We start from the raw sequence: 288,358 nt of genomic DNA on the forward strand, positions 1-288,358 counted from the left end.
CCTTTTTGTGTGCTTGGTTTTATTTCCAGATTCTTGTATTGAATGTTTAACTTGTTTGCTTTTAGTATTTCTTATTTACTTAAAAACATATTTAAAACTAGAATTCCCTTAAAATTTTCTCTTTCATGGTTGTTACATAGTTTGTTATTTTTCAGACATATATTTTTGTTTCTTTTTAGCTTTCCCTTGTTATCAGTTTGTGTTTATTACATGTTATGGTCATAGAACATTTTCTGTATGATACTGACCTTATGAAACTTATTGTTATCATTATGATTATTTTGAAAATATTTTTGATTTCAGAGAGGAAGGGAGAGGGAGAGAGAGATGGAAACATCAATGATGAGAGAGAATCATTGACTGGCTGCCTCCTGCACGCCCCATACTGGGGATCGAGCCCACAACCTGGACATGTGCCTTGACCAGAACTGAACCCAGGACTCTTTAGTCCACAGGCTGATGCTCTATCCACTGAGCCAAACCAGCTAGGCAGGACTTATTATTTCTTGTGACTTATTCAAAATCAAAATTGGAGAATGTTTTAATGCACATTTCTCTATTTTCATGTAGGGACATCTAAATCTATTAGTTTCAGTTTATTCATTGCTTTATTTTATTCTATAGTTTTGCTACCTTATTGTCTTCTTGATCCATGTGTTTCTGAAAGTGGGTGTTAATGTTACAATCATGATTTTAGATTTACTCATTCTCTTTATATTTTTCCAACTACTATTTTGTATATTCTAAGGGAATCTTGTTAGGTGCATTTATATACATGATGGACTTACATTGTCAATCTACTATTACTTTTACTAATGTGTAATTTCTTTGTGCCTTATGATTTTTTTCCTGGAATTCTATATTTTGTCAAATATTAAAATAGCTATAATAGCTTTCTTTTCATTTATTCTTGATATATATTTTTACCTTTTGTTTCTATAATTTTATATACCTTTTTTTAAATTATGATTTTTACAAACAAGATATGACTTGCTTTTTAAAGTCATATGGGGGATATTTGTGTGTTTTTTATTTGATTTTTGGTCAGGAGGGTATAATTGACATATGAATGGCAGAGATATTAAGTACCAAATATATATATTTATGTAACTCTCATACCAATCAAAGTATAGAAAGTCCTTATGAGTCCTTATGCCTTTTTCCAGTCACTTTGCACACCACTTCTCTGAAGTGCAGATGCAATCACTTTTCCAGTGTCTATCAGTGTATCTTAGTTCCACCTAGTATAAAATTTAATATAAATTAAATTATATACTCCTATGTCTGGTTTCTTTTACATAGTGTGACATTTTTTGAGATTTCTCCTAAGTTTTGTTTGTATCAGCAGTTCATTTCTTTTATTGCTTTGTAGTATTTTGTTGCATGGATATACCATACTCTATTTAAAAAAAAAAACAAAAAAAAAAACTGCGGTTTTAATTTACATTTCTTATTTCAGAGAGGAAGTGAGAGGGAGAGAGAGAGAGAAACATTAATGATGAGAGAGAATCATTGATCAACCGTCTCCTGGATGCCTCCTACTGGGGATCGAGCCTGCAACCCGGGCATGTGCCCTTGACTGGAATCAAACTTGGGACCTTTCTGTCCACAGGCCGAAGCTCTGTCCACCGAGCCAAACCAGCTAGGGCTACCATACTGTATTTATCTATCAGCCTATTGATGAGATTTTTAGTTTTGATTATCTATTATAAATACAGCTGCTACAAAAATTGTGTACAATGCCTTCTTTGGGGGAGGAAGGGAGGTGTGTGTAAATACTGGAAATGGAATTGCTGAGTCATGTATAGGTATATAAAAAATTGCCATCAGTGATGTTTTATGTTTTTGTTTTTTTAATGTTTCCATCAGTGATGTCTGAGAGTTCTAGTTGTACCACGTTCTCAGGCTTTCTTAGTTACCATTCTTCTGGTAATTAGGTCTTGCGGTTTTCATTTACATTTCTTAGTCAATTAATGATGTCTAGTTGAACATCTTTCCATGTGTTATTTGATCATTTGTATCTTCTTGTGTGAAGATTCTATTTAATTCTTTTATCTATTTTTATTGTGTTGTCTATTTCTTTTTTATTCAATTACAGAATTTTAAAGTATGTTTTAGATATAAGTCCTTTGTCAGGTATGTGTATTTTCTTTTTTTTTTAAATTTATCTTTATTGTTGAAAATATTACAGATGTCCCACTTTTTTCTCTTATTGGTCTCTTCCATCCTGTAACCACCGCCCTCTCCTCCCCACCCCCCGCCCAGGCCTTCACTGCAGTGTACCGGTATTTTCAATGTTTTGTTCCTATATGTGGCTTGTCTTTTCAGTTTTTTTAATGATGTCTTTTGAAGAGCAGAAGTTTTCATTTTGATGAGTTCCGTATATCAAATTTCCCCTTAGTGAGTTTTTGTGCAGAAAGGTCTCTGCCATCCTAGGGACATAAAGGTATTTTCTTATATTTTCACAGAGCAGCATTACAATTTTAGTTTTTATGTTTAGGACTATAAAATACCTTGGATTACTTTTTCTATATATTTTGAGGCTCATTAATTTTTACAGATTTATAGTTTCTACTTTGTTGAATTATTTTTGTAACTTCATTGGCTATTAATTGGTCATATGTGTCCACACATATTTCTCAATTCTTTATTCCATTTCACTGATTTATTAATCCTTATATCAGCACCTCATATTCATCACTGTAGCATTTTTGTAGTTTTTAAAGTCAGGTTTGATAAATCCTTCAACTTTGTTCTTCTTTTCAAAGATAATTTTGATGACTACAAGTCCATTATATTTCTGTATAAGTTTTAGAATCAGCTCTCAAATGCCACAAAAATCCTGCTGTGATTTTCATTTGGGTGCATTGAATCTATAGATGAATTCAGGGACAGATGACAGTGTAATGTTATTGGAACTTCCAGTTTTATGAACATGAAATATATCTCTTTATTTATGTGGTCTTTATTTTATTCTCTAATATTTTGTTGGCCTTGCATATCTTTTATTACATTTGTTCCTGAGGCCTTGCATATCTTTCATTACATTTGTTCCTGAGTATTTAATATTTTGTGATGCTATTACAAATGGCATTTCAAATTTCTTTTCTAGTTTTTCATTGTTGGTATATAGAAATAGAGTTGATTTTTATCTAGTGACTTTCTATCATCTTGCCTTACTAAATGGATTTTTGAGATCCAATCGTGTGTGTGTGTGTGTGTGTGTGTGTGTGTGTGTGTGTGAAGTAAACTGTTTCTATTTTCCAGACTACATGGCTACTTACAGAGGAGATCCCAAGACAAAGTGTACAAGGGATCTCTTTTCTCCATATATTTGCCAGCATTTGTAATATTTTTTCCTTCTTGATAATAGCCTTAGTGTGGAGGTGATAGCTTACTGTGGTTTTGATTTGTATTTTCCTGTGATGTTGAATGAATACCTTTTCATGTATCATTCACATTTTAGCTTTTTTAAAAATTTATTCTGTGAAAAATGCCATTGGAATTTTGATAGGGATTACAATGAACCCGTCGAATGCTTTGAGTAGTATAGACATTTTAACAATATTAATTCTTCCAATCCATGAGCAAAGAATATCTTTCTATTTATTTGTGTTATCTTCAATTTCTTTGTGTTATCTTCAATTTCTTTCATCAATGTTTTACAATTTTCAGTGTATAGATCTTTCATCTTCTTGATTAAATTTATTCCTAAGTATTTTTTTAATTTTGATACCATTGTAAATAGGATTTTTCCTTAATTTCTTTCTGATAGTTTGTTGTTGGTGTATAGAAATGCATCTGAGTTTTGTATATTGATTTTGTATCCTACAACTTAACTGAATTCATTTATTAGTTCTATCAGATTTTTGGTGGGGTCTTTAGGATTTTCTATGTGTAATATATTATCTACTGTATAAATAAAGACTATTTTACTTCTGTCTTTCTAGGGATTAGGGTGCCTTTTATTTCTTTCTCTTGTCTAATTGCTTGGGTTGGGACTTCCATTACTATGTTGAATAGAAGTGGCCAGAGTAAGCATCCTGTCTTGTTTCTGATCTTAAAGGAAAAGCTTTCAGCTTTTAACCATTGAGTATAATGCTATTGTGGGCTCATCATATATGGACTTTATTATGTTGAGATATCTTCCCTCTATACCCAGTTTGTTGAGAGTTTTTATCATGAAGGGATATTAAATTTTGTCAAATGCTTTTTTGCAAGTATTGAGATGATTATGTTTTTTATTCTTAATTTTGTTAATGTAGTGAATCACATTGATTGTTTTGAGGATATTGAATCATCCTTGCATCCCTGGAAAAAATATAACTTGACCATGGTATGTAATCATTTAAATGTACTGTTAATTTTGGCTTGCTAATATTTTTTGAGGATTTTTGCATCTATGTTCATTAGGGATATTGCCCTGTCTTTTCTCTTCTTATAGTTTCCTTGTCTAGCTTTAGTATGAGGATAGTGCTGGCCTCATTAAATGAGTTGGAAGTGTTCCCTTCTAAGGGTTTGAGAAAGATTGGTATTAATTCTTTAAATTTTTGGTAGAATTCACCAGTGAAGCCATTCAGTCCTGGACTTCTGTTTGTTGGTAGATTTTTTATTACTTGATTCAGTCCCTTAATAGTAATTGTTCTAGTTAGATTTTCTGTTTCTTCATGAGTCAGTCTTATTAGATTGTATGTTTCTAGGAATTTATCCATTTCTTCTAGGTTGTACAATTTGTTGCCATATAATTGTACATAGCAGTCTCTTATTTCTTTTATTTGTGTGGTATCAGTTGTAATGTCTCCTCTTTCATTTTTTATTTCATTTCTTTTAGTCCTTTCTCTTTTTTCTTGGAGAGTCTAGCTAAAGTTTTGTCTATTTGTTAACTTTGGAAAAAACACACAAAACAGCTCTTAGTTTCAATGACCTTTGGTCTTTGTTTAATTTATTTCTGCTCTGTTCTTTGTTATACCTTTTCCTTTAGTAACTTCAGGCTTAGTTTGTTCTATTATTATTATTATTATTATTATTATTATTATTATTTGTATCTACTGTAAGCTTTTGTTTTGTGGTTACCATGAGGCTTCCAAAAAAATCTTTTATTTATTCTATGTTAAGCTGATAAGAACTTAACTTCAAATTCATATAAATACTCTACATTTTTTCACCCTTCTCATATTTTGTTTTTTATATTATAATTTATATCTTTTTACCTTGTGCATCCATGAACAAATTATTATAGTTATTTTCAATATATATGTGCTTTAATATTTATGCAAAAGTTATACATGATTTATCTGCTACCATTACAGCATTAGGGTATTCTGAATTGAACTATATATTTACTTTTACCAGTGAGTTTTATATTTTCATATGTTTTACTAACTAGCATTTTTTCATTTCAGCTTCGAGAACTCTATTTAACATTTCTTATAAAGCTTGTCTGGTGGTGCTGAATTCCTTCAGCTTTTGTTTGTATGGAAAACTCTTTATCTCTCCTTCAATTCTAAAAGATGATTTTGCCAGGTAGAGTGGTCTTGGTTGGTGTATATTGATCTGTATGATGGTATCCAATAAGACCCTTAAACTATCTTCAGTTATTTTCTTTTTTTGTTTTTGTTTCTCTTTTTGGATGATTTTACTGCCCTGTCTTTGAGTTCATAGATTCTTTCTTTCACCTGATATAGTCTGGTGATAGAGTGGTCTCATGTGGGAGGTGAACCCAGTCAATCAGCCTGGGCTGAGCTCCTGGCTGTCTCTTAAACCTTTGTGGTTGTACCAGCTGCCTTCTTTGATCTCAGTTGCTCTCAGCAGTTGAGGTGTCCAGACCTGTCAGTTTCCCAAGGGGAGGATCATACTTAGTACCTAGATGCAGGCTAATGGAAACTGGGTCCTCTGTCAGCAGCTGGGAAAGTATGCAGTTAAGCTCCTTCCAGGGACAAACTAGGAAACTGGTGTTTTTGCCTGCTGTCTCTGCATTGCACCCTAATATATAGCACTGGAAGCTGGGGTGCTCCTGTGCTGTTACAAACTATAGAACAGTCCTGTGGGACTTATGAATGCCAGTTCCACCATCAGAGCCAGGTGATTTGGATTTTTCCCTAGGGAAGCATCTGCAAAAGTTGAGGTACCACACTTGTGTACAGGCTCCTTCTAGGGAGATAGAAGCAACTGGGAGCTGGCTAGAGGGAGAAGATAAGGAATGTGTCTGCCAGCTTTTCTAGTTTCCAGGGAGGGTTGCCAGTCTGTTAGTTACTTTTAAAATTGCATTCTCCTTCTAGCTTTATAAGTTGGCAGCATAGGTTTTTGGTTTTAAACAATTCTTATTTTTTTAACTAGAGGCCCGGTGCACGAATTCATGCATGGGTGGGGTCCAGCCAGCCTGCCCCATCGGGGTGGGGGGGAGGCAGTTAGGGTGGGGGGAGCGATCAGGGGGAGGAGCCATGGGCAGTTGGCCAGCTGGCCCTGCCCCCCGGTCTAACTCCCAGTCGAATTCCAGGTCAGACTCCTGGTCAAGAGGACAATTTGCATATTAGGCTTTTATTTTACAGGATATAAGCTTCATTTAAAACTGTAAATTTTCTGCTAAGCACTCTTTGGTTAATTTCACAAAATTTTTATATTTATGTGTTCTAAACATTTTATAATTTTTCTTACGATTTCTTCCTTGGATTCATGGATATTTAGAAGTGAGTAGCTGAATTTCCAAATAATTGGGTTGGAACTTCTGGACCTTTTATTATTGATTTCTTTTTAAAAAATATGTTTTTATTGTTTATTAGGGGGAGAGGAAGGGAGAGGGATAAAGAGGTGGAAACATCAATGAGAGAGAAACATTGATCGGCTGCCTTCTGCATGCCCCCTACTGGTGATGAAGCCTGAAACCCGGACATGTGCCCTGACTGGTAATCAAACTAGGGACCTCTTGGTTCCTGGGTGGACACTCAACCATTGAGCAACACTGGCCAGGCTTATTATTGACTTCTAATGTAAATTCTTTGTGGACATATGCCATAGAGATAACATATTCTACATGATATTTTAAAATTTATTGAGAATGATTTTATCTTCCAATATGTGGTCTGTCCTATTGAATATTCTTCAAAGGACTTGCAAGAATGTATATTATGTGCATTCTGCATTGTTGAGTTTAGTATTCTACATATATTTTAAGTTAAATTTGGTTAATATTATTGTTCATATCTTATTTATCTGTCTTTTTTATTTTCTTTATCACATTTTGAGAGAGAGACATGTTAATAATTTCTAACTACATGTGTGAATATTTTAATTTTTCTCCTAATTTCTGTCAATTTTTTGCTTCATGTATATTAAAATTCTTAGGTGCTTACATATTTGGATTATTATTCTTTATTAATAAAATAGCCTTCTAAATAATACCCATTTATTATTGGGAAATAACTCAGTTTTTCTGATTATATCCAGTGGTTTGAATTATACTTTGCTTGATATTTATATAGCCAACTAACTTTCTTATGTATCATATTACATAATATATTTTTCTTTTTTTTAACCTGTGTCTTTATATCTAAAGTGCATTTTTATAGAGTGTGTAATTGTTTGCTTTCTTATCTAGTTTAACAATCTATGCCTTGTAATTTGTTGATTTATTCTATGTATATTAATGTAACTATTGATATTTGTATTTAATTATTCAATCTTGATATTTGGTTCCTATTTGTCACCTCTATTTTTGTTTTGTTGTTTCTCCTTTCTTGTCCTTTTTAAGTTAATTGAATATTTTATTTTTTTAAATTGAATATATTTTTTAAATATATTTTTTATTGATTTTTTTACAGAGAGGAAGAGAGAGGGATAGAGAGAATCATCCATGAGAGAGAAACACCTATCAGCTGCCTCCTGCACGCCCCCTACTGGGGATGTGCCCACAACCAAGGTACATGCTCTTGACTGGAATCAAACCTGGGACCCTTCAGTCCGCAGGCCCATGCTCCATCCACTGAGCCAAACCGGTTAGGGCTTAAATTGAATATTTTAATATCAATTTTATATAACTATTTTTAAATTTAAATTTTGTATTATTTTTAATAGTTGCTCTAGAGATCACAATAGTCAATTTTATCTCATTGCAAACTACCTTCAATTAATGTTATGAAACTGAATATGAAATGGAGGAACCTTACAAGAATATATGTCTGTTTTTATTTCTCTTTGCCATGGTGCTATTGATGTATCATATTTTTCTTTTTTATATGTTATCAAACTCAGAATAAATTATTGCTGCTTTTGTATTAGTGAGCTGACTTAAAATTGAAATAAAGAAGTAGTATTTTATATTTATCCATATGTTAATTATTTCAATCTTTCATTTTTCCCTGTACATCTCAATGTCCAATATCCAACATTTGAAATGATCTCAGTACCATTTCACTTCAGCTAAAATACTTTCCTTAATCTTTCTTTGTTGTGCAGACCTGCAGTAAATGGCTTTTGCTTCTCTGAAAACCTTTATTTTATCTTTGCATTTGAAATGAAAGATATTGAATACTATTTTGCCAAATATAGAATTTTAGTTATGCTTTTCTTTCAGCTATCTAACTATGTCATATCATTATCTCTGGCCTTCATTATTTCTAATAGTAGATCTGTTATCATTCTTATTTTCTCCCCTGCCACCCCCACCTCCCAGGATGTGTGCGTGTGTGTGTATAGACTGCTTTTTATTTCTTTATATTTGCTTTTGGACTTTGACTGATTTTCTAAGCTGTGGTTTACTTTTTATTTATACTGGATTTGTCATTGTTGTTTTTTATTTGTAAAATTTTCAGACAGTATGTTTTCTGAAAACAGTTTTCTTTTCCAATTTGTCTCTTCTCTCCTCTGAGGTTTCCAATCACAAGTATGTCAGACTACGTTTTAATATCCCTCAGTTTATTGAGCCTCTGTTATAATATACTTATTTGTATATTTATTTCTGATTTCTATGCTTCAGTTTGGATTATTTTTCTTGGCCTCACTTCAAGCTTATTGATTCTTTCTTGTGGCCAATCTGCTGTTAATCCCATCCATTAATTTTTTAAAAATATACTTTTATTGATTTCAGAGTAGAAGGGAGAGGAAAGATAGAAACATCAATGCTGAGAGAGAATCATCGATTGTCTGCCTTCTGCATGCCCCCTACTAGGGGTCGAGCCCAAACCTGGGCATGTGCCCTGACCGGGAATCGAACTGTGGCCTCCTGGTTCATGTGTTGACACTGAACCACTGAGCCACACCCAGACTCATCCAGTAAACATTTCAATTCAGATACTGTGTTTTTTATTTTAGGATTTCCATGTGTCCTGTTTTTACTGTTTCTATCTTTCCTAAAGTTCCCCTATAGTCATCCTTTAGACCAGCGAGTTTCAAACCATCTGCTGTAGCACACTGGTGTGCCACAGGAATTTTTTAAAACATGCAATACCTGACAGGGCACTGACCTCTTTTCCCCTTAGATTGTCAAATAAAAAAATGACAACAGCCAGTACAGTAGCTGTCTAGTGTGAATGAATCAAAATTTTATCTATTTTTTATCAGATCGGCAAAAATACATAGTTTTTGGTCTGCTGTAGAATTTTAGTAATTATTTTATATGTGCCTTGAGATGAAAAAGGTTGAAAATTGATGCGTTAGACCCAAATACCATGTTCATTATGGTATTCTAAAGTTTTTGTTTGCTAATTCCAACATTAAAAGTTGTTTCTATTGATTGAATTTTCTTGACTGTGTATCACATTTTTAAATTTATTTTTCTATCTAGTGAATTTTTATTGCATGCTATTATCGGGGATGATGTGTGGTAGATATTCTGGATGGTTAATTTCCTTTGACTACTTCTGTGTTGTGTTGTAGCAGCCAGATGTGTTATGTAATGATCACATTAAACTTATAGAGGCTTGGTAATAGGCTTTGTTAGGTTAAGTCTACTTTAGTTTTGCCTTTAGTCCTGTGAGAAATAGTCATTCAACATGGTTTTTTCTTCTAAGTTTTGGGTCTTCATTGGTGTCACTAGAAAGCTCAAATTGTTTTCCAAGCTCCACCTAAGTAGGTAGGACTTGAATTGCAAATTTTGTTTCCTCTGAGATAAGCAGCTGCTGAAATCCACATTTGGTTCATTCAGGCTTCCACTGGTTAGTTGTGGCCTGTGCTCTTTGGAGTCTTGCCCCATGCATGCATGCATGCACAATTTAAGTAATCAGCCAAGGATTTATTTGCAGGTTGTAGGTTTTGTGTTTCTATTCTATGGATTTATTCTTTCTTGGACCCTCAACCGGGCCACTTTTCACAGTGCTCTGGCAGCCCCAGACTGTCCAGTGACTCCTCAGACCAATAAGACTATGGATTTCTGCTTGAATTCCATCTCTACTGCCCCAGGGGAGATGTATCACACTAGATCTTATCCAGTGTGGTTTCTTTCTTTCAAAGGTCAGTTCTCCTTTGTTTGCTTTCTCTTCAATGACTTCAAATAGCTGTTTGTATATTTTGTGTTGAGTTTGTACTTATTTTCAGCAGGAGGGTTAATCTGATAAAAGCTTCCCTAGCATTATTAGAAGTCAGAACCCCTGTGAAGGTCTTGATCGGTGAGTTTAAACTATTTATAATGATGTTAAGTACTGTTATATCAGGACTTGTTTCTACTGCCTTATATTTTATATTTACTGGGTATTTTTTGTTTGTTCTTTTTTCTTTTAAAATTTCCTTTTATATATAATTAAAAAAAACATATTTATTCTATTTATAGTCTTTGGGTGATTCTCCCTAACTTATTAAAATATACTCTTCTTTCTAATCTTTCTTTATGAATATCTCAACTTGTTATTCATAATCCTCCCTTTCAAGAAAAGTACAATAGTATACCTGTCTTTGGTGTCTTTGCCACACCTGTCATTGTGGTATTTTAGCATTTCAGTTCTTTGTCATCAAAGCTATTGTCTTCAGGTTTGAGACTATGGAGTAGATACAACATCCAGTGTCTAGTTTCCAATTTACATCAATTGAATATAGTTATTTTAAAATAAAATGTAATTCCATTAGATACAGGGTTATTTTTTAAAATGTAAAACAGAGAGGTTAATAAACAGTTTCTGAAGGAATTAGTAAACATGTTTTATTTGTTATAGTTAGTGCTTTCTTTGTGAACACATATTATGAGGAAACAATACAAGTCTTTATTAGGAATTTAAGGTAAGCTTTCTTAACTCCTAACATATCACCCACTTATTATATATTTTGCTTTGAATGCCTCAACTCCTGAGCAACAATCCACTATCAAAAAATAATGTTGGGTATTCTGTAGAACTCAGTTTAGAATAGGCTCATCACTGGGCCTTTAGACAAAGGGAGGAGATAGATGTGTAACATTCCCAGAGAAGCCTTACATAGGTAGCTGAGAAGACCATTTGTAGCTGCCTGGATTTATGGCCCTGATAAGTTCCTTTACTCAGGGGGGACACACACATTTCTGGGTACCCATAAATGAAGGAGATAAGCATAAAGAAACTGAACGGGACAAGAGATAAAAGCTAAGTTGTTGGGTGGAACAATTATTACGTAGCGGAGAGGAAATTTATACATTTGAGGAAGGAAGATATGGACAGAACAGTACCCATTTCAATGTGTCTCCTCACTCATTCCTCTGCTGGGTTTGAAGTTCCCCGAGGGATAAGTTAGGGAATAGAAACTTGGCATGCCCTGGACTTTGAGATCTGCCCATCAGTAGTTTTTTTTTTTTTTTTTTTTTTTTTTAAGCTATGTCAGGGGATAGGTTTAATCCTTCAGGAAAATGTTAGCCAACATTTTGGCAGCAGATATAAAGCCATGTTCTCCAATTGGATTGAACAGTAAAGCACTGATATGTCTTTATCCCTATCTGCCTGCTTCATTAGCCTTTTGATTTTTCTTGGAACTTGAGAAGAGTCTTGTCAATCCTTTAAAATCCAACATTATGTTTTTGTACCCCAAATCAGTTTGTACAATAATGAAAATAATAGCAATATTTTAGAGCAATAAAAATGATTCAAACAAATTATGAATACTTATAACGTTTTGGATGTACCTAAAGGGCATTATGCTGAGTTGGGGGGGGAAAGCCAATCTCAAGAGGTTACATGGTGTATGAACCTAGTTATATAACATTCTTAAATGACAGAATTAGAGATGGAGAACACATTAGTGGTGGCCAGGGGACAGAGATGGGATGAGGGGAGTAGCATAAGAGAGTTCCTTGGTGGGAATAGAATTCTGTATCTTGAATGTAATGGTGGTGACATGAATCTACACAGGGGAGAAAATTGCATGGAACTACACACACACACACACACACACACACACACACACACGAGTTCATGTTAAAGTTGGTAAAATCTGAATAAGGCCTGTAATCTGTAGGAGTATTGTACCAATGTAATTTTCTGGATTTGATGCTGTACCGTAGATATGTAAGATGTTACCATTTGCAGGAAGCTAGGCTAATAGTATACAGAACTCTCAGTAGCATTTTTGTAATTTTCTGTGAGTTGATAATTATTTCAAAATAAAAAGTTTAGAAAAGTGTGCCAACATTGCCACTTAATCTAAGTTCCTCATCTAAAAAGCAAGGGGAGGGGGAAGGATGAGCTAGAACTTAAAAGCCATGCATGCTATGAGAGTCTTTGCAGTAATGTATTTTGTTCCAGTTAAAGTCATCACACACATAATCTTGAAAACTAAGAAAATATTCAGTAATATTTTAAAGTGCATTTATCTCTTTCTGAAGATTTTTTAAAACTCAAAAGGAGGTTTAGTTTCTGCCCTTAATGTCTGAGATGTTGGCTGCTTTGCTTCCTTGTTTAAAATCCAAGACTTATGAAACTCAAACTCATTTGTGATTATAAAAATACTAGAGGCCCAGTGCATGAAAATTTGTGCACTGGAGGGGTCCCTCAGCCTGGCCTGCCCCCTCTCACAGACTGGGAGCCCTCAGGGGATATCCTACTGACAGGGGATATCCCAGGGGGAGCGGGCCTACGCCGCAGTCTGGCCTCCCTCTGCGGGAGGCGACCGGGCTGATCAGGGGAAGGTGCCGACCCCATCACCCCGCTGCTGCTGCCACTGCTGGCCGTCGTGGCTGCCAGCCCTCAGTCTTCGCTTCTTAGTGCTGGGGCCAGGCCGCCTGGGGGAGGGGCTGTGGGAGGTTGAGGCACAGCAGGTCACACTCTGACCAGCCTCTGTGGAGGCATAGCGCCAGGACTGGGCCAGTGCTGCTGCCTCTGTGGCTGCCTCTGCGGATGGGGCAGCACTGGGACCGGGACCGCGCAGCCCCCCTCTCCTGCTGCCTCTGCGGAAGGGGCTGCGGCGCTGGACCGGCCCACGCCGCCGCCTTTCCCACGCTGCTGGCCCTCGGCCCTCGCAGCTGCTGTGGCTTTGTCCAGAAGGATGTCCGGAAGGATGTCCAAAGGACGTCTGGTCTATCTGGTCTAATTAGCATATTACCCTTTTATTAGTATAGATATTATCATTTACTATTGGCTCTAATAATATTTAAGATTTTTAAAAACAAATTATTGTTTTTAAAAACCAATTATTGTTTTGGGGGAAGAAGTACAGACTTAGGAACAGTTAATGGTTTTGGTAATTATTATTTACTGCACAGACATTAACCAGTGTTCACTCTTTAGCAGAAATATATAGTACAAACCCCTAAATATTCAAAAGATGAACTAATTTTTCTTTATTATTGAAAACTCTGTATGCAAAATGAGTAGCATTTGAAAGCCAATCTTTCTATGTGCCAAAGTAATTCTAGAAAAGTAAATAATCTCTAATATTCTTTTTACCTATAGAAATGGCTTTATTATCTTATCTTGCAAACCTGATTTCAGCTTATTCAAAAAGCCAAAAAATTCCTTAGTATTCGGGAAAGGAGTAACTCTAAGAATGCTCTGGAGCATGAGATCCCTCTAGCAGTTGCTATTGTTCTGGGGCACTTTCTTCATCTGAGACGGAGAACAAATCTCTTTGCTGCTCTTCCCTAGCACGGGAGTGTGTGTTTCTTTGCAGAGTCCCCAATCATAACTGTGAACCAGAAGCCACTGTGTAAACATGAAGTGATTTGTTTGGCTTGTTGATCATGCCATTGTAGGCATTCTCTCATCAGTTCATTTCTAAGCTGATGCCGCAGTGATATTAGAGGCCACCAAACTTTTCCATGAGATATTACATAGAGGGCCTGAGCCACCATGCTGATTTATTATCCCCTTTTTGTTGTTGTTGTTGTTGATTTGTTTATTTTAAATATATTTTATTGATTTTTTACAGAGAGGAAGGGAGAGGGATAGAGAGTTAGAAACATCAATGATAGAGAAACACTGATCAGCTGCCTTCTGCACACTCCCTACTGGGAATGTGCCCGCAACCAAGGTACATACCCTTGACTGGAAGCGAACCTGGAACCCTTCAGTCCGCAGGCTGACGCTCTATCCACTGAGCCAAACCGGTTAGGGCTGTTTGTTTGTTTTTTGTTTTTTCCTTTACAAGGTTTGTAGAATTTGTCCCAGTCTCTGTACTGGTTCTAGATTGGGTCATGCAATTGCTTCACACGTTATAAGGCAATAATGAACTGGGCTGAGTTCTTTGCTTCTATATCTAAAATGTTGGGTATCAGGCATCAAAGTGCCAAAGCAATTCTTGGCTTTTTAAAACTGTGAAGTTGTTTTTTTACAGGCTCCTTTACTAGTGTATGGGCTGGAAGCTATGAATTTTACCTAAAAGGTTAAAACTGCGAGGAGAGTGTCTTGGCATATATGACTCATGTTCCTTCTAGAGCAGGATCACTGGGAGGCATTTTGTTTTGAATAAATATATCTTTAGTGAAGTGTGCAGAAGACTTGACATGTGCTACTTGCCATTTTCAGCCTGTTATAATTTTGTGAAAAGTGCAGTGTTGATTGAAATTTTCTATTTTTGATCTTGGTGTTAAGATGATTTCTATTTTATTTTTAGCCTCAATAAAATGTAAGGGGGGAAAACAGCTATTCATTTTTGTGAGTTTTTTATTTGTATTAAAATTGTAACAATTTAAATTTTCAAAAGATGCCTTTTTATAGTATAGTTTAATTGTTTAAATTTTATGTAATACTCTGTCTATTTTCTAACTGCTGAGTTTTACATATTGTTATTTATGCTGTGACTTGACATGCTGCAGAATTTCTGATATTTTGCTGGCTACTCTAGGCGGGCTGTTGGAGGCCTGCATTTCCAATTTTATATTGTTGATCTTTCCTTGCTTTGAAGATAGCTTCTAGGTCAAGATTGAACATGTTTACCAAAGTTACCACATGGTATTTCTGTAGGTGTTGCCACTCTTACATATTGGTTGGCACAAACAAAGAAGGGAGCTTTGTAAAATGGGCTAAGGAAGCATTGTTTGTGAGAGAGAAAACCAGTGAGATCAAAAGGTTCCCCGGTGATGCCTCCATTTCTTCTGGGTCCTCCTCTAATTTCCCTGGTCTGCTTCATCCTCATTCTCTGCTGATGCACAGAGAATTGTTTGACTGTTTATCCGATGTATCCTTTTTCCCCTCTTCCTTCTTCGCCCTGCCAGATGTGGGTGTTCCTTATGGCTCTATCCTTTCCTCCTCAGCCCTGGTTGTGGTGTGGCCAAGCACCTGCAGGCTCATTGCATTTGGTTTCTGAGCCTCTCCTGAGCAGCGCAGAGAGTGAGAGGACACGCTTCTGAGTGCTATGGAGCACCACGTTCTGTGGCCCCCAAATCACCTCAACTACCTTGTGTTTGTATCCACACAATGGATAAAAATTTCCATTCTGCAGAAAGTGTCTTTATAGTCACCCCAGTTATTTTCCCAGCTAAGCCCACACAACCAAAAAAAGCAAAAAAGCAAAGACATGGTGCAACCAATTTGAAAAACAGTTTGGGAGCTTCTCAATAGTTTAAATATAGAGCTACCATATGAACTAATAATTCTCATAAGTATATAACCAGGAGACTGAAAATACATGTTCACAGAAATACTTGTACACAAATGTTCTTAACAGCATTAGTCTATATTATGCTAAAATATGGAAACAGCCAAATGACTACCAACGTATGAGTGAATAAACAAAAAGTGGTATATTCATGCAATACAATTTTATTTGGCTCTAAAAAGGAATGGAGTTCTGATACAAGCTACAAGGCTGAACGTTGACGACCTTACGCTAAGTGAAAGAAGCCAGCCACAAAATCCACTTACTGATTCACTTTATCTGAAATGTCTACAGTAGGCCAGTGCGTAGGAACAGAAAGTAAAAATCAGTGGCTGCCATGCATTGTGATGGCAGGGGTGGAGAGTGACTTCTAATGGGTATGGGTTTCTTTTGGGGATGATGAAAATTTCTGGAATTAGATAGTTTGGTTGTGTGGGCTTAGCTGGGAAAATAACTGGGGTGACTATAGTTGTACAACTCTGTTAATACTAGTATATAAAATTTGCCGAAACCGGTTTGGCTCAGTGGATAGAGCGTCGGCCTGCGGACTCAAGGGTCCCAGGTTCGATTCCGGTCAAGGGCATGTACCTTGGTTGCGGGCACGTTCCCAGTGGGGGGTGTGCAAGAGGCAGCTGATGGATGTTTCTCTCTCATCGATGTTTCTGACTCTCTATCCCTCTCTCTTCCTCTCTGTGGAAAATCAATAAAATATATTTAAAAAAAATTTAAAAAAATTAAAATTCACTGAATTGTGCACTCTAAAAGGTAAAAGTTTTATGATATGTGACTTAAATGTCAATAAAGTTGTTACTAAAAATAAAAACAATTCTACCCCCCTCCAACCCCCCTCCCCCTGCCCCCAGGCATATAACCATTAGCTTCCTCACTCCCAGACTCCAAGGGCCTTACCCTAGAACTTATTTCCCAAGCCCATTTCTTCTAGGAATTACTTTTTCTACTTCTATAATTTACCCAATAAATTTTCTCTTACAAAAAAAAAACACAAAAATATAAAAAATAATAAAAACAAAAGATTAAAGAATTTAAAGGTAAAAGGAGAAAGGGTTTGAATGTTTTGTTGAACCAAGGTGGGCTCTTTGATGTTAGGGGATGGTTATCTGATGTTACCGTATAAACGAAGGGTTTGACTGTTTCATTGAACCAAGGTGGTTAAGCTAGTTAAAGGACTTTTATAGACGAGGAAATCAAGTCTCAGAGAGGTTAACTAACCCTACTGGGGACCCTGCAGTGTGCATTGTGCGGTGGGGATGGAGTAAGGATCTGTTCTTCTAAATGCATACTTATTCCGCTGATTTTGTTTCCTTCTCATTAGGTCATGCATCTCATATCAGACGTGCTTTGTGAACATATCACTCTGCGAGGCTCAGTTACTGAGTTAGTGTGAAGTCTGGACTCTCGGATGAAGCCCCCCCCCCCCCCCCCCCCCCTGTTGTCTGCCTCTGGTTCTTTGGAGGGTGTGGTAGACATGTGTGCTATTCGTTCCCGGGTTCTTCTCACTTCGTGCCTGTGTTTTCCATCCTCACTGGGAATAGTGGTGGTTGCTCGTCTCTATGAGAGAAGAGTGGTTGGGGCCTATGCTTCGGGGTGACTTTTATTTCTTAAATGCATCTCGTGAAGGACAACATGCACGTACAATCCAGGAGAGGATTTTACTCAAGCTGTTGCAAGAGAGAGAATGTTCATTAATGAGGATTGTATTAAGGAGGAGGGAGAACACTTGTGTTTCATAAAACAAGGGAGCCAGTGAATAAGGGTGGAGGTGGGTCTTATCTCGGAACAGGAGAAGGTAGGGTAGTCCTTTGCAGTTAGCTACTGCTTTAACCGTATCTGCTTCTGCGCCAAGAATACATTGAAGTTCTGCATCCGTCTGCTGGTGGTACAAAGATGGGGACAACCTTGAAGCATCACTCAGGGGAGTCTAGTGCCCCCTTTCTGCACAGTGGGAGTGAAACTCATTTACCTGAGCATGGTCGGTTTAAAGGAAGCTAAGAGAACACCTGTGGAGAGTTAAAGACAGGGGAAGACTGACGTGTGGGAACCAGGTCTGTAGGTAAATGAGTGTTCTGGCAAAGTGACTTTTACTAGAGCCACTGCAGCTAGGAAAGCATAAACCCAGCAGGAGAGGCGCGTTGGAGTAACGTGATGGAATGATTTTTTATAAGAGCTGAAGGAGTTATTTTTGAATATAAGAAGTGGTAAAAAAAAAAAAAAATCCAGGTTTGGTGCTAAGACTGATTTTGTTCCAGCACAGACTAGCTCAATAACAAATTAGTCTTTCTTAGTGTGTGTTTTTTCCCCCTCCAAGCCTAATTTCCATGATTTTACCATATGGAAACTCTGACTTTTATAAAGAACTTGCTCTATTGAGCAAGCTTGGTGCATTTTTCAAATGTTTCTTGACATTAACAGCTCTATTTCTCAATTAGCAAAGGGAATAAAGTTGATTAAGCATATCCATGGGGTGACAATTTACATCTGATTAGCCAGCTCTAAGGTAAACATTAAAAGGTCACTATAAATAACTTTTACTTCTTTTGTTTACAGAAAGACCAGTCACTAGGTCCTAGCTTTCCCCTAGTTCCTATGGTTGAAAAGCCCAATTTTAAAATGATGGACTTAAACTGATATTGGGTAATAAAATCTGTTGAATTTAAAACTTAGTAGACATTTTGTTTGTTGCATTTTTCTAACCTTATTCTGATCACCATCTGTTTTTGGGAGAACTACAATTAGCTAATCATAGACAAAAAGACTAAGAAACATATGTAACATATGTATAGACTTGCAGCACGTCCTGGTAACCTATTCTTGGCTTTATCCTTACACCTGAAAGGTCTCTAACTTTTTCTTTTCCTTACTAAGAATAGGCAAACAGACGGGGCGGGGGGGGGAGGGGAGAGGAAATTCGCTTTACCTCCTATATTATAAAAATGAACAGTTCATCCTTATTTTATGCTCACGAGAATCAGAATAGCTACATTACGTACTGTCTTGTGTATGAGAAAGATTCAAAAAAGTGAATTTATACTGTTAATTTTTCAGGCAGTAATTGAAGTGGTCCTGTGGTATTTTGTTAACTGTTTGGAAAACTTGTGGAGAATGAACCTTATGAGTGTTTCTTGTTTTTGGTGGTACAATTTAGTTAAAATGTCAGCTCTTTTAGACATGGGACTCTGCTCTCTCAATCCATTCATATGAACATGCTTTTGTCTCCTCTGTCCATTTTATTCATTCTATTTAAACAGTGGGAATAGTTATGTTTTTAGTAATATTTTAATTATAAAAGTATACATGCTCCTGGTTAAGAAAAGTCAGATAACATGAAAGAGTATGAAGAGGAAAAGAAGGTCTGAAGAGGGAATTCATATTCCCACCTTTAGGAGATAATGATTACTTACATTTTGGTGAATATTCTTCCAAGTGTGTGCTTGTTGTTTTTTGTTTTGTTTTGTTTTTTCATTTTTTTCTTGGTATATAAACAAACATTTTAACGTAGGACAGTGTTATGTATTGTCTTTAACCCAATTTTAAAAACTTCTGTAATGTATTATGTGTAGCTTTCTATGTAAGTAAATATGCGTATAGCTTTGATTTTGATGGCTATCTGATGTTACAGTATAAAGAGTTACTATAATATATAATATTAAGCAACTCCCTCTTGATGGACTTTTAGGATGTTCTCTAGGTAAATTCTGGTGAAAACTCTGGGTCATAATTTTTGATACTCACTGTTAAACTACTTTTCAGAACTCTCTTATCAACAGTATTTAACAGTGCTCATTTTTCCATACATTCAATAGCAGAATGTATTTTTAAACTTTGTCATTCTGGTGTGCAAAATATCATTGAACAATTGAATTTCTTTGATTTCAGAGTTTGAAAACTGCACATAAATTTAGAGGTGCTTTGTGTACCTGTTCAGATCATTTGTTTGTTTTGCTTTTTCTAATAGGAAGGTTAGTCTTTTTGTATTGGGTCATAAGGAGACTATATATATATATATATATATATATATATATAATGGGAATAGTTATGTTGTTGGTAATGTTTCAATTATAAAAATATACATGCTTCTGGTTTAAAAAGTTAGATAATATAGGAGTATGAAGAGGAAAAGAAGGTCTGAAGAGGGAATTCATATTCCCACCTTTAGGAGATAGTGATATATATGTCTGTAATTTATATCTATATATATAGACATATATATATAGCTATAGATATAGATATATGTAGAGAGAGAGTCACCTTTTGCTCTCTAAATCAATTTCATCAAAGTAAATTAGGTCCAGCCAATATGCCAAATATTCATTTTTCTCAATTTGTTGATTGTCTTTTCACTTGAATTTATATTTCCCCCAATTAAAAATATACTTATTTAGCTAGTCAAATATATTAATCTTTGTAGTTTTTTTTGGCTTTTAAAATCATGCTTGGAAAAACCTTCTTCACTTTGTATTATGGAAATTGTCCTTTAAATTTTCTAGTTCTTCTGGGATTTTTAAAATATTTACTCTATCTAGAATTAATTTGGGTAAAGATACTTGCTCAGGATCCAAAATTATTATCTCGACATGTCGAACTTATTAGCCCCGCGCCATGATTTCAGAGTCCATTGCTTTTCCACTTTCATCATACATAAAATTCCCTTGGGCCTTTGGATCTAATCCTATTTCTTCTGTTCTGTTCCATAAATTTAGTATCGTGCTTCTAAGTCAGAGATAAAAAACATATTGTCATACAGCAGTGTTAGCTGTCCCTCCCAGTTAGGTAGAGTTGTGTGTTTTTTAATCTTCACCCTAGAATATGTTTTTATTGATTTTAGAGAGAGAGGAAGGGTGGGAGGGGGTTGGGAGGGAAGGAAGGAGGGAGGGAGGCAGGGAGGGAGGAAGGAAGAGAGAGAGATAGGGGGGGAGAGCGAGAGAGAGAGAGAGAGAGAGAGAGAGAGAGAGAGAGAGAGAAACACAATTCAGTTGCCTCCTGTGTGTGCCCTGACTGGGAATTGAACCCGCAACCTAGATATGTGTCTCTACTGGGATTCAAACCTGCAACTTTTTGGTGTAAGGGATGATGCTCCAACCAACCAAGACACCTGGCCAATGCTAGGTAGAGTTTTTGAAAGCATTGGATTTCTAAAACTTCAGGAGGGGACCTCTGCGTGAACCTTAAAGATGCAGTAGGAGTGAGCCAAGTGAGGGTCAGGTGGGTAATGTGGAAGTACATTCTAGGCAAAGACTTCAGTGTGAATGGTCTCAGAGGTTAGAACTAGCAGTGTGTGTGTGTGTGTGTGTGTGTGTGTGTGTGTGTGTGTGTGTGTGTGTTGTGAAATATGAGGCAAATGTCATGAGAAATGATGAGGTCATAGACGACATGGTCAGGTAACTAATTTAGATTTATTTTCAGATGTTGTATATTGTTAGTGTTTTAAGCAGAGGCCGGACACTGTCTAATTTGTGTTTTAGATTTTTATAAATTCTTTTCACGTATACAATCCTTTCTAGAGAAAGTAGCTTGTAGGCAAGGAGATTACTAGACTTGTCTAGCAGTCCAAATAAGGGTGACAGGGACCGGAACCAAGGTGGAAGTGGTAGAGGGAGAGGAGGGGCAAATGAGAGGCCTGTTGTGGTGATTATTCTTGAGGAATGGTGGATTATACAGGTGGAAGAGCTACAGGTGGCTCCAAGTGTCCCAGCATGGGTCAGTGGCCTCCAGACAAGCCTGTCTGTGAGGTGGAGGAGATGGCAAAGTAAACTTGGTGTCTTAGGAGAATAGGATCTGACCAAACAAAACTAATGGGCTTCCAGCCCCTTTGCCATTTGAAGGCATTAGATAGAGTGTTCAAATTGTGAATTTTAAATCCACGTATGCTTTTTGAACACATGCCTGTGACTCTTCCAGGCTACATATACATCATGGTGGTGAACTCCTTCCCTTCTCCTACACTCTCCCTTGGACTAGCTGACAGTCCAGATTTTTTTTAACTATATATTTAACCTGGCCACTGAGAGACAAGTTACTATTTCTCAGTTTCATACATTATCTGCATCAGCAGCTGAATTTCTAGATATGCTTTGCAGATGATATTTGACTGACTAATGACTCTATGAAAGTAGCAATAAGAAAGACTTGTTGCAGCTGACAGAAAATCTCATCACAGAAGGCAGGAGAGAAATACTGCTTGCAAAGTTTTTCTCTGCTTATATACACAGGCTCATCTCTCTCAAATAAAGGAAGAATTAATTTTGTTAATTGAAAGGCTATTTCTAGTAGTTAGATTTACACTGATATGAGTTACAATGTGAGCATCAGTATCTTATGTAATAAAAGCCTAATATGCTAAGTGTCTGGTCATCTGGTTGTCCATTCAACTAATCAAAGCGTAATATGCTAATGATATGATAAGGTCGCTCAACTGCTCGCTATGACGTGCACTGAGCACCAGGTGGCAGATGCTCCGACCCGTAGGTTTGCTTGCTGCTGGGGTCTGGCCAATCGGGACTGAGTGAGATGGGCTGGACATGCCCTGGAGTCCTCCTGTGGTCCCTCCCTGGCTGGCCAACCTTGCACATTCCTCCCCGGCCCTGATCATGCACGGGTGGGGGGTCCTTAGGCCTGGCCTACACCCTCTCGCAATCCAGGACCCCTCAGGGGATTTTGGAGAGCCGGTTTTGGCCTGATCCTGCAGGCCAGGCTGAGGGACCCAACTAGTGCATGAATTCGTGCACCAGGCCTCTAGTAGGAAGAATAAAATGCATATGATTTGTGCCACTGAACCACCAACTGTGTGTCATTAAGTAAGAAAATAGCATTGGTAGCATTTGTCACCATCCTCAATTCGTATTTATTGAATACCACTGTGTTCGAGGGTAGGTTTTTAATAGCCACTTGGTCAGGTTGAGATACTAATAAATTATGCGAGTGGAAGAGATGACTGATTTTATTTTATTTTTTCATCTGTGTGCCTGCTGGAAAGATTATCAGTTAAGAATCTGTTTTTTTTTTTTTTTTTTTTTTTTTAGTTATTTATGAGAAAGGATGTTTGCTCTTCTGTGAAAAAGAGTGTTCCAGATACAAAACCTCAGAACCCCTCTCCTTGTCCCGAAGACTTGACATTCTGAAAAGAGTGAAGGGGGTGGGCTGGCAGACACAGCTCTGTAAGATCTCAGGCTCTTCTTTTCTTAGCTGAAGTCTCCTTGGTTCAGAATTGCTGAGGAGGCTGCATGGGTATTCTGGCCTGCATTTTTCTTTAATTTAAGCTACAGGCTCTGTTGTATTTTGAAATAATGAAGCAATGCTTAAAATGTTATTAGGTTGGAATCCAACTTATTTTCCGTGGTCTTCTCATAGGGAGGAGAAGCCTTGCGCAAAGCAGAGAGCATGGAGAATTACAAAAAATGGAAATGAAAAAGAAGTGTATTGTGGTAATGAAACTTGTGAGTGCTGAGTGTGTATATATATATGCAGACAGTTATATATTCATATTTATATTAATACTAGTAGCCCTGTGCACAAATCCGTGTGCCAGTAGCTCGCCAGTAGCTCGTTGCCCTCCTCCTGTAGCTCTCTGCCCACTTCCCTAACCTCTTGTAGCTCCCTCCAACCCCCCTCATACCTTGCTGCCCTGCCCCCTTCTGTAGCTCTCCACGGCCCACTTGTAGCTCGCTGCTCCACCCTCCTGCTGATCCGTGATCTAGTCGTTACATGGTCGGTCATTATGCTTCACGACGTAATGACCATTTGCATATCACATCTTTATTATATAGGATGTTTACATGTGCATAAGATCACATATAATTTTTGATGCAGAATATACATTTTACCTATATAGGTTGATTTATTGACACAAAGATGAATGGTAAAAATGAATATTATAATACATAGCCCTAAAGCAGTACATCTGAATGGTAATAAAAATCTGGCTTTTTAGAGGAGCTGATTGTTACCATTTTCTCTTAAAGGCAATTTGACTCATTATGGGCTCAATTTTTAATGATTACATTTGTACTCATTTTTACATACGTTCATTTAAATGTCTAACAGTTTTATTTTCATTTTGTCCTTTGCTGGGTCTTTTCACCCCTCATTTCATCTCCTAACATTGGTGTTCTTCAGAGCTCTGGACCTGGTTTCACTCTTCTCAGTTGCCTCAGTCACTTTTATTCATCCTCATGTATTCCTGGCCTATGTATATATTTTGAGTCTGGAGGTGGATTCTGGCTAACATCCACTCTACCCTTATCCTAGACCTGTGGTCGGCAAACTGCGGCTCGCGAGCCACATGCGGCTCTTTGGCCCCTTGAGTGTGACTCTTCCACAAAATACCATGGCCTGGGCAAGTCTATTTTGAAGAAGTGGCGTTAGAAGAAGTTTAAGTTTAAAAAATTTGGCTCTCAAAAGAAATTTCAATCGTTGTACTGTTGATATTTGGCTCTGTTGACAAATGAGTTTGCCGACCACTGTAGACACACAGCTCTGCTGCGTTTCCCAGCCTCTCGTGCGGTTAGGTAGCCCAGTGAGGTGGATCTCTCCAGGGGAATGTGAGTGGCATGACGTGTGCCTTTTCTAGGCCTGGCCCATAACAACCTCCTCCAAGTGCTCCCCTCTCAGCTTCTCTCCTCTTGGCCGAGTGACATGGGTGCTGCTATCGGTTGGGCTCCAGGAATGACTGTTATCCCACCCCCACCCAAGTTCCTTGCATTACCATGTGAGAAAGAAATTAAACTTCTTATTACAAAGCCACTGAATTTTGGTGTTCTATTTATAAACTTTAGTCTAACCTAACTAAGGCAACTCACAAATCCATGTATCTTTACCTAGAGCCCAGATCTTTTTCCTGAAACTGAGATCCAAATATGTCAGTGCTTAGTGGAGGTGATTTGGGTAATGTCTCTCAGGTATCTTAAACTCAGTGTGTCTAAACACTGACTGTTATCTCCCTCTCTCTGACCTTGCTCATTTTCTAGTGCCCCTTCCTCTGTAAATGGTGGCCCTGGCCAAGCAGATGCTCAAGGCGCATACCTGGGAGCCATTTGACTGCCCTCTACTGCCACATCCGTATTATTTCAGGTGTCAGAAAACCTCAGTTCTGGGCTAAATTTGTCCCATTGACCTGCTTTTTTATACATAAACTAGAGGCCCGGTGCACGAATTCGTGCACAGGTGGGTTCCCTCTAGGTGGCCTGCGGGGATCGGGCAGAAACCCCCAGTCCAAAGCTGCCTGCAGCTCTTACTTGCCACTCCTGCTCATCCTGGCCCCACTATGCCTGATGCAGGCTCACGCCCAATCAGTCCCGATCTGGAGAGGCTTGCACTGCAGCAGCTCTCGCCAGCCATGAGCCCTGCATCTGGCGCCCTCCCAAGGGGGGTGGCCTGTGGAATTGGGCTGAAACTGGCTCTCCGACATCCCCTGAAGGGTCCCAGATTGCGAGAGGGTGCAGGTCAGGCTGAGGGACCCACAAGTGCATCATTGGGCTGGGGAGGGACCATGAAAGGGCTCCAGGGCATGTCTGGCCCATCTTGCTCAGTCCCAAGATAGACCAGACCCCAGCAGCAAGCTAATCTACCAGTAGGAGCATCTGCCCCCTGGTGGTCAGTGCATGTCATAGTGAGTGGTTGAGCAGCCTTAGCATATCATTTGCATATTACACTTTGGTTGTTCAGTTCTGCCGTTCGGTCTATTTGCATATTACCCTTTTATTATATAGGATTTTATTGGAACTCTGCCACATTCATTTCCTTGTATGTTGTCTATGTCTACTTTCTCATTAGAACTGCAGGGTTGGTATTTATGATGGGAATCATATGGCTGGCAAGCCTAAACTTTGCCTCTCTGGCCCTTTATAGAAAAATTTGCCAACTTCTGATCTAGTCGATTGCCCAACTCTGTTAATTCTGTCTTCTTACTATTCTCTTGAACCCATCTACTTCTTTCCATTTCCACTATCACCATTAAAGACCTTATCTGGATTACTGAAATGGCATCCTGAGTAGTTTCTGTGATCTAGTCTCACAGTCTTACAATCCATTCTCCAAAGTAATCTTGCTAAAGGAAACTGTTGAAAATCTGTTTATTACTATATGTAGCCTACTCTAATAATACAACTCCCAAATCTACGTGCCTTTACCTGCAAGCCAAGTGTCTCTCCTGACGTTCAGATCTAATTATCATCGCCTTGGTTAAAATCCTTCTGTGGCTTCCCATTGCCCTTAGAATAAAACAGCTGAGGCCCAGACTTGCCTCTTCCCTGAAACGCCAGCTATTCTTAATCTCTTTAAGTGTTTTGCTTACACTGGTTCTTCATTGTCTCTGGGTCTTCTCCTCCCATTCCCCACATTCCCCTTTCACCTGGATAGCCTTACTTAATCTCTCAGGTCAAATTTAAAAGGTGCTTTATCTGGAAAGTCCTTCCTGATCTCCAGATTAAGTTTGGTCTCTCTTCTGTGTGCGCTCACAGCACCCTGTGTTTCCTCTGTCAGTTACTGTACTTCACTGGCCCTATTATTTATCTCTCTTCCTTCCACTGACTGTAAATTCTGCAAGAGGAGGGCCGTGTCTGTAGTGAGTCTTGCTGAATATCAGTATCCATCATACTTGGAACATGGCTGGCCGGTTGTGGGCAGTACTGTGGGTAATACCAAGTCACAGTTCCTGTTCTTCCCTCCCTCCAGGAACCTCCAATAAAAAGGAGAAGACCTTTTATAAAAGAATAATGATTCTCATAGAGTTAAGTCCACAGATAATAAGCAATGAAGGGAGTAAGTTATGAGATAGGCAAGTTTGGTGGGTGCAAGGTAGGAGAGAGATGAACTGTTTAGAATATAGGAACAGAGGAACCTGCAAGATTTGTGCACGTGTAACCACATGCAGAACACTCTCATTCATTAAGTGCCAAAACATTCCAGACACGAAATACTACAAAGAGACACGATCTGCCCCCAGTCTAAGTGTGACAGTCTCACATTTAGGCATAAAGAATTGAGGGAAAAGAACATGTCTTTTTGTCCTAGTTAGAGAGAGGCCTTGAGCACGTTGTCATTCGTTTATTGTTACATTCAATCTCTCATTTGTTTGCTTAACAAGTATTTGTTAAGCATCATACCTGGTGCATGGGATACAAATATGAAGGGTAAAAAAGGAGCTAGTACATAAATGGGAGGACAGACACCTAAAATACAGTTACAGACAATATGATAAGCACTGCAATTTAGGAATTTGTACAATGTATCATGAGACCACAGAAAAAGCAGCAAATTCTGTTTTCACCTGCTTCTGGCAAGTTGAAAATGGGAATGTACTAGTATATACAGTTTTTTTGTATGAGTGAAGGATGTGGGTAAAGTTTACCTCTCTTGTGGTTTGCTTTTGCCTGAGTAGTTTCTCTTTGCTGCCTTTCCCACTTTTCTTTGGGGATTGGGATGGAGGATGCTGTTTTCCCCATGAATTTGCTGGGCAGATCGAATAATTAATGCCTTGCTGCAGGACTAGTAATAGCAGCATTTCTTTGGCATATACAACTGAGTCATAGGGGAGGAGACAGACACTGTCCCCACGATGTCACCACCCCTCCCTGGCCTCCCCAAGGCGGAGACACAGAAGGAAAACTCAGTTCCTGGGTGTGGAGCCCTTGAAATAGACAAATGGGGCAATTCACACTGAAATAAGAATGATACCATGTGAATGAGGTTCAAGTCTACGTGGGAGACTTTTTAAAATATATGACTCACTCGGCTAAGAACAAACCCCAGTCTTTGTGGGCAAACATACATATGGTTTAACATTAGAATCTTTTTTTTGCCTCCTTAAGCCAGATAACACAGAAATGAACTGACAATATGGTTGGAGAAATTCTGTTTCCATCATTCCTCAGTTTTTTTGTTTGTTTTTGTTTTTGTTTTTATCCTGCTCACTCCTTTCCTTCATTCTTCAGATTTTTTTTTGAAATAGACTAATCTTGACTTAAAAACAAACAAACAATTTCATTGGCCTCTGCTATGCAAGTAATTGATAACATGCATTCAAATTCCATCTCTGGCACTTATTAACTGGGGAGACTTGGACCATTTACTTAAGCTCTTGAGCCACAGTTTCCTCATCTTAAATAGTAGAATATTAATACAACATCTACCTCAAAAGATTGTTGTGAAGATTAAATGAGATAATAGAAATAAAATTTTGGTATATCTAAGAGCTCCTTAAGGTTATCTTTTGTTATTAGGTCTAAAAATATAAGGCTTGCCTATTGTTTCTTCTCTCTCTCTCTCTGTCTTTAAGAAATATATATTTTTTTATTTCAGAGAGGAAGGGAGAGAGAGAGAGATAGAAATATCAAGGATGATGCCCCACACTGGGGATCAAGCCTGCCACCCGGGCATGTGCCATGACCAGGAGTCAAACTGTGACCTCCTGGTTTATAGGTCGATGCTCAACCACTGAGCTATGCCAGCCAGGCTGTTTCTTCTCTCTTTAGAATGTCAGACACTTTTCCTTTGTCATTCCAACCATGACTGGCAAGACCCTGCTGTAAGATTACCCTGTCTCATACATGACTTATGATTCTTTGGTTGGTTGGTATATGTTGGTTGAGACTTCATTTATTTCAGGAGATTTCTCAGTGTTTAAAACTATGTGAAATCCTCCCTTCCCCACCCCAGTTCTTCTAAAAGGCTGCAGCAAGTTTCCTCTGTTGCTGAGATGAGCTAATCTTATAAGTAAGGGTATGCCTCTCAGCAGGCCAAGGTGCTGTCATTCCCCAGGATACCTGGGAAGCAACACTAGCTGGGCTCAAAGTGGAGCTCACAGGTCTGAAAGTCTAGAAAAATGGCAACAGCAGAATACAAATGTCCATAATTTATTAGCCTTTGTCCCACAAGCAGCCACTGAAAGGACAAAAAAAAAAATAATAATCTGTCACCATTCACTACTTCTCTTCCCGAATTTCCTTTTGAATTAAGGCCTTACATAGCTCAGGTCTGAACTGCCAAGTACACTGACTCATTTCTTCATTACGTAAGCCATTAACAGGTCACTGCTCAGATGTTGGAATATCTGCTTTAGGCTAACAGCAAGGTGCCCAAATGACTCTCAGCTGTGCCCTTACAGTTGCGCTCACCTGCTCTCCCAAGAGAAATGCCAGATTCAGCTCCTCACTTTAGCTATGAGTCCTGCACTGAGGCCTCATTAGTATCACACAGCTCCTCCTCTCTGCAGTCTTCCTGGCAGTGACCGACCCAGGGGAATGGAAGGAAACTATGTAAGAGGTAGATTGCAGTTACTGGAAATGAATTTTTTTGCAGAAAATGCAGATCGGCTAGATCTGGATGTAGGGAAATGTGAAGAGACCCAGTGTGGGAAAGTGTCACTGAGAGAACTTGAAATTGAAAGCCGAGGCAGTCTTTGGCACCAAGTTGTGTTTAAAGCAAATACCGTAGAGAATGACCTTGGGGATCCTGGGAAATAGAGGAAGAGCAGCATGATTTACACAATGAGGCCAAAAAGAAAGTAAGTGCTTAAAGCAGTAATTTCTAAAAATTATCAACTCTAAAGAGATACTCTAAACACTATTTGTTTGAAAACCATTTCAAAGCTCAAATATTTATAGTGATACTATTTAGCTATGACGATGAAATTTTTTGGTTTGGCTGATACAATATATGTATTCTCATTTTATAATTATCTAGGGAAAATATTGTTCCAAAGTGCCCATAAAGAGACATAGCTTGTCACAGTCTGTGCTTGGCTATAGCTACTGTGCATAAGCCTTCTGTGCAAAGAGGTCACATTATTCACTGTGGCAAATGCAAACATGGGAATTCAATTGTTTCTGCAGATTACCTGTTCTCTGTAGGGCGATGGTCCTCAAAGGAGTTCCAGGGCTTCACAAACAAAGGTCTTATTATCCCCTAGTCATTCCTATCGCTCGTGTGGCTAAGGAGCTCCGTCATGGGTTTGGTAGGATTTAAAAGGACTTTTCATAGCCCTTTATGGCCACCTAGAGGGCCATCAGAACCTACCACATTTTAAATATCTGTGTTAGGAGACGTCCCTAGACATCAGAATTTTGCTTTTTTTTTTTCTTTGTCCTTGATTTAGACCTGCTCCTGTACTTCCCTTTGACAATATAACTCTGGTGTTCCATCAAGTGTAGCTGGGTAAAGTCCTTTCTGACTGCTTTGGTCCCTCAATAACTGAGATACTTGTCTCTGCCGCACAGTCAAGAAGTTGGCATTTACTGACATATTTTGCTCCTTCTAGTCATTAAAATATGATTGTCCAAAGAGTTTAAAGGGCAATAAGACAATTACATAGATGACTAAAACACAAAATTGAAAAGGACATAGGAACCCAAGTGAGGAAGATGTTATTCCTGATTAGGACATCAGAACAGTTGCTTGGAACAGGTTCTATTTAAGGCAGACCTTGAAAGAGATCAGGTTGTGACAGGTGAGTTGCTTCCTTCACAGAAATGTGCATCTTCAATAGCTTAGAGCAGAATCTCCGTGGAGGCAGGCTCTGAGTTCTCTTTCCGTAGTGCTCTTCCTGACATATGGTCACTGCTGAACACAGAGGAGATGCCTCATGCATATTTGTCAACAGAGGCAATGGCATAACTTACCATTTCTTCTAGGAGAAGGATTGAAGTGATGCGATTGAAACATCCAACCACATAGTAAAACAAAAGCATATCCTTGCCCAGTAGCCCTGGGATGTTTCTCAAGAGGGCGTGTTTCCTTTGAACTCCTCGTTGGCACAATTACTTTGATGTCATATTACAGAGAGGCCGGAGAACTAAATGAGGGTCGAGGGGGTGGAGTCTGGTTGCTTTGGAGATGGATCTGTGGCTACTTCATCCTGGAACAGAGAGAAGCCATCACAGAAACTCAGCTGAATGGGTGTATTTTTAAGTCTTACTGTGTTTTTGCCTAGTTCTGTTGTATTTGACACATCTGCTTTACATCCACTTAAGAAAGGTTGTGCCTAACTCTCAGAAGCCATCGATTAGTGTAGTGAGCTCTGGAGAGATCCAGGAGTCAGGGGACACGGGTCCTCTGTTCCCACCACCAGCTGAAACCCAACTGATGGAATCCAGCATTACAAAAACAATCGCAGAAATCAAACACTCAAGCTCGGGAAGAATTGAGCCAAGATTTAAAAGTTGCTAAGGAAGGAAAAAGACAAAACACACACACATTGCTGCATCCTCCTACCCTGCATGCTAACTAGTAGTGGTGGCTCAGTCTCTCCAGATGCTTTTTGCAACTGAGGAGACTCTGGCAACCTTTTCTAAGAGCTACTCGTCTCCCCCAACCCCAGCCTCTCCTGCCATAGATTATTAAAAGGCCATTGAGAAGCTTGTACCTGGTGGGCGGCGGGATCTGAGAGTTTTTTGCACCTTGCAAGACTGTCCCCATCTTCACTTTGCTAGTCCATTGCAGGAACCTCAAGGGTGTACACATCCAGCCATTCAGAGGAGAGTTTCTCTGCAGTTATCTGCCACTGACCTTGGCCTAATTTGTCATGTTTTGGCTGATAATTCCAAAGATGACGGGTGAGGTACCTATTAGACATGCTGTGCCACATTCTTCCTCTGTAGCTGTTTGTTTTACCAGCTAATGATTCTATTCTGTTATATTAAAAACCCAAGGTTTATAAGTGTGACAAGTTGTCATTATATAAGTGCTATCCCACAAGCCCTACGCAGAACATGTAAAAAGTCATTTCAAGTGCCAAGTTTTTTTCTAATTTCATGGTGTGTTTTTTTAACAGAATTTTGAAAGTGTCTTAAATTTAATTGGTTCCCCCAGGATCTCAGCTCCTGTTACATTTGTGGCTTTTTTTTTTTTTTTTTTTCCTTTCTTTCTTTTTTTTTTAGAAGCATCCAGAGAGATGAGCCACCACTGCTAGTTGGCAGGCAGGGTAGGAGGATGCAGCAACGTGTTTTTTTCCCGTCTTTAGAAACTTTCAAATCTTGGCTCAAGTCCTTATGAGCTCGAGTGTTTGATTTTTCAATTGTTCTTATAATGCTGGGTTCTGCTTTTCCTATTATTGAATTTCATGTGAGTGAGAATGGCAACCGCAGCTGCCACCAGCCATGATGGCCAGCCTATATTTACTGTAAAAGAAAAGTAGAGAAAAGAAGAAAAATAAAACACAGAGTCATAGTAGAGTATAGATCCATGTAAATAATACTTACTAAACACAGTTCTAATAAATCAGCTTTAAGCGTGTCTAGTCTACTAAAAGTAAACACCTATTTATACAGCAGAGCTGAGTTTTTTTTAGTGGCCCAGATTCAGATGTGTCTGTAGTCTAAACAACTGTGAGAAGACTGCCAAAATCTTTCCCTTAATCACAGTGACATCATACCTTTGAAACCCCACTTGGTGAAGCAACTGAGAACGAAGATGCTGCCCTGATACTAGGGCAGGGAAATGGGGAGAGTGTAAACAAGCCAGGGCTTTTTCTTGTTTCAAAATGTTGGTTTTAGCCAGATAAGTCTACTTACGGATCTGAGATATAACAACAGAAAAACATACTTACAAGGTCCATTTTTAAATATATTATTAAAGGTATTAAAAGGATCTGATTTCAGAAGCTCAGTCTTCCATCGTGGAATTGAAAGCTGGGAATCAGGAAACATTTAGGAGACTATTGGCCTGGTTTGGGCAAAAGTGTACAAGGACACCCAGGAACCAGATATGAAAGCTCATTGAGTAATACAGTGATTAGGCTGCCTTTTTTTTTTTTTTTTTAATATATTTTATTGAGTTTTTACAGAGAGGAAGAGAGAGGGATAGAGAGTTAGAAACATCGATGAGAGAGAAACATTGATCAGCTGCCTCCTGCACACCCCCTACTGGGGATGTGCCCGCAACTAAGGTACATGCCCTTGACCGGAATCAAAACCGGGACCCTTGAGTCTGCAGGCCGACGCTCTATCCACTGAGCCAAACCGGTTTTGGCTAGGCTGCCTTTTGTTGTCGAATTAGAAATAGTATATGGAGCAATAGTAAGAAACCTGTTTCTGTTTTGGGAGATTAATTATTTGAAGTTGCTACATTAGGAGAGCCTTATCTATATATATGAAAGGCTAATGTGCTAAGTGTCTGACCATCTGACCGGACACGCACTGACCACCAGGGGGGACGCTCAACGCAGAAGCTGCTGAGCTGCAGTGACTTGGCAGCGGCGGTTCTTGGGTGATGCACCCAGAAACCAGAGAGGAGGGAGCCCGATTCCTCGCAGGGCCGCGCTTCCACCTTCAGCCGTGGGTTATGTTCTTGCTGGAGCACTGTCAGCCCCGAATCTGGTTTACTGCACACTTGTGTTTGCGTTCCAGACCCTGTACGATAGCAACTTTGCAGAGTGCCCTCTAGCTAGAGGGATGTTGGAGAGCCGGTTCCGGCCACATCCCCGCAGGCCGGGCTGAGGGACCCTGCTAACTCAGCAGATGCCAGGGAGGCACTGCAAGAGGTTGGCTCCATGGCATGTCCTGCCTGTCTCACCCAGTCCTGCCTCGATAGCCACCTTCTAATTCATTTCCTTTCAATATGCATGAATCCGTGCACTGGGTCACTAGTCTTGTAATATTTGAGATATCCTTCTTTTAAACACAGGCCAGAAGATAACACCAAGAAAAGCCTAAAACTTTAAGTGCCTCTTGATTGTGTGTGTACATGTGTGTACCCACCTGTGCATGTGTGTGCTTGTGTGTGTGTGTGTGTGTTTATGTTTATGGCCCAGGTGAGAGCATCTCTTTAATTGAAATCTGATTGTCGTGTTATTGGTTAGGCAGGACCTGCTCAAGCAGAGGAAAACCCAATTTTAGGCTTAACAGACAATGACATTAATAATAAAACACGTTTATTGAATTAAAAACAGTAAGTTTCTTGTTAATTCGTTTAAAAATATTTCTCAAGATTTTCTTTCCAAGATAAAAACTTATATATATGCCAAATGAGATAGAGCCAGCAAGACTATTTTGTTGTCTTAAGGGAGACAGCACAGACCTGGGGCACAGGGAGCCCGGGTTTAATTTCTCTGGTGCCATTACAGAGCTGAACAACCCGGAGCAAGTGACTGTCTCACTGGCCCTAGGTTTTCTCATGTATAAAATAAGGGCATTGGATTAGGTCCTTTCTACATCTAGTATTCTGTACTGGTAATACAGAAGTGGAAACAAAAGCATAGAAGTATAAGGAGAAAGCTAAGTGTGGTAGCTCAGTGTGTGAGGACGGGTTTTCTGGGTAGAGAGAAGAAAACAAGTCAGGGCAAGGCTGCCACAAATGTTCTCTTTCCCTCCATCTTCAGTTTAATTCCTGCCTCAGATAACTCAAATGCTCCTCCTGTCCGTTCCCTCTCTTCTTTTCTCTCCTCTTTCTCATGCTTCTTTGTGTATTTACATGTTTCTCCACACCCTCATTCATCATTATCTTTAAGTCCTCGAGGACTGGTTGTAGTAAGAATTTGTCAGGAAGATACAAGAAAAATAATTTTCTGGTCTCCCCGCCCCCCCGCCCCCCCGCCCCCTTTTCATTTCCTAGATTCTGCTATAGCTTCAGTTTTATTAAATAAATAAATGAGCCCTGGCTGGGGTGCTCAGTGGTTAAAGTGTCAGCCTGAAAGGTCCTGGGATTGATTCCTGGTCAAGGGCATGTACCTGGGTTGCGGGTTTGATTCAGGCCCAGGTCTGGGCATGAGCGGGAGGCAAGCCATCAAAGTGTCTCTCTCACATCTGATGTTTCTCTTTCTCTCTCTCTCCCTCCCTCCCTTCCACTCCCTCTAAAAAATCAATGGAAAAACATACCTTCAGGTGAGGATTAGCCCCAAGAAAAAAAATGTTTAAACTCATGGATTGTAAATTCATCATGAAGATAATGATGATATTCATGATGATGATACTGACCTTGAATGCTGACTGTGTGAAAAAACTATTCTTAATGTTTCAGGAGTAATAACTTATTTGATCTTCATAATGGCACTGTGAGATAGGGCCTGTTATCATCACTTATGTAGATAAAGGCATTGGATCAGGAGGTTGAGTAACTTGCCCAAGTTTTACAGCTATTTATGGCAAAGTTGGGATTCTCTCCTAGGCTGTCCTTTTCCATGATCGCTGCTCTTACCCATTCAGCCTTGCTGCATCTCCTCCAAGGCAGAGATACTATCTCTTATTCAATTTTTGTGTGTGTATCCCCTTGAGCATTTGATACACCATTTGAGGAAAGCATACTTTGTGTATGTGTAGAGTTGAATTAAAGGAACACCACGCTGCCTGAGGGAGACAGCTGCCCAGGCTTCCCTTCCTCAGGCCTCCAAGTGAGCTTGGTGACAGATACTTGACTTATTACTTGAAAGCATTTTTCCCATTTTGTGTGAGACTCGTGGACTTTTTAATCTAGAAGTTTCAGTTTTAATAGAACAAATTAGACCGTAGTGTAGAGACTTTAGATTTCTGTGCAAAGGGTGATGCTGTAGTATTATTTAAACAAATGTAGCTGATAAGTTAATATATGAACCAAGTGGTATTTTCAGGAAAAGCTTGGAACAAAGGGTAAATGAAAGCACTAGACTTAGTTCTTAGAAAAAAATATTCCTTTAAGAAAACTGCCTGAACTCAGTTGACTTCTTTTAAGATATACTAAGTTTTTTTTACTTATTATAAACATTTGACACAGAAAAAAAAAAAAAGATCCTTATGTTTATGCTCCAAGGTCAATATTTCTACTCTTACATATGATATTAGGGGTTAGAGAAAGGAATATTTATCAGGATGGTACAAGGATAATACCTTTTTGCTCCGGTGTTATATTAGAGGGTGAAGGATACATTGTTTATGTATTATGTTTTCTCAGACTTCACTTACCTGGTGGTCGGGTTGCTAGCAGCTCTATCATCTGGCATATAAGTGCCCAGAAGTATAGGATCATGGGAAATTCATATTGGAAAGGATCTTAGGGATAATTTAGTCCAATTGTCTTGTTTTGCAGATGAAAAAGTACAGCCCCAAATGAGGAAGGGGCCTAGTTAGTCATGAATTGGAAAAAAGTCATTAGTCATGGATTGGAACAAAGTCTCCAAATAGAAAACAATAATTACAAAGGTTGCAGGCTGTTTATTCTATTAACTCACTTTATAAATATTTGTGGAGTACCTATTATGAGTAAGACATTAAGGATGGATCAGTCCTTGGACTCACAAAAATATGGGCCCTCCGTGAAGCTCTTACCAAACATGTGTCAGGGGACCACAGATGAGAAATATCTGAGAAGAAGTCGCAGTCAACTCTTTGAAGATGACAGGACTTTGTCTTTTTACTTTCCCAGTGTCTCATGCCTTCAGGAGATGGAACTGCTGACCACAGGAAGAAATGAAAGGAATGATTACAGCATATAAATCTGGAAACATTTGGTGTAAGCAAATCTACTGACTTGAAAAGCCTCCAAAGAATTATAACTTTTCATTTCAGTGCTAAGTCTTAATAAGTTCATGTTGGTAATCCCGAGTCAAGAAAAGGTTAAAGTTCTTTCAAACTGCTCTTTTAGCAAAGTGGTTAAGTGTATAATACATTTTAGAAAACTTTCAGATAGAAAGAATTTTTGTGCATAAAAAGGTGAGCTTCATTTCTCTGAGACATCTACTCAAAAGTCATCAAATTTGTTGAACATCTAGTGTGCATGATAACTTATCTAGAGACTGTGAATAGATGAATTTGATGTTAGTGGAAGGAAAATTGCTGATCACTATAAATAAAGTCGATTTTTTTATTTGTTTGTTTTGTTAATCCTTACCTGAGGATATTTTTCCATTGATTTTTAGGGAGAGTGGAAGAAAGAGGGAAAGACAGAGAGAAACATTGATGTGAGAGAAACACATCAATTGGTTGCCTCCTGTATGAGCCCTGACTAGGGCCCTGGACAGAGAGGAGCCTGCAACTAAGGTTACGTGCCCTTGACCAGAATTGAACCTGGGACCATTTGTTCCGCAGGCTGATGCTTTATCCACTGCGCCAAACCAGCTAGGGCTGATATTTAGCACTAACTTTACAATAGGGTATTGTATAGAGAAGCATAATTATAAAGGTTGGTGTGCAAGGTTCCACTAGATGTAGCAACTTCTAAAACAAAATGTGCCAAGTCTGCGACTTTATTTGGTCCTCATACCAATTCTGCATGGTACTCAGTGTTATTTCTACTTTTCAAATGAGGCAACTTAGAATCAAGAGGTGAAGCAATTTGCCCAAGAAATGTAGTTGTCAAAGAGTAGGATTTGAATCTGTATCTAAGTGATTCTAAAGCCAAAGCTTGGTCCACAGGGTCTGAAGGAAGTGGAATTTTATTCTTCAACTGACAAAGAGTGCAGCTTGATGAACATGTGCATTCATTTATATCTATCCATTCACCCACTCAACAATTATTTTAAAATCAGCTAGACTCTTTAAGGAAAGGCAGATATGAATTGATAGAAAAATTGAACTACAATACAATATAGTAAATAATAAAGGTAATTGACAAAACCATATGAGTGTGTGTGTTTTTAATTTTAGCCTACAGACTTAGTACTATTACTTTAAGATCAGAGCTCTTATTCAGGGGAAATTTAAAAAAATTAAAAAGCCATTGATATAAATAAAATCTAAAAAATGACAACAGCCAATACAACAAGAACTGTCCAGTGTGAATGAATCAAAATTGTACTTATTTTAAAAAAACAACATTGATAATCTATGAAACAGAATTAAGTCGTTGTAGTTAGTAAATCCATTTAAAAATTTGCATATACATGCTAAGTTGGTGATGTTGGCCTTAATGACTAAACAAAGGCAAATTTTATTATTCTCCACCTTTGGGTGATAGCTTCCCATTCAGTATCCTGTATTTGATGTACAGCCTTTTTTGATAGCACCTCCCAGATTTCCAAGTAAGTGGGGTATCAAATAATGATGATGTTTTATTTCCTCACCAATTCTGAATCACTGAAACTAATGAAATGTTCAGCATATACAGTTAGAAAACAAGAAATATACTAGCAGTGTATTCTAGAAAGCACAGGACCTCAAGTTAGAAGATCTAGGTTTGAATGAAGGTTATTTTGTGCAAAATTTCTCTTTGAGCCTGCATTTACTTATTTAACAGTGCAGACGTGAAGAATGCTTTGCAAAGTAAGTTATGGTATGTGCTTGTGTACACATCTTTTTAGGATCATCACTATGATCATTGGCAGGCCATGGTTTCAGGTGTCATATGAGGATAATAGGGCGTTTGATATTGGGCTCAAGCTGTGAAGGGAAGAAGAATGTAGAAAAATAGAAATGCAGAGAGAGGATGTTTTGACTATAAAGGAAGTAGAGTGTCAGCAGTATTTGCCTTATTTTTGCCTACTCACTTTCTTACCATCTCTAGTGATAGATGCCACGGGCATCCACTGCCTGTGTTTCGGGCCTCTGGAGCTGCCTCTGAGATGCTCATAGTGGTGTCAAAGGCCCACCACCTTGAATGCCTGCCTGGTTTCTAATCCACTGTTTCCTTTCAGTCACTCTTACTTGTGTGCTTGTCTGCTCTCCAGGCCTCCCATCATTGGTCTCTCTTAATTACTGGCTTAGCATCTTCCTAGGAACAGACTCTGAAGCAAGTCCCCTGTGAATTGCCCTGTTTGCCTTCACTCTTGCCATCTGCCTTTCTGGGATTCTCTTTGGAAATCTCAATCACCATACTAGCAAAAAGAAGGAAAAATTCAATGATTAGAGAAAATGTAAGTAGGCAAACAATGGGTCGATGCAGTAGAAGGGGTTCTACAGGCAGAACGGATGGGGAGATAAGGCCCAGGTGGATGATCTTGACGTGAGTGGGACTGTGGGGAGGGAGACACGGTCAGTTTCAGAGAGTGATCCCCCTGAGTATTTATCTAACACAGGGCAGTGTCAGCTGTCCTTTGTGTGTGCTGGGAGCATGTCAGTCTCATGTACCTCTGTGAAAGCATTTGGTATGAAAAATCAGTGGTGAAGGAGAGAGGTTCCCATCTTAACATACATGGCCGTCATGGTTTTAGCCCTGAAAAGTGATGTTTTGAATCTCCAGGTTGGAGGACAAGGTGCAGTTGACCAAACACCTCAAACTTCTTTTTCCTGAACCCCCTTCTTTGGCTGTTCCTAGTCCAGCTATTGTGGGAGCACTGACTGTGACGAGGGTGTTCATTAGTGGGTCTGTGCTAGCAACGCAGGGGCCTTTGGAAAAACATTGTTCGAGAAAAGCAGCAGAGAGGAAGCCTGCAAATCAACAAGAAAACAAACAACCCACATTCAATAAGGACAGAGAATGTATGACTCACAGAGGCAAACACAGAGGCAGACACCCCCTCACTGCTTCCCTTTCATACTTCAGAATGTGGAGAGCTGGGAGTTCGGCGGCTTCTGACAGAGAGCCTGGCAGATGAGAATGGGACCTATTTTTGAAACTGGTGCAGGTAGTATGCAGACCAAACAGCATGTGCAGGCCTCCTGCCCACCCCCAGTGTTTGCTTGCTTTAAATATGATCTGAATTATTTGGGTGGTAATTTCATCCAATTTTACTCTTTTAAGTAGTGTTGCAAAGACCAGACCTGTCACCTCGTAGGTTCTAGTGTTTTGTTTTGTTTTTGTTTCTTCGCCTAAAATTTGTGTAATGCTTTGGGAGTTCTTTGAGAATCCTAAAAGATAGGTGAGGAGTTGCAGGGGAGGTGTATAAAGAGGTACTGGTAAGCCTGTGAGTCACGGGCACCTGTGTTTTCCCCATTTATGAGGAAGCCCCAGCTGGGTGGCCCTGGGGAGGCTTTCTGAGGGGCTTATGCATGAGAGGCCTTGCAGTTCATAATTAAAATGTCTTTTTAAAAATCTGTGTCACATTGCACTTCAGCATTTGATTTGTTCTCGGTAAGGTCTGCCTTTGTATTACTTATTTTTCAGTTTTGTCGGCCACGTTTTATAGATTATTTTTACATAGCCTCTCCACAGAACGAGTAAAGGGGAGGTGGCAGCAGCACCTCCACCTCTGCGGCGTCCAGCACGCGCGTTCTCACGTGGAGAACAGTGCTCGAGGGCTCTCTGCGTGCGCTGGGCGGCATGCAGAGCAGTGTGGTGTGTGTGTGCTCTCCTGCAAGGAAACCTGGGTCCTGGTTTCAGCTCTGCTGACAACTCGCCGTGTGACCTCGGCAAGATTCTTCACCTTATTTGCCCTTTGGTCTTGGAAAGATTGTTGAAATGATACCAACATGCTTTTAATTGCAAAGATCATCTATTAAACATTCCATATATTTCTATATACCCAGATATGCATACATAGAGATATATTAAACATTCCATATATTTCTATATACCCAGATATGCATACATAGAGATATATGGGGGGCATATGTGTGTGTATGTCACATACACACACATACATTTGCTATTTACATTAAGGGAGAACTCAAGCAAGCTGAATGTGAGTTCTCCTGTTGGACCTGAACATTCCACCACTTCCATAGGTCGGCCACACGACACCTGGCACCTGGCATGGTCTTCCTGTGTAGTCTCCTAGAAGGATCTTTCTGTCTCAGTAAATGGTATCTCCTTCCATTCGTAAATCTTTTATTTCTCTGACTCTCCTACCCTCCCCCCCCCCATGTTGAGTTAGCTCTTCTTTCAAAACACCTTTCAAATCTGCCATGTCTACCATCCTCCGCCTCTGTTCATTGCCTCTTGGTTTTCCACATATTTTTCACAGTGCAGTCAGAGTGGCTTTCAGAAATGTAAAACACATTATGATGAGCCCTGCTTAAACTTAGTCAGTGGTGCTTTTAGAATGAAAGTCAAACTTCTAACCTTGACCTCCATGGCTTACCCTGACGTCATTGCCCTCCCTGCCGTGTTCACTACCTTCTAGCAAAGCTGGACTCCTTTCAGTTCTTCAACACACTGCACGCTTTCTACCCTTAAGGTTTTTTAAAAAAATACTTTATTTTTAAGAGTAGTTTTAGATTCACAGCAAAATCGAGCAGTAAATACAGATTGTCATGTATCTCTTGCCCCCATGGACCTGAACATGCGCAGCCTCTCCCACTATGGGCATCTGCACCAGAATGGAACATTTGTTACAACTGATGAACCTACATTGACTCATCATTGTCACCCAGAGTCTATAGTTTACCTTAGGGTTCACTCGTGGGTTGTGCATTCTAAGAGTTTGGATGAATGTATAATGACATGTGTCCACCATTATTGTATCAGACAGAGTAATTTCACTGCCCTAAAAATCCTCTGCCCTTCTCCTATTCATCTACCTCTCCCCAACCCCTGGCAACCACTGATCCTTTTCCTGTCTCCATAGTTTTATCTTTTCCAGAATTTCATTTACTTGGAACCACAGAGGATGTAGCCTTTTCGGATTGGCTTCTATCGCTTAGTGGTATGCATTTAAGGTTCTGCCATGTCTCTTCATGAAGTTAAGTATTTGCTGTAGCCTCGTGCTCTGCTTGGCTTTTCCTATGCACCCTATTTAAGTAGCTTCTGCCATCACACCGCCCTGTTGTATGTTCCTCACAGCACTTTGTACTCTCTGACATTTTTTTTTTTTGCCAGTTCTCTCCCAAGCATATTTTTTTCCATTGATTTTTACAGACAGTGGACGGGAGGGAAGGAGAGGGAGAGAGAAAAAAGTAAAAACATTGATGTGAGAGAGACACATCAATTGGTTGCGTCCCAACACATGCCCTAGGGTGCCGGAGATCGAACCTGCAACCCAAATACATACCCTTGTCTGGGAATGGAACCCATGGTCCTTCAGTGCACAGGCCGATGCTCTAACCACTCAGAAACAGGTCAGGGCCTGACATTTCTTTTTTTTGTTTACTGCAGTTTCTGCCACTATGTCTTGAGCTGTGTGTGCGTCTTGTCGGCCTTATTCCTGGCTGGACCCCCCATTACCTAGAGCAGTTCTTGTCCATAGTAGGTGCTCAGTAAATGTGTGAAGAGTTGAGTACATGAATGACCTGAATATCCATCCCCTTTAATTTTACTCTTCTTTGCTACTTGGTTTTTAAGTGACAAACTCTTTTATTCACACTGATTCAGATTTTGTTCAGACAAAGAGGCAGACATTCATGTTAAGTCACTGAGACTGAGAATTATTTCTTGTTCACCTTTGGCTTCTGAAGCTCTCCTGGTTGTCTGCCGAGTTTAATGGGTCTCCAGACAAACAGCAGTGGGTAGCTCTGGTGGGAATCACTCACATTGTACGGGGAAGCAGAGGCAGTAGAAGATGATTAAGGGAAAACAGCAGAAAAGTATGATTTAACGTTTATTGAGTCACACATTGTACTCAAAGCTGTGTATAACCTAAAAAGCGAATTAGGAGACAAGTCAGATATAAAATGAGTGAGCACACACAAGCACACAAATACTGCAGAGAGGAAGGTATTTCTTTAGATGCCTCCTCTCATTTACCAAAGTGTAGTCTTACCAAAATATATAGGCTAGTTCAGGAGAGAGATAGAGCAGTCGGTGTTTGTGGCCCAGTCATGCCCTGTGGGGCACAGACAGGCCTGCAATTTCATTATTGCTTTTTAAAGAATCTTTCTCTAAGGATAAGACTTTCTAGGGAGGCCAAACCAAGTGAAGCTAAGTTTAATGTTCCCATTAAAATGTTAAAGAGGCTTTATTCATGAATGGCTGAAGCTGTAATTGCTTTATCCTAGTAAACTATGAAAACAGTGATCTCTTGTGGAGACAGTCACCTAGTTCTCTGTCAGGAAGGCCTGTTTTTTAGTGTGTTTTTATTTTTTCATTGTTTTTTTTTTTTCTTTTGGAGAGAGAGGGAGAGGGGGGAGAGAGAGAGAGAGAGAGAGAGAGATCAAAGTGAAACATCAATGGGCTGGCTGCCTCCTGCACTCCCCTTAATGAGAATCTAGTCTGCAACCCGGACAGGAATCGAACTGTCAACCTTTAGGTCCATGGGACAACGCCCAACCAACCAAGCGAAAATGGCCAGGCCAGGAAGGTCTGTTAATGGAGAGCTCACCTGGATCCAGAGTCTGAGAAGTAGATTATCTGGCTTGTAATTTTCAGCGATGTAGAGGAAGTTTTTGCTAGGAGTACCCCTTCATTCATTTATTTCCATTCTGTAGGTCTTATTTTGAGTTCACCATTTGATGACTTGATCTGGAGTTCTAACTTGGAAATGATACAAGATATGATCACACATATATACACACAAATATTATGGAAGGAAATGTCATTATTTCTTACTCTCCCATAAGCAGTAGCTTATTGAGATGAGAATACAAGAAGTACAAAAATGCTGATGTTCTGGTGAGTCTGAACAGGGACTTCATTTGGAAAAACCATCATGTGAATCACAGGGGGAGAAGGCACGCAGGACTAGCTTTGGGTGGTGACACCTTTCCCACCTTTCCTATGCCATCTTTAAAGCCCCACTATAAAACATAGCTCTAGAATTTAGGTAGTGAATGCAGAAGGCAAAAACAATAATTTGTTTCTTCCTGGAAATACTTATAGTGAAATATAGTAGACAAGTCTGATATCATAGAACTGTGGTTCTTATATAGCTAGGAAACTATATTGCTTGAAAGCTCAAAATGAAATTTAAGGTTAGGGGAGGTTAAACCACACTATCTTTTCTCCAATTTCTGATTAGAAAACCCTATTTGTTGAATGGTAACAAGCTAGATCTCATGATATGCAGTGAAGTGATATGAGTAGTTTCTGGGGATTATTTTACAGTAGTTATTCTTTTCATTTTCTATTGATGGGTTACTAAGGTACTTTGTAGATTACAATACGTGTGTCTTGGAGCTATCAAAGTTTCTTCTTCAAGGGGTCAAGCCCTTCTTTTCAGATATGAGGCAGGGCATTTGCTAAAACTGGTTTAAGTCTGAGTGGGCAATGGAGTTGAAAGTTAACACAGGAAGTTCTCTCTATCTGATAAGGTGGGATAGGTTTCTGAAGAGTTCTTTTCTCTCCAGAAAAGGAGCATGGCCATCTCAATCCAATGTTAATGTTCTCTCATAGGTTTTAAACATGAAGACAATGAATTCCAATTTCTGGAACTCTGTTGATCATGCAAAATGAAATACATTTTTAAAAGTAAGAGCTTCAGCCCGGCCAGCATGGCTCAGTGGTTGAGCATCAACCTATGAACCAGGAGGTCACAGTTTGATTCCTGATCAGGGCACATGCCCAGTTTGTGGGGTTGATCCCCAGTAGGGGGCGTGCAGGAAGCAGCCAATCAATGATTCTCTCTCATCATTGATGTTTCTATCTCTCTCTCCCTCTTCCTTTCTCTGTGAAATCAATAAAAATATATTTAAAAGTAAATAAATAAAATATGTGTTTTTTAAAATAGCTTCCGAGCAAGCTATAACAAATTATCACTGCAGCTGGGCTAGTCCTACCTCTAAACTCTTGGTTTATTGCTGTGGAATGATTTGCATTCCCCGTTTTGGGGACCTGCAAACCTAGTTTCTGAATTATGAGGTGAATCCAGAGAGGTTAGGCTGCTTAGGGTTCTATTCAGCCACAGCTCAACTTGTTATGTCTACTCTTCGACTTATCAAAGGTAGGATTACAGTCCTTTTCCTGGAGTAAACCCATTCTGGAGCCTTCTTCACTTGCTTAGAAAATCTTGGTGTCCTGTGATCAAATCCTCAACTCTACATAACTCAGGAACCACTGAAGAAGTGTAATGGTATGATGAAACCACCAGTAATAATAGGGTATGTACAAACTATCGTGGGAACAAATGGAAGGATTAATTTATCCCAGGCTACTGTATTTTTTTTTTTTTTTGAGAATTTTTGTCTGCTTTTTGGTGCTTTTTATTTTCTCATTTTCTATTAGAATGTTAGTTGTTCCTCTGACTGCTCAGTGTCCCTGCCCAAAGCAGCCCTCTTCCCTTCCTAGTTCTTGGAGGTGAGTTATATCCAAGAGCCTATGTTGACCCTATGACATTAATAGGTGACATTAATAAAAATCTGGAGGAAATCTTCAAAGTGTATTAGTGTGTGAAGTATTTTCCTGCAACTAGTTAATTGTGTTGTGCCTTAGGCTTATATTGATTTGTCTGTTAATTGTTTGATTAACATATTCATTTCATCAAATATTTGTGGAACATATACTGTATCTAAGTACTTGGGTACAAGGGTAGTCAACCAAACTTGTCCCTAAAGTTTTGATGATAGTACATAGGGATTGAAAATTAAAGAGTGAAATACCTAAAGAAAACCAAATTGTTTTTCTTCAGTTCTAAGCATATGTGTGAGATTGCCATATCACAGCCTACTCCTCATGGTAGTAGCTGAGTTAGACCTTGGATCGTGAGTTCGGCAAAGAAAGAATTCAGAGTCAAGAACTCTAATGCAAGAAGTTTATTTAACCTTTTAGAAGGAAAGCCATGGAGGCAGAAGAAGTGAGCCAGCTGGGCTGTGTGGACTCAGGAAACAAATTACAGAGGCAAAAGAAGGGCCCTTGGAGCTTAGGAGAAAAAAAAAGTGAAGGATACATATCTAAGGAAAGAAGCGGGGAAGGTGCAGGCATGCTCTAGAGCAGTGGTCGGCAAACTCATTAGTCAACAGAGCCAAATATCAACAGTATAACGATTGAAATTTCTTTTGAGAGCCAAATTTTTTAAACTTAAACGTCTTCTAACGCCACTTCTTTAAAATAGACTCACCCAGGCCGTGTATTTTGTGGAAGAGCCACACTTAAGGGGCCAAAGAGCCGCAGTTTGCCGACCACGGCTCGTGAGAGAGAGAGAGGGAGTGTGCTGAGTCCTTTGCCTTAAAGGTTCTTATCTGTTTACTAAAGGCCGAAATCTTAGGGGAGGTCTTCAGGGGAGGATCTCAATAGAATATTCATCAACGTTCCTGGTGTGTCCTTTCAGAGTCATGGTCTATACCAGTGGTCAGCAAACCGTGGCTCGCGAGCCACATGCGGCTCTTTGGCCCCTTGAGTGTTCTAACGCCACTTCTTCAAAATAGACTCGCCCAGGCCCAAAACCGACTTCTGCGCATGGGCCACGAAGTTTCAATCGCACTGTACATGCATGCCCGCATATGGTATTTTGTGGAAGAGCCACACTCAAGGGGCCAAAGAGCCGCATGTGGTTCGCGAGCCGCGGTTTGCTGACCACTGGTCTATACTGATTGATCAGCACTAGGGCAGGGGGTCATTAGTCACTGCAGCTGGTCCTGATGTCAATCATGGCGTCACTTTGTCTGGGTTTGCTGCTTTTCTGGGCCTGGAGCTGAAACACAACTGAGGTCCAGATGTTAGCTTAACCAAAATTCTATCTCTGTGGTCAACAGACCTGAGGCTTTGTTCCTAAGATTATTCGGTGCCGATCAGAACCTCATTGTCCTGAGGGCTTAATGCTTAAGGGAGTGGTTGTGCACGGGAGAAGGAGGCAGGTGAGTCAGGGAGCTGGAGGGGGCCAGTTTGAATTAGCTATCTGTCTCAGTTTCCCCATTCCACTCACCAAGGAATCTTCTTAGTTTCTTACTATCCTGCATCACGTAGAGTTCTCCATAGGAGCATTTCCTGGGGGAAGTGGTACCAGACATTTTCTCTGTCGCAATCATTTTCGTATGTTTATTAAGCTGTTACGTGTAAGGTTTCTTCGTGGGGCGTTAAGTGAGCCTTTTTGTGTGCCACCTGTGTCTTTGTCAATCAGCACCCTGCTAACTCCGATCTGTGTCAGTCATTTGCCTTGGGCTGGTAACGAGGCACATTTCAGTCATTCCAGGAGGGTTTGGGGAATCTGCACAAGGAGGGATAAGGCTAACAAAAGGGTAGGATTCACGGTGTGCTAGAGGGAATGTACTTAGGGAAAACCGGGGATAAAATAAAATCTTGTTGCCTAATATATATTACATCTTTGTACCCTTTGAGCACAGTGGCTGAACATTCAAGAATTGTCCTGCTTTTTAAAGCATGCTAAAGAAATGGGAATGAAGAAATACATGCATCTAGCTTACTACATTTTAAAAAGGATTATTTTCCCTCTCAGTTCTTGAGTTGGCAGCAGGTTAGGAGAATCTGAGTTCTCTAAGTATGACGATGGAACAGTAGAGGAATCCAGCAATTTTTCTGTCATTGCTGAGCTCTGTGTTTGGGAGAGCTGATAACAGAGACTCAACTCTAGGGAAGGAAAGAGAGCAAGGAAGTGGGGAATAGACCTGTGGGGATAAAAGTGAAATGGGATCAAGGGGGGAAAGTAGAAAGATGTTTGATTGTCCTTGCTTCTCTTCCTATTTCCTGCTTCTCACAAAAGGAGGGTGTAAAATCGCAGGCAGATGGAAAGGGGAGAGAAGAGAGTTGAATTAGAGACGGGAGGGCACTTGGAGGTAGTAAGGGAGAAGGAAAATGAGTCAGAAAAATCACAAAGTGAGGAGGAAGGAGACAGGATAAGAACTATTTAAGCGCAGGAAGAAGAGATAGGCACAGAGAGGGGAGTGGACCCCGTGGTGATACTGAGTGCCTTCAATTGCTCCCAGCGGTACACCTGCCAAATAGCCAGTGTCTCTTTTTTTTTTTTAATATATTTTATTGATTTTTTACAGAGAGGAAGGGAGAGGGATAGAGAGCTAGAAACGTCGATGAGAGAGAAATATCGACCAGCTGCCTCCTGCACACCCCCAACCGGGGATGTGCCCGCAACCAATGTACATGCCCTTGACCGGAATCGAACCTGGGACCCTTCAGTCCGCAGACCGACGCTCTATCCACTGAGCCAAACCGGTTTCGGCGCCAGTGTCTCTTACTGAAGACATTTTCCTAACTTTTGTATTAAGTTGAATGCGATTCTCTTTATGGCCCCTGTATTGCTGGTTGCAGTTTCATTGACACTCTATGTGATCGAATAGCAAATGTGGAGGCACAGTTCGTTATGCTGCCCCCTTGCAGTGTTCAGCAGACTTCTGAGTCAGTGCTTCTTGCATTTGATGTGTGCCATTCCCCCTCGGCTACAGGTAGGCGAGTTGAAAGGGGGAAAAAAATGTTCCTAAGTGGCTGCCGCATTTACAGCTTGTGCATGCAAATATTCAAAGCAGTTGAAAAAAAATCTGGAAAACCATGACCCAATATTTTTTCTAAATAAGGTAGTTGACTCTTTCATTGCTGGTCTGGGTGTTTGGCCTAACCCAGTGGTCGGCAAACTCATTAGTCAACAGAGCCAAATATCAACAGTACAACGATTGAAATTTCTTTTGAGAGCCAAATTTTTTAAACTTAAACTCTATAGGTAGGTACATTGTTATTAACTTAATTAGGGTCCTCCTAAGCTGGCCTTTGCTAAAAACTCAAGAGGCCAAAGAGCCGCATGTGGCTCACGAGCCGCAGTTTGCCGACCACTGGCCTAACCCAACAGCACACTCCCTGTGCCTCTAGGTGGGCTCCTGCTTGAAAAACCTCTCCTCTTCTTTTAATCAAGCTCAGCTCAGGAAGCCCTCCCCAGCATTCCAGGTCTGGGTCAGGTGCTCCCCCAGAGCGCACCAGCGTCCTCCTCTGCACCCGGGCTTCCTGTGCGGACCATTCCCTATTAGAGCCACCATGCCATGTTGTAATGTCTGTCCACCAGACTCGGCGCTCTGCACAATGTTGGTTGTTATGGAATACCTAGGTAGTAGTTGTTCCCTAACTGCTATGGAATGAATGAATAGCCTGTGATGCTGGTCTTTGAGTGTAAAACAAAATTCTTCTAGAATCAGCTATGCTTTTAGATATCAGTTTATAACCAGCCTACATGTTCTGGAAAAGAAAAGTTGACTTAGCCAGCATTAAGTGGCTTTTGGGAAATTTAGTATGTCCCCAGATTCATGCAACTATAATAAAGGGATTGTGACTTCATAAACTCCTGGACACCAGAGGACAGTCTTAAAGCTTCAGGCAATCTATTACGTGTAATTCTGGCCAGATGCATAAGGCACTTCTCAGCCCTGTCCCAGTGGCTCAGTTGGTTGGAGCATCATCCTGTACACTGAAAGGTTGCAGGTTTGATTCCTGGTCACTGCAAACACCTAGGCTGCGGGTTCAATCCCCAGTTGGGGAGCGTGTGGGAGGCAACCGATGGATGTGTGTGTTGTGTGTGTGTGTGTCTCTCTCCCTTCCTTTCTCTCTCTAAAAATCAATGGAAAACACATCCTCGGGGGAGGATTATAATGTGCATAGGAATCACCTTGAGAGATCTTGTTCAAGTGCAGATTCATTGTCAGTTGGTCTCCGGTGGGTTCTCAGCTTCAGCACTTCAGCTCTCTGGTGATGCTCGTGGTGCTGGTCCATGCGCCTGGCTTGATTAACAAAGCTTCAAAAAACTTCCTAGAAAATAAAGTTGGGGTTTATTCTGTGAAAATATCGAGACGTATTTTTATAGTTTGCAACACAACAGATTTCCTGAGAGAAAACTTAGAAGTCTCTAAATCTTACTTCAATTTGGAAATTTGCAAGAAGTCTTTCCCTCACTTAAAAATAGTACTCCTATCCTGACCAGCTTCTCAAACTTCTTTTGAATGATAGTTTAGGTTATACTGCCCTTAATTAACATACAGCTTTATTTATTTAGACTTTCTCAGATTTGGGAGGCCCTGGCCCTGGCCCTGGTGTAGCTGCTTCAGCAACAAGGACTACTTTTAAAGCAGAAATGTTCTTTGGAAGATGGACAGCTCCAGGGCTGTGTTTATGGGGAGGCCTTCACATTTACCAGCTGAGCACCGTGTGGAGACCTTCTCCAAGGGCAGCGAGTTGGAATGGCTGGAAATAGGAAAGGGCAATGCTCAGCTGGCACTTGGCAGGCAAAACCTTGCATCTGCTTACATATATTCAAACAACGCTCTGAATTTGATGTTTGAAGTGTTTTCTAACAAGATAGCTTTTATCTTTGTAGGCCCTTTGCAGCCAGCATTGTATCATATTTATAACACATGGAAGACAGAAAGCTCACCATGCTTAGGTAAAAGGATGGTGTGTATGGCAAGTGATGAGCAGGACTAATGGCAGGATGTTTGTCACTGGATGAGAAGTGAGTCAGCTTAATTATACCATTGTCATCATTCCCGTTATATGTTTTGCTCACTTACTCCTGGGGTGCAGAGGGCCTGTCTTAGGTGATCTCAGTGAACTAATGTGCAGCTGGGAGCATCGACAGAGTACCTACAACAGGGCCTCTGTAAACAGCCAGTAAAGAGACAGGATGGTCACCTGAAATCTCTTATCATCTTCTACAGGGTTAACACAGAATTATTACTATTGTTCATCTATATTATCTTATCAGAAGGCTTTTATCTTTTCAGCATTTATGTAAATATGTGAATACTGAAGACTCTTTTAATTAAAGTCTTATCTCTGTCCCCTTATCTGAAGTTGCTGTTCTAAATATTCTTTGCTTCTTCTTTTTAAATAAACACATCTCTTACAACTTTGATTTGCCCAAGTAGGTCACCAGGATTAATTTTCCATTAACCTTTATTGCTCCTGTTTCTTTCTAATCATCTTTAGAGGATTAAACAGTCCCCATTGGGTCAGCCTTTGTAAAGGACATGAACCATTATTTTCTTTGATTGAACTGATGTAGAAGGTGGTGATCTGTGGTCCAGCGACTGGCCCTGGCCCCATTAATTGAGCCAAAGCATCTGTAGCTAGATCCACCTAAGGAGTTCTGTTGACCATGGCAGTTTTGTCATTGGTCTCACTTCTTTTGTGACCTAATCTGGTGACTATTGCAAAGTAGCATAAACTGGGTGGCTTAAACATCAGACACTTAGCTCCTGGTTCTGGAGGCTAGACCAACGTGTTAGCGGAGTTGGTTCCTTTTGAGGAGCAGTGAGGGAGAATCCATTCCACGCCTTCTCCTCACTGCTGGCAGCCTCAGGCGTTCCTGGCCTTAAATGACCACCTTTTCCCTGTGTCTTCACATAGAATTCCTTGTATGTATGTCTGTCTCTGTGTTCAAATTTCCGTTTTTTATAAGGCCACCTTTTATATTGGATCGGGGACCATTTTAATGATCTCATCATAACCGGACCATCTGCAAAGACTCAATTTCTAAATATTAGTAAAGTCACATTTACATTTGTGAAAAATTAGGACTTCAGCAACATTTTGGAGTACACAATTCAACCCATCACACTGTCTACAACAGGGAAGGAGACTTAATTCCTTTTGGTTTCCCCTAAGGAAACTAATACAGTACCTGTTGCTGAATCATTGGTTAAGTGACAAAGGCTATAATGGCCATGGTAAAATTAGATTTTAAAAAGCAAAGTGCAGTGACTAGAGGTGAGCCTAGGTATTATGCTGACCTTTGTCCTCAGTAAACTCTTGTTTTCAGCATAGTCCAACTGAAACAACATTAACATGTGATAAGGTTTTTTAAAAAGCAATAACAAGTAGCATTTTTATAAGATATAGCCTTCTGTGGGAGCAAGACATGCTTTTTCTGTTGGCATCTCAGGCTGAATTGCCAATTTACATGCTGCTCTATCAGTACATCAAGATATCTTTCCAGCTAATTCAGTGCCATTTAAATCACACTTAGGCAGGCCATTCTTTCTTTCCAGCTGCATCGCTTTGCACTTATTAAATTTAACGTTTTGTTCCTGGGCTCTCATCTATAAATGCTGTCCTGAAACAGATCTACTGTAGTGGCATCTTCGCTCTGCTCTATGCTTCTTTAGAGCAAAATTATTAGAAGTTATATCTTTTGAATGTTTAGATTTGAGTGTTGATAAAATATGAGGATACAGATCTCAAGGTAGTACTTAAATGACCCATTCTTTAGAGATGTTCATTTACAAAACCCTTATTTTCTGTAAGGGGAGAGCTTTCAGAAAATGTCTACTCTGACTTCCAAGAAAGAATTACTTTTTTATTCCAAAAGGAAGCCTTCTGCTGAAAGAAGGCAAAGGCCAGTGGCAGATTTCCTTCTGGAAGTGAAGCTAGCATCTTTCAGAACCCGGTGAGTTCATTACAGTCCCTGTTAGTGTAGACAGACCAAAGTCTAGATATTGACTATGTAGTTCAGGCCCTGGCCTCCCCCAGGCTGAACAGCAGGTGGGCTGGAATAATTGGCTTATAGGCTTCCCAACCCCACAGGAGCTTTCTTATTCCCTTATTCCTGGGGGTGGGACTTCAGGCTGTCTTATTGCCAATTGATTCCATTGGTCTAGACAGCACTGGATTTATTTGATGATGACAGGTAGTAGAAAATGAATATGAAAATAAAAATTCATTTTCCATGCCAACATTAGTCCTAAGAAAATTGGTAAATCAAGTGACACACATTTATGAAGTGTGTGATGCATCAAAGTGCAATTCTACCAAATGCCATATACAGATATATCACTTCACCCCTGTGCCTCCACTGCTTACTTTTCTTTGCCATTTTGTTCAAGAGCTTACTTCCCTCTCTTAGAAGTCTTCTGTAACTTTCCATGTGAATCTCCTTGTTAGGTTTGTGAGAATGTCTAGGGCTTTATTAAAATTGAAGCAATTAATTTATGACCAAACCAGAGCTATGGTGGAATAGTCCTTTGAAAATTATATGCAGAGTTAAGTGATCAGTTGCATTCTGGTCCTTAAATGGCCCTTAAATATCTTGCTAAGTACTCTAAAGCAGTGATGGGCAACCTTTTGAGCTCGGTGTTTCAAACTTTGCCAAAAAACTGAGCATAACTCGGGTAGTGTGTCCCTTTGAGGAAAAAACATTATTTCGTGATATTTATAGTTTAAATAACATAAATGTTTCATCCTTGGCATGCGGCCGCCTCAGGGCCGCGTGTCATCAGAAATGGCACTGACACGCGTGTCAGAGGTTCGCCATCACTGCTCTAAAGTGTGCACTACTACAATCATAACAGTCTAATAAATATTATCTTAATAAGTAGGCTATTTTATGTGTAACTACTACTTCTCTACTATTAAAGAGGAAAGTAACCAAAAATAAAACCTCTAGTGCCTTAAAAACTAATGTGTTGTTGCCCACTTTTGTTTTGCATTCTCCAAGAATCTTGGTGTTCTCTCTTGGTTCTTCTTCTGCTTCTATCTCTTGATGCTTTCTTCTTTGTTTCTTTAAAATCCATGAGTTTATGTTCAGTGCTTTAAAATTTTTTTATTGATTGATTTTAGGGAGAGAGGAAGGAGAAAGAGAGAGAAACATTGATTTGTTGTTCCACCTATCCGTGCATTCATTGATTGACTCTTGCATTTGCCTGACCAAAGATCAAACCCTGGCATATCAGGATGAGGTTCTAACAAACTTAACTACCTGGACAGGGCTTATGTTCAGTGGTTTTAAACTGATAATATAGAAGTAATGAAGAAGAGCAGTGGGCTTCTGGCAGAGAGCTAGAAGCTTGCATTCTCCTCCATCTCTTACTTCCTCTATATTTAGTTATCACTGAATTCTGTGTCAAGTTTCTATAATGCTTTCATATTTTTACTTTCTTTTTCCTTTTCATCTATGACCAGGTTGTTCTTTCCTTTTTCTTTTTTTTCTACCATACAGTTTCTTCATTTGTGCATTCTTTTGTTTGTTTATTTGTTCATTCATTTATTCATGTATTATCCTTCTGACATGTACTAAAAATTGCTCTGGAGATAACATCCAGGATGTTATATTTTAAAGGTGGGAGGTGATTGTGCAAAAATGGTTGCGATGATGGAGCTATAAAGTATACTTTACACATAGGAAGAACAACAACTGAGTTGGATTGGGGGAGTCAGGAAACACTTTATAGAGAAGATGGCACTTGTGTGGAGATCGGAAGGAATAGGACATTGCCAGGTGAACCAGTGTGGTGGACAGAGAACATTTCAAAGGAGATAGAGGGTAGGAGTCTTGGCAGGGAGGCAGGAGGGATCTGGGTGTATTTGTGTACACCTTGATGCTTGGGTGATGCTGGAGCATGAGTGGGAGGAGGATGTTGGGCTGGATGAGGCTCTGTGATGGGGGGAGGATGAATCAAATCTTGGAGGCCCCCTTACATATTGTTGAGTCTTCCTTTTTATCTCATGTCTACATATTGCAGTTGCAAGGTTCACAATCAGTTCATCTTGCACGCTGCAGGCAGCCTGACTGTGTTCAAGACTGCTTGTTTTCTGCCTAGTTCCTCCCAGGTCTTGCTGCTCCTAAAGGGAAGTCAGGCCTTCCTTACTAACTTAGCACTTGAAGATCTCAGAGGTTTTTTCTTTCCTCAAGCTAGAATGTCCTGCTTTGTTTCTCACACACAATTCCTTTCCCCCTTAGCTTCCATTTTCACAATCTTCCAATCCTTCAAGATCTCACTCAAATTCATATCCTTTATGAAACTTTTCTCCACTCATAAGTACTTTTACCCTGTCTGACTTCCGGAAGAACTTTAAGTGGACTCTTCACATCACAATTTCCACATGCTTCTTTACATCACACATTGTTTTGTAACACTCGTGGAAGGACTGCCACATGTTGAAGGGGAGGGCTATCTACCTGCTGTGTATCCTGTTTCTGCTGAAAGTGCAGCTTCTTCTTGCATAGAGTAGACACTGCATTGATGTTTGTTAAAACAATGGAGGGAGACAGAGTTCCTTTGATTTGCAAGGCTGTTACAGAGGTGGAATGGAGGGATTGTCACATGAAAGAGGCAGTGGTTAATGTAATGTCCAGATGAAACTCTTGCGGGACAGAATAACTGTCTGTGAAGGTAGAAGGATTATATTAAACAAAAAGAAGGGCTGTGTACAGAAAGGAGGTTCACTTTGAAAACTATTTAAACTGCCCCAAGGCTCAGACATGGAGGGAAGAAACTTAGAAAGCCATTAAGCCACATGTGACCGGTCTGGACAGTGAGTGACAAATGACATAACAGGTAAAAACACCTACATTGCATTACAGTGCTCTGCTTCTTTACCTGAGATGGCCTCTGGAAAACTTGATTTAATTTAAGACTTCTCAGTTGCAGATCTGGAGACAACCACAGATTCAGAAATATATTTATGAAAGTCTATTGCCACTGAGCTCAAAAGACCATAATCCTATTAGTTGTGATTTTGAAAAGGGTAAACTGAAAGGAGATATTGATTAAAGAAGTAATATGAACAGGAATAATGGAATTAAAGTAATTGAGGCAATATTGGGCCTAATGGACCTTGTTCTCTTAATGCTTTTCTTCTGCTCTTTGTATTGAGTTGGCCCTGAAGTCGATTGGACTATGTGCACAGAAAGAGAAGGACATAATGGAAGAATTAGTATTGCTGTCTATAAAAAAATCAATCTGTTGTTCTTACAGAAGAACATCAATCAGTCTGTGAAATCAATTCACTGGATTTTTTTTATATTTAGCTTATAAGATAATGAGATGAATGATGAAAAAAGACTATATGCCATGCACACAATAGATATTCAGTAGATAGTTTTTAAAATTAAAAAATGGAAGGATAGCATGGATTTAGTTTAAAAACACCTTCAGTGTAAGTCCTTTCGTTGTGCTAATTCAGGTTCTTCCTTTTACTTGCCTACCTAACAGTATCATAAATGTAGATTATGCAATTTCATTGATCTCTGAAGTGAGTTCTCTCACATTTCTACCGCTGGGCAATCCAGGCCAGCTTTGTGTGACCTTGGATCTTTGCATTATTTAGGGTCTGAACTGATTTTTGGTCACTAAACTTGCTGCCCTATACTGGCAGATTACATGTTTGAAGCATCATTTTGATGAAATTATTCCCTATTCAGAAAACTTCATTGTCTCCTTTTTGTCTACAAAGTTATAGGCTCATTGTTCTTCAGAGTTCATTCCCCACTAGATGGCTTTGAAGAGTTTCTGCATTCAGACACCTCTCACTGCCTGTCCACACTGAATTCCCTCCAGCGTCCTACCCAGACACGCTGGGGCAGACAGATTTGTCTCTTCATTGTGCCATCCCATTTTTTGAACATGCACAATATTCTCCTTGGAATTCTTCCTTCCATATTTATATTTATCCGATTTAGAGTCAGTTCTGCCTAAGGCAGTAGTAGATTTCTTAAAACTGTGCGTTATAAAAAAACCATGTTATGAAGAGAATTATTTTAGTGGTTAGATGGTGTTAGGGACTATAGAGTTGCAGGTGCACAATAACAAAGTTATTTTACCTGCAGTTATTTCAATAATGATGGCGTTTTCAATCTCTATAGGAATATAACATAAAAACCTGAGCATCACTGAAAAATGCAGTGTTTTACTATATCTCTTTTCACAAGCTTGTAGTGAACTAAACTGGTATTTAACAAACTATTTCAAAATCTTAATGATACACTATGGGGGAAAAAAAGAGACAATAAAGACTTAAAGCAGCTGTATTGTAAGCAGGAGGGCTTTTTTATTAATCATTTGCCAGCAACCTTAGTCTGCATAAAATAAATTTTATTCCTCAATCAATTGATCACTTTATATTTAATACACATTATGCAAACTCTGCAGAAGAAATGTCTGTACCATTTATTTTTGAAAACTGAGTTTTAGCCATTTTTTTCTCCCATGAATATGCCTCTTACCATTTCACTGTTTTGCCTAGTGTTTTTTTTTCCTCTGAATACTCCTTTTTAGGTTAATTATCAATTTGAGAATTCTTAGAGGCTGTTCTGAAATAAGGACATAGTTTTACTTCCCATAATGCCCAGCTCATTGTAAGGACAATGAGATACACTAGATTATAAGAACATGCAATTATTAAATTCAGTTTCACTTAAATCCTCCAATTGCTATTTTCCTCACATCTCATTTCTCCTGAATATTGGGCCTTGTTTTACTGTTGAAAAAATTTGAGTAATTCTCATTTTAATGTCAGTTTAAAAGGAAGAAGTGTGACTGTTGGTTTCAGGTTAAAGGTTGTAGTTTCTGACCATTCCCAAAAATCCATTAAACTTATGTTTAAGGGATTTTTGTAAAAAAAAGGTACACACCTAGAAGAACAGAGAAATGAGGCAACAATCTACAGTACTTTGAAGTCTGGGTATAGCTGGATAAGAGTGAGCTTAGAGCTGGCCTGGGAAAGTGGAACTTTAATTTGGCAGAGCAGGGAAGAAACAGCCCAGTTTACACTGATGAACTCGGCAAGGCTCAGGAATTTTCAACAACAAGAACCCCTTGAATTAAAATTAGGAGTAGTGTTTGAAAATTCAGATCTACTTTCCAACTGTATGCAAGCAGGTAACTGCCTCTCTTCTATTCCCACAGGAGAATGAAGACTGTATTATGGAGACTGTATTATTTTTTCTGTAGGGATGATAAAAAATAGAAGGCTTCTAGGTGAGAGGGACCTGTCCAGAAGTGCCAGCTGCCCCAGCCCTGGTTCCCTGGGGCTGAGGGTGTCAATACCTCCTAGCAAACCTGGAGCCAGTTTAAAGCACAGAATGTGCCAGGAGATAGCAGTTGGGAAGCACTGATTTCCAGATGATGTAGAACCAGAGTCCAAAATAATTACACAAAGAGGTGAAAGCAGTTAATCTCTGGGCCTACCATCATTTAACAGTTGCAACTGAATAACTTGGTATTGATACAAACTATTTTTTAATATATTTTTATTGATCTCAGAGAGGAAGGGAGAGGAAGAGAGAGAGAAAACATCAATGATGAGAGAGAGTCAATGATTGGCTGCCTCCTGCACGACCCCACTGGGGATCGAGCCCACAACCCAGGCATGTGCCCCTTGACCAGAATCGAACCTGGGACCCTTCAGTCCGCAGGCCGACGCTCTATCCACTGAGCCAAACTGGGTAGGGCCCAACTATTTTTTAAAGTCTCCTGTGTGATCATACTAGATTTTCCAGACCTTTTAAAATTATTATTATCAGTAGTATTCTTTTACATTTTTCTTTTCTTTTTTTAAATTTTTACATTTTTAAAAAATGTATCTTTATTGATGAGAGTATTACAAATGTCCCCTTTTTTCCCCATTGACCTCCTCCACCCCACACCACCCCCCACCTCAACCCCCACCCTTAACCCAGGCCTTCACTACCCTATTGTCTGTGTCCATGGGTTATGCATACAAGTTCTTTGGTTGATCTCTTCCCACCCACCCCACGCACCCACCCCACCTTACCTCTGAGATTCCACAGTCTGTTCCATACTTCTGTGGTTCTGGATCTATTTTGTTCATCAGTTTATTTTGTTCATTAGATTCCACATATGAGTGAGATCATGTGATACTTGTCTTTCTCTGACTGGCTTATTCCAGGCATTGGAGAGAGCTGCTTTCAGCTCTATTTTCATGAGATGAGATAATAAAATGTATACAATTGTAAAATATAGTCTACATGGAGGCTATTTATGAATTACCTACAGGTTTTATTGTACCATTTTATCCTAAGAATTAAGACAAAGAAAAGGACAATTCATATAAAGGTAGCAAACTTCATTTTTTTAATGTAAGTAAAAGAAGTTGAAATTAATGGGGAATATAGCTTCTGTTTTGAATCTGTCATTGATTATTTTCCTGCTGTCCCTTTAACATACTCCTAGGGAAGTTAGTAATAATGTTTTGGGAGAAGAGTTAGGAAATGGACAGTCACTCTTTCACTAAGTCAGCTGGAAGAGAGGCACTTGAGAATATTCATAGAGAAAGCTCTCTGCAGAGGGGACAGGGAGTGGTCCTTTGGTGCCCTCCGTATTCAGGCTGAAATGGGAAACAATGGTGCTTTAATTCACCGCTCAGTCAATGGGCCTGTTGATTTGTTCTCATTTTCAGGCCTCTAATATGTCCTTAAAACCCTCTCAAGGGTTTTATACTGTTAGCCTGAGGTCTCATCTCTGTGCTTCATTTTTCCTTTTCTTCATTCTCATTGCCTCTTCTTGTTTTATCTTCTGCGAGGTTCAGAGTAATGCATGGTATGCCCTGAATAATTTGAATGAAGCTTGTGACATGTGTTGATGATGTTAAGCCACTCAAATCCTAGAAAATAGCCCCAGCTTACATTAGCAGTTGATTAATGCAGGTGAACCTTATAGTCTTAATTTTTAAAAAGTTACATTTTTTTCCAGTGTTGCTTGAAAACATTGGCATTCTTTTTGCTCACAATCCTGATTATAATGGCAACTACTTGCAAAAAGTGCTAGAATGAATTCTTACTGTTCTGTAAGGAGCAAAGTATTACTTTATCCATTTAATGATTATTTAATATTTAAAAAGCAATTTTCCAAAAATATGTCCATAACTATAAGTAACGTGCATAAATCACAATGTGAAATGTGTTGGGATATGCATGCATTACACAAGGATTTGTAAGAGGAAAGGTTAAACTGGGGGAAGGTTCCTCATATGAGACTTTACTAAGAATGGTAAAAATAGGGTGCTTTCAGGTGAAATCAAGGTAGTGTTCATTCAGATCTCCTTTTTGCCCCAGGATTTCCTGGGTGTGAGCTATGGATGAAACCCACTTTATGATCTGAATTAGGAACGGTGAAAAATCATGGTGAATTCATTATTTAGATCAAGGAAACCCATCAGTTGTTTACTTTTTCCAGTGAAAAATGAACAGGGTCATTTTCTATGTTAAGGGATATCTGTTCTGAGTGGAAATTTGAAGGAGAGCTGGCACCTACCTGTTAGGGGGAGTAATGGGGGTTTGCTACAGTCTAGAGAGCAGAGTGGGCTCAGCAGACGGGTGAGCAAGGGAGCAGGCACACGCCAGGAGGGAGAGAGTCAGGGAAACACAGAAGGGTGTCAGCTGGTGGACTTTGAGATCCGGGGTAGAAATTTAAGAAGAAACATTTGAAACATTTGGAGCATTTGACAACAAGTGATGTGATCAAAATGACATTTGGAGCAGATGATTCTTGCTGTGACTTATAAAGTAACTGTGAGGAGGAGGAAGACTGGCACATGGCAAGGACTGAAGTGGAGGAAGGAAAAGGGAGAAGGGATTGGACTTGGCGACAGGATTGATAGAAAAGAGAGAAAATAAAAAGAAGTTACAGATATCTTTTAGTCAAAGCTAGATTTCTACCTTGGAGAACTCCCCCCATTCCTAGCAGCCCTTTCCCCCCAAAAAAAGAAAAAAAGAGCAAACTATCCAAGATATTATACAGCAAATGACTAAATGCCTTCTGAAATAGGTCGGTTCTCTTCCCAGCTTACAAGTGGTGGAATAGTGGAAATGGAACAGTTGGAAAAAGATAGAAATCTAAGTTGGTCATTTCTCAGTTGCATGTGCTACGTCCCTTCCTTCCATTCCACTGGCTCCCAGGATTCCCTAGGACAGTCATATAAAGGCGTGTGGTCAAAGTTAGTGGTCAGGGAAGAGGGTGTGGGCTGGGGATCATCTGTGGATGCACAGTCATTGGATCTGGGTGTGTGACTAAGCATTTCATGTCACAGAGAGAAGGAAAGAGGCTTGGACGGAGATATTGTGAGCTGCTTTGTGAGAAGGCCAAGGGAGAAAAGAACCAGAGAAGAAGTCATCAGAGTGGCATTAAACCTGTGAAAGTGTTCGATCTACACTTTAATTGGATATTTGCTTCATTAGACCTGACAGTATAATTTGTACTTTTAGGCCATAAATGAAAGGACAGATTCACCCCCCAAGACAGAGAATTCACAGTCTAGATACAGCAAAGTCAAACCCCAAACTGGCATGGTTGAGTAGATATTCAACCACCAGAAAGATTTTCATGAGTCTTCCGCCTTTTACAAATGTAATTCACCCTTATTTTTCTTAGAGTAGACCACGAAAATTCATTTTACAAATGTAATTCACCCTTAAATTTCTTAGAGTAGACCAGAAAGGAAAATTCTAAGAAAATCTTGTATTGCCCTAGCCTGTGTGGTTCAGTTGGTTGGGCATAGTCCCATGCACCAAAAGGTTGCTGGTTTGATTCCCATAAGGTCACATGAGGGAGTTTTGGGTTAGATCCTCAGGAGATGGTATACAGGAGGCAGCCAATAGATGTTCCACTCTCACATCGATGTTTATCTCTCTCCCTCTCCCTTCCTCTCTCTCTAAAAAAAAAAAAAACAAACAAACACACACACAAAAATATTTAAAAAAGAGAGAGAGAGAGAGAAAATCTTGTACTCCACAGTGGTGGAACTATTTAAACAAAGAAAAATGGATGAAGGTGGTCAAAAGATACAAACTTCACCCAGCTGGCTTGGCTCAGTGGTGGAGCATTGACTTATGAACCAGGGGGTCATGGTTCGATTTTCAGTCAGGCATATACCTAGGTTGTGGGCTTGATCCCCAGTATGGGGGGCATGCAGGAGGCAGTTGATCAATGATTCTCTCTCATCATTGATGTTTCTATTTTTCTCTCCCTCTCCTTCCCTCTCTGAAATTAACCTATCCTATATAATCCTATATAATAAAAGGATAATATGCAAATTGACCCTAATGTGGAACAACGGGAACGACCTGTCGCTATGACGTGCACTGACCACCAGGGGGGCAAACACTCAACACAGGAGCTACCCCCTGGTGGTCAGGGTGCTCCCACAGGGGGAGCTCTGCTCAGCCACAAGCCGTTAGTCAGACATACCCCAAGGGCTCCCGGGCTGCCAGAGGGATGTCTGACCACCAGCTTAAGCACAATCCCCCAGGGAGTGGGCCTAAACTGGCAGGTGGACATCCCTGAGGGGTCCTGGACTTCAAGAGGGCACAGGTTGGGCTGAGGGACTACCCCTACCGAGTGCATGAATTTTCGTGAACCGGGCCTCGAGTCTATATATATAAAAGCCTAAGTGACCGTTAAGATCGGTCGACCAAACAACTGGTCAACCAGTCATTATGATGCACACTGACCACCAAGGGGCAGACGCTCAATGCAGGAGCTGCCCCCTGGTGGTCAGTGTGCTCCCACAGCCAACCTCCCCCAGCTGGCCAACCTCCCACGGTCCCTCCCCCCCTCCCCCCCGCTGCCTGGCCCCCATTGGCCCCAATCGGGACTGGGCGAGATGTCTCTGATTGGCCCCAATCACCGGCCAGGCTGAGGGACCCCACCTGTGCACGAATTCGTGTACCAGGCCTCTAGTATTATATATTTGAAAGGTGCTAAGGGAGTAGACTTAAAAGTTTTCTAATAAGAAAAATCATTTTGTAACTATGTGTAGTGATGGATAATAACCAGAGTTTTTATGATGATCATTTCACAATATATACATACATTGAATAATTAAGTTGTACACCTGAAATAATATGTTACGTGTCAATTATATCTCAATAAAAAATTTTAAACAAAAAATACATTAACTTTTACATTAATAAAAATCAAGCAGCACTCCCCACACACCAGGATCGACTATAATATTGTGTACTTGGTTGGTTAGTTCTAAACCAGAAATCCTTTGGAATCTTGTATTAGTCAGGGTTTTCCAGAGAAACAGAATCAATAGATATGCACATTGTGTGTATGTATGTATATATCTGTGTATAGTATATATGTATTAAGGCATTTATTTTAAGGAATTGGTTCATACAATTGTGGTTGGTGGCAAGTCTGAAACTCATAGGGCAGACCAGCAGGCTATGAATTTAGGCTGGATTTCCATGTTACAGTCTCAAGGCAAAATTCCTTCTCCTGCAAACTCAGGTGTTTTTTTTAATGTATGGCCTTCATCTGACTGGATGAAACCCACTCAGATTATGCAGGGTAATCTCCTTTACCTAAAGATTGGTAATGTTAAATCACATCTACAAAATACCTCTATAGCAATATCTAGACTAGTGTTGGACCACATAGCTGGGCACCATAGCCCACGGTGTTGACAGACAAAGTTTTATCATCACACATCTCGTTTTTTCGCTATAGTGAAAGAGCTGAGTCAGGTTATTTGTCCCATTTCTTCAAAGTTGAAATCTTTACAATGGAGAGAGATTCTGTAAGTCTGTAAGTGATTCAATAGTGGCAGTTTTAGTGGTACTGTTTTTTTTTTTTTTCTCTGTCAAATTATTAAATTACAAAAAGTGTTTGAAAATCCAGGTGACATCAGCACCTTAATTCTGTCTCACATGATACCAAATGGTCTTGTCTGCTCTTCCTGGGGAGTGGGTGGCATGCAGTGGGGTGGGGTGGAGGTTGTTGATCTCTCAAGCTGCGCAGTGAGCCTGATCAGCTAACTTTGTGACAATCACATGGGATGTGGGGAGTTAATATTTTCTGGGAAGAATTTTAATGTTAGAATTTACTGTCTTTTGCACATATAAAATTGAATCCTTAATGTTATGCTATTCTGGTTATTTGCATTTGATATGCATGCAAATTCACAATGTATACTATATGCTGAGAACATAATTTATAAACTGGTACTTTCCATGGTTACTAGTAATTTTGGCTGCTTTAAAAATTAATACTTTGAAGGAATACACTTTATCAAGTTTATATGTAGTATCTTTGTTTCCAGAGAAAAATATGTAGTGCATTCTCTACTGGAAGGGTAAACTCTGCTGAAGTGCTCTCCGTGTTTAAGGAAGTTATGCCCAATGCTAAAGACTAGAACATTTTTACTTCTCTGTCCTATGAATGGATTTGGATTAGGTGTTGCAGATGATTGTCTCTATTAACAATGCTGAACAATTTGTGTTTCTGAAGCATGAATGCAAACTGATACAATTAGGTGCGAGTCATGTTAGCTGGTAAGCGCACCTCACATATCAGAATAGCATATTGTGCTTTTAGGTGGAAGGTCAGCTCTGCCCTGCATAACAGACAGCAGGAGCATCCCAGAGAGAGACTCTGTAGCCTCTCTGGCTGTCATTTAGGCCTGTTGTCTTGGCAACTGAAATACGAGAACTCAAGTCATCCTAACTCCACATGACCTTTTCTCCTGGATCCCTCGGATCTGTGGCTCGGTTCTGCCTGGCAGCTCCTGGGCAGCTTTAAGTTTTGTCTTCCTCACACATCTCCAGACCACCCCGGCTTCTCTTCTTTCCCCTGTGGACAGTTGGAACCTTGTCACCCTCCTCCTGGCTTTTCAGCTTCTTTCCTCTTCTATCAGTCTCAAAAGAGGCTTTCAAAACCTTCCTTCCCGCAATCGAAGACAGTCTTCTGGCAGTACTTCCACCTTTGGGTGTACAGCATTCTCTGCAGAGAGTAGACATCCATCCAAACCCAAGCCAGGGCGTCTGTGTGTTGTGAAGCCTGGCGAAGGACCTGAGTGGGGATGAGAATCCATTTTGGCTCTGCTCAGCTACACATGCCCACGGGCACAGCGGCATCTGCCAGGTTATGAGGTGACTGACCTCCCACTGCTCTCCTCTCCCAGCAAAGGCACCTTCTGCAGTCACGCTGCTGAGACACGGAGCTGAAGGGGCACCATTTTCTAACTCATTTGCTGGCTGAGGGGACATCATTTACTAATTTGTAGCTGGGTACCCTGTAAGCTTGTAAAGGCCTTGACTCATGGTATATATGGAAAATTCAAGAAGAAACAAAGTGAAGTTTTCTATTAAAAGGGGAAAATATCAAATCTACTCACTCTCCTTTAGAAACCATGAATGGTAGGGAATCTTGCTTTTGCTTTTGAATTATGTGACAGTATTTGAGGAATTTGACATAAGTATCTGGTGAAAATAGTTTTGCAATAATAACATGTAGGCAAAATATTTTGCCGTTGCTTCTCATCCCTTTTCTTCCTTTCTCTTCTCCTTCCTTCATCTTCTCTCCTCTCCCTCCATACCCTTCCTCCTCCTCCTATATTTTTGATGATAAATATAGCATCTGATCTTATCTAATAAAGAGAGAATATGCAAATTGACCATCACGCTTTAACAGTCAAGATGGCTGCGACCACAGTAGAGGCAGGGATCCCGTAAGACAAGATGGCTGGACCCACATTAGAGGCCAAGTTCCCGTAACGAGCCTTAACGAGCAATCAGCAGAGACCTGAGGCTGTGCCCCCCGCCCCAGCGACAGGCTGGGGGACCTCAGGCTGTGCACCCCACCCTGGGTGGGGGGACCTGAGGCTGAACCCCCACGCCCCAGCACTGGCCCAGACGACCTGAGGCTGTGCCCCCCCACCTGGCGGGGCTTGATGGGGAACCTCAGGCCGCATCCCCGGCCTGATGGGGCTTGATGGGGGACCTCAGGCCGCATCCCCGGCCTGGTGGGGCTTGATGGGGGACCTCAAGCCATGCCCCCAACCTGGCAGGGCCTGATGGGGGACCTCAGGCCATGCCCCCCCCCTGCCTGGAGGGGCTTGACGGGGGACCTCAAAGCACACCCCACGCCCCAGCACCAGGCCAGGGGACCTCAGGCTGCACCCCCCACCCCAGCCTAGGCTGGGAGACCTCAGGCTGCACCCCCTGCCTGGTGGGGCTTGACAGAAAACCTCAAAGCATGTCCCCCGCCCCGGTCCAGGCCGGGGGACCTCAGGCCGTGCCCCCCGCCCAGCAGGGCTTGATGGGGGACCTCAGGCCATGCCCCCCATCCCAATGCCAGGCTGGGGGACCTGAGGTCGTGCCCCCGCCATAGCACCGGGCCGGAGGACCTGAGGGTGCACCGGGGGACCTGAGGCTGTGCCCCTTACCTGACCTGAGGCTGTGCCCCTCACCTGACCTGAGGCTGTGCCCACTGCCTGGCACCAGGCCAGGGGACCTGAGGCTGTGTCCCCTGTTCAGCGGTGCTTGACAGGGGTGGGCCAGCAGGGTTTGGGTCTCGCGTGATTTTGAGGCGTGTGCTGGTGGGTGGGGACTTGATTCTGGGTCCCTCGGTGCACCCCAGACTCTGACAGGAGGAATATTTTCATATACATTTTACTAATTTTCTTTCATCTCTGACATTTCTATTACAGAGAAAGGACAAATAGCAATATTAAAATATTTCCTCTAATTAATTCCCTTTTAATGTGTATGAATTTCATGCACTGGGCCACTAGTAAATTATAAAATACTCTGGGTGGGTCAGAGATGCATTTTTCCAGGCTGGGTTGTGGGCAGCATGGCTTCTAACTGTCATGGAATGTTTAGGAACGTGGGTGCTTCATGCTTGATTTACACAGAGCTCAGGGGCCCAGAGTGCAAGAACTTGAGCCTGGCTCACGTTTGGAGTTCAGACTGATCTTTCCCACAGAAGCTGGGGTGGTCTGGAGATGTGCGAGGAAGACAGAATTTAGGATTTCTCCGAAGAGTCTGGATGGAGGGAAGTGACGGGGTCCCCGAGAGAAAGCCATGAGTGAAGAAATCTTCCAGAGAGGAGACCAGACAGAGGAACAGGGTCTGGTCTGAGTGCCCGAGGGAGCAGTGTTTCCAGGTACCTCCCCTGACCTAACTAGCTTCCCCTCAACCCCCCTCACCCAAAACAGACTCCTCCTCACACATGCAAAACAAAATATGTTGTGGCATAAACTCGGGTCATAGCATAAAGCAGGGGTCAGCAAACTGCAGTCTTTAGGACAGATCCAGCCTGTGGCCTGTTGTTGTAAGAAACAAAGGCTAAGAATTGTCTACACATTTTAAAAACATTATAAAAAGCAATCAAAGAAAAATGTGATACAGAGACATAATATTTAGGCCTATCAAGCCTAAAATGTTTACTATCTTGCCCTTAACAGATTGAGTTTGCTGACCCCTGCAAAGAACTGGTTGGAGATGCCTAACGATTGTTTCCTGGTGGCCCTTTTTGCAAAGAGGAAGGTCCAAGAGTGCACATGGCCTTCCTGAGGCCTGGGCCTTGAGGTTGGTGTTCTAGAGGAAGTTATTTGTCCAGATAATGTTGTCAGAGGGTTGATTATGACTTTTAGATAGCAGTGATAAAGGTCAGTGGGGCAGAGGAAGAGCAATAGAGAGGAAAGAAGGCCATCAAGCACCAGGCCCTGGCTCTATTACTGTGGAGGACCCCCATTTCCCCTACTATCAGGCCAGCTTGGCGGGAGTCACTGGGTGGAGTGCAGAGAACTGGGACTTGGGCTATAGCCATAAACACAGCATATTGGTAGCACAGGAGTGAGGTGGCCGGGGGGTTTTGGTTTACAAAGTATGTCTCAATTTTTAATTGTGAGAACCCTATGAAGCAGACAGAAAGGTAGTTGTTTTTTTTACCTCAATGTATAGAGAATAAAAAGATTGATGCCTCATCAGAGGTCATATATTATTATCTGATGGAGCTGGAAATAAAACTCGGGTATTCTGGCTCCAAATCCAATGAATTATCGCCACAAAGTATTAACTCGGCACCTCACTCTCCCAGCACAAAAGCTTTCTCAATAGTAAGTCTATTTGTAAGTTCATTCTATTGACATATAAAACAATAGAAATGGTTAGAACTGGAATTGTTTTGTGTGTCTCAGCTTAATCACCTCCTCACATGGGAAGGTAGATGCAGAAGAAACTCTTCCTAGAGTGCAAGGTCATGCACAGTACTCCAGGTTGTGTGTGTGTGTGTGTGTGTGTGTGTGTGTGTGTGTGTGTGTGTGTATGGGGACTCTGGACTAGCACAGATTACTTGGACAATCTAGTTCTATCTTTAAAAAGAACTTCTGAAAGGAATAATTTGAGAAATAATTATGACAACCTTAATCAAAATTAGAGATGTTTTCACTGTCTTCCACAGATGTCAGAGTAGCACACTGCGGTAGGTCAAGCAGGTGGCCTGTGCTGGGTATGTATGCCTTGGATGTCAAAAGCCATCCTTCCTACATGATAGGACAGAAGAATTTTATACATTTTCTCACCATGAACATACTTTATTTATCTTTGGTCATAATTAAGTGTGCAGGGGAGCCATTGTGGTCTACAGAGGCTCGATGTGACCGTGAGCAATGGCTTTGGTCCTGGAGTCAATATTGCTGACACATGCAGCAGCCAGCCACAGGGAAACCCATCACAATCACAGCGATCTGGCCATCTCTGGGAGGGCCCTAACCACATCACATTCAGATAAGGAGAACACAGAATGCTCTCACAGAGAATGACATAGGGGGACTATGGGATAATGCTGTCTTTACATTGCTCATAAATATGTTAAAAATATGTCAAAATAAGCCTTAAAAGTAATGCTTGTGAAGGGTGAGGGCAGGAAAATGAGCATAGCAATTCACTGGGTGCACCTTTCCTTGGAATAACAAGTGTCACTTTCTCAAAGTAGATATTTCACCTCTTGCAGTACCCTTAAGAGGGCCAGGTCAGCCATGGGTTAGTGGCTCAGGAGCTCACTGGGATCTTTGCCTTCCTAACTCCTTGTACCTTCATGATTTTAGTTCCAAAGTCATTTCTTAGCCTTCTCCCCACCCAGTCCAGGGTTTCCTTCCCCCAGCTCTGCCCCGTGCATTCTCCATCCCATCATCCTGTTTTATTTTCCTCATAGCACATGACTCTTTCAAGTGATTTTTAAAAAATTTATTGGTTTTGTCTCTCTCTCTCTTACCTCTGGAATGTAAACTCCATGGAAACAGGAGCCAACCATGACCCTCTGGTTTACTGTTGTTTTTTGTAGCACATAGAACAGTATTTGGCCTATTTGCAGTGCTTAGTAAATTCCCTGAGTGAATCAACAAATGAATGAATTAGTGAGTTAATATGTGCTTTTCTGTTGCTCATTCTCACAGAATCATGCCCAGGTATTGGGTTGTGGTCTTTTCCTAGTAGAAGAAACTAAAGGGACTATATTAGTTTTCTGTTGTTGTAGTATTAAGTTACTACAAATTTAGCAACTTAAACAATGCAGACTTATTATCTTAAAGTTCTGGAGGTTAGAATTCCCATACAGGTAGGTCTCAGTCTGATAAAATCAGGGTGTCAGCTGGCTTCATTCCTATCTGGAGGCTCCAGAGGAAACTCATTTTCTTGTCTTTTTCAGCTTCTAGAGGCCACACACATAATCCCTTCATCTTCAGAGCCAGCAATGGGGGTGGGGTGTGCTGCTATCTCTTTGATTCTCTACAGCCAAGTTCTTGGCTTTTAAGGACTCATGTGTTTAGGTTGAGTTTACTTGGGTTATTTAGGGAGATCTCTCATCTTATTGTCCTTAATGTTAATAATGTCTGTAAAGTCCTTTTTGCCATGTAAAGTAACATACTCACAGGTTCCAGGGAATAAAATATTGACAACTTGGGGATGGAGGGTGGTGTGGAAATGTCATTATTCTGCCAAACAGATGGACTTACTCACAAAAGGAGTGGAGGGATGGTACAGCTTAGAGCATCATTTCTCTTCCAGAATATATATCATGAAAGACCGAGTTCCCAATTCATTTACTCATTCAACAAGAAATATTTGTGGAAAGTGTCATATTCTTGACATATTGTTTCTGGTGGCAGAGTAGGCCAGATTAGATTGTTGTTTTGTAGGATTATGTTTGGAGATCCTAGAAAAGTTTACCTGAATTTAGAACTAGGCTTGGCAATCAGAAATTGGGTTATTAACCAAAATGGATCATTGTGTCCAAAAGGGACTTGGAGCAGCTATTGTAGTGGTGATAGTGGTGACAGATAACATTTACTGAATACAGGCTTCTTTGGAGAAATTGATTAATTCATGTGATCTTTCCAACTATCCTGTAATAGAGGTACTATTATTTATTCCCATTTTACAGATGGTGAAACTAAGGCACAGAGAGGTTAAATAAGTTGTCTAATATCACTAATAAGTGATTGAGCTAGGATTCAAAACCCCAGACCATCTGGCTCTAGACCCTGCTTCCTAAGCACTATACCCCCCATCTCCCCCCGCCTCTCATGGGGCCAATTATAGAGTGGCTGAGGGAGCCAGTGAGTGGACCAGGGTGGGTGTCAAGGAGCCTGCAGGGCAGGCAGGGGGGTCCGGTTGGGTGGGGGAAGGGAGGAGATGTGAAGATATGTATGTGCTCAGGAGGAGGCAGAATCACACAGTCCACAGGCACTCCCTGGGAGGGGTTGTGAGAGAGACATTCTGTACCAAACAACTTGCTGAGCCATCTGTTGGGCTTCTGGTTTTCATGAAGTAGAAAGAGCGAACATGCAGAGAAAAGGGTTCAAAGCCCTGAGTTTATGTATGCTTCCTCGGTTACCAGAGCAGAGTCTGGGTCAAGCCACTTTGAGCCACTGAACCTCTGTGAAGAGAGAATACAAATCCTGTTCCTCTATACCTCCAGGGGAGGATCAAATGATTATTGGCATTTCTCTATAAATGGTGGTTATTGCTGTCCACCCGCTTCATTTTAGTAGCTGTAGGGTAGCCAGGCAATCCCAAGAATGCCTTGTAGGAATGTGGTATTCTTTAGTGGTTTTGCCGTAATTGTGTAAGCACAAGTGGCAGCTGTGAGCTCCAGGCTTTATAGAGAGGTACAGACACCCCTTTTGGAGTTAGTGAGCCTCTGCAAATCCTTATGCAAATAATCAATCATACATAATTTCCAGAGCAGTGAAGGCTTTGAGATTTTACCCTGCCTGTAAGCTAATAAGTCAGCCAACCACGGTCCCATACATATTGGCCGAAGACCCGAAACTCCTGGGTCGGACACAGAGGACTTTCCTCATGGCACAGCAGGCAGCATGAGCCTCACGCTTATATCCAGGGTGTCCCTTGCTCCCCGCCCCCCACACAGGGCAATGCAGAGCAGGTCCAGGTCGGTATTTCACACACAGCAGGTCTGTGTCACAGCTGAGGAACAAAGAGGCTAGGAAGTCACCGGGCTTGTAAAGGGCTGCTGACAAGCTTACCTACCCTTTATTATCCTGGTCAGAAAGCACAGAGACTCTCTTTCTCTCTCCAGGCTGTTTGCTTTATAAGCATCCTTGACAAGACTCTCTGGGACAAAAGCTGTCACAAGGCATTGTAGTAAAGCCAGCCATTAGAAACAAATGCATGATTAGCTAAATTCTTTTTGCTGACCCATGAAAGGTGTTTATCTTAAATATACATAATTGTATCAGTGAGTTGATAAAATCTGAATTTTGTTTGAGAAAAATATCCATTTCTAATTCTCTTCACTTAGTGAGTTCTGCTCAATATTTTTAGGATGGTGATTCAGCCAGACTTATTGCTTAAAGACTCAATTACCATGGAGCTCAGAATACCTAATGAGTTGGTAACTAAATGATATTTTAATTAAAAATTATTTACATAAAGTGTTCAGAAGGCATAGGTTGATTGTCTCTTTGATCAGCTTTAGGTACAGGATTAGCAAAAGTAAGAATTTTATGCTTTTGATAATGGGTGATACTGATAGAAACTTATACACAGTAAACTTCCAGGGGAAATCTTATGGACAAATTACTATTTGATGTAAAAGTTTCTTTATATTTGACTTTTCAGTTAATTTCCTAAATATGTTAAGTCTTTATGTTTATGGTTAAACATTGCGGATCTATCATTGCCTATCTATGTGTAGTCAGTACCAAATTGAACCCAAATGACTTGGATAATTGATAAGAACTTTGAATGAGATTTTTTTAGGTTTAAACTGGATATAAGGACCCACCTGGTGTTGTAAATGTCAGAGAGTTCGAGGCCCCAGTGCTGCATGGGAGTTGGTGCAGTGCTATGGACAAGGCTTTGGATGTAGCTGGCTCTGGATTGAACTGCAGCTTCAGTTTCCTCACCTACAAGTTGCCATAATGCCTGTTGCATCATAGGAGAGTTGTGTGACCTAAATGAAACAAGTTATTCCAAGCTGATATTGAAGTCAGTTCAGGACCATTATAAAGTTTTCTTCATTACTTTCAGCTTGGGTGAAGCTTTAAATTCTTAGTTAAATTCCTTTCTAAAGTACTCATTTATTGTCTATTATTTCTCTAGTTATCTAGATGCATTGGGGAATTAAAATCATTCTTTAAAAATCATTCCATGGATATCAAAAGTTCATAAATTGCTAGATGCTAATGGGAAAGTAAAAAATCTGCTCCAACTTATTATTGCAGGCGTACACAGAGCTATCTAGGGAAAAGCAGGGCTGGCTTAAAGTCCCAGAGTAAGATGCTTTGCAGATTTCAAAATATGTTGCTCACTATAAAATTAACTCAATTATTTCCCAGCCACACTCATACTAATCGGGTTTGAAAATATGAAAGACGACAGGGAATACTGGACGGTTACCTTTCTGTTACCAGGGCTGGAATGAAAAAAATAATGACAGCTCACCTGTGTGATGCCCTCAGTTTTACAGAAAATCAGTAACTGAACATTTAAAAAATAATTACAATTAATTAAGGTGACTAGAAGAGCTATGGCAGTTTGGGAGTCTATTTTTGGCAATTTAATCAATCTCTCCAATGAAAAATAGGAAATAAATTTTAGATTTGACCAACAACTTTATTATTATTATTTTTTTTACAAACAACTTTAAAGCTTTGCAATAGGAATGGAATGAGAAAGCACAATGAACAGAAGATTATTGAGTTCTATGCTATTAAAAATAAGCAGCTACTATACTCTATGAAGGCAGCCATGACCACAGAGGTAAGGAGAAAGGAAAAGAAAAGTTGATGTATTTCAGCAGATGGGAGGATGGAAGATAAATGTTAAGGTGCCCGCCTCCTTCTGATGGAATATATAAATCTATATTCCCTGCTACCATGTAGACAACAGCACTATCTGAGGAGACCAGCTTTGACACCAAATGTGTGTATGTGTGTGTATACATATATATAAATTTTATTTTTAGGCAATATGTATTCAGATTGTATATAAAATGTTAAGGGCTTTATTTAGTATAGATTGGGTTAAATATTTACTTCTGGCTAAGTATTATCATATGCAAAACTTTAAAAATAGTAGCATTCTAAAGGGAGAAAATAAATGAACAATTTGCAAATTATGTCAAAGCTAGTCTAAATTAGTGTTCATGGCAGTAATTGGAAAATGTTGACATTATTTCTGCTAACTCCAACTCATTCATTCAGCACTACCATGGGCAGAGTGCTGTACTGGGTCCTCAGAGACTAAACTGATCATCATCATTAGCATATCTTCTCAGCTCATTCCCAACCAGCACTATGTACCCACCTCAGGCCTTGGCATCCCATGTTAGAAACTAGGTTTCTGAATCTAACCCTTGCTTACAAGACCTTGATAATACGGTAGGGAGACTTGATGAGACAAGACCATGTATGTATTTAAATCAGTTCCTTATGGCAACATTTTTTCGTTATCAATAAATAAAGAAGGATTTGAGTTAATTTTTATAGGTGATATTTTTTTCTACATAACTGTACATTTTTTTACTTTAAAAGACAGTGAAATGAATCTTCCTTTTTCTCTTCTGCTTGTATTGTCATTTGCTTTAGACTCTATATGATTGGACACAGATATCACAGAAACACAGCTGTAGCATACAGGAGGAAGTAGAATATCAGCTCCAGTGGAGGAAGCTTAAACTCTGGGCTCTATTAGGCAAGGAAATGGATATTCCAATAAATAGAGTTGTTGAGGCTACAGCAAGTTTATGTGCACAAAGCTGCAGGGTCAGCATTTTTTAGATAGTATCATGGATGAGTAGTTAATTAAGTAAAGGCATCCAATCCCAGTGGAATCTCTGGGAAATGAGGTCTGTGCTTTCTTCTTCTTGAAAACTGGGCCAAGTAGGTCTTTGATTCTATTGTATGGAATCTCTTGGGTCTTTGTACCTTAAGTTCTGCTTCTATTACTTTGAAAATCCTTTTTGGTTGAAATGACCTTAGTCTCAGTGACACTATAGGCTAAATTTAATTGCTCTTTGAATAATACTGTCCTTTTACTCCAGTAATTTCTTCAAATAACAATTACTTAAAGCTTAAAATGTTAGAAACTTTTGTTTAAAATCTTCCTGTTCTTCACCTTATTGATTTACTTATTTACAACAAATGGCAAATAGCATTCCTCTCAGCTTCCAGCTCCTAACTTTATTTCCTGATATTGATTAAATTTTATGATATTTAAAGCAAACAAACCTGTAGAGACAGATAAAATCCTCTCTCTCTCTCTCTCTCTCTCTCTCTCTCTCTCTCTCTCTCTCTCTCCCCCCCCCCCCATGGTAGTTGTTATCCCTTTTTAAAGAACTATTTATAAGATAGTGGCAGGATCTCTTGAAATAAAAGTGATTATTAACATGTGTAAATTTGGGCAAGTTATTAAGAAATTCTTTAAGCTTTCCCGTTTACTCATCTGTAAAATTAGGATGAGAATAGGCTATAATGCTCCTCTTGCGTATTAAAATTTGGAAAGCGTTGGAAATAGTACATAGTACGTGCTCAAAAAGTGTTACCACTGTGGCCGTTATCATTTTGGTCATTTTTAAATTTGTAATCATTTGTATTTGAAGATTTTGTCAATCAAAAGCTTTTTTTTTTTTCAGTTTGCGATATCTTAAGAGGCACATGGGATTTCTTTTTAAATTTTTCTATTACTGATAGTATCTCTGATTTCAGCTAAGTTGATTTAAATGTTGCAATTGGTCACAGGGACTCAGGGCCCTTGAGGGCAGGCGTGTCTCATTCTTCTGTACATCACTTCTGGGATGGTGCATACTCAGAGCAGGCGACCAGCACATTTGGACCAAGCTCTTTTTCTTACCCATTCACCTTTCTGAACTATGGATTTCTGAGGTCCTAAAGCCCGCTTTGGAGACAGAAAGACCTGAGATTTGAGTTCTGATTTTGCTGAGATCTGGTCCAAGGTATGTGAGGGTTCCTAATTGCACCAAATCTATGTTCTTTAAATATTTCTTTAACATTTTTAATGGAGGCATGGGAGAAATTATTTGCAGTAATAAAAAGCAATACATGAATAGATCAATTAATTTATGTACTTTCTCTGGCTAAGGCAAGATCAATGTTCTGGGGGTAAAAGTAGTGAACATTTTTCTGTTTTCCTTTTTCTTGATTTTACTGTACATTCTATATGTGTGTGTGTGTGTGTGTGTGTGTGTGTGTGTGTGTGTGTGTGTTTGTTTTCTAAATAAAACAAGTAATTGGGAGGCATATAAAAGATGTATCTTAGATAATAAAAGATCTTTCATCAGTCAAAGAGCACAAGCCACGCTCATTGATTTCAGAATGTTAGCTGGCCGTAACTGTGGTTACTCTAACAAGAGAGAAGGGTGATTCTAGGAAGATTTTCTTTGCATGGCTGGGGCCTGGGACAAGCTTTTTCCTACTGGAGAGTGCTGTGCTATTTTTATATTTTGCTAGTATATAAAAGATTGCACCGATGAAATTTGTGTTGTTTGGTACTTATTACTGAAGTAACATTTTAGCACTAAAGAAATTGGCTCCTAAGGAACTGGGCAATTGCTGGGGGTGGGAGGGTGATTTGACTCTGGCTCTGCACTTACTGACTGCACTGTTTGGAGGAGTTATTTATTTTAACCTCTCTGAGCATTGGTACCATCATCCTTAAAGGGCAAGTCCAGAAGAAGGGAGGGAAAGGGGTCATGCCAGCCAGTGTCCTCTTAATCAGTTAAATGCAAGCCTTCTTAGAACTGCTACTTCCCTGCTTCCTTCCCATTGGCCAGACTGAATCATATGCCCATGCTTGCTGAATAAGGAACTGGAGGAGCAAGTATTCACTTTTCTATCATTTTTGGTGGCTGGTGGTGCCAACATCTTTTCTTCTCTTTTACACAAAAAGGAGTGTTGGTTGTGGGTAGAAGCTCACAAGGACATCAAACTACTAGAGATTTCTGTTTGTGAGAAGTACTATTATATGAAGCATCCTAGCAGAACCTGGCAAACAGAAAAACTGTGTGAAAATTGTATATTTTCTCATGTCTAATATGCTATAGATTGCTAGATGCAGTAATAGTGTTTTAGAATTTAAAACAAGAGCATACCCACACTTAACGTAGATATTATTTTAAGATGTATCTCATTTTCAGAAATATTAAAATGTGAAAAAAAGCATGCATCCTGGAATTGAGGAGCTCTGGAATTAGATATGATTATGATGAACCTGAAACATTTTTTTCCTTATAAATATGATTTTTTAAAATTCTCACCCAAGGATATTTTTTCCATTGATTTCCAGAGAGAGTGGAAGGGAAGGAGGAAGGGGAGAGAGAGAAAGAGCAACATTGATGTAGGAAACCTGCAACCGAGGAAACCGGGAATCGAACCTGTGACACTTCTGTTCCGAGGGCCAATACTCTAACCACTGAGAACAACTGTTCAAGGCTAAATATGACATTTTAAATGGGGAATAACATAAATACTCAGAGATAAAAACACGTGCTCCTTTTAGAAGTATAAATTAGCTTTGAATGTAATAATTTTGGGGAACTACTAGTATTTTAAGATTAATTTTGCAAGCCTGGCAGAATATGTGTTTTTATATAATAATATCAAGAATAACAAATATTTTCATTTATTGAAAATAGCATTGAAAAACCTGTAAATAATCACTTATTTATGTGAAGGGCATTTTTGAAACCAAAAAGAAAAGCCAGATTGGGCTGACTCCTTCTCCACCTAATAGGATATATTATGGGAGGGTTCTATAATCAATCCCAAAGGTTAAATGATTGCTCCTAACTCAGACTGTCCCAATCAATATTGATTATTTTCAGTTCAATTCAGTTTATAAGCATGAATCAAATCAGGTGCTGACAAATCTTAAGAAAATATTGGGTTCTTAACAATTTGATACCATAGCCAGTTTGTTCTCATTAACTATTTTTACTAAACTTCTCAATATTTTGTGTGCAAGTGTTTGTATATGTCACATTTTTTGTAATTGTGTTTATGTCCATGCCAAGTCTGTACTGTTTGTAATCCCTAGAGAGGTATTAATACTCTTATAACAAAGGAAACTAAAACTAAAAATCCAAATTTGTAGAGAGTTGTATTCTAAGCTGGAGGCCTTAGTGAATTAATTACATACTGCCAACCACCAGCAATGGTTTTAAAATTCAATATTCACATATATTACACATTATTTATTGTTGTTTCATCAGAGTCTAAATTTACATGAGCCTGTACAGACATATCCACACATGTATAAATACATATAAACATATACCCATGCAAACACACACATAAACACATCTCTCTCATATATATACTAGTATTTATAGATTGTGAAACATTCTCGGACAATCTATAATAATAAAAGGGTAATATGCTAATTAGACTGGATATCTTCCGGATGTCATTCCAGATGTCCTTCCTGACTAAACCAGGGCTGGAGAGAAGCCAGCCCAGGTCCTGGGCACGTGCGGGCGGCCTGAGGGAAGCCAGCCTGGGTCCCGGGTGCCTGCGGGTGGCTGGAGGAGGGAAGCAGCCTGGGTCCCAGGTGCTGGAGGGAAGCTGGTGCCTGCAGCTGGGGGAAGGACGGCCTATTCTTGCACGAATTTTCATGCTCCGGGCCTCTAGTGAAATATATAACCATAAATTATCAAAGACCTAGCTAAGCAATGCTACTAGCAGACATATAGATTAAAAAAAATAGCCATTTGTTTCTATTATTGTTTATTACTGGTATGTGCTGCACAGATTTAAACTTTTTGGTTTAGTTGGCAAAGAAGTTTATTAGGTTAGAAATCAGTTCCTTAAATTATAGTCTTTGCTAAAGTACAGCACATTTAAAGAAACTTTCTCTGAATTAGGGGGTCAGATATTGCAGTTTTCTGAAAAAGACCCTAGACACTTAACGATGATGGTGTGAGTTAATTCTATTTCCCCAGGTGAGGTCTCTCTAGAGGACACAATGCACCACTTCGGCTGAGATGCTGTTTCCAATAAATATGGAAATTATGGCTTCTAGTGCTGTGGCCCGGTGTGAAATCTTGTGGGAAATAACTTGAAACTGAGATAGGTTTGAAATTAATTCCTGTCCCCCCTCCCTGAAGTAACCAACCTACATTTACAACATGTACTATTATTTCGTGGCCATCCTGTTTTGTAGAATGAAATAGCCGTGATAAAAATCTCCTAGTCTGTGTATATCCTTGTTGCATAAAGCAGGCTCTGATTTTACGAGTTGAACACAGTGGCCTATGCGTCTGTAAGTTCAAGAGTTGCCCTTTGCCCGGCTTCTTCTCTGGCTGTCTCTAATGACTCTCAGCAGAGAATTATGGTTGGTGTTCTCTTTGCCACATGAGGATGGTTTTGTGGGGATGGATTTCAAAATAAACCCGGGTTCTCAACCTTGTGAAACCCTAGCAGAACTGAGGTGAAGTGTGCCTGCCGTTTTCAGGCCCACTTGTTGAGGAACTGTTAGAAACTCATTATACTGTAAATGTTGGGGAGGCTTTTAGGAAAGTGGGGAGAAACAAGAGATGAAAGAGTTTTTTTTTTAAATTTCTGTGGGTAAAGCGTTTGTGAGACACCAGTGAGCATTTGTTAGTGTTGTTCCTAAAGGACTTGATTCAAATGTGGTGATTGCCTACCAGGTCAGGGAAGCCTACTGTACACGCTCAGAATTTGCCTCCTGTTGTATCTGAGCATAGGAAGGGCTTTGGGGAGGGGGGCCTGGCTTCTGCCAGATGTCTTCAGGGGACAGAGGCTTGTGGGTAAGCCACTGATTTTTTATTTTATTTCCTCCTTTAGGGACCAGTATTTCCAAATGTCCTCCTTAACTTTCTGTATCATCTGTGGTAGATGGTCTGTTCTCTTTAACTCTTTTCACCTTGCTTTGTTCATTTCTAAACAGTTTATAAACAAGATATAGTAGATTACTAAAAACACGTACTAGTACTTGTGTGCAACAGAAGTTGCTTCTGAGTGAATTTAAGGCATGTGTGCTCTGCCAGGGTTGAAATTCTATGAAAGATGAGGGGCTGCGAGCTGAGTCACGGCTTTACTCAGCGGTGCTCCCAAGCAGCAGCTTTAGAAAGGTTATGCTGTTCTCCCTGAAATGAGACCCAGACAGTCTGTGGCTCTGCTCCATTTGTCTCATAGTATCTGAAGTCCATTTATTCCTAACTGTCATCTCAATGATCCCGACTCCTTATCTTACATATAGAAAGCCAAGCCTGGAAAAGTTGTAAGTTGATCAAGGTCTCAAATTGAGCTCTGGCATGACTTAGGACTCAAGCCTTTCATTCATGGTTCTGTTTTCCCTAGTGCTCCATATAACATAGAATACCCACTTGCTTGTTTGATTTATTTGCTTTGATTGGTATATTTTCTTAATTTGGTTTCTTTCCTAGTAATTGATGACTGCATCCCAGTATTTCTTCAGTGACTGATCACCCTCCTTCCCTTCATTCTGCTCCTTCCTGCTTGTCTCCTTGGATCTCTGCCACCGAGGTTTGGTATGCTTGTTACTATGTCTGCTTTACAGAGGACTTGGTGAAGGAAAGCTGCAGCATTCTGAACATCTGTTGTTGAGTGTGACTATCCCCTCTAGATTTATTGGATAAGTATCAATGTCACAATATAGGATAATTTTTACTGAGAGAATATTTATAATAAGAGCCTCAAAACAGAAAAAAAGTGTGGGCTTGAAGAGTTTCTAGAGGTGGCCATAGAGTGGATTGGAGTGAGAAAACTGAGGCCCTGGAAGGTTAAGTGAAGATGCTCAAAGTTAAACACAGGTAGCCAGTTACACTGGGGCCTGGGTACTTCTAGGTGATCCGCCTACTTTTCTGGAGTTATCTTCCCATAATTATGTGAAAGAATTATTAACCACAGTTATCAATGCCAAATCTCACCTTTGAGAAGATTCTGTCTTTTGAAGTTGGATGTGATGATAGGAGAGATACCCTTTTATAGTGTTAGCTGTGTGTCACTGCTGCTTGCATGACCCTGGCATGCTACCCAGTGCTCATGACCCATGGTCAGCATTGCCCATTTGATATTAGCCCTTCCTGATGTCCTTTAGTAAAGCAAAATGTATGTGTCCGACGTCCCAGATCTTAGGCAGCTTGAAGGTAGTTTATGTTCGAACTCTTTTCTTATTCAATCACTTGGTCTCCATTCTAGGAATGAAGCCCTACCTAATTCTGCTGGCTGAACTTGCCCCTGCCCCTGAACTGTGCTACCCCAGATGTCCCACCCAGGGATTGGCCCCTGTGGCTTCCGTATTGACAGATAAATGCCTGCTGACCACGGCAGGAGAGCTTCCAAGGTCTGATGGCCCATTTTTGCATATTGTCCTGGTCCTGGAACTCTCTCTGTTTCTTTTACCTTGAGTTGAGGTCAGTGTGAGCATCATGCCTTTACCCAGTGCAACACCCACACACACACACACACACACACACACACACACACACACTTCGCTCCGAGTCTGATACAAGTTCTGGCCTCTCCTTTTCTGTTTTGTTATGAATAGTTGACAAAACCCAACAATATCCTGATATACATCATGTTTTACCGATATTGGGTAATTTTAAGTACTGTATCTCACTTCTCAAATGTGGAAATTACAGGAAGTGTATGAACTGAACATATATTTCTACATTTAAAGTAAATAGTGGAAGATATCCTTCTAGCACATTTATCTCTGTCAAAAGTCCAAAAACATCACATATTCATACTTTCCATATTATGTTTTTTTCCCCCAAGTTTCTTTACAGGGAATATTACCAGAAACCAAGTTGTTAATTCAATTGTGATTTTTTAAAAATAATAATCATTTGTTCAAACAAAGAAATGCTTATCAGTGGAAATGATAACTGTGATAAATTGCCTCAGCTTTCCTGCTTACCTACTATTTTCTGGTGGCAATAAATCCCATTTTTAAGTCCAAAGGAAATTAAGTTGAATGCCTTTCCTATTTCCCGCTGATAATTTAGTTTTTCTCTTGCACCCCTGCTTGGATTCTGTCCTCTTTCATCATGTCACAGGTATTAATCCCCTATTCATCCCCCACTGTCTGCCTTTATTCCCACTCACATCTCAGCCTCTTGATTTCCTTAATGCTTTTCTTCATTCCCTTCTCTCCCTTGGCTCTTGCCACAGAAACGTTTCCCTGTTCTCTGCACACATAGACAATAATTGGTTATTTGGGCTTTGGGAGAACTCGCACCCTGGAGAGCCACCGTGCTTGATTAGTAAGTGGCAGGCAAACCCACCGTGGTGCAGAAAAGTGTTGTAAGGGTTGTGTTTGCCCACATAGGCCTTTCCTGCTTATGGCCTCTTTGGTCCATTAGCATTGCTATATTATGTTCGGGACTTTTTTAAAATTTACAAACGAGTATGATTATGGTGGCTGATAGGCCTGGATATAGCCTCTCTCAATCTTCCACTTAAATACCAGTGGTGACACAGGAAAAGGCAAACAAATGTAACACTGGTGAGAAATAAGACTGAGAGCCTTTTGCAGGATTCCTGCAGGAAATTTCTACTGATTGTAAGGCTGAGGAAGCTGAATTGCGAATAAAAATCATTGGCTAACATTGGATTTATGCACCAATGAGAAGGCCTGAGCATGTACCTTCTGTGGGCCATGTGCTTTTTGATATGTTCAAAATCCTGTAGCTGATCTTCTCTTTTCTACCAACTTTGTATAAATATGCATAGACTGCAACTCCTAGAAATTTACTCTCCTTATATGGTGGGTGGTGCTGGAGGTGAAGAATAAAATCCATCCCTGGTGGTACGTGTTCCCTTCCCCCCAAATCAGAACCTACCATTAGACTGTGTCAGTAGAGGCCGGAGGAGCTTGTCTACCTAGCATTGAGTGCACGGATAGTGGCGTTTCTTGTACTCTTCGTTTGATGGGGTTTTGGGGTTGAGAAATATGCAATGGCGGAAAAAAGTCTTACCCAGTTACTTAATGTAGTCAAGGATGCACACTAACTAAACACTAGAAGCATCCAGGCCAACTTGAACCACAGAGTTAGAACTAAGAAAAGGATTCAGGAAGTACCACCCACGAGGCATTGCCAGCCAGGAGTCATAGATGTTGTCTGTTGGCCATTTCTAAGTGTGGTAATTTACCTCCAATTCTGCAGTGAACAGACACAGAGATGCCCCAAACGGCAGTCCAGGAAAATGTAATGTTAGTGGTAAGTAGGTGCTGTTTAAGAATTTTTTTTATTTAAAACATACAATTTGTGCATGAACAGAAGCTTGTAGTGGATGTGGATCAATAAAATAATATAAAATACTTAGATAAAAAATTATAAGCTGTTTTTATACTCCTAATCTCACTTACCTCCCCAGAAATAAATACAATTGCCATTTTAGTATTTGTTCTTCTAAATAATTTTTATACATATACACAGTGCCTGTCTACCTCCCTACCTACACACACACACACACACACACACACACACACACTTTTTAAAAATATATATTGCATTATGTTAGTCATATTATTCTGAAACTTGTATTTGTATTCAATAATATATCTTAGAGATTTTGCTTCATATTGTTACATATATACTTTATTCTTTTTAAAAGTGGTTTAATAACCCATTGTATGGTTGCTTCATAGTTTACTTACCATTCCATTACAGGTGGACTATTTGTGGATTCCAATTGGGATTACTATAAACAATAGTACAATGAACTGCCTTGTTTTTGTGCACATGTGTAAGAGTGTCTACGGGACAGATTCCTAGAAGGGAATTGTTGGATTAAATGATACATACATTTTGCATTTTGACAAATACTGACAATTCCCTCTAAAATAGCTACCAATTTCTTTGCTCATCAGTGGGCAATGAAAATGCCCATATTCGCCCTATTTAGACCAATGGAGATGATCAAACTTAAAGTTTTTTTATTACTTGTTAGATAACTTGCAATGCTATGATTAGTAGTGAAATTGAATGCCTTTTTATGTGTTTTACTGTTGTAAACATCTTCAGTAATCATAAAATTTAAATACTATCTTTAAAATATAAGATGATTTTTATTTTGAAATGTGAATTATTGATTCTAAAATTTATTTAGAAGAATAAATGGATGAACTACTTACAATTTTGAGGAAAATAAAAAGTAAAAAGTTAGTAATAGACATAATAATTTTCTTTTTTAAAATATATTTTATTGATTTTTTACAGAGAGGAAGAGAGAGGGATAGAGAGTTAGAAACATCGATGAGAGAGAAACATCCATCAGCTGCCTCTTGCACACCCCCTACTGGGGATGTGCCCACAACCAAGGTACATGCCCTTGACTGGAATCGAACCCGGGACCTTTGAGTCCACAGGCCGATGCTCTATCCACTGAGCCAAACCGGTTTCGGCAATAATTTTCTTATAAGATATTAAATATCTGATATACCCCTGGTAAACAGTTATAATCAACAACACAGTGGTACAACAACAAGGGCTCTAAAAGACCTGGTATATGAAATTGTCTAGAATATGATAGAATTACATCAAAATCAAGGAATGAAGTATCTTGCCCAGGCAGCATGGCTCAGTTGTTTGGAGCTTTGTTCCATACACCATAAAGGTTGTGGGTTCGATTCCTGGTTAGGGCACATACCTAGGTTTCAGGTTCGATCCCTTATTGGGGAGTGTAAAGGAGGCAACCAATAGATGTTTCTCTCTCTCTCTCCCTTCCTTGATTTCTAAAATCAATAAAGCATATCCTGGGGTGAGAAAAAAAAAGTCAGTGAATCAAATAATTTTTCAAAAATGATATATTATTGTTTGATATCATAATAAAACTAAATTGAGATAATGAAGTAGCATAATTATAATAAAACTAGAGGCCCGGTGCACGAAATTCATGCACAGGTGTGTGTGGGGGGTGTCCCTCAGCCCAGCCTGCACCCTCTCCAATCTGGGAGGATGTCCAACTGCCCATTTAGGCCCGATCCCAGTAGGATTGGGCCTAAACGGGAAGTTGGACATCCTTCCCACAATCCAGGACTGCTGGCTCCCAACTGCTCGCTTGCCTTCCTTCCTGATTGCCCCTAACCACTTCTGCCTGCCAGTCTGATCACCCCCTAACCACTCCCCTGCCAGCCTGATTGATGCCTAACTGCTCCCCTGCCAGCCTGTTTGCCCCTAACTGCCCTACCCTGCAGGCCTGGTACCCCCTAACTGCCCTCCCCTGCAAGCCTGGTCCCCCCCAACTGCTCTCCCCTGCAGGCCCAGTTGCCCCCAACTTTCCTCCTCTGCCAGCCTGGTCACCCCTAACTGCCCTCCCCTGCAGACCTGGTCCCTCCCCTGCTGGCCATCCTGTGGTGGCCATCTTGAGTCCACATGGGGGCAGCCATATTTTGTGTTGGATTGATGGTCAATTTGCATATTACTCTTTTATTAGACAGGATAGAGGCCTGGTGCATGGGTGGGGGCCAGCTGGTTTGCCCTGAAAGGTGTCCCGGATCAGGGTGGAGGTTCCCTTGGGGCATGGGGTGGCCTGGGCAAGGAGTCTGTGGTGGTTTTCAGGCCAGCTACGCCCCCCGGCGACCCAAGCAGAGGCCCTGGTATCTGGGATTTGTTTATCTTCTATAATTGAAACTTTGTAGCCTTGAGCGAAGGCCAAGGCAGGCCAGGAAGTTTGGCTTCCTCCATTGCCAGGGAAATCCAAGCCTCCTGCTCTCTCTAGCTCTGTGGCTGCTGTCATTTTTGTTGGAATTTATTTATCTTGTATAATTGAAATTTTGTAGCCTTGAGTGGAGTCCACAGCTGGCCAGGGTGTGCAGGAAGCTTGGCTTCCACCATTGCTGGGGAAATCCAAGCCTCCTGCTCACTCCATGGCCACAGCCATCTTGGTTGGGTTAATTTGCATACTCACTCCTGATTGGCTGGTGGGTGTAGCAGAGGTACAGTCAATTTGCATATTACTCTTTTATTAGATAGGACTAGAAGAAAAATGTATAGCATATATACAGAATATGGTTCTTTACTTGGGAAGGTGTACTAAACAAACGCTAAGATAAAATATATATTTTAATGTACTAAATTTAAGCATTTCTTATTGTATTGAATTTATTGGGGTGACATTGGTTAATAATAATGTACTGGTTTCAGGTATAAAATTCTACAATCTGTCATCTGTATATTGTATTGTGTGTTTACCAACCCAAGTCAAGTCTCATTCCATCACTATCTATACCACCTTTAGCTTCTTCTAACTGCCACCCCCCGCCCTTCCCTTTGGCAGTTATCATACTGTTGTATGTGTTCATGAGTCTTTCTTTTTTCTTTCCTTAATTCTTTTACCCTTCCCACCTAGACTACACTCCCTTCCCCTTATCAGTCTGTTCTCTGTGTCTATTAGTTTGTCACCATTTTGTTAATTTTGTTCATTAGATTCTGCATATAAGTGAGATCATATAGTATTTGTCTTTCTCTGACTGGCCTATTTCACTTAGCCTAATATTCTCCAGGTCTATCTATGCTGTCACAAAAGGTAAAATTTGCTTCATTTTTTTACAGCAGAGTAGTATTCCATTGTATAAATTTACCACAGCTTTTTTATCCATTAATCTACTGATGGGCATTTGGGCTGCTTCCAAATCATGGCTATCCTATATAATAATCCTATCTAATAAAAGAGTAATATGCAAATTGACTATACCTCTGCTACACCCACAAGCCACGCCCAGCAGCCAATCAGGAGCGAGTATGCAAATTAACCCAACCAAGATGGCTGCAGCCACAAAGCTGCAGCAAGCAGGAGGCTTGGGTTTACCCGGCAATGGAGGAAGCCAAGCTTCTCTGCTGCCCTGGCTGGCCCAGGCCTACACTCAAGGCTACAAAGTTTCAATTATAGAAGATAAATAAATCCCAACAAAAATGGCGGCAGCCAAGGAGCTGGAGAGAGCAAGAGGCTTGAGTTGCTTATGGCGATGGAGGAAGCCAAGCTCCCACAGCCCTGACCTGCCTTGGCCTCCTCTAAAAAGTTTCAATTATAGAAGATAAATAAATCCCAACAAAAATGGCTGCGGCCACAGAGTGAGAAGGAGGCTTGGCTCCACTCAAGGCTACAAAGTTTCAATTATAGAAGATAAATAAACCCCAGATACCAGGGCCTCCGCTTGGGTCGCCGGGGGGCGGGACTGGCCTGCAAATCACCACAGGCCTCTTGCCCAGGCCACCCCACACCCCAAGGGAACCCCCTCCCTGATCCGGGAGACCCTTCAGGGCAAACCAGCTGGCCCCCGCCTGTGCACCAGGCCTCTATCCTATCTAATAAAAGAGTGATGTGCAAATTGACCATCACTTCAACACACAAGATGGCTGCCCCCATGTGGACAAAAGATGGCCACGACAAGATGGCCAGCAGGGGAGGGCAGTTGGGGGGGACCAGGCTTGCAGTGGAGGACAGTGTGGGGGGGACCAGGCCTGCAGTTGACAGTTGGGGGGGACCCAGGCCTGTAGGGGAGGGCACTTGGGGGGTACCAGGCCTGCAGTGGACAGTTGGGGGGGACCCAGGCCTGCAGGGGATGGCACTTGGGGGGGTACCAGGCCTGCAGTGGACAGTTGGGGGAGACCCAGGCCGGCAGGAGAGGGCAGTTGTGGGGGACCAGGCCTGCAGGGTAGGGCAGTTGGGAGTGACCAGGCCGGCAGGGAAGGGCAGTTAGGGGTGACCAGGCTGGCAAGGGAGGGCAGTTAGGGGTGACCTGGCCTGCAGGGGAGGGCAGTTGGGGGTGATCAGGCCTGCAGGGGAGGGCAGTTGGGGGTGACCAGGCCGGCAGGGAAGGGCAGTTAGGGGCAATCAGGCTGACAGGGGATTAGTTAGGCATCAATCAGGCTGGCAGGGGAGTGGTTAGGGGGTGTTCAGGCTAGCAGGCAGAAGCAGTTAGGGGCAATCAGGCAGGCGAGTGGTTGGGCGCCAGCAGTCCTGAATTGTGAGAGGGATGTCCGACTGTCCGTTGAGGCCTGACGGGATTGGGCCTCAATGGGCACTCGGACATCCCCGGAGGGGTCCCAGATTGGAGAGGGTGCAGGCTGGGCTGTGGGACAACCCCCACCCCCGCCATGCACCAATTTCATGTACCGGGCCTCTAGTTGTAAATAACCCTGCAGTGAACATAGGGATGCATATATTTTTTCAAATTAGTGTTTCAGGTTTCTTAGATTATATTCACAGGACTGGAATTGCTCATAAGATAGTTCCATTTTTAATTTTTTGTGGAAATTTCATACTGTTTTCCACAGTGACTGTACCAATCAGCATTCCCATGAGCAGTGCACATAAGTTCTCTTTTCTCCACATCCTCGTCAACACGTTTTTCTTGATTTATTGATGATAGCCATTCAGACAGGTGTGAGGGGATAACTCATTGTGGTTTTAATTGGCATTTCTCTGATGATTAGATATTGAGCATCCTTTCATATGTCTATTTGCCATCTGTCTGTCCTCTCTAGAGAAGTGTCTATTCAGGTCCTTTGCCTATTTATTAATTGGATTTTTTATTGTTTTTTGGTCTTTATAGTCAAGTAATACTTGACAAAGGAGGCAAAAACACATGCAATAGGGTAACGATAGTCCAGTCAATAAATGGTGTTGGGAAAATTGGACAGATAGGTGGGGGAAAAAGAGGAAACTAGACCACCTTCTTACACCATGCACAAGAATAAACTAAAAATGGATTAAAGACTTAAATGTTAGACTAGAAATCATAAAAATCCTAGAAAAAACATAGGCAATAAAATCTCGGACATTTCTCCTAGCAATATTTTTTTCTGATATATCACCTCAGACAAAGGAAACAAAAGAAAAAATAAACAAGTGAGACTCCATCAAACTACAAAGTTCTTGCACAGCAAAGGAAACCATCAACAAAATGAAAGGACAACCCACTGAGTGGGAGAACATATTCACCAATATATCTGAAAATGGGTGTCAAAGTAAGTTGACAAAAGAAGTTGAGTACTTCTTTGGTGTGAAAATGCTATTGTCTTCACCGTAATGGAAGACATTCTTGTTTTAAAGAATATAATATTGAAAGGTAGTATATGACAAGCCACATTTTTTGCAATTAAGTAACATACAAGATCCATTAAGGAAAAGAGATTCAAAAGTGCCTTATTGACAGCAAAACAGGAGCAGAGGCACAGCACTATCACACAGTGTGTAAAACCTTGCAGTTTCTAAGTTTTAGCCACATAAAAAAGAAACATAAAAAGTTACATATAGGTAGAGTGTCCCTGATTTTGTTTTAAAGATAATGTTTCTTTGTAGCAGGGAAACTTTTTTTATTGGTCCTGAAATACATTAGTAAGTAGGGCTTCCTGTATAAAATGTTTCACACCATTCTCCTGACTCATACTCTCATCTGGTCCTAATACTCCAGTGGTGAAAAGAGGCAGGGTACAGACCAGAGAAAACATACACGTGACTCAGTTTCCCTGGTTCCCAGCAGCTCCTCTAAGAAGAAGAGGCAAATAAGTCTTTGTGTAAGCTGGAGGAGCCCTGGGTTTTCCTGGCACACTAATGCACAGGAGATGAGTGCTCTGAAGAGAACCCTAACAGTGTTCTCAGGAGGATGCAGAATTTGCAATCTCTTTTCAGAGCTGTGGCCAAAAGTGAACTTGGGTCTGACCCACAGCAGTACATCCTGCTCTAGAAAGAGCCATGTGCTGTCAGTAGCTGCAATTCACTAATCCAAATTCTAACAGTATACCCTAAGAAAAATAAAGAAATGATTTACGTAAAAAGATATACTTTACTGCATGATTAAAAACTAGTGGCCCAGTGCACGAATTTGTGCACATTGAAAGTGAATTAATTGGAAGAAATATTTTAATATTGCTATTTGCCCTGCCCCTGACTGCCATCCCCTCCCTCTGCCTGCTGGCACCTGCCTTGGTTGGCCTGGCGCTGCCCACCCGCTAGCTCCATCCCCTGCCAACTGGTATTCTACTGTTTGGTCAATTTGCATAGTATCCTTTTATTATATAGGACTAGAGGCCAGGTGCACGAAATTCATGCACGGAGGGGGGTTGTCCCTCAGCCCAGCCTGTACCCTCTCCAATCTGGGACCCCTGGAGGGATGTCCAACTGCCCTCTCACAATCCAGGACTGCTGGCTCCCAACTGCTTGCCTGCCTGCCTTCCTGATTGCCCCTCACCACTTCTGCCTGCCAGCCTGATCACCCCCTAACCACTCTGCTGCCAGCCTGTTTGCCCCCAACTTCCCTCCTCTGCCAGCCTGGTCACCCCTAACTGCCCTCTCCTGTAGGGTTCATCACCTCCAACTGCCCTCCCTTGCAGGCCTGGTCCTTCTCAACTGCCCTCCCTTGCAGGCCGGGTGCCTCCCAACTGCCCTCTCCTGCTGGCCATCTTGTGGTGGCCATCTTGTGTCCACATGGGGGCAGGATCTTTGACCACATGGGGGCAGCTATATTGTGTGTTTCAGTGATGATCAATCTGTATATTACTATTTTATTAGATAGGATAGAGGCCTGGTACAGGGGTGGGGGCCAGCTGGTTTGCCCTGAAGGGTGTCCCGGATCATGTGGAGGTTCACTTGGGGCATGGGGCGGCCTGAGTGAGGGGCCTGTGGTGGTTTGCAGGCTGGCCACACCCCCTGGTGACCCAAGCGGAGGCCCTGGTATCTGGAATTTATTTTCCTTCTACAATTGAAACTTTGTAGCCTGGAGTGGAGCCAAGCCTGGGGCTCCCTCCGAGGCTGGCAGCCATTTGTGTTGGGGTTATAATTGAAACTTTGTTGCCTTAAGCGGGTGGGCCCGGCCAGGGTGTGTGGAAAGCTTTGCTTCCCCTGTTGCCGGCAACAACCCTGGCCTGCTCTCTCAAGCTCCATTCTGCCGCCATTTGTTTGAATTTGTTTACCTTCTATAATTGAAACTTTGTAGCTTGAGTGGAGGCTTAGGCCTGGCAAGGGCAGGTGGAACGCTTGGCTTCCTCTGTTACCTAGGAAACCTTGCTCTCTGTGGCTGTAGCCATCTTGGTTTGGGTTAATTTGCATGCTGGCTCTGATTGGATGGTGGGCGTGGCTTGTGGGTGTGCCAGAGGTGTGGTCAATTTGCATATTTGTCTATTATTAGGTAGGATGGCAAAAATGTAGACACCTTCAATTAAAAGAATGTTTAAATAAATTATGGCACCTTCTTAAGGTAGAATATTATTATAGACGTTTAAGACTTGTGTTTTTAAAGACCATTTAACCAAATGGGAAAACATTATTAGGTGAATAAAGCAGGGTCCAAAATGGCATTTATAGTATGAGCCCATTTTAGAAAAAGAAAAAAAAAATATAATTGCATAGGAATAAACTAGAGTGGACTGTTTTAAAGAAAATTTAACAGTAGTTTCTAGCTAGATGGTATTATGTGGATTTATATTTTTATGCATTTCTTTTTCCCCCAAAAAAATTCTACTGTGAGCAAGTATTTTATAAGAAGTGTGTATGCATATACACACATCCTCATACCCTACCGTTAGGTTTACACGGAGTTAATTATTTTAGTTCATGTATATGTGATTCTCTGTAGAGAAAAGCAGGAGCTTCCATTAAAAAAGCAAACAAAACCCATTTGAGTGACTGTGTATTAATGTCAATAAGCTTACCAAAGGAGGCTGTTTTTATTGTATTCCTGTTTTAAATGACAGGGCTTCTGCGTTGTATTTCTATCTTGTTCTTCTTAGAATATTCTGTTTCAACTAGTGTTCAAAGTAGCATTTAAGGACAATGAGGCAAAACTGTCTGGGAGATAAACGTGGTGTTATCAAGTCTGAGGGTAAGTGAACATGGATTCTCATCTAAGAAAACTACTATTGCTCATTCTTGATTTTCTCACATATGTTGTGAGTGTCTGTCTCTGAAAAGAAACAACTGATAAAAGGTGTGCACTCGCCCTAGCCAGTTTGATTCAGTGGATAGAGCGTCAGCCTGTGGACTGAAGGGTCCTAGATTTGATTCTGGCCAAGGGCACATGCCCGGGTTGTGGGCTCGATCCCCAATGGAAGGCGTGCAGGAGGCAGCCAATCAATGATTCTCTCATAATTTATGTTTCTATCTCTCTCCCTCTCCCTTCCTCTCTGAAATCAATAAAAGAAATATATATATTTTTAAAAGGTGTGCAGTCAAGGCTTCTCTGAAAGATGGAAGTTCCCATACACATATTCTCCAAACGCTGGCTAAAACAGACAGTAACAAGCATGCATAGTGGTGGCAGGGGGGTTGAGGGGATGGTGAGACAGGAGAATACAGCCAATATCAAGAAAGTTTTGTCACATATAGTCTGATTTAAAATTAATTAAAAGAGAAAACCAGGAATTGGAATAAAATTTCCCTTCTCATGTCTCTGTGTAGCATTCATTTCTGTAAGTGGAGGAGGTTTAGAAAAGCTCCACTAATAGCATTCAAGTTAGATAAGCAGGGACGGGGTGGAAGGCAGGCAAGTGAAAGAAGGAGTGCGTGTACTGAAAGCTTCCTTCTGAATGGCAGTCATTAGTTCTTTTCTACCCGATAAGAAAGAATTTCCTATAAGAAATCTTCAGTTGACTCTAAAATGTCATGGAATCCCTATAACCTGGGAAAATTAGCTGTGAGTGCAAAAATAGATGCCGATTTCTGTAATGAAAACCAGTAGCATAAAGCAAGAGCAATTGTCTGGAAGTGTAAATTGGTATAATATCTGTGGAAGGCAATTAAGTAATAGCTAATAATAATCTAAATAAAAAATGCAGACTTTCACTGGGTAATTGTAGTAGATACCCTTTCCTGTTCCTTTCACTAACTACAAATGAGAACCCTGGGACATCATACATAGAACAAATAGATGATTCTGAAATGTGAAGAAGAGAAGCAGGCAGACTGGTTAAGGGACATCAGGACCAGCAGAATGACCCAGTGGTGTGTTCCCTATATTTCCTTCTTGCCTCAATATCCAAAACTTGATGTGGAGGAAGCCAGCAACCTGGCAGTTCAGTGCTACAGACAAAAAAGCCGCAATAAAGTCAACTCTTTCCATCAGAAAAGTAAGTAAAAGAGCATAGCAAGATAGAACAGTTTTAGAGGATGACCTCTCCATTCCACCAGACAACGGGGAAAAACTGGCCTCACCGCACCATGCCAGGAAAAGCTGAGTGGGGAGTCTAGACTTGTACTCTCCAGAGGCTGTGTCGATATTCCTGCTGAGGTGGCATCAGAGGCAAAGTAGGGAGCCAGGACTTTCATCCCCACTGGTATTGAATTGCTCCTCTCCTCTGCCTTGCTGCAGTATCAATAGAGATCATTTGGGGCACCTTGACTTTCACCCCCATCTGGTAAAAAGTAGGTACAATCTATCCGTACCTTCGCTACACCCACAAGCCACGTCCACCAGCCACACCCACCAGGAAACCGTTGCAGGGACTCTGGGGTTCGGCTGAGCCCAAGGACGCTGCCCGGGGCCAAGCCCCGACCCTGAAAGAAGGCAGAAGGCGGTGGCCACAGTCAAAGCCTGGGTCCCCAGTGCCGGCAGAAAACTGGTACAGGCAGCCAGGTGAATGAAGGTCTATTGCACGAATCTTCGTGCAAACGGGCTGCTAGTATATATAAAAGCCTAAGCGACCATCTGACTTTTCGACCGTCAGACTGGTAGCTATGATGCACAATGACCACCAGGGGGCAGATGCTTCAGCCGGTAGCTATGACATGCACTGACCACCAGGGGCATATGCTCAATGCAGGAGCTGCTGAACTGCAGTGACTTGGCATCTGCGGTTCTCGGTTAACGCACCCGGAACCAGAAAGGAGGGAGCCCGATTCCGGGGTGCATCTTCTAAGAACCACTCTCTCACAATCCGGGACCCCTCGGGGGATGTCGTAGAGCCAGTTTCGGCCCAATCCCCGCAAGCCAGGCCAAGGGACCCCACCGGTGGACAAATCCATGCACCGGGCCTCTAGTATAATCATAAAGGAAAAGAATTATGGATTTAGTCATATAAAGGTTTACCCTTTTGTATGACCAAAATAGCAGTACTGAAATATATAAACTATATAAAGTGATACAAGCCTATGCACAAGAGAGTGGCAAAACAAATTGCAAGATAGTTATATAAAATTGATTACTACATAGCAACAAAAATCACTAAAACCATCAATACAAGGAGCAGCATTGATAATCTCAAGGGTATGGTGTTGAGCCAAAGAAGCTATTTGCAAAACAATCTGTAGCATTACATGTCAGAATACTGATTAGTTTTCCAGAGGAAGGATGGAGTAATGACTGGCAGGGACATGAGGGGGCTTCCATGGTACTGCTAATGTTCTGAATTTGGGTGATAGTAAAGGTGATACAGGTTGGTGTTTGCTTTGTGATAATGCATAAAGCCATATACTACTCTGTGTGCATATTTTATGTTAATGAAGTAGTTTTAGGAACAAACATACAAATAAGAGTTTTTGGCTGTCATATTGGCAAACAGTTTTTTAAATGAAATCTTATTTTGGTTACACTATATATGATAACAATTTTCAAAAGACAGGCTGTTAAATGTATTGCTAAATTTTATTCAACAATTTCCATTAAAGAAATTTATCCTAAGAAGAGAATGAGAAAATTAGAAGGGGAAGCTTCCAAAGATATCTTATGGAAACAATATAATAGTAGCTTTGTTTGTAAAAATGAAAAATCATATGCAAACTAAATGCCCAGCATTAGGAGTTTAACTAATAATGGTGCATGTGGAATATGTTGTAGCCAGATATACTGAGGCAAGGCTAATTTTATTGGTGACAAAAAATAACAATTTTCAGGTCTGTTTCTCTCATACTTACACACATGCACACATATACACACTCAAAGTCACATTTTTAAAAACACCCGAAACACTAGTCACTAAAATGTCAACAGAATTTATTTAGGTTTTTGTGGGATATTTTTTACTCTCTTCTTTTTTTTTAACCTTTGTATATCTAAAAAAAAAAAAAAAAAAAGTACACTTTTAAACTCCTGAAGAAAATAACAAAACAAAAGTAAACAGAAACACCTGAAAAGTATTTTTGTATATTTCCTCCAGTTAATTTCCCCCTGACCCTGGCGTTAATTAGGTTTTGAAGTTAAAATGGAAGGAAAAAAGAAAGGGAAGAGAGAGAAATTTGAATAAACCATATGTTTGTTAAGTTTAATGGTATTAAATGATAATATTGAAAAATATGAAATTTATTGCTAAGAGTTTTTCTTTCTTACAAATAAGAATTATTTATGTCATTTTTCATTTAAGTTATAGTTGTTTACCAGTATAGATTAAATGGTAGTGATGTAATTCTAAGTATTTTCTAGTGTATTGAAAGAAACTAAAAAGTCTTGGATACTCCAAACTTAAAAACAGTTTTCATAATTTACTAGATCAGGGATGGTCCCAGGTTTTATGAAGTTTTAAAGTTATATAGTTTTTAAGAAAAAAAGAACCGGGTTTTGAGTATAATTCTAGTTACTGATACTTTGTAGGAGCTTATAGGAATGGGGGCTCTGGCACTTTAGTTTCCTTCAATTCATGCAGAAGTTATTTGTTAAGATGTGAGCTGTATTTACAGATGCCCTAGTCCCTCTTTTTTTTGATAGAGTTATTGCCTAATATTATTGTTATGATAACACATCTACTTATACAATTTAAAGATACCGTATGGAAATAAATTCATTAAAATACAAAGAGAGAATATGTGTTTAAACCTTACTGTGGAAGGCTGTTAAGCTTACTGATGTTTTAAAGCCCTATACATATAATAATTGGATTTATTTATTGCTCTTATTTTAAAGAAAAAGTAAACCATTTATTTAATAAGTACATATTTGATTAATATTATTTATTTACTCCTGTAAATAGCTGTGTACTCAAGAACTTACCCCTCTCCCAATTCTAAAATCTAGCTTTAAAATATATTTAGATTTCATACTAGGGCCTCTCAAACTTCAATGTACATCCAAATCATCTCAGGGTCTTGTTAAACTGCAGGTTCTTATGCATTGGTTCTGGAGTGGCGTCTAGGATTCTGCATGTTTGGCAAGCCCCATGGGATTCCTCTGTAGCTGGTCTGCAGACCACACTTGGCGGATGGCAAGGCTCCGCAGCATTCTAACTGTCCCCAGCATCCCCCCCATCAGAAGTGGGGGGGGGTGCCCTCATGCCCTCCACAGGGAGGGGACTGTTTGTTTTGGTCTAGTGGCCCTTCTGGGCAGCTGGTGGTTATGCAACCAGGAATGTAAGTGTAGGATCTAGATTACTTGAAGCAAGTATCACAGCCAAGGACAGCAGATGTGTGCGAGAGAATAAGGGTGAGAGAGCAAGCACCAGCGAGCCAGTGCTGAGAAAGGCACTTCGGCACCCCCTGCTCTGGGGAGCTGTTCATGAGTACATTGACAGGCGGGCTGCCTTCGTACTGGGCCTGTCATCAGACGCACAGGTGAGGCAGTACGTGTGAAGCTCTTTGGGGGATTTAGAAGTTTAGAAAAAGAGACTCCGAGTTGTTAAACTCCGATCACACAGATGTGGGTGTTTCCATTTCAGGGTTTAGGGCATGCTGAGTGCGGTGACAGCCCTTCCAGCAGGCAGCCTGTCCTACCTGTGACTTCTGGGATTATCGTCTGGAGCCGACTGCGGCCAGTGTTTCTCGGGTTCCTGGTGCCAAGGTAAGAAGTCTGTGACATTGCGCTCGTGTGCTGTGAAGCTCACTGCAGATTCCTGGTGGAGCAGCACAGGATGGAGGGCTCCGGAGAGGCTGCTTTTGCAACACTCTTCCAGCAATAACAGAGATAGGACTTAGTGTTACCAGGGTTTACGAGAGAGCACTAGATGCTCTGGTCTCCTACTTTGGATATTATGCATATCTAGGAGAGATAATCCATGCTTTCTAAATTGTAGTAAAAAAAAAACTAACACATAACATAATATCTATCTTCTTAGCAAATGTTTAAGTATTCAAATAGGACATTGTTAACTATAAACACACTTTGTACAGCAGATCTCTAGAATGTATATTCATCATACAAAACTGAAACTCTAAATCCATTGAAACTCCTATTTTCCCTTCCCTCCAGCCCCTGATAACCACCGTTCTACTTTCTGTTTCTTAGCGTTTGACTACTTTACATACCTCCTGTAAGTGGAATCATGCGATATTTGCCCTTCTCTGTCTGGTTTATTTCACTTAGCATTATGTCCTCAAGGTCACCCACGCTGTGGCAGATGGCAGGATTTCCAATTTATGGCTAAAAAATATTCTATTGTGCGTGAGTGGGTTTGTTTGCTACATTTTCTTTTTCATCCACCGGTGAACTTTTAGATTGTTTCTACATTTTGACTTTTGTGAATAATGCTATAATGAACATGGGAGTGCAGCTATCCCTTTGAGAGCCTGACTTTAATTCTTTTGGATATATGTCCGGAAGTAGACTTGCTTGACCATATGGTAGTTGTATTTTTGAGGAGCATCCTTGCTGTTTTCATCAGCAGCTGCACCATTTTACATTCCCACCGACAGTGCACAACGGTTCTGATTTCTCCAGGCCTTCACTGGCACTTGTTGGTTTCTGTTCCCCCCCCCCCCTCACTTTTAAAATAATGGCCATCCTAACAGATATGAGGTTATATACGTCATTGTGGTTTTGATTTACATTTTCTGAGGATTAGTGATTTTTGAGTATCTTTTCTTATACCTGTTGGCCATTTGTGTATCTTCTTTGGAGAAATGTCTATTTAAGTGCTTTGCCTCTTTGTTGGGTTATCTGTGTTGTTTTAATCAGTTTTTAAAAAATATATTTTTATTGATTTTCTACAGAGAGGAAGAGAGAGAGGGATAGAGAGCTAGAAACATCGATGAGAGAGAAACATCGATCAGCTGCCTCCTGCACACCCCCCACTGGGGATGTGCCCGCAACCAAGGCACATGCCCTTGACCGGAATCGAACCTGGGACCCTTGAGTCCCCAGGCCGACGCTCTCTCCACCGAGCCAAACCGGTTTCGGCTAATCAGTTTTTTTGATGTTTTTGTTTTATTTTGTTTTACTATTGAGCCGTAGGAATTTCTTATAGATTTTGGATATTAACTCCTCATTAGGCACATGTTAACTCCTTATTAGGTTTGCAGATATTTTGTCCCAATTTGTAAGTTGACTTGTCACTCTGTTGACTGTGACATTTGCTGTGCAGAAGCCTCTTACTTTGATGCAGTTCTACTTGTCCATTTTTGCTTTGGTTGCCTATGCTTTTGTTATATCAAAAATAAACATATAAACAAGTAAACAACCCATTGTCCAGACCAATGTTATGAAGTTTTCTCCTATGTTTTCTTTTATGAGTTTTATAGTTTTAGGTTTTATAGTTAATTATGTAATACATTTTGAGTTTTTTTTTTTTTTTTTGTAAATGGTATAAGACAGTGACTAATTTCATTCTTTTGCATGTGGACCTCCAGTTTTCCTAGAACCATTTGTTGAAGAGAAAGAATAATCTTTCCCCATTGCATAGTCTTGGCATCCTAGTAAAACATCATTTGACTATGTATGCCTGGGTTTATTTCTGGGCTCTCTATTCTATTCCATTGTCTGTATGTCTGTCTTTATGCCAGTTTCACACTATTTTGATTACTATAGTTTTATAATATGTTTTGAAGTCAGGAAATATGAGGACTTCAACGTTGTTCCCTGCCCCTTCAAGATTTTTTTACACCTTTGTGGTTATATAAATTTTTAAAAAATATTTTCTCTATGTCTGTAAAAATATCATTGGGATTTTGATAGGGATTGCATTGAATATGTAAATTGCTTTGAGCAGTATGGACATTTTAACAATACTAAGTCTTTCTAGCCATGATTTCTTGCCACTTATTTGTCTTCTTTAATTTCTCTCTTCAATGTCTTATACTTTTCAATGTGTCTTTCACTTCTTTGGTTAAGTTTATTTCTAAGTATTTTATTCTTTTTCATGCTATTGTTAATGGATTGTTTTAATTTCTTTTTTGCGTTGTGTGTTGTTAGTATACAGAAATACAACTGATTTTGTATGTTGATTTTGTATCTCAGAACTTTGCTGAATTCATTTATAAGTTCTAATAATTTTGTAAATATGTAGAATCTTTGAGGTTTTCTACATATAAGATCATGTTATGTATAAACAAAGATGCTTTATTTCTTCTTTTCTGGTTTAGATGCCTTTTATTTCTTCTCAACTGCTCAGGCTAGTACTTTCAGTACTATGTTGACTAGAAGTGGTATTCTAATCTTGTTCCTGATCTTAGAGGAAAAGTTTTTAGTTTTTCACAATTGCTTATGATCTTAGTGATGGGCTTTTCATATATGGCCCTTATAATGTTGTTATTTTTCTTCTATTTCTAATTTCTTCAGTGATTTGTTTGTTTGTTTTAATCATGAAAGGCTGTTAAATTTTGTCAAATGCTTTTCTTGTGTCGGGATTTTCATGTGATTTTTATTCCTCATTTTATATTAATATGTGTATCACATTGATGGATTTTCAAATGTTGAATTATTCTTGTACCCCAGGGATACATCCCATTTGGTCTTTGGGATATGATCCTTTTAATGTGCTGTTGATTCCAGTTTTTTAGTATTTTGTTGAGGATTTTTACATCTTTATTTATCAGAGATATTGGCCAATAGTTTTCTTTTCTTGTAGTATTTTTGCCTGCTTTTGTTATCAGGGTAATGCTGCCTAATCAAGTGAGTTTGGAAACATTCCATCCTCATCAATTTTCTGGAAGATTTTAGGAAGGATTGGCATAATCTTTATTTAAATGTTTGCTAGGATATACCATTGAAGCTATCTGATCCTCGGCTTTTCTTTGTTGGGATTTTTTGGTTACTGATTCAATCTCCTTATTCATTATAAGTCTGTTCAGATTTACTATTTCTTCATGAATCACTCTTATTGGTTGTATGTTTCTAGGAATTTATTTCTTCTAGATTATTCAAATTGTTGGCATATGATTATTCATAGAAATCTCTTATAATCCTTTTCATTTCTGTGGCACCGGTTGTAATATCTTCTCTTTCATTTCTAATATTGTTTACTTGAATCTTCTCTTTTTTATCTTAGTTTATCTAAAGGTTTATCAGTTTTATCTTTTCAAAAAATCAACTCTTAGTTTCATTGATTTACCAAGTTTTAAAATAGTTTTAATGAAATGTAATTTGCATACCATAAAGTTCACTCATTTTAAGTATATAATTCAATGGTTTTTAACATATGTACAGAGTTGTGTAACCATTATCACAATCTAATTTTAGAACATTTTCATCTTTCAAAAAAGTAACTGTGTATTCATTAGCAGGCTGAGCCATATTTAACTATATAAATATTATGGACTTCTGAGAAGCTATTTTTGACTGAAATGAATATGAATAACTTTGAGAATCAATTTTTGACTGTATTTAATATGATGAATTTTGTATATGGTTTTGCTAACAATAAAATTTATTAAGATAATATTTGATTGTTTTTTACTAGTACACATATTTATTATCACTTAGACATATTTTTAAGAATAGTTTTATCACTCCAGATATTTATTATAAAATGTAAGGCTTAATATTCTTTGCAACTACAAATTGAGTAACCTTTGTTGATAAGTTAAGAAAAAGAGTGATAGATGATGGGAAATGAAATTTATTGTAACATATTCATGGGGCAAAATACTGGCTTATAATGGAAGGCACAGAACAAAATGCTACTGATTTAACTGGGGAAATATATCATGAAAGTTTTGAAAAGAAAAATGTTAAGGACAATTTATGATTATTAATTGGCCAGATTATTTTGTTGATAAGTTCCTCTGAAAGCATTTATTTTTAAATCTACTTTATAGGGAATTGTTGGGTAAAAATGTTTCAAAAGTCATATTGTCCACTTCCTTTTTAGTCTTTTGCAAAGTGTCCATAATACTATGTCTAAGCCTTAAGTATAAAAAAAAAAAAGAAAATGAAAATTTTTCCTTTATAGCTGATGACACGTGGGACACCAACAAAGATGTTATTTCTATGACTTAGAATTGTTTGCCAGTGATAATCCAGTTCCATTCCAGATCTTTCTCAGCCATCCAGAAGAACTCTGTTCTTAAATATGGCACTTTCAAACTAGTGACTTACAAGTATGAGTGTAATCCATGCGGGGCATATCTGTGTTTTCATTTTACATTTTCTGCTACTGTTAACTGCCCAGGTCACTGTGGGATTCACTTTCTTTGCCTTTCCTAGCTGTGACACACTGGACTGCTTCACAGAGGCCAGCTTCCAGAGTCGTTGAAATATTTTTCATTTGGCTGCTCTCCTATAGCAACCCTCCTCAACTCTCCCCATCAAACAAATTACCAAGAACATTTTTTAAAAAAATCCTTACCCGAGGATATGTTTTTATTGATTTGAGAGATAGAGGAAGAGGGGAAGAGAGAGAGAGAGAAACATCAATGTGAGAAACATCCATCAGTTGCCTCTCATTTGGCCCTGACCAGGGATCAAACCCACAGTCTAGGTATGTGCCCTGACCAGGAACTGAACCCACAGCCTCTTGGTGTATGGGATGATGCTCACACCAATGGAGCCACCTAGCCAGGGCCCAAGAATTCTTTAATAATGCAGTATTAACATTCATATATGAAGATGACTATTGGCAGTGATTAATTGGATATTAGTTACTGAAAAAAATACCTGCAGAATTTTAAAAAAGGAAAATGTCTATTCTGAATGTAATGTCAGAATCTTGGAGAGCATTTAGTGAATTTGTTTATGAGGCCAAGGCATTAGCAGGCTGGAAAGCAATGTGACATTGCTGGAACTCAAGAAGAAGAGCAAGTTACCATGCCAGGGGCAAGCTCAGGCCTCCGGGCAAAGCTCCCAGTCACTGAGAGGCTCACTTGTTTTGAAAACTGTACAAGTAATTACTGTTAAGTCACATTCTGTGGTTGCTAGCACTATTGTGCAAAGTGGCTTTACAAAAGAAGCATTGCTAGAATGCATTAGAAATGATGATTTAGGATTGGACTGGCTTTGTTGAAATAATCTAAATTACATGCTGCAACGTGTTTTATCCAAGTGGCTAAAATCACTGACTTAGGGATTTAAGTGTGAGAAACTTATGCAGTTGTCTCCTCTCATCTGCAGTTTTGCTTTCTGTGGTTTCAGTTATCTGTGAACAGTTGCAGTGCAAAACTACTAAATGGAAAATTCCAGATAGCAACAATTCATGTTTTAACTTCAACAAAATGAAAAGCGAAACCATTGAATGGGAGAATATATTTGTCAATGATACATCTGATAAGGGGTTCATTTCTAAAATATGTAAAGAATTTATACTACTCAACACCAAGAAGACAACTCAATTAAAAATTGTGCAAAGGATATGAATAGATACTTCTCCAAGATGGCCAACAGATATATGAAAAATGCTCAATGTCACTGTCACTAATCATCAGAAAAATGCAAATTAAAACCACAATGAGATATCCCCTCACATCTGTCAGAGTGGTTATCATCAATGAATCAGCAAACAAAAGTGCTGGAGAGGATGTGGAGAAAAGGGGACACTTGTGCACTGTTGGTGGGAATGCAGACTAGTGCAGCCACTGTGGAAAACAGTATGGAGTTTCCTCAAAAAATTAAAAGTGGAACTACCTGTTGAACCTCAGAAGGAAGGTGGTGGGCAAGGGTGGGGGAGTGGGAAGAGATCAACCAAAGAACTTGTATGCATATATGCATATCCCATGGACACAGACTATAAGGTGGTGAAGGCCTGGGGTGGGGCCATAGGTAGGCTAGAAAGGTCAATGGGGGTTAAAAGGGGACATATGTAATACTTACAACAATAAAGATTTTTTAAAAATTAAAAATAAAAATGGAACTATCTTATGACCCAGCTATTTTACTTCTGGGAATTTATCCAAAGAAACTCAGAATACTGATTCAAAAGAATATATGTACCCCTATGTTCATTGCAGCATTATTTACAACTAGAGGCCTGGTGCAAGAAATTCGTGCACCAGGGGGGAGGGGGAGGTCCCTCAGCCCAGCCTGCACCCTCTCCAATCTGGGACCCCTCAGGGGATGTCTGGATTGGGCCTAAACCGGCAGTTGGACATCCCTCTCGCAATCTGGGACTGCTGGCTCCTAACCGCTCACCTGCCTGCCTGCCTGATTGCCCCTAACCCCTCTGCCTGCTTGCCTGATTGCCCCTAACTGCCCTCCCCTGCTGGCCTGATTGCCCCTATCTGCTTCTGCCTCAGCCCCCACCACAGTGGCTTTGTCCGGAAGGAAGGCAGGACGACCAGAAGATGTCTGGTTGACCTGGTCTAATTAGCATATTACCCTTTTATTAGTATAGATAGCCAAGATTTGGAAGCAGTGCAAGTGTCCATCAGTAGATGAGTAGATAAAAAAGCTGTGGTACATTTGCATAGTGGATTACTACTCAGTTGTAAAAAAGAAGGAACTTTTACCTTTTGCAACAGCATGGATGGACCTGGAGATTATTATATTAAATTGAAATAATCCAGTCAGAGAAAGATTCCATATGATCTCACTTATATGTGGAATCTAATGAACAAAAAGAACTGAGGAATAGAATAGAAACAGAGGCATGGATACATGGAAGAGACTGACAGCTGTCAGAGGAGAGGGATCTTGGGGACTCTGGATGAAAGAAGATGAAGGCATTAAGCAAAAATTACCCCCCTGTCCCTCCCCACACAAATAGAAACAGACAACAGTGTGGTGATAGCCAGAGGGAAAGTGGGAGTAGGTTGGTGGGGGGGAGGTGGAGGTGGGCAAAATTGAGGGAAAATAGGGACGGAAAGAGAGTTTTGCTTGGGATGATTGGTGCCCAATGCAGTGTGGAGATGATGTTTTGTTGAGTTGTACACTTGAAACCTGTCTGATTTTGTGAACTCATGTCACCCCAATAAATTCAATGAAAAATTTGTTTTAAGTTGCATTCTGTTCTGAATAGTGTTATGAAATTTTGTGCTGCCCAGCTCCATCCCACCTGGGACATGAATCATCCCTTTGTCCAGAGTATCCAGGCTGTATATGCTATCTTCCCTTAGTCACTTAACTAGCTGTCTAGGTTATCAGACCTACTTTCACAGTATCACAATGCTTGCTTTCAAATAACCCTTCATTTACTTAATAATGGTCCCAAATCGCAAGAGTAGTGGTACTGGCAATTCAGATATGCCAAAAAGAAGCCATAAAGTGTATATATGTATAGAACAATATATATTTTACATAGGGTTTGCACTTCAGGCATCCACTAGGGTAGTGAAATGTACCCCCATGGATAAGGAGGTACTACTGTATTCTTAGTAATGTTGGAGAGTCAGCGATACTTCAGAGAGTATCATAGGTCTTCATCATCTAAGTAGACCTTTGAGACCGCATGGATTGTGACTTGATTTGTCTCACAATAAATAAGTTCAAAATGACTAATGGATTCTGACAACCAGATGTGTGACAGAGTCATGTTTGCAAATTCCTTGATTCAAATCCTTCGGTGTATATTTAGCATTTAACATTTAAACATTTAGACGACAGGATTGTAATTCATGGTGCCTGTCAGATGGGTCCATGGATGCATGTGCATGTCTGGGTGAGCAGAGATAGATTAGGGAATGGCAGCTTGCCAGGGCACCATTGCATGCTGGTGGAATATTACTGGTATAAATGCAAAACATGCACATGGTAACTCAGGTGTCAACATGTAACATTTAGGCAATTGGCAAAAAAAAAAATTATTCCAGCACCATCATGGGGTGAAAACCAGGTAACAATAAGAGTTGTTGTCATTGTTGAACTATCTCTACTAAATATTTTCATAAAAATAACAAAATATTATTGACATTGCTGAACTATCTCTTGAATATTTTGCACCATGTTACTGCAAGCCTTACCACCATCCGAGTTTAGAATCATCTGAATTTGGTAATTTTATACCTAGTAGTATTTTAAATGGGTCACTTTATTGGTAATGAGTGATTTTAAATTTACAAGTTATTAGTGTGCTTCACAAGAATTTGCCTGGGTTGAGAAAACTGAACTGAAAAAAGGAGCATGGAAAAGTGGGAAATGTTTTGTTAACATAAAAGTAAACAAACAAACAAAAGAACTTTGAAAGGTTAACATAAAAGTAAACAAACAAACAAAAGAACTTTGTGACTTTGTTATATCTGTGTGAGTTACCTCTGCCCTCATGAGCATGAGTAACTAATACTACCCAGTAATGACAGGCCAAAAAACTGTGAAATGAAAGAGGTTGAAGCAAGTGCTAATGGTGTGTTTTTTCAGTAAGTGAACTAACTCTGTTAACTCACCATAAAGAAATACACAATTTTCTTAATAGAAAACAAATTTTACTCAACTCTATTTAATAAATGTTGAGTAAATACTTCAAAAATAGCAGTTTGATTGGATACTAAACATTTAGCTGTTCTGGGACACCCCTATGATTCAATCTCAATTTGGCAGAACGTGCACGTGTGTGTGTGTGTGTGTGTGTGTGAGAGAGAGAGAGAGAGAGAGAGAGAGAGAGAGAGAGAGAGAGAGAGAGAGAGGTGCGAGTGACAGCTAGAATCCATTTATCACCTGCAAAATTTTGCACAAACATTATGTAAATGCCAAGAGCACTTTGACTTTATAATGTCCCATTGGAGAAATATCTGGACTCTGTCCTGATGGCCAGGGCAGATGGTTGATATCACGTGCTAAGAATGGGCACTATGCAATTCCCAGCGTTTGGAATGCTGCCACGTAAATTTGAAATAGGTCAGAGTAAAATGCTGGAATTTTCATATGCTTATGAAAGAAAGGGCGCAAAATTTTAAAACTGGGGGAATCATGGGAAGTTATTTTCTGAGAGAACAACCCTATGAGTAAAGATATGTTTAGAACAAGACACTGATTTATCTGGCTCTTGCCTGGATGAGCAGGAGATGGAAATAGTTCTTACAGAAATGAAGTGCCTGAGACTATATTGGAGTAGTGTTTTTCTTGCAGTGGTCATTTTTAACATGTGTGCTGATTCATCTTACATTAATTTTTATGCCATAATAATGTAATAGTTATCACTAATTCTTATAATGTAATTACACCATGTATGCTAGCTTTAATGAGAGCCTATAAGGAGATTAAAGTAAAAGGATCACATGACATGCTTTATGTTATAAATAAGAGAAGAACTTTTAAAATTAAATTGTGAAGTTACATGGGGAGAAATAATCAGATACTATATGTGTCATACTTTAAAATTGTTTTGCCTTTTAGATATAAACCACAGACTTTCAGCTCTTGTCATCCTTAGGTGGGAGGAAGCAGCATCAGAATGCCGTGAGACAGCTTCTAGAAAGCTCGATTTGCATATCCTTGATAACATAACTCAGACCCAGAATTGTACACTGTAACCAAAATATAAATAATGTATAAAAATATAAATACAGTGTAAGTGGCTATTTTATTAAATTAGAGCCACTGGGTTGAGAAAATTTATGAAAATAATAAGGAACTTTTAAGCTACCAAACTATTCTGTCATAAGTGAGTTATTACAAACATAAGTGTCTTATGCAGGGTGAAAGAAAAAAGAAAACTTGACCCACAGATGTGCACACACAACAAGTGATGTTTTGTGATTTGTTGGTTTGCTGTCCACAAAGAGGAGCAGTATGAGTCCGCGGAGCTGGGCAAAGTGTCGGATCAGAGATTGCCTGTGGGGTGAGGAGCGAGCTGCTCTGTGACAGCACTGGGCCAGGCATTTCACGTACTTGTAATATGAGAGGAAGGAAGAGCGTGATGAACAGCAGAGTAATTGGCAGAGATTAGAAGGGGTGGTATGATCGGTGTGGAACCTCAGGTGATGAAAGGGCGGTGGGTTGCTGATGTCAGAGAGGAGGCAGCTCTGGAGACTCCGAAGGCTGCCCAGCAGGGGAAGGCTACCACTGTGCGCAGTGGTTACTAAAGGCAGGTGTGTGCTCATTCAGAAGCACATTTGTCATACAGAAGATCTATGGGTCATATGTGGCATGAGAAGAACAGGAATAGACCAGAAAACAAACTGGCAACAGGGGTGCTTATATCTGTCTCTCTGTCCATCTGCCTGCCCGTCCATCTATCTGTCCATCTATCCAATTCAAGAAGGCAGAAAGAAAGTTCTTGGTTGATTCCTGTGATCAGTAGCTCTTGGCTCCTATGTCACACTCATTTCTAACTACAGCTATGCCTGTTGTTGTGGCCGGGACAGCAGCTCACATTCATACGATGACCCTGAAATCACCAAGGGAAAGTTGTATAATATTTAGTGTATTCTTTCTGAGAAAGTAAACTCAGGTAAAACATATATTTGAGAAAGATTTCTATCTCTCCATTAGATTGATGATTCCTTGAGGGAAGAAATCATCTCTTACTCATCTTTATAGTTTTGGTGTCTAGCACAATGTTTTCTACATAGTAGGTAAAATATTTGTGACAGTGAACAGAACAGAACAGAAATCACTTAAGTGTGGGGAAAAAATCATGTTGTTTAGAATCCAATATTCCTATTATCAGGAAATATCCCAGAAAACATCCATTGCCCTACCCATATTCCTACCCATTTTCAACCCTCACAATCAGATAATGTTTTTATGCATTTAATTAAGGGTTCATTTACTAAAGCATCTTTCGTAACAAAGGGGATAAGTTTCTAATATGCTTTTAGGGACATTTAACAGAGGAAGGTATTGTAAAGGTACAATCACATGGAGGGATTGTTCTCTACCATTGTGCATCACCTGTGCCAGACAGAAGCTCCCCGACTCCTGCTTTTCTGAGATGATTCTAAGCTCAGAGACGTGGGTGCTGCTTGCCTTAGTTAGCCTCATGGATACCCTAACCTCATGGTGGAACTTGCCAGATTAAACTCAGGGATGAGGACTGTAGACATTCCACAAGATATCTTTAGCTGAGGCTTGGCCAGGGTATCCTTGTATCTACCCAGGCCTAACACATCCCTGAAGGGACCAAGAGAATTAGCATCATGTGATAAAAAGAAAAATAGGCTCTGAGTCTGTGGTCTGTGATTCCAGTGATCATATTTGTCCTAACTGGTGAGTTGTAAACCTCCTTGAGCTTCGGTGTTCGTAATTATAAGTATTATAATAGTTGCCTTACAGACATATAGGACAGATCATAAGAAATGATTTATCTGATGTGGTGGTGGTGGTGGTGGGGGCGGTTTGAAAGCACTATACACACATTAGCCCAGGGTTCTCTCTGTGGCCAGACCAACTTTTGGTAGCTTTGCTGTCAAGAATGTGTTATCTTACTACCGCGAATGATGGTTTAAAATAAGGAAAATTGTAAGTAATTTTTTACTAATAAGGTATGCAGTTACAAATGAGTTATTTAAGGTACTAGAGGCCTGGTGCACAAATTTCCTGCACAGCCAGCCTGGCTGGGGGGAGGGACCACAGGCAGTTGGCTGGCTGGCCCCACCCCCTGGTCGAACTCCCAGTAGAACTCCCAGTCAAGGGGACAATTTGCATATTAGCCTTTTATATATAGGATATTAGTAACTCCAATGCAAGGAAATTAGAAAGTGTTGTTTATGAAGAATGAACCTTGTTGCACAATAAATACAAACTATATACTCTTGGCCCAATTAATCCAACACTTTGACTCTAGTACTCTCATATCTTTGTCAAAGACTCTTTCACATTCTCAGCAGAATTATGACCTCCTCCACAGTTCTCAGCAAGCTCACTAAAACTCTAGTATTTTCTCTTCAATCTAGTGAAGATCCTATTAACACTTTTAAGTGGTCAGCAATGTTCTCTCTCTGATAGAAACATTTTACCTACCACAGAGAATAGCATTTAACCTTTACAGATCCTTGTCAGCTTGGTTTTTCTTTAGAGCTTCTGTTAAACTGCTCCTTGAATCCTAAATAGTGTATTTTAAAGGAGCTCAAACTTTCCCTTCGTTTTTAACATAGCACGCTATATCACCTATAGTTTAATATTTGCTTTAACAAGTTACAATAACAGTAAACCCCAGCTGTGCCATGCTTTCTGAAATTTACCAGTTGCCTTTTGTTCAGTTGGAGGTACTTCCTGAGACTGGGGTTCTCTGGAAATCTCTGCATCTTCTGCTCATGACCCAGCTAGTGGAGAGGAGTTCCTATATGAACAGATGAAATAGTCTCAGGAAATGCCAGGCTTTTTAAACCCCAGAAGTTATTTATGGAAGATCTGAAAATGGAGGGTTGGAGTTTTCCTACTTTTTCAATCTGAGTATAGGAGATACAGTAAAATTTTAATTCATTCAATAAATACAGGTGGGGCAAAAGTAGGTTTACAGTTGTGAGTACAGAAAACACAGTTTATTCTTATATTATTAATCATTGTATTACTTTCCATACAAACAACTGTAAGTCTACTTTTGGCCCATCCTATATTTAGTTTCTACAATATTTCAAGCATTATAGGTCTTGTGGAAAGGCATTGAGCAAACTAGACAAAGACTTTACCTTCATGAAGCATGTTTTCTTGGTGGGGAGGGGTGATATATTTTTAGGAGGAGATTATACTAGTAATTTGACTCTCAGTGGAAAAAGGCCTACCATTTAGCATTTGTTGACCTGATTTCAGGCTACCAATGCAATGGCAATGAATGGGAGTTAGGGAAAGAGGTGCATAATCAATAATCTGGAGTTGAGGAGAGCTAGGAGAGGCAGTCGCTAAGCAAAAAAAAAAAAAAATAGGTAGAATGCGTAATATGCCAGATAATTCTGTGTGCTCTAGAAGATAATAAAGCAAGGAAGGGAATGTTAGAGGAGGGCTGCAATCATAAATATGGTGATCATGGAAAGCCTTGCTTGGATGGTAACATTTGGGTAAAAATTCAGGAGTGAGGAAGCAAGCATGCAGATGCCTAGGAAGGAAGTTCCAGGCGAAGGGAACAGCAAGTACAAGATTGTGAAATGAGAAGGTAGAAGGTACATTTGAAGGAAAACAACAAAGCCAACATGGCCAGAGAAGAGTGAGCAAGGCAGTGAGCTGTAGGAGAAGTGGTAAGGGCTGTGTTGTATGGAGCCCTGCAGGCCATGGAAGGACTTGCCTTTTTCTCTGAGTGACATGGAAAACATTGAAAAGTCTTAAAAAGAAGAGTGAGATGGTCTGACTCAACAAGACCTCTGTGGCTTCTGTAATGAGAATAGAATAAATGGAGAAAAGGCTAGAAACTCGGAGATTAATTAGGAGCTGATATATATCCAGGTGAGACATGGTTATCATTTGGACTACTATGGTCAGATTGATCATATTCTGGGTTTATTTTGTACTAGAGGCAACATGATTTGCTGATAGTTTGGATGTATAGTGTGTGACAGGAAGATATGTGTAAAAGATGAGACCTAGGGCTTTTGGTTTAGAAGTTAGTTAGACCTGAGATTTTGTTTTTGTTTTGAGGTCAGACTTAGATTCTGTGGCTAATCTGTCTCTCACTAGCTCTTTGTTTCCCTTTGGGCTGACCTGTAGCCTTGCCTTTGGACAATAAGGTCCATGAAGGCAGGAACATACTTTAATGCTTTATATCATTACTAGCATTCCCGTTGCAGGAAAAATCCTGCAATAGGGTTTCCTGCTGCACTCTACCCCACCCCGCCTGCTCTCCTCCCTTCTCCCCCACTTTGCCTTCTCCACCAGCCTGCCTGCTCTCCTTCCTTCTCCCCCGGCCCTGCCTCCGCTCCTCCCTTCTCCTCCCCCTGGCTTGCTTGCTTCTCCACTGCTTTGCTCCCTTCTGCAGCTCTTGGCTTCTTTCTACGCTGTCTTGATATGCAAATTAGCCACCATATTGGTTGGGGTAATTTACATACTCATCCTGATTGGCTGGTGGGCATGGCTTGGCTGGTGGGCATGGCTTGGGCATAGCGAAGGTGCGGTCAATTTGCATATTTGTCTATTATTAGGTAGGACTAGAGGCCTGGTACACGAAATTTGTGCACTGGGGGAGGTGTCCCTCAGCCCAGCCTGCACCCTCTCCAATCTGGAACCCCTTGAGGGATGTCTGACTGTCTATTTAGGCCCGATCCCACAGGGATCGGCAGTTGGACATCCCTCTCACAATCCGGGACTGCTGGTTCTTAACTGCTTGCCTACCTGCCTGCCTGATTGCCCATAACCGCTTCTACCTGCCAGCCTGACCGCCCCCTAACTACTCCCCTGACAGCCTGATTGATATCTAACTGCTCCCCTGCCAGCCTGATCACCCGCAACTGCCCTCCCCTGCCAGCCTGATGGCCCCCAGTTGCCCTCCCCTGCTGGCCTAGTCACCCATAACTGCCCTCCCCTGCTTGCCTGATCATCCACAAATACCCTCCCCTGCCAGCCATCTTGTGGTGGCCATCTTTGACCACATGTGGGAGGCCATCTTGTGCGAGGGCATGAGGGTCAATTTGCATATTACCTCTTTATTATATAGGATATTCCTGGTGGCCAGCACATAGTGAGCATCTAGTAAATATTTGTTGAGTAAATGTTGTTGGACCTTTCTCCATAGTTTACTTACCATAACTGTGAGATATAAATAATAACACCAACTTTCATTAAGACTAAATGAAAAATGATGTATCCAAAGTGCAACAAACAGAAAATATTAATATATTGAAGCTATAATTATTATTATTCATATTTTATGTCATTTAGAATGATGAAGTGGGAGGGACCACCTTGTGAAAATTCAGAAGGTCAGCTTCTTCATAGGAAAAATCATGGTGGCTAATATTCACAGTTCTCATTAAGACTCTTTCATTAAGAACCATCTCTTGAGTAACTCAAAAGTAGAAACCTTCCATGTCTTAAATCCATAAAACCCAAACTACTTTAAGTGTATCACTGTAAATTAAAAACATTTGTAGTATCCATAGTACTAATATAGGACAGAAGCAAGAGGAACATCCCCTAGGAACTCACTTACTACACATAAATATTACTTACTATGATGATTGGTGTTTTAAAATGATTCTACTCAGCTTTTGGAATAAAAATGAAAGGACTGTAGAGGTGTTAAAAGTAGATGAGCTAGCTACAGAATATACATTCTTCTCAAGTGCACATGGGACATTTTCAAAAATAGACCACATATTGGAACACAAGCAAAGTCTCTTCAAATTCAAGAAGATAGAAATCATATCAAGCATCTTCTCAGATCACAATGGCAGAAAATTACAAATCAACTACAATAAAAACAGTGAAAAAATAAAACCTTAAATAGCATGCTGTTAAACAATGATTGGGTTAACAAAGAGATCAAAGAAGAAATAAAAAGCTTCCTGGAAACAAATGACAATGAAAACACAACAATACAAAATCTATGGGACACAATGAAAGCAGTCCCGAGAGGGAAGCTCATGGCTCTACAAGCCTACCTAAAAAACAAACAAACACAAAAAACACAAAAAACAAACACAAACAAACAAACAAACAAAAAACAAGAAAAAAAAGGTAATAAATTATCTAACCCTGCAACTTAAAGAATTAGAAAGAGAGCAACAAGAAAAGCCCATAGTATCCAGAAGGAAAGAGATAATAAAGATCAGGGCAGAAATAAACAACATAGAGACCAAAAGAAACAATACAAAAGATCAATAAAACCAAGAATTGGTTGTTTGAAAGGATAAACAAGATTGATGAACCTCTAGCCAGGCTCACCAAGAAACAAAGAGAGAGGACACACATAAACAAAATCAGAAATGAGAGAGGTGAAGTAACAAAAAATCCCAAAGAAATACAAAGGATTATAAAAAATTACTATGAACAACTCTACTCCAACAAACTGGACAACTTAGAGGAAATGGACATATTCTTAGAAAAAAAAAAAAGCTTCCAAATCTCAATCAGGAAGAATAAAAAAAAAAATCATGAATAGGCCGATAACTACTGATGAAATTGAAGCAGTAATCAAAAATCTTCCAGCCAACAAAAGCCTTGGTCTAGATGGCTTCACAGGGGAGTTCTACCAAACATTCAAAAAAGAACTAAAACCTATCTCCTCAGACTATTCCAAAAAATTCAAGAGGAAGACACAGCTATTTCTATGAAGCCAGCATCACCCTAATTCCAAAACCAGATGACATGATATTATACATAGAAAACCCTAAAAACTCCATCAAAAAATGACTAGACTTAATAAGTGAATTCGGCAATATAGCAGGATACAAAATTAACATCCAGACATCTATGGCTTTTTTATACACCAATAATGAACTCACAGAAAGAAAAAAGAAAAAAATCCCTTTTACCATTGCAACAAAAAAATTAAGATACCTAGGAATAAACTTAGCTAAGGAGGTAAAAGAACTGTACTCAGGAAACTACAGGATGTTGAAAAAGGAGATAGAGGAAGACATAAACAAATGGAAGAATATACCATGCTCATGGATTGGTAGAATCAACATCATTAAAATATCCATAGTATCCAAAGCAATTTATAGATTCAATGCAATACCCATTAAAATACCAAGGGCATATTTCACAGACCTAGAACAAACTCCCCCAAAATTCATATGGAATAAAAAAAGACCCCGAATAGCCATAGTAATCCTGAGAAAGAAGAACAAAGTTGGAGGGATTACAATACCAGATATCAAGCTGTATTACAAAGTCGCTGTTCTCAAAACTGCCTGGTACTGGCACAAGAACAGACATATAGACCAATGGAACAGAACAGAGAACCCAGAAATCGACCTAAACCACTATGCTCAATTAATATTTGACAAAGGATGCAAGAGCATACAATCGAGTCAAGACAGTCTTTTCAGTAAATGGTGCTGGGAAATTTGGTCATGTACATGCAAAAAAATGAAACTAGTTCACCAACTTACACCATACACAAAAATAAACTCAAAGGATAAAGGACTTAAACATAAGACGGGAAACCATTAAAATCTTAGAAGACTCCATAGACAGCAATATATCAGACATGTGTCGAAGGAATATCTTTACCGATACAGCTTATAGGGCAATGGAAACTAAGGAGAAAATAAACAAATGGGACTACATCAAAGTAAAAAGCTTCTGCACAGCAAAAGAAACCATCAACAAAACAACAAAGAAACCCAATGCATGGGAGAACATATTTGCCAATGTTATCTCTGATAAGGATTTAATCTCCAAAATTTATAGGGCACTCATACAACTTAACAAAAGGCAGATAAACAATCCAATAAAAAATGGACAAAGGACCTAAATAGACACTTTTTGAAAGAGGACATATAGAAGTCCAAGAGACATATGAAAACATGCTCAAAGTCACTAATCATCTGAGTGATGCAAATCAAAACAACAATGAGGTACCATCTTACACCTGTCAGAATGGCTATCATCAACAAATCAACAAACGACAAGTGCTAGTGAGGATGTGGATAAAAAGGAACCCTCTTGCACTGCTGGTGGGAATGCAGACTGGTGCAGCCACTGTGGAAAACAGTATGGAAATTCCTCAAAAAATTAAAAATGAAATTCCCTTTCGACCCAGTAATCCCACTTCTAGGAATATATCTCAAGAAATCAGAAACACCAGTCAGAAAGGACATATGCACCCCTATGTTCATAGCAGCACAATTTACAATAGCTAAGATTTGGAAACAGCCTAAGTGTCCATCAGCAGATGAGTGGATTAAAAAACAGTTGTACATCTACACAATGGAATACTATGCTGATGCAAAAAAGAAGGAACTTTTACCTTTAGCAACAGCATGGACGGACCCAGAGAGCATTATGCTAAGCGAAGTAAGTCAGTCGGAGAAAGATAAATATCACATAATCTCACTCTTATGTGAGATATAATGAACAACATAAATTGATGAACAAAAATAGTTCCAGAGACAAAGAAACACCGAACAGACCATTTAACATCAGAGGGAAGGCAGGGAAAGGTTGGAGGTGGGGGTAAGAGATCAACCAAAGGACTGGTATGCATGCACATTAGCATAACCAATGGACACAGACACTGGGGAAGTGGGGGCTTATTCTGGGGGGTGGGAGTGGCCAGGGAAGGGTCAGTCAGGGAAAAAAGAGACATATGTCATACTTTAAACAAACAAACAAACAAACAAAAATAGTAGATGAGCTGAGCAGAGACTGAACTTTTTGAGAGATAGTATGCTTGAGTTGTCATGGTAGACAGAAGCTGCCAAATATGTCCTCCCCCTGCCCCAGATGTTTAATGTCTATAATAACATGCCCTAAATGGTGACAGAGCCAGATGTTAATGTATAATGTCATTTATTATTTTTTTTTCTTTAACAGTTTAGAAAATCTTTTTAAAGCTCAGAGGTTGAATTTAGCTCGGAGTGAGCAAGTGAGAATCTGGTAGAACATCTGTGTTTCTGAAATTTGTATTTTTAAGCTATATATGAATACTCACTTACTTCTCCAGATAAATGTATTAATTCCACACATTCTGAAGATGAATTCATAGAACCAGTTAATAAGAGCATGCCTGGTAATTGAGACTACAGAATTTAAAACAGTCTATGGGAATCTTTTATTTTCTCGGTATTATAGTTCGAGTACCAATTCAGGCTAATGCCTGGTAAAGAACAGACACTTAATCTGCAAGTAGCTCCTAAAGTTGATTGTTTTAAGAAAAGACCTTTGCCTTGATTATAGCTCTTTGGTAAGTAAAATTGTATATACATATTTTATAAGTGCATTTGACTTTCACAAGTGTTTTATTTTTATTCCATACAAGAAAGTTAATGTTAACCAATATTTTCCTGTGAAAATACCTCTGATGAAGGTAAAAAAGTATAACCTCTCCTTGCCATTGACTCCATGATGCTATGAAAAAGTGTTAACTGAGGGCCATAATACATGTTAAAAAGAGCAGTTAACTCATTTTGAGAAAGAAAATATTTAATGTTCAATAATCTGTATAAAGAACAATGAACATAAAAGTCTAATGTATAAAAGGAATAAAATATTTATTGAGTTAAATATTTTATGGTGACTGGAGGGTGAAAGAGATGAGGGAGAATAAGGTGTGTTTTTAATAATAAGATTAGAGTCAAATAATCAAAGAGAAAGAAGAGCATAAGAGAAACTGATGAAAAAAAAAAAAAAAAAGGAATTCCCTCCACCAGGCATTACTTCATAAAACTCTGTTCTTCCTAGGCCTTAACTTCATTTGGATTCTACTTTCCCTTCTCACTCAATAAGCCACCCAAAATCTACTAAACCCCATTCTGACCTAGGTATGCTACTCTCCATTTCTTTCTCTAGTTATGCGTCTAGTCCCAGAGAAAAGGGGTATCTCTGAGTCATCTTATTATTTGTGGGGTGTCCTCCATATCCCCACCAGTTGCCAGTGGAAGTGGGCTTCTTGCACTGTCATGAGAAAAGGAATTTTCTGATACTCACATGGGAGAATGAGTGATACTTATTTTCATGGAGTTAAACCCCTGAGTTCCCAAGGTCCAATCTCCCTCTGTCCTGTCAAGGAAACAGGTCATTTTGTCATCAGCAGAGCTAGGATTAAAGCCAGCATCCAGAGCTCCTGCTCCATATTTGCTCAGTCCAGTCCGGCATCAGGCTAGCTTAGCTTGTGTTCCCAGCTGCAGTTCATTGCATGGGGAGCCGCATGGCCATGCGTCACAAGGCTTCTAGGGCCGCATGGCATCATGGTGGGAACATAGTTGAGTGCAAGGAAGTAGGAGCAAAGTCAGAGGAACAAGAGAGAATTCCTTCATCTGTAGATGTTAGCCTTCTAAGATTTTGTGCACTTGCAGTGACTCCACCCCTCTGGCCAGTTATCTCTGTTCCCAGGTTTGACTGAATGGCAAGCATCTTCCCTGTGTCACCCCAATTTTACTGTGCAGGTGTCCATCTCCACTTTGTTGGACCCCTTCCCCCAGTGATCTGCAGAAAATGGTCCAGTGGTTCCCTGGGGAGTGTGAAGTTGCAGCTTCCTGGTGAAGCTGCCCAGATGGCCATGCTTCTCATGTCTGGCCTCCCTTTTGCTTCCTTTGTAATATTAATATTAATAACTTGCTAATTATAGTGGTAACAATCTGAGGTCCATGCCCACTGCTCCTTCACCCCTGATTCCCAGTGTCTGCAGGTTCTTCTGAGACAACAGTTTCAAAGGCAAGTGCCTCTAAGGTAAGTAATTTTACCTCCCTTTTGGATCTGTACAGTTTAGCCCGATGATCTGTTTAAGCAAAAGTTTCCCTTTCAGGGCAGTGTAGTTTAATAGAACGTCCTGCAGTGGGAGAGGTGTTCTGTGTCTGTGTTATCCCGTATGGTAGCCAATAGCCATTTGGGACTATTTAGATGTAAAATAATTAACATGAAATGAAATTAAACATTCAGTTTCTTAGTGACACTACCCACATGCCCGGTGCTCAGTAGTTAAATATGGCTAATGGCTATTGAATTGGACAGCACAACTTTGAAAGAATCCCAGTTCTTGGGTGAATGGATCAATTCTGGTACCCACCATGCTCACACATGGGCTGAGAGAAACCCCAGGGAATCATGGTCTCAGAGGAAAGCCACGGTGGATGCAAAGATGCAGAAGCTGTTCATCAGCTCTGCTCCCTGCAACAGGTTCTCTTGAAGGGAGACTGAAACAGGGCACCTTCATGGCCTCCATACAGCATCTCCCAATAAATAGTATTGTAGGTTCAAGTATAAGACTCAGAGTTAGGCCTGGGTTTGAATATTGGCTCTTCTCTATTAATAGTTAGCAATGGGACCATGGGAAGTTATGTAAACTCTCTCAACCTTTGTTTCTTCATTTATAAAATGGAGATGATAATACCTACTTTCCAGGGTTGTCGTGAAATAATAAATGGGAGGCAATACAGAACCTGGCATATCCTAACCACCTCCTTTGTATGCCAAAGGTTAGATACTGTGAGTCCTATAGCAGCCTCAGCCCCCTCTTCTTACAACTGCAACAAAATACTAATTAGCTTTTTGTATTGAAGTACTAAATAAGCAAAAGGATAATTTAGGAATTGTTGGTACATTGCCTATACTTTTCAAATACATTGTTTTATACAAATACTAGAGGCCTGGTGCACGAAATTAATTCATGCACTGGGGGGGGGGGACCCCTCAGCCTGGCCTGCGCCCTCTTGCAGTCCAGGACCCCTTGCTCCTTACCACCCACCTGCTTGCTGCTCCTTAGCACTGTGCTTGCCACCTGTGAGTCCGGCTTCTGGTGGGAACACACTGACCACCAGGGGGCAGCTCCTGCATTGAGCGTCTGCCCCCTGGTGGTCAGTGCGCAAAATAGTGACCGGTTGTTCTGGTTGTTCCACCGTAACAGTTGCTTAGGCTTTTATTATATAGACTAGAGGCCCAGTGCACGAAATTCATGCATGGGGGGGGGTGTCGAGCCCTCAGCCCAGCCTGTACCCTCTCCAATCTGGACCACTTGGGGGATGTCCAACTGCCAGTTTAGGCCCGATCCTGGGGATCATTCCTAAACCAACGGTGGGAAATCCCTCTCACAATCCTGGACCGCTGGCTCCTAATCGCTCACCTGCCTGCTTGCCTGGTCACCCCTAACTGCCCCCCCCCCCCGCTGGCCTGATCATACCTCACTGCCTCTGTGTGCCAGCCTGATCACCCCTAACTGTCCCCCCTGCCAGCCTGGTCGCCCCAACTGCCCCCTGCTGCCGGCCAGGTCACCCCAAACTGCCCCCCCTGCTGGCCTGGTCACCCTCAACTGCCCCCCACCCTGCCAGCTTGGTCACCCCACACAGCCTGCTTGTTCAGTTGTTTGGTCGTCCCTCACTAACCCCCATGCCGGTTTGGTCGTAGGCAGTCATCTTGTGAGGGTGTGAGGGTCAATTTGCATATTACCTCTCTATTATATAGGATAACAATTCTTATTTAAATGATGTTTTGAGGAGTGCTTGGATATATGCATTGTGTGTGTGTGTGTGTGTGTGTGTGTGTGTGTGTGTGTATTCACTGTTATACCAGGCACACACAGTCCAGCTAACAGTGCATGTGAAAAGAAGTCCTTGACCTTTGTTTGTAAACCCAAACCAGTTGCTGTTTTCATCACTGCCATTCACAGTTGTTGACAATTAAAATCCTGTATGCAAAGTTTTTCCACATTTCTAGATACTGCATTCCAGGTTGCAAAGGGAGGAGATACATCAGAAGGAACAGATTATCTGTGCATCTTAGGAGAATATCTTCTGCCTTATTTTTGTGCAGTTCCACATGTTTTTAACCAGCCAAGCACAAATGGGGCTTGGTGGGCATGAGGCTCAGTAGGAGAGAATGGCTTTTATGGAGGAACATCTACTGGCTGACCTTGTAGATATCACTAGACCTAGTGGATAGGAGGATTGGTCACCAGTCCAAAACCCCAAATGGATTCAACTGGCTGAACCTCCAGTTTCACTGTGCCTCTCAGCTCTATCACTCAACTTTCTCTGTGCAAAACAAGTCCTATATTTGATAATGGAAAGAAGAGGAGTTTAGGAAACCAATACTTACTGAGCACCCTCCTATGAATTGAGTTTAAATAGTCCAAACCTTCCCCCGAAGGACGGCTAATGAATTGTTTCAAAGGGGGTGCCTGCCGAAACCGGTTTGGCTCAGTGGATAGAGCGTCGGTCTGCGGACTGAAGGGTCCCGGGTTCGATTCCGGTCAAGGGCATGTACATTGGTTGCGGGCACATCCCCGGTGGGGGGTGTGCAGGAGGCAGCTGGTCGATGTTTCTCTCTCATCGATGTTTCTAGCTCTCTGTCCCTCTCCTTTCCTCTCTGTAAAAAGTCAATAAAATATATTAAAAAAACAAAAAAACAAAACAAAAGGGGTGCCTGTGTGTGTCAGGGGGAGGGTGGGATAGTGGCAATAATAGAATCACAAATCCAAATGGGTCCTCAAGGGTGAGGCTGCCTCTCACCCGCTCTGATTCCTGCTGAGTAGGGGACACTCTCTGTAGCTTCTCCTTAATTCCCTTCATCTGGGAGTTGAGGGGAAGCCACAAAGTTGGGGCATTACCAGCTTCCCCAGGGACTTGGAAGGACCTTCCCACAGATGTCTCTCAGATTCATTTTCTCTCTACTCACCCCATCTCCAAATTATTTTATTACTAATCTCAACACTAGATAAAGCTATAGAGTTGTTTCTTCATTCTGGTCCTTCTCTCTGAAAATATACCTGGAGATACATTTTGGTTAAAATAATAGAATCCCTTATTGCCAGCAAAACAATAAAAAAAATCCACAGGAAGGTAAATACTCCAGGAAACAATCTTTATTAGATGCTAGACTGTTGTTCTCCTCTAAAATAATTTATATAAAAATGTTAATCCAATTACACTGGCAGTTCTTGAAAGTAGTTGATATTTATTCTGTTAATATATGAAGCACTAGCCAAAATTATTACTAAATGACTATTATAATAGTTACTGACATCTTTGAGAAATTCAGTTATATGTGATATGTAGTAGAACTTAAAAATTTCAGACATTGTTTTTGTATGGGTACCTGGCAAAGGAATAATTATTAGCAGCTCATACTTGAAACTGACTTTCAGACTGCTGAAGAATTATTGACTTTTATCAGCTCCAAATTTGACTTTAGGAGAGTTTGTGATGAATATTAATGTTTTCAGAACCTTTTCTCTGCAGGGAAGGTTAGCAATCTGACAAATATCAGTGCACCTTGAGTTGGCTTATTTGACTCCTGTAGGCTGTCTTTAGCAAAAGTCTAATTCACCCCTCCCTCCCCTCCCCTTTATTCCCATCTCCTCCCCTTCTTTCTGCTCTCCTCCCTCCCTTCCTTCCTTTTCCTTCCTTTCTTCCTTCCATAATATATTTTAAGATAGAATTTTTAGCATAGAATAAACTATACCAATAAGTTTTGCATACTGATGTAAAAAACAAAAATTCAACCAAACTAATTGTGAATAATTAATTTAAATCACATACTAATAGATATTGATGTTCTGTTATTATAGGAGTAAATCAAATGGCCTGATTCTTAATGTTTATTTACTAGAATTTTGTTTTTCATTCTGTGCATGTGTTTTTATTAAAACAGTGATAGTATTAAATTTATTTATTTATTTATTTTAGAGATGGAAGGAGGGAGGAAGAGAGGTAGGAAGGGAGGGGGAGAGAAAGATCGATTTGTTGGTCCACTTATTTATGTATTCATTGGTTAATTCTTGTATGTGCCCTGATCAGGGATTGAATGCACAACTTTGTCATATTGGGATGATGCTCTAACCAACTGAGCTACTGGCCAGAGCAAACAGTGATAGTATTTTAAATCATCTATGAATAAAACCACATGATTGTTCCCCTAAGTTACTTAATCACACATTGTTACCTGTCCCAGATGCTCAAGATTCTAAAATATTGCATATATACTAAGTTGTGTTTCTAAGGGCTGAATGTTTTAGGAACATGGATCAGCTGACATATAGTAACAAGTCTTACTAGTAAATCCAGAAGTCACTCATATTTAAATGGTTATCTAATTACAAGAAGTTGTACTGGCACACTTTCTTGAATTCCTTACACATTTCATATCTAGTCAAAAAGATGTTGAAATGGTTTTTCCCAGTAAGATGAATGCTTGAAAACTTGCTGACCATACACCATGAAAAACATATACAGAGCATTGGGATAATTGGGAGTGATTAGCTGTCTGGAAGAGGCTCCGGGAAGCCTTTTGAAGTGGTCTGCAGGCCGCTCCTCCAGTCACCTCCATCATGGAACCGTGTGGTGGCAGGGGAGCTGCGAGAGGTGTCGCCTGGCAGATGTGCAGGTTATGGGGAGGGCTTCAAAGACACACCTGGTCTTTTGACTTCAAAGGCTCCTTGGACTTTACCTTAGACTTTTATTAGCTGAAATCATGATTATCACATAATGCTTTGGCAGAATTTGTGGATGGGACCTCTTAGATATGCCTTTAAGGGCAAGAAAATTGCATTATAGTTAGGAGACATGGAGACTTTAGTATCAGAAACAACCATATTTCAATCTCATTCATTGCAGTTTTGCTTTTTTAATTCTCATTCATTGGTTTTAAAATTTTGCTCTGGGTGTGGGATGGAAATGGAGAGTTAGAGTGAGCAAGATCCTGCATCCACACATCTGCACCAACAAAGTACCACTGTTTTTGTTCTTTATTTATTGAAATTCTGAGTAAAATTTCCACGGTAGGACTGAATTTTGAAACTGGTGCAGTCAGTCTCTTACACTGATGAGCTAAACTACAGCTCAGAAGGCACACCTCTAGGAGGTGTGGGGAATGCTGCTCAAAGAAGACTTTCAGACTCATGCTTCAACCCCACTTTTTCTACACCGGAGTGCTAGGCTCTGTTCCACTGGTTATACTGTCTACATCACAGGTTTGCATTTGGATCTTATTCTTATTTGTTATTCTATTAAGTGTAGTGTGGATTGCTCAGCCATGCTGACAGCAGAGGAAAGAAGATATTAAACATTGGTATGAATACAGATCAGCATTACTGAATAAAAGAAATGAAGATCTGGAGGGGTAATGAGTTTTTGATTTAATAGCGAATGATCCAGGTATTTTCACTCTAAATGCACCCACTTTATATCTTGTTTTAATGAGATAATATTAAACTAGTAAAGTATGCAAAAATTTTAAATATATATGCTTCAGTTTTATCAGGTTAATATGAGAAAAATGAACTAATCCTAATATATAAAAACCCAGGGTCCGTAACATCCAAAATGACTGATGGCTCGACTGACTGATGGCTCGACTCACTGTCCGCCGCTGTGGGCGCACGACCCAGCACTGACTGCTGAGTGGGCTGCAGATCAGGCCTGAAGAGAGGTCTGGAGAGAGAAGCAGGTCTGATACGTAGCCTCTGTGGCTGCTGTTGATCAGCCCTTGCCTCTCTCTTTTTCTCAGGGCCTGGCCAGCAGCCACACCTCTCTTTCTCTTGGGCCTCCACTGGGGCTGCTGATCAGCCCTGCCTCTCTGATCAGGCCCGTTGATAGGCCCGGAGACACTGACTGGCATAGAAACCGACCAATCAGAACCAAATCTGGGTGAACTATGAGAAGAGCCAATGGCTGCTTAGGAGGTGGAGCTTTTGACACTGATTGGCATAGAAAATGACCAATCAGAACCTAATCTGGCTGAAGTGCAAGGAGCCAATGGCTGCCTAGGAGGTGGAGCTTTTGATGCTGACTGGCATAGAAACTGACCAATCAGAACCTAATCTGGGTGAACTGCTAAGGCAGAACCTAAGGTAGGGGCTGAGGAGGAGTTTTAAGGGCAATAGCTGTTTGGTGTAAGGTGTAAGAAAGCAGTTCAATTTTTTAATGACCGGTTTGGTAGTATAGTGCATATGGCTGGCTATCAGTCCAGATATAGGGATTATATATTTTTGTCTGCCAAGAGCATCTCCTCCTGATGAAAAAGCGCCCCCCCCCCCCCCATTTAAGCAATCCTATCCTATATAATCTATCTATACTACTAAAAGAGTAATATGCTAATTAGACTGGGTCAACTGGATGTCTGACTTCCTTCCGGACAAAGCCATGGTGGTGGGGGCCAAGGCAGAGGCCATTAGGGGTGATCAGGCCAGCAGGGGAGGGCAGTTGGGGGCGAGATCAGGTCAGCAGGGGAGGGCAGTTGGGGGCAACCAAGCTGGCAGAGGAGGATAGTTGGGGGCAAGATCAGGATGGCAGGGGAGGGTAGTTGGGGTGAGATTAGGCTGGCAAGGGAGGGCAGTTAGGGGTGATCAGGCAGGCAGAGGCAGTTATGGGTGAGATCAGGCCAGCAGGGAGAGCAGTTGGGGGCGGGATCAGGCCGGCAGGGGAGGGCAGTTAGGGGTGATCAGGCAGGCAGGCAGGTGAGTGGTTAGGAGCCAGCGGTCCCAGATTGTGGTTGGACATCCCCCAAAGTGTCCCTGATTGGAGCGGGTGCAGACTGGGCTGAGGGAACTCCCTCCCATGCACGAATTTCATGAACTGGGCCACTAGTTTAATACAATAATAGAAACGTAATCTGGATTGAGATTTTCTTTTTGCCAGGAGTCAATTAAAGATGAACTTTTTTTTTATCTTGTCGCATTTCACTTTAAAACATAATTTGGGCCTCAATTCCACTGCTTTATCAGAAAGGCAGATTAACTGAAAAAGCGTTCTCTGCTCTTAACTGTGTCTCTCTCACTGTAGGCTTAAAAGAAAAATATACACAGTGGTTAGTGGAATCAGAGGCTAACCCTAAACTGTTTCCACATGGTCTGTCTAAATCATGATCTCCGGTGTTTATAGCTTCTATAATGAGGTTGTATCAATGATAGTTAAATACATAAGTGTATTTATTTTTACTTTGAATCAAATGGTTACCTACATTAATATATTACATGTTTATGAATGAAGAAAACTAGTAGAGAACTTTCTGAGGTTTTAATTTGACTCAAATGGTTTCAATTATAGAGTGGAACATCTAGTCAGGATGAACTGTAATTCTGCACCAGACAGTTCTTTGCAAAAGTGTGAGGTTTTTATTAGTCTGGAAAAAATGCTGATAGATTATCCTAGTCCTCATAAAGAATGGAATTGACACATAAGTACTCTGCAGGTAAAAACCCATTCTCACCCTGTCACCCTGGGACATGAGTCAGCAATATAGGGCTGTTATCAGAAAGGCAAGCATGACCTGGGATTGCATTAACCAGAATGTACCACTCAAGACCATAAAATAATCCATGCACTGTGCTCAACATTGATAAAGCCATGTTACAGTCTAATTTTCATCTCCATATTTTAAACACAATATTAGGAAGTTGGAGATGGGCCAGAGAACAGGAATGAAAAGGATGTTAAAATACAAAAATTTATCTATGCTGAGAACAGAAAGTGGCTTTCTTTATAACCAAGAAAAGAAAGCAAAGGGGTGACACAAGAGTAGTGTTGAGTGGGTTTTTATCGATAGCAAATTTGGGCCTGACAGATACCTCTTCTCTTAATACTATCTTTTTAGATGAAGTTCTTAGCCATGATGCCAGAACTGGTTGTTCTTGTACCACTTCTCCAATCTAGCACCTGCTCATAGAAAATACAGGAGTATGAGGGTATGGTATATTTCAGAGTTAATTCTCAAGGTTAAACATGAGCCCAAATTAGGAGAAAGATAGAGCAGGCATAAGCCAGAGGTCTTAAGAAGGGAAGGCTTGTCTTTCCTATTTGTTCCTAGTAAGGCTGGTCTAAGTACTGTGGAGAAAGAGATGGAGGAGCTCATGGTCAAGAGCCTGCCAATAGGGTTGACTTAGTAAGGAAAAATATGTAGGAGTTTGGCAGGTTGACAAGTTGTGGGAGAACAGACAGATAGAGTAAATATGAAGTACCAGGTGTGGATGGAATGGTGGATAGGTACAACACCAAGTTTGGACAAAGGGCAGAAATTAAAATTGGATGATTAAGTGGGTGTTGAAATACGAAGACCTCTTTGTCAAGTAAAGAAACTTAATTGTCCTTCTGTTGTCAGAAGTGTGCTATTTTGCTTGAGACTTTTTATCAGATTTGTATCTTGAAAAAAATCTTCTGAGGACAATTTGCAAATGGAACTTGCCCAGGTTGGGATAGGGAGACAGTGGCCTGAGTAGATGCAGGGAAACTCGTAAGGACTGGCAGGATGCAGATCTGTCTCCGAGAGTACCCATGGAGATAGGAACAGATGGAGTTGAAGGGAACATAAAGAATTTAGGAGGCAGCAGGTCTTGGCAAGTCATGTTGCGGAGTGCTATCAAGAGTGATCAGTGAACCTAAGGATGCTTCAAAGTGGTACCTAGAGTAGGAAGAGAATTGGTGCTATTATGTATCCCATTGCTGCAATAACAAATTACCACAAATTTAGTGGCTTAAAATAATACAAAATTATTTTATAATTCCAAAGGTCATAAGTCTGCAGTGGGTTTTATTGGGCTGAAATCAAGGCACCAACATAGCTGTACTCCTTTCAGATACTCTAGGGCAGTGGTTCTCAACCTTCCTAATGCCGCAACCCTTTAATACACTTCCTCATGTTGTGGTGACCCCCAACCATAAAATTATTTTCGTTGCTGCTTCATAACTGTAATTTTGCTACTGTTAATGAATCATAATGTAAATATCTGTGTTTTCTGATGGTCTTAGGCTCTACAGCAGTGGTTCTCAACCTGTGGGTCACGACCCACAGGTTGAGAACCGCTTGCAGGGTCGCCTAAGACCATCGGAAAACACAGATATTTGAGAACCACTGCTCTAGGGGAAAACCCTTCCTTGTCTCTTTCAGTTTCTAGAGTCTGTTTACATTCTTTGTTCATGGCCCCCTTCCATCTTAAAACCAGCAACAGTCAGTAAAGTCTTCACATTTAATCACTCTTATACTGTCTCTTCAGCCACCTTCTCATAAGCACCTTTTTGACTACATTGAGCCCACCTGGGTAATCCCAAAATCCTTAATCAAATCACACCTGTATAATCCCCTTTGCCAGATGAGGTAACATAATAAAAGGTTCTGGGAGTTAAGGATGTAGACATCTTTGGGGGACCATCATTCAGCCTCTCTCAGTTGGGATGAAGCAAAGTGAGTTCACTATATACACCTGAGGTTGATAAATTGGGGCCAGTGGGTATGTGATTCTTATCCAGAGATTGACATTTTGGTGATATAAGACTTTGATTTTGGTTTAGTGTTGAACCTTGAATAATAGTGAGATCTGAAATGACATGAGATGAAATGAAGGCTGCATATGGAGGCCTGAGGAATACTGAAACATACAGGCCGATGGAGAAAAGAGGGTCTGTGAAGATGAGGGAACATCCAAAAAGTAGGAGGAATCCGAGGCAATGTGTCAAATCTAAAAAAGGAGGGATGGATCGACATGAACAGGAAAAAAAGTAGCTATTAGATTTCCATATTAGAACAGTACTGGGTATGTCCATTTCTTTATTTTACATGGTTTTAAAATAAACTGTAACACTTATATTCAGAATGAACCAGAAATTTATCATTTAATTGCTTTTGAAATTGTACCCAGAATAACAGGTTTATTTTTAAAGTCCAGTTCTCCAAAAGTATATGGTTAGAATATGGATAACAATGGTTAGAATATGGACTTTTGTACCATCCTAACCTAATGTCAATTTCTCACTTTCAACCCCATAGTCTCTGCTCTGTTTAATATTCTGTTCGTAGCAAACCTTTGTGCAATTCTGATAGGACTGTTGACCCTGCTGTTCATAGCAAATTGCACACACATTTGAAGCACTGCATTATTACTCCTCACGAGCTTATACATTTTCAGTGAAATTTTAGAATACAGGCTAGCATTTGGTGCTTTAAGAAAATGAAAATATGAAGAGGATAAGTGTGTATAGTATGTGTGTGTATGTGTTTGTGTAGTACTTGCTTCCAAAACAACTGTCTAATGAAACCAACAATTCCATCCTGCCGTCTTTACTCATTCCACCTCCATGCCTTAGATTGACGGTTTTAGCTCCTTTTTGGCTTCTGCAGTGTCTGTTACTGTCAGCTTACTCGCTGGCTGAAAGCAATTAGAGTTTCTCGTCTGGAGCTTGAGTGCATTTCATGCTGCCATGATTCCGGCTGCAGGATGATAGTGGGGCTGGCGTGGCTACAGCCCTGCTGAATTCAGATTCTAACTTTTCATTCTCTGCACATGCAGTAACATTTTAAGGAAAACCACTATTCATAAGTCTTCAGTTTGCAAAATTGTACAAGTACACAGAAGACTAAATGACTAACATTGGAGTGGTAGGATGAATGTGGAAAGGAAAACTATCATACTCTAAAAGGCACTGAGTATTATAGTGAGGAATTTGGTATTGACAGATTTCTTCTTAAGGCTTTTTATTTTTTAATCTTTTTCTTATTATTTATATTCCTGAAATAAATTCTGTTTGGCTATGCATAGTATTATTTAAATTGCATTGCATTTGCCAATAGTTAGTTTAGGCTTTTTGCATTGACATTCCTGAGTTTGCTCTATAATTTCTTTTTTGGTGCAGTCTGTCAGGTTTTGATATCTATATTACTATTGCTTTGTAAAAAGAACTTAGAAACTTACCCTACTCTTTTTTCCCTTGTGCTGTGGAAGAGTTTCAAAGGTACATTAGAGTTATCTATTATTTTAAAAGTTTGGCAATTTGTACCACAAAAACATTTGGAGTGTGTGTGTGTGTGTGTGTGTGTGTGTGTGTGTGTGTGTGTTCAGTTTTGGTGGTAATTATTTAACAGCTTAATAATTAGCAATCGACCTGATTAGGTCTTTTTTCTCTTCTGTAGACACTTTGGCATACCAGTAATATGTTTTATAAAATCATCTCTTTTACCCAAGTTTTGAAATTTATTTGCACATAATTGAGCAAAGAAATTTATGATTAAAAAATGTCCTGTATTATTTGCCTCATATTGTTTCTTACTTTGTATAATTGTATCAACCTCCTTCCTCATCCCTTTTGACTTGGTTTTGTAATTGTTTAGTACTATCATTTTGATTTATTTATCTACTATACTTTCTTCTGATTAATTTATACTTATGTGTATTAATCTTTTTCCCCCCGCTGTCTATAGCTTATTTTTTTTAACTTCCAAATTTGGATGTTTAATTTATTTTTTATTCTTTCTTGTTTATTAATAAACTATTTAAGTCTGAATTTTCCTTTGCTTTAGCTATTCTGTGGTGTGTTTTTTAATACTGTTGTTTTCTAGATGTTTTCCTTTTCTTGACCCCCAAAATTATGAGAGTTTTAATATTTTCAGAAGAAAGGGCATATTTTTTTTAGTTTTGTTAATAATTGATAGTTTTATTACATTGTTTTAAGAGAATGTTGCTATACTTTTCTCTTTAGGGGAATGTGTTGATGGTTTACTTGTGAAATAATACAGTGTCAGATTTTGTGCCAGTTTGATGGATACTTGAGTTATTTTTTCTGTTTCCAGGGTGCAGATATGATACATACTAAGTGGATCTGCCATTTAATTATGGTATTCAAATATTCTGTGTTTTATGTATTTTCTCTCCACTTGGTTTATCACAAATTGAAAGAGATAATTTTCTGCTCTTAATCAGTTCCCATGTTTTCTCCTTGTGTCCCCTACTGACAGTTTAGGTAGAACCATTGTTCATGAAGAATGGCAGTCATGTGCATTGAAGGATGCTTAGCATCCCCTGACTTCTACATAGTAAAGGCCAGCAGAGTCCTCAGTATATTTTCACAACCAAAACACCTACGAGGGTACTAGACAGAGTGCCATTTATAATTTAGGACCACTTGTGGTTAGAAGTATGTTTTTTAAGCTTTTTAGATTTATTTTTCAATTGTGGCTCATATTCAATATTATTCTATATTGGTTTCAGAAGTGCAGCAAAGTGTTTAGAAAATCATGTACTTACAGATTGGTCGGTCCCCCTGTTGCTTCAAGTACCCACCTGGTCACATACATATTTATCTCAACATTATTGACTGTATTCCTTATGCTATAATCTACATCACTGTGGCTATTCTGCAAATACAAATTTGTACTGCTTAATCCCTTCACCTTTTCACCCAGCCCCCCAACTTCCCTTCCATCTGATAGCTGTCAGTCTGTTCTCTGTATCTAGGAGTCTGTTTCAGTTTTGTTTGTTTGTTTATCTTGTTCATTAGATTCCACATATAAGTGAAATAAAATAGTATTTGTCTTTTTCTAACTGGCTTATTTCACTTCTTATAATAGTCTCTAGGTCCATCCATGGTGTTCCAAAGGGTAAAATTTCCTCCCTTTTTACAGCTGAGTATTACTCCATTTTGTAAGTGTACCACTGCATTTTTTATCTGCTCATCTACTGATGGGATTTGGTCTGCTTCCAAACCGTGGCTATGGTAAATAACACTGCAGTGAACATGGGGGTACAATTATTCTTTCAAATTAGTGTTTTGGGTTTCTTCAATATAGTCTCATAAGTGTAATCACTGTGTTAAAGGCAATTCCATTGTTCATTTTTTGAGGAAATTCCACACTGTTTTCCATAGTGATTATACCAATCTGCATCCCCACCCACAGTGCATTAGGATTCCCTTTTCTCCACATCCTCACCACCATTTGTTGTTTTTTTTTTTTAATTTCTTTATTGATTAAGGTATCACATATTTGTCCTCATCCCCCCATTCCCATCCCACACCCCTCCCCACGCATGCCCCCACCCCCCTGTTGTCCTTAACCACTGGTTAGGCTCATATGCATGCACAAAAGTCCTTTGGTTGATCTCTCCCCTTTACCCCCACCCTCCCCTACCCTCCCCTCCCTCTGAGGCCCGACAGTCTGATCCATGCCTCCTTGTTTCTGGGTCTGTTCTTGTTCATCAGTCTATGTTGTTCATTATTTCCCCTAGATGAGTGAGATCATGTGCTATTAGAAATACACTTATAAGAACCGAAAATGAGAAAAGCAATAATGGTTATGCTGACAGAAAGAAACTCACTACAGACAAATGAATCAGTCTGTAGTGAGTTTCTTTCTGGACCAACAGGTCTTTTGAGACCCAATTGATTTATCGATGATAGCCATTCTGACAGGTGTGAGGTGATCTCTCATGGTGGTTTTGATTTGCATTTCTCTGATGATTAGTGACTTTGAGCATTTTTCATCTGTCTGTTGGCCATCTGTATGTCCTCTTTGGAAGGTGTCTATTCAGGTGTTCTGCCCACTTTTAATTGGGTTGCTTATTTTTCTGTTGTTTTCTGAGTTCTTTATAAATTTAGGATATTAACCCCTTATCAAATGCATCATTGGTGAATATCTTCTCCCATTCCAGAAGTTCTCTTTTCATTATGATGATGATTTACTTTGCCATGCAAAAACTTTCTAGTTTGGCCAAAACCGGTTTGGCTCAGTGGATAGAGCGTTGGCCTGCAGACTGAAAGGTTCCAGGTTCAATTCCGGTCAAGGGCATGTACATTGGTTGCGGGCACATCCCCGGTAGGGGGTGTGCAGAAGGCAGCTGGTCGATGTTTCCCTCATCGATGTTTCTAGCTCTCTATCCCTCTCCCTTCCTCTCTGTAAAAAATCAATAAAATATATTTAAAAAAAAACTTTCTAGTTTGATGTAATCCCATTTGTTTAATTTTTTTCTCATGTTTCCATTGCTCAAGGAGATATATCAGAAAAAAATATTGCTAAGAACAATGTCCAAGATTTTACTACCTATGTTTTCTTCTAGAAGTTTTATGGTTTAAAATATTACATTTAAGTCTTTAATCCATTTTGAGTTTATTCTTGTATATGGTGTAAGAAGGTGATTCAGTTTCATTTTGGGCATATTATCTGCCCATTTTATCTGACACCATTTATTGAAGATACTGTCTTTATCTCATTATCCCTCCTTTGTCAAATATTAAGTTATCACATAGGTCTGGATTTATTTCTGGACTTTCTATTATGTTCCACTGATCTATATGTCAATTTTTATGCCAGTACCATGCTGTTTTGATTACTATAGTCTTATAGTATAGTTTGATACAGGTAGCGTGATACATCCAACTTTGTTCTTCTTTCTCAAGATTGCTGAGACTATTTGGAGTTTTTGTGGTTCCATATAAATATTTGGATTATTTGTTATTGTTCTGTGAAATATGCCATTGGTATTTTTATTGGAATTACATTGAACCTATACATTGCTTTGTAGGATGGGAATTTTAATGGTGTTAAATATTCCTATCCATGAACATGGTATATGCTTCTAATTATTTATATTTTCTTCCATTTCTTTCTTCAGTGTCTTATAATTTTTTTTAATACAGGTCTTTTACACCCTTGGTTAAATTTATTCTTAGATATTTTATTCTTTTTTATATATATTTTTATTGATTTCAGGCAGGAAGGGAGAAGGAGAGAGAAAGATACATCAATGATGAGAGAGAATCATTAATCTGCTGCCTACTACATGCCCCACACTTGGGATTGAGCCTGCAACCTGGCATGTGCCCTGATGAGGAATCGATCCATGACCTCCTGGTTCATCGGTCGACATTAAACCACTGAGCCATGCTGACTCGGCTTATTCTTTTTTTAAGAAATTGTGAATGGGATTGTTTCCTTAGTTTCATTCTCTGATATTTCATCATTGGTATATAAAAATGCACCTGAATTCTGAATATGTGTTTTGTATCCTGATACTTTCCTTAATTCATTTGCCAGTTCTAGTAGTTTTTTGGTGGAATCTTTGGGCTTCGCTACATATAGTAACATCATCTGCAAATAATGACAGTTTTACTTCTTCCTCTCCAATTTGGATGCCTTTTATTTCTTCTTTTTGTCTGATTGTTGTGGCTAGGACTTCCAGTACTATGTTGAATAAGAGTGGTGAAAGCAGGCATCTCTGTCTTGTTTCTGACCTTAAGGAAAACACTTTTAATTTTTTACCGAGTATGATGTTTCCTGTGGGTTTGTCATATATGGCCTTTATTATATCAGGCCCCTTTATTCCCACTTTGCTCAGTTTTTATTATAAATGGATGTTGAATTTTGTCAAATGTTTTTTTCTCTATCTATTGATATGATCTTGTGATTTTTATGCCTCATTTTGCTTATGTAGTATATCACACTTTTTGATTTATAGATATTGTACCAACCTTTCATCTCAGGATAAATCTCACTTGTTTGGGACTCTCTGTTCTTCCTGTACTCATGTGTTTTTTTCTTTCATCTGGTTAGGGAAGTTTTCAGTAATTATTTCTTCAAATAAGTTCTCAATCCCTTGCTCTCTCTATTCTTCTTCTGGTATTCCTATGATCCAGATGTTATATTTGATGTTGCCTCAGAGGTCCCTTAGTCTTCCCTCATTTTTTAAAATTCTCTTTTCTTTTTGTTGCTCTGTTTTATTTTCTGTTATCTTGTACTCTAAATTATTGATTCAGTCTTTTGCTTCATCTGACCTGCTGTTCATTCCTTCTAGTGTAGTCTTCATTTTTGACTGTTTTTTTTTTTTATGGCTTTTAAACCCTTTTTTTAATGCATACTACCTCTTTGTTTAAGTCAGTGATGGGCAACCTTTTGAGTGTGGTGTGTCAAACTTCGCCAAAAAACTGAGCATAACTCGGGTAGTGTGTCACTTTGAGGAAAAAACATTATTTCGCAAATGTTTCATCCTCGGCATGCGGCTGCCTCAGCGGCCGCGTGTCATCAGTAATGGCTACGCATGTCAGTGCTGACACGCGTGTCATAGGTTCGCCATCACTGGTTTAAGTTCTCACTGAGATTATCCATTCTTCCTCTAAGTTTATTGAGCATCCTTCTTACCATAGTTTTGAACTCTGCCTTTGGTAACTCAGTTGCTTTCATTTCAATTAATTCTTTCTTTGGGTATTTCTCTTGTCCTTTCTTTTATTTGAGGCCTGTTTCTTTGTCTCTCCATTTTGACTGCTTTTTTTGTGTGTTTGTCTCTGTATAGTAGGTAGATCGGCTATGATTTTCAAACTTGTTTGGGGGCTTTATGTTTTAGATGTCTTGTGGGGCTCAGTGGCACAATCACATGAGCTAGGTGCTCTAGGAATGGGTTATGTGAGCACTACCATTGTAGTTGAATGCTATTGGCTTATTTGTGAGTGGAGTTAAGCCTCAGGCTGGGTATGAAGATCGACCCTGACCACAGAGTATGAGCCTGTGCAGGGGCTGCCCCCTAAAAAGGAGTTGTCCTGGGCAAGGTCTGATGCCTGCTGGGATCTCCTGTTGGGTGTGTTGCTTGTTTGGCTAGTTAGGTTGTGCTCTGGTGTGGTCTGAAGCCCACCACTTGTTGTATTGGTTCTGGGTCTACTTGGGAGGGGTCCCAATGAGGTCAATATTAGATGCTGCCATTAGCCTTGAGATAGATACCTATCTGGGACTATCAAGATATTCACTGTTTCTGGGTACCTCTCCTGGGCCTGGGTATAATGGGAGGGCCAGGCTGTGTACAAAGATCAGCTTCCTCCAATTACGTAGCTGGAGGCAGATCAATAAAAGACCTAAGGCCTTCCCTCTACTGGGTGAATGTCCAAGAACAACATCTTGTGTGCTTGCCCTTTAAGAGAGCACCTGGGTTTCTAGAAAACTCCCTATCTCTCCCATGCAGACAGAATTCCTGCTGATTTTCACCTATAGATGCTATGCAGGCTCTCTTCCTGATCCTGGCGCTTGGGGTTGGGGATATTGGCATGGGGTTGAGATCCATTGCTCCTCAGGGGGGACCTTTGCAGCCAAGATATCCCTCCAGATTCTCAACTGCCACAGGTGGGTGCAGAACCAGCCCTTTTCATGTGTCTGCCCTTCCTACCAGTCTCGATGTAGCTTCTTCTGTAGATCCTTGGTTATAATACTTCTGTTCAGCTAGCCTTCAATTTGTTATTCAGGTTGATTGATTTATAATTTAGTTGTAAATGCGGTTTGGTTCTCGGAGAAGGTGAGTGTAGCTTGCACCTACTTCATAGCCATCTTGGGACTCCTATCTTAAACTTTTTTCCTTCTTTATATGACAGTTCTATATGTCTTGTGAGAAAAATTAAGATTTTTAAATAATTTGTTTTTGATTGTGTATGAAATAAATAGTTTTTTCCCCCTGTGTGGGAATTGGATGAAAGCAATGAAATAGTGATGCCAAAAGGAGCCATTAGGAATCTAAAATTGCTTAGCTCAGACACACCCCCTTCCAATGTTTTGCTCTGTGTTTGTGTACAAGAGACTGCAAGGTCTACCAAATAAACTAACTCTTCCAATAGACTTAAAATAAATCTATATATCATATTTCAACAGAGTCATAACTTTTATTACCAGGTGCTGCAATTAATCTCCTAAAGGGCAAGCTATATTAAACTGAGAAGTTTGTGAATGTAAATATTGCATACTAAGTAACATATATACATGTAATTTAAAACTTCCCAAGATTCTAAAATAAATTCCTAAAGGCTTCAGCAAATTTATGTCCATGTAGCACAAAAGACACCAGAGTTTCACTGAGAGAGAGTGGAACCTTACCTATAAAAATAAACTCTGAAGTTCTTTGAAGTTCAAGATGAACTTACTAAAAATTGTGTGCAAACAGTGTGGAAGGAGTACAACACTTTCAAAGCAACTTTTGGCTAGCTTATCAGAATTAGAAAGAACCCTTCCCCCCTCCCACCTCCCCCATAACGTGTGTATAGGAAACAGCTTAGCTGAGGATACACACATTGACATCAAAATCTTTTGTAGGGTGGTTGAAAATGACTTTCACTGCTCTAGAAAGAAGAATAAGTGTATATTTTTAGGTATTCACCTGAGCATACAGGAACTGTTCTTACTGCAGCTGCTAGTCTGGTCAGCACTTGAAAATACCTCATAGAGAAGCTACTCCAAATCTACCACTGGTGAGAATTGAGTTATACCCTGTCTGCCAATGCTCATAACATTACTTGTTGGTGCTAACATTACTTGTTTAGAAAAACAAAAAAACTAAAGGTCAGCTAATCAAGTGCACCCAGATTGCTAATTTGTAAAGAATTAGCATATGATAAAATTCCACTTAACATAAAAATTAATGCAGACTGCCCTCTAATTGGTCTTTTCTGGAGAGTTAGGATTTTGTATATCTCAAGGATAAGTGTATTCCAGGTTATGTCCTGATGCCACAGGTTTAGAAGCAGCCCACTGATTCATTTTTTTAAACTCTGAACCTGGATTTAGATTTTTCAGGTCTCCCCTCCTTTAAAAGACCCAACTACCAGCTACTTGCTGGGTGTTCCCCACTACACGCGTAGCCCTCACTGCCCACCCCTGCCCTCTGTGCTAGTTGAATTGATGGTCCCCTCAATTAACCCCTTGAAGCTTATCCCCTATGCTAGGTCTTCTTTGGGAGAGGCTGGCTCGTTTCCACCTTCCTATTCCTCTATCTGCAGTAAGATATGGGCTTTTAGAATTTGAATACATTTAAATACTTCTTTTCCCATTAAGAACTCTTTTGGGGTCTTTTACTTTTTGTCTCATTTGCAGATCTCAAGGTCTTTACAACTTCTCCTCTTTAGGTTTACTCTTAGTTTTCTTTCTCATGAGCCTTTTAAGCAAGGCTAACTCTTTGTGTCTCTAAGAACACCTGTGCTCCAGTTCCCATGTTCATTCACCCTCAATTTCTTAGTTTATGAAGAGATCAGGAACATAGACACCAATGGTCAGAGGTCAGCAGGAAGTTAGTTCCCCATATAGCATTGACTCTCTTGTGAAAATAGTCTAAATGCATTTTCTGGATACTGGAGGCTGAAATGTTCTTTGTTTTTGCATTTGGAAATTGTGCTCTATACTTCTTAGCTTCAGTTCACAGTGTTAGTCATCGCCATAGAATATTGGGTTTGGAAGAGTAAGAAGGGGGGTATTAAAATTTACCTAATACAATGGCTTTGTGATGCATGAATCTCTCTTCAGTATCTTCGTCATGTTGATAATTACATTTCTGTTTGAATACTTCTAGGTATAGATAACTTACTCCTAACACCATCTGAGGATAGAAAATCCTAACATTTTATTAAGCCACCATTCTTTTCTCTGTGACTTCAACCCATTATGGAGTTTATATTAAGTGAGTGCTTAATAAGTTCCAGAAACTATTATATACACTTTTAGTCTTTAAAACACCCTATAGCATAGCTAATATTAATAACTTGATCTTATAGATGAGGACACAAAGTCATAGAAGGGTTTAAGTAGCTTATCCAAGGCTGAAAAACTAGAAGAAAAAAAAATGAAGAAACTAGAATTTCTATCTAGACCATAGGATTTCTGGTCCCATTCTCTTAATTAACCCTGCAATACTCAATAAGTCTAGTATGAGTTCCAGACTAGATACAAAATTAATACATCTTCCAATTATAAAGTTTTATAAATCATTGCATGAAGGATATGGGATGTGGAATTAAGTCAGATGATTGATTATATTTGAATTTCTTGTTCATTAATTGATTCAGTCATTCATTCAACAAAGGTACATACTATAGTAGTCTTATAGATGCTGCAGATAAAGCAGTGAGCAAGACATACCAGCTTACATTCTAAAGCAGGGAGGCATATGTAAATAGACAGTGAACAAGAAAGTATCAGATAATGCTCAGAAGGAAATAAAGCAAGATGATTTTATTATAATTGCTGAGTGATTCTACTTAGATAGGAAGAATTTTTGAGGAGGTAACATTTGAACTAAGAACAAATATTTGGTATTTTATTCATTATTATTAAGGACTAGAGGCCTGGTGCACAAAATTCATGCATGGGTGGAGTCCATATGCCTGGCCTGCGATCAGGGCCTATCAGGTTCCCTGCCTCCCCCCCTCCTCCTTCCCTTGCTGCCCATGTCTGCCGCCACCCACCCCCAGTTCCCTATCCCAGCCTGAGGCCTGGCTTCAATCAGGCAATTGAGACCTGCCAGTGGGGGAGAGGGGCCAACTGCCACCACAGCAGGCGGGCAGTGGGTGATCAGAGCAGGCTGGCCAGCGGGAAAAACAGGGGAAGGGATCTGGGAGGTTGGCTGCCAGCCCCGCTGGGAAAGGGGCCACATCCACCACCACCCACCCCCAGTTCCCTGTCCCAGCCTGGGGGACCGGCCCCGATCAGGTGATTGGGGCCTGCCAGCCTGGAGGAGGGACCGGGAGGTTGGCCAACAGGCCCCATCGGTGATCAGGGCCTGTGGGTTGGGGGCAGCTCCTGCACTGAGCGTCTGCCCCCTGGTGGTCAGTGTGCATCATAGTCGACTGATTGTTCCAGTTGTTCTGGTAGTTCCATTGTAAAGGTCGCTTAGGCTTTTATATATATAGATTTAAAATTAAAGTTTTCAACTATGTCAAAAGTTATAGAAATAAAATAAAATCCTCCTAGAACATAAATATAATACATTTTTCTAAGTTACCTCTTCTTCTTTATTGAGAATACTATTGAATTTGAGTTAGTTTTTAGTTGAGATCATTTTATTGATATTTCTAGGTTGCACTTAAATCTTTCCCAACCAGAAGAAAAGCCAACTGGTCTTATCTACTTTGATGCCTGTCCTGAGATTTAAGATATATATATATATATATATATATATATATATATATATATATATATATTAATATTATTGATCTCAGAGAGGAAGGGAGAGGGAGAGAGAGATAGAAACATCAATAATGAGAGAGAATCATTGATCAGCTGCTTCCAGTAGGGGTCGACCCCAAAACCTGGGCATGTGCCCTTGACTGGAATTGAACTTGGGACCCTTCAGTCCACAGGCCAACACTCTATCTACTGAGCCAAACCAGCAAGGGCCCTGTCCTGTGATTTGATGACCCCTTAGAGTTCTTTCCAAATTGTGCTTAGGTCTGTACATCTTGCTTGTATCAAATGGCTGTCATTTGTAGTCAGATAAACCCTAAGCAAAACTGGTGGGTTTTGTTTTTTTTTCCCCTCCTTCTTCTTTCTAATTATATATTACATGCACATTTGATTGGATTCCTCATAGAATCAATCAAGTATCTGGTTCCTATTTTCCTTTCTCTATTGTTTCCACTTTAAACAGCTCATTGCTCTGGTAATTACAGTAGCTGTGACTTTAAGGATTAAAATTTTATTCTATAAGGACTATCAATTAGGATAGGGGCATGGAAGCTGAGTTGTCAATTGATAGAGAATGACAAGAGTTTGAAAAGTCATCTAGGAATGCTATAAATGTTTAAGCTTTCAATTTGGAATACTCCTCCTTACATAGTTTGCATGGTTTTTTAAAAAATTATCCTACTTATCTTTGAAGATTGAGCTAAAACAGCCACCATTTCACTTCTCAAACGTTCCCTGACACCCATATCTTTTGAAAATCTCTGCACATCCTCCACCTTGCCCTTATCCTCCCTCCTAAGCAGCTGTGTCCTGGATACCGTGAGCTGGCATAAAGCCTCTGTGCTTTATGGCACATATATACTGGGCTACATGAGATCCTTGAAGTTAGGGATGAGGAATCACGCCATTTTTCTTGTTTATTTTATAATTATTTTTAGGTGAAATCTGCATAACAAAAAAATTAACCGTTTTAAAGTGAACAGTTCAATGGCATATAATACATTCACAATGTTGTCCAGCCACCACTGCTATCTAGTTCCAACACATTTCATCATCCCTAAAGGAAACCCTATATTCGCCAAGCAGTTTCTCTCTATCCTACCCTCCCCCCAGCCTCTGACAACCACTTCTTGTTTGTGTATCCTCAGGGCTTTGCACAGTACCTAGCTCAGAGTAAGTGCTTCATGAATGTTTATTAGAATAATGAATGGATTACAAATTTCTGAAAAGAGAGGAAACTTCTTCATTTAAATTGCGTCATTCATTCCCACTATTTTGGGCTGACCAGGATGAGCAAGTCACCGTGTTGGAGAAGGGCCTGGAGCAGGAATAAAACAGGGACGTCCCTGCCCTCATGGAGTTTATAATTGAACCCAGTGCTATCCAATAGAAGTATGTGACCCATACATGTAAACTTTCCTGTAGCCTCATGTTTTCTATTACTGCTGTAACAATTAGCACAAACTTAGTGGCTTTAACACAACCTAAATTTGTTCTCCTGGCTTTGAAGTTCAGGAGGTGCGTGTAGTTCTGACTTGGCTAAAATCAAGGTGTCAGCAGGGTTGATATCCTTCTGGAGGAATCCATACTAAGTCATCCTTATCCAATCTGGGCTTCCCCAAAAAATAAAACAAACAAACAAAAAAAAACAACCACATCTGAATTTGAACTAGCCATGTTTCAAGTTCTCAACTAGTGTCTACCATGTTGAACAGCACATATCTAGGGGGGTAGAAACTGAAAAATAATTACAAGTACGAGTGATATTTATCAAGAAAAATTCCAGGGCCCTGCACAGTCGTACTGTAGGGAGCTTAGCCTCATAGTGAGTTGTAGGAACGTTTCCTGGAAAAAGCAAAAACCTGAATGACAAAAGGGACTGGGTCAGGAGAGCAGAGGAGAGGTTATACAGTCCCCCTCCCAGTTCAAAATCCTTAAATAGCTTCTGTCGTCCTATCGCCAGAGTTTAATTTAAGGATTTGGGGCCAATTCCTTTCGTGACAACATTGTATTTTTTCTAGTTGGGAGGGAAAAGCTGTTTTGTGGTTCGCTTTCCTGATTGGCATCTTTATAACCTTTTAAGATCCCTACATATCTGAAAAGTCCTTTGCATGGGCTCTTGTTTTTCCCTATCAGACTGACACATATAATATTACATTTTAAAAAGCACTTAGTCTGTCATGGGCAGCATTAGCCTTGAAGATTTGTGGTCCATGTTGTCATTTTGTGGGGAGAAATTGGCTAAATGACAGGGGAAATATGGCAGTTCATGAACAAAATTCTTTCTGAGTTTCATTTTCTGTTCTAGTCATTCATATCCCTGTCATTAGGTCAAGGACTTAGAGGCATTTTGTACAAAATTGGCACATGTTTTGGTGACAATGGTACGTGTTTTAGCATCAGAACGGTGATTTTCTTTTCTGTTTGGGGGAACATAGATTTCAAATACATTTCATTTTAACTTGAAAAATTAATATTGCACAGTGCATTTTGCTTCAGGAAAGCCTGTAAGGCAGGATACTGAAGTTGTCTCACTTTTCCCATAAGTCAGATAACTCCTCAGACTCTAGCCAGCAGCTGTAAAAACCAAGCAGTTGAATTAACCTTTGTAGAAAACTGATTTTTTTTTTATATTAGTCTTTTATTTGTCCCAAAGTTACCAGGCATCTGAGGAAAACAATATACTTTGGGTTCGAATCTTTAAGGAATGTCCCGTTATTAAAAAATGTAGTCAGTTTCATAATGAAGGGGACTATGGAATAAAACATCTGTAGCCATCAGTGTGTGTCTGGGTAACATAGCTGCAATGGCGTGTTGCCAGCTTACAGCTGGACTAGTTTATCAGTACTGACTGAACAGATGCTGGTATGAAATAGGTCATCGTAGGAGCAGAGCAGGAGAACACACAAATTTCGGCATTCCTGCAGTGACAGCCATTGTATTTTGTTCGTGCTAATTATGAAAATGTCACACCCTCTCTGAAATATCAATACACGTGTGATAGCAAGCCTTGGCAGCTTCTAGAGGTAAAAATCAAACTAGCTCCAGAGGATTCAGACAATACCATCTCCATGGTAAAAACGAATAACTTTCTCAATATTAACAAGTGAAATTGGGATAAGAGAGAGGCATACAGGTGCATATGGACATTTTTAGTGCCTACTTAGAAGGACGCTAACTCACCGGGGTATATGAAAGGAAATGTCAGTGAGGTAAGAAAAGTGAGCAGCATAAGGACATGAAGCAGTAACATTCAGTGACTCCTTGTCCCCAGCGGTAATTAGCGATCTTGCCCGCTGTTAGTTTTCCATGCTTTATACAATCTCCTTGACCAAGCAGAGAACCTTTGGCGCTCAGAGCATGTGATATCACACACGTGTCTGTTTCTTCCTGGAATGCCTTATATTTTGTACCAAAGAGACCCTTCTCTGTCCCTATGTGCCTCTACAATGTAAAGAGAATTAAAAAATGCATAATTTATATCTGTCCCAAAGGTAATGGAGTGACTCAGTGATATCTATAAAAGGATGATTTTAAATTTCACATCTTACCCAAGAGGTGTTTTTTAAAAAAATATTTTATTGATTTTTTTAGAGAGGAAGTGAGAGGGATAGAGAGTAGAAACATCGATGAGAGAGAAACATCAATCAGCTGCCTCCTGCACACCCCCTACTGGGGATGTGCCTGCAACCAAGGTACATGCCCTTAACCAGAATGGAACCTGGGACCCTTCAGTCCACAGGCCAACGCTCTATCCACTGAGCCAAACCAGTTAGGGCCCAAGAGGTGATTTTTATGTGAAAACTGTAAGAACTGACCTCGGGGATAACCAGATAACAATCCCTGTAACAGGCAGGCTAGATTCCAGGGGGGTTTTAGTGAAAGCTGTGGTGGATCCGCTTTGCCCCTGTGACTTGTGGTTGCCACAATGGAACACATAGCAACCAATTTCACTGCACGGAACACATCTTACTTTCTCTGCCTCTGGAGAGTGCCTGATGGAGACCTGGGTCTCAAAAGGCAGGTGAGCAGAGATTTTCTGTGCAAGAATTCAGGGCAAGTCTGAATGAGGTTTCTGTTTACAGCAGCAGCAAAAATTGCTTTCTCCACTCTGGTCCCGGAGGTGCTGACTGATGAATCAGATGAAATCCATTAGTCCTTAAGCCACAATTGCGATGACCCCCATGGATCATCATTGTTTTCATTGATCTCAGAGCCTGGAAACCCTCCTCACCAAGCACCTTGTATGTTGATCGTTGGAAGTGAAAGGTCTCAGAGGAACAAGAGAGCAAAATAACATTCTACTGTCTTCAGCTTGGCTAGCAGGCTCTGTTTTGTTCTTTGAGCCAAACAGGTCTTAGCATTTGCTTTTAAACATTTTGTGGCTACTTTTTTTCCCCCCCCCTCAGGGAAAATTTAGATGCAAAGGCACAAAATTTTATAATCTAGTGAGGTAAAAGGCTTATATAAAACCTAGAATTCCAACTGATGGAATTGGGAGGAATTTTTTTTTTTTCAGGTTGATTATCTATTTTGTTTTTCTTTTGTGTATGTCTTTATCTATATGTCTGTAAGTGCAGATAAGCATTTTTGTTTATATATAGCAATCCTCATTTTATTGATCTCTTCCTCTTTCAGAGAATGCTGTTAATAAGATATCGTATGATCTCTTAATTTGTCTTTATTCTAAGGGTCTTTTTTACTGTATTATACTGTTGATCACCTGTATCTACTTAAAATTCGCACCCCCTTTTGCTTCTGAGATGTGTCTAACTCCTGGTTACTCCTACTTGTCTGATATGCACACATACAGGCATATTTATGGTGCTTTGCAGATAGTGTGCTTTTTACAAATTGAAGGTTTATGGCAACCCTCCTTGAGCAGGGCTGTCAGCACCATTTTTCCAACAACATTTGTTTACTTTATGTGTCTGTGTCACAGTTCCGTAATTCTCACAATATTTCAAACTTTTTCATTATTAGTATATTTGTTATGGTGATTGTAATTGTTTTGGGGCACCACACAATCCACCTGTATAATATGCATAATATGGCAAACTTAATTTATAAATGTTGTGTGTTTTTGAGTGCTCCACAGACTGGCCATTCCTCTGTCTCCCTCTCCTTGGGCCTCCATATTTTCTGAGACATAACATTATTGAAATTAGGCCAATTAATAACCCTACAATGATCTCTCTGTGTTCAAGTAAAAGGAAGTATTGTGTGTCTTTTACTTTAAATCAAAAGCTAGAAATGATTAAGCTTAGTGAGGAAAACATATAGAAAGCTGAGGTAATCCAAGTTGTGAATGCAAAGAAAAGTTCTTAAAGGAAATTGAAAGTGCTGTTTCAGTGAACACACAAATGGTAAGTGAAACAGCTTTAATGCTGACATGGAGAAATGTTTTAGTGGTTCAGGTAGAAGATCATACCAGCTATAACATTTTCTTAAGCCAATGCCTAATCCAGAGCAAGGCCCTAACTCTCCAATTCTGTGGAGGCTGAGAGAGGTGAGAAAGCTGTGAAAGAAAAGTTTGAAACTAATAGAGGTTGTTTCATGAGGTTTAAGGAAAGAAGACATTAGCAGGAACTGGTAATATAAGCTGCAGCAAGTTATTCAGAAGATCTAGCTAAGATAATTAATGAAGGCGGCCGAACTAAACAACAGATTTTCAATATGGATAAAATAGCCATTTATTGGAAGAAGATGCCATCTAGGACTTTCATAACTAGAAAGGAAGTTAATACCTGGTTTAAAGCTTCAATGGACAGGCTGACTCTCTTGTTAGGTGCTAATGCAGCTGGTGACTTTAAGTTGAAACCAGTGCTCATTTACCATTCTGAAAAATGCTATGTTCCTTAAGAAGTATGCTAAACATACTCTGCCTGTACTCTATAAATGGAACAGCAAAACCTGGTTGAGAATACATCTGTTTACAATGTGGTTTACTGAATATTTTAACCTCACCGTTGAGACCTACTGCTTAGAAAAAGCGATTCCTTTCAAAATATTATTTGCTTGCCCAGCTGAGGGTTCAGTTTGGTTGAGCATCATCCTGTACACCAAAAAGTTTGTGGATTTGATTCCAGTCTGGGCACATACCTGGGTTGCAGGTTCAATCCCCAATTGGGGTGCATACAGGAGTCAACCAATTGATGTTTCTCTAGCACAGGGGTGGGGAACCTTTTTTTCTGCCAAGGGTCATTTGGATATTTATAACATCATTTGCAGGCCATACAAAATTATCAACTTAAAAATTAGCCTGCTATATTTGGTTGAACATTTGATTAACTCACCCCTAATGCCTTGGCAGGGACAGACCAAATGATTTTATGGGTCTTATACGGCCCATGGGCCAGATGGTCCCCACTCCTGCTCTAGCACCTCTCTCTCTCTCTCTCTCTCTCTCTCACTCTCTCTCTCTCTCTCCACTTCCTCTCTAAAATCAATAAAAATAGCCTTGGGTGAGGATTACAAATATATTATTGCTTATTGACAATGCACCTGGTCACTCAAGAGCTCTGATGGAGATGTGCAATGAGATTAATGTTGTTTTCATGCCTGCTAACACAACATTCATTCTGTAGCCCATGGATAAAGGACTAATTTTGACTTTCAAGTCTTATTATTTAAGAAATACATTTTATAAAGCTATAGCTGCCATAGAGAGTGACTCCTCTGGTGGTTCTGGGCAAAGTCAATTAAAAACCTTCTGGAAAGGATTCACCATGCTCCATGCCATTAAGAACATTTATGATTCATGGCAAGAGGTCAAAATATTTACTTGAACAGGAGTTTGGAAGTAGTTGATTCCAGCCATCATGGATAACTTTGAGGAGTTCAAGACTTCAGTGCAGGAAGTAATTTCAGATGTGGTGGAAATAGCAAAAGAACTAGAATTAGACATGGAGCCTCTAATTAGAAGATGTGATTGAATTGCTGCCATCTCATGATAAAACTTGAATGGACGAGGAGTTGCTTCTTATGGATGAGCCAAGACAATGGTTTTTTGAGATGGAATCTACTCCTGATGAAAATGCTGTGATGATTATTGAAATGACAACAGAGGATTTAGAATATTACCTAAACTTAGTTGATAAAGCAGCAGCCAGAATTTACTCCAATTTAAAAAGAAATTCTTCTGTGGTAAAATGCTATCACATGCTATAGAGAAATTGTTCATGAAAGGAAGGTTCAATCCACATGGCAAACTTGATTATTGTCTTATTTTAAGAAATTGCCGCCGAAACCGGTTTAGCTCAGTGGATAGAGCGTCGGTCTGCGGACTCAAGGGTCCCAGGTTCGATTCCGGTCAAGGGCATGTACCTTGGTTGCGGGCACATCCCCAGTAGGGGGTGTGCAGGAGGCGGCTGATCAATGTTTCTCTCTCATCGGTGTTTCTAGCTCTCTATCCCTCTCTCTTCCTCTCTGTAAAATATCAATAAAATATATTTAAAAAAAAAAAAAAAAGAAAAGAAATTGCCACAGGCACCCCAGCCTTCAGGAGCCACCACCCTCATCAGTCAGCAGCCATCGACATCAAGACAGGACCCTCTACTAACAAAGAGATTATGATTTGCTGAAGGCTCAGATGATGGTTAGCATTTTTTATCAATAAAGTGTATTTTAATTAAGGTATGTACATTGTTTTTTAGACATAGTGCCATTGCACACTTAATAGACGATAGTATAGTGTAATCATAACTTTTACATGCACTGGGAATACAAATAATTTGTGTGACAATTGCAATAATTGCTTTATTGTGGTGATCTGTTACTGAATCCGTAATATCTCTGATGTATGCCTGTACAAAATAACAAACAAATGTTTGAAGATTGATGAAAGGGACTTTAGAGATTACCCACTTCCACTCCTTCTAATCTCAAATGAGGGGTTGGAGGTCTTATATTTCTCTCCTTTTAAACAATCTCTTTGAAAGATTAAGGCTATTAATCTCAAGTACAGATTCTTTTCTTGAGTTCAAGTCTAGTTGAGAAGCAAACAGGAGTCAAATGGAACATGCACTGCAAGCTTTATTATCAATATGGCTGAATTGGAGAATATGGCTTACAACTGGGCTTCTTAATGCAGCCCGGTTGACATAAACTGACCCTCAGTTACAGGCAGCGTTAGACAGCCCCAGCCCTCCCTAGCTGTGGCAGGCTGTTGAAAGCATAACACAAAGGAGGTCCCACACCTCCTATGAACTTAAGGGAGGAAGGTGATGAGCTGGATATGCTCAATTCATTTGCCCAAACACAAAAATCAAATAAATTACTTCTTCCTAAGGAGAAGTGAATGGGAAGGGAAGCAGTGACTGTATCATCTTGTAAACATTCATCACCAATAGGAATTGTGGAGCTAATTTTCTTAAAGACATCTTGCACAAAATGTAAAATATGTAAAATGTTGCAGTGGGAAGAATAGAATTCCTTTTCAACATGCTTGCCATCCTTCTTTCCTCCGACTCCCTGCAGGTTTGCCACGGCAGGCTTCCTAATCAAGTCATCTTTCATTCAGACTCAGAGTCCCCGTAATGAGTCGGGATGAAAGACACTCATTCAGTCTAACCAACCACAGTTTGTTTTTTCCTGGTCCCTTTCTTCCACTGAATTGCTCTCAATGATGTCTCACTTTTTCCTACACCCTGTCCCCCAAAGTTGTAAAATGTAACATTTCTGTTTAGTTTTCATACTACTTGACCATTATAAGACACTAACAGGGTTGATATACCTTCTTATTTTAAATTTTCAATGCCTTTGGCCTCTTAAGTCCTCTAAGTTCTTTGCTATCTTAATGTTTCCCAAAGCCTTTCTTCTTGGTTCTTTTCAGACCTCCTTTTCTTGTATTTTATTGGGTCCTCTTTTCCCTCCGTGGCTTCCACTACTACCTACATGCTAATGAATCCCAAATGACTACCTTCAGCTCTAGGCCCAGATTTCCCAACTTTCTGGTTTCTTCTGGGGCACAACTTATTGTGACTTGGACATTTGAACATCTCCAAATGAAACAAATTACATCTAAAACAATCTGCTTCTATTTCTTATTCCTTCTCTTGGTTAATGTTATCATGATTCCCTTTGCCTCCTAAACTGAAAATCTTGAAGGCATCCTCAGTTCTATTCAGTGAGTGCTAAGAAAACAGAGACAAATTAAGACAAAGTTCCTGCTCTCAATCAGTTCTCATATATTAATTGAAATTAATTAACAAAGCATGTGGTTGGTACAACTACAGAAGTACTTATGGGAGTGGTACAGAGATAATCCAGAGAAGGGAATGATTAACTTTTACCAGGGCTTGGTGTAAGTTATGAATTGGGTTTTCAAAACCAAGTTGGGGTTTGCCAGGCAGGCAAAGACATGGAATTAGAAACATCAGGAAGCTATAGGGGGCTCACTCTTGGGCAGTGAAGATTGATGATAGATGAAGCTGAGTGAGAGCAGCAGGAGCCAGAAGGAGAAGGACCATTTATGCACTGCCCAGGAGCTTGTTCTTTATACTCCAAGTAAAATATTTTAACAAAGGAAGAGGCATTGTTTCAATATTACTCTTCATGTAGTAATGCCAGGATATTCTTTCTCTGCTAAAAGTCTCACTGGGAATTTCTTTTACCCAAGCCTGTGGGTTACAAGGAAAGTAAAGCTTTCAAGAAGACTCAGGGGAATAGAAAACAGAGAATAACTGGTAAATTGATTAACAAAATGTCCTGGATGAATTATCTGAGGTTCTATCTATCTATCTATCTATCTATCTATCTATCTATCATCTCATCTATTATTCGTCCATCCATCCATCCATTGGTACAATCTGTTTCTCATGGCTGGTTTTTGTATGCATACATGGCATACTTCGTAAGAGAGCCCAATGAGAATAAAGGAGGGATGAGACGGGCACACGTGATTCAACACTGTTATGGAAAAGTTCATTTTCATATCAGTGCAGCTTGGAAAGGGGTGAGGATTTAGACAGGAAGAGGCCTTAAGGAACTATTGAAGTATTCCAGATGAAAGGTTAAGTGAGTGGATACATAAATGAAGGAATACATTTATATCTAAGGGCATACAGCTATTTACTGTCTGTTACCCAATTTGTAAAGCTTTTCTTACAGAGAAACCTCAGCCACATTGCATAAAATCAGTGTTTCAATAAATATTTATTGATTACCTGTCTGTGTGGTCAGCCCTGGGGATTTGACAGACCTGCATCCATACGGGCAACGTGAAATCATTAGGTTGTGCTTTCCTGCCATATCCAGCCGCAGAGTTCTCGGCTCAGACCCCTAGCAGCCACTGATAATAGATCAAAACTGGCTTTTGAAATGAAGTGTGTTTGCCTTCCTCTGTCTAGTATCATTAATAGAATGAGTTTTTAAAACTTAATGATTTTGGTGATGAAAATAATAATTATACTAATGATGCTTGGATTTTGGCAGATCCTGAACCCACAGCTCTGGAGTTTCAGGGTCTGCCCTCGGTGACAGTGTGGCTGCAGACAGAGCTGCTGACCATGTCGGGGGCCAGCACCTCAGGGGCTTGCTTCTTCCTTCCTGGTGCTGCTCTCTCTCCTTCCATCTTGTGTCTGACTTCACCCTCTGGTGGGCTGGGCAGATCTCACAGTGTTTCTGGGAGGAGGTTATCACGTCGACGTGGGTTTGGTTAAAGTGTGATTTTCCTCTTTCTTAGCGACAGAAATGGCCAGAGGAGTCTCTGACTTTCTTTCAAAGGCACCCTGACATGCTTGCTGAGGGTTACTCTTCATGCATTGTCAAAAGCTGAAATTTTAACTTGGATATTGGGTGTTCTTCACCCGTGTCATTCTCCATGCACAGTGCACACTCCATGCCAGCTGTTATAGAACGTTTCATGCATATCAGGGAAGGGGAAAAGGATGTCTGGATTAAACTTTTGAGTAAAGCGTTTATCTGACACCTTTATTCAAAATAATGTGGATGTAGTTATACGTATAATATCTGATTTAAATCAAGTTTATAAATAATAGTGCTGGTTATCAAAGAATTGAAAAAAAAGAGTGATACAGGCATATCTCTTTTTCTTGCACTTCACTTTATCATATCAAAATGCTTCACAGATTTTTTTAAATTATTTTTTTACAAGTTGAAGGTTTGTGGCAACCCTGCATCAAGCAAGTCCATTGGCCATCATTTTACCAACAGCGTTTGCTCACATTGTGTTCCTGTGCCACATTTTGGTAATCCTCACATTATTTCCAACTTTTTCATTATTATTATATTTGTTATGGTGATCTCTGATCAGTGATCTTTGAGAAATCATTTGTGAAAGGAATAGATAGTCTATGTGGCAGACTCCATTTTAAGAAATTGCCACAGCCACCCCCACCTTCAGCAACCACCACCCTGATCAGGCAGCAGCCATCAACATCCAGGCAAGACACTCCACCAGCAAAAAGATGAACACTTGCTGAAGGCTCCCGTGATGGTTAGCCTTTTCTTTTTTTTTTTTTTAGCAATAAAGTACTTTTAATTGGAGTATGTATGTTGTTATTTTAGACATGATGCTATCACACACTAATGGACTATAGTGTACACATAACTTTTATATGCACTGGGAAACCAACACATTCGTGTGACTTGCTTTATCAAGATGGTAGGTTTATTGTGGTGGTCTGGGATGGAACCTAGTATATCTGAGGTATGCCTGTATTCTATCACAGGAAATATTCATCACCTAGGGATTTTTTATATTTTGTTTTGAAACTACAAGAAATCAGCATTTTTATAGCAGGGGGATATTTCCTGTGGTTTTTAGAGGCCCAGAGTAAACATTTCTAAATGTCAGAAAGCTTTAAACCCGGACAGGCTGGAGTCTCATTAGAGAGCAGACTGGCTAGAATTCACAAGTTGAAAAATCCTGCCACAGAATTTATTGTAAACAAGAAACCAGGAAAAGGCATGTATGCAATTCAGTAAATATCAAGCTCTGGGTCTTTTGCTTGTTAAACTCAAAGATGTTTGAAGTTACATAATCATACCCTGACACATGCTATCATGATTTACAGATCTACCCTATAAATTCTGCTTTCCTTTCCTGTGGGAAGGAGCGGAGTAGATGTATAGATTACACAGTGATTACTCCACCACCAGGTACTCATCTCTCTGTGCTTCTGTTTCTCTCATATGAATGAGGGCCACTCATCATTCTCATTTTCCCACTTTCCATAAAATATGTAAAGATTAGTTAATATTGGACCACATCTAGACAGGGGTAAAGTTAACTTCAGGGGTTATGTTTATCATTCAGGTCATTACAGTCTTTTTTTTAAAATATATTTTATTGATTTTTTACAGAGAGGAAGAGAAAGGGATAGAGAGTTAGAAACATCGATGAGAGAGAAACATCGATCAGCTGTCTCCTGCACACCCCCTACTGGGGATGTGCCTGCAACCAAGGTACATGCCCTTGACAGGAATCGAACCTGGGACCCTTGAGTCCGAAGGCCGACGCTCTATCCACTGAGCCAAACCGGTTTCGGCTCATTACAGACTTTAAAAAACAAAACAAAAAACAAAGTACCTCTTGCCAAGCAGTTTGGCTTTTGGATATAATTTTCTCAATTTTAAAGCATAATAAACATTTTAAAAACGATTATAGAAAGGTCAGATAAAAGTGATAGTTCATTTGAAGATCACATGATTTTTAAAACAATTAAAATGAGTGCTGATGTGGAGAAAAAAAACACTTGATGCTGATACTGTGTTAAAATGTGTTACTTTTTTGCCTTGGCCAGTGTGGCTCAGTTGGTAGGAATGTCGTCCTGTGCGCCTAAAGGTGGTGGGTTTGATTCCCATCAGGGTATGGCAACCTATTGATATTTCTCTCTCACATTAATGTTTCTGTCTCTCTCCCTTCCTCTCTCTGAAATCAATAATAATAAAAAAAGTGTTACTTTTTTAACTCTTCAAAGTATAAATGGTAAGGAATATGCCCTGATAGTGACCTTCTTGTTAAGGACGTGTTTATTACATGGCTTTTACTCCAAGCTTCAAAACCACTAATTACGCTATCAAGTTTTAGTGTGTTTTTTTCTCTATCTGTCCTGGTGAGTTTAAGAAAGTTCTTGGAGAGACCAATCAGGAATTGACATGGAAGTGTTTGTTCAGATTATACATAAACACATTTATTTCTTGAATAGAATAATATTTTCCATTGGCTGTCTCTACTTCTGAGAGAGAAGATTGCTCCACTTATTCTCATTTTAGATGATCTAGCCTGGTCACTGAAAAAATAATAGACAGGATTTTAGTCATAATAATTGGCAAAATAAAACAGTTCCAATATTAATAATGGCATGGCCTTAAATTGTACAGTACTTTATGTGCTTTGCAAAGCATTTTCATACACATGAATATTTAACCTCATTTTATTTAAAATATAAGGATAGCCCAGCCGGTGTGGCTCAGTGGTTGAGTGTTGACCTATGAACCGGGAGGTCATGGTTCAATTCCTGGTCAGGACACATGCCTGTGTGCCTGGGTTTCGGGCTTGATCCCCAGTGGGGTTGGTACAGGAAGCAGTCAATCAATGATTCTCTCTCAGTATTGATGTTTCTTTCTCTCTCTCCCTCTCCATTCCTCTCTGAAATCAATAAAAAAAAATACAATACAATACAATTAGTGCAATAAGTTATTAAACTTTTCAAAGATATTTATCTACTCTTCTGAGAATGGAAATAATGTCTTATAATTATTCTCCTCTCAAATGATACCAGTCCAGAAAATACTAAGTTCTTAGAGTTTGTAGACTAGTTCTTAACCCATGCTGATAAATAACAAATGGGAAAAATGTAAGCCTGGATATCTCCAAAACAAGTTACTTAAATTCAACATTTGTATAAAAGGGGGCAAAATTTTAGTAGCAGAAACATTTGGTTGAAACTTGGCTTATAAAAACAGTATTTTCTGAATTTCCTATTCTTAATTACCATCAGTCACAAGTTATTTTGATATTATAATATTCATGGTGATTATAAAGTTTAAGCATTTAAAAATGAGCCAACAAGTGAAATAGAAAAATACTTTTAAAAATTGTCATAATAGCTGAGATTTATTTTCCATCCATCAATGGTTTTGTTTTGTTTGTCAGAGTGACCCTGAGGGACATTTATTAGGCTGGTATGCTTTGTTGTTATTGTTGTTGTTTGTTTTTACATAAATTTTAAATGGTTAGTGATGCACGAGCAATTGTCTTTATTCCCTGCTCTTGATGTACATATCACTCACTCTTGGATTTCTTGCTATTTCCAGTTGATTTTGTCCAAAGTGCTAGTTTGGAAGATCACAGACAAAATAAGGAAACAAAAAGCAGGAATCTTTTCCTTAACTAAGCAAATTGTACTAAATTTATGCTGAAGATGCATTGAAATTTCCCACTCTCACTCCTTAGAGTGTGTCTTTGTAGGTACCAGAGCCGCAATCCCCCACTTACCCTTCACTCACCCAAGCCTTTCACTTTTCTCCTATCAGGCTCTTTGGATACTAAGGTCCCATCCTGGATCCATGGGTGAGAGCTTCAGGCCACTGAGCTTCTGAGGTCCCCAACCTCATGCATTTTGTGTCAACAGCTTGAGCAGCTAAACCTCTGGCAGGCTCTGCCAACAAAAACTGCAGCCCGCAGACGGAAGAGGGAGATGTGTGTCTGATGTCCAAAGCTGGGATTCAAAGTTCTTTTTGTTTAGGAAGCATTGCCCCTGGCACTTTCCTTCTCACTCTGCTAGAGGCGCCCTGGCCTCCTTTTTCTCTTCTGTGAACACACAAGCCTTTTCGAGCCTTAGCATCCTTGCTCTCACTGTTCTCTCTGCTGGGAACTGCCTGCCATTTGTCTTCCGGCTCATCATTCAGATATCAGCCAGATGTCACTTCCGCAGAGTGGCATTCTACCACATGATGACACTCACTTTTACTTTCTCCATAGCACTTTTTAGTGCCTGAATAACATCTTTCATCTGTTTATTTATTTTTATGTTCTGTGTTCCTTGTTACTCCCCTTCCCCACAGAGAAATATAAGCCTCCTGAGAAACCTTGTTTCTCTTTGTTCATAACTGTCAACCCTCTCTTAGGAGAGCGATGCACTGGTTGGTGGTAGGCATTTGTCAAATGACGAAGGAAGAAAGGAAGGGAGGGAGGGAGGGACAGAGGTTATAGTATTATGGCTCTGCCTTAGCAGGATTTATAGGGGCTGTGGAAACCAGCTTGGAAAAGTCTCCATCCTGCACAGTAGGACAGGTGTTTCTCTTTACAAATATTTGGCCTAGAGATAAACTTTTGGAACACAACTTACTTAAGTGAGGGATTAGCTCTACTTCTGTGATAACATCTGATTCAGCTTATTAATTGAGAGCAAAGAATAAGTAAACACTTTCTTATTTAAATAAACAGGGCTGAGATGTTTGAGAGGTTAACTCCTTGGCAGTATACATTTTTTATTGGTTTTATTCAGGTGACATTGGTTCACAAAATCATACAGGTTTCAAATGTAAAACTCATCAAAATATCATCTACACACTGCATCGGCCACCCATCACCCCACGCAAAGAGTCTTTCTGTCCCTGTTTTCCCCCTATTTTGCCCACCTCCAACCAACCCCAATACCCTTCCGCTCTGGATATTATCACACTGTTGTCGGTTCTATGTGTTTAGATATATAGATATATAGATACTGATATAGATGTAGAGACAGAGATAGAGATAGAGACAGAGATAGAGATATGTGTGTTTTTTGGCTAATCCCTTCACCTTCTTTCATCCAGTCCCCTCTCATCCCTCTGCTCTGACAGCTGTCAGTCTGTTCCATGTATCCATGCTTCTGTTTCTAATTTTTTCATCAGTATTTTTGTTCATTAGATTCCATATATAAGTAAGATCATGTGATATTTGTCTTTCTCTAACTGGCTTATTTCACTTAGCATAATCTCCAGGTCTATCCATGCTATCATAAAGGGTAAGATTTCCTTCTTTTTTACAGCCACATAGTATTCCATTGAGTAAATGTACCACAACTTTTTTATCTAAACATCTATTGATGGGCACTTGGGCTGCTTCCAAATCTTGGCTACTGTAAATAACACTGCAATGAACATAAGGCTGCATATATTCTTTCGAATTAGTGTTTTGAGATTCTTAGGATATATTCCCAGAAGTGGGATCCCTGGGTCAAATGGCAGTTCAGTTTTTAACTTTTTGAGGAAACTCCATATTGTTTTCCACAGTGGCTGCAGCACCAGGAAGACAAGCAATCCAATTAAACAATGGGCAGAGGACCTGAATAGACACTTCCACCCTCTCCCTTCCTCTCTGTAAAAAAAATCAATAAAATATATTTAAAATAAAGAACAACAAAAACTTAAAAGTAACCTGAAAGTATATCAATAGGGAACTAAGCATTTTAACAACTTGTTTGAGAGCATGCAATGTAGCTATTAAAAAGAGCAAGTGAATCTCTGCCAATAATATGAACCAATTCTGCAGGAAATGTTATATGTAGGTGAACACATTTGAATAAAATAGCAAACATTTCCACATAGTTTGAGCATATAACAGCAAATGTGCACATGTGGCAATAGGAGGATATATGTGCTTATAAATGCACAGGCTACACATGGAACTGTTTATGGTTATTATCTCTAGAAAAATAAGACCATGGTGGGAGGAAAGCCTACATTTCTTACTTTTGAACCAGTTGAAACTTTTACTTTAATCATATGTTAGTTTTAAAGAAAAACCCTAATAAGAAACTACTTAAAGCACTTTACTAAAGGACAGTATGCTTCAGGATTTTTTAAAAGTTACTTAACTCAAAGAATTAAATCTTTTCCCTTGTGGTCCATGTTTCTGGCATGTTGTAATTCCTATTAAGAATTAAGGTTTTCTTTGTTTTAAGTTATAAACACCATATGTTTTGCTAGCCTTTTACATGACTCTCACTCCCATCACTGTTCTGGAAGGTTCCTTTCCCACTGTATTACCTTTGGCAACTGACTTGAAGGAGGAAATTGCACATAGTCTCTGTAATTATGATCCTTATTCTTATAGCTTTGGATACTTATGATTTGAGATACACCTCAAGAACAATAAAGGGAGCATATGTACATAAGTACTCCTTTTCAGAAGTTGTCTGAACTGCTAGAGACAGTGAGGTCTAAATCTGCAGAATTTGCAGGAGGTTTGTGGTCCATAGATTTAGTCTTAAGTCCCTTTGAATCTTGTATTCTCTGCCATGTTGTGCAGGAAGTAAGGCTGTGTGCATAATACTGGATGCTAGTGCAATTTACATACAGCCAAAGCACACACATATAAAGGTCTTAATTAAAAAAAAAAAATACTGGAGCACTGAAAATGAAAAAAAGCTATAAAAACACCCAGTAAGGCGGCTTGTGTTTGCAGGGGCAGTTTCTGTGGCCTGTGACCCTTGCACATTTGAGGAGTCAGCAAGCCGGAGGGCTGGTCTAACTTTCTGCACTATCCCTGTGCTTCCTTGAGCAGACACAGCTGAACTCTATTGAATCTTGCCAATAGGCCAGATGTGTGCAAGTCTGCCAGATTTAGTTGAGTGAGTAGTGCAATGAACTGAGAAAGTCCCTAGTAACATATTTTTACTCTGTCTGTAGCACCTTTTTTTGTTGTAGAAGCCAAATAAATGGTTTGTAGAAAAGAAGGTCAAGGAGTAGGAAGGCTGAAAACAAGAGAAGCATTTCCTCATATTGCTTCTGTCCTCTTTAATGGGACAAAATGTGGTTGAAGGCTAGAAGTAGATAATTAATTAAATGGCAGAAAAGAAATATTCTTTTATCAGAAAGATAGCTCAGATCCAAAGACCATATTGGCCAGCTGGTGAAAGGAAATATGTTACATAAAAAATATTTAAAAAACAAATCCTTTAGCTTTCTATATTTGTAAAAGCTCAGCGACCAGAATGGCGCAACGACCAGAACGAGCGGTGGCTATGACATGCACTGTGGCAGCAAGCCAGCCTGATCTGGGCCCCTATTGGCCCCTCCCCCTGATCGGGGGCAGGGCTGGCCTGCCAACCACCTGCGGCCCCTCCCCACCACCAGCCTGGCCCAATGGGCCCCCATCAGGGTGGGCCAGCCAGACCTCACCCATGCATGAATTCGTGCACCAAGCCTCTAGTTTTAAAATAAAAATCCACCTCTCTTTATTCTTTGTATCTTTTGTTGATTTCTCACTTATAATTTGTCATAATGGCCCTAACCGGTTTGACTCAGTGGATAGAGCGTTGGCCTGTGGACTCAAGGGTCCCAGGTTCAGTTCCCGTCAAGGGCATGTACCTTGGTTGCAGGCACATACTCAGTAGGGAGTGTGCAGGAGGCAGCTGATCGATTTTTCTCTCTCATGGATGTTTCTAACTCTCTATCCCTCTCCCTTCTTCTCTGTAAAAAATCAATAAAATATATTTTAAAAAATTTGTGTAATGATCCATTTTGCCCTTTACCTGGAAGAGTGGGGAAAAAAGAAAAATAATGTGTTGTCTAATCTATTTAGTGATGGAAGGTGGAAGTGTCTCCTTGTTACAGAGGCAAGAGTAAACAAATAAAAGCCTGCCAGAGCAAGGCAAATTGGTGACTAATGCACTATGATCAGGGCAAGGAGCACTGAACTTTCTCTGATGCGGACATGCTCCCAGACCATCCTGGGAACTTGCTGGCTCCTTCAGAGTGGGGCCGGTAGCTTAGTCCAGTCGGATAGGCCATCTAGCCTTGCTATGCCTCAGGAAGTGAGCAATTGGCTAATTGTTTTCAAATTAACTGCTGCTTGAACAAGGATACCCAGAGGAATAGTTCACACTGGAGACTGCAAAATTTGTTTAACCAGTCAAGCCCCATCATCAGCACAACAGCTGATGGGCTTTGGCTGAAAAGCTGAAATAATCAGAAAGTTGCTTATGGAGAGCGAAAAGGGCAGCTACCAATGAGAAGCCTAGCAAAAAGTCTCCTCTTCTCCCCGGAGGTACCCAATCAGCAGATGCTGCCTACTTACAGTTCACACCATGTTGGTTTCCCAGTCTTCAGAAGGTACCACCGAAGCAGCCTCCAAGTGGCGTTGGCTCCCGGTGCAATCTCATGGACAGGACCCCCTCCAACTCTTTGTTGTGATTTCCTACAGTAAGATCCTGGGCCAAGGAGATATGTAAGAGTATGGGAGAATATCAGTTCTAGTAGTATTGGCCACATCAGCTATGACCTCCTAACCAATAAAATGCCTTATGTCATACATTTCTCACCATTCCTTTCCGGCCCCCCCCCCCCCCCCCCGCTACTTTCAACCATAAAATGAATTTGTCAGTGATGGGGCGAAGAAAGGTGGAGTAGGGTTCTATTTTAGAATTGAGTAAAGCTCCTGATACTGCACGACACCAGATTCCACTCAGAACCAGTCAAAGCCACAGTGCTTCTCACCTCTGCCATCTTTGCCCCTCTCACACGAAAGCCTTCCCAGCTGGGAGGTCCTCTCTCATACACTCTTTCTGTTCCTGTCACGGAGTTTCTTCTACCAGAACCTTCCTCCCAACACCCTGCCCTGAAATTGTGGCTGCTCCTAGGTCCTCTGAAACCCATTTTCTAGGGTAAGCAGGCTTCCTGGTTGCCTCAGACTTCTTTATAGAATCCCCCACCCCTGCCACCTCCTATTCATAACTGAAACTTCTCTCTCATATAGAGGATAGCCCTCCTTTGGGATTCTGATACACGCAATGCTCCTGGTCTTGGAGATGGTATGAGAACTCTCCTGACTCTCCTTCTCCTCGAGGCTCACTCAGTCCTGCCGCCATCCTTCCTGCCTATTGGGATGGACTTCTCTACCTTATGCACCTCTGATTTGCAACAGTGAATTTTCTCCTGCTTCACATTGGACTGTGAGCTTTGACCTGTTTGTCCTTGCTTTTCCTACTGATTGAGATATTTGTCATTTCCTTTTCGTCTACTCAAATCCTGTTTAGCTCAGATCGTTGTTGACTCTTTCCTTAAAAACATTGGTCCATAGAAATTTCTCTTTTAAATCTTACTAGAACCTCTCTGTGGCACATAATTATATACAGTGCATGTGACAATCCACTTGTATTTTGCATTATAATTTAAATGTTGTGATGCTATTTAACTTCTCAAGTGTTTTATTCCTTATATACCTTAGATTGTCAGGCTCTTTTGGGATAGAATGTTATGGAAACTTTCTTGGATATAATTATCATCAAACTTATCTCTAATATTGAAGTGTCCGATAAATGTTTGTTGAATGAAAGAAAGAATTCATCAATCCTAGATAAACATTTTAAGACGTTAGGGAGCCTTGCCTTCTTTTGTTACTGATTTGTTAGCTATGGCCTTTTGAAACAAATTTCTTGATATGACCTCTTAGTTCCCAGCTTTAACTTGCTGTGAGAGTTGAGGAAACACCAGTCAAATAATCTGAGCTTGTGAGAAAATAATATCATAAGTACAAAGTAAAATTTGTAATAGAGTAAAAAACGTATCTATATTCACTATCATCTCCATAATTAAAAGAAATGTAGTGTCCTTAATGAAAAGCCTAGTATTCTCTATATCGATCACTGAAAAATGTGTGTGTTTTTTGTCTTTTGCTATGTATTAGAAAAGAAAAAAATAATTTGTTCTATATTTAAAATAATTGAACAACTAAGACTGGCAACTTTTTTTTTTTTAATTGCTTGCTTGTTTTCCTGGAAGCAACAAAGAGAATGGGAGAGGTTAAGGGTTTAGAAAAAAATACTGTTACTTACAGTTAGAACTCTCCATGGGACACTTTTTGCTATGCTTTGACTATCCCTCTTGCATCAAAGTATGAGAATTTTAAGTAAGGGAGATTTGACAAGATTGAAAACTATTAAATGTGGGAGTGGGTAGGTTATAACTGCTGAGCCTCCCTCTCCTTTGATCTCTCTGCTGTGTGCTGTCTCTGTAAAGCAGTATGTCATCGTAGCTGCCATGGAGCAGATTCATACATATTCATCAGCTGCAAATTACAGACACGGAGCCCAGACAGTAGCCGTGTTCTTCGCCTTTCTGCTTTCCTTCCTGCACTAATGATTCAAAAACTCTTAACACATTCAGAATTTGGAGACTGGCTTTGTAACTGTCATTGCCTTCGTGTACCAATTAAGTCTTTGTAATTTAAATAGAATTTTATTTTCCAGTTTGGACTCTCCCATGTAGATAGACAGGTTTTCTCCATCCTGTGTTGGGGCTTTGATATAATAACTTATTAAGGTCCAGGATAAATATTGATCCTGCTAATAGCTTCTGCCTTGCCACACAGCATTTTACATTTGACTCAGCTGAAAGACCATGTCCCCTTTCTCATCATCTGATTGACCGTCAGTGCTTTGGCCTTTCCCCCACAATTAACTCACCTACCAAAGCAGTGGGTAAAAGTCAAGTATTTATAGACTAATTAGTGAAGTCAACATGTCTAAATAGAGTACTTTTCATGTAATACAAAGAAGTATTGTACAGTACTGGGAAATTAGCGAAGCTAGATACATGGCAAAGAAGCAAGGGCTGAGAACACCTGTGGCTGAAGACGCATGCTCCGGACGGCAGGTGTCTTCTGGTGATTACTAGGACACAGCTAAGGCGATGTTGTCACATTAGCACTTTTCCTCTATAGCTTTCCTCCTTGACCCTAAGTTCTTTTTACTTATGAAATCTTAGTGATATTAGTGGGTTCTGAGTTTCTTTTAGAGTCATTTTTTAGAGTTTAGTTATCTCAAGATACCTATGAACAGGAATATATCATTTAACACTTGGGTAGAAAGACATGGTAGAAATTTTGTTATCTATAAAGCTACTTTGTATTTTCAAGTCTTAATTATTGTCTAAGGTATAATTAACCCAATTTTGAAAATAAGGAAAACATTGCTGATGTCACTGAAAGTGTAATGGGTGAGGAGTCAGAAGATCAGGTTTATTTCCTGGCTTTGTAACCAGTCACCATGTGTCCTTGTAGTGGTCGCATAAGTCTTTCGGGCCCCAATTTAAGTAGTTTGGAGCTAAGATGCAAAAAAAGTGGTAAAAATCAAAGGAGATAATTAATGTCCAATTTACTTTGTAAATTGTATAGAGATGTAACTCTTCCGCCAACCCCCAGCTTTGAGATTTTATTGACATGAAAGGTATACAGCCTGGTGATTTGATACACATATATATTATCAAATGATTACACATATATATTATCAAATGATGGAGGCTAGTAACCTCCATTTCCTCACATGATTACCTGGGTGTTTTTTGTTTTGTTTTGTTTTGTTTTGTTTTGTTTTGTGTGTGTGTGTGTGTGTGTGTGTGTGTGTGTGGTAATAACATTTAAGATCTCCTCTCTTAACAACTTTCAAGTATTATTAACTGTAGTCATCATCTGTACAATTGATCCCCAGAACTTATTCATTTTATAGCTGGAAGTTTGCACCCTTTGACCAACCTCTCCCCATTTCTCCTGCACTCCAGCCTCTAGTAACCACCATTCTACTCTCTATTTCTGTCAGTTTAGCATATTTAGATTCCAGACAAGAGTGAGAGCATACAGTATTTGTCTTTCTCTGTCTGTCTTATTTCGCTCAGCATAATGCCGTCTATGAGTATCCATGTTGTAGAGGCAGAATTTCCTTCTTTTTTATGGCTGAATAATGCTTATATACATCACATTGTCTTTATCCATTTGTTTGTTAGTGGACACTTTCTTTGCTTCCATGTCTTGGCTATTGTGCAAAATGCTGCAGTGAACATGGGGGTGCAGATATCTCTTCAAAATAGTTATTCCATTTCATTCCTTTATATAACCAGAAGTGGAATTGCTGGATCATGTGGTAGTTTTATTTTTAGTTTATCCAGGAACCTATATACTTTTTCCTTAGTGGCTGTTCCAATTTATGTTCTCAACAACAGTTCAACAGGGTTTCCTTTTCTCCTCGTTCTCACCAATCAACATTCATCTCTTGTCTTTTTTTTTAATAATAGTAATTCTAACAGGTGTCAGGATATATCTCATTGTAGTTTTGATTTGCATTTCCCTAATGGTTAATGATGGTGAGCCCCTTTTCATGTATCTTGGTTATTTGTATGTCTTTTTTTGAAAAACATTTATTCAAGTCCCCTGCCCATTTTTAGATCAACATATTTGTGGGGTTTTCTTTGCTATTGAGTTTTGTGAGTTTCATAGTACTGTGGATATTAGCCCCTTATCAGACAGATGATTTGCAAATATTTTCTCCCATTCCATAGGGGGCTTTTTCATTTTGCCAACTGTATCTTTTGCTGTGCAAAAGCTTTTTAGTTTTATGTTGATTTTTGCTTTTGATACTTGTGCTTTCTGTATTATATCCAAAAAAAATTATTGCAAAGAACAAGGTCAAGGAGTTTTTTCCTCCTGTTTTCATCTAGTAGTTTTAAAGTTTTGGATTTTACATTTCAATGTTTAATATATTTTGAGTTAATTTTTGTGAGTGGTATAAAATAGGTTTTATTCTTTTCCATGTGAATATCCAATTTTCCCAGCACCATTTGTTGAAGAGACTGTCTTTTTCCCATTGTATAGTCTAGGTACTCTTGTCAACAATCATTTGACCATATATGTATGGGTTTATTTATGGCTTTCTATTCTGTTCTATTGGTCTATATATCTGTCTTCATGTCAGTACAATACTATCTTGATTACTGTAGCTTAATAGTAAGTTTTTGAAATCAGAAAGTATGAGACCTCTAATTTTGTTCTTTTTAAAAATTGCTTTAACTATTTATAATCCCTGAGATTCCTTAGGAATTTTAAGATGAGTTTTTTCATTTCTGCAAAAAAATACTGTTATCATTTTGATAGGGATTGCATTAAATCTGTACATCAATTTTGATAGTATTGATATCATTACAATATTAAGTCTTCCATTTATGTACCTGGGATTTCTTTTCATTTGTTTGAGTCATTTCCAATTTCTTTCATCAATGTCTTACACTTTTCAATGTATAGATTTTTTACCTCCTTGGTTAAATTTATTCCTAAGTATATTATTTTTGATGCTATAGTTAGTGGGGTTGTATTCTTTGTTTCTTTTCAGATAGTTTGTTTTTGTTGTATAGAAATGCAACTGATTTTTGTATGTTGATTTTGTAACCTATAACTTTACTCAATTCTTTTATTAGTTCTAAGAATTTTTTGGAGTGACTGTTTAAAAATTTTTTAAATTGATTTTGAGAGAGGGAGAGAAACATTCAATTTGTTATTCCACTTTTTATGCATTCATTGATTGCTTCCTTTTTTAAAGATTTGTTTTATTGATTTTCAGAGAGAGAGGAAAGAAGAGAGAGAGAGTAAGAGAGAGAAAAGTATCAATGTGAGAGTGAAACATCAATCAGCTGCCTCCTGCACGCCCCTTACCTGAGATCAAGCCCACAACGCAGGCATGTGCCCTGGCCAGGAATCAAACCAGTAATCTTTCAGTGAACAGGATGATGCCCAACCAACTGAGCCACATTGGCCAGGGCTAGTTGCTTCCTGTATGTGCCATGACCAGGGGTCAAACCTTCAACCTTGGCATATCAGGATGATGCTATAACCAACTATTTTGGCCTGTGTTGTTCCTTCTTATTAAATGTGTGGCTGGGTCCTCATGTGCACCTGCCTTTGCCATTCCATATACATTATGGAAAGGGATGGAAAATCTCTTTGAAATCTCCAAAGGAGACTATGAAATTGCTTTAGATATAACAAAGAAAGCCCCATTATCCAACAACCACTGGTAATTATTTATATTTCCTCCCAAGTGGCTTTAATGCACTTGGAAATACACTTTGTGCTTTTTCACAGTATTCTAGGCCTAGAATGGAAATAAGTAAACATTACTGTGTGCCTGATTTATGCCATGCTTTTTGTTTGTTCATTATCCTGCACTTCCTTTAATCCCTCTACTTGTCATTATCTGTAGGAACTAACAATTTGTAAAACCAGAAACCAAAGCAAAATTGAATCATACAAATGACACCAAATAGGAAGGAGGCAGATATATTTAAGTGAGCCAGTAAAGTATGAACTTTCTCTTCAGATCTATCATTAGGGCAGCCACGTGTCAAGCCCAGTCTGTCTCATGGGGTAGCATTGTTTGTCTTGTTTTGGAAAATTAAAATAACTGTGGAATGGTGGTTGTCTTATAGTCACTGTAAACTTATACCGTGCTTCTTCATAGACTACTCAATGCACGTTTCCCCAGGTCAGTATATAGAGGTGATAACTACAGCCAAATAGTAATATTTATGTCCATCTTGGTTGCCACCTTTTATTTTTGTATATTTTTCCCACTTTCTCATCTGTCTTTAGTTGCTATGGCACCTTTAGGCTGCCTCTGACTGCCCAAAGTTTCCATTTTGTTTCAGGACCGTTCAGCCCCCATCCCCACTCTTCCATCTGCCCATATACAAATATCTCAGGCCCCCAAATTACCTGTTCCTCTTCAGTGTTGTTACAAACTCTGTTTTGTTTTGTTTTTCTTTTATTATGGCTGGTAAATTAGGAAAAAGTTATATGATTAAACTAATTCATAGTAAGGTGGCAGAAGAAGTCCCTTCCTTAAGGCTCCTATGGTTGTGTTTCCACTTTAAAGGAGAATGATAGTCTTCAAGTATGCTATTTATTGGATAAGCAATAACTCATCCATTACTTCAGTAGATAACGGAGTGCCTGGTCTTACCTTCTGTATTAAGATGGATAAAGGACTAGGAGGTCAGTAGATCCTTTTGAGAGGGTTGACACTAGCTAAACTTTTATGTTAGGCTTGTCCTGGTTCCGCTGTTTATATGGAGGCATGACCATGATCCTACCTTCCGCAGATAGCAGTAATTTCAGAGCAAATCGGAGGAGGAAGAACAGTTATGGAGATGAGAGCAAGCAAGCTGGGGCTTGGACATGCAGGAGAAGCAAAGGGAGGAGGAAGGATAGCCAGAGAAGCTGCATTGTTTAACCTTCAAGGTCTCTTCTGACCCTAACATTCTGTGTCCCTGAGAAAGAAAAAGGGAGGAAATAACATATGGAATGAAAGGGGAAAGAGAAGGGCTCTGGACTAAGTACAGTAAAAGGGTATATTTCTTAGCTAAATGCTGCCACGTTAATAAATACATGATGCTGTGCTGTTTACCTCCGACAGCAAAGGTGAGCCCTTGTCTGTGGCTTCTATGAATTTAAAAACCAATTGCTGTGCAGCTTCCTGGCATGGCCCTTGGCTGACATCAGAGAGCACCACCCACTGTGAGCTGAGGCTGTCAATAAATACTTCAGCATTGTCTTTTTATGCATTTTCCTTCCTAAGCCACAACCTGCAAAGAGGTTTGGTAAGAGATCAGAAACCTCTCCTCTCTGGTGGCAGGGCTAAGGCTCCCCTCCCCCGCCCCCTCCCCCCACTCTCTCTCTGGCAGAGATTGGAGATGGCTCAGGCATTAATGCATCAGGTAGAGACAGGGCAGGCCAGCAGGACGTCAAAATGCAGAGAAGCTAAGAAAACCCCCAGCTCCTTAGACAATTAATGTTTCCTAAACTGAAGAAGCAAGAGGCAGGGGAGGATTTAAGTGTCTGTGAAGAGAATTTAAACACACTAAGCTTACTGTACACACGTTAAGTCAAAACAATCTCCTCTTGTGTGAGTTGGTGTCCACGCGCAGTTGTTTTGGGCCCATCCTCTCCTGCTCTGGCCGAGTTAGCTGTGGAGAGAGCATTGTAAGGAAGCCCCAGAGGCTAGAACAGTTCTGTGGGCAATTGTTCCACCGTGATATTATGTGCAATTTAAATGATGTTAAGATGGTTTTCTTTTGCTTTGCTGGTCCTATTATCTAATACAATCTTCAACTATTGCAGATTATGAATATCAAATTTGACTAAATTATAATATACCTTTTAAGATGAAAAAAATGTTTTGTTATATAAAAATGCTTTGTAGCTTTAAAAGGTCAGTAGCTTCCTGGAGCAGAAATATGCCATATTATTTCTTTTCCCTTTTTTTATCTTTCAATTACAGCTGGCATTCAATATTATATTCGTTTCAGGTATACAGCATAGTGGTTAGACATTTATAATATTTATGAAATGATACCCCCAATAAGTCTAGTTCCCACCTGGCACTATACATAGTTATTTCAATATTATTGACTATACTAGTAGCCCATTTGCAGGAAGAATCCTGCAAGCGGCCACTGTGGCCGCGTGCGCTGCCGCTGCCATTGGGGACATCGCACCTGCTCCGCCCCGCCCCGCCCCGCCCCGCCCTGCCTGGGCTTTCCCTCTGGCAGCCACCTTGCTTTCCGCTTTTCCTCCCTCTTCCTTCTAAGTTGTCTTCAGTCTTCACTCCTCCCTCCCTCAGAATATGCAAATTAACCGCCATCTTTGTTGTGTAATTTGCATACTCGCCCTGATTGGCTGGTGGGCGTGGCTTGGGCTGGTGGGCGTGGCTTGGGCATAGCAAAGGTGCGGTCAATTTGCATATTACTATTTTATTAGGTAGGATTCCGTAGGCTGTACCTTATATCCCTGTGACTATTTTATAACTACCAATTTGTACTTCTTAATCCCTTCACCTTTTTCTCGGATCCTCCCAACCCCCCTCCCCTCTGACAACTATCAGTCTGTTCTCTGTATCTTTGAGTCTGTTTCTGTTTTGCTTGTTCTTTTATTTTTATTTTTTAGATTCCACATATAAGTGAAATCATATCATACTTGTCTTTCTATGTCTGATCTATTTCACTTAACATAATAGCCTCTAGTTCCATCCATGCTGTAGAAAATGGTAAAATTTCATTCTTTTTTTTTATGGCCAAGTAATAGTCCATTATATAGATGTACCACCATTTTTTTTTTAATCAACTTGTTTACTGATGGACATTTGGGCTGCTTCCATATCTTGGCTATTGTAAATAATGCTTCAATGAACATAAGGGGCCATATATTCTTTCAAATTAGTGTTTTGAGTTTCTTAGGATATATTCCCAGAAGTGGAATTGTTGGGTCAGAAGGCAGTTCCATTTTTAAATTTTTTCAGAACTGCCATACTGTGGGTGGGATTGACCCTCAGGCTGACTGGCTGTGTGTTGGTCATGACAATGGTGTACCAGCTGCTGGGTGGAGGCTGACCTCAAGGAGCGGGATCTGGTGCCTGCTGAGACTGCCCTTTGGTTTTGCCACTTGTGGAGCTAATCAGGTGGTATTCTGTTGTGGTCTGAGGTGGCTACCAGGTATGTTAGTTCTGAGACCTCTTGGGAGGGCTTGGTAGCTGCTTGTGCAGTACCTGGGGGGCTTACAGACGAGGCCACACTGCAAACTAAGGGGGCTGCCACCAGCACCAGGCCTGGGGTCAATCAGCAAGTGCAGAGGGCATGCCTGTCATCAGCCACTAACAGATCCTGGGGCAGAATGTGAGTAGGGTGAGGCTGCATCTCAGGGCTCATCAGGGAGGGGCCAGGGGTGTTCACCATGTTAATGCACATTCAGATTTGGCTCCAATGCTGAACCTGGGTCCATTCAGTGAAAGGTACAGGGCTCACGCAGGCAGAAGCCACTTGTCTGGGCCTGTGGACCTTTGAGACTTTTTAAGAAAAGCTGCAGCTCAGGCCAAGGCCATTTGCCTGCCCCTCAATAGCCCCTGGAAGGGCATGAGTTGGGTGGGGCAGGGAACTGGGGAGTCATCAGGGTGCAGTGAGTTGGGTACACCAGGCTAATACAGATTGGAAAACCACTGTCCCTCCCCCAGACCTAGGGTACGAGCCTCTCAGCCAGTTAGTCTGCGTGCAGGGTCTTTAAGAGGATGCCTGCTTTCCCAGCAGCCTTCCATCTCACCTGTTGTGAGGGCTCCTTTTCCTGGCACGGGAGTCTTGGGCTGGGGAGCCTGTGTGGAGCTCAGACCCCTCATTCCTAAGGGGGACCTCTGCAGCTGAGATATCCCTCCCAATTCTCAACCCCACATATGTGTGTGGAGCCCACCAGTGTTGTGTCTCTGCCCCTTCTACCATTCTTTTTTTTTTTTAAACATATTTTATTGATTTTTTACAGAGAGGAAGGGAGAGGGATAGAGAGTTAGAAACATCGATGAGAGAGAAACATCGATCAGCTGCCTCTTGCACACCCCCTACTGGGGATGTGCCCCGCAACCAAGGTACATGCCCTTGACCGGAATTGAACCCGGGACTTTTCAGTCCGCAGGCTGACGCTCTATCCACTGAGCCAAACCGGTTTCGGCCCTTCTACCATTCTTGATGTGGCTTCTTCATGTCCTTAATTACAGGACTTCTGCTCAGCTCATCTTCAGATGGTTCTCCAGTTTGATTCTCTGTAATTTAATTTCCATTTTGAAGTGGTCATGGGAGAAGGTGTGCACAGCGTTCACCTACTTTACCATTTTCACCAGAACTTGAACTCAGTTTTCATAGGCTTATGATGAAAAGGGAGGGAACAGTTAAATGGAGGGAACAGCGTGGACATTACATGGTGAGTGTTGGCCCTGCATGGCAGCGTGCACTCCTTTCTTGGTAGCAGCACCTTGAGCTGTCCTTTGGGAGCCAGGTTTCTCCTTAACCTGCAGCGCTCACGTGGTGTTACCATCATCTTCCAGCTGCAGGCTGGAGCGAAGGCCCCAGGCCCAGTCAGTCAGCCATTCAGAGTGTTTCTTCCTCACCCTGCAGACCGCAGAGATGGCCTGGGAACAAGCCAGGTTAAAGAGACCCCATCCTAAAATATTGGCTGAACTCACGGAAAAAGCTGTTTATTTTTGGTTTATTTTAAATTTAGGTTGCCTTATCATACAACACATATCTGGAGCTTCTGGTAGTCATTTTGTCTCTGGTAAAGGTAACATGCTTAAAAATAAAGCCAGTGCAGAGGGTAGTGGACTCAAGAGGCGGAGAAGGTTTCTGACAAGACCATTTAGTACACAGAGTTAGACATAGCTGAGCCCATCATCCCTGGGGCTTTTCAGTTACCTGTGTCAATAAGCCCCCTTCTTACTTTAGCTTCTTCGAATTCTGTTTCTGTCATTTGAAACCCGAATAGTTCTAATGAAGTGTTTTGTTTTTAAGAATTGTATTGCTTTCAAGTAATTTTATTAGTTTTGAGTTAGAAGGAAACAGTGGCAGTTCCCAGAGAGGTGTGTTTTCCTCGGAAAGGGAAACTTTCTTTCTCTTTCTAATACGTTCTAGTAATCAGACATTTAATCTCAGTGTTAAAAGTTTTCTCTTATTTCAGAACAGAGTTGTATATCAGTTACCCTCAAAAGAAGTCTTTAGCCAAATTTTAGGTTTAGAAAGTCATTCGTGTTATGTAAACGGTTTATTGTATTTATACCTACTCCAGTCACTCTCTTGGAGGGAAGGATTTAGGCTTCCAGACCAGGTGCCGCTGACTGTGGGGTGGTCAGGCTGCGCACCAACGTGGGGTCTGTACCTGCCCTGCCTGACAGCACATGGGTCTCACACCCCTCCCTCCTGGGTTGAGTGTGATGTCTCAGCACCAGAGGGTCCCACTTTTCAGAAGTGCCTCCGAGGAGGTTATCTCTTATTTAGTCTCACTGTAGGTTTTGTGAGCCTTCTGAAGATATGCGCATGTATTTAGGCAGAACATGGCTTTACAATATCTGATCACTATTGTTAACTCCAACTAGTTCTTTCAAACAGTAAAATTTCCTGAGTTGTTTGCTCACTGTGTCAAATGAACGCCTTCCCTTTGGACCTATAATCTTACCTTATAATAGAGAAACATGCAAATTGACCGCACCTCCGCTATGCCCATGATTGGGCCTGCCAGAGGCTGGGGGCGGGACTCCAGGTGGCCCATCCGGCCGTTGGGAAGACCAAGATGGCTGCGGGCAATCCAGTAAGTTCCGGGGGTCTGAATGGCGATCGCCACCAGCGGGGGCGTGTCCGGGCCGAGCCCGGCGCTCCCCCGGGTGTCAGCATGGCGATCGCCACCCGGGGGGGCGGGTCGGGCCGAGCCCGGCGCTCCCCGGGGTGTCAGCATGGCGATGGCCACCCGGGGGGGCGGGTCCGGGCCGAGCCCGGCGCTCCCCGGGGTGTCAGCATGGCGATCGCCACCCGGGGGGGCGGGTCCGGGCCGAGCCCGGCGCTCCCCGGGGTGTCAGCATGGCGATCGCCACCCGGGGGGGCGGGTCCGGGCCGAGTGGCGATCGCCACCCTGGAGGGCGGGTCCGGGCCGAGCCCGGCGCTCCCCGGGGTGTCAGCATGGCGATCGCCACCCGGGGGGGCGGGTTCGGGCCGAGCCCGGCGCTCCCCGGGGTGTCAGCATGGCGATCGCCACCGGGGGGGGCGGGTCCGGGCCGAGCCCGGCGCTCCCCGGGGTGTCAGCATGGCGATCGCCACCCGGGGGGGCGGGTCCGGGCCGAGCCCGGCGCTCCCCGGGGTGTCAGCATGGCGATCGCCACCCGGGGGGGCGGGTCCGGGCCGAGTGGCGATCGCCACCCTGGAGGGCGGGTCCGGGCCGAGCCCAGCGCTCCCCGGGGTGTCAGCATGGCGATCGCCACCGGGGGGGCAGGTTCCGGCCGAGCCCGGCGCTCCCCGGGGTGTCAGCATGGCGATGGCCACCGGGGGGGGCGGGTCGGGCCGAGCCCGAAGCTCCCCGGGGTGTCAGCATGGCGATTGCCACCCGGGGGGGCGGGTCCGGGCCGAACCCAGCGCTCCCCGGGGTGTCAGCATGGCGATCGCCACCGGGGGGGCGGGTCCGGGCCGAGCCCGGCGCTCCCCGGGGTGTCAGCATGGCGATCGCCACCCGGGGGGGGCGGGTCCGGGCCGAGCCCGGCGCTCCCCGGGGTGTCAGCATGGCGATCGCCACCCGGGGGGCGGGTCCGGGCCGAGCCCGGCGCTCCCCGGGGTGTCAGCATGGCCATCGCCACCCGGGGGGGCGGGTCCGGGCCGAGCCCGGCGCTCCCCGGGGTGTCAGCATGGCGATCGCCACCGGGGGGGCGGGTCCGGGCCGAGCCTGCGCTCCCCGGGGTGTCAGCATGGCGATCGCCACCCGGGGGGCGGGTCCGGCCGAGCCCGGCGCTCCCCGGGGTGTCAGCATGGCGATCGCCACGGGGGGCGTGTCCGGGCCGAGCCCGGCGCTCCCTCGGGTGTCAGCATGGCGATCGCCACGGGGGGGCGGGTCCGGGCCGAGCCCGGCGCTCCCCCGGGTGTCAGCAGGGCGATCGCCACCCGGGGGGCGTGTCCAGGCGGAGCCCGGTGCTCCCTGGGTGTCCGCATCCTTGGCCACCCGGGGGGCGTGTCCTGTCCGAGCCAGGCGCTGCCGGGTGTCCCGGGTGGCCATCGCCACCCTGGGGGGGCGATTCGGGCGGAGCCATGCGTTCCGGGGGCATCGGGGGGCCATCGCCACCCTAGGTTGGGCGTGGCAGGACTCGCCCAGCCCCTCCCAGGGTCCCTGGGAACATTGCAGGCATGTGGTTGCTGAGACCCAGACCAGGCCTCTGGCCACAGATTCATAGCTTTGCAGAGACCTAGGGCAGGGATCTGCTTCATCTGCAGAGAGACGGAGGTTCTATAGTGCCCCCAAGATGTGGGTGGGCCCAGCCACGGGTCAAGGGGCATGGAAGGACTCCTGGCAGAGGGGCAAGGACCCTCACTCCTGAGGCGGGGGTTGAGGGATGGAGCCACCTCAATGGAGGGGTGCTGCACTGCAGGGTACTGGACTGACTGAGGTGATTCAGAGAAGCTCCCAGTGCTAATGGGCCTCGCTCAGGCGGCCTTCACACTTCAGAGGCAGTGACTACTGCTCCTGCCTTGACCCAAAAGCAAGCTCGCTACACCCTGCCCCATAGCAGAGCATGCCTAGGCAGTGAGTGGGACGCCTTCCACCTGCTTCGGAGAAGGCGGGGCAGTAAAGAATGGGGGGAGAGGAAAGAATGTGGAGCATCTGCAATGAAGAGGTGCTTGAGAAAGAGGCTGGGAAGCCTGACTGGAAGGTTTGTTCTGTTTGCTGGGCCGCTGCCCCTTAGGAAGCGCAAAGAGCATGGCTCTGAGGGCTTCCTGTGTGCTCTGAGGGCTTCCTGAGTCAAGTTCCACAGCCAACTGGAATTGGCCTGTTTCCTGGTCTGTAAAATGGATGAAGCCTGTCCCAGTGCCTTCACTGAGCTTTGATGGCCAATTGAGATACTATATAAAGAAAATGAGGGAAGAAGTGAGAAAGAAAAGGACGGACAAAAAAACACAAAAGAAAGACTGAAAGGAACCTGTAAACCCATTGTCACTTAAATAGGGAATATAGTCAATAGTGTTGTAATGATGGTATGATGCCAGGTGGGTACTAGAAATATCGGGGAACACTTTGTAAAGTATATGATTGTCTAACCACTATTCTGTAACTAATATAAAACCTGAAACCAATACAAAATAATGTTGAATGTAAAGAAATGAAAATTGGAGTGAAATTTTTATAAATTTCAAAGTTTAAATAAAAGCTGTAAAGGAAGGAAGGGGAGAATAAAAAGTGTTTTTCATTTTGCCACTTCATTAAAAAGACAGTTGTCTTTATGTGATGCTTTTATACTTTTCTAAGTCATTATCTCATTTTAATTTCCGGGCAACTTAAAGACAAGGTAAGTATTCCCTCCACTATTCAAAGAAAGGAAATCTTGGTGTCTGGTCCTAATGATTCAATCGTCAAGCCCTTATTGTAAAGCAGGGTTAGTAAAATTTTCTGTGCAGGGTCATATCTATACTAATAAAAGCCTTGGGGGTGATCAGGCCAGCAGGGGAGGGTATTTGGGGGCAATCAGGCCCGCAGAGGAGCAGTTAGGGGTCAATCAGGCAGGTAGGTGAGCGGTTAGGAGCCAGCAGTCCCGGATTGTGAGAAGAATGTCCAACTGCAGGATTAGGCCCGATTCCTGTGTGGAATCGGGCCTAATCCTGCAGTTGGACATCCCCCGAGGGGTCCCATATTAGAGAGGGTGCAAGCTGGGCTGAGGGACACCCTCCCCAGTGCACGAATTTCGTGCACCGGGCCCCTAGTCTAAAATAAGCCAGAATTGCAACTAATCTGGTGATTATTTAGCAAGTGCTCTTTCAGATCTTTCTCTTTGATGTCATTATCAGTTACCTTTTTCAGTCAAAGAGAAATTTTATCTTCACACATGACTGATGAATTTTTTTGGAAGTGTACTTCCCTGATGCATATATCTTGCCATTTATCTGGCAGTACACATTAAGTTAATGTTTTTCTGTGGGCTTCTTGGCTGTTCGAAACCGTTTCATTTCTGTACTTTTGTCTCTGGTTTGTTTTCATTTAGGGAAATCAAAGCAGATACAGACTTAAGAACATTAACTTGACAAAAGTAGTTGATTGTGTTAGGAAAATCTTTCCTCATAGAAACAAAATTCAGACTTCACTAAAGAGGCGTAGTTTCCAACTGGTCTGTGGACATAGGGTGGGATTCTTGGGGATGTCAACTATGATATAGTTCAGAGGCAAGAAGATGGGCCAGGCCTGCTTCCTGTATGATTTAATGGTTGGCTGCGCCAGCTTACAAACAATGAGCTTGCCTGAGTATTGAAACAATAATCCTTGATTGGTCCAAAGGGAGATGTTGGCAGCTCATAGGGGAAGAAGAGCAGTTTAGTCCAGCCCGCATTATCTGTGTTTTGAGATACTTTGCAGAAGGCACTCACTCCCAGGGAATCCCATTTGACAATAGGATTTGGCAAATCAATCTCAGGATTGTTGTGTGAAGGGTAATTTAGATTCATTTGTACAGTTTTGACTATTTTCTGGCACCTGTTACTTGCTGTTCAAGCCATTTTAAAGTACAAGAATGGTAAGTGAGCCCTAATGGGTTTGGCTCAGTGGATAGAACGTCGGCCTGCGGACTCAAGGGTCCCGGGTTCGATTCCGGTCAAGGGCATGTACCTTGGTTGCTGGCACATCCCCAGTAGGGGGTGTGCAGGAGGCAGCTGATCGATGTTTCTCTCTCATCGATGTTTCTAACTCTCTATTCCTCTCCCTTCCTCTCTGTAAAAATCAATAAAATATTTTTTAAAAAAAGAATGGTAAGTGAAGTGGCTGTAGGTGAGAGATTCCTTTTTTAATGATAGGTTAATTTAGAATATGAACAGTTTATCATCAAAGTTTAGTCTTGATTGAATCACAAATAATGAAAAAGCAGAATTTGGGAGTATGGAGAATGCATCTCTGTGCTTCTGATTCAGCAGAGGCCTGGAAAGCACGGATCCTTAGAAGGTGGTGAGTTGGAGACATGCAGTGAGGGGTCAAAGGATATTTATTTTTATTTAGGTCCCTTCCAATGCTTTCCCTTTGTTATCAGTGTGACATAGGAACTCCTACTCACCATCCACAAGCCCCTGTAGGATCTGGCCCTACTGCACCATGACCTCTTCTCATGCCACTGCCTATTGTTTACCAGGCTGCAGTGCATGGGCCCAGCTCATCCTCAGCAGTCACCACCGGGCATTTGCACCTGCTACCTGAGTGCTATTGACCAGAACCAGAGCCTGGCACCTCCTTCTGATCCTTTGACTTCCAGTTTGAATGGCATTCAATGCCTTCTCTAAACCTGCCTAAAACTGCCTCTACTCCATATCCAGTCACTCTTCCAATAACCATGTTTTACTTTCTTCCTTGTGCGCATCACTATTTGAAATTATTTTTTAGCTTGCCTGTTTTCTGGCTCTTTCTACTACAACATACAGTATATTCCATGAGGACAGGACCTTATTTACCACCATACTCCTAGCACTTAAGTATCATTTGGCACAATATAGGGGCTCAATTATCAATGACCACTTGCATTTTCTAGGCCTATTTGAATGCTGACCCATCTTACCTTATAATAGACAAATATGCAAATTGACCACACCTTCGCTACGCCCAAGCCACGCCCACCAACCAAGCCACGCCCATCGGCTGGCTCCTGCGATCCGGTCGCAGGGACCCGGCTGGGGTGCGGCGGAGCCCATGGCCCGGAAAGCCGCCCGGGGCTTTCCGGACCTTGGGCACTAGCCGGGTGCCTGCTCCAATCGCAGGGACCCGGCTGGGGTGCGGCGGAGCCCATGGCCCGGAAAGCCGCCCGGGGCTTTCCGGGCCTTGGGCGCAAGCTGGGTGCCTGCTCCGATCGCAGGAGCAAGCCGACCTGGGGGGTCGGCTGGCTCCTGCAATCGGGTTGCAGGGATGCTGGGTGCAGCCGAGCCCAAGGCCACCGCCCAGGGCCAAGCCGGGACCCTGAAAGAAGGCAGAAGGTGGTGGCCAGAGCCAAGGCCTGGGTCCCCGGTGCCGGCAGAAAACTGGTGCAGGCAGCCAGGTGAATGAAGGTCTATTGCACGAATCTTCGTGCAAACGGGCTACTAGTTGTTATATAATTATCAAATGTACACGAACAGTTCTATTGCCCCTTGCCATTATGGGGAAAGCTCCGTCCCTCCCACCCCACACCTGCCAGTGGTCCCTGTGGTGCAGACAAATTGGCTGAGTTTATTGTCTGAAAGAGGAGAGAGGACAGTGGATGCTAACAATTGACATGTATTTCTTGCTTGGAGGACACGCCTGCCTCTGAAACATCTTTCTGTCCCAACAGCAGTCGCCCTTTCTTCACCATCCTGGGGACATGCACAGTGTTACACAGCGGGGACTTCAGTTTCCAGAAGTCATCAAGTTTCTGAAAGGTTTTTTTTGCCATTTCTCCACGTGTGGCCTTTGAGTTTGCTTTATGAAATGTGTAATCCTGGCAGAGAAGCAGGAGAAGCGAGCTCTGGGAACACCCCTTCTTCCTGACTGCGGCCACAGCCCCGGCCTCTGACGGAGGCTGTCACAGGATCCCATTTCCTCCCTCCCGGCCTGACATTTCCGCCTGCCCTGGTGTGTGATAGAGGAAACAGAGAGAAACCTGACAAAAAGATTATTTTTTGTGAGCCAATTTAATGGCAGAATGGATAGCAAATGCTACCCTAGAGTCAGCTGGAAAGGCTCGATGTAAAAGAATTGTATTTTCCTTGTTACTTTGAAGATGGTTGGATGGCAAAACTTGGTACTTCAGGCACCTATAGGTCCTTTAGAGATGATGGTCCGTTTACTGAGACACACATGGCCTGTGTTATTTGGAGGCACGGCCATTTGGTTTGAATGATATCTGGAATTCCTTTGAAATTTCAAAGGACTGTCCTCGAACATCTTGCTCTTCTGCTCCCTCAGACACAGCTCCATGGTCACAGGACAGTGGGGCCACTGATGAGGTCAGCTGGACAGGCTCTCACAGAAGCCCTGAGACCTCTGGGACTACTGATTTAGAGCACAGAACAGAGCGGGCAGGGCTAGGTATGCGGTGTTTCTGCATAGATGGGGGCAGAAGAAAGGAAGTTTTGAAAAGAAGGGCTGGTTTCTGGTCAACCTGGTTTCTCCTAGGATTATTTCAGAGCAAAATGACTGCTCTCTCTTATTAACTCACTAGAGGCCCAGTGCATGAAATTTGTGCATGGTGGGGGTTGTCCCTCAGCCCAGTCTGCACCCTCTCCAATCTGGGACCCCTTAAGGACCTCACTGGGATCGGGCCTAAATGGGCAGTCAGATATCCCTCTCACAATCCAGGACTGTTGGCTCCCAACTGCCCTCCCCTGCAGGCCTGGTCCCCCCCAACTGCCCTCCCCTGCTGGCCTGGTCCTCCCCCAACTGCCCTCCACTGCAGGCCTGGGTCCCCTCAACTGTCCTCCCCTGCAGGCCTTGTCCCCCCCCCCCCCAATTGCTCTCCCCTGCAGGCCTGGTCCCACCCAACTGCCCTCCCCTGCAGGCCTGGTCACCCCCAACTGCCCTCCCCTGCAGGCCTGGTCTCCCCCAACTGCTCTCCTCTGCTGGCCTGGTTACCCCCAATTGCCCTCCTCTGCTGGCCTGGTCACCCCTAACTTCCCACAACTGCCCTCCCCTGCAGGCCATCTTGTGGCAGCCATCATGTGGTGGCCATCTTGTGTCCACATGGGGGCATCCATCTTTTACCACATGGAGGTGGCCATCTTGTGTCTTGGTGTGACGGTCAATTTGCATATTACTCTTTTATTAGATAGGACTAGAGGCCTGATGCACAAAATTCATGCAAGGGTAGGCCTTTGTAGCCCCAGCTGCCTCGGCCCTCGCAGCGCAGGCTTCCTTGCGGCCCTGCGGCCCCGCCACCTCCCACTGGTCTTTAGGAAGATTGTTCCAGAAGGTCATTCCAGAAGGTCATTCCGCCATGCAGTCTAATTAGCATATTAGCTCTTTATTATATAGGATTCTTTCTTTCCTTTTAAAGATAAGCAAAAATATCACTCTCTCCTCAGACTGTTTTCTGTTTGTCTTGACCAGCAGGCGCTTTCAATTACTGCTTCCCAGAGCCAAGAGACGTGATAAAGTCCTGTCAGGGAGGATGAAGCTCACCTGATGGAAGCTTAATTGGTCTTTTGGTCCCTTTGTGGTTGGACCATTTGAGAGGTGGTGTTTTCTATTGAGATTACACTCCCAGTCCAAAATATCAATGAGCTGATATGGGCAAAAAGATCAGCTTTTGTAATTATTTTGGCAATAAGTATACTCTCTTATTAAGAAACACACAGCATCTTTCCTTAATTGAAAGCTGTCAACTTTTATCAAGCATCTACTATGTGTCAGACCATGTGCTACACTCAGGGGATGAAAGGAAATGGAACATGCTTCTTATGAAAGTAGAAAATATACGCCTGTAAGAAACAGTAGTGTGCTTGGGTTCTCATTTTATTACAATTCAAACTAGAGGCCCGGTGCATGAAAATTCTTGCACTGGAAGGGGGGTCCCTCAGCCCGGCCTGTCCCCTCTCACAGTCCGGGAGCCCTCAGGGGCGGGAGGCTACCCTGCGATCAGGGGAAGGCGATGCCCCATCACACCTCTGCTGCTGCCACTGCCGGCAGCGCAAGCCTCGGCCGGCCCTGGTTTCCTGAGCCTCGGGCGGCCCTGGGCGGCTGGGCAGCTGCCATCCGAGGCTTGCCTGTGCCTTGGGCCAGCCCTGGGCAGCTGGGGGGCTGAGGGGACTGGGGGACTCCAGAGGCAGGCCCATGGAGTGGCCAGGCTGCGCGCCTGCTGCCCTGGCAGGAATGAGGGGACTGGGCGTCATCATCTTATGGCTGTGGGCGCCGCCACCTTTGAGGCTTTGAGGGCAGGGCAGTCAATTAGCATATTCCCTCTTTATTGGCTGTGGGTGCTGCCATCTTTGAGGGTGGGGCCGTCAATTAGCATATTCCCTTCTTATTGTCTGTGGGTTCTGCCACCTTTGTGACAATGTGAGGGTCAATTAGCATATTCCATCTTTATTAGATAGGATTGTCACTAATTGAACACTTCACTTTTGTCAGGCACTTTGCACAAATCATCTCCACTCCTTGCAAAGAGCTGTCTAAAGAGACAGTATTAATTGTAATTTACAGCTAAGGAAACTAAGGCTCGGAGAGGATGAATGAATGCCTTTCCAAGTTTATACAGCAAGGAGGTGATTCGGATTCACTGGGTACTTTTTTCAGTTGGACAATAATTTAGATAGGAACGTATTTTTCAATAAAGCCACTTCCTATGCCAGGTTTTAAAAGATCATTACAAAAGAGATGAACAAGGGAGATATGTTATATTTACATTCTTTAAAAGGTCAATGACCTAGTACGGCAAAGGGATTGATAAGGATTTAACAGAGAATCAGCATATGGCATCTGCTGAGACAAAGAAGAGAAAATTTCTGAAAAGCTGCAAACGGAATAAAGTGAAAACCCAGTGTGTTTTTTTTGAAGGTATAAAGCCCAAGTGATAAATGAACAACAGGCCTTTAATGTAGCCATCCTTTCCTGTTAGAAGGAAAGGGAAGGGAAACTTTACTGTAGCTCATTGACTCATTTTTTACTATATACCATAGTCAAGAACATTTTGTATGGCAAATCAAAGCACACACATTGATATATTCTCACAAAATGTACTGATATACATGGAACAAGAGTTCCATGACATATTACCTCTACTACATATGAAATACTGTGACATCTTCTATTCTAGTTAATACAATAGATTCTGCTCATGTTCCACTCGCTAATGGCTCACAACATGTGTTTGAAAAGCAAGGCTCTGTCTAATTCCTCAACATTTTCCCTCTCCTCTCTTTATCCCTCAACCCCAGGTGAAACATCACTAGCAAAAATAGAACCACTAACACCCTTCCTAGTTCCACATCCTCGTGTACAACACATGTGCAAACCCCTACCTCCCTCCCCGCCCCCCCCGCCAATCCTCCACACCTATCTGTGCTTTATATACCAGGGACCTCTGGCAGCACATGGGCAAAGTGTCTCTTTTGTCAGTGATGCTCTGCAGATTGATGGCTGTGGGGATTTCCCCCTGGTAAATGAAGCTTCTCTAATGGTCAGAAAATATATTCTTTCTTTGGATGCTTTTTGACATAACTTTATAACTGAAAAAAGAAGAAAAACTTGTTAATTAACAAAGTTTTATAATTTCATTAGGAACTTTATCTTTTTATTTTAGAGAAAGGTCAAAACTTGAAAACCTAAATGAAATGCAGGCCCAATAAATGATTTGAGGGTTATCATTTCAATTACAAACATGATGGTTTTTATGATAGAAATCTTCTTTTGAAAATAGTGGCACTGGAGTTTTGTATTAGGGAAAAATAAATTGCCTTTCACCAGAATTATCTATTTCATTTTTGTTTTCTCATGAAAAATGCAACAGAACAAAAATTTTTGTGTTTTAATTTTTTTTTAGAGTCAATATTAAACTGGTCTATACCACTCAGAGTGTCTGGCCAAATTTCATAGTGTCTTTTGTAAGAGTAATAATACAGTTTGCTATGTGATGCACTGTTCAGTTTTGTTTGATGTCATTTTGAGCACAAAAACTGCAGAGGAAAAATATTAAAGAGCAGTTGGAGTTTGATTGTGGAACTATGAGAGGTTTTAATAAGCTTATAATTTTAAAAAATTAGTAAGTAATGGGAATAAGATGATAAGATCATAGAAATAAGATAATAAACAGTTGATTTTGTAAATGGTCTATAAGCATGAGACTTCACTGTAGACAGAAATTCACTACAAACACTTTTCATCAGCATCTGGTTCTTGAGCCAGAATCATGACATCATCCTAGAGACCACCCTTCCCCACACTCCACACATTATAAGCCGTTATTACGTCCTATTAATCTTATCCTCAAATATACCTCTAATTCACCTGCTTCTGTTTCTCAAGTCAAAGCACCATCTCTTTCTTGTGGGGGATGTCATTAGGAGACTGAAATGGCTACCTTGTCATCCACCCGCTTCCATTTTTGCCTTCTCTAATCAGGTTTCACCATAGCTGTCCAATTGAACTGTTAATAACATAAATCAGACCATGACATTGCCCTGTGTACTGGGAAGTGCATTTATAACGTAGTAAACAACCCCATCAAGCTCTTCAGGATCTAGCTTATGCCCATCTCACTAATGTCACCACTTCTTGCCACACTGGCCTGCTTTCCATTCCTTGAACTCACTGAGCCCCTATCCTTCTCAGAATCTTCCTAAGTACCTTCTGATGCCAGAGTTTTTGGAAGTTGATATTCTGTTCAGAAAAGCTAAGTAGATCACAAGATGATAGACTTAAGTCTAAATATATTAGCAATTGTATTCATTATAAATAGACTGCTTCAATTAAAGTATGAAGATTGTCAGATTGGATAAGACACAACTTTATGCTACTTTCAAGATATATATTTTAAAAATAAGGATATAAAAAGGTTGAAAATAAAGAAATGTGAAAAACACAAAATGCAAATATCAATGTCCCCCTTCTACACGCTCCCCAAAAAGCAGTGTAGCTATATTAATACAAAGAAAACTTCAAAGCAAAAAAGTTACCAAAATATAAAGATGATCTTTTACACTGGTAAAAGCTTTAATTCACCTGGAAGTTATAATTCTCAAATTTTAGCTACTTAATAATATAATCTAATTAAGACAAAATTGACAGAACTAAGAGGAGAGAAAATTTATAAATAGTAACAGATTGTGATATATCTCTTTCAGTAATTGAGATATATACAGACAGAAAGTTACTAACAGACAGAAAGTTAGTAAGCATTTAGAAAGTTAGAACATGACAACAAACTTTACTTATGGACATATAAAGAACATTGAACACACAACTGCACAAAACCCTTTTGTCTAGTAGACATGGAACACAAAAAAACTTGAGAAGATAGTCAAAAATCAAGTCTCAAGATATTTGAAAGGATTAACATTTTACAAAGGTTTAAAGATTTATCACTATTCATTTAAGCTACATCAGTAACAATAATCTTGAAAACAACAGTAAAATATTAAATATTCCTATATGTAAAATTAATATGTACTGCTGAATAAATAATGGATCAAAGAAAAAAATCTCAATGACAACTGGAAATATTTTGACATGAATGACAATTAAATTTTGACATATAAGGATGTATAAAATGCATCTTTGAGGGCAATTTATAGCCTTAAATGCATATGTTAAAATAAAGACTAAAAATTAATGAACTGAACACCCATTTCAAAAGCTTAGAATAATGAAGGAAAAATAAGCAGAAAAAATATATAAGGAAGAAAAAAAAATAAAGATAACAAATAATGATAATATTAAAACATAAAACATATATCAGAGATTATCATCAAAGCCAAAGTTTATTCTTTAAAAAGTTTATTAAAATTGGCAAGCTCAAAGAAGGAAAAAGTGATTAAAATAGCCAGGCATTAGAAATGAAAAAAGGGGATATCATTATAGTTTCTTGCAGACATTGAAAATATAATAAAAGGATATTAGAATAAACTTTAACAAGTACAAATTTTATGAAGAAAATATTAGGAAGTTAAGTCAATTAACATATAAAAAAGTTAATACATGAACAAATTGTGTTTAAACCAGGGATACAAGATTGGCTTAATGTAATTTTCCATGCTAATTTTATAAAGGAAAAAAATCATATGATTACCTCATTATATGCCAATAAAGTATTTAGTCAAATTCAATATTGGTTAATGATAATAATTCTTAGTATACCAGGAAAGAGGAAGTTTTCTTAATCTGAAAAGGGTATCTACAGTGTATTCTATATATATGCACCCCAAATCAGCATCTAAAGCCTGTGTCCTGTCAAGGGTCCTTCTGGCCTCATTCAGACCTGTGCTATGACATTCAACCTTTAGTTACTTATCTTCTCTGCGGTTTTATAAAAACAAAAAAACAACAAAAAAGATGAAATAAAAGGAAAATTAAGGGAAAATTTTGTTGATGCCATGTAGAATTCCTATAAAAATTAGATTAAATATATCACTACTAGAGGCCCGGTGCAGGGATTCGTGCAAGAGTGGGGTCCCTCAGCCTGGCCTGTGCCCTCTCTCAATCCTGGACCCCTCGGGGGATGTAGTAGTGCTCAAAGCAGCAGGAGACTGGGGAGGAGCCCGAGCCCAGGCTGGGTGCTGTGCAGCTCCTGCCCATCCCAGCCCTGCGGCGTCTGGTGTCTGCCTCTGCTGCTGTGGTAACGCTGCTGTGGAGGCAGGAGAGGCTCGCGCTGCGGCAGCTGCGCTCGTCCGCCATGAGCCCGGAGTCTGGTGTCCATTGGTCAGCTGAGCGGCTCTCCTGCTGTGGGAGTGCACTGACCACCAGGGGGCAGCTCCTGTGTTGAGCATCTTCCCCCTGGTGGTCAGTGCGCATCATAGCTACCTGCTGGTCGTCCAGTTGCTTAGGTTTATAGATAGATAGATAGATAGATAGATAGATAGATAGATAGATAGATAGATGTAGATGTAGATGTAGATATAGATATAGATATAGATGATATAGATATAGATATAGATATAGATATAGATATAGATATAGATATAGATATAGATATAGATATAGATATAGATGATTTGAAGTTAGGTATTGCCTGAGAGAATGCAGAGTTGGCAGAGAGGTCCAGAAAGAAGGTCAAAGTAGATCCCTAGACCAGCGGTCGCCAACTGGTCGTCCATGGACTTTGGTGGTCCGTGAGGTCCAAAAGGTTGGCAACCGCTGCTCTAGACCAACTGAAAGAAATCAGCTAGTGCTGAGAGGATGGGTAGCTGTTGTGAAGCCAGGGGACTGGGTCCGGAGCCCAGGAAATGCAAATTCATCAAGAGACAGGGCTGTTGTCTGATTGGAGGGCAGAGGCGAAGTTTCCCATAGTGTGACTTCTGCTTCCAGGGAGGGGTGAGAAGTCTGCCTCCCGGGTGTTAACTGTGGCCAGACAGACTGTCTCTAGGCAAGAAACTGCTCGGGTGCTAGCCTCTAGACTCCAGGTAAATGAGACAGCTCTACTCCTCGGTTCCCGTCAGTAATAAACCAGGATAATTTTTATGTCTGTGGTTTATCATCATGAGAAGATAGAAGAAAAATTGATTTTTAGCAGTTTCCTCCACCTGGTTCAATATTTTTTGATATTATGCTTTACATCATAGGGTCTTTTATAATTTAACTTGAGAGCTTATTAGTTTCCAGTGAAATATTTTGATACAGTTGTCCTACTTCACAGTAACGATTCTTAGAACCACATAGAAAACAAAGTAGCTATTATCGCAGTCATCATTACTTCTGCATGTTTGCAGTATTTCCCCAATCACTTCATTCTGGGAATAAAAACAAATCACAATAACAGTACAAGACAACATTTCTTTGGCTCCAGCTGGCTTTCTCAGATTTCTGCAAACAGGGCTGGAGTCTCCAGTGAGCGTCTGACATATATTCTGTGAGAGCATGTCCGGATGATCACTGATCGCCAGCCAGTTTACTGGAAACCAGGGACGGTTTCCAGGGGTTGTGGTCCTGGTGTCATTGGTAACTGAGCGTTTCTGTGGTTTCTGCTCATGCTCATCCAAGGGTGGCAGAGCCTCACCTTGAGGGCACTGAGCTGCAGCCCAGGGCTGGGTGTCATCTCCCTTACATCTCCCATACATTGACACATGCTACTGGACCAATCAGCTAATAGCCTGCATTTCTCATGGCCCGCGGAGATTTCAGATAAACCGCTCATGTTTTTTGGCACTGCATTTATTGTAATTTCTCTACTTGGGACTCTTGTGTGCCTGCTGGTCAGTCTCTCCATATTCAAAGAACAAATATATTGTTCAAAACATCACTTTTTTTTCCCCTTATATTATTGTCAGTTGTCCTAGGAGAAAATTGTTTCCGTGTCACTCCTTTTCCTTTGCATTTCTCTACTAGGAGGCCCCTTGGTTTCTCTAGTAGATTTGTCCAAAGAGAATCCACCTCTCAGTTCTCCAGAAATACCAGATAAAACCTGACTCGGAGGGGACACAGGGCTTCAGCTCAGACACAGGACACAAATAAGTATCCTTCTACGTCTGCCCCCACAAAAGAGGAAATGGCTGAGTGCTCTTCACAATTAGATATTAAAAATACTCCTTCTGGGTCATATAAGATTGTGAGTGACCAGAATAAGTGATGTCATGGAATGTGGTGTTATATTTTGAAGGAGAAAGGCCGTCATGCATATACTTCTCTGCCTCGTTTATCATTCTGGTTTGGAATGTGTATTTTTCTTGAAGAAAGGATTTATGGAATTGAGAAACTATGGAGTCTTTTTTTTAAGAGAAACTTTCTGCTTTCTAATATTCCAAAAACAAATTATCTTCTATCCTCTTATGGGTTGAAGGCCTTCAGCAAAATAGGGGATTTTTTATTACATGCAAGTAAATCAGCAATGAATTTCTCCAAAGAAAATTCTGTAAACTTTCCTATGCTCGAAGACCAAATTCCTGAAATGCAAGGCTAGTTACCTGCTTCATGAAGAAACATGAGTGCAAACAAATTTTATTAAAATATTAAGAAAAGCAATTGGCTAGAGAGTGATTGCAGAGGTTAATCTGTGTACTAATTGGCTTGTTTAGGACATACCACCAGACCAGATTCACCAATCATTTCTGGTGTAAGTCAACGATACAGCGTTATGGCAATTAAAACATGATTTATTTTTCCACAGTATTTCTACATTCACTTAAAAATAATCAGTTGGGGTTAATCCAAATAAATGAAAAATATACAGCATCTAAATGGAGCTTTTACCTTTTAAGTAATTTTTCCTGAATGGATAAAATGATGTAAGACAGAACTTCATTTCTGAACTGCAGAGCCTACAGGATATTCTCACAAGGCACATGCCTTTCATACAGTCCTATTTATTTATGCTACAGGTTATTATTCTAGTGAATGTGACACTGTATAATTTGTACACTCACAAATTATAATATATATGTGCAAATTATAACGTTCTTGCACAGAGCAAGGAGCAGAGCTGTATCAGGTGATGTAAGAGGGATAAGTAAAAGTCACTTGATACAATAAGGAAAATAAATTATGATGATTTAAAAAAAAATATTTTTATTGATTCCAGAGAGGAAGGGAGAGGAGGGAGAGAGAGAGAGAGAGAGAGATATTCAGTGATGAGAGAGAATCATTGATCGGCAGCCTCTTGCACACCCCTCACTGGGGATCGAGCCGACAACCCAGGCATGTGCCTTGACCAAGAATTGAACCGTGACTTCCTGGTTCATAAGTCTACACTAAGGTGACCAGACGTCCTGCTTTTGGCGGGACAGTCCCGATTTTTAACAATTTGTCCCACATCCTGCGGCGTTTTAAAAAAGTCCCGATTTTTGGAAAGAATGCACGACAAGCTAGGGAACGGCGGGAGAACGGGAAGGGAATATATGGTTTTCGGCGGCCATGTGGCTATTTAGCCAGGATATGAGTTTTATATTATTTTTGTTAATTTTATAATGTTAAACTTTAATAATAACAAATAATTGTTGAGAACTGATTATCGAGAACTGCTTATCAAAGTTCGCATTGTTGATCAGTTGTTAGAATTCGACCACCATTGTTTGGACTTAATGAACAATGGCATTTTTTGGGATTGGCAACGACGAAAACATTTTGTAACTGTCTCTCAGACGATACGCATCGTACTGCGTGCTAGTAAGCTAGTTAAACAAGTGATGTCATTACAAATCAGCTATTCAGATAATTTAGCTAAGTAATTTATTTATTTATTTCATAAATACATAAATTTTCTTGAATTTAGCAGACAGTACTCATATTATTTATACTTTATAGTGGCGGCAAAAAGTCTAGCGCCGGCCTTGAAAGTGACACTTACGACTTACGTTAGGGCAAATTCAGAGGAAAAATAATACAAGTTAGTATTGTTATTATTTAGAAAGAAATATAGGATTAAAATAATTTTTAAAATATAGTTACTTTATAACAATCAAATTAATTTAATTTATAAACTAACAATAAAATATGTTCATGTAATTATGTACCTACTTACTGTGTTTTTAAGCAATACATATATAATAATTTATAATATAATTTTAAAATATTTTTTTTAGATTTTTAACATAATGAGTAAGAAAAGAGGATGCAAATTCAATGATGATCTAAGAAGTGAATTTCCTTTTATTAAAAAAACCAAAAGCGATTACAATATAGACCAAATTTTTAATCAAGAACCCCACCACCCCCCCGGCCGAAACCGGTTTGGCTCAGTGGATAGAGCATTGGCCTGCGGACTCAAGGGTCCCAGGTTCGATTCCGGTCAAGGGCATGTACCTTGGTTGTGGACACATCCCAGTAGGGGGTGTGCAAGAGGCAGCTGATCGATGTTTCTCTCTCATCGATATTTCTAACTCTCTATCCCTCTCTCTTCCTCTCTGTAAAAAAAATCAATAAAATATATTTTTAAAAAAAAACAACCCCTCCCCCCCCCTCCCCCCCCCCCGGGTCAATGGTGTCCCGCTTTATCAATGTTAAAATCTGGTCACCTTAGTCTACACTCAACCACTGAGCCACGTCAACTGGGCCTACCCTTACTTTTTTAAGTGTACAATAGAGTAACGTTGACTCTAGGCACAATGTTATACAACAAATCTCTAGAATTTATTTGTTTTTACTTCTTGTTCATTTTAGTTTTTATTCATTTGTATTTTTATATTTATTTGTATTTGAATAGTGTTTTTCATACAGTAGCAGAAAATTTATTTTTTCACTTATTCTTGTATATGTCCAAGAAGCTTCATTTTAATTATAGTATGTAGAAAATATTAGCCTTTTTATTACTGGTACAAATTTTGGCTCATATAGAGATGAACTGGCTAATCTAAATGTTGCCCAATGACATTAGTTAATGCAGTTTCTTCCTAAAAGTAGCAGTGATTTTTCATTAACTGAGTTTAAAGAAATGTAATTATTATAGTAGTAATGAATGATTTCAGATCCTAAATTATACTAATTTGATTTTAATGATTTATCAAATTCCTGTTTGTTCTTAAAAATCTGAAAATAGCAGAGGTACTTTAGTTTAGGCAGTTTTGTTTAATGTTATTGTCACTATAACTACACTCCTTTAACTTTTAACCACAACCTGGTTTATTCTGCACTACTTAGGGCTAATGTGAAAAGATGACTATAAGTTCTGTCTACATAGGAGAGATTTCTGCTGATTGGCATTCAGCTACAAGCCATTTCTAAGTCATATAATTTCATTTCCTCCTGTCATGTGTGTGATAATCTCTACATGGGGGCATTTTAACACAGGCAGACTCTGTAGGTTCACTCCCAGGTGGCTTTCCATCAAAAGTGATAAGTAAGAAATAAATGAATTGTAGCACCTTTCCTTTGTACAGCTTTGGTTCTTTCGGATAAAGTTTGCTTTTTCTATCACAAAGTAAACCCCTCAAACATTTTGTCTATTCTGATTATATACTTCAGTTCTTAACAGTATCTATGTCAAGTTTGTTACCTCCATTGAATCAGATGATTTATGGAAGATGATAGATATTGTTTGAAATACTGTGACCATGGGAATCTTTGTTTAACTTCCTTTCTGCTTCAAGATAGCCTTCGCTCACAAGTCACATGAAATATTAAATGAATATTAAAACATAATGTATACACAGGAGAGTCATCTGGCTGTAATAATTGATTCAGACACACTCTGAGTCAGAGGAATTCTTGGTGCATAAAGTAGACTAATCCAGGTTGGACAGTTTAGTGTGACAGTTGCATTAATAGTTTGCTGCTTTAATAGTTATGCAAACAATGGTTAAACTATTTGTAAGTTGAGTGGGTGTTGGAAATACTTTGCCCAAGGTTAAACCTGGCTCTTTCACTTAAAGTGGTGTCATTTGGGCAGGTTAGTTAGCAACTTTCTGTGAATGTCTTTATCTGTCCAATGGGAAAAACAGGATTTCTGTGAGGATTAATGAGCTAATACTTGAAAACTTTCAATGTATGTTAACTGTAAGGTTCGAGGCGCAGGAAACAGGAGTCGGAGACCAGGGCATGTTAAAAGCGGAAGTTTATTCCTCACTAATGAGTGAGATTCATTATGGAGGAGGGTAGAAAAACAAGGATTAGAGGAGGAGGAGGAGGAGGAGAAGGACCCAGCCTGGCTGTCTGGCAGACTGGAGAGAACAGCAACACTGCAGAGGTGCCCCTGCCTTTTGAGGGGAGGGACAGGAAGGGGTGGGGCCCAGGGAGGAATGGGAAGGGGTGGGGCCCAGGGCACTCGACACACGCTGATTGGTGGTTCAATGTCTCGGGAATGTCCTGGAGGCAGACGCAGGTTACTTCATACTCCACCCAACAGTTGGGGGAAGGAAGGATCTATCATTAACCACTATTAGTACTAGTAGTAGTAGTATAATTTTTTTTTTAGGTAAGCACACAATAATGTTAAGCAATGAACCCGAATTTCTGCATTAAGCAATGTGAACTAAAATGCCATATTAGAGTACACAGAGTTTGGGAGTCAAGTTTTGCATACTTTCGCTTCATTGAAGTCTATTTCAAGTGTAAGAGAACATGATACTGCTTAGACAAGAATAAGAACATGAAAATAGTAGAGTCAGAGAACAAGAAAGACATACTGGTAAACATGTAATTTACTAAATTAAAAAAAAAATAGAATGCCTGAATAATAGAAAGAAAATGCTGAATGCCAAAAATGGTGACTTGGGAAGATAAGGCACTCCTCCCAAAATACAAAGCAATGGGACAGAAGAATGAAAATATGAGAGAAAGTGGGACATGGAAAATCCACCCAAGAGGTCAAACAGTTATTGACTAAGAGCTCTAGATGGTAGCAGAGAAAATAGAAAAGAAATACTCAAAAAAGAAATTATCAGAGAAATAACAGAAGACAATGTCTCTAAGATGAAGATAGACTTGTGTCTTGAGATTTAATGGCTTGGCCAACTGCCATTGCAATGAAAATAAACAACCTATACCAGGTGCCTCTTGATGACATTTCAGAACTCTTGGATAAAGAAAGACTTGTTTTCCAAAGATGCAAAGTAAAATCGCTACCTAAGAAAAAAGAGCATTAATTATGTTAGCAGACTTCTTTTGGCCACCCTGGATTCTGCAACACAGTCAAGCATAAAGCTTTAAAGTTTTCATGGAAAATTACTTTGAAACTAGAAATCTCAAACATGAAGGTAAAATAAAGATATTTTTAGAGATGCAAACCTCCTCTGAAAGAATAACTTACAGATCTACCACAACAAAATGAAAAGCAAAGTGAGTGAAAGAGTGATAAAATGGACAATAAAATATTAAAACTCATAATGATTATAGAATGATATAAAAATTATATTAAAATAACAATAAAATTTTTATCCAACACATTGATAATATTTATTGTGGTGAATATGAGGAATGTGTACAATCATAAATGTAACTCAGGGTTAAATTATAATGATTTAATGCAGTCATTTATAAGATAGTTTGGCAGCATATATTACTATTTTAAATAAACATTCTATTTGATCTAACAATACTAGATGTGTATAGTGAGACAACAGACCTATATATAGAAAGGGTGTGTGCTTGGGGATGCATTGTGCAAGGGGCAGGAATGGAAGATTGAGCAAAGAACATCATCTCAGTAGTCTTCTGTACCATTTACATGACTTAAGTAATTATGTTAAGTGCCCAGGAATTCAGAAGGAGAATGGGTCCTGAAGTCTGTCAGAGGCTGCAACAATAAAAAGGATATTAAGCCTTGATAACTTTTATAGGAAACAATCTCATGTAATCAACAGAGAAAAGGTTGAGTTGAATCTTCTTCAAATTCAAGTGAATCCAGAACATTCAGTTTTTTTAAGTTCTTTATTGTTTAGAGTATTACATATAGTATTACATATGTCTCCTTTCCCCCCCCATTGACCTCTCTCCAGCCACCCCCAACCCCCAGCACATGCCCTCACCACCCTACACCCCTAGTGTCTGTGTCCATTGGTTATGCTTACTAGATATATCATCTATACAAGTCCTCTGTGGTTGATATCTTACCACCTCCCACCCCGCCCCCCTTCCCTCTGCAGTTTGAAGGTCTGTTCCATGCTTCTCTGTCTCTGGATCTATTTTTGTTCATCAGTTTATTTTGTTCATTATATTCCACAAATGAGTGAGATCACGCAATATTTCTTTTTTTCCAACTGGCTTATTTCACTTAGCATAATGCTCTCCATGTCCATTCATGCTATTGTGAATGGTAAGAGTTCTTTCTTTTTATAGCAGCATAGTATTCCACTGTGTAGATGTACCACTGTTTTTTAATCCACTTATGTGCTGATGGGCACTTAGGCTGTTTGCAAATCTTAGTTATTGTAAATTGTGCTGCTACGAACATAAGGGTGCATATATCCTTTCTGATTTCTTGGGATACATTACTATAAGTGGGAATACTGGGTCAAATGGGAGTTCTATTTTTAATTTTTTGAGGAAACTCCATACTGTCTTCCACAGTGGCTGCACCAGTCTGCAATCCCACCAGCAGTGCACGAGGGTTCCTTTTTCTCCACATCCTCACCAGCACTTGTCATTTGTTGATGATAGCCATTCTGACAGGTGTGAGATGGTACCTCATTGTCATTTTGATTTGCATCTCTCAGATGATTAGTGACTTGGAGAATGTTTTCATATGTCTCTTAGCCTTCCTTCTGTCTTCTTTCCAAAAGTATCTATTTAGGTCCGTTGCCCATTTTGATTAGGTTGTTTATCTTCCTTTTGTAAAGTTGTATGAGTTCCCTGTAAATGTTGGAGATTAAACGCTTATTGGTGATAACATAGGTAAATATGTTCTCCCATGTAGTGGGCTTCCTTGTTGTTTTGTTGATGGTTTCTTTTGCTGTGCAGAAGCTTTTTATTTTGATATAGTCCCATTTGTTTATTTTCTCTTCAGTTTCCATTGCCCTAGGAGCTGTATCGGTGAAGAAATTGCTTCGGCATATGTCTGAGATTTTGCTCTAATATTTTTATGGTTTCCCATCTTATGTTTAAGTCCTTTATCCATTTTGAGTTTGTTTTTGTGTATGGTGTAAGTTGGTGGTCTAGTTTCATTTTTTTTGCATGTATCTGTCCATTTTTCCCCAACACCATTTATTGAAGAGACTGTCTTGACTTCATTGTATGTTCTTGCCTTGTATCACATTTATTGATTTGTGGATATTGTACCATCCTTGCATTCCCAGAATAAATCTCACTTGGTCATGGTGGATTATCTTTCTAATGTAATACTGGATCCGATTTGCTAGAATTTTGTTGAGGATTTTAGCATCTATGTTCATAAGAGATATTGGCCTGTAATTCTCTTTCTTTGTCGTGTCTTTATCTGGTTTTGGGGATTAGGGTGATGCTGGCTTCATAGAAAGAGCTTGGAAGTGTTCCTTCCTCTTGAAATTTTTTTGGAATAGACTGAGGAGGATAGTTCTTTGAATGTTTGGTAAAACTCCCCTGTGAAGCCGCCTTGCCCAGGGCTTTTGTTTGCTGGAAGTTTTTAAATTACTGCTTCAATTTCATCAGTAATTATTGAACTTTCATTTTTTTTTATTCTTCCTGATTCAGTTTTGGAAGGTTGTATTTTTCTAGGAATATGTCCATTTCTTCTAGGTTGACCAGTTTGTTGGAATAGACTTGCAGAACATTTAGATTTGAGCTGAAATCAAGCTTAAACATTTTCACCCCTTTTAGAAAATTATGACAAAGTGAACATTTGATTATATTGTTTTCCAAATAGTATATCATTTTGCTTTGCATTGTTTTTACTTAATTAGATGTTTGAAATATGGAAAACAATATTTAGAAGAAAGCAGAAACATAGACTTAATGAGACTCAAACAGCATAAACAGAACAGGTAAATTCAAGTGTCTTTATATATACATATATGTTTATATATTTTTATTTATTCATTTATTTTTAGAGGAAGAGAGAGAGGGGGGAGGAAGGGATAGAGAAAAAACATCCTTATGATAGCGGAACATTGATTGGCTGCCTCCTGCACACCCCCTACCTGGGATCATGCCCAAAACCCAGGCATGTGCCTTGACCCTGAATTGAACTAGCAACCTTTGGTGCATGGGATGACACCCAAGCAACCAAATGAGCCACTCTGGCCAGGGCACCAGGTGTCTTTATCAAAAAAATAATAATTCTGGTGTAGGAAGTTAGTTGGCTCTCTTATTGGTCTCTATCACTTGGATTTTTTATCATATCATAATATTGTTCCTTTCTTCTTGCTAGATGCAACAAGCTAAATTTAGTGACAGAGGATGAAACAAAAAAAATATTAGTTCTTGAGTTCTTAGTTGGGCTGAAATTAGCTATTGTAGTAAACTCTACTTTTATAAAGGGATTTAGAAATGTGGGGTCCCAAGATACATATAAGAAATGCCAAGTAAGTTCTCCTTTCCTTATGTAGCATACAGTAGAAATTTTAGAAGAGAGAAAGTTCATAACTGGGGGCTTGTGGGGAACAATATGGAATTGAGAGTAGTCAAATACAGTGTTCATGAAGTGACAACAGTTGCCTCTAGAGTTGTGGCATCATGAATGAAGCATAGAGCACAAGGCCTGGCACATAGTACCCAGCAAATCCTAGCTAATGTGATCCAAATTAATAATTTATGTAACAAACTTTTATTGAGTGTCCGTGCTACATGTCAGGCACTGTGCGAGGCACTCATGTATGGGCTTTTGGGGGAAGAAGGTAACCAAGGTTGAGAGAGGTCATGTCTTGCTGTACCAGGTACTTCAGAGCAAACAACCATTCCAAATTAAGAAGAAAGTGAAGTAAGCTGTGCTATAACTGGATGATTTTCCACTTTAGGACTTTGTACTGGTACCTCTGAACTGTGGTATCTTTCAGTCAGTGTGGGTAGGAAGGTAGAGAGAAATTATATATTAATATAAATTTATTGTAGACTATAAAAAACTTTAAATCCAAATGTTTTGCTCACCACAGCTTTTCTTCTAATTGGCCTTCTTTTCTTTTACTTTTGGGACCCCACTTTTCTAAATCCCCTTTCCTCCAGTATTTTAGAAAACTTTGTGTTTCTATTTATACAGAGTATGAAAAGCTTATTTGGAAACTTTCATACTTTTAAATTTTTTTCATCCTGGATTTTCAAGGCTAGAATAAAGAATGAAAATAATGGTTAAGAAGCAAATGCTTTCAAGTGCAAGATATAGAGGTTTTAATTAAAAGATGATGAAAAAGTAACTAGTCCTCCAAATATTTAATAAAGCTAGTTAATTCTCTACTAATGTTATAGGAATTGTGCTGTAGTGAGCTGGGACATTTTATTCATAATCAGCTGCATTATGTGCTTTTAATTAACAGTTGTACTTCCATTAGAAAAAGTGATATCATATAGTATCCTACATTGGTTCATAATCATCCTCAGAAAACTTTAGGCATCAAGCCTGCATAGAGCATTGTTTGCTAAGAATTGCATGGATCAAACCAGCAGGCTCTTTTCTGGAAGTACATCATCCAAAATAAATTATGGGCAGCAATTAAAATATAATTTTTTAGCAACACATTGAATGGGAGAAAATATTTGCAAATCATATATCTGACAAGGGATTAATATCCAGTATATATAGAGGACTCCTCTAACTCAACAACAAACCAAACAACTCAATTAGAAATATGGGCAAAGGACTCGAATAGACATTCCTTCAAAGTGAAAATACAAATGGTCAACAGATAATATGAAAAGTTGCTCAACAGTACTAATCATTAGGGAAATTCAAATCAAAGCCACAGTGAGATATCTCCTCATACCCCTTGGGATGGCTAGTATAAAAATAATAATAATGTTTTGATGTGGATGAATAGAACTTGGAATATGTATGGACTGCTGGTAGGAATATAAAATGATTCAGTTGCTATGGAAAAATAGTATGGCAGTTCCTCAAAAAAAGTAAAAATAGAATTGCCTTATGATCTAGCAATCCTACTTCTGGGTATAGATCCAAAGGAATTAAAAGCAGGTCTCAAAAAGACATTTGTGCACCCATGTTCATAGCAGTATTATTTACAATAGCCAAAAATTGAAAGCAACCTAATTGTCCATCAATGTATTAGTGGGTAACCATGATATATACACACAATGCAGTATTAGCCTTTAAAAGGAATGAAATTCTGACATGCTACAACATGTATGAACCTTGAGAACATTATGGCTAAGTAAAATAGGTTGGCCATAAAACACAACTGTATAATTCCACTTATATGAGATACATAGAATAGTGAAACTCATTGAAAATGAAAGTAAAATTGTGGTTTCCAGGGGCCAGAGGTAGGGGAAATGGGGAGTGGTTGTTTAATGGATACAGACTTTTAGTTTTGCAAAATGAGAAGAATTCTGGAGATAGAGTGTGTTGATGGTTACACAACAATGTGAATTTACTTCATGCCACTGAATTATTCAGTTGAAAATAATAAATATGGTAAATTTTGTTATATATGTTTTACTATAATAAAAATTATAAATATACATTTTTGACATTGCATGTTAAAAGGGTAGTTGATGAAATAAGGGCTTTAAGAACAAGGTCAAATTTTCATTCCTGCCTCCCTCCTTTGCTCCCCCACCTCCTTCTCTCCCTTTCTTTCTTCCTGCCTAATATTTATAAAATACTAGTAGCCCGTTTGCACGAAGATTCGTGCAATAGACCTTCATTCACCTGGCTGCCTGCACCAGTTTTCTGCTGGCACCGGGGACCCAGGCCTTGGCTGTGGCCACTGCCTTCTACCTTCTTTCAGGGTCCCGGTGCCTGCAGAAAACTGGTGCAGGTGAAAACTGCACCCTAGCATCCCTGTGATCTGAGCATGCACCCGGCTGGCGCCCAAGGCCCGGAAAGCCCCAGGCGGCTTCCCGGGCCTTGGGCTCCGCCCGCACCCCAGTGTCCCTGCAATCGGAGCAGGCACCCGGCTGGCGCCCAAGGCCCGGAAAGCCTTGGGCGGCTTCCCGGGCCTTGGGCCCCGCCGCACCCCAGCGTCCCTGCGATCGGAGCATGCACCCGGCTGGCGCCCAAGGCCCGGAAAGCCCCGGGCGGCTTCCCGGGCCTTGGGGTCCGCCCGCACCCCAGCGTCCCTGCAACCCGATCGCAGGAGCGGGTTCGGCTGGCTCCTGTGATGGGAGCAGGTGCTTCCCTGCAACGGTTTCCTGGTGGGCGTGGTTGATGGGCGTGGCTTGGTTGGTGGGCGTGGCTTGGGCGTAGCGAAGGTGTGGTCAATTTGCATATTTGTCTATTATAAGGTAAAATACTAGTACCTTCTAAGTGTCTTGTATTATTCTTGACACCTGGAATACTGGGTCAAACACAAAGTTACTGTTTAGAACTCATGTTGCTGAGTAATTTACATGAGTGGAACCAGATAATAAACATAGAAAAATGATAAAGCAGGGTAATGATAGAGAAATAAATGGGAGCACTATTTTAAATGGAGTAAGACCTCTTTGAAACCTGAATGAAAAGAGGGATATATCTGTTCTGATATCTGGGTGAAGGGTATTCCAGGTAGAGGAACCAGCATGTACAAAGGCCTGGAAACTGGAAAAGCAAGGAGTCCATATAGCTGGAGAAGAGTGAGCTGAGCAAGGGGGAAAGTGGCCGTATTTCATGTTTAGGACAGAACTTGGGCTAGATCGGATGTGAGGTAAGCAAATGTATTAAGAGTGAATACAAATATTTTACCTCAGCAGGTAGGTGAATAGTGGAATCTGCTGTTTATCTAAACAGAGACCCTGCGAGGAACACATGTCCAGGGTGGGGAAAAGAGGTCGGTGCCTAATGATTCAAAAAGAACACTAGACAAATATGCTTGTCAATGAAGGGACCTAGGGAATGTGGCAGTTAATGTGTCCCTGTGAAAAATATACTGTGAGAACTTAGCCCAATCACAGTTGGATTTTCAGATGCCATTATCAAAACAATGAGTTAGAAAAGCTTTCAGTTAACTAAAAGGATCTAAAGTCTGGGACAATGTGAGGAAGGCAGTTGAGTGGCTCAGATAGTTTCTAGAAAATTATAGGGTGGCCGTGGTCATAGAGGATGGAATGGAAAAGACAAATTGCATAGGTATTGTGAAGAGAAAAAGGGAACAAAGTACTTGGTTAGAAGCTCTGCCTTAAGTGAAGAATGGAAATGAATTTAAAAAAAATGGTTGAGGACCACTGGTCAAGATGGAGGAGTAGGTAATATAATCAGAGTGATCATAGGGAATATAATCAATAGTATTGTAATAACTATATATGATAGGTTCCAGACTTATCAGGAGAATCGCTTGCTAAGTTATAAAATGTCTCACCACTATGCAGTATACCTGAAACTGATTTAATATTGACTGTCAACTGTAACTGAAAAACAAGAAAAGAGAAAACAAAAAAGAAAAATGGCATCATGTATAAATAAAGTTGTACGTACACTATGATTACAATGTAAATATGATGTGCCATATTGATAGTGACCAGAAAGAAATATAACAGAATAATACCAGGGGATCTAAATAAGTTTTTTTGTTGCTATTAAAGAAAAGTGAAGGGTAGTATTTTCTCATTGATTTTGTTTATGGTGGGCTGTTCCACTTCACCTGAATGTGAATCCCTTGTCAAGGAGAATCTGGCATTGGCCAGTGTGGCTCAATAGGTTGGAGTGTTGTCCATAGGCCACGGGTTCACTTCTGGTCAGGACACATACCTAAATGGTGGGTTCAATCCCCTGTTGGTCCGTAGGTTGGGGCACATATGGGAGGCAACCCACTGATGTTTCTCTCTTACATCAGTGTCTCTCTCTCTCTCTCTCTCTCACTCAACATTAATGCATATGTCCTCGGGTGAGGATAAAATGCCTATGTCCACTGGTGATTGAGTGGCTACATTTCCTTTGCTAATTATAGTAGAACCAATGGCATTAATTGGCATTTGGTGGTTAGATATTTACCTTCTCTGAAGTCAGAATGATACCTCAGAGAGGAGGGATATAGTTCTGTTGTCTTCTGGGATAGGGAACCACAGAGGCTCCCTGGAGGGTGTCTAAAAAGGGGGCAAAGGGACACAGCATCCAGTCACTTTTACCAGAGCACCTCTGCATTTGTGGAAAGATTTTTCCTTCAAAGATTTTGCTTGAAAATAGATTGACTGCTAAGAGTGGGGTTAAAAAGTCATGGATTTTGTCCACCAACCTTGTTTGTCAAATGAGAAAACAGACTATGAGGTAAGTGATCTCCTCTTTATTCTAGTCCTTCTTACTCTTGTCCTCCTTTCCCTGTTCCCCTCTTTTCTACTGTTATAGTTATTGCAGATTTTCAAAGGATTTTTTCCTTGTAACCTTACCACCAGCAATTGGAGCAGACATTGTAAACCATCATTTAAAAAATAAGATCCCAGGTTCCTGCCTTCTAACCTCACTTCCCGAGAGCCTCATCCAAGGTGAGGCCAAGGAACTTGTGTTTTTAAATAGGCATCTCAGATGATTCTGATGCAGGTAGTCCTGAGACCACATTTTGAGAATAACCAAACTAGATAGTGTGTGTGTGTGTGTGTGTGTGTGTGTGTGTGTGTGTGTGTGTGAGAGAGAGAGAGAGAGGAGAGAGAGAGAGAGAGAGAGAGAGAGAGGGAGGAAGAGAGGGAGGGAGAAGGAACAACCTTTTAGTGGGGTAGGTCAGGAATTATTTTTGAACTTCGTGGATAGAAAACATAGAAATCAAAATGACTTACCCAAGGATGTCCTGCTACTGTGATGTGGTCTAAATTTTGTTCTTTCCACAAAACCATTGCTTCCCAAATGCAGGTCTACAAAACAGTGACTTTCCAGGTTTGTATTTTTTTGTGATTCATAGTGAAATGAGGAAAATGTAGGACAGTATTATATTTTATCAAGAATCTCTATTTATTCTGAGATTCTGTCCCTCTAATTTTTTTCATTTTAAAATATCCCTTCTTTTATAACATAATGGTAATTGTATGTAGTCGCTTTTTCATACCACAAGATCCACAAATCTGGATACCAATGCACTAATGTCAAATGGGTCTACCTGGAAAGAAAGCATGAGACCAACAGTGGAACGCTGCCCTCCAAGGCCCTCTCCCGGGTGCCTGGCGGGCTCTGCAGAGCACTGTTTGAAAACATTGAAGTGGTGAAAGGTAGTAGGACAAGTTCTGAGACCTAGATTCTAATCTTATCTCATCTTTATTAGCTATGTGACTTTGGCAAATCACTACATTTCTCTGGGCCTGTATCATTATCTAGGATTTTGTGTGCTTAAAGATAAATTTCTATATTTTTAAATAAGTGAACTATTAAAATGGATTAAGGGTTGTTTTTCCTCATTATGAGTAATTCTTCAACTCTACCATATTTGTATGAAATTACTAATACAATTTTTTATTAAGCCCAGTATACAAAAACTCATTAAGCCAATACTGGCTTACCCAGAGTGGTATTTAATTCAAAGCAATTGCTATTCCCTAGAAATCTAGATTTCTGTGGTTTAGTAGTAAAAATATTGAATTATCTGAATTTCGTTAGTACAACACTCACCCTATTTTTAAATAGAGCTTTTCCTCAGACTTCATGAACTGGATGTGACTGAGAGGTCTATACCAGTGAGCACCAGTCTCTGGCTTTTCAGAAGGTGGACCCACCTTGATATCCACAATTCTGCTCAACTGCTTTGGTCCACAAATAAATTGTCAGATACTTAGAGTTTGATTCACGCCTCTGTGCAACTCGGTCTCCATAGTGTCTTATAAACACTCAAATGCCATGTCAGCTTTAAAACTCAAATTTCCATTTGGGGCAACCCTCTTGCCTTGCAGCATTTATGTTTTTTGTGTATCCAGCAAACATATAATGAGCCTGCTTTATCTGCTAAACATTGAGCTAGACCTTAAGGACACAGTCCTGGGCCTGAGGGAGCTCCTCTTCAAGTAGAGGAGTTACTTTTACAAATACATGATTAGAATGCAGTATTGGAAATGTTATGTTTTCAGTCTTTACACTCAAACTTCTAGTGATGTTTGCTTCAAGAAGTGGCCTTTCAGGGCACCATGTCTTTTGGTGTAGGTCAGGGAGGCCATTGGTGTGCTTACTCCTCTCCATAGCCTGCAGAGGCTGTTTTGGCCTTCCGGCTCTCTGTTGTCCTTCCTCCATGACAGTGACCTTTGTAGGGCTCAGGCACAAAGGACTACTTTGGTACCAAAGGACTTGACTTGTGTGTAAGCTATATAGTGTATGGGGGGACTTTGTAGCCTTCCTTGTGGGGTTAGTCACTGGTCTGATAGGAAAGAGAATTGGGGCACAGCCCCTCCTATGGGAGCAGGAGTACTGGCCCCAAACTGGGCTGAGCCTCTGGCATCAGTCCTGGGGGCCATCCCGCCTGCTCCTCTCTGCAAGGACTGTGGTGTCCTGCACAGAATGCATCAGCACATCAGGTGCATCCAAAAATGTCTGCTAAGTGTGCATATCTCCTTGCTCTAAAAGTGATGCTTAGTGTTTTGTTATTCAGTTGTTCATGTCAGTAAAACATTGGAGTTCATCAATTTGTGTCTTTCATGATGTACCTATAAAATATAGAATTTAATTGTTCTCTTATTATAGAAAAAAGCCTGTTTCCAGACACAAGAGGTCAGTGTACCTCATGCAAAGGGTCTGGATGAAAGTCAAATTATGCTGACTTTTTCACACAGTTCCAAATGAGAGCGTTGGGCCAGAGCATGCTCTTCTTTTGTAGAAAATAGTGATCTGTTTTGCATCTCTATGTTAAAGAAAACTTTCTGGCAAAGTAAACATACAAAGTTCGCATCATACAGAGTTTCTGGCAAATTACTGGAAGTTACTACATAGGAGTTTGCTCCCTCCCTCCTTCCCCTCCCCTTTCTTGCTCCCTCTCCCTCCCCTGTTAGCTATGTTGGAAGAAATCATGTGGTTTAGATGTGAGAGATGACAAGGGTAAAATGTGGCCCTACTCATTTATTCCTTTCTGCTTTTATCTGGACTGGGGGTAGTGGTGGTGGGGTGGCTGGGAGAGTCCTTGATGTCCTGAGAGGCTGTGTTCCTCCCTTCTCTGGACTCCTAAGGTAATTATTATTGACCCTGTACATTTTCCATTTAACTGTATCGGAATCTTTGTTGTTTGTCCGTCTTCCCCCACAGTGTTGTGGTTCCTTAAGGACAGGAATCTTATATATAAGTACATCTCCCGTGCTAATCATTGGACGATAGTTGGGGGTCAGTGAGGGGAGTGACAGAGTGAACAATGGGGGTCTTCTGATGGAGACCCACCCTCTCTGCACATTTGCCATCCCAAGGTAGTTGCAGACAGCCAAATCATCTAGATAGACAGTTATGTTTATTTACAGTGAGTTATTTGACATGAAATTTTTTTAAAAAAAACATAGCATCTGATAGCTATAAGTATATCCATGTGGCTAAGCACTCTTTTTTTATTCATTGGACTCCGAGTGTCTATATAAATATCTCTCCCCTCCCATTCAGTTGAGCCTGATTAGGCCTCTCCTGGCCTTACCCAGTTGTCATGAGTATTTTCATCCCAGTTCACTCTGCTCAGTGCAAGGGCCTAGGGATTAGCAGTCTCTTTACACACTGCCCCCTTTTCTGGCCTGCTCTCCTCTGTCCTCCACAGAACTCTGCGAGGTGTTTGACTCCTCTTCTCTTGCGTACAAGGAAAAAAGAGTTTTCTTTTGACTCAGGGTATGAGCCCCAACTCTAACATTTATGAACTTTATGGCTTGGAAAAATTACTCTTCTAGCCTCACTTTCACCATCTATTAAAATTAAAAAATCTCACCTGCATCACAGGACTGTAGAAGTTAAATAAAGTAGCCATTCGGTGTTGGTGTTCCCTCCCTTCCTCCCACCTAGTCTGACTATACACGAGGGAAGGAAATGACTGTGGTGTAATTAGTAGGTGCAGTCTTCATATTTCAAATCTCTGAAGTAATATAATTTTTTAAGTACATATTTTCTGTTGAACTTACAGAGATGGTGCTAAATCCTCTGCAGATAATAAAAACATGTATGTTTCTGTATTGGAGAAACATTCTGATGAAAATTCAGCTCCATTCTGATGAAAATTCCAGGTTCTGTGCTGATATCTTATAATGTGTCTATGAAAAGAAAGACAGTAGTCTAGAATTCTTATGCCAAATCTTTAAAGCTAAACCTCTAAAGTACAGGGTTCTTGGGTTTATGCAGTTAAATGAGGTTGGAGATTGCCCAGAAGAAGGAAGTTCTGCTATGTTATGTAGTTGTACCCTTTGCCTTTAAATGTGGTCCACTTTCATTGCTCATCTGCTGAAGTGTCACTAAAGTAGCTGGCCATTTGGGGTTAATTTGGGGTGGTTTTAGCAACCCTGCTTTTGCCAGATCCCTTTTTCTGTCTAATAAAAATAGGCCACCCCGAAAAGTTTCCAGCAGCTTAAGTTAGCTTAGTTTAGTGCATTGTTTCTTTATCCTAACGTCTAAAGAGAAAGAGAGAATTTATGAAAGGATTGCTTTTAAAGAGTAATGATCAGTGCAGGTGACAGTTATTGCCCAGGGGGAGCCTGCTGCTGTGATTCCTGACACATGCAGGTTCCTGACACAGAGCCTGCCTATTCCCTGCCTTCCCATTGATCCTGACCCTGGTGCCTTTGCTACTAAGGTTGTTGCAAAACATCCTAGGGCCTAGACCTGCTTGTCACTTCCTTGACCCCTAAGCGCTTAAATCACACCTTCTATCTTAGTGCCACCTTCTCCTCAAACACCCTCTACTCTGCCTGGCCAGTGGCCACCACAGCAAAGCCTGCCTAGTCTCGCATCCTGTGTAGCTCATTTGCTGGTGGTTTTGCTCCTGGGTACATATCCATCTGGATAAAATGCTCTGTGAGAAGAAAGATGATGCCATATCATTTTTGGACCCCACCCAGCTAACCTAGTTCCTTCCACATAGTAGGAGATAAGTCAATATTTGTTAACAATTATCTTAGCCATTTGGGCTGCTGTAACAAAACTGCCTTAAACTGGGTGGCTTATGAACTACTTAATTTTATCCCCCACATTTCTAGAGGCTGGGAAGTTTAAGATCAAGGCGCCATCAGATTCCATGTCTAGTGAGGGCCCATTTCCTGGGGTCTTTTCACTGTAACCTCACAGGGCCGAAGCTGAGGATCTTTCTCAGGCCTCTTTTATAAGGACACTAATCCCATTGAGGAGGGCTTTACTCCATGACCTAATCGCCTCCCAAAGGCTTCACCTTCTAATGTCACATTGGGCATTAGGCTTCAACACATGGCTAGTATTTGAAAGATTCATGAGATGTTTAACACAAATGCTTCAACGATCTTTGTATTTGATCAACAAGGAGGATTTAGAACCCCCTACCCCCAGTGGTAAAACGAGTGGGGTTCAAGATTTGTAGATTCCATACCAGTGCATGAACAAGATGTAAGACTCTAGAAAAGCAATTGGAAATTCAGTCACCTTTTGAATATGACCATAGATGTATAGTTCTCCACCATGTTATATGCAGGATTGTTCTAAATAACTAAAAGAGTTAGCTGAGTGCTGCATGAGAGTATTCTGATATCTACCAGTACTAAACTTTTGATCCAAAATGCTGTTGGAACACCAAAAAGAACACAGAGAGAGACTTCTCACGGGAATAATTAATTACATAGCTATTTTATACCTACTTGCTAATAGATGTTTGCATATGTGGCAGAATTTAGTAGCCAGGTTGTGGGAGAGGAGACCTAGAGGTGTCATCTATTTGACAGAGCCTAATATCAATGAATGATCAAATTGGCTCAGATCAGTTCCACAACACCCTTTCTGAGAGTGAACTGAGTGAAGGTATGGAGGGGCGGCATTAAAGGAGAGGAACCTTATTGACATGGTTGATAGCTCTTCTTGGTGAGGAATGCATCCTTTAGATTGGTTTTGTTTTGGAGATGCTCTCTTGGGTCATGTCCCAGCGCTCCCTGATTCATCCCTGACTCATCCCATAAGATCCATCTTGAAGAGAAATAATAGTGTGTTTTTAACCAGGGGGCAGAGCAGAGATATTTGGCCCAGAAGAGTTGATCAAACTTACAGCCATGGCAGAGAGCACTCACTCCTGAACTTTTGGTCAAAGACGTTGACTGAGCTTTATTTCATAAAATATGGGTTTCACAGCATTTTCACATGAAACTTGTAGGACTTAAAACATGAGGGCATTTTCCTTAAATTTACCAGACCAAAAGCTTCATAAGCATATTTTCCATCATAAAATGTAATTGTGAGGTACAGTGCAGTGTTTTATCTGAAACACATTGTTTATTTGTGTGGTAGTCTGGGCACTCCATCACAGAATCAGCATAATGGCTTTAGCCTGCTTTTGTCTTAGAGTACTGTTTAGAAGGAAAAATTAATACGGTCTGTTTGTACTAATCACGAATTCTGTTTTGCATTTCTTTGATATACTTTCTTTGATGTGAGGGAAAAGACTAAATTTCTTTAAAAGGAAAAAATGTTGGTGCGTCTGTTTAGCATGTGTACAGTTGTAAGAATTTAGTAAGCAGTACAAGATGGGGAAGCTAATATTCTGTGTTTGGGGCTGCTTTGCTTGTTTAAGGAATTTCATTATAACTGGAGTGGCTTTCTAGGCATGCAAGAAATTCTTACCCTGAGACCATAGAACATTTTGCAACTATCTTGTTTGATTTACTAGGTCTCTGGGAGATAAGTTAGACAAAACACCAACTAGCCTTTTTTAGAAGTAGGTGTCAAAGAACCAAAGTACTACAGCTTCCCCCCTGCTCCCTATGTTCTTGTATGACATAATTTTGTTTTCCCCAGATGGCTTCATTGGTCATCACAGAGCACGGGAACTTGATCCCTCAGCAGCCAGGAGAACAGAGCTCTCAAAAATGTTTGCTTCTGCCAGCTGGAGAAGAAAGGACTGAATTCACAAGCCAAGCTTCACAGCCCCCATCTGCTTACGCATTTATAGCCCTGAAGCCAACGTGCTCTAATGTTTACACCTCCCTCTATGCAGCAAGAGAATCCCAGAAAACCTTGTGTCTAATGCACATTTTCATAGATCAGTAGAGAATTTCCCACTGATTTAAATTACAATTTCAGAGATATTTTATCTGAAATTTGAATTGATCTCCAATTGGCAGTAGCTGTAACTTTCTGCCCTCCAGGCTTTCTGTCCAGAAATTAATGATATGTAAATGAAGCCGGGGTTAGGAAACCAGTGGAACATTCTATTATAAAGCAAATAATCATTCCTTACTTCCTATACGGTACAACCATTCATTTGTGCCTCAAGCACCTAAGGCGCTCCTGCTCACCACCAGACGACTGGGCAGGAAATAAGTAATGCTTGGTTTCTGCCCTCAGGGTGTTTACAGTCTCCAGTGGAAGCTGGGCGCACACCTATGGGTTTAGGTCAGTGTAATTAGTGCCCCGAGGCCAATGTGCACTGCGCCCTGGGAGTGCAGAAAAGGAGAATCTAAGTCATCTTGGTCATCCGGCGACAGTGTCCAGGTTTCGCCAGAGGAGGAGGAATGAACCCTGTAGATGAGGGGAAGGGGCATCCAGGAAGTGTTAGCAGAGGAAACGGAACGGGTGCAGGCCCAGCAGGATCTGGGAGGAGAACATCCGGCACTTCTCCTGGTGGTTGCAAATCTTTGTTTGGAGCTGCAGGTCTAGCATAGCGCTGTGGTTGGCGTGTGAACTTAAGCCAGACAGCCAAGGATCACATCTTGCCTTCATTTGAAGCTAGTCCCTTTGGCCTCTCCATGCATGTTTTCTCATCTATAGCATGGGTATTGTAAAAATATTATCTACCCTATAAGGTGGAGAATTTAATCATGTAAGAGAGCCTTCCATGTAGTAAATACTATATAAGTGTTTGTTGAACAAAAAATGTGAGGCCAGGAGGGTCAGGGCCGTGGCTGCTCATAAAAGACACTCAAACAATGAATTTTTAAAAAATCCCAGAGATGTTCCTAATGAAAGCTGACTAACTCTCCAAAGTTTAGAAATAGAAGAAGATACTTAGAGTAGTAATTCTCTAACTGCTGTGAATAGCAATTGTCCAGGGAGTGTATTAAAATGCAGATTGTTGTCCCCACCCTTCAAGAATCTAGTTTCTAGCTCTTGGCTGGGATCCAGGAATGTGCATTTTAAAAATCACCCATAGAGATTTTTTTTTGAAAGCAGATGATCCCAGGATATTTTTGAGGCATTTCCTGAGCTTTGGAGCCTGTGAGTCACAGGGACTCCTGTGTTCTGTCCCAACTCTGCCACTTCCTAGTTGTGTGACCTCAGACAAGTCAGTTAAAGCTATGAACATCCCATTATTTGGGAATATCATTGCACTGTATAAAAATGAAATGCAATGTGTATCTGAAACTGGCCATTTTTAAGTGGTATTGTTATTAGGAATGAGGGTGCCTGGACCTACAGTTGGGCACACAGGAAGCCTCAGTCTTGATAACAAGGTGAGTTTAGAATTGTGGAGGGAGGGGAAGGGTTATTGAAGCTGGACTTCGGGCCACTTTTCTTCATAGAACCCACCTATGACATCTTGATTGATTATCCACCTAGTATTCCAGCACTCAGCAGACATAGGTAACGGGAGTTATTGCTTCATAAGGCAAACAATCCCATTATGAGACAGCTCTGCTTGTAAGAAAGTTGTACATATTAAGCCAAAAGGGGCCTGCCAGTAGGTTTCTGCAGAACATGTTAGAACAACTGAGTTGTGGAAGTGTTCATTAGAACGGGATTGAGTGGGACCTGAACCCAGAACTTGGGAGGGGAGAGCACAGAGGAGGATTGGCTGGCAACGTATCACATTCCCTCTCAAATCATGTTTAGCTACAGCTACAAGTTCACATGCCAAAGTGAAAAGAGAGGATTTAGGAAAAAAGTAAGGATTAGAGATATATTTTAATAATTTAGTAAGATTAAAGATGTATTTGGTGTTAGATATAAACATTTTCCTAAAATATAGTTGCTTCTGCTTTAGGAATTTAGCAGCTACCCATAGGGACTCACACGATGGAACAAAATATTTAGGACTAAATTTTTTTTTTTTTAAATTCTCAATTGGAAATTGAGGATATATAAAAATGAAGTATATTTTATTCTACTTTAATTTAAATAGAATCCAGCAGGAAAAATGGCTGAAATCCAAAATTGCCTCTTTGTCTCTGGAGTTGAATACAAAGTAGGTAGTATTGCTCTGCTTAACCCACAAGGATAAAAGCTAATTAGTGCTGCTCCTTTCACTGCCTGCTCAGAGAGAAATATATGCACTGCAAATGCGCGTATAAATGTGTCTGAATGTAAACAAGCATGGCCTATGCATTTCATTGTTAAAGATTTTGATGTTTTCTATGGAAATATTTGTTTATATAATAAATTAGTGAAAAATTGTAGTGTTAAGATCCATATTTTTATTTGAAAACTATTGTTTTTTTCAAACTATGTTCTCAACAGCTAACGGAGAACTTTTACTTGAAGGTAAAGGAGCACTTGTGATTTTTCTCAATTTTTACTTGCTGATTTTAAATGTATTCATTACATTTGTGTTATTTTTCACCATTATAATAAGTCTCATAAAGGACATGTAAATCAGAGATGGAGATGTGGACGCAATGCTTGACCTATCATTTAAAAAGATCTCTAAAATTTCCTGGAGGAATAAGTGGATAGTGGCTTGTGTTTAGTAATAGACAGTTCATTGTGTTTCAAGGTGAGATTTGTGTTAAAAATAATGGAATAATACTTACATTGTTTATTACTACTTCAGGGTAGTAATATTATTAGAGTTACCCTGTTCAATATTTATTAAAATGATAAATTATCAGAGAAGAGGCATCAAGGGCAAAGAATGAATTTCAGAAAAATAGGAATAGTCCCAACTTGTGCTCATCTCTCTAGTCTTATTTCTTGCCATTTTTCTCCTTGTTGTCTACTCACTAGGCCTTCCTTCTCTGAGTTTTTAATGTGTCACACCTTCTCCTAGTTATTTCATTGTGCTGTTCCCTCTGGCCCATTACTCCCTTTGTGTTTTTTGTTAGTTTGTTTGTTTTTCTGACCCCCAGTACTACTTATTCTTTTTGTTTGTTTGTTTGTTTTTGTTTAATGCTACATATTCTTAAGGCCTCAGCATAAATGCTATTTCTTTCAGGAATTCTTTATGATCTCTCTACTCCCCATGCTGTTTTTTCTTTACCCTAGTGCCTAGCACAAATTGGGATTATTTTCCCCTTTACTGTGAGTCTTCCCAGCTATCCTATACATACCATGATGGCACAAACTTCATTTTATACATTACTGTATCTCTAGCAATCAGCACAATGCTTGACACATCTTAGGTACTTGACTAATATTTGTCAGAAAAAATGGATAGATGGATGGATGACTAGATGGATACATGGATGGGTAGGTGGATGTATGGAATAATATTATACTTATAAAGAATGGCAGATTCTGGCTCCCTGAATCATGATCTTACTATTAATAATTTAACCAGGAAATTTATACTTCTTTGGTTCTTAAAATAAATACAGGTTGATTGACTGATTTATTTGACTTGCAAAAATACAGGTGATAGGCAGCAAGTAAAATATGAACATCAACATATGAAAGATGATAATATCAAGTTATTTCCTTGGCTAAAATTGGGGGCAAACTGCACTGGTTTTTAAAGCACTCTAAAAATGTATTTCTAACATTTAATTTTTTATTGTAAATGATTTTCTTTATTATGTAGTATGTTAGACATCTCTAGCATAGTGCTGGCAAGCCCTTCAGTCAATTAGATGCTCATTGGCAAAGTGTTTCAAAATATTTTGGTAAACTTTGGAGTTGTGTGCTGTTCAGTAGCTCACATGACATTTCTATGTCAGTATGTTGCTTTTTTATTGCATTTTGTTCACTCATCACTTGAGTGCTTCTTGCCAGCTTTTGTTCTCAGGATGGAATAGGTTTGAATTTTTGGATGAAAATATGCAAAATGGTATGAGAGCCTCAAACAGTTTTGTGTAATTAGAAGTGTACGGTACAGTCAGAAGGAAAGCAAGTTAGAAGTAGCTCTGTTACTCTGGGAAGATTTTTGTGGAACTGTTTGTAACAGTTTAAATCTGAACAGCCATTTTTAGACCTACTGTAAATAGAAAAACTCAACCTGATCTTATAAAAGTATAAATCAATGAACCATCTTCTGTATGTATATTGTATATATATTATTACATACATAAATATGAATACACACACACACACACACACACACAAACACACACTTTTATTGTTTCATTCCTTTTTTTTAAATTTAATAAATCTTTATTGTTCAGATTATTACAATCGTTCCTCTTTTTTCCCCCCATAGCTCCCCTCCACCAGGTTCCTACCCCACCCTCTGCCCTTACCCCCCCCCACTGTCCTCATCCATAGGTGTACGCTTTTTGTTCAGTCTCTTCCCACATCCCCACTCCCCTTTTCCCCCGAGAATTGTCAGTCCACTCCTTTTCTATGCCCCTGATTCTATTATATTCACCAGTTAATACTGTTCATCAGATTTTTTTATTCCCTTGGTTTTTAGATTCACTTGATAGATACGTATTTGTTGTTCATAATTTTTATCTTTATATTTTTCTTCTTCTTCCTCTTCTTAAAGAGTACCTTTCAGCATTTCATATAATTCTGGTTTGGTGGTGATGAACTCCTTTAGCTTTTTCTTATCTGTGAAGCTCTTTATCTGACCTTCAATTCTGAATGATAGCTTTGCTGGGTAGAGTAATCTTGGTTGTAGTTTCTTGCTGTTCATCACTTTGAATATTTCTTGCCATTCCCGTCTGGCCTGCATAGTTTCTGTTGAGAAATCAGCTGACAATCGTATGGGTGCTCCCTTGTAGGTAACTAACTGTTTTTCTATTGCTGCTTTTAATATTCTCTCTTTGTCTTTTGCTCTTGGCATTTTAATTATGATGTGTCTTGGAGTGGTCCTCTTTGGACTCCTTTTGTTTGGGGTTGTGTGTGCTTCCTGGACTTGTAAGCCTATTTCTTTCACCAGGTGGGAGAAGTTTTCAGTCACTATTTCTTCAAATAGGTTTTCAGTATCTTGCTCTCTCTCTTCTTCTGGCACCCCCATAATTCTGATGTTGGTATGCTTGAAGTTGTCCCAGAGGCTTCTTATACCATCTTCAACTTTTTGGATTCTTTTTTCTTTTTGCTTTTCTGGAGGAGTGTTTTTTGCTTCTTGGTATTCCAAATCTTTGACTTGATTCTTGCAATCCTCTAGTCTGCTTTTAGGTCTCTGTATAATATTTTTTATTTCAGTCAGTGTATGCTTCATTTCTAGTTGGTCCTTTTTCATATCCTCGAGGGTCTCGTTAAATTTATCGGCCTTTTCTAGGAAATTCTTGAAAAACCTTATAACCGTGATTTTGAACTCTATATCCAGTCGTTTGCTTTCCTCCATTTCCTTCATTTGTGGCCTGCCTCTTTGTCTCCGCATTTTAGCTGCTTCCCTGAGTTGATGGAGTTGCTTTGTGTGCTAGGTGTCCTAGCAGGGCCAAGTAGCTCAGCCTCCCCAGTTACCTGAGGTAGACACTCTTGATGCACCCCTTTGTGGACTGTGTGTGCAGTCTTGTTGTAGTTAAGTCTTGATTGTTGTTGGTATCACTGGTGGGAGTTGACCTCCAGGCCAATTGGCTGTGAGGATCAGCAGTGTCTCTGTTGGGAGGGCTTCTGTGCTCAGCTTGGATGGTGCAGAGTCTCAGGGTGGAGCAGACAGCCTTGGTTTCCCGTCAGCCCTGCCCTATGAGGGCCCTGTGTCCCAGTGTCCCGCAGCAATGGCTGCATGCACCTCTGAGAGAAGGCTGCTCTCGAGTTTCTCCCCAAATGAGTCTGGTACCCAAAGTCTCACCCAGAGCTGGATTTCAGTGCAGTTGGGAGGTTTTGTTTTCCTCCAGAACGAGAAAGCTAGCCGCGCATTTGCTGCCCGCCCTCTCCGCACGCTGCGAGTAAGCCAGCCGCGTATTTAGCCACTCACCCTTTCCGCACGCACAGGTCTCTGCACCTCCACAGCTCCTCTGAGTCTGTGTCCTTTTCTCTTTCCTTCCAGTTGTAGAATTTCCACTCAGCCAGCTTTCTGGTGGTTCTGGATGATGTCCGCTCTGTCTTCCAATTGCAGTTTTAAAATTGTTGTGCTAGGCAGCAGTATAGGTGTTTACCTCATGCCGCCATCTTGGTTTCTCCCACACACACACTTTTAAGCTTCACACTGGCATCACCTATGGAAAGAAAATTTCTGGTTACCTCCTCTCACATTTCTTAGTATGATCCTGCAAGATTACTACACTTTGAAGCAGCTGCTGGTGATAGTTTTTCTCCTATAAGGAGGTGACAGGATGCAGATCAGCAGTCTAACATTTCCCAAAGCACTACAAAAGAACAAGTGAAATGGCATATTGCTTTATGCTTTATTTTGGGAACTTTAGAATTTCTTTGGCAACCCCCCAAAAAAAGATCCCCTTGATCTAATTTAGTAAATTCTAACTTAAAGTTCTTACTCCCAACTCAGAATATGATTCAGAAGTGGTGTGTTGTTTTATTTTGGATTTTTCCTTTTAAAGTATCCAGAAAACTTCACATCAATCTGATGTGTTTACATGGAAATAAACTGACATCTGGATTTCAATACTAATGGAGCAAAGATATCATATAAATATAACTGTACAAACAATATATTTTTTCATAAAATCATAATTAAACTCTTCTGAATTAAATTATCTGAAAATGTGTTAGCTCATCAACATTAAGAATGTTCTTAAAGCCTTTGCCCATTTTTTTGATTGGATTGTTTATCTTCCTTTTGTTAAGTTGTATGAAGAGCATTATGCTAAGTGAAATAAGCCAGTCAGTGAAAGAAAAATACCACATGATCTCATTCATTTATGGATAATAAAGAACATTATAAACTGATGAACAAAAATAGATACAGAGGCAGAGAAGCATAGAACAGACTGTCAAACTACAGTGGGAAGGCTGGGGAGGGTTGGAGAGGAGGTAAGAGATCAACCAAAGGACTTGTATGCATGTATATAAGCATAACCAAGGACGCAAGACACTGGGAGGCAGTGGATAGAGGGTGGTAAGGGCATTCGCTGGGGCATAGGGGAGGCCAGGGGAAAGTCATAGGAAAAAAAAAAGTAGACATATGCACTACTATTTGTGATACTTTAAACAATAAAATTAAATTAAAAAAAAAAGAATGTTCCTAAAGCCAATCCCACTAACAGTTAAAACTGTTTTACTTTTAAAGAAGCTTGTCATGTCCAAGTCACATTAAAAGGCCTTCATGAGAGAGCAAACATGTAGCAATGTGCTTGCAAAAGCATGCAAAGAGGATAAAGACCCTGAAGCTGCCTCTGTGATTAAATGCCTCAGCTAACATCCAGAATGTATTCAAAACATATGTTACTGAGCTGTGACTCCACTGGACTCTTTAAGCAGATAAGTATGTAGACAAATGGCACACCAAGGTGAAACTTAATGAATTCGGGAATATAAAAGTTATGTTAAAAGTTATATCACATTAGTTAAAAAAATAACATTGAATTTCCTTTTCTACATCCTGTAGTAAAACAGTAGCATCAGCACTAGCAACAGCACTTAGTGCTTTCAGTGTGCCAGCCCATTTTCAGTGAGTTATCTACAGAAACCCATTGATTCTCACATTCCCATAAGTTAGGCACTACTATCTCCCAATTTATAGATGGACAGACGAAGCATAAAAGGCTAAATAACTTGCTCAAAGTCATACAGCCAATAAATCAGTCTTAGAGGCAGAATTTGAACTCAGACAGTCTGGTTCCAGAGTTTATCCTCTGCCTCGCCTGTAGGTGAAACTAATGACACAGGGCAGTATTAGCATTCAAAATGCAGGAAATGGCTTTGCTAGGGCCTGGACAGGGGATTGAATTATGTGAAATAACCGCAGTGAAAATTAAACTCTTAGAATGTTTTAGAATTTGCAAAGCACTCTACCTGCACTTGCTCCTTTGCTCTTTACAATAAAATTATTTACAGTCATTTATAGAATACTTATTATATGTAGGATTATCTTCTAGATAATGGGATATAGAAGTAAATGAGACAACATCCTTGCTCCCATGGAACTTATTCTATTTCTTGTTATTCTATTGGAAAAACATTTTGGTGACATCTTTCTTCTAAATATATATATACAGATAAACTTTTTCCATGATTTCCAAAAGAGATCTAAAGTCTGTTACTACTTGTGAACCTTTTTAAGCCCTAATTTTTGTTAAAAGTGAGTATTTATATGTAGGACTACCCAACCATGAGAACATGTGTCTGGAAACTTCGAAGCAGCTGGAAAATTCTCATTCAGGAAAAAAGGGGGTGGGGGGGGTGGGAGGTCCTGCTTTTTTTTCCCTATGAAAAGCAAGCCAGCATTTATTTTTAAAGCTCCTACAAGATGGGAAGTATTTGAAGTCTGCTGTTGAATTTCAGATGTTGTCCTATATTGAATGACATTAGAAAACTTTCTTTGAGATGTTTAAACACAAAGCAAAGGGAATTTGAAGATGAATGAGAACATCATCCACAGGCTCTATGATCTTTCTTTTTTTTATTTTTTATTTATTTTTATTTTTTATTTTTATTTTTATATTTTTTTATGATCTTTCTTATATTGAAATTTGTTTCTTTTTAAAGATTTTCCACATCATTTTTATTTTTTTCCAAATTTATATCACAGAATCGTTCTTATATTTAGAAAATTCAACTTCATGCCATGCCGGGTACATCCCAAATTTCAAGTGACATAAGTTCTGTGGGGTCCCAGTATGCCTGAAGTCATCTGAGCCATATCATGTATGATGGTGGAGGTATTGTGTCCTAGAGTTGAAAATTGGGGATGTGGCTAACAGACCCTGATTCTGATGGGCCGTTTGTCATCTTGCTTATTGGCAGTTCCAGAGGGCATAAGTGACAGGCTCAGTATATTTCAGGATGGCTCCAATTGAAGCAGCTTCCCTTGCTGTGTGAGTGAGCACAAGAGACCGAGCTGGCCCTTTCCTCTGATATGTGTTAGGTCCCATCCGGAGAGTATGATGGACTAGCATTTACTTACCTCATGTAGTTTTCACAAATATTTTAACCATATTAAAAACAAACAAAACAAAAAAAAACTTCTTTAACAAATAATATCCCTGAAGTAGGCTATTTTGTCATGTATTTTAAAATATTTCTGTGATATTGTCTGCCATGGGATAGAATCTTATTAACTGTAGATAGTATCTAATGATTTCTTACTTTGTAAGATGAGAATGTTACCCTTTCCATAACTTTTTCTTTCTTTAATACCTTCTAGTGCTCTCATTTGTGCTTTTAATTTTGTATTATTATGCTTGATATCCTTTAAATTTGTTTTTTTAACCACAAAACAAATATAGTATTTTGTCTTAGGTTGATTCTAAAGGTAAAAATCAATAAAATGTTTGTTTGTTTTTAAATATATTTTATTGATTTTTTTACAGAGAGGAAGGGAGAGGGAGAGAGAGTTAGAAACATTGATGAGAGAGAAACATCGATCAGCTGCCTCCTGCACACTTCCTACTGGGTATGTGCCCGCAACCAATGTACATGCCCTTGACTGGAATCGAACCTGGGACCTTTCAGTCCACAGACCGACGCTCTATCCACTGAGCCAAACCGGTTTTGGCAAAATCAATAAAATGTATTATGAATATGTTATTATTATTCACTGCTGACCAAAGTAATATACTATGATTACACTGACTTATTTCATATAGTGTTTTGTGTTTCTTAGAGTTCCTAATTGCTTTTATTTTCCTTTGCATCATCTACCTTTATGGCACCGTTACCTACCTTCAGCTTCTCAGTAGGTAGGATGAAATCTTTGAAATTCCTTCTTTTCCTGGACACCTTCCTCCATCCCAGGCTGGAGTAGCTGCTGGCTAGGCACTGATCTCCCCTGGGTCCATGTCTTCCTCTTTCTCACTTTATTTCCATGTGCTGCCGAAGCAAATCCTCAGGAATCTGCAAATAAAGGGCATATAGGAGGTAAATATTCTGAATTTCTACATATCTAAAAATGACTTGATGAATGTTTTTGCTAAATCAAGAAGTATAGCTTAAAAATAATTTTCTTTGGGAATTTTGGAGACATTGCTCTATTTTTAACACCCAGTATTGCTGATAAGAAATCTGATTCTTGTTCCTTTGAAAGTTGCTTTTTCTCCCCTCAATTTTTAGAAACTTATTTTTAGGATTTCTGAGCAAAATATATCTAAGTATAGTTCTTTTCTTGATAGGCCCTTTTGATGGGCCTGTTATTGGGTCCTGTCATTCTGAAAACTTGTGACCTTTAGTGGTGGGAATTTCTTTTAAATTATTTATCTGATTATTCTTTCTCCTCTGTTTTTCGTCTTTGGAATTCTCTTTAGAAATTTTAGTTGTTGGGCATCCAAGTTGGATTCTGTACATCTTTTCTCTTGTGTTTTCCATTTTTCTTTCAATGTTTTATTTAACTTGTTGGGAGACTCATTCAAAACTATTTTCTTACCTTACATTGATTTATTTATTTTTTTACTATTATACTTTTAATCTTCTAATACTCTTTCCTATTCTCTGTTCCTTTTTTTTTTTTTTTTTTGTAGAATTCTGTTCTTGTTTATTAAAGATTTTTAAGTTCCTGTTTGTTCCCAAAATTATTCAGGTTTCCTCAAGGTCATTTTTATTTATTTGTTTGTTTGCTTATAGTAGATATTTTCTTTAATCTTTCCAACTTTCTTCAAATGTCATACAATAGTCACTATCCAAATATATTTAAGAATGAAAATTTGAATGGGAACTCAGGGTCATAGAAATGATGGCCAGGATCTTACTTTTTACAGTGTTTCCCAGCAGGGTCTCTAAGTTTCTGCATTCTTTTGATCATCCTCCCTTCTTACATGTATCCAACTTATCAGTCTCTGTTCAATTCTATTATCTAGAATTTTGCTAGAATGTTTCATCAGTTCCCATTTTCTTTGTTTTTATAGATTTATGAAAATTTGTATTCTTGACTTTAATGTTAATGGGAACCTAAGAATGCATGGAATAAACTGATGAGATCTGTTTGCCATCTTGAGCTGGAAACCAGTATACATCTCATGTCTTTTTACAGTTGCGTAAGAAGTTACAGTGTGAAGTACTTTGGTACTACCTCACTAAGGATAGCTATGTTTCATTTCATCATTTATTTTCTTAGAGAATCAGTATTATCTCCATTATTTTTAAAGTAAGAGTGGTAATGGATGTTGACCTTTATTATTTACTTCCCTTATGGTACCCTGTGTCTTCTTAGAAGCAGTTGTTATGGCTATTACTAATATGGCTATTAGTAATATTACTAGTAAATTATAATGTTACTAATAAATTACTCTTGTTTAGCTCATTTTATAAAATTAGTTTATATTTAACGATAAATCCAAACTACTCTATCATAAAAGGGAACATAAGTGCAATTATTAATAGAAACACAAGGAGCACAGCCTACCAGTAAATCCAAACATAAATGTGTGGAATGAAATGATAGATTTGTTTTCATTTTAAAAACTTCTGACTTTGAAATAATTTTAGATTTACCAAGACAATACAGAGAATTCTTGTATATCCTTCACCCAGCTTCCCTCAGTGGTAGCTGTGGTACCATGGTTCCCTAACCTTGGTACATTTATCAAAACAAAGAAATTAACATTGGTACAGTACAATTAGCTATACTTCATACTGTAACCAGACTACACCAGTTTTTCAATTCTGTTTTGTGTGTGTGTGTTTGTTTTTCTGTTCCAAGATCCAGTCTAGGTTACCACAAGGATCATGTCCCCTTAGTTTCCTCCAGTCTGTCATAGTATCTCGGTTTTTCCTTGTCTTTCATGACCTTTCGTTTTTTGAAGAGTATAAGTCAAATGTTTTATAGACTAGAACTCAGTTTTTTCCCCGTTTTTTGTTATGGATGGATGAGGATTTTGGATTCTAGAGAAAAGCACCCTTTTCCTTGTGTAAAAGGTATCTGTATATATAAAAGGCTAAGTGACCAACCGTCCGTTCATCCAAGTTCGTCCAACCATCCGACCAACCAACCGGCTGGTACATATGATGCACACTGGCAATTTAAAAATAAACGACTTGCGAATGCGCAATACATATAAAGCTCTCGCTGGCACCAATCGCACACATGTATTTCCATCTGTCATTGTCAATTGTGAATTTGGTAGTTTTTGTTGACATTCTGAGGCCAAAAGAAAGTGGCGGTGTCGCGTATGTCCGACTGACCAACCAGCTGGTACATATGACGTGCACTGGCAATTTAAAAATAAATGTTGACTCGCACATTGAGTGATGATTCCATCGATTCAACAGATGATGCAGAAAAGGAACATTTCCCCATCGAATTTCTTAACAGTATTACTCCTTTAGGAATGCTGTGTCATAAATTAAAATTGAAAGTGGGTGTAATCATCATGCAATTGAGAAATCTTAATAGTAAATGGGGTCTTTGTAATGGTACTAGATTTATTATCGTAAGATTGCAACCTAACATAATTGAAGCTGAAGTATTAACAGGATCTGTGGAAGGAGAGATTGTTCTGATTCCAAGAATTGATTTGTCCCTGTCTGACACTGGCCTCCCATTTAAATTAATTCAAAGACAGTTTCCCGTGATGCCAGCATTTGCAATGACTATTAATAAATCACAAGGACAAACTCTAGACAGAGTAGGAATATTCCTACCTGAACCTGTTTTCGTACATGGTCAGTTATATGTTGCTTTCTCTCGAGTTCGAAGAGCATGATGTTAAAGTTAAAGTTGTAAATACTTCATCACAGAGGAAATTGGTCAAGCACTCTGAAAGTGTTTTTACTGTTAATGTGATATACAGGGAGATATTAGAATAAGTTTAATCCATTTATCAGTCATTGTTTGTATCAATGTTGTTTTTATATCATGGTTTTTCTGTTTTTATAAAATGTTTTTGTTGTTTTTATATCATGTTTTTGTTTTTATTTCATGTCTTTGTTGTTATTGTTTATTTATTAATCAATTTATATATTATTTTCATATACAATTTACTAGTTTTCTTTCATTTCTGACACTTATAGATAAAGGGTGAGTAGCAATATTAAAATATTTCTTCTAATTAATTTTTTTCAATGTGCACGAATCCGTGCACCAGGCCACTAGTATGATAGAGTATGACTTTTACAAATGCTGTGAACTTTGATCACTTGATAAAGGTCATAGCTGCCAGGTTTATTCACAGTTAATATTTTCTCTTTCTTTGTTACATTTATTTCTTGCAAGTCACTAAGTCTAGCACACAGTCAAGGGGAGAGGAATTAAGTCACATCTTATGGAATGAAGAGGATGTAAAACTTTTGAATATATGTTAAAACTACCAGAGTAATTAATAAATATTTTAGGGAGGTTACTTTGAAGCTATTTATATCTTTCTCAAAGTCTTGCTCATTAATCTTAGTATTTGTCATTGGATCTAGCAGTTATGAATGGGTGTTCCCATTATTATTATTATTTTAATCCTCACCCAAGTATATGTTTATTGATTTTAGAGAGAAGAAGTGGGGGAGAGAGAGAGAGAGAAAGGGAGGAAGAAAGAGAGAGAAATATATATATATAGAGAGAATGATGCATTGATGTGAGAGAGAAAGATTGATCCATGCCTCCCATACATGCCCTGACTGGGGATCAAACCCACAACCTAGGTATGTGCCCTTACTGGGAATCAACCCTGCAACCTTTTGGTGTACAGGATGACACATAACCCAACTGAACCACCTGGGCAGGGCTCTCATTTTTTTCTATTTATCTTCTGTCTTTTACATTCTTATTTGGAATTCTATTAGGAAGACATATCTCTTTTTTCCCATGATTTATTTATCCAATCATTTATTTATATTATGGACTCATGGATATTTATTTTATTCTTTGCGTTATATGGTCTAAAATTATCATTATTTGTTTTGTTACTCAAGTTGTTTAAGTTGTGGCCATTGGGAGCCATTTTAGGTTGACTCCTGTGCCTTTTGACATGCCCAAACTTAGTTTCTTATTTTAATTAGTATTATTTTAATAAATATTTTTATTGATTTCAGAGAGGAAGGGATAAGGAGAGAGAGATAGAAACATCATTGATAAGAGAAAATAATTGATCAACTGTCCCTGCACACCCCACATGGGGATCGAGCCTGCAACCCAGGCATGTGTTCTAACTGGGAATTGAACCATGACCTCCTGGTTCATAGACACACTCTCAACCACTGAGCCATACTGGCTGGGCTTTATTATTATTTTTAATACTTCCATGCTTTCTGGTACTGTAAGATGTTCGAAGTTCATCCACAATGGATGGTTAAATTAACCCCAAAAGTGGACAAATCAATAATCTTATAAATATTAATTTAATGTTAAAGACTGTGTTAGATATTATGGAACAGTGAAGTTTAAGATATAACTTCTGCCTTCAAGGATCCCATAATCTATTTTCAGAGAAAAGGAAACTAATAAAAGATAATGAAAAATACAAGGCAGTATAAGATTAAATTCGTAAGAGCTGGAAAAGCTAAGAAAAGTAGAAAAAAGTATCATTTAGAGGAATATGTCAAGAAAGGAGACTAAGAGATGGATGTAGTTTACTCAAGTAAAGTAGAATGGAAAAGACATTAAGTGCAGGAATTGTTACTATAGGGTGTGAGAAGCAGTAAGAGACAAAGAAAATCATTTTAGATGAATTGGAGAAATTCCTTGTTTAGTAAGATATGATCTACTAAAACTGATACAAGAAGAAGTAGAAAATAGTAATAACTCTGTATTTCTTAAATTACTTGAATTTGTAATTGAAAGCTGTCCCACATAGAAAATTCCAGATGCAGATAGTATTAGTACTAGTAAATTCCTTTAAACTTTTCAGGAAGAAATAATATTAATCTTGAGCAAATACAGAAAATAGAGTTAGAGACAACACTTCCCAAGTCATTGTCTGAAATCTGCATAACTTTGTTTATTTTTATTTGTTATTTATTGATTTTAGAGAGTGTGAGAGGAAGGGGGAGATGGATCCTTAAAGAAAGATCCATCAATTAAATTAAAGAATTATTCCAGATAGCAGATAGCATTAAACCTTAGGAAAACATATTTTCAGAAATACAGTCTTGAAATGAGAGTTACCTGATACATGAAGAAAGCCAATGTGGAGAATACACATTGAAAGAAAGAGAGAAACACACACACCGGGAGGGGGGCGGGCAGAGAGAGAGAGAGAGAGAGAGAGAGAGAGAGAGAGAGAGAGAGAGAGAGAGAGAGAGAGAGAGAGAGAGAGAGAGAGAGAGAGAGAGAGAAAGAAACATCGATTAGTTGTTCCACTTGTTTATGCATTCATTGGTTGCTTTGTTTATGTGCCCTGACCAGGGATTGAACCTACAATCTTGACATATTGGGAAAATGCTCTGACCAACTGAGCTACCTGGCCAGGGCAGAAATCTGTATAACTTTAGTACTAAGTCATGATAAGGCCACTATAAAAAAATTACACATTGATATCCTCCATGACTATAGATGCAAAAATATTAAAAATATTAAACCCATAATTAGTAACAGAATACAGTGATATATAGAACTAATGATACATCCTGACCAAATTGAATTTATTCCAGGTATGCAAGTATACACTAACATTCAAATAATCTTTCCACATAAATGGAATAAAGGGGAGGAGAAATCATGTGATTATCACAGTAGACTCAGAAAAAAAAAATCTAACAAAATGTAGCACCTAATGATGATAAAAACTCTCAGCAAAACTAGAAATAGAAGGCTTTTTTCTTAATCTGATAAAGGACATCTATGAAAAACCTACAACTAACAATATAAGGCAATGAATACTTTTCTCCTAAATCAGAAAGAAGACATGGGTATCCACCCTCACTAATTCTGTTTAACATTGTACTGGAAGTCCTAGCAAATGCAATAGGATTCACTAAAAATAAATTTTAAAAGGTAACATATTAAATAGGACAAAGTAATTAAATGATTTCTATTTGTAAATAGCATGATTGCAAAAATCCTAAGGAATCTAAAAAGTTTCATTTGAACTTAGCAAAAATCTATTGAAATTATCAAGGCCTCAGGATACAGGTCAATATAAAAATATCAATTTTATTTCTATAAACTAAGAAGTAATTTGAAAATAAAATGAAAAAACAGTACCTTTTATAATACTGTCAAACCATAAGATTCTATATTTAGATGAAGAAGTACAAGACCTGTATACGGAAAATTATAAAATATTAGGGACCCAGTGCATGAATTCATGCACCTTGAAAGGAACTATAGGCCGAGAGGCTGTGGTGGGCACAGGGGCGGTTCTCGGCCCATCCTCTGCACCCCTGGTCCCCTCTCTGCCAGCAGCCCTGCTCCCGCTGCTGCCACTCCCATGTGCTGAAGGCATCAGCCCCACTCACACCCACTGATGGCGCAGAGCGATTGGGGCCAGCGCCAGCAGCAGGTGCAAGCAGGGCCAGCGCCCTCATCAGGTGCAAGTGGCAGCTGCTGCCCAGATGGTCCCTCAGGAGCAGGGGGAGGTGGAGAAACCCTGAGGGGCAATTGGGCCAGCAGCCACCACTCACACCCACTGACAGCGCAGAGCGATCAGGACCGGTGCTGGGCACCAGCAGTAGGTGCGAGCACCAGGCGGGACTGCGGCCCAGCACTCGGGAGCAAAGTTTTCAGTAACTACCAGAGGCTTGCCCTGATGACAGCGACTGGTGCCCCTCCTTGTCTGGTGCCCCCACTCACCTGCTCCACCATCCTGCCGGGTCCAATATCCACCATGTTCTGCACTCTGCTCCCTGCTGCTGATGCCTGCCTTGTTCATAGCGCGCCCTCTGGTGGTCATAGCAACTGGTTATTTGGTTGTTCGGTTGTTCTGCAATTCGGTCTATTTGCATATTGGGATTTTATATATATAGATTTGTGATAAAAATTGAAGAAGACCTAAATCAATGGAGAGCAATACATATTCTAGAATGGAAGACTCAGTGTTATGAAGATGTTGTTTTATTCCCAAAGTAATATATAGATTGAATATGGTTCTCAAAAGGTGGGGTGTGTGTGTCGGTTTTTTTTTTTTTTTTTTTTTTTGAGAAATTGACAAATTGGTTCTAAAATTTAATGGAAATACAAGTTCTTATAAGAATCACACTTTTCTCTATATTTTTTATTGAGTCAAACATTTTTTAAAAAACGAATGACTACATTGGGGGACTCTCACTCCCTGATTTTAAGACTTACTAAAAGCATCAATAATGAAAAAAACACTATTGTATATCACAAGCCCAGTAATTTAAATTTGAGGCTAAGTTTTAAAATGGTATGTATAGATCTTGCCAAGTTCCATTAAAAGCCACGGTGTCATTTTTGGACTACAATTGAATAGAACAGGATCCAGCATGATATTGTATCTTTTTTAATGGCAATACAAAGATTTTGTTTTTATCATTCTCCGGCTATGTTGTTATGGTAGTTATCTACTTTCACACAAAATCCTAGAAAATAATGTCTAATTCCATAGATTTATTGTTTTCTAAAGTAGCACGTTGTCTAGCTTTTCAATAATCATCAGAGAAGCTGTGAAAACCTAATCATGTGTGCCTGTTTAGTTATGGATGGCTATGCATGTTACCTTCCCCACTGGAGTCTGAGCACTTTCTGCCTCAGCAGCGCCATCCTGTTCTGCTATGCACTAATTCTACATCTGCCTCACATGTGATGAGTTCTTGCCAAGTGCCACCGGCTGGGGCAAGCACTCTATGTTGATTTTTACTTAATGCTCACAACAACCTGTGCCAGAAGTATATCATTCTGCGTTTTGCAGGTGAAGAAGCTGAGGTTAAAGAGTTTAAGTACCTTGCCCAGGTCATACAGTTAGTAAGTGATAACGCAGGAACACCTCCAGGCAGTCTGGTCCAGACCCCAGTCTTTCAAATACCACCTTCTTATAATTTTCAACAACCTAGTTGTGTCTCTCTCCAAGGTAGTAAGATGCATCAGGGAAAGATTACCTTGTTTATTTTAGTGTTCCTAGAATTTTCTTACTTATTGATTGGCTCATAAGTATGCAGTAAACTGTGGCTGAGTGAATACTAGAAAATTGCCAGTGGGCTTTTATGGGGAAAGGGGTCTACAAGTTTAGGCATATAATATGATATTTCGTTTTTAAGTGGTATAAAGAAAAAAAGAACACTAGTATATGACGTTTTAAGACAAGTTTCCATTTATTTTGTATTCCTGTCATTTAGTTTAGATTCTGCAGTCCAAACACCTCCCCATTCTTTGTCATGCTTTTCCCCCTTCTTTTATGCAAAGATAAACTGGCTCTGGCTCTGTTCTTTTTTCTTTTATTCCCAATGTAATAATCCAAGGCTACATGCCTGCAAAGCTTTGAAAATACTATCAGTCTTTTTCCCTTGTTTCTTATTCATGACTTAAGCTTTTGGTGCCAAAAATAAAAGAAAAGAAAAAATTTAAAAAGCTAAGTGTGACCTTCCTATTCCATCAATCTCTAACCTTCCCAATGCAGTGTGGGTATGAGCTAAAAGTTCCAAGACCCAGACAGAAGTCTGTGGCATTAAAGGCTGCAACTTCAAGAGAAATTCTGAAGTGATTAATTGGTAGGTAGTGACCCTGAAATACACTATAGGAGTGGGCGCTGGGACAGCTGGTGGAGGGTAAGCTGTTGGGATTATCTGTGTGGGCACTGGAACCACCTGAAACATGCAGATATTTGACTTAAAAAAGGGAGTAGAAATCTAGATGGAGCCCTGTTGAGCCTTGCTCAGTTACTCTCAGCCTTTATGATGGAGACAGCCATGAGGAGAAACAGTAATAGCACTCAGGGATATCCACAGAAGGTGGGGTTCCATTTCTAATTGCATCAGGAAAACCCTTGGGAAAGAAGGTATTTGCTTTCACCAAGATAGTGAAGGGTCTGTGAATCATGCAAAGCGACTGTAGGAAGACCAGATGTTTGCGTTGCTATCTTTGATGGGCACAACACACAAACCTGCCCCATAACACAAGGGAGCTACTGGGTTTCCAATGAGTTCTGTGTCTTTGCATAAGAAAGAAAAATGGGAGAAAAAGTGCACTGCTTAAAGCTTAGTGTCTGTATTTCTGTGGGGCTTGACTGAATAAGACAATATTTGCGCTCAGTTGATTGAGTATCATCCCATATGCCAAAAGGTTGTGGGTTCTGTTTCTGGTCAGGGCACATACTTAGGTTTTGGGTTGGACCCCCGGTAGAGGAGAGTATGGGAGACAACTGATGTTTCTCTCTCTTAAAAAAAAAAAATCAGTGAAAACAAACATTCTTGGGTGAGGATTAAAAAAAAAAAAGACAATATTTGCTAAAAAAAAAAAATCAAAGTAAGTAATTTCTTAATTTATTAACATTTGAATTTTAGTATATTGCAACATTATTTGTTCTCATCAATTTTGTTTGTGAAAAATTTTTCTAAACCTCATAGGCCACAGAGTGAAATGAGGGTAAGAGCCATACCTGAGGCCTTTGGGCTTTGAGAAACCCCAGTTCTAAGCCTGACTGTGGTTTGGTCTTCTCATCTGTAAAATGGGGCCAGTACTCTCCATTTTAGGACAGTTCTTCAGATTAAAATGCCCATGTATACGAAACCTCTTGCACAGTGCCTTGCAGCAGGTAGGCACTCAGTAAATTGTAGTGCTGCTGCCACCATCCACAGTTCTTCCATCCTGGGCCTGTTTAGATAAAGGGAAAAGCATATTTCGCGTAATTAGTAAAATACATCTGACCTTTAGAAATTTCTAAAGGCAGTGCTGGAAGGTTACTGTTTCCCACTCTGACATTTATACATAAGGAGACTTGGGAGGAACAAAATTAACATAATTTACTACCATTATTTAAATAATAGCAATAATGCTAACAGTGCTCTCTGACCACAAAGGCTAAGACGGGCAGTGTTCGTGCTGTGGACATAATCGAATGGTGTGCTTCTCTTTCCTTCCAGAAGCTCCTTGCCTGTCAAAGCCACACTGTCTTCCATGGGACTTCCTTTGTGAACGGCTTCCATTGAAAAGACTGCGGTGAATACATTGCTTCAATCAGGTCCCTAAAGAACATTGTCTTCTGTCTGCTGGAGGTCTTAAGGTTTGTGTTAATTTTCCCATTTCTCTCACTGAAGATATTCATTCTGAGTGATATTTTAAAATGGGTAATAGTCCTTCTCTATTGCAACAAGAACTCTGGAAGTGGATTATGGACAGACTGTAATCCTTTGATGTCATTGGGAGATGGATATCAATGAAAAGAAATTTGATATGCTACTTCTCATACTTATTACTCTGTACTCTGATGTTATAAGCTATTAAAAATAGAATATTCTCCACATTGGCTTAAACAAATTTTACTTCTGCATTCATAGATTCTAACTGAACAGATTCAATAAATTTATATTGCATGCCCATATATATCAGATTTTGTTAAGTACTTTCAATTAGTTAAGGCCTTGTGGATGAATGATATTTTTGAAACATTGAAAATCAAAACTTCATTTGTCAATAACAATTAGTATTATCATTATGACTTTTTTCAAAGTACAAATAGTCTGTGGCCACAATGCTTTCATTTAGTTCTAGCAAAGGCTGCTCACCCTATGATTCATCATGGTAGAAGAGGGTTGTTGTTTCTTTTAATGGGTGTATATTAACAGCTTGAAAAATTACTAACAATAGTGTTGCTTACTCAAGGAAAAAGCTTGCTAGCAAACCCATTTGGAAGTACAAGTTTTGCTGTTGAGATAGTACAAGTAAAACACTTTTATTTTGAAAGTGCTTTCTGACAAAAGACCTACCCAAAGGATACATTCAATCCATGCATCTTTTATGGATGGAGAGGATACAGCTTGGTACATTGAATGGACAAAAACTAAATAAAGAGTGAGGGAAAGGAACACAGCCCTTTCCCTGGAATAACACATCTTTCCCCACAAACATTTATTTCATTTGGTAGAACTTTTATTCTGTCCATGGTGACAAATATTCTCTCCCCTAAAAGCCCTTAACTGTGGTACTGTTCTTTTTGTGTGTGTGTGCTTTCCCCCATCTTTTATTTCTACTGAGAAATCAAAGTAGATTTTACTGCAGCGTTGGGCTAGGTTCCAGTTTTCCCACTGCACCCTTTGTGTTGGGACTCATGATTGACTTGCTTTGAAGTGTGAGGCATATGATGTGTATTAGGGAGAAAGTGGATGGGAACTTGTGCCTCCATCTTCAACTCTCCATTCTGTCAATGTGGTAGAATATTGTAATGCGTAGAAACCTAATAAGTGTATCCATAGAAACAGAAGTGCTGGAAAGGATTTGAGAAGCTTCCTAAGTATTCCTTCCTTGTCTGCAAACAAGATCTCACTTGAATTTTCTGAATCCAATGAGAATCTATTTGTTTTGAAACCTTCATATTTAGGTACTCACTTTTCTTTTGAACCTGATATAGATTCTTCTTTCTTAGACCTCGTTGTCAAGAAAGCCTAAGTAATTCCTAACCTCCTAGGATAGCAATTTATTTCTTCTTCCATGGAAAGAGAGAATTTATTGGTCAGAGTCCCTCTGTATCATCATAGACTCTGGTCACCCTTTTTCTCTTCCTATAAAACTGTAATCCTAAAATGTATTCTCACTGTTCTTTTCCAAGTCTCTTAAGTTCTCTATATTCCACTTAAGTTTAAGAGCTCAGACTCATTGAAGGAGCATTAAAAATCATCTACTGGTATTTCTCAAAGGGTCCACTATTGATATTTATGATGCAAGATCATACCATGGATTTTAGAATGGTTAATAGCCGTGGTTCCCAGGAACCAAAGTTAGCTCCCCAGGTCCTGCTCACTGTGATAACCAGATTCAGATCTGCATTTCCCTGCACTGGGACCAGGACTGCCCAGACTCACTTAGGGTTAAAAATACTGAAAGTAGCAGAGTTGAATGAAGGTTGGAGCTGAGCCTAGACTTCAGCTTTGAGCTCTGGGCACCATTTCCTTCCCATTCTAGCATACCTCTACTCTGGGCTTACATGTTTTTTAGCTGTCTAGAAACACACTGACATGAACATGTACATATATGAATACTTTTTTGGAGGCCCACAATTTCTGGTTTGGTGCTTAAAGGAGATCACTGTTGTTTGGTATGTGACCATGAATATGGGAAAGATAATATCAAAACTCAGTGCGGGAAAATAGCAGAGAGAGGACAACTCTGGGGATGTAGGGAAAAGATGGGGCCTGGACCAAAGGAAATTGTGGGACTGATGTTGTAAAGGTACCAGTGCAGTCACTGAGATAGAGAGGGCTAGAAAATCAAAAATCTGAGAGAAAACTGGAAAAAGTAAGTAACAAAGGAAGTACTTTTCACTGTCTTTTCACCATTCTGCCCAGTATCCACTCTCTACTCCATGTCACTGAAATTGAGGATCAGTTTGTGGGGGGCTCATAGGGCCCTGACTGTAGCTGAAATTCTCTCCCTTGCCTCACCCACCTTCTATCCTCCATCAGCGTTTCTGTCTTAGCCCTCACTACTTGTTGGAGGCCCCCACTTCGTCTGTTACACATGCAGAGAATAGGACATGACTTGGTGACTTTTATTTCTCTGGATCCTTCCAAAGTGTCAAGTAAAGTTATAAATTAAAAGGAAAGATTTAGAAAAAATGAGCTTCCGGGAAGTTCTCCCACAGAAGCTTTCTTTAAGGCTCTGATCTCTTGAGACATTTACCATAATACAAGTACAATCCAAGCAGTCCATGGAAAAACAGATTCTCATTCACTGCTATTTTCTTTGAATTTAGCATAAAAATTCATTGAATTCCCTAGTACAGAGGTCACTTAATAACAGAATGAGAAGAATTCATGACTTAAAGGTACAATTCTAAGCAGGGGTGTCTCTGTTGTTGTATTGGATTACATTTACTATCTGCCTCCACTCTCCCAAGACACACAGTAAGAGCAGAGCTGAGAAATGGGAGCTGGGTTACAGGAGTCTTCTGTGCTTTCTAGTAAAGTGAAGAGTCCTACGTAATAAGAGTTATCATCTATAAAAAGGCTACATTTATGGAGAGAGAAATAATAACACCAAAGGCTTTCCTTATCTTCTGTGATTTAATTATTTGAAGCTTTATGACCCAGTTCCTGAGCTGGATGTTTTATTTTGTTTTTTAATTTAATTTTATTGTTTAAAGTATTACATATAGTAATACATATATCTCCTTTTTTTCCCCCCATTGACCTTCCCCCAGCCTCAGCTACCCCCTGTCACATGCGCTCATCCCACCCCACCCCCAGTGTCTTGTGTCCATTGGTTATGCTTATATGCATGCATTCAAGTCCTTCCATTGATCTCTTTCCCCCTCTCCTCAACACTCCCCAGCCTTCCCACTGTAATTTGACAGTATGTTCGATGCTTTACTGCCTCTGTATCTATCTTTTTGTTCATCAGGTTATAATGTTCTTTATTTTCCGTAAATGAGTGAGATCATGTGGTATTTTTCTTTCATTGCCTGGCTTATTTCACTTAGCATAATGCTCTCCAGTTCCATCCATGCTGCTGCAAATGGTAGGAATTCCTTCTTTTTTATAGAAGCATAGTATTCCATTGTATAGATGTACCATAGTTTTCTAATCCACTTACCTGCTGATGGGCATTTAGACTGTTTCCAAATCTTAGCTATGGTGAATTGTGCTGCTATGAACATAGGGGTGCATATATCCTTTCTGACTGGTGTTTCTAGTTTCTTGGGATATGTTCCTAGAAGTGGGATTACTGGGTCAAATGGGAGTTCCATTTTTAGTTTTTTGAGGAAACTCCATACTGTTCTCCACAGTGGCTGTACCAGTCTGCATTCCCACCAGCAGTGCACGAGGGTTCCTTTTTCTCCTCATCCTCACCAGCACTTGCCATTTGTTGATTGTTGATTGCCAGTCTGACAGGTGTGAGATGGTATCTCATTGTTTTGATTTGCATTTCTCGAATAATTAGTGACTTTGAGCATGTCTTCATTTGTCTCTTGGCCTTCCTTATGTCTTCTTTCAAAAAGTTTCTATTTAGGTCCGTTGCCCATTTTTTTATTGGATAATTTATCTTCCTTTTATTAAGTTGTATGAGTTCCCTGTAAATGTTGGAGATTAAACCTTTATCAGTGATAACATTTACAGATATGTTCTCCCATACAGTGGGCTTTCTTGTTTGTTTTGTTGATGGTTTCTTTTGCTATGCAAAAGCTTTTTATTTTAATGTAGTCCCATTTGTTTATTTTCTCTTTAGTTTCCATTGCCCTATGAGCGGTATCCAAGAAATTGCTTCGACATACATCTGAGATTTCTCTGCCTGTGGATTCCTCTAGTATTTTTATGGTTTCCCGTCTTATGTTTAAGTCCTTTATCCATTTTGAGTTTGTTTTTGTGTATGATGTAAGTTGGTGGTCTAGTTTCTTTCTTTCTTTCTTTTTTTTTTTTTTGCATGTATCTGTCCAATTTCCCCAACACCATTTATTGAAGAGACTGTCTTGGCTCCATTGTATGTTCATGCCTCCTTTGTCAAATATTAATTGAGTATAGTGGATTGGGTCAATATCTGGGTTCTCTATTCTATTCCATTGGTCTATATGCCTGTTCTTGTGCCAGTACCAGGCTGTTTTGAGATTTGTAATACACCCAAATAGCTTTGTAATACAGCTTGAAATCTGGTATTGAGATCCCACCTACATTGTTCTTCTTTCTCAGGATTGCTGTGGCTATTTGGGGTCTTTTTTTATTCCAGATAAATTTTTGGAGAGTTCTTTCCAGGTCTGTGAAATATGCCATTGGTATTTTAATGGGGATTGCATTGAATCTATAGATTGTTTTGGGTAGTATGGACATTTTAATGATGTTGATTCTACCAATCCATGAACATGGTATGTTCTTCCATCTGTTTATGTCTTCCTCTATCTCTTTTTTCAGTGTCCTGTAGTTTTCTGCATATAGGTCTTTTACCTCCTTAGTTAAGTTTATTCCTAGATATCTTAATTTTTTTAGTGCGATGGTAAATGGGATTGCTTTTTTAGTCTCTCTTTCTGTAAGTTCACTATTGGTGTATAGAAATGCCATAGATTTCTTGGCATTAATGTTGTATCCTGATACATTGCCGAATTCATTTATTAAGTCTAATAGTTTTTTGATGGAGTCTTTAGGGTTTTTTATGTACAATATCATGTCACCTGCGAATAAGGAGAGTTTTACTTCTTCTTTTCCAATTTGGATGCCTTTTATTTCTTCTTCTTGTCTAATTGCAATGGCGAATACTTCCAGTACTATGTTGAACAGGAGTGGTGAGAGTGGGCATCCCTGTCTTGTTCCTGTTCTTAGGGGAAATGGTTTTAGTTTTTGTCCATTGAGTATGATGTTAGCTGTGGGTTTGTCATATATGGCTTTTATTATGTTGAGGTATGATCCTTCTATTCCCACCTTGCTGAGAGTTTTTATCAAAAATTGGTGTTGGATTTTGTCAAATGCTTTTTCTGTATCAATTGATATGACTATGTGGTTTTTATCTCTCAATTTGGTTATGTGATATATCACATTTATTGACTTGTGGATATTGTACCATCCTTGCATCCCTGGGATAAATCTTACTTGGTCATGGTATATGATCTTTCTGATGTATTGCTGAATCTGATTTGCTAGAATTTTGTTGAGGATTTTGGCATCTATGTTCATGAGGGATATTGACCTGTAATTATCTTTTTTTTTGTGGTGTCTTTATCTGGTTTTGGTATTAGGGTGATGCTGGCTTCATAGAATGAGCTTGGAAGTGTTCCTTCCTCTTGAATTCTTTGGAATAGTCTGAGGAGGATAGGTTTAAGTTCTTCCTTGAATGTTTGGTAAAGCTCCCCTGTGAAGCTGTCTGGCCCTGGGCTTTTGTTTGCTGGAAGCTTTTTGATGACTGCTTCAATTTCTTCCATAGTTATTGGCCTATTGAGCTGTTTAGATTCTTCCTGATTGAGTTTTGGAAGGTTGTATTTTTCTAGGAATATGTCCATTTCCTACAGGTTGTCCAGTTTGTTGGAATAGAGTTGTTCATAGTATTTTTTTTAACAATTCTTTGTATTTCTGTGGGTTCTGTTGTTATTTCTCCTCTTTCATTTCTGATTTTGTTTATTTGGGTCCTCTGTCTTTGCTTCTTGGTGAGCCTGGCTAGAGGTTCATCAATCTTGTTTATCTTTTCAAAGAACCAGCTCTTGGTTTTGTTGATCTTTTGTATTGTTTTCTTAGTCTCTATGTCGTTTATCTCTGCTCTGATCTTTATTATTTCCTTCCTTCTGCTTACACTGCGCTTTTCTTGTTGCTCTCTTTCTAACTCTTTGAGTTGTAAGGTTAGGTAATTTATTACCATTGTTTCTTGTTTTTTTTGTTTTTTTGTGTTTTTTTTTTTTGCAGTAGGTTATAGAGCTATGGACTTCCCTCTCAAGACTGCTTTCTCTGTGTCCCATAGATTTGGGATTTTTGTGTTTTCATTGTCGTTTGTTGCCATGATGTTTTTTATTTCTTCTTTGATCTCTCTGGTAACCCCGTCATTGTTTAATAGCATGCTGTTTAGTCTCCATCTGTTTGATTTCTTTGGATTGTTTTTATTGTAGTTGATTTCCAGTTTTATGCCACTGTGATCTGTGAAGATGCTTGATATGATTTCTATCTTCTTGAATTTGAAGAGACTTTGCCTATGACCCAACATATGGTCTATCTTTGAAAATGACCCATGTGCACTTGAGAAGAATGTATATTCTGTGGCTTTGGGGTGAAATGTTCTGAAGATGTCAATTAATTCCATCTGGTCTAGTGAGTCATTTAGGATTGATGTTTCTTTGTTGAGGTTTTGTTTAGAGGATTTGTCCAATGGTGATATGGGGTGTTAAAGTCCCCTACTATTATTGTAATGCTGTCAATCTCTCCCTTGATATCCTCCAGGAGTTTTTTTTTTTTTATGTATTTGGGTGCTCCTGTATTGGGTGTGTATATGTTTACCAGAGTTATTTCTTCTTGTTGGATTGCTCCCTTTAGTATTATGAAGTGGCCTTCCTTATCTCTTTTTATATCCTTCACTTTGAAATCTAATTTGTTAGCTATAAGTATTGCTACCCCAGCTTTGTTTTCATTTCCATTCGCCTGGAAAACCTTTTTCCATCCCTTCACCATCAGTCTGTGTGTGTCTTTTTTTCTGAGGTGGGTTTCCTGTATACAGCAGATATATGGGTCATGTTTTCTTATCCACTCAGTTACCCTATGTCTTTTGATTGGGGCATTTAATCCATTTACATTTAAAGTTTTTATTGATAGGTACTTGTTTGTTGCCATTTTTATTCTTTACCCCTGTGTTCCTTCTTCACTTCCTATTTCTTCTTTTTACACCAGACCCTTCAGCATTTCTTGCATTGCTGGTTTGGTGGTAATAAACTCCCTTAGTCCTTTTTTGTCTGTGAAGCTCCTGATTCCACCTTCAATTTTGAATGATAGCCTTGCTGGGTATAGTATTCTTGGATTCAGCCACTTGCTTTGCATCACTTTGTATATTTCATTCTATTCCCTGCTGGCCTGGTGTGTTTCTGTTGAAAAATCAGTTGATATTCTAATAGGAGATCCCTTGTAGGTAACTTTCTGTCTCTTTCCGGCAGCCTTTAAGATTCTTACTTTATTGTTGGTGTTTGCCAATTTAATTATGATGTGTCTTGGTGTCAGTCTACCGGAGTTCAACTTGTTTGGGACTCTATGTACTTCTTGGACTTGCATAGTTTTTTTCTTGCCAATATCAGGAAGTTTTCTGTCATTATTTCTTCAAACAGGTTTTTTATTCCTTGGTTCTCTTCCTCTCCTTCTGGTACCCCTATTATGCGAATGTTGTTTCATTTTGTGTTGTCCCAAAGCTCCCTTAGGCTCTCCTCTTGCTTTTTAAGTCTTCTTTCCAGTTGCTGCTGTTTGTGTGTTTTTTCCTACCTTGTCTTCTAATTCGCTGATGCGGTCCTCAGCCTCTTCTCGTCTACTGTTTAAGCCTTCCATTGTGTTCTTTATTGCAGCTATGTCGTTCTTCATCTCCTCTTGGTTCCTTTTCATGTTGGTGATATTCTCATTCAGCTCCTTATAGTTCTCATTGAGTTGTGTGTATTTGTCATCCAGCCATTTAAACATCCTTATAACCATTACTCTGAATTCTTTCTCTGATATGCTGCTAGCCTCAATTTCATTTAACTCCCTTTCTGGTGATTCTTCTTTTTCTTTCCTTTGGGGATTGCTTTTTTTGTCTTCCCGTGTTTTGCTGTAACGTTTTAATTGTAGGTCCGATTGGTTTGATACTCAGGTTCTTTTGGGGATGGTGCTACTGGTGTGATCTCTCAGGTCTCCTGGGCTTGGTAATCTAGTGTAGCTCCCTACTTGAGCTATTTGGGTTCTCTTGATGTAGGCCTGTGAGCTGGAAAGGTACAATTGCGGTGTCTAGAAGTCAGCAGCCATGGAGGGGGGTGTCCCAATTTTTGCTGTCTTGCGCCCTTGATTAAAATTGTGCGTGTCCATCTGGGACTCACAGTGGCACCCAGGAATCATCTGTTGGGGTGATGGGTCTCAGGAGGCCAGCGTTCTGGAAAGGTGTGACTGTGGTGTCCAGAGTTCTGTAGTTGTGGGGTGGGCAGACTCAGCTTTTGCTGCTGCACCTGTGGTGAATATGTGCACGTTCCCAGTGGAGGATCACAGGGGCACCCATGATGTGTTTGCCAGTGAGGGGCACTGAAGTACTCTGAAGGGCCCTGGCACTGAAGCCGCATAATTGAGACATCTGTGTGCAGGTATCCAAGATGAGTGAATTTAGAATTTTTACTGCCAGTGTGAGTGCATCCCTGTTTGTCCAAGGTCACACCCAGCAAGGACTCACAGCAGCTCCCACAAGCGCCCTGTGGATAGATGGTCTCAGGGTGCCTGCCCTTTGGAAATACGTGTGGACTGGTGGTGCGTTTGCCTGCACAGAGCTCTGACGCACTTTGAGGGGCCCTGGTTCTGAAGTTAAGCGGCTAGGGTGTATGTGGGCAGTTATTCAGGAAGAGGGAATTCAGAATTTCTACTGCAGGGCAGCGTGTCCTTGTCTGTACAGAAACACACCCAGCAGGGACTCAAAGCAGCTCCCCAGAGAACCCTGTGGATATATGGGCTCAGGGTACCTTCCCTTTAGAAATGTGCGCATCTGTGAAGGTGAGTTTGCTGGCACAGAGCTCTGACGCACTTTGAGGGGACCTGGCACTGAAGTTACACTGCTGGGGTGTCTGTGTGCAGGTATCCAGGATGAGTGAATTCAGAATTTCTACTGCTGGGGGCAGTGCATCCTTGTTTGTCCAAGATAACACCCAGCAAGAACTCACAGGAGCTCCCACAAGTGCCCTGTGGATAGATGGTCTCTGGGTGCCTGCCCTTTGGAAATGTGCATGTCTGTGGTGGTGTATTTGCCGGGTGCAGAGCTCTGACACACTTTGAGGGGCCCTGGTGCTGAAGTTACACAGCTGGGGTGTCTGCGGGCAGTTATTCAGGAGAAGGGAGTTCAGAATTTCTACTGTGGGGCAGCGCATCCTTGTCTGTACAGAATCACACCCAGCAGGGGCTCAAAGCAGCTCTCCAGAGGACCCTGTGGATATATGGGCTCAGGGTGCCTGTTCTTTGGAAATGCACATGTCTGTGGCGGTGAGTTTGCCATGAGCCAGATGTTTTAAACATGGTGATTCTCCTGTCCTGCCTTCTTTTGTGCACAGGACACCAAGTTATATTTGACTTCTCATACTTCCCCATTTCCTGCAATGCACTACTGGCTCTATAAACATGGCAGAGTAAATATTAGCTTTATGAGACCATGTTCCTCTGCTAGTTGAAAAATAGCATATAATTAAAAAATACAGGATGTAATATTGAAAATTATAGGTCAATATGCCCTCTTATTGTGGGTATATATCTTATTCTCATGCATGGAGACTACTTTCTTAGAAAAATGTGTGCTGTGTAATACCACTTGTTTATATGATATATTTCCACCCCTCATATTTAACAATATCTCTCAAGTGACTCTTGCCTCACCAGTGAAATTTATCAGACTTATTTACCACTATGACAAAAACAAAAACAAAAACTTCTGGTTTCTTGCTATTAATTTTAAGAATTACATGTAATCCAAAGTTAATAAAATGTTTGTGAGTTCCCTCCCTGTTTGAGTTGCCAAGTATCCAATGAGCTCCTCAGAATTACATTAGAAAATGTTTATTGGCAATTTTGAAGGAAAAGTAAGTCTTAGTGAGGGTTGTTTTTTTTTTTTTAAATCAATTGTAGTCTTGCACAGCTACTCAGTATTTTAAGTGTACAAATTATTATTCCAAAGTTCTGACTCTAATCATACCTTTTCAAAAGCAATCAAAATGTAGCATTCATTAGCTTTGTCTCTTAAATCTCACAGCCACACCCTGTAATGAAGAAAAAGAGTAACCCATATGGATGTTATGTGAGTTAAAACACTTTTTAAAAGGATTCAGTATAATTATGTTCAGATAATTCACTTCTATCTGGAAATAATCATCCATTTGCAAAATTGCCACTGACTTATCATATCAGGAAAAGTCTTTTCTTCCACATTAAGTCTCTATTGCTCCTCTTGTTAAAGATCAAAAATAATCAGCCTTTTGTATTCTGGACTCAAAAGTAAGAAAATTGGACTTATTGTAACAGCTCCTTCTAATCACCCGAATTTCTACAGCATTTTTCTTTTAAACCATAAATTTTTAAAAGTATATTTATTTTTTAAATTAAAACAATTTCAGTTACAGTTGACATACAATATTATATTGGTTTCAGGTTAATTTTTATTATGAAGTATTTTAAACTTAAAGACAATAATAAACCCATGTACCCACCCCCATATTTGTTGATAAGACCATATTTGCTTTGGATCTTTATTTTTTTCAGTTAAAAAAACTCACTATTCTTCCAATTCATCCATCCCCAGGGGTAATATAATATGTAAATATTAGTTATGGATATCTCTCTCTATATATATCAAATATATCCCTAGCTAATATATATTTATATCTATTTATAGAGGGAATATTATTTTTAACTTTACTCAGATGTGATTATACTCAATCCATACCTTTACAACTTGCTTTTCCTGAACATTTTTTTAAAATTATCTGTTAATATGAGGACAGTGACCTCATTCTTAGTAGTTAATTGTTGTATAGTCTTCCACAAATAAAGTGTGTTTATCTTCTCATAACAGAACATTTAGCAGTCTTTTTTTTTTTTTTTTTCTGGACCATCTTCCTGCACCCATTTTATGTTTCACAGTAGACATACATTTGCCATGTGGTACTACTGTATCCTGCCTGCCATAAAATAGGCACTTGGGAAGTATTTGTTCTCTAAATTAAACTACAAAACCTTTTATTTCCTTCTTCTCAACACAGCTTTCTATTTTGTTCCTGTTAGATGTGCCTCTGTCCTTTCCTCTGAGCAGTTTCTAATGTGGCTTTACCAAATCCATCTCAATCAAGTGGCGTTATATCTAAACAGTGAGGAAAGACAAAAGAAATAGAGCAAAAACAAGAGAGAATGAACAAAGGAAGAAGGGATCTCTTTTAATCCTTAGCCTCTGAGGTTCAATTGGTATCCATGAGTCGGGTACAGTTTTAATGATTTCAAGATTTATCTCAAGGTAAATGTTTGTTTAGTATCTGGTACTTTCAAAAAATGGAACTTGTCAAAAAATCCTCAAGTAAACCTGTATTTGTACTTTTTAGTAGATTTTAGGGGTGTTTTGTGTTTTCCCTAGCATGCGCTAAATAAGTCGTTGTTGAACAATTGAATGAATAAACAAAGTATTAAAAATTTGTTGAGGTTACATGGTCATTTGACTTGGAGGTATTTTAGCATTCCTAGCAATCATCTGTCATCTGGTAGAACACTTAACTGCAACATTTAGACCTCCTGTGATTGAGAACTGAGGTCTAAAAACAAATGAAAGATAAGAGCTAACTGAGAGCATCAGTTCCTAAGAGTTATTAAAATCAAAATCTCTGACTAAAGTTCCCAGATGATTTAGGGCTCTAAAAAATAAGTGTATACTCCCTTAAAATCATAAGAGCTATATATCTTAGAGTTTAGACTTCTCAAATTCTGTTCTGTTTCATTACTCTAAAAGATGAAAGTTTTTTATGGTCAATTATATTTTTGTATATAATTATGGACTGAGCCACTTGACACCACTAAAAAAATTCAACTTTGAAAAATTCAAGAGAAAAAGCAATTATATCTAGAACTGATGGAACCTTTCCTGGGTTTACTAGTAATTCTCACTCTTTTAAATTATTCCCTTCAAGATACTGGAAATTATTAGACTGTAAATGATCCTACCACTTGCCAAATATAATTTTCTATATGAAAAGATTAACAAGTATTGAGACTTTCCTTTGGAATCCCTTGCAAGCAATGTTCTGCTCATTTTTGAAAGTCAATTTATAGGGTTTTTTCCCTCTTTAATCTTTATCTTTATTGTATTTGACAGAGTTCTACTCAGCTAAGATTTGTGCCAAGTTTAGTTTTTAGCAGACTTTGTGACTGAGTGTAAGACCTCGGAAAATAGGGTTTCTGTCAGAAATTTTTGAAAATAGTACCTATAGCTGCTGCAGGGCATCAGCATACTGTTTAGCCCGTATGTATGTGCGGAATCAGTGGAGAAATGCTTTTCATCTTAGTCATGTGTTTTTCAGTAGGATTTGTTCTAGTATGCTATTATTAGTACTATTTTCTAACAGAAGTGTATGATTTTTATTAGTGTCCATGTAATAATAGATCCACAGGTAGCCATGGCTTCTCACTTGGCTTATTGGTCAATAAGTGAGATGAAATTTCAACAAATTGCACACTATTTCTGGTAGATTTTTCTTTATAAAGTCAAATGGCTGCTTTATCCACCCGTCTGCCTCCAAGTTGCTGCACTGGGACTCAGCTCAGATGATCACCAGATCAGCAGTCTTTCTTGCCTTTCTCTCCCTTCCTTTGCAGGCTCATGCTCTCAGGAGCTGGAGTGGAGCAGCTGGGTTCTGACACCAGCCAAAGAGATCAAGCTGCAATGGAAAATGGGGAAATGTGTCCCATAATAGGCTTTCTGTCATCCTTCTACATTTTCTGTTTAAATCCCTGCGTGGGGGTCCATAGATTTTTAAAAGAAAGGGAAGAAAAAGAAGATAATTAGGCCAATGATGGTTTGGCAGAAATAAGACTAGTTATGATGTTGGATTATAACATTTTCAAGTATCATTTGAGAAAATATCTGTTAAAATTCAAAATGGAATGGAGAAGAGTGAGAAAATAAGTGTGGTTTCAATTCAGATTAGAATGCCAGCAAATTCATTTTGAGTAAATTGAAACCTGAATTTGGATTCTTTACTACAGACACACTATGCCAAATTTAAAGATAAGCAATGCATTATCAGAAACTGTTGAAGACAAAAATGAGGTTAACAGTTTAGGCAGAAAACAAAGCTAATGTGTTAAGGAACTTAGAAAAATTAGGTTTCAATGCGCTCTAAATACTTGAGACATAGACATAAATAATTAAGGACAAATAATCTCAAGGATGCTTGTGAATGACACAAAATTAATATAGGGAAGCCTCTCTAATTTGGGTAAACTAAAGAGTGCACTTGTTCGAATTATGTAATGATTAATTTCAAGGACAGTTAAACACTCTCAAGTAAATACAGTAGTATAAACTTGTGGCCAATAAAAACATCAACCAAACAACAACCAAAGCCTCTATACTGCTTCATGAATCCCTAGTTTCCCCCTAATAATTTTACTCTATGATGCTTCACACTGGGAGGAATTAAAAAGTTTGGCTCTTTGCCCTCCTAAACAACTTGCATTAATTTAGAAAACAGAGGATTCACCTAAAGTCAGTGTAAACTTTCTTTGAATATAGCTCTCCTACTACAGTTCTTTGACAAATTCATTACTATTTAAATTCAAAGGGTGCCTTAAGATTACAAGTGTATTGGTGGTGAAACCCAGAAAGATGATTTCCAAATGACTATTTTCATTTATATATAACATTTTACTTCCTCTTAACAGCAAGGTTCCACTCAAGGGGAAGAATAATATAGTATTAAAGTGCAGGACACCTGATTCATAGCTTGTGTTTCCACTCAAGGAAGAGATCATAGAGTATAAACATCCAGTCCCCCTAGCCTGGTTGAAGTACATGGGAGGAAAAGACAAGAGCTAAGAGAGGTGATTGCTGACCAGCTTTCTCTTTCCTGTTATCCCAGAATTTGGCTTGCCGCCAATGTTTCTTTAATTTGGTTTTTAGTTTGCATTGATAGCACAGGGTTTGTGTATGTATGTGTGTGCTGGAAGTAAGGGAAGGAGTTCCTTTAAAAAAACACATTGATTTTTAGAGAGAGGAAGGGAGAAGGGGGGAGAGAGAGAGAGAGAGAGAAACATTCATGTGGGAGCGAAACATTGATTGGCTGCCTACTGTCCATTTCCTACTTGGCATGGAGCCCACAACCCAGGCATGTGCCCTGAATGAGAATTGAATGGGCACCTTTTTGGTGCATTGGATGATGTCCAACCAATTGAGCCACACTGGCTAGGGAAGGAGTTCCTTTTCAAATTGGCAAAAAGAACCATCTTGGTATACAAAGATATTTTTTCTAAATTATTTCTTGAAAACATGGACAACATTTGAATAAATACTAAGGGAACATTTTCCATAGAAAATGTCTGAGAACATTTACATTCATTTGAAATTTTTCAGACACACAGAGAACTGCTATTAACTGAACAATGCCATCACGGTTAGGAATCCCATTCTAAATTTTAGTAGAGAATGCATAATCCCAAAATAAAGATGAGTTAAAGGAATAGAATTTACTTTGCCTTTCATTTTAAAGAATTTTTTGTTGTTTTAAAATCCTGGGTAAAAATCCACTAATCACATCTTCCTAGAATTATCACAAGTATTTGTATCTGGCCACTCAAAGGACAGCATCTTAATAGGATGGAACAGTTAACATTCTAGAGCTCAGTTTTTCTTATCAGAAACATTACTAAATTGAAACTAAAGGACATCACATTAAGAAATCCCAATGTGTTTAAAATATCTATTTATAAAAATGATACTTATAAGTGCTTTAGAAAATATCTGTTTATCTATCATCTATCTATCTATCTATCTATCTATCTATCTATCTATCTATCTATAAAAAGAGGTAATATGCAAATTAGGCCAGGACACTGTAATGAGTCCACTGGGCAGGAGGAGGTTGCGTGTGCAGCATTGGCTGTGGGGCGGCAGGGGCCTCCCCTCGCCTGTGCTGGGCGCGAGCCTAATCAGCAGCGGCTGTGGCTGCTGTGGGGCCTGGGGAGCGAGGCAGGGCCAGACCAGCAGGCTGCGGGGTCAGGGAGGGGCTGCTGCACTGTGGGCCCAGGTCAAGGCTTATGGAGGAGGCAACCAATCGATGTGTCCCTCTCACATCGATGTTTCTCTTTGTCTTTCCCTCTCTCTTCCATGCTCTCTAAAAATCAATGGGAAAATATCCTGAGGCAACTCGAGGGTGGGTGGCACCGCGTGATTTCGAATCCTGTGCTGGGCTCCTAGTAATTTATAAAAATATTTTTTTACTTACGTACTTCTCAGCCAAGTAATACATAATTTACATAAATTATGTAACCTTTTTTCCTCTAAGAATTCCTGTGATTTGTAAAAATATGCTGTTGCTTTATCTATTGATTGAAAATTGTGTTTTTAAAACAAATATTGAAAAAGGAGGTGGCAATATTTACCTCTTCTTATAGTGCACTTAGAATTTTTTTTCTAAAATTACCTTACCCAGCTTCATTTTGTTTAGGTTCTAGAGGCATGCATAGAACGTTGCCAAAGTAGTCTGTCATTTAACTTTTTGCTAAACAAATAAATAAGAAAATTAATAAAGGTGACCTACAAAGGTGAATTTCCCAAAAGCCTATAACTTCAGTGGGCTAACTATCAGATGGGAAGGGTGGAGGAGACTTAATGCTCCAAGGCTCCTCTTACATTTCCTCTCCAAAGCCGTACTCTATTTATTGCTGTGGCATCTGGCATGCTTTCTTTTCTGGGCCTAGCATGCTCCATGCCATGTGTTAGCATTTTCCTGGAATGAAAGTCAAGGAAATACCATTTCTAAAAATACGTTTTATGGGTTTTAAAAAATATAATATTTCCTTTCTACTAGATTATTTACTTAGGAATCCCAATAAATGACATTCACACAGGGAAAAAAATCACAGGGGATCTAATTTTATCTATGCAACAAGCATAATAAATGCTTTAACAAAGTGCAAACATTGTCTTCTTCTTCAGTTTCAGAGACATTTTAATTTTGTAGGTTTATGGCCACAGGCCCTCCGTGCTCACTAAAAATAGTGGCTAAAACATTTAGTAAGTGCTTATTTATCCCATGATCTGTTCTTTACATGCATTAGCAAGTGTAGTCCCTTAACAATCCTGAATAGTAGATATTATTTATCATTTACATTTTGTAAATAAGAAAATTAAGATATAGACTATTTACTTAAAAACTTTTTAAGTTCACAATGGCTAATAACTATGAAGCTGGGATTGCTTTCTTCTTTTTGTCTTTTCACTTATTTTTTTATTTACTAGAGGCCCAGTGCACAAATTTGTGCATGGGTGGGGTCTGGCTGGCCCACCCTGATGGGGGCTGATTGGGGCTGGTCTGGTGGGGGTGAAGGGCCATGGGCAGTTGGCCGACCAGCCCTGCCCCCAATTGGGGTGAGGGGGGGCAATTGGGGACTGGGCCGCTGGGGGAAGGATCCGTGGGAGGTTTGGGGGGCCATCCGGGGCCCCGATCAGGCCAGTTGACCACCGCAGTGCGCATCATAGTGACTGGTCATTTCGATCGTTCTGGTTGTTCCATTGTTCTGGTTGCTTGGCTTTTATATATATAGATTGTGAATAATTTTTAATTTTTTTTCTATTGCAATGTTTTATTTTGAAAATGTTTCATTGTATAGCAAAGTTGAAAGAAATTTATAGTGAACACTAATATACCCACCACTATGCATCATTCCATTCTTCTATCCACCCATGAATCCATTTTATTTCTGGATACATTTCAAAGTAAATTGTATAAACTTCACTACAATTTCCCCTAAATACTTTTGCATATGTATATTATTAGAATTCAAAGTTTATGGTTTTTAAGTAAAAATTTTAAGGTAAAATTTATCTGTTTATTTACATGAAACACACATTTTAAGTGTGCGTTTCCATGAGTTTCAACAAATGTGTACACCTATGCCAACCAAATCTGTATCATGCCAGAAAGATCCCTTACACCCCTTCCAAGAAAATATCCCCCAGAGTAAATCAATTTGAGTTCTAGAACTTCATATTATAGAATCATGCACTATATAATCTTTTGTGTCAGTTTCTTTCACATTGTAATGTTTTTGAAATTAATCTGTTCTTGAGATTATCAGCAGCTCTTTTCTATTTCTTGCTAAGTGATATTCAAGTGTATGAATGTGTCACTGTTTATTCATTTTCTATTGATGGACACCTGTGCTCTTTCCAGGTTATGAATATATGAATGAAGATGCTATGAACATTCTTGAACAAGTCTTTTTTGTGATCACAGGCTTTCATTTCTATTAGGTCAAAATCTAAGAGTAGAGTTTTAATAATAAGTAGGTGTATATTTAGTTTTAGAGGAAATTGCCAGATCTTTGTCTAAAGCAGTGATTTTTAACCGGTGAGCTGCAAAAATGTTTAAAACATGCAATACCTGACTATTTAGTCAGGGTACTGACCTCTTTTTCATTAAATTGTCAAATTTAAAAAATGAAAGCAACCAACACAACAAGAGCCATTCAGTCTGAATGAATCAAAACTATACCTATTTTCTTTTTGTCAGATTGGCAAAAGGTATAGTATTTTTTTGGTATGCCACAGAATTTTAGTAATTATTTTATGTGTGCCATGAGATGAAAAAGTTGAATATCACTGGTCTAAAGTAGTTATACCATTTTATATCCCCATAAAAAATATATTCCGGTTTTTATTGTTAAACATCCTCAACAACATTTGGTATTGTTAGGTTTTCTAACTTTGGCCATCTTGTAGTTAGCAGTGATATTTCATTGTGATCTAATACACATTTTCCCTGATGATTAATATGTTGAAATCTTCTTCATGTGTTTACTAGTCATTCATGTATCTTCATTTGTAAAGTATCCACTAAATCATTTGGCCATCTTTATATTAGGTTGTTTGTATTTTTTTAAATATATTTTTATTGATTTCAGAGATGAAAGGAGAGGGATAGAAAGATAGAAACATCAATGATGAGAAAGAGTCATTGATTGGCTGCCTCCTGAATGCCCCCCATGGGGGATCGAGCCCGCAACCCAGTCATGTGCCCTTGACTGGAATAGAACCTGGGACCCTTCAGTCCACAGGCCGACGCTGTATCCACTGAGCCAAACCAGCTAGGGCAGGTTGTTTGTATTTTTATTATTGAGGTTTAATTCTTCTAGCACTACTGGTTGAAAATATTTGCCTATCTCTATTGGAATGCCTTAGTGCTATTCTCAAATATCCAAAGACTGTATATAAGTGCTCATCTATTTCTGAGCTCTCTATTCTGTTCCATTGATTTTGTTGTGCTTTATGCTAATACCACACTGTATTGATTACTGTAGCCTTATAGTAAGTCTTCAAGTCAGATGGTACAAGCACTCCATTCTTGTTCTTCTTTTATAAGATTAGTTTAGCTATCCTAGTTCTTTTAAATTTTTATACAGATTTTAGAATTAGCTTTCCAGTGTCTAAAAATACTCAGCTTGATGGGGATATGATTGAGAATATGCTCAATCAAGGGCTCAATTTGGGAAGAATTGACATATTATCCATATTGACCCTTCTAATCCATAAACATATAGTCTTTCTACATTTATATAGCTCTTCTATAATATCTCTCAGCAATATTTTGTAGTTTTTAGTATAGAATTCCTGTATACCTCTTGTTTTATTTATCACTAAGAATTGTATGAATTTTTAATATTTTATGTGCTCAACATCATTAGGAAAATGAAAATTAAAATCACAAGATATCAGTTCACACCCACTTGGATTACTATAATAAAAAGGAAAGGCATTATGAACAAAATAAACTGATGAACAAAATAGATCCAGAGTCATAGAAGCATGGAACAGACTGTGGAATCTGAGAGGGTGGGTGGTTGGGAAGAGATCAACCAAAGACTTTATATGCATATATGCATAACCCATGGACACAGACAATAGGGTGGTGAAGGCCTGGGATGGGAGTGGGGGGATGAGAAGAGGTCAGTAGGGGGAAAAAGGGGACATATGTAATACTTTCAACAATAAATATTAAAAAAATAAATTAAATAATTCTCTATAGGAAAAATAAAAAAGACAGGCAATAATAAGTGTTGGTGAGGAGTGAAGAATTTGGAACCCTCATATTTTGGTGGGAATGTAAAATTGCTGCAGCCACTATGGAAAATGCTTTGACATTTCCTCTCAAAGCTAATAATAGGGTTATCATTTTACCCTGATATTCCATGCCTAAGTACAGACCCAAGGGAACCGAAAATATATGTTCACACAAAAACTTGTATAATAATGTTCATAGTGATACTAGTCTAATATCTAAATGTATGAGCCACCCAAATATCCACCAACTGATGAAAGGATAAACAAAACATGGTGTACATATGCAATGCAATATTATTTAGCCAAAAAGGGAATGCAATACTAATACATGCCACAGTGTGGATGAACCTTGAAAACCTTTTGCTAAGTGAAAGAAACTAGACACAAAAGACCACACATTGTGTAATTCCACTTATATGAAATGCCCAGAATAGGCAACTTCTCTGTCTCACTTTCCACATACAATCATTTAAGTTCTATGTATTAATCCTTTAAAATATCTTTGATATTGACTTTTTCTTCTATATTCCCTTAACTGCTATTTTGCTTAGATTCATAATATTCTGTGTGGAATATCATAGCATTATTGTTAACCTTTATCCTTACCTCAAGCCTTAGTTACCTTCTATCTATCCCTTACTCTGTCTCAGAATAATGTTTCTAAAAATATTAATATAATTATGTCATTTTTCTACATTAAATAATTTAATGGCCTTCTCTTACAGCATTTATTTTCAAGTTTTTTTCTATTATATTAAAGTAATAGAAATCTGTTTTCAAAGGAAGTTCACATATTGGAATTGAACAAATAAGTAATGTATGGTGGGAGCCAGATTTATCCCTGTCAGGGCATTTTTTAGGTAAGAAAGGAGGTAAGGCTGATACTGGACTAGACTTGGACATGTCAGCAGGAACTTGTGTTTAGCATAGATATAGATATAGATATAGATATAGATATAGATGATATAGATATAGATACAGATATAGATATATAGAAACAACTATAGCTATGTGCATGTACCTCTGTATTTCCTAGCTCTTTCTGCTGAGAGAGTTTGGGGGCAGTGATACCCCTGTGGTACCTTGCACATTAGTGCCCAGATCTTGGTTTCTAAATAAGAGGAACTAGGGGTCTTTGGAGAAATGTCTAGTTCTAGGGCTGGGACAGTAAAAATACAGTATAAGCCTGGAGCATCTTGGATACTCTAAAGCAATAAAATGCTAAAACACACACACACACACACACACACACACCCTTAAGGACAGGGCAAGTTAGGGGATTTGAGAGCCACCTAAATAGCTCCCAGTGGTGAAAGCTGGAAGAGTCTGAGCACAAAATAGAGAACATGATATCTGATTATAACCCAAAGTATAAAATAAATACACGTGAGTTCATTCTAATATAAACAGATGAACAAATAAATAAATGGAGTAGAAGGAAAAATCTTTCTTTTTTTTTTTTTAAATATATTTTATTGATTTTTTACAGAGAGGAAAGGAGAGGGACAGAGAGCTAGAAACATCGATGAGAGAGAAACATCGACCAGCTGCCTCCTGCACACCCCCTACCGGGGATGTGCCCGCAACCAAGGTACATGCCCTTGACCGGAATCGAACCTGGGACCTTCCAGTCCGCAGATCGACGCTCTATCCACTGAGCCAAACCAGTTTTGGCGGAAAAATCTTTCTTACAGAATAATTCCTAATAATGTAGGTAGCCATAGCTCCCTCCAGGCAGTGAAGCTTACCCTCATGCCGCAATGTGGGCTGGACTCAGTGACCGATTTCCAAATATGAGAGCATGTAAAGAAGAAAAAAAAGTAACTTAACTGTGAAGAAACCCAATAAATGTTACATTAGCCAGATGGTCAAGGTTCATATCACAAGTGATATGTGTGTGTTTCCTGATATGCTGTGGTGGAAAATGTACCTTGTCTCCGTGGTATTCCTCCCAAAACCCATCACCCTCGTCTAGTCAAGAGGAAAACATCAAACACACCCCAAATGAGGGGCAGTCTACAAAATACCTGGCTAATATTCCTCAAGACTGCTGAGGTCATGAGTAACAAGGAAAAGCTGAGAAACTGTCACACATCAAAGAGACATGATGACTAACTGCCATGTGGTGTCTTGGATTGGATTCTGGCACAGAGAAAGTACACCAGTGGAAAGCGGGTGAAATATGAACGAAGTCTGGATTTTAGTTAACAGCAATGTTTCAGTGTTGGTTTCTTGGTTGTGACAAGCATGCCATGGCCATGTAAGATGCTAAATAGGGGAACTGGGTCAGGAGTTTATGGGAACTCTGTGTATTATCTTGGTAACTTTTTTGTAAGTCTAAAGTTTTCCAAAGAAAAAACTTAAGAAGGCCCAATATAAAACAGGTATGAGCAAAGCTACTGTGATTGAAGTAGAGTTGCAGGGCCTGGAGTCCTGACTGCCTGGCCTCTCCCCCACTCCTTTCACCACCTCCCAGTCAGCCTCCCTTCCTCCCTAGAACCCCCGGTTCCCTGGTATGTGTTTTGCAAACTGCCACCCTGTAGAATTTAATCCAAACTCCTTGCCATGTCTTCTGGGGACCTTTATATTTTCACCCTTGCCTTGCTTTCATCTTAATCATCTGTTGACCTCTTGCCTCCTGTACTTATTTCCTTCATCTATTCTGAAGGCTGTGTCTTTTCTTCAAGCAGACCATGACCTTCTTCTTGATTGTACACGTGCTATTCTTTTTGTTTGGAAAACTTTTCTCAAGGTTGTTCAGCTTCAAAAACCCTTCATCTTATGCCCTCTCTACGTGGTCCTAGAATTCAGCTCAAAAGTCCTCTTTGAAGTCTGAAGAGAGGGGTTCTGAAAGTATTCCTACAATAGCCTGTAGTCCCTCCTAGTTGTCTGTATGCATCTCCGTATGCATGAACCTTTCCTCCAACAGTGGACAAGCTTCTAAAGCAGATTACACTTATCTCTCTATGCCAGTATCAAGCACAGTGCCTAGCACATAGTAGGTATTCAGTAAATGTTGAATAAATGGATAGATGGATGAATACTAGCAAGTTTATTGAAACCTAGGTATTTCCTTTTTTAAAAAAAGTTCTTTTGTGTTAATCCTCACCCAAGGATATTTTTTTCCATTGATTTTTAGAGAGTGGAAGGGAGGAAGAGAGGGACTGGAGAGAGAGAGAGAAAGAGAGAGAGAGAAGAAACTTCTGTGTGAGAGAAACGTATCAATTGGTTGCCTCCTGCAGGCATCCCAACCAGGGCCAGGGATGGAACCTGCAACTCAGGTATAGGCCCTTGACTGGGAATTGAACCCATGACCCTTTGCAAGCATGTCAGACTCATGGCCGAATAAACGAGGCATGTGGCTTGCCGGCCGCGAGTTTGACATGCTTGCTTTAGTTCATGGGCTGATGCTCTACCACCAAGCACACTGGCCAGGTATTTCCTTTTGGTAACATTTATATTTATTTGAATATAGTTGTTATAAAACTATAATTTTAACATCTGAATAAGCAGTTGATCCCAGTTTGCCAGTTTAAAAAGAAAAGCATTGGATTTTCAGGAGTAAGTGATGGTCTTAATTCAACCAAAATATTGAGGGTGATTGGGTTTTATTTCTTTAAATAACAAAAATTCTACATGGTGTGCACTTTACAGTAAATGAAATATGTACCGTGACGTTGCCTTTTCAGTCTTCCTGCATTTGAAGGAGTTGTCAGTAAAGCTGGCTGCATACATTTGTCTTCATTAGCCATTCCAAGGTGATGCAGGTGGCCCAGCTATTCTCAGGCACTTTAATTTGCCAATTATTGTACCCACAGCTAAGAACAGATGGTGATTAGTTTCACATTTTGCTCACTGGGCAGCTTAATGTTCTTGTCACCTTACATTGGGTTTTAAATGTGCAAAGCACAAAGAATGTAAAACATGTTTCTTAGACTTGGGTGTGTGCATCATACCTCATAACTTGACTTTCTTCTGGGCCTGATTGATTAATAAAAGAACAAGATGATATGGCAAAAGTACATCTAGAAAGGTAATGTGTGTCTATACACTCACACATACATACTTTCCTGTGTGTTTGTATATATATTTATATGTATGAAGGCTCAGATGTATCTTTTTATTTTCTTTCACAGAAGCACCATTTGCTAACTTACTGAATTTAGTGCTAGTTGATGGCTTAAATTACTACCATTTAAAGAAAGAGAAAAAAGGTAGGATCTTTATTACAAAATAACATTCAATCTCAATAATCCCCTTTTTTGAATATTCTCAGGCAACACAGGTTACCCAAAATGCAGAATGAGATGTATCATTTACTAGCTTATATTTTGGACAATTTTGCTATGACTATGCACTAATGCCTTCTTTTAAAAATTGTCATAGAAAGGTAGAAAAGTTCCCTTTGGAAAAATCTAAAACCATGCTGGCAGTTTTGTCTGCTGTTCTTTTGCTTAATTGCCTGGGAGTGAAGTCAGCTCATTTATGGGGACTTAACCTCGTTCTATTATTAGCAGAAAAGATTATTTAACATTTTAAGAAGGCAGGGAAAATGTCAGCCACACGGCATCTCAAACATAAACTTTATTTGCTACCCTCTTGAAGAATGTGTTTGCATATAATGTTGTTCACACCACTGATAACAGAAAATGTACTTAATAACTACTCAGAATTAATATGCCATAGTATGCATGGCTGCCTAATTTAATTTATCTCTGATTAAGCCTATTATGTTTGCGATCACTTTACAGAAGAGATTTTTTTTGCCAGCTGTAAGCTTATTTGAATTGTAATATAAGTTAATAGTGTGTGAAGTAACCAGTGGTGCCTCCTTTTAAATGTTAATTTTGCCAACTGACTTCCTAAGATGAAGCACATCCAGATCACTCATTGGCATTTACTTAGCTTCTTGCATGAAGACCAGATATTGGAATAAATATGAATGTTAACTATTGTAGGAGGCACAGACAAATGGAACAGTGGTGCTTTGATTCTGAAATGCAGAGAAAAGCCCATTGCATTATAAAAGTAATTCATAAATTAATGATTGATAATCACATAACATGACATATGATAGCATACAACCTTTGCATGGTTTTTGTTCTAAATGTATTCCTTTAATATTAAATAATCATTTTATCAACTAGAGTAGGAACTTCAAGGATTTGGCAATAATATCTGCAGCACTTGCCTCAATTCCCAGAGGATTAGGACTCTTCATTCGGCCCAGCTCCAGAGAGAGAAGGGACTTGGACAGTTCTCTTCAGTGGCTTGTTCTCCAAGTTAGAGGCCAAGCTTGTCTTCATACCCATGTCGAACCAACTGCTTCATCTGCTTGTCTTCTTTTTAATATCATGGATAGTTAGCACCAAAAAAGTGATCATGCTAATTATGACCCCCTTGCTCAGCAGTTGGCCTCATGTAGGGTTATGTGCATCCCTAAATATAGTTGAATTGCTCACTGTGGACTTTATTATTTGTATATATATTTGAGTTTGGTAATCTGATTGCTTCAATACTGCCTTTCTCCATTTTATGGCCCTCTCATAGAAATTTTACCCAGTCCTTAAAACCTTCTTAAAATCCTGCCGGCTTTATGCAAATTCTCAACCATCTCAGGCCACAGCCATTTCCCCTTACAAGGTCATTTGCTTGTTCATTTAGTCATCTTTCATGTATTCTACAGTGAACTGCCTTAAAGGCAGAGTTCTTGAGTTTTATATCTTTGTGTCCCCACAGTGCCTAATACAGTTTCTTCTGCAAAAATTATGTCAATAGATGGTAGTGATTGATAATCAGAATGAAAATAATGAGAGGGGAGAAACTCATATATCATGAACTCTAGGTGAATACATTTAAAGTCAGTTTGTGGGTTCTCATTTGTTTTTAAATGTGAAGTGGAAACTCATATGTAATATTTTAAAATTGAGAGATCATAAATTAGATTTCCCCTGTTTTGAATGGCTCTTGCTAGACCTATACTAGTTTGAATATCAGAATGAATGTAAAGTGTTTCTTAGCTCTGGCTTACATTAGAATCAGCTGGGGACTTTCAAACACATATCTGATGACTGGGAATCACCTTCAGATCCAGTATATCAAGAGAATTGTATCATTTTTAAAAAGCTAACCACATAATTCTAGTAGAAAGCCAGAATTAAGAACCACTGGTGTAAGGGAAACTTAAAGGTCATTAAATTCATTCATCCATCATGTCTTTGATTGCTTCCTACAGCTGTTTAGCAATGAAAGAAGCCTCCTAATAGGAGGCTTGAAATTGCAACTTTTGATGTAGGCATCCATTGCTACATCCAGTCCTTCTCTCAAGCTACCAATCAGAGTGACCCACGGTCTCGGTCTGTCAGGGACTGTGGGCAGTCCTACCCAGTGGGGAAACCCCTCAGTACTGGACAACCCAGGACAGTTGGTCAACCTACAGCCAACACACTCATTCTTTGGATACTACAGAATTATGTTTTGATACGTTTTCTTTTGAGAAGAAGGAAAAGTATTGTGGGGAGGGGGGTACAATATTTACTGGGAAAATAGAAATAATTAGAACACTTTCAAACTTAGAAGCCTTGAGGGCAAACAAACATATCAAGAGAAAAGGGAAAACATCACAACAGGTTCTTAATAGAATTCCTGCTATTAAGATGAAGGTGGGGACTTTATTACATATAATTAATTAAAGAACATCAAAATATTTACTCACTTTTATCTCCACAATGTAGATAAATTAAGAAAGATTTTTTAGTTTAAGAAGGCATTACATGAAAATCTCAAACTTGTAAATAAAATCAACTAAACTATAAGCTCCTTGTGGATAGTTATTTTTACAAGTAGGAAAACCAAGACATATTCAAGTCTATGAGAAAAGTTACTTACTTAAAGCATCTGGCTCCCAGGTTTTTTTCTGATAGGTTCTTTGGCCTCTTTCCTATTATACATGCTTTTATTCCCCAAAGCATTTAGCATAATCTCTTCCTTTCAGATAATATGAATGATAGTAGACAGAAAAAGTAAAAGTATTTTAATAACATACTTTTTTTCAGTGTTTAAGAAAAGGGTCACTTTTTAATTTTATTTTTATTTCTATTTTTTATTGTTGACACTATTACCTATTTCCCCCATCTGCCACTTGGCCCCCTCCACCCAGTCCCTGCCCTCCCCCCAAGGTCTTGAACACATTATTGTCTGTGTACATGGGCTAATAACAGAAACAGCTTAACAGTTTAATTTATAATTGTAGCATTAAAAAGTATTCATCATGAGTGCCCATTTGAGTTTTATTTTGATATCATGGTATAATCCTGCAGCTTAAGGATTAATTTTTCCCACAGTCACTTTCTGTTTAAGTCACATTGATCACTGAGAAGCCAGTCCAGTCACCACATGGTTGACTTATTTCATTCATTGATTGCCAAAAGTGTCAGATGTGTCTCAATCATCTATCTTCATAACCAAATAAAACCCACTGAATTAGCAGCAATTCAGCCAAGGCTTTGGTGATCAGCTGCCCAAGATATTGCTGGTACCACACAGATGAGATGTTAAACTATGCCTAGAAATGTCTAGTTTCATTGAGATTGTGGTAGATTTTTTCCCCCACTCTAAAAGTTCTATGCTATTATAAGAGAAAGCATAGTGAATAAAACTTCTGATATATTATGTTTTCCCTTTTTTTTTTCTGTAACCAAAACATTTAGCTGAAGTTGTGAAACTCAGTGAAACATATTGTAGAATGGGAAAATGCATGTCAACTTAAGCTTCATTTCTAAAATATGTGAATGAGTAGTAGTGAAGGGGAAAAAATAGAAGGATTTGTAGGCAAATAAGTTAATAATATGTTAGGTAAAACAAAATTAAACTGGTGCATTGAATGGGGGAGGGAGGAGGACATGAGATAAAACATGCATGTTCCAAAATTATCTAGTCACAGAACTCTAGGGTGAACTTCTGGAGGGACTTCATCCAACCTTCTAATTTTGTAGTAAACTCAGTTTCAAAAAGGTTAAAAAATTGATCTTGAGTCAAATACTTTCCTTAATATTTTTCCAGGCTTCCTTTCCCCCATTTTCACATTGCTTTCCCTAATTGCCTGTAGGAACTTTCCTCATGTCTACTCAGTAGCTGATGACTGCTTCTAGTTGAACAGCTTATCAGTGATATGATGCCAAAAAATGGAAGCAAATATCCTATATAATAATAGAGGGACATGCTAATTAGCCCGGACGCCTTAGCAGTCATGACCAGTCAGGTGCTTAATAGTCACCACCAGTAAGGCGTGGCCTGGGAGCGGCCCCTGATGGCAGTGGCCACCAGCAGAGGCGCAAGTAGGCATGCCGTGCCCAGCCCGAGGGCACCCAGCTGAAAGAGCCACTGGAGACTTCGGTTAAATTCAATAGTTAAAACCACTATGCTCTGTGAGAGCTGACATCCTCAAACACTCAGGACCCTCAATCATACAAATTAATAGGAAACAATTGCATAATACTTTGACCTAATTTTACACACTTTAGTATCGTTTACAAATTATTCTACATCTTTCAAGTAAATTCAGCAGCTGACTGAGGAGAGCCACACTGAGAAGCGTGCAGCCCCACTCTGCTATCTTGAGTTTGTGGTTTCCAAGGAAACAGCCAGAAGGGATGATAAACCCTCCACAAACAGCTCAGCCAGCATCTATCTAAGTGGCGGCAAGCAGAGGCTTGGTTTAAATCGAGCCTTTCCAGCAGTGAATGACCCCAACCCTCCCTGGATCAGGCAGGTTCCTGTGGAGTGCAGTCTCCAAGCAATACAACGGGGCCCCAGTTTTGTCGCTGGCGATCTCGGGGCAGCAGGGAAGGAAGGGAAAAGGCATCACGCAGGGCAGCTCTGGAGAGCAAGCAGCAGGAAACCATCTCTGGCAGACACTCCCCTGCCACCCCCTTCAACATGTAAGAAGAGTCAAATAAACCAATTCAAACACCCCTCCCCAGCCCCTGAGAGATCCGGGGCTGAGGGGTGTCCCGCCCAGGCATTGCTTACCTGCTTCCCACCCCCTTCATCCAAATGGACAGGTTAGGGGGTTAAGGGAGGAGGAGGAGCCTTGCAGGAAGGGGATTCCCTGGAACCACACCCCTGCCCTCCCTCCGGACCTGACCTCTCAGAGCGCAGGGCCTGACCCCACCCCCAGAAGATTTGCGTATCCCAGACCCTCCAGTACTTCCAGGCACTGGGCATTTCCAAGTCTTCCCTGTCTCCCAGCCACTGACCCTCACTGTCTCCTACCCCAGAAGCACTCTGTCCTCCCCAACTTTCAGTCTTTATAGCCTAAATGCATGGTGGACGTAACTGCTTCTCCACGGATTTTATTTGGTAAGTTGCTTATCAACTGAGCTGTTCAGACTTCATCAGGGACAAAGAATGACACATCTTACTTGGCTTTGATAGCAAAGCAATCTTATTCTTTTATTTTTTAAATAGATTTTTATTTATTTCAGAGAGGAAAGGAGAGGGAGAGAGAGAGAAACATCAATGATGAGAGAGAATCATTGATCAGCTGCCTCCTGCACACCCCATACTGGGGATCGAGCCTGCAACCTAGGCATGTGCCCTTGACCAGAATCGAATCTGGGACTTTTCAGTCCTCAGGCTGAAGCTCTAGCCACTGAGCCAAACCAGCTAGGGCAGTGGTTAGCAAACTCATTAGTCAACAGAGCCAAATATCAACAGTACAATGATTGAAATTTCTTTTGAGAGCCAAATTTTTTAAACTTAAACTTCTAACGCCACTTGTTCAAAATAGACTCGCCCAGGCTGTGGTATTTTGTGGATGATCCACACTCAAGGGGCCAAAGAGCAGCATGTGGCTCTAGAGCCACAGTTTGCCAACCACGGAGCTAGGGCAATCAATCCTATTCTTAAAGATTTGATTTTTGGCATAAACAAGTGGATTTGAATCATATCAAACCAACATACATTTTTTAATGAAATGTCTTCATTTCTACTAATGCAATTCTACCTTAAAGCTTACGTTGTATAATCTATACTAATAAAAGGGTAATATGCTAATTAGACCGGACATCTTCCGGACATTCATCCGGATGTCCTTCTGCACAAAGCCATGGTGGTGGGGGCTGAGGCAGTGGTGGTTAGGGGCGACCAGGCTGGCAGGGGAGGGCAGTTAGGGGCAATCAGGCCTGCAGGCAGGTGAGCAGTTAGGAGTCAGTGGTCCCTGATTGCGAGAGGGATGTCCGATTGCAGTCAAACATCCCCTGAGGGGGTCCCAGATTGGAGAGGGTGCAGGCCTGGCTGAGGGTCCCCCACCCCTGTGCATTAATTTCATGCACTGGCCTCTAGTTTATTAAAAAAGATATAATTTTATATTTAAGGTTTCAATATTTCCTCATGTTGCATATATTCAGTAGTTTTCTTTTGAGTGCATCTGATTTGATTCATCCTTCTTTGGCAGTTCAAACCTTTACCCCTCCCCTTTTACATTTTTGATTTCACAAATTATCCCTTTTTATGCTATAAGTTTTTGGTGATCTTATTCTTAGTGTTGTGACCTTATGTTCTTTTTTCCTGTAGAATAACTCCCTTTTGTATTTCCTGAAATGGAGGTTTTCTGGTGATAAAATCTCTCAGCTTCTGTATGTCTGGGAATGTCTTTACTTCACCTTCATATTCTATATTATAAAAGGGCAGTGGCTGTAACGCCATAACACCATAACGCCGTAACGACCAAACGACCGGTCACCAGGAGGTGCATGGAGCACCTCTCAGTCCCTCCCCTGTGGCCCACAGGCTCTGATCACAGCAAGGCTGGCAGCCGGCGGGCAGGCAGGGCGGCACATGGGTGGGCGTGGCGGGGCTCAAGGGTGTGGGCAAGTCTTCGAGCGTGGTGGGGCAGCGTGCACATGGGCAGGGCATGGCAAGGTGGACACAGTGAGGTGCGCATGTGGGTGGGGCTGAGAGCACAGTGGGGTGGCAGGCAGGTGGGCAGGGCATGTGCAGGTTGGCAGGGTTGCACCATTTTGTGTGCTGGGCCTTTATTTAAATGATAATTATGCTGGATATATTATTCATAATTTATCTCTTTTAGATGTTTGAATATTTGATTCTACTCTCATCTGGCTTGTAGAGTTTCTGCTGAGAAGTGGGATGAAATTCTGATGGCTTTTTCTTTGTAGGTCACTTCCTTCTTTTCCCTGACTGCTTTGAGATTTTTTCTCTGTCATTCATTTTTTGACAGTTTTAATACCAAGTGCCTTGGAGAGGGCCTCTTTGGGTTGAAGTAACTAAGTGTTCTGTTTGCTTCTTATAGTTGAGGATCTAGTTCTTTCAATAGGTTTGGGAAGTTCTCAAACACTATTAGTTTGAATTGATTCTCCATTCCCTGCTCCCTCTCTTCCTCCTTCAGTATGCTTATTATTCTAACTAGAGGTCCCGTGTATGAAATTCGTGCACGGGGGGGTGTGTGTCCCTCAGCACAACCTGCACCCTCTCCAATCTGGGACCCCTCGAGGGATGTCCGACTGCCCGATTAGACCCAATCCTGGTAGGATCATGCCTAAACAGGCAGTTGGACATCCCTCTCATAATCCAGGACTGCTGGCTCCCAACTGCTTGCCTACCTGCCTTCCTGATTGCCTCTAACCACTTCTGCCTGCCAGCCTGATCACCCCCTAACCATTCTCCTGCCAGCCTGATTGATGCCTAAATGTTCCCATGCCAGCCTGTTTGCCCCTAACTTCCCTCCCCTACAGGCCTGGTCACCCCTAACTGCCCTCCCCTGCAGGCCTGGTCACCCCTAACTGCCATTCCCTGCAGGCCTGGTCCCCCCCAACTGCTATACCCTGCAGGCCTGGTCCCCCCCAACTGCTCTACCTGGCAGGCCTGGTCCCTCTCAATTGCCTTCCCCTGCTGGCCATCTTGTGGTGGCCATCTTGTGTCCACATGGGGGCAGCCATCTTTGACCACATGGGGGCAGCCATCTTGTGTGTTGGAGTGACGGTCAATTTGCACATTGCTCTTTTATTAGATGGGATAGAGGCCTGCTGCACGGGTGGGGGCCAGCTGGTTTTCCCTGAAAGGTGTCCCGGATCAGGGTGGGGGTACCCTTGGGGCATGGGGTGGCCTGGGTGAGGGGCTTGTGGTGGTTTGCAGGCCAGCCATGCCCCCTGGCAACCCAAGTGGAGGCTCTGGTATCTGGGATTTATTTATCTTCTATAATTAAAACTTTGTAGCCTTGAGTGGAGGCCAAGGCAAGCCAGGGCTGTGGGAGTTTGGCTTCCTCCATCACCGGGGGCACCTCAAGCCTCCTGCTCTCTCCAGCTCTGTGACTGCTGCCATTTTTGTTGGGATTTATTTATCTTGTATAATTGAAACTTTGTAACCTTGAGTGGAGGCCTGGGCCTGCCAGGGTGTGCGGAAAGTTTGGCTTCCTCCATTGCCAGGGGAAACCCAAGCCTCCTGCTCACTCCATGGCTGCAGCCATCTTGGTTGGGTTAATTTGCATACTCGCTCCTGATTGGCTGATGTGTGTGGCTTGTGGGTGTAGCGGAGTGATGGTTAATTTGCATATTACTCTTTTATTAGGTAGGATATTGCCTTTTCTTATGGAGTCAGACAGTTTTCATAGAGCTCTTTTCTTTTTCTATCTCTTAAACCCTCTGTATCATTTTCAGATTTCTATCTTTGATATCACTAATTCTTTTCTTCATCTGTTTTCTGTGCTCAGTAGTTCACTCTTAATCTCCTTAATTGCATGCTTCATTTCCAGGATTTCTGATAGGTTCTTTTTTAAATTTTCAATCTTTTTGGTAAAGTACTCATTTATTCATTGATTTGTTTTCTGATGCATTGAATTGCCTGTCTTTATTTTCTCCCATTTCTTTGAGTATTTTCAAAACTGCAATCTTGAAATCTCTGTCTATTATATAATATATTTCTATGTATTCCAGCTTGCTTTCTGGGGATTTTTCACTTTCTTTCCGATCATCCTTGTTACCGTGGATATTCATAGTGTTTTCTGTTCTCCTTTGCCTAGGCATTTATATATGTCTATATACATGGCCAATAGCAGCTTCTTCTGAAGAAGTCTTCCTAATATTTTCCAGTAGATGGCACTGAATTGAAGATATTTTACCCCTGTGATCTCCCAGTCTTGACCTCCATGGCTTCCTTAAGACAGTACAGCCTTGCTGCTTAGGGTGGGATTTGTTTTGCCCTCACCATAATGGTGAACCCTGACCTCCTTAGAGTCACTACCTCAAGCACCCCATCTGGGGATCAGTCACAGAGGGAAACAGCAATTCTACAATAGCTCTTGGTTTACAGATAATAGGCTCCCCAACCTGACTCCAAGGGCAACGGGAGGTGAGTTTTGGTAGCTTAAGTGGTGGCAGCAGGGCACTGTGATAATGTTTCTCTTTCTGAAACACCACTGCTTGGCCCAAAAAGAGCTGCTCATAGAACCCATGCTCTGTCAGGCACCTACTGGCTCAGTCTCTGTTTGCTCTGCTTTACACTTGCCCTGCTAGACTGCCCCTGCAGCTCTTTGTTCCTCCAGGCCAAAGGAAGAACATGCTACCAGTGGCTTCCTCCCCTCTCCAGGCTGAGCCTCGAGCTCAGGCTATAGGTCTGTGTTTTCAAGCCCTCTGTGCTATCCTCCCTTCTTGTCTCCCTGTTTATTCCTGGTTGCCCACCATTAGGTGTCCCAATGCATGGGTCTCTTAGGTATGCCTCTTCATTGAGTAGGGAATTCTTTATTGAATTATAGTTGGTTAACTTGTTGAAGTTTCAGGGGGAGAGGCCAAGGGGATCTCTCACAACACCATTCCTCTTACGTCACCAGATTTTTAACTAAATAAATTGAATAGCCCAAAGAAATTACCTGACTGGCATTTAGAATCCCCATGGAAATGGCTACATGTCTCACCCAGTAATATCATAGGTATTAGGGTCACTCTATCCCTTCTCAGGGTTTCTAATTAGTCTTATTGATACTGACTATTCCTAAATATAAATTAATTTTATATATTTTATATATATTTATATATCCATACATTTAAGATATTCATATATATAAAGAAGTATAATATATAATATAATACATATGAATCCTAAATATAAATGAATACTGAGAGGGTCACCAGATATTTAATTATAGCCCCCAATATAAAATAAAGAATATAATATGTAGGGTCTCTCCAAAAATGTATACATACACTTTGAATAATTATAAAGGCAGTGTTTATTTTAAAAATTTCATTTTTAAAATTGAGCTATCAGCTGTCAAAGTATGTATACATTTTTGGGGGACACCCTGTAGAGATCAAACAGAGATTGATAGAAAGGGGGAAGGGAGCTCATATAACTCATGAAATAAAAGAAAAGCTTTTAAAAAACCTGTATCTTTTTAAAATATTTATTTATTTCAACAGTTGGCATCAATTTATTTTGTTAGTTTCAGGTGTACAACAAAGGGGTCAGACACATATAATTTTCAAAGTGATTCCCTAATAAGTCTAGTACCAATCTGGCACCATACATAGTTATTACAATACTAGAGGCCTGGTACACAAATTCTTACACGGGTGGGTCTGGCCAGCCTGCCCCGATGGGGACCATCGAGCCAACCAGTGGGGGTGAGGGGAGGTGGGAGGTTGGCCGACTGGCCCCACCCCCAATCAGGGTGGGGGGCCAATTGGGGGCAGGGCCAACTGGGGAAGGACTTGCAGGCAGTTGGCCAGCTGCCCCGCCCCCACCCAATTGGGGTGGGAGGGGATGATGGAGGGGGAACTAGCTGGGGGGAGGGGCTGTGGGCGGTTGGGGCTGCAGTGCACGTCATAGTGACAGGTCATTCTGGTTGTTCCAGTCATTCTGTCGTTCCAGTTGCTTGGCTTTTATATATATGGATTATTGACTATATTCCTATGCTGTACTTGACATCCCCATGACTATTTTGTGACTACAAATGTGTAGTTCTTTATCCCTTCACCTTTTTCACCCAGCCCCTAATCCCGTCCCATCTGGCAACCCTCAGTTTATTTTCTGTATCTATGAGTCTGTTTCTGTTTTATTCATTTATTTTGTTCTTTTAGATTCTACACATCTCTGCTGACTTATTTCACTTAGCATAATACTCTCTAGGTCTATCTATGTTATGAGAAATGGTAATATTTCATTTTTTTATGGCTGGGTAATATTCCATTGTTATATGTAACACATTTTCTTTATCTGTTCATCTATTGATGGGCACTTGGGTTGCTTACATATCCTGGCTATCTATAATAATAAAAGTGTAATATGCTAATTAGACTGGACAGCCGAACAACCTTCCAGATGTCATTCCGGATATCCTTCCGGACGAAGCTTTTGCAGCAGGGGCCAAGGCAGAGGCAGTTAGGGATGATCAGGCAGGCAGGTGAGCAGTTAGGGCGAGCAGGCAGGCAGGCAGAGTGGTTAGGGGTGATCAGGCAAGCAGGCAAGCAGTTATGGGTGATTAGGCAGACAGGTGAGCAGTTAGGGGTGATCAGGCAGGCAGGCAGAGGGATTAGGAGTTATCAGGCAGGCAGGCAGAGGGGTTATGTGCGATCAGGCAGGCAGGCAGGTGAGCGGTTAGGAGCCAGTGGTCCTGGATTGTGAGAGGCAGTTTTGGCCTGATCCTGCAGGGATCCCTGTGGGATCAGGCCTAAACCAGCAGTTGGACATCCCCTGAGGGGTCCCAGATTGTGAGAGGGTGCAGGCCGGGCTGAGGGACAACCCTCCCCTCTCCCCGCATAAATTTCGTGCATTGCGCCTCTAGTTGTAAATAATGCTGCAATGAACATAGGGGTGCATATATCTTTTCAAATTAGTGTTTTGGATTTCCTTGGATAATACCCAGAAGTTGAATTGCTGAGTTGTTAGGTAGGTCTATTTTTAATTTTTTGGAGGAACTTTCATACTGTTTCATATAGAGGCTGTACCCATTAGCAATCCCACCAAGAGTGCAAGAGAGTTCCCTTTTCTGGACATCCTTGCCAACACTTGTTTGTTGATGATAGCCATTATGACAGGTGGGAGGTGATATCTCATTATGCTTTTAATTTTCATTTCCCTGATGATTAGTGATGTTAAACATCTTTTCATATGTCTGTTGGCTATCTGTATGGCCTCTTTGGAGCAATTTCTATTCAATTCCTCTGCCCATTTTTTAAAATTGAATTTTGTTGTGTTTTTTTTTTTGGTGGTGAGTTATATGAGCTCTTTATAAATTTTGAATATTAACCAGTTAACTATCATGTGTCCAAAATGGAAACCAATAAAAGATGTCATCTTCTTCTTCTTGTGAGGTGATTGGTACGATTATTTCTTCATCTGATGCCATTTATGGGAATTGAATTTTATTTGTACAATATATTACAATGATAAATTCAATAATAACATAATGATAATTTTTAATTCTATGGAAATATCAACAAAAGCGAGCATGAGATAAAAATAAATCAACACAAAAAGCCTCGAAAACACTAAATTTTGTTGATGATCCAAAGACAAAATCTATAAAAAAGACAAAAATGAAGAATGCACACCATGTTAACCATTTTAGGCGTGCAATTCATGATAACACAAACAAATCTCAAGTGTCACAATGAACAAAAACAATCTCAAGTGTCGCAGTGTTTACCTCTCTCGAGTTTGAGTGGCAGCCCTATTCTGATATATTGATATTGGAATTTCTTCCATAAGTGCTGGAATATTTATGAATTTAAGTTACCATAATTTTCTTTACAAACCCAGAGATGTCACTAACAAGTCTGATTTTAAAATTGGGCGACCAGAGTGGATATGCGAGGTTTGCAGCTATAGACTGGCATGGCATGTGAGGAAGGTCTGCTGCTTGCATCTACAGACACTGATGGCTACAAAGGGTTAACCCCTTTATCAGATATACCATTGGCGAATATTTTCTCACATTCAGTAGGTTGATGGTTTCTTTTGTCATGAAAAATCTGTTGAGTTTGATGTAGTCCCATTTGTTTATTTTTCCTTTTGTTTTCCTTGCCTGAGGAGATATGTCAGATAAAAATATTACTAAGAACAATGTCAGAGATTTTACTGCCTATGCTTTCTTCTAAATGTTTTATGGTTTTGAGTCATATTTAAGTATTTAATCCATTTTGAGTTTATTCTCATATATGCTATAGGATTGTGGTCTTTTTTCATTTTTGTATGTGTATTTGTCCAATTTTTCCAACACCGTTTATTGAATAGACTGCATATTGTTACCTCCTTTGTCATACATTAATTGACCGTGTGGGTGTGGGTTTATTTTGTGGGTTTCTCTCTGTTCCATTGATCTATGTGTCTGTTTTAATGCTAGTACCATGGGTTTTTTTTTATTACTATAGCCTTATAGTATAGTTTGATATCAGGTAGCATGATATCTCCATCTTTGTCCTTTCTCAATATTTCTGTGGCTATTAGGGATCTTTCATGGTTACATATAAAATTTAGTATTATTTGTTCTAGTTCTGCGAAATACACCATTGGTATTTTGATAGGGATTGCATTGAATCTATAGATTGCTTTGGGTAGTATAGACATATTAACTATGTTAATTGTCCCTATCTATAAGCACAGGGTATACTTTCACTAATTTGTATCTTCTTCAGTTTCTTTCTTCAGTGTCTTACTGGTATAATTCTTCCAGTACAGGTCTTTTACTTCCTTGATTAAATCTATTTGTAGGTATTTTATTTTTTTTGCTTCAACTGTAAATTGTATTTTTTTAAATATATTTTTATTGATTTCAGAGAGGGAAGGAGAGGGAAAGAGAGATAGAAACATCAGTGATGAGAAAGAATAATTGATTGGCTGCCTCCTGCATGCCCAACACTGAGGATGGAGCCCACAACCTGGGCATACTGGTATGCCCTGACCGGGAACCGAACTATGACCTGCTGGTTCATAGGTTGATGCTCAAACACTGAGCCACACAGTCTAGGCAGGGGATTGTTTTCTTAATTTCTCTTTCTGATAATTAATTATTGGTGTATAAAAATGCAACCAGCCCTAGCCGGTTTGGCTCAGTGGATAGAGTGTCGGCCTGCAGACTGAAGGGTCCTAGGTTTGATTCCAGTCAAGGGCACATGCCTGGGTTGTGGGCTCTATCCCCTGTATGGAGCATGCAGGAGGCAGCTGATCAATGATTCTCTCTCATCATTGATGTTTCTATATCTCTCTCCCTCTCCCTTCCTCTCTGAAAATCAATAAAAAAATATGTATTTTTAAAAAAATGTAACCAATTTCTGGATATTTATTTTGTATCCTATTACTTTACTGAATTCATTTATCAGTTCTAGTAATATTTTTGGTGGAAACTTTAAGGTTCTCTATCTATAGTATCATGCCATCTGTAAATAATGACAACTTTACTTCTCTTTTCCAATTTGGATGCCTTTTATTTCTTTTTTCTTTCTGATTGCTGTGATTTGGTCTTCTAATACTGTATTGAATAAAAGTAGTGAAAGTGGACAAACTTGTCTTGTTATTGATCTTAAGAAAAAAGCTTTCAGCTTTTCCCCATTGAGTATGATGTTTGTCATATATGGCATTTGTATGTTGAGGTATATTCTCCATTCCCACTTTTATGGGAGTTTTTGTCATAAATGGGAGCTGAATTTTGTCAAATTATTTTTGTGCATTTATTGATATGGCCATAGGACTTTTATCCTTCATTTTTATGTGGTTTATCAAAGTAATTCATTTGTGAATATTGAACCAAACTTGCATCCCAGGAATAAATCCCACTTGGTCATGGTGCATGATCTTTTAAATTTATTACTGAAATCAATTTGACAATATTTTGAGGATTTTTGCATCTATGTTCATTAGGAATATTGTCATCTAATTCTCTATTTTATAGTGTCTTTGTCTGGTTTTAGAATCAGGATAATTGTGGCCTTGTACAATTAGCTTGGGAGCCTTTCCTATTGTTGAAATTTTTTGGAATAGTTTCAGAAAGATAGGTATTAATTCTTTTCTCAATTATTGGCAAATTTCACCTATGAAGCCACTTTTGCTTTCTGGGAGTTTATTTTTCTTTCTTTATTTTTAATCTTTATCCCACGATATGTTTGTTTGTTTACTAATTTTAGAGAGAGAGGAAGGAGAGAGAGAGGGAAAGAGAGAGATCGAGAGAGTTTGAAAGAGAGAAACATCACTATGATTGCCTCCTTATGCAACCCTACCATGGATTGAACCAGAAGCCCAGATGGGTTGTTTTGGGGAGTTTTTTGATTACTGATTCTATTTCATTGGTAGTAGTCAGTCTGTTCAAATTTTTTTTTTTTTTAATTTAGTCTTGGAAGATTGTATGTTTCTGGAAGTTTATTATTTTCTTCCAGATTTTCCAATGTGTTGGCATATAAGTTTTCATTGTATTTTCTTAGAATCCTTTGTATTTCTGTTGCCACTTCTGTGGTGTCAGTTGTCCTTTATTTCTGATTTTCTTTATTTGGGTTCCCTCTCTTTTTTTATTGATGAGTCTGGTTAAAGGTTTATCAATCTTATTTATCTTTTCAAAGAATCAGCTCTTGGCTTCATTGACCATTGTATTGTTTTAGAATCTATTTTGTTTATTTCTGGTCTGATCTTTATTATTTTCTTTCTTCTTTTGTTGTTCTTTTTTTAGTTTCTTTACCTGTGAAGTTAGATTGTTTATTTGATACTTATTTCTTGAGATATGCCTGTACACCTCAAGAAATAAGACCTAGGACTGCTATGAATATTCCACTTAGGACTGCTTTTGTTGTAGTCCAAAGATTTGGGTTGTTGTGTTTTCTTTTTTTAATATATTTTATTGATTTTTTACAGAGAGGAAGGGAGAGGGATAGAGGGTTAGAAACATCGATAAGAGAGAAACATTGATTAGCTGCCTTCTGCACACCCTTTACTGGGGATGTGCCTGCAACCAAGGTGCATGCCCTTGACCAGAATCAAACCTGGGACCCTTCAGTCTGCAGGCCAATGCTCTATCCACTGAGCCAAACCGGTTAGGGCGGGTTGTTGTGTTTTCATTTTCATTTGTCTCAAGGTATCTTTTCACTTTTTCCTTGATCTCATTGTTAACCCATTCATTGTTTAATAACATGTTATTTAGCCTCCATGTGTTCATGTGTTTTTCATTTTTCTTGTGATTGATTTCTAATTTCATACTGTATGGTCAGTGAAGATGCTTGATGTGATTTTAATCCTCTTAAATTTATTACGATTTGTTTTGTGCCCTAACATGTGGTCTATCCTAGAGAATGTCCCATGTGTACTTGGAAAGAATGTATATTCTGCTGCTTTGGGGTGAAATGCTCTGAAGATATCAATTGAATCCATCTGATCTATTGTGTCATTAAGGCAGCTGCTTTCCTATTGATTATCTGGAAAATCTATCCATTGATGACAATGGGGTGTTAAAACCCCTCCTATGACTTTATTACTTATCATCTATCCCTTTATGCCCATCAAGATTTGCTTCATACTTTTAGGTGTTCCTATGATGGGTGCATAAATGTTTATGAGGGTTATATCCTCTTGTTGGATTGACCCCTTTATCATTATGCAATGTCCTTCTTGATCCCTTTATCATTATGCAATGTTATCATTATAACAGAGCCTTTGTTTTAAAGTCTATTTTGTCTGATATAAAAATAGCTGTTTTTTTTATTATTTCTATTTGTGTTAAATATTTTTCCCATCTTTTTACTAGTTTATAATACAAGTTTGTTGGCAATGAACTCCTTTAGCATTTTCTTGTTTATCTCTCCTTTAATCTTAATTAACTATTTATTTATTTATTTTTAATCCTCACTCAAGGATGTGTTTTTATTGATTTTATTTTTATTTATTTATTTAAAAATATTTTTATTGGTTTTATAGAAGAACAGAGAGGGAGAGAGAAGATAGAAACATCAATGATGAGAGAGAATCATTGATTACCTGCCTCCTGCACACCCCCTATTGGGATCAATACAATCCGGGCATGTGCCCTGATGGAATGAATTATGACCTCCTGGTTCATAAATCGATGCTCATAAAATCTTGCTGATTATAAGATTTTCTTTTTGTCACTGAGCCACACCAGCCAGGCATGTTTTTATTTATTTTAGAGAGAGATAAGGGGAGAGAGAGAGAGAGAGAGAGAGAGAGAGAGAGAGAGAGAGAGAGAGAGAGAGAGAGAGAGACATCTAATCTAGGTATGTGCACTGACCAGTAATCGAATCTGCAACATTTTTAGTCTATGGGATGACATTCCAACCATTTTAGCCACTTGGCCAGGGCTCTTTCAATTTTAAACGATAGCCTTTCTTGGTAGAATAGTACTGGTCGTAGGTCATTCTTTTTCATCACTCTGAATATTTTGTGCCAACCTGTTTTGGCTTGTAAAGTTTCTCTGGAGAAATCAGCTGAAGGTTTTATGGGGGCTCCCTTGTAGGTAACTGTTTTTCTCTTGCTGCTTATAAGATTCTCTTTTTGTCTTTAACCTTTGCCATTTGATGATGCTATGTCTTCATCAAAAATCTATAATATTTTTAGAAAGATGAGAGACAGTATTATATCCATATATAAAAAGTCCAGTCTATAAAAAAGAGAATAATAAAAATTAAGAATGAGGTTTCAAAATTAAACATAGTAAAAAATTTTATTTTAGGTATAGAAGATAAAGTCAAGTAAACTTTCTAAAAAGTAGACTAATAGGCCAAGATGTACAGTGGGTATGGAGGGAAAATAAGGTAAGAAATATAGTGGATCAGTCCATGATGCTAAGCATTTTATAATAAGAACTAGAGGCCCAGTGCACGAAATTCATGCATGGAGCGGGGGGTGTCCCTCAGCCCAGCCTGTACCCTCTCCAATCTGGGACCCCTTGAGGGATGTCCGACTGCCCATTTAGGCGCGATCCCAGTGGGATCAGGCCTAAATGGGCAGTTGGTTATCCCTCTCACAATCCAGGACTGCTGGCTCCCAACTGCTTGCCTGCCTGCCTTCCTGATTGCCCCTAACCACTTCTGCCTACCAGCCTGATCACCCCCTAACCACTCTGCTGCCAGCCTGATTGATGCCTAATTGCTCCCCTGCCAGCCTGTTTGCCCCCAACTTCCCTCCTCTGCCAGCCCGGTCACCCCTAACTGCCCTCCCCTGCAGGGTTGATCGCCTCCAACTTCCCTCCCTTGCAGGCCAGGTGCCTCCCAACTGCTCTCTCCTGCTGGCCATCTTGTGGTGGCCATCTTGTGTCCACATGGGGGCAGGATCTTTGACCACATGGGCGCAGACATATTATGTGTTGGAGTGGTGGTCAATCTGCATATTACTCTTTTATTAGATAGGATAGAGGCCTGGTGCAGGAGTGGGGGCCAGCTGGTTTTCCCTGAAGGGTGTCCCAGATCAGGGTGGGGTTCCCTGAGTGAGGGGCCTGTGGTGGTTTGCAGGCCAGCCATGCCCCCTGGCGACCCAAGAGGAGGCCCTGGTATCTGGAATTTATTTACCTTCTACAATTGAAACTTTGTAGCCTGGAGTGGAGCCAAGCCTCCTGCATGCTCCACTGGCAGCCATTTCTGTTTGAGTTAATTCACCTTCTATAATTGAAACTTTGTAGCCTTAAGCAGAGGCCTGAGCCCGGCCAGGGTGTGCAGAAAGCTTTGCTTTCTCTGTTACCGCGGGCAACCCTGGCCTGGTCTCTCCAGCTCCATGGCTGCCGCCATTCTGTTTGAATTTGTTTACCTTCTATAATTGAAACTTTGTAGCTTGAGTGGAGGCTTAGGCCTGTCAAGGGCAGGCGGAAAGCTTGTTTCCCTCTGTTGCCTGGGAAACCTTGCTCTCTGTGGCTGTAGCCATCTTGGTTCGGTTTATTTGCATACTCGCCCTGATTGGCTGGTGGGTGTGGCTTGGGCTGGTGGGCGTGGCTTGGGTGTAGTGGAGGTATGGTCAATTTGCATATTTGTCTATTATTAGGTAGGATTATTAGGTAGGATTCCAGAAATAGAAAACAGAAGAAATGGTGGGGAGACAAGTGTCAAACAATAATACAAGAAAAAAATTTCAAAATAGAATAACAGGAACTTACAGGTTTAAATGGAAGAGAAAGTACCCAGAATAATAAATTAAAAAATATTCTCATTCAGATTCTTTACTATGAGAATTTAAAACAGCAGGGATTAAAAAGAAGATTTCAAAACCTTCCAGGGAAATAAAACATGTCACATTTAATACCCATGACATCAGGCTTCTCAACTACAACACTGGGAGCTAGAAACCAATGAAGTACAGCTTTTAAAATTCTGAGGAAAATGACCTTTTACTTAGAATTTAATTACAAGCTTAACTATCAAACATGTGTGAGAGTAGAATTAAGAAATTTTCAGACACACAAGGAAGGTTTCAACAAATTTACCTTCCATGTGCCTTTTCTCAGGAAGCTCTAGGCAGTGGTTCTCAACCTTTCTAATGCTGCGACCCTTTAAAACAGTTCCTCATGTTGTGGTGACCCCCAACCATAAAATTATTTTTGTTGCTACTTCATAACTATAATTGTGCTACTGTTAATGAATCGTAATGTAAATATCTGTGTTTTCTGATGGTCTTAGGCTCTACAGTAGTGGTTCTCAACCTGTGGGTTGCGACCCACAGGTTGAGAACCACTAGCAGGGTCACCCACAGGTTGAGAACCACTAGCAGGGTCACCTAAGACCATCGGAAAACACAGATATTTACATTACGATTCATTAACAGTAGCACAATTACAGTTATGAAGTAGCAACAAAAATAATTTTATGGTTGGGGGTCACCACAACATGAGGAACTGTATTAAAGGGTCGCGGCATTAGAAGGGTTGAGAACCACTGCTATAGAGAATGTGCTCCACAAAAATGAGGCTGTAAACCAAGTAAGAGGAAACCATGAAATCCAGGAAACAGGGGACCCAATACAGGCAAGAGGCACAGGGATTTCACAAGATGGTGTCCAAAAGAAGCCCCAGGACAACCGGTGGGCAGTTGGCCTGGGAAACTGCTCCATGAGATGGACTGAATGTGAAGCTCTGAGAGGGAAAAATAGATGTGACAGATTGACCAATTAGAGTTCATCACTTAATGGTTTTAATAGGGCTTTTGTAGTTCCTTTAAATAGTTCAGGAACAGTGAGTAATAAACACATAAAAAAGGAAAAGTCAACATCAGGAAAAACAAAATATTGAACAAGATAGGAAGTGTATTCTTAAACTGCGTTGCTCAACAGTAACAATATTACATGGTCATATTAATAAACATAGAATATCAGTTTAACCTCAAATTTCTACTTAACCTCCTGGAAAGATGGGGGAAGAAAGCTTGTTGGGAGGGGGTGATGGGATAAGAGTGCTACATTTTTCTCATTTTGCATAGTAGTAAGACATTAGATAATTTCTGAAAATGATAATTTAAGAAACATCACTATGCACACATTACTTAAATATATGGAATCAAATGTCATAATTAAAAGTTTAAAATGGCCCTATTTGGCTCAGTGTCTAGAGTGTTAGCCTGTGGACTGAAGGGTCCCAGGTTCGATTCTGGTCAAGGGCACATGCCTAGATTGCAGGCTCGATCCCTAGTAAGGGGTGTGTGCAGAAGGCAGCAGATCAATGATTCTCTCTCTATGATGTTTCTATCTATCTCTCCCTCTTCCTTCCTCTCTGAAATCAATAAAAATATATTTTAAAAAAAGTTTTAAATGGTTGGGGTATTTTTTGGTGCTCAAAGAAGTTTATTTAGCATGCAAAGCTTTTTTAAAAAAAATCTTTATTGTTGAAAGTATTATATATACCCCTTTTTTCTCTCATTGACCCCTTATATCCTGCTTCTGCCACCCTCCCCCCAGACCTCCACCATCTGTGTGTGTGTGTGCATGCACACGCATGTGCATACAAGTTCTTTGGTTGATCTCTTCCCACACACCCACCCTCTCCCACCTTCCCTCTAAGATTCAGATTCGACAGTCTGTTCCATGCTTCTATTTTGTTGAACAGCTTATTTTATTCATTAGATTCCACATATGAGTGAGATCACGTGTTACTTGTCTTTCTCTGACTGGCTTATTTGGCTTAGCATAATACTCTCCAGGTTCCTCTCCCATGACAGGATTCACCCTCCCTGGGGGAGTGCGTGTGTGGGGGGTGTTAGGTTAGAGATACTGGTTAGTCTTCCTGCCCTAAGCAAGCCCCTACATAACCAAACTGAGAACAATTGTTGGGGCAAAAGTGATACCCATATAGGTGGTTACTCAGTCTGGCAAATAAATATCTTTCATCATAGGAACAAACAACAAAATGATTTCCTTTGAGGAATCGAGGGGTTTCCTGTTTGGGTTATAGGCCTTACAATGTTATTTGCCTTTTTATCCTATAGGCATATATTACTGGGATAAGTATAAAGTTGGTTTTAAAAATTAATGAACCTAGAAGTTATAAAAGCAGAGTACACAAATACTCCTAAAAAAGAGAGAGAGAGAGAGAGAGAGAGAGAGAGAGAGAGAGAGAGAGAGAGAGCAGAACCCAAAACAGGGGAAGACGGTGATGGTGTTTTTCTTGGTATCTTTCAGAACTCCTCTATGTGTCCCTTATCTAACAAAGTAGGGGCCTCAGGACCCTCTGCCAGGCTCACTCCAGCCAACATCTCCCGTCTCTACAACCGCTCCCCACATGCTGTGTCTAAGCTCTGCTGGGCCCCTTCGTGTCCCTTTCCAACACCTGTGCTTTCCCTCACCGGAGCCTTTGCTTATAGTGCAGTTATTGTTCCCCTCTGTTCACATTCTCTCTCTCTCTCTCTCTCTCTCTCTCTCTCTCTCTCTCTCTCTCTCTCTCTCTCTCTTCTTTCTCTCTCTCTCTCTCTCTCTTTCTTTCTCTCTCTCTCTCTCTCACACACACACACACTCGCTCACTCATGCTCTCATCCCTTCACAAACTCCTCTTGTTCCACCACCATCCCTACCTATTCATATCTCAGCTCATGGATCGTAGCATTTTCCCTTTCTTTTAATTACTATTGTATTGCCCTTGGCACCACTTACCATAAGCAGCCTCGCATCACAGTAGATTTTTAACTTGTCCTATCTTTGTTAAGAGCCAGAAGGTGACATATTGCAGTGATATTTGTTCCTCCAATAGAGCCTGGGAGAGTGCTGGCATATTCCAGGTATTGACTCAGATACTAATTGAATGAATAAATTAATCTTTCATTAAATGTGAAATCTGTTCAGTCATATGGCCCAATGCTAAACATCTGTACCCATGTAAGTAAATAGGACTAGAGGTAAGGTTTTTTTTGTTTGTTTGTTATAATTTTAAGAAAGTTTATGTGCTTTCTCCTAAGGGGGGCAGATCATGCTCAGAGCCCAGAGGGTGAACTGCTCCCTAAAGTGGTTCTCATGCTGCCTCTGTGAGGAATAGGAAACACTGGTCACCGGGAGGTTGAAGTTTTCACTTGTCTCTGCAGGGGTTACAAGTAGCCTGGCGCTGAGGAAAGTGTTGCAAGCAGGACGTCTGCTGGCCTCCAAGTGGAGAAGCTCCTGGACATGCCCTTGCACCTGAGGGGCAGTAACACAGCTTAACGTGTGGCAGGAAAAGGGGAAACCTCTCATGAGGCCAGACCACTAACATAAAAAGGAGTCAGTACACACTCCATGGCATAACTTGGTCACCTAGGCACTGAGTGCAGCTCGGGCCGGCACCCACAGCTTCCCAAGCTGAGCCCTTTTCTATTTCATCACACTTTATGTCACATTCCCACATCTCTTTATAACCATTCAAATGACCACCTCACAAATTATAACGGTATTACCTAAAACTTTCCATTCATACAGATAACCAGATGACCATCAGTATTATGGTGTGTACGAACAGTGGAGTGCCGTGGAGCCGTTAAACAGAATAAGGTAGAATCTATGAGATCTGATCCAGTGAGGGCTTTAACATACATTGCAACAGGAAAAAGTTAGTGTGGAATAGGATTGCCCCTTTTATGTCATTACTCAAGTACCATCTTTTCAATAAGGCTTTTCTTAACCACTGTACTTATAATAGCAAATACTGCCCACTCTTGTTACTGGCTTTTTCTCCATTAGCATTTATCCCTACTTGACATAATATATATTTTATTCGTTTGTTTATGATCTATCTCCTCTACTAGTATGTGAGCTGTATGAGGTGTTTTGTGTGTTTATTTACTGTTTTGCCTCCTAGTGCCTTAGAATGACTGGATGCATGAATATGGAGAAAAAGTTTATTATTTGCATAGCACAGTTCTGGAAGCCTACCAAGCCCAGCAGCAGTAGTGATCTCTGAGCAGTTGAACTACGAGTATGTGGGTGGAAGACTAACTTTGAGAGTATCTATGTCACCATGTATGTGTATCACTTTTTAAAATAAAAACACTAGCTTAATCCCATTTAAAGTGTTCCCCAAGTGGCTATAATGAAATAGAAGTTATTTAGTCAGCACTATTTATTTTGGGGTCTGAGATAATGAACACCATTCACAATCTCTCTTCTTTGTAGAAGTCAAGTTGTAAGTGGGCCACATTTTAAGTCCATAAACTTTATATTTTAGGAAGCCTTTACCAACACTTCTCTGTCACAGTGGTACCAGCTGTAGTTACGCTTGGGGAGGGGGGTTGTTTAGGTCAGATACATTTATATCTTCTAACTTTTAGGTAGATGAGCCAGGCATGTTACTTGACCACCCTGAATCTGTTTCCTTACCTATAAAATTAGGATAATTTTCCTATGAACAAAGGGTATTGTCCAAGCAAAACAGAATGGAATCTGTGTATTCAGTGTCTAGCAGTATCTGATTCAAGGCGGGGTTCCCTTTTCCCTACAGAGGTGCCTCAGATAGAAGACTCTTAGTGATGTATGCTTGGCTGTAACTACTCCAAGTGTGGTCCCAGTATCACCAAGGAGTTTATTAGAAATGCAGCCTCATGCCTCACCTGATCTAATGAATCAGAATCTGTACTTTAACAGAATACCCAGGTGATTCTTACGCACAGTAAGGTCTGAGCAGCTGTTTTTATGCTTCTTGTAGCAGTGTTCCAGACAGGCTTGTGTTATTCATGTATTTATTTTCTGTATTTTATGATACTTTCTATCTTAGGGCCTTGGAGACCCCAGGTGGAGGCACGATCCTTCCCAGGGTGCCCTAATTTCTAGAGATAGCAAACACTTTGCCTGGGACTACATCCTGAGTCTATGTCCTCACCAGCCTCACCTTATCAGGCTCCTGCAGTCCAGAACATGATCCCCCTCTCTAAATCACCAGAGGGCTAGTATTTGGACAACTAGGAACTACTCCTATATCCCAAACCCACTGAAATTATTTATTTTTAATGTTTTCATTGATTTGAGAGAGAGAGGGGGGGGGAAGGGAGAGGGAGAGAGAAACATCCATGAGAGAGAACCATGACTCAGCTGCTTCCTGCATGCCCACTACTGGGGATTGAGCCCACATCCCAGGGCATCTGCCCTGATGGGAAATTGAACCTGAGACCTCTGGGTGAGTGGGACAGCTCCCCCTCCCCCTTTAACTTGCCAGCTTCATTTTCATTTGAAGAAGTGTGAGGGTGCCCAGCAGAGCCAGATGTTCTGGTGTGGCATGACTAACAGGCTGAAACATGGGAGGATGCTTAAGCCACCTCATCAGCCTAAACTTACTTTTAAATAAAGATGATCAAGGATAACCATGAACAAGGCTGTAAATCTGCTTAATGTAGTATGACTACTTTGAATACCAATAATGCTCCTTAAGCACAGCTTTGAACACTTCAGAAACTGCGATTAGAAATGATTAAGACTTTCAAGATAATGGAACCGTTTGAATGGAAACACACAAACTTATTTACAGTATGCTGAGGGGTTAAGGGAACAAATGAAAACCTGCCATCCACATCCATTCATTTTCCCTGTGGCTTCTGACTGTGGTATCTGTGCTTTGGGTGGACACGTCTCCTGTCGCCATGCCGCCTCCCTCCCACATGGGCATTACCTCTTATCTCCTCTGTTTTGAAAAGATTCTTGGTATGTGGAAGTGAGCTAACTGAAGCTGAGGTTAATAAAAGCAAATGTTAAAAGAAGATAAAAGGACTTTTCTCCCTATGACTCAAAGTACAAAAATACAATAAGGATTATCTATTTCAGAAATATTCCACATTTGTTAGATAAGATGATGAGGACAGAAGATAGTGATTTTAAAGTAACATTTCCCTTATAAATCTTTACTACTATCTTATTAAGAAATTAGAATTTGATTAGCAGCTTTTAATTAGAAATATTAGACAAGGAAATTTTTCATTGACTATCAGAATTGTTTCCATAAGAAATAAACCCTTCTCACCACACACACACACACACACACACACACACACACACACGTAACTACATGAGGTGATGTATGTGTTAACTCACTTTATTACAGTAATCATTACACAATATATATGTATATGACATCATCATGTGCACATGTTAAATTGATACAATTTTATTTGTCAATTAGACCTCATTAAAACTGGAAAATATAAATAAAGAAACCTATTTGTTATGACCACAATAAGAAACTTTGGCTGCAGATGCCAGGTTTTTCTCCCCATAACTGGACCTGCTAGAGTCACCTTACACCCAGGCAGTGTGTACAAGCTGACTTGTGGCCTGTGAGTAACCGTGCCCCCTGAAACCTCAGCCTTGTTTTTCAGTAGGTATTTTGTTTGCTCCTTGACCCTTTTCCAAGAAACCTAATTTGCCCAAGGGAGTGTGGCACAGGGAAAGAGTGTTTGCATCTGCTTAGGGAAATGTGCCTGTAATAATGACTTATTTAGAAGAGAGAACAGAATGGAATGGAATGGATTGATAAGCCAGTTTGAGCAGGCAGAGAGCAACCTGGGCCTTAGGACTCTTATAAAAGGAGCTGTGCAGCAAAGCAGTTTGCCAAGACTGGGTCTGGCAAGACCATCTCCACTCAACAAGCGTTGTCTCTGTAAACTCCCTGCAAAATTCATATTCTTACAAATGCCTCAAGGCAGGCCAGCTCATCTAGAGTTTCACCTACACTTCTAAGATGGTGCGGATTTCTCGATTCAGCCCTGCAGACCCCAGTGTAGAAATTGCTCTCCGAGGTACGTTTTAAACTTCGTGGAGTCCTTTATGACTGCAGAGTGGTTGGTAGTGGTGATGCTGTGGCAGTGAGTTAAAGTGCTTTCTTGGTTGCCAGAGAGTTGGCGAGTGTGCTGATGCATGGGTTGCTGGAGAGGCTTGACTCAGCTTCTTTCTCACATACTGAACTTAAAATGAACCAGCAGTCAGAAGCAGGGAGCTGACATCTCATCTATTGGAATGAAGGATGAGTTGAGGCAAAATGAACATAAAATGGAAGGGAAGGGAAGGGAAGGGAAGGGAAGGGAAGGGAAGGGAAGGGAAGGGAAGGGAAGGGAAGGGAAGGGAAGGGAAGGGAAGGGAAGGGAAGGGAAGGGAAGGGAAGGGAAGGGAAGGGAAGAACACTGGTACTGCATGGCTCTTTTGTGCTTCTCCATTTCCGGTTTCTTGTGCTTTGTCTTTTTTCTCTTCACTTTTCTGCCAAGAAAATATGGTTGATTTGTTTATAACCATAGCCTCAAGGCTAGCAACATATTGAGATGGCAAAGGTGACAACAAAAAAGTTTCTTAAAATAAATTTTAAAAACTTGAAGCTAGATTAATTTCTTTCTGTCAAATTTGTCTGCTATTCGGTAAAAAAAAAAAAAAAAAAAAAGTGAAACCATTGACCATATTTAAGTTAGCAAGGTTAATCTGAAACAAAGTGCAATTTATACTCTGTGGTAATGAGTGTTTACCTTTTTTTAAATTTAAATCTATCTTTGCACAATTAGCAAATTATTAAACGACCTTTCCTTCAAAGTCTGCAAGCAATTGCTTGTTTCCACTAATACGAGAACATGTTTTACAAGGTTCAAGTTGATTAATTGACAAATGCTGATAAAATCAAAGCAGAGCTAAAATGCAGTGCACCAGCTGTAGTATAAATTACTTCTGTTCGATAATGTTTCAAGGGGCTATACATTTATGGTTTACCTTTCAATAAATATTACTGTCTTAATTGCAACATCCATTGTGGAAATTTATCTCAAGATGACTGTCAGGAACCACAGTTAGGACTAAACATTTCTGTATCTATATATGCTTCTTTTTTTTTTTTTCCCTCAGTTTTTTTGCTCATGGATTGCAATGAGCATTTAAAAAACAAATGCTTTATATTTAACTAGTAGCCCTGAACACGAATCCATGTGCCAGCAGCTCTCTGTGGGGCCTGGCCGCTCCACGTCCGCTGCCCAGAGGCTCTGCGTGGCCCAGAAGCCCATCCGCGGCTGAGCGCAGAATGCTCATGCTGCCCGCTCTCAGCGGCCGCTGCCCCCTGGGACTGGGGGACTCCGGTGGGGCTGAGAGGACTGGGCGCCGCCATCTTGTGGCTATGGGCATCGCCATCTTTGTGTCGGTTAATTTGCATATTACCCTTTTATTTAGATAGGATGTGAAATGAGTGCTAATATAATTTGAAAATCATGCTCCCTTGATTGACCTAAGTATAGTGTTCTCTACATTTCTGGATTGTTTGAACTAAAAAAAATTTAAATGCTCCACTAACCTCAGACCATTCACTAAGAGCATTACATTCTTAGCCCATTGTCATCCAGCTGTTCTGGCAGCTGTGTTGGGCTCCATTAGAGGGCCTAGAGCAGGCTGTTTCATGTTCCTATGTGTTTCAAACATGGGAGATGATTGACCAAACCCAGATTCTTGTTTTTGTTTATGAGTAAGTAGCTGATGAGAAGGACCTCCCACAACCTAGGCCAAACCTGAAGGTGCAGAAGATCCCAGAAGGAAGGGAGTGGACATTAGGTCACAGGCTGTCTTGCAGAGTTCTCACTCCTCTCCTGTGTTGTCCATGCCCGCGGGATAGACTCCCACACGCTACTGCTGCAGCATGTAGATTTAGGGGTCCAAAAGATCTGATAGTTTTGTCTGGACATCTTAAGGTGTCTCATCTAAACTCCTGGGAAATTAGATACCCTCCAAAAGTGCCTTTGACGTACTTTTCTCAACAAAATCATTTTAATTCAATAAATGTTAATCAACCCTTCTTTACGCCAGGCACTGTGCAAGGTCCTGGGATAGAGACATAAACGAAAATGATTTCCTATCCTGAAGCTTACAATATTCAATCGTAACTCTGGACATTGGCAATTTGTTATTTAAAAGATATCTTTACATAACTTGCCAAAAAATTTGAGGCCCTGTCATGCACCAGGCACTATTCTATATGTTTCCTTTCTTTAGTATATTTTAGAGACCACTAGCTTCTGGTGGCTCTCTAGGGAAGTTTGAGCTACCTCAGTTGCTGGTTACCAGGTAATAGCTGTACTCAGGAGTACCACAGCTGCCAGACCTGGTTTGAGATCAGTGGAACGGAGCAGAGACCATCAGTCAAAGGCTGCATTGCCCTCAGGATGGACATGAAGATCATGGTGAGGGAATGTGGGGCTGTGTACTGAGGGAATTAAGGACAATTTGGGACACCTGGGATCAAGCTGATTTTGGAATGTGGATCACAGTAGAAACAGATTAAACTGGCAAGTCAAGGTTGAGGGTTGGGCAGAAGGGGCATTGGGCTAGTAGATGGTCGAATTCCAAGTGATTGCCTAGAAGGTAAGGACAGAAGGCAGACTGGTGATGAAGGTCACGGAGAGGGAGCAGGTTAGAAGACATCAAAGCAGGTTAACAAGCAGGTGAGCAACTAGAGCCGTTAGCCCCGTCGGAATAGGAGTATTCTGAAAGACAAGCAGCTGCTGGGGTGGGTTCAACCATTAAAAGAATCAGGATTGCCAAAACCGGTTTGGCTCAGTGGATAGAGCGTCGGCCTGCGGACTGAAGGGTCCCAGGTTCGATTCCGGTCAAAGGCATGTACCTTGGTTGCGGGCACATCCCCGGTAGGGGGTGTGCAGGAGGCAGCTGGTCGATGTTACTCTCTCATCGATGTTTCTAGCTTTCTATCCCTCTCCCTTCCTCTCTGTAAAAAATCAATAAAATATATTTAAAAAATAAAAATAAAAAAAATAAAAGAATCAGGATCAGGGATAATAAGGAGAAGACTCTTTGCCACTGAGAATTTGGCCACAAGAAGTCAAGTGTGCTTCTACTAATCTAGGTCGCAGGGCTGGGAGCAGGACTGGCAGCATGATGCAGAATTTCTGAGTTTGGGCTCATTATGTTCTCTCAGCCCAGACATCATTAAGACGATGTTTGGCATGCGGTAGGCACTCCACAAATATTCCACTGAACGCACCTGGCTTCTGGGAGGGAGGGAAGATGGAAGGGAGGGAGGTTCCAAAATTAAGTGATTTCTACATGGCAATACGAAAAGTTTAAAGTAAATTACCTTGGCACTTAATGGAGAAAAATAAGCACAGGGGAACTACACACTGCGTTTGTTTAAAGGATTCATACGAACACAGTAATTGTGTTTGTTCCCTGCCTTGGTTTCTGTCCTGTGAGTGCCATTAAGTGAGAAGACAGCATGGTGTGGAGCCTGGGACGTTCTAAGAGTGTGTGCTTAGGTGTTAGCCAGTCAGCAGTGTTTTCCTTGTGAGAGCATTTGGAAAGAAAGAAATAAAAAGGGAATGGTGAAGTGATTAAAACCTTGCTGAACTCCCAGGTCCATGTCTGAAAAACCTCAGCGAGCTGCCAGAATCTGGCTGAGGTTCAGCCGGCGTCCCTTCTCATCTTCCATCGGGAAGGTACTGCCTGCCGATCTCCACCCCTGGAGGCTCTTTGATGTTTGTGGTGACAGCTGCCAGTGAAAATAATAGGAACGATTATTTCGTGCAACCTTAATAAAAGTCCTATTGTGCTAGTGTTGTACACATAAAAGTTGTAAAACACAGTCTCTTAAAAGATGCCCTGCATCACCTGGTTGGGTCATTGGGGTATAACAAGCTCACCGGGGCGCCACGTGTGCGACTGCGGTGGTGAGCCCCGAATCTAGAGAGCCCTTCCCCCCTCCGCACTCCTGTACCAATGTTCCCTGTGTTGGCACTAGATGGGGCATTGTTATTATTACAGTGGCTCTAAAATGTGAATATATAAAACCCAGAAGGATGGAAGCATTTCTTTAGAAATGATGTTGTACTACTGAATCAGAGGACATTGGAGAAGGAAACAGCCATGAAAAGTGTCTAATCCAAACCCTGACTTTTGCTGTTAGCTGACAAAACCGTGGCCAGCCCATGTTCACACACTGAGTCAGAGGCAGACCCAGAACTGGAGGCCGGAGCCCCAAACTCAGGAAGCCAAGGCAGCCTGCACACCGTGCTTCCCCCAGGGGCGGCGGGGCGGGTGACACAGGGACGCAAGAACCCAAGTGCTTAGCTCTCAGAAGCGCCTTCTTTTACATGGCGGGGGGGGGGGGGTAAAAAAGAGTTAACTCTCTAAGACGTGCCCTCCTAAGTAACTCTTCCTACAGCTTGATTCTTCATGTAGATGGCTCAAAGAAAAGTAAACAGTGAACATAACTCACATACATACTTGGTTTATTTTTTTAACCTCTCTCTCTTGCACACACAGGTGTACTCACACATACATGTACACATCTTTGAAAAATAGCAATATGAATGAACTTCATTAGATAAAATATGAAAAAACAAAATGATTCATTATATTTGGATTCTAGCTAAAAAAATTTCCCTTTGTTTGTTTGTTTGTTTATTTGTTTGTTTGTTTAGAGAGAGAGAGAGGAAGGGGGAGAGAGAGAGAAACATTGATTGGTTGCCACCCTGACTGAAGATCAACTCAAAAGTAGGTATGTGCCCTGATTAGGAATCAAACCTTTTGGTATATGGGTTGATGCTATAACCAACTGAGTCACCCGGCCAGGGCTCCCCGAGGATTTTAACTCCAGTTAGTTTCTAAGCACCGTGAAAACCCACCAGTCTTGGCCTGGTCTTAGTCTCTTAGGCATATACATACCTGTCATCGTCACTTGAGCATTAGAATCCTTGGGGCTTAGAGCCATTACTTAGAACCCAACTGAAGACAAGGACTTCCCAGAACTTGTCTCTCTCCAGGTCTACCCAGGGGAGCTCCCTTTCCCTCCCTTTTTCTTCGGTGCCAGCAGAGGAGCCGGCCTTTATCTCCACCCAGGATACCAGTGCGATTAAATTACTAGAAGAAAACGAGCAGTTTCTCCTTGCTCTCCAGCACACAGCAAAATTCTTACAAACCCTGTAGTTGATTTGCAGACTGTTATTTTCATAGCAGACCCTCTTTCTCACGAGGATTAATTTAACTTGTGTTTTAGTCTCACTGCAAACAGGTGATTATTGCAGTCGCTTTTTCCCATTTCAGTGGTGGTAGCACTCCTCACTCCCAGGCCTGCCGGGCTAAGGAGCATTAAGTCCTCTCCTTGTTCTTAGTACACGGAGGGCGCTTGGGAGGAAGGGCAGGCCAGTGAGAAACCATCTAGTCTGTGATTTTTATTTTATGTCAGACATTGAAAACTTAAATCTTTTTAAAGTAAAACACTTTTAAAAGTCAAATTTTAAGAACTTGGCCATGCATAAGCTGATTCCTCCCCCACCCCCCCCCCACCCCCACCACCCACCCCCACACACACACTTGGAATCCTCTCCTTTGCCTGGTCTAATCCCATTCATCCTTCAAGATCCAGCTCAAATGTCATCTCCTCTGCTGGGCCGCTACCCTCTCTGCTCCCAGGTCCCTTCCACAATCTTCACTCTTTACTTTGTGCTGCCAGAGCATTTTCTTCATACCACGAGAGTGTGATCCCAGGGCATTACAACCAGTGGTGTGTGTGTGTGCTGCCAGCCCAGGGTGACCTCCTCCGAGGCAGGCAGAGCGGACGGTGCCTGGTTCATCTTGCATCACCATCACCGGCACAGAGCACAGGGGCGGGGTGCACGGGAGGCTCTGTACATATTTATGAGGTTGAATCAAATCATGTCAGCACCACCTCTTTTAATATAAGGGTTTTGGAAAATGTATCAAGTAAAAGGGTAATTTAAACACCACAGTCTTCTGAAATTTCCTGAGACTTACGTTTTTTATGTTCTTATTTTTAAGGAGAAATTGTTATATAAAACTAGGTGTATGTTACTATGTATATGAGAGGACTGTTCCCCGCATCTAAATAGGATAGAACTTTTTATCACAGATTCACTTGGCTTTATGCAAACAACGTGTTCTAGAAAAGTTGTATGGAAGTCTAATGTGTATAAATCGAATTATGTATTAAAATGCACTAGGGATTCAATTCAAAGAAAACACTTTTCCAAGTGAAAAGTGTTTATATAAAAAGGATAATGTCTGAATTTATCAGGGAATTTGCCTGTACTAGAGAAGTAGATTTTCTAGAATGACAAAGGGAGGCTCTCCTGTGTTCCAGTCAAAATTTACCTGACACTCATTTTATGCTTTTCCAGAGTCTATTAAAACACTGGACTTACTCCTAAGAAGGTTCTCAATTGATACAACATATATTCTTGGCTTACTAAAGTGAATAACTCCTCTCACTATCACAAAATCGGTATGCATTATTTCTGGTTCAATTAATAAAAATTTACTTGCATGGTCATTTAATGATTTTAACTCAAATCTATTGGAACGAGTATGTTCAACTCTTGATTTGTAAGAACTAAGAGCTGATGTGAAGGCCTATAGATCTGGATATAGAAAAAGACACCAGCCTCAAACCGCCATGCTTGGAACTAAAGTTCTGTGTGAGTTTTATTTGAACACTTTCCTTTCCCTTATTTCTATACTGGCCAAAAGGGAATTGAAGCGAGGTGTGGAGGAGTGTGGGTTTGGGGTTCTTGCTGTTAGAGTTCCTAGTGAGTGACTCAGTTAGGCAGCGTCCTTGGCCTTCAGACTGCAGGTCACTGCTGCCTCGTCTCCTGTCTCCCGGTGGTGGGCACCGCAGAGGCCCTTTAATAATGCATTCACTGAAATAAACATTCCTGGCTCTGAAACTATGCGTTTAACACATTCTCAGCAAATGCCACGTGGGAAACCTAGTGCTTTTAGACTGAGGTTCTGCGTGCATAAATCCAACACTGGCGTGTTGGCCTTTTTCAGTAAACAATACTAGAAATGTTGAGTACCTTTAACATTCAAACACAGCTTTTAAAATGTGTTCTCATTTTCATGGACAGCTGAGACCTGCCTGCACTAATACCCAGCTAATCTGAGGTCTGGGAAATGCTTGGAAATCAGTCAGACTCGGTTCATCCTTGCTTGTTTTAGTTCCATGCGTGGAAGCTCTGAGGCCTGCCCTGTTCAATACTCCCTCCATACAGGCGACTTAATTTCCCAGGAGCTCTCTTTCAGGTCTGAGCTTTTGTCTCATGAGCATCACATTTGGACCAACATATATGCCCCTACCCAATTTTAATTAAGTGGTAAAGCTGATCTTTATTTATTAGAATTTTATTTCAAACATAGATATCCCCACACACACACACTGCTATTTTTAAAAATGTTTTTATTGCCTATGTCTTTTCTCACTCCTAGAATATATCTAAGGAGAAACCTCCCACCCCACTGTGAGAGTTCATCCAAGTTTTATTACTGGTCCTTGGGATCAGAATACGCAGAGCCAAGTGGCTGCCTAGAGATTGCTTTTACCCAAAGGTGACCATTACCAGCAGACCCGCAGTACTGCCTTAGGGCAGGTAGGTTCTGGGACAGGGCCTCCAGATGGGAGAGCTGCATCGGACCTATTCCACTGGATTAAAAATTAAAATCTGTTTAGAAGCAAGCTGCTCACTTCTAGCCTGAAGCATCTAATAGCATTCCCAGGTTAATGAATGTGTTTCCTTCATTCTTGTTTCAATTCTCACCTCCCCCGCCTCACGACACACACACACACCCACACACACACACACTGCACTTTTGTTTTGTTTTTCTTTGTCTGCAATAATCTGAGCTGAGATACTTATGTAGAGAAACATACAGCCTTTGTAAGAGATAACTTGTAAATTTAACTTAGTGTAATTTGCAACCAGTTCACAGAAATCTCTGGTTCATAGGGAATCTTTTTCTTGATTTATAATTGTCCTGGGACACTTGCAAATAATGTAAAAATAAGTTTCTATCATAGGATATAGCTAATATTTTTGATATGCTATGGAATTATTCTAATTTCTTAAACCTACATGAACACATCCAGTACTGTGTATTGATTACTGATCTTCAGAATGATGATCTGAATACATCAGACGTATCCGAAACGAATTATTTCTTTGTCTTTCATGGCTGTGACAGTTTTCAAGAGTTCCGGTTAGTTATTTGTAGGATGTTTTTGTCTGATGTTCTCCCATGATTAAATTAAGGTTATATCATTTTAGCAAGAATACCACAGAGGTGATATACCCTTCTCAGTGTAGTGTATCAATGGGCGCACATAATGTTAATATATGTTATTACTAGTTTTAACATCTTTTTGATAATATAGTTGGAACAATATTTTCTCTTTCGTTGTCCAAATTATATCATTACTTAGATCATAGTATTCTAGCATTCTAATGATTACAGTTTATGTTTAGTATTTTAGTAAAAATATGCTTTTATAAATATAATATACATTTTCATCTGAATTTAAATGATACTTCAGGGATTTTTAAAATTATAATTAACACTTTTTACAGCATTCTAGTTTTAGACATACATCTAAGTTACTCTGAGTTTTAGTTCCTGTTCTATAAATTTGTTGTGAGAATTAGATGAGATGATATATATGAAAGTGGTAGTATTTGGGAGGTGCGTGGCAAATTTTAAGTAAACTGGAATTCTGATTTTGATCATTTTTGTGTAAAAAAAACTCACATTCAGTCTCAGGGAAGTAAAATGTCCAAAACTGTCATGAGTTAGTGAAATATTGTAATCAGTACTGCAGCAAATGTTTAACTGTTCAAACATATAGGAGCACATCGGTCACAATCAGGCTCTTAAAGTTAGCCTCTTGTTTTCACTTGTTTAGTTATTCTACTAATATGAACTTTGGTTTTCCTCTTAGTTCATTTATTTGTTTAGTGCCTAATTGTTAGGCCTAATAATAACCTATAAATGATATGAAAATCCTAGGTTCATCAGACTTTGAGGCTAAGGCTTGTTAGATCTAGATAAGGAACAAGCCTAGAGTTTAAATTTTATTTTTCAGGTTAAACATCTCTGCCTATTTTACTCTATTTGATATCTATCCTCCATTTTTAATTTTATTTGTTTTGTATAAGAAGCTGTCTTATATTACATCAAAAAATCTAAAAATACCTTGTTTCTAGTTGTATTTCTTTTATTTTTTATTTTTATTTTTTAGTTATCTGAAACCATTTTCAGGGTCTATAATTCACTCAGGGATAGATCTTTGGCCTACTAAAAGTGATGCAATGTGCTCTAAAAACTTTCACAAGATAAATCTGACTCATCGATCATTTACTCACTGAAAGTCTGTGTTTTTCTAGTTAGGTGCTAGAGTCAGGGGAGGGGAATGTCTGGCCTGGCCCACCGGTCACATAAGGCCCTCGAAAAAATTTGGTCTGGCCCTGCCAAGGCATTAGGGGTGAGTTAATTAAATTTTTGACCAAATATAACAGGCTAATTTTTAAGTTGATAATTTTGTATGGCCTATGAATGATATTATAAATATATCCAAATGGCCCTTGGCAGAAAAAAGTTCCCCACCCTTGTGCTAGATACACAATAGTGAGTAAAAGAAACAATGCATGAACTTCAGTCTAGTAGGAGAGACAGACATTCGGAAAAATTGTAGGTGGAGAAAAATATGTATTGACAAATACACAAATATTATGTAAAGAACAGGTTACTATAAAAGAGGATGGCCATTACAATGTAAGAGATGTAAGGAAAGATTCATCTGATCAAACCAATGATCACCCAGCCAGTGCTCTGTCTGTAAAAGTCAAAGCCAGGGATACCATTACATCATATTCATGAACCCTTAAGATTGGAAGATCTGAAAGGTCATCTTGCAGACATCCCAATCAAACTATACTGGTGAGTTTCTTCAGATACACAAATTCAAAAGAAGATACTTACCCCTATGTTCATTGCAGAGTTATTTACAACTAGAGGCCCAGTACACAAATTCATGCACGGGTGGGATCCAGCTGGCCCGCCCCAATTGGGGCCGATAGGGGCCGGGCTGGCTTGGGGGAAGGGCCACAGGAATTTGGCCAGCCAGCCCCGTCCTCCGGTTGAACTCCTGGTCAAATTCCCGGTCAAACTCTGGGTCGAGGGGACAATTTGTATATTATGCTTTTATTATATAGGATAGCCAAGATATGGAAGCAACCCAAGTGCCCATCAATAGACAAGTATGTAAAAAAGCCATGGTACATATATAGACCAGAATAGTACTCAGCAATAAAAAAAAATGAATTCTTATCATTTGCAGCAGCATGGATGGACCCAGAGGGTATTATGCTAAGTGAAATAAGTCAGGGAAAGACAAACACCATATGATTTCACTTATATGTGAAATCTAAGGAACAAAATAAACAAACAAACAAAATTGAAACAGACTCATGACACAGAGAACAGACTGATGGTTGCCAGAGAGGAGGGGAGTTGGGGGACTGGGTAAGAAAGAAGAAGGGAATAAGAAGTACAAATTGGTAGTTACAGAATAGTCATGGGGATGTAAAGTACAGCATAGGGAATATAGTCAACAATAACTATGTATGATGCAGGTAGGTACTGGAAATATCTGAGGGAACACTTTATAAAGTAAATGATTATCTAACCACTATGCTGTACACCTGCAACTAATACAAAATAATATTGAATGTAATCTGTAATTTAAAAATAAAGTTTAAAATATATAAAAATAAAACTTAACATTAAAAACTACTAAACTGTTAAATATAGAAGGTCAACCAGCTACTTCAAAAACTCCAGAAGCCTTCTCTCCTTCAATTTTTTTTTCTAATTAATTAATCAAATATTTATTGAATATATATGACAGTGGCTGTCAAATTTTGATGCACATCAGAATCTCCTTGAGCTTTTCAAATAACGCCTGGACCTGAAAGGTCATCTTGCAAACTTCCCAATCAAACTATACTGGTGAGTTTCTTCAGATACACGACTTCAAAAGAAGATACTTACCCCTATGTTCATTGCAGACTTATTTACAACTAGAGGCCCAGTGCATCAGATCCACTGAATCAAAATCTGCTGCGGCTGGAGACCAGCACATGTATTTGTAAAAACCTTCTCAACTGACTCTAATGCCCTTGAAACATTAAGAGGCTGTGCACCAGGCACAGAGGCTAGTTCTATGGCTACGGAGACAGCGGATATCTGCTAGGGGACAAACATGCTTTCACGTATTATATAAGTTCAGTGATGGGAGCATATGATTGCTCTGTAGAAAGCTCACATTTTCTCATTCCAAAATGAACTAAAGAAATCACTTTAACTGTTCTTGGGGAAATCTCCTATTTTTATCTACCAAGTCCCCAAGTGAGAAAGCTATGAATAGTTTTTGAGCATACCTTCTTGGACCATCATTGCCTAATTCCAATGGCTCAAATCCTATTATTTCGATTTCCAGAAATATCTCTCAAACCTATCCCCTTTCTTCACCTCCACTACTGCTACCTCACCTTCCCTGGTCTCTGCTAATTATCTGGAATAGGTTATGTCTCCTCGAGCTTCTCTGCCTGTGAGTTTACACCACTTCTGTAAGGTTATCATTCTAAACTACAAATTTGATCCTGTTACTCCAGATTTACAGTACTGTGTTAGGTCCCCATTGCCTATGGAAATTAAACTTTTCAGCACGGCCCTGGTCAATATCAGTGTCATTCTTCATCATTTCACCATTTGCCCCTTAAACTCTAGCCAAACAAAACTACTCACTTTTCTACATCATGCCATACACTTTTCACCTAAGTGTCTATGCTCATAGTTGAAATCTAAGGAACAAAATAAACAAACAAACAAAATTGAAACAGACTCATGACACAGAGATGATGCCTAAAATACCTTTTAATATTTATAATCCCCCTACCCCGATTTTCACCATCCATCCTTCAGGACAATCTAAAATCATTTTTACTGGCAGAGTTGACTGGTTCTTCCATTGTGTTCTTTATATTAACCTGTTTTTAATTACCCATTTATCTACATACCTGCCTCTATACTGACCTATCTGTCTGGCCTTCCCTTTTTAGGAAAGAGTTTTTTGTTTTTTTTTGCCGAGAAGTTAAAATGGTGCTACCCACTGAAGGAGTTAACTAAATATTCACTGAGTGAAAGGGGAAAAGAATGAAGGAAACTGAAACCAATTTGCCATTCCCCTACTCATTGGTTCTAACTCTTCTTTGGCATATTACTTTAAAAAAATCTAGACCATCACCTATATTAGCTTTCTTTCTAATATGTGAGATTACTTTCATCTTTTTTTTCCCCAAGGCACAAAGCTAGTAAGTTGTCATTCCAAAACTGACACCAACTTTGGAATTCCAATAGTCATTATGGGCAGTTTCCAAAGTTGCCAGTTCTCCAGGTCTCATAACCTAATCCTGAAAAATGTGCTGCATACTCAGATTTGCAAGGGAGTGGGTAGCATTTGACTTAGTAGCATATCACCTTGGCTCCAGGATTGAATCTTACACTTGTTGCTTGTTCTGAGAATATCTGCTGCTGGCTCTACTGTCTTCCCTCTCTCCGCTCCCACCACCATCTCCGGCTAACACTTCATGATTGCATTGTTTATGGATTATTTTGCTTGCAGAAAGAGACTCACAAAATGGGAGTTGAACAATTCTGTCATCTTTGCTATTTATTGTTAGTGGCCTTCTCAAAAAATATTTCTATTTTTCCTTGTTCATTCCCTTCAGATATGTTAAAATATATTTCATGTAGTAGCTTTGATATTTTTTCAAAATGTTCAGTCCCAGTCCTTCTGAATTTAGGCCTCCCCAGTGTTGTTCTAAGACTTCTTCCTGTCCTCCTGCCCTTTTGCGACTGTCTTTACTTTTCTGTAATTATTTCAATTTATTCCTTTTTCCTTTTGGAATCAGAATTTGTAAGAGAAGTTCTCATAAAGACATAGTGATTTCTACAGTGACATCCCCTCTTCATTCACTAGGATTATGACCATAAAAGTTTGCTGAATTTTTAAAGTGTTTTTCATAAGTCAATGGCATGAATCTGATTAGAATTAATGTTCTCTGTCCTCGCTATTATGAATGCCAAGGTGATATAGAAACTTTCTTCTAAGAGTCCTGTCATCTTCATATTGTTATTGACTTTTTTTACACTTGGTCAATATTACAGTTATTAGGTAGTCCTTCCCAGTTCTTAAATATTGCAAACAGATTCCTGTCATTCCTATTCTATTTTAAGTAAAGCACTTTAAATCTGTTCTCCCTGACTTTATTTAAAACTGTCTTAAAATATATGATACCTTGTGCATTTTTTGTTCTCTTGGCTAATGAATTCTGAGATTACTCTCTATGCTGTAAAAATGCGCTTTATTTTCTTTCTGCTGAAATGATCTCCTTTATGCTTTGAGCAGTAAAATCCTCGTTTCAGTATGTTATGAGTTGGTGAGTAAATACATGTTTATATTATCAAGACTTCTCTAATCTTTTCAGTCTATCTTTTATAGAAAAGCTCACTTTGGTTTCTAGTTGATAAGCTAGCATCTTTATGTAGAAAAACATTTTACTTAGGAAGTATGAATTTAAATCCCTTGACATTCCCCTCAAAGCAGCCTTTTAGAGACTAAAGCTACCATTGTCATTATATCGATATGGAGAGCAGTGTGATCCGAATAAGCTCACTTATATGTGAGAGTGAGGAGCCAGCTGTGTCCTCCCAGTGGCCTCCACACACTCTTTACTTCACACCTTGGGGTTTGCTGTCCCTTCTGCAGATGCCTGCTCTTTTTCCCTCTTCCTCTTCCTATTGAGGCTTTTTTTTAATATTTCAACACTCAGTCCGTATTTGTCTTTGCTGTAGTACTTCCCTGATACCCAGATGAAAACCATGCTTTCCCTTCTCCTCATTACACATTTCTACAATATTTTAAAAACATAATTGGTTTCAACATCTAGTGATGGCTCCTACTGTGGAGACGTATCCTATATAATAAAAATGCAAATGGACCGAACAGTGGAATGACTGGTCACTATGACGTGCACTGACCACCAGGGGACAGACGCTCAAGCAGGAGCTGGCCCCTGGTAGTCAGTGAGCTCCCACAGGGGGAACGCCACTCAGCCACAAGCCCGGCTCACGGCTGGCAAGTGCAGTGGCGGTGGTGGGAGCCTCTCCCACTTCCGCGGCAGCACTAAGGGAGTGGGCCTAAACTATCAGTTGGACATCCCCCAAGGGCTCCCGGACTGCGAGAGGGCACAGGCCGGGCTTAGAGACACCCCCCCCAAGTGCACAAATTTTGTGCACCGGACCTCTAGTCATTCTATAAATGGCAATAAAGACTGGTTAGTAGGAATACTTTTTTTTTTCTTTACTGTATTTTTTAAAAAACAGCATAAGTTACAATAGCTTTCAGAATACCAACTGCATTTAAAATTTTGTACATTTTTAAAAGAGAAATGTATGAGTCACATTAATTAATGTCTTGAAATATGAGTCATTCTTTTCCCCACACATTTTAGGGCCTCATAGTTTACAGGACAGAATTTAGCTGGACCTGGTGCTGGCTGCAGTGGTCAGTAGCTATGCAGAGAGGACAGGTGCCGAGAGGATATTTTAGGAGGATCTGGCTCCCACAGTCTTTTTTCTTCCACCTGTTTGTGACATTGTCTGTTAGAACTGGGACGTGGAGGAGACTGCATATTATGCTGCTAAATATAGCGAGTCCAGATGGTCAACTCATGTTTCCTCCAACAGACCACACGGCATCTTAATACTTCGGGGCAGTTTCTAACATGCTGTGCTACTCGGAGGCCTGAGTTTAAAGTGCTTCTGTTCTAAAGCTTCCTGGCCGGAACAGCATGGCCCGTCAGTTTTCAGTGTTAGAATAAATAACAGGGAGAACAAATCGTGTTTCCTAAAGAGATATCATCATAAGTGACCACACAAATCCCTATCCCAGGTCTTGTCTGCTGTGAATGCTAAGAGGTTGATCATTCAGATTGCTCCCTGCCTTTCAATGTCTGGGAAACTAGTCAGAGAGAAAAACACACATAGAAAATAACCACAAGAAAGTGGGTCATGTTAAATGGTAAAGGGGCATAAAGAACACTGCTTGCCAACATGGCGTTGTTCTGCAGTTTGATGCTGGATACCACCTTAGTTAATTTTGCTGTATCTGTACCATTGGAACATTTATTTACTTATTTCTTTATATAAAACTCAGGAAAGTATCTATGTTAGCCTCTTCCTAAGCAATACTATCAGCAAAATCTTAGGCTTCTTTCTGGAACATATACATTTGAACTATGTGAAACTGCTAATATTTGACAATTTTTGTAATCCACAAAAACATTAATTTCATGGCTCAAAGTAAACATAACTATTAAAAATTAAATGAATGATTCCATGTCGCACATTAAATTCTAGGACATACCACCCTTCAGGAATTCTGGAGCTAGAAGGAGCAAGCAGTCATAACAAGTTGGTTTGTAAGGTTTCACAGACAAGGTGGGCCTTGATGTGAGCCTAAAGGGAAGGATGCATAGAGAAGAGAAGGGGGTTCCATGTTCACAGGGAGCAGCCATGCGTGAGGACGTGTAGGAGGCAGTGTGCACCCCCAGTGAGAAAGGAAGGCTGATGGGCCAGAGAGAACGCTCCTGTCTCCTCTAATGCAAATTTTTAATCCTTGAATTTATTTGAAAAGCAAGGTGATATTCTCTTAATATCACTAATGCCTTAAGCAGGGTCAGGCTTCTCCGTCGGGGAGTATGTGCTTGTCAGCAGGGTGACCGTGGTTGGGAAGAGCTGTGTAATGTAAGCACAGGAGCAGTGGTGTGCCCGCAGGAAGACAGCTGCATAGAGTGGGAGGCTTCATGGCACGTTCCCCCTTAGCGAGCCAGGCTCCCTGCCTGTCAAAGCCCAGTGAAGGCACTCCTGCCAAAGACAGCAACTGACTGGGCGAATCTCGCTCCAGCCCATTCGCGGCGCTCTCTCTGCCATTCCTGGGGATGTCTTCATATCCCTCTGGCCCTTCTTTCCTGCGCTGAAAACTCCAGCCTCAGGCTTTCCACCTTCCCAGGTGCAAATAATGGGTAACCACCAGCACATTCCTCCGAGCTACTATGAGGGGGAATCAAAGGTCAGTTTCCCAGGATCAGTTTCCACAGCTGCCAGGCCCAGGCTTAGCCCTGCCTGAGGTGTGTTCCAGCAGGGAACATCGAGGCATCTGCCCAC

This window comes from Eptesicus fuscus, chromosome 8, assembly GCF_027574615.1.
Source record: "Eptesicus fuscus isolate TK198812 chromosome 8, DD_ASM_mEF_20220401, whole genome shotgun sequence".
NCBI lineage: Eukaryota > Metazoa > Chordata > Mammalia > Chiroptera > Vespertilionidae > Eptesicus > Eptesicus fuscus.